Source organism: Grampus griseus (genome assembly GCF_964374135.1).
Source record: "Grampus griseus genome assembly, chromosome: 16".
Lineage (NCBI taxonomy): Eukaryota > Metazoa > Chordata > Mammalia > Artiodactyla > Delphinidae > Grampus > Grampus griseus.
The window spans coordinates 74665268-74936942 of NC_139010.1; the positions used below are offsets into that span (position 1 = coordinate 74665268).

The 271675-nt window shown below is 50.8% G+C and overlaps 1 protein-coding gene across 1 annotated transcript; it reads left to right on the plus strand.

The window, feature by feature from the left end:
- The first annotated feature begins 4816 nt into the window (after nucleotides 1-4816).
- GRK5 (G protein-coupled receptor kinase 5) lies at nucleotides 4817-225939 on the plus strand. The gene is made up of 16 exons (XM_082673361.1): nucleotides 4817-5079; nucleotides 109481-109576; nucleotides 163267-163379; nucleotides 174973-175050; nucleotides 199154-199254; nucleotides 200812-200904; nucleotides 206949-207012; nucleotides 207910-208050; nucleotides 209609-209799; nucleotides 212493-212530; nucleotides 214234-214323; nucleotides 215922-216130; nucleotides 220756-220893; nucleotides 221710-221847; nucleotides 222441-222572; nucleotides 225277-225939. The coding sequence occupies exons 1-16, from the start codon at nucleotides 5028-5030 to the stop codon at nucleotides 225373-225375; spliced, it is 1773 nt and encodes a 590-aa protein (XP_082529487.1). The 5' UTR covers nucleotides 4817-5027; the 3' UTR covers nucleotides 225376-225939.
- The last annotated feature ends 45736 nt before the right edge of the window (nucleotides 225940-271675 follow it).

Below are 271675 nucleotides of genomic sequence, written 5' to 3' on the forward strand. Positions count from 1 at the left end.
CAATTTGAACATTTTTCTGCCATCTAAATCTATCTGATTGCTCGGCACTGAACCAAACAAAAATACCCAGCTCTCCACCTGTCATTTTGGGGGTAAATAGCTTGTGTTCTATTCAAGTCTGAAAAGTGAGTTGAAATTTGTCTGCTTAGTTTTCCTTAAAATTGTGTGATTGGCTTAACCACTGGGCTGATTGCAGGAGACAGCTGGATTTGAGGATGGAGGTACAGTCAGATGGATGGAATCATTCCAGGGACTGAGTGTCATGGCTTTCTAAGATGTTGACCTCTGATACCAGGAGGCCAGTCTCCCCTACTTTTCCCTTTTAATCTCTGATCTGGCAGTGATGTAGGAATTTTGATAGTTAACTAGTACAGAATAACTAGCACCCCAGAGGCCCAGGTGGGGCTGTGTCATGGAGTATGTGCTCTGAGTCAGCAAACATTGCCAAAACCTGTGCATAAGGTACTTACTAGGTTCTACAGAGAATGAAATCAAAAGATGAAAAAGACACATTTCAGGCCTTTGAGTAGGGAAGGCAGACACTTACCTAAAAAACTAGCCTTGCCATCCACTTATCAACTGACCTAATTCTCCCAGGCTCAGTTTCCTTTCCATGCAGTGGAGGCAACAACTTTGTAACAACTCAGGGCCCAAGTAAGTCTACTGTGGGGACCCTCCTAACAGAACATAGCACCAGGAAAGAGGCCTTTCCTTCTCACTAAAGAAGATCATGTTAAACTGCTATAGTGTCAGGAGCACAGAGGTCACGTGTGGCTGGAATCTTTTTTCTGAGCTTGCAGTTGAGAGCCCCACTGATGACCCTGTAAAGTCTTGTTACCGAGCTGGGCGTTTAGATGTCTATAGATCATAATTATCTGGGTGAAGCCTCCCAGCAGACTTATTACGATCAGCCAGTTTATCTTGAAGCCAAAGGCTGCTACGGTCCCATGAGTTGCTTGGAGTTTAGTTTTTTCCAAAGTGTGATATTTCTACTACTACTCACATTTCAAAAATGTGTTGGGTTAGGATAATAAAAAAAAATTTTTTTTAAAGCAACTTGACTTTAAAGAAAAATATTAAGTAAAGAGAAGAAGAGTAGGTGGTCTACAGCATTGCAAAGTTTTTAATGTCAAATTTGGTCACCACTGGGTCCATGGATGAAGGGACTTCTCAGAGGGGAGGGAACATAACAGGAAACCCCGTGCCTCCAATCCCACGGTCAGCTCTCATTTCTCCTCTCCTAGAATCTTCCTAGGTGCCTGAAATCACTTCCTCTCTGTTTCCAAAGTCCTTTGTGCCTGTGTCCACAGTGGCTCTTATTCCAGTTTATCTCAGTGCTTTTCCTCCCAGTTTGCTTGCTCTCCTAGTGTGAGCTCTCCTGGGAAATCAGCTTTGTATTCCCCGCAGTGCTTGGTACATAAAGGTGAACTTGGAAGATGGAGAGAAGAAGTGGGAGAATGAAAGCACTGTCTCTCCAGCTGTTTCCTGATGATTAGAAAGCTGTGAGGCAAGGAAAGGAATGGAAACTCCAGCTGCAGCACTATTGAAAAAGCCAGTTTGATTATTCAAGCAAAGCAATCCATATTTGGGGACAAAGATAGGTTTGTGACTCTCAGAATAGTTGCTTTCTATTTACAAGAACTCTGACAGAGCAGCTTTATCCACGCAATACAGGTGCTGACAGAAGAACAAGAAGATACCCTGTTTCTTTGGCATTTCCAGCTCAGCTGACCTTGAGTGGATTGGGAAGTCAGCATTAGTCTATGGCATATTCCCATCCCTCTCGAACTCACCCACCCTCCATTTGGATTTCTCTTCTTCCTCTCAGCCAGCAAGATTCCCAGTTTACCTATTGATATTTAAACTCTTCCTGAATCAAACCCGTTTTTCAAGAGGACTGTGAGTCATTAGTGCAGTTCATGGAAAGGAATGAAGCAATAATGGTGGTGTTATGGACTGGAATGGACCCCCCCCACCACCACCACTTACGTCTTAATCATTTAGCCAGCTGCCTGCTTTGCCTCTTACAGTACAATTTAAATTCACTCTGGCAGCCAAACAGAACAATTGCAACCCAGCTCTGCCAGCCAGCCCGCTAGCCAGAAATTAAGTGCATAGACTCTGAGTCCGACTGCTAGGTTCAAATCTTAGGTCTTCTGCTTATCAGTTGTGTGACCTTAGGCAAGTTATAAAACCTCTCCTAAGCTGGTGACTTTATTTATAAAATGGAGCTGTGTTCTCTACCTCATCTGGATGTTGTGTTTACTGAAATTAATCATAAAGCACTTAGCACAGCACCTGACCCACAGCTGGTATCCAGTAAAGCTAGCCATTATCGTTTCATTCTTGCATTGGAATGTCCTAATTTCTTCATAGAGGCACAGGTACTTGAAGTACAGCTATTTATTTTGTAGGCAGGACATATTGCCTTGTAGCAGAGAGAGCAGTAGATAGACTTTCACTTGCTAAATGACCATGCTGAACCCACTTATTCTCTATGGGTCTGTTTTGCAACTGTAAAGTGAGGAGGGGGGAAGGAAAGGCAGGAATTTTCCAGGATTGCAAACTCAATAGTCTGTAGAGGCCAGAAAGGTAAAATCAGTGGTGACTTGGGCTGAGTATAAGACAATAAAGAATGGTGGGGATTACGGTTAATTGTACAGTTTAGTTACTCAAACTGTGGTCCACGGACCAGCAGGATTGACAGAACCTTGGAGTTGGTTAGAAATAGCTGACTTGCAGGATCCTCCTCAGCCCAAGCAAAACAGAACCTGTATTTTAACAAGATCCCTTAGGTGATCTGTGTGCACATGAAAGCTTTAGAAGGCTGTTGTGGAGCACAAGCCATCTAAAGGCGTTCAATTTTAGTTTAGTTTTTTTTTTTTTGTGAGTCAAATAAGTAAACTTTGGGCTGCATCAGGCCTTAGGCTGCCAGCAAGTGCCAAGGGCCCACCATAGCTGCTGAGCTCTGAGATGCTGCCAGCTCTAGGATTCTCCATCTCTCCAGACTCTTTCATTGTAAGTTAGGGCTCTGGGCAGTTGGATATGCAGCCCAAACCAAGCCCGGGATGCTTAGAATAGTAATTCCTGGAGTGGAAGATGCCTAAGAAATCATCTGCTCAGCTCTCTGCCTTCTGACAGGTAAATTGTTACTGTTCCTCTCCACTTTGCAGACAAGATAAGTGAGGCACAGGGAGACCCACTGATCCAAATCCAGACACTAGAAATGGTGGTGATGGATACATTCCATCAGAAAACGACAATCCTGTGCTGTTAGAATAGGCGACCATCCTGGTTTCCAAGGCCTGGAAAGTCTATTCATTTCTTTATATTCTCCAATGCATAATAATTGTTCTCCGTTTCTCTCGGCACCTCCCTGCCACTTCCTGTCAGCCCTAGGGATGGAAGGTTTCCTCCTTTCGGACAGAGAAGGCCCAGAGCCGGCTTCTGAACGGATATCCGGCAAGCAAGATGCGCATGAGGCAAAGGCCTCATTGTTCCTTGGGGTCAGCCCGCCCCTCCCCCAGATCGAAGGACACTTGTCGCAGACCCTGGGTGGCCCAGGGCCCATTTCCCAGGAGTGGAGCCTTCAGAGGAAGCAAGGGAGCAACGCTGAGTGCAGATCTGGGGTCTGATGTTCTGAGGGTACAGTGGAAAGGCACTAAGAGCTCCAAGATAAATAATCCCGGAATTTGAAAACGAATTTCCAACACTGACTGGGTGCTGTTACTTATTAACGTTCCTGACTCCGGCGATTCCGTCTGCATTTTTATTAATCTGAATGAGTCTGGTGGTAATGAGGATCGTTGATTTGCGGGCCCCGCGTGCTGGAAGGCAGGTTATGTGCAAAGCCAGCCGCTTCCCACGCCCGGATCCCCAAAGTCTCAGCCGGGCGTCCCGGGCGCAGAGGGGGTCGGGGGGTGGGGCCGTCATCCGCGTGGACCCGCCGCCGCGCCTCCACCCCGCGGCCGCCGGGGGGCGCTCGGACTGCGCGGCCACCGACGCGGCCGCCAGCGCCGGGTCACCACCGACTCGCAGACCCCTTCGCGCCCTCGGAGGAAACAAAGTACACCTTTGTCAGCCACCGAGCGCGTGTGCGTGTGCTACGGCGCACAGTGGCCGGCCGCCGCGTGCGGGGCCCGCGGGCGCGCCTCGCCGCCTCTGGGCGGCAGCCCGGGCGTGGGCCCGGCGTGCCCCAGAGGAAGCGGGCTGCGGCGCGCTGTCGGGCCCGCCTGACCTCCTACCCCGAGCAGGCCACGAGGGGAGGCCAGAACCCGCCCCGACTCCTGCCCGGCCGCGGCGCTTCGCCCGCCGCCGCCGTGGCCTGTGCACTTCTATTTCTGGGTTTTCGGCAGGGCGGGAAGCGGGCGAGCGGGAGCCCCAGGCGTGGACGTGCGAGTCCGGGCCCCAAGGCTGGGGGCTTCGGCTCGGCCGAGTCGCCTTTGATTCGCCCGCCGCCCCTAGCAGCCCTGGGGCACCCCCGCCTTCACTCCGAGGGCACATCCCGTGGCGGCTCTTGGACTCTGGTAGCTAAGCGCCAGCCCGGCCCCAGGGCAGGGCGCTGGGAGTACTACAAGTCCCAGCAGGCCCCGCGCCGCGAGCGCCGAAGCGGGAGGCGCGGCCCGGCCTGACGCCTGCGCAGTGCGGCCGCCCGAGCCTGCTAGTACCACACCCCCGGGAGGGACCGAGGGGAGGCAGAAGCATCCGAGGCATTAAAGCATCCGAGGGAGCCCGAGGGGAGGAGAATGGAGTGACAGAGAAACACGGAGGGTGGGGGGTGGGGGGGAGACTGTTGAGGGAGGGGGGAGGGGGGACACAGAGGGAGGAAGAAGCGGCGGCGGCGGCTCCTCTTTGCAGAGGTGGAAACTCCGAGGGATAAGAGCAGGAATAATGCGGTAGGCTAGGCGGGCTGCTCGCTCCCGGCTCCGGCAGCAGCGGCAGCAGCCCGAGCAGCGGCAGCAGCAGCGGCAGCACCTCAGGCGCTGACAGCCCCGCCGGCCGGCTCCCTCGCTGACCGCCGACTGTCAATGGAGCTGGAAAACATCGTGGCCAACACGGTCTTGCTGAAAGCCAGGGAAGGTAAGAGGCAGGGCTGGTGCGAGCCTGGCGCATTCGCCGCGGGCCGGGGTGCCGGTGTCGGGCGGCGTGTGGGCTGGGGCTGTGCGTGTGCAGGATGCCCGCAGTGAGTTGGTCGGGAGCAGGACACCTCGGAGAGCTGCTCTGCAAACGTTTCAGGGTTCCTGCCCTTGTGCTCAGGGAATCTGGACTTGGGCAGAGAAGGAGAAACGTCGAGGTTGCAGGGATTAGGATGCTAAAATATCCCCTAGTTTCCAGCCAGCTCTAACCTTATAGATCGTGCCATCTCGGCAGCTGTTGAAAGGTCAGTTGGAAAGGCTTTCAGGAAGAGATGGGAAAACATGCAAATAAAATAGCTTTTCCGAGTCGGCCCGGGATGGTTCTGTGAGTGAATTCGGGGGGGGGGGGTAGGGGGGGAATTATTAGAAGCCAGTCTTTGCTTGCGCAGGCTGAGTTGATATAGGCTATTGCTGGAAACCATCCGCTGGGAATGTTTCTTAGGGAAATCCCGTCGTGTGGAAGGAAGCCTTTTAAAGGCAAAGTAAGATGTTGAGGAATTAGCCTGTTCATAGAGTAACGAGAGGATGGCTGTACAACTCACCTAGAAAATAATTCAGGATTTCAGGGGTGGGTCCCCCCCCGCCTTTTGGGGAGGAGGAGAGGTAAGTGAATTTTTTGGTTTTGGGCTCAATTAAGGAAAGAAAGGTAAGTGTGCCAAGTGTTTAGATGCGTTTTGGATGGAAATCATTAGATTTTTCTGCATTAGGCTATCAGGAAATATCGTCTAAATGGAGTGGGTAAGAACCTAAGTCGAGACTATAAACACACTTTCTGACTCTTCCTTGAGATGGAAAAAAAAAAAAAAGAAAGAAAAGAAAAAGAGAGAAAGTGGCCCAGAAACTTACATGCTTCCTAAAATGATTGCGTGCGTGTAAACATACATATTTGGGAACACCTGGAATTTATGTAATATCTCTTTTGCCAGGATTTGAGCTCTGGGTGCAGCCTTTTTATGAAAGGGGAAGTGGTTTTCCCTTTCGTGGGAGGAGGCTTTATTTGACACCCAAGGTAGTAGGCAGTCTACGTAAGGTCTTGACTTCAGAAGGATACTCGGGGAGCAGCCCACGAAAACGCCTTATTTACTTCTTAATATTTTCATTCACCCACTTTAATGAATGAAGGAAGACTTTCTGGCCAACAATAAAACGATTCATGTTTATCCAGACGGTTCCATCACCTTGTGGCACTGTACACGCTGTGTGAGTAGGTGATGCACAGCTCAGCAACTCACGTCGTAATTTCGGTGTCACTTGTCTCTAAAGCAGCAGCCTGGAAGATTTGCTTTGAAAACTCCAGCAGAGTTGAAAATGTGCAGGTCTGTCCCTCCCATTGCTCAGCTTTGGTGTGAACAGACTTTTAAGAGAGGCTGTTACTTGGTTACTTCAGGTTCTAAAGCATGAATGTTTTCTGTTTTCCTAACGGGACATTTTAGCAAATTGGATCAAGGTGGGGGCTGGTGGGCTGTCTCCTGAACGGGGCAGTGAGTCCTGTAGGGGGAAAAGCGGACAAAACAGCCCCCCTCCCCCGCTCCCAGCCTTAGCAGCCGCCACCTAGTGGTGGAATATGGTTGTACATCTCAGGGCTCGCGGGCTGGGAAAGTTTTCACCCTCTCTCCATTCTGAAATTTTTTCCTGGGAAATCATTGGATATGATGGTACTGGAGGCTTCGCAAGTTTCACTGGTGTCTCCTGTTGCCTGGGGAATTGGGCTGCCTAGATTTGCTGCTCTACACATTCGTTTGCCTGGAGCTTGCTTTTTTCTTCTCTCAGCATTTGGTTGCTTCTTTTAAAATGTTTTGCTTGGAGTGGGCAAAGTATTATCAATTTTCTCCCCCAGTTTGGTCTCCCCATTTTTTTTTTTTTTTCACCAAAATGAATTTACCACTTGATAATTTTGTCTGTCAGGTTAACAAATTTTTTTTTTTTTTTTTTTTAACAAATTGTTTTTTTCAGAGGCTTAGGAAAGAGGGCTACGGTCTGGAGGCTTATATGGAATGACCGAATTACAGTGATTAAAAGTTCCCCAGAATGTGCCTTTCACTTCCTTTTCCTTTTAAAGTCTTTTCAATTTCTCTTTGAGAGTTTCGTAGTCATCTCATGGTGAGAAAATAGGCTCCTGATTGACGCCTTTGAAATGGAGGGGGCCTTGCCTCTAAGGATACAGAGAAACTGACACGTGAATGAGAAAAATTAATCGCTTACATGGAAACTTCATTTTGAAATTTGCGTTTCTCCCCCCCTTTCTCTCATATGTCTAAAAAGAATCCATGATTTTAAGTGCTTCCACTTTCTTCTTGCTGGGTCTTTATTGAAGATTTGAGTACATATATTCTAATTAATGTAGAAGCTTTTAGAAATAAAAGCAATTAATTTTTCTCTTCTCGATTCTCATGTAGTTGAAGTCATTCTTTTCAATTAAGTAATTTTCCTAATAATCGTATTACCCAAATATTCAGAAATGAAAGTTCTAGTCAGTTTAGTGAAAGATGTAACATAAAATTTATAGTATCTTTAAAAATCTGAGTTGTTTAGATGTTTAAAATCACTTCTTGAAGATTCTTGTGAATGGTTATAGATGAGAAATATGATTGGTAAATACGAAATTTAATTTAGTTCACTTAACAAAATACACTGTAAACAATTTAAAATGTGGCTTTCAAGTAAAAGTCACATTTGTCCCAAACAATAGAGAAACAGGCCTTGAAGAAAGACAGACATACTTTGCAAATGCTATGAAGGAATTTGTAGTTGTCCATGTTGGTGGGTAATTTTGGGGCCTATCTTTTGTTATTGTTACGCATTCTTAAAGGCAGATGTCTTCTAAATTCATTGTAAGTTCAGATTCTTACCATAATAATACATGTATAAAGTGGAAAAATGAATATAGCAATAAGATAGAAAATCTATAAGTGAATTAGAGTAAAAATGATTTATCGTTAGTAATTAGAAAACATAGGAAGGCAGATTGCACCTTTGTGACAGTTGTTTTGAAATAAGATAGAGATCTGGGTTCAAAATTTTAAACCGCCCAAATGTATTTTGTTCTGGTCTCATGAGAAAACATCAACTTGATCACCCTTAGGAACTTCAGCTTACTCTCCTAAAAAGTGGGTGGTTAGGGAAAAAAAGAAAGAAGTTGAGACTGAATTCATGCCAATTTATGGAAATGAGCTAAGTGATTAAGCATTTAATGAAAAGAGACCCAGACTAACTTTATCTGTCTATCTATTTACATTTCAGAATCTCAGAAAATTGGCAAGCGTGCTAGTGCTGAAATAATAGTAGTGAGAAGGAGTGTTTGCAGAGGGCCTTTTGTGTGTTTCCTTTTGGTTTTATTGTTGCAGTAAAGGTTTTTGTGTTTTTGTCATATTCTAGATCTGTTGCCTCACTCCTGAGTGAACGGTGTGGAGCAGAAATTTTGTAAAGGCCCACCTTTCCTTTCTTCACAGGCCAGCAGTAGCCATAGTTGATCAATAAAGACGACAGAGAGGGAGTATTGATCACATTTTCCTGAGCGTGATACTAGCAGGCACTGAGTACAGGAACTGAGAAGTCAAAAACATAATGACTTTGCCCTTGGATGTCAAAAACCAGAATATGCAAGAGCCTTTGACTCAGATATCTCTGTAAATTTGTTGGCCCGGCTCTTCCTGATGATTAAGATTGGGGACCTGGGGAAAGGTGACAGCAGAGGCTGGGGAGGGCTGGAGAGGAGAGGGGACCCGCATGCAGCCAGCGAGGGGCAGTCTCTGCCCCGACAGACTCAGCATTCCACAGCGGGGCTGAAAGCCCTTGTTGCCCCTCTTCCCTCTTCCCCTTGCACCCTAGTTCACGATGACAGAACCAAAACATCAGTGTATTCCGTTCTTAGAACATCGGGATGTCTCTGAAGCCCGCAGCCCTCCTACTGCTATCGGCAGGCGTACTTAATCCACCCCGTGGCTTCTCGCTTCAATCTTCCCGCACAGAAGAGCGGCAGCTTTGCATCCTGGGTGCAGGCTGCTCAGCGTGTGTAAAAGCTGCTGGGCCTATTAAGTACCAAGCTGTCATTAAATGAAACTGCCTTTTACTTTTTCTGAGTTTCTTTTCAGTACTGACAACTTGGAGGTGGAGAAACCAAAAGCAATTGTTTTCAGAGGCCTTGCTTTCCTACAGAAAGATTTCCAGTGATGATTTTACTTAATCTAGCTGCCTGTTTTTAAAACCATCAGATAAATGCCCACAAGACTCTCGTCTTTCGGTAGCTTAGCCGCTTCTTGTCAGATTCTACACTCCAAAACGCTTGATTCTTCCAGTCCCCAAACTAATCCTTGTTTAAATTATATCTTCAGCAGCCATAATTCTTTTTTTTTTTTTTTTTTTTTTTTTTGTGTTACGCGGGCCTCTCACTGCTGTGGCCTCTCCTGTTGCGGAGCACAGGCTCTGGACACGCAGGCTCAGCGGCCATGGCTCATGGGCCCAGCCGCTCCGCGGCATGTGGGATCCTCCTGGACCGGGGCACGAACCTGTGTCCCCTGCATCAGCAGGTGGACTCTCAACCACTGCGCCACCAGGGAATCCCAGCCATAATTCTTGTAGTGGCTTGCCAAATGATACCCTTTGGGTGTGGGCCGAAGACTTCGGTAATATCCAAGTGAATTTCAGGAAAGAGCTCAGTATAGGACCAAATTCACCTTTACCAAGGGCCATTCAACCCAGACCTGGGAATTTACAGTGTTCTAGTGAAATGGTTCCAGGACTGCAGGTAATACTTAACGTTAATATTTGTTGCCAGTATATTTGTAGCTCAAGGTAAAGTATTATAGTATCTAGTCATTTTTGAAATAAAAAAGGCTTATGGTTACAAAAAGATTTCACTGCAGTAGATCATGCAATTCAGAGATGAAATTTGAGAAAAAAATAGTGATTTAAAAACAGGTGACACATAGAAAAGGAAATCAGGAATTTCTTCAGTCTTACAACCCCTAGCCCCTACACCTCACTTCAAAATAGAATAGTGAAGATAAAGGGTTTTAAGATGTGATTTTAAATGATTAAAATAGATTATGTGGGCTTAAATAATAGGAGTGATTTCTACTTTGAAACACATCCTATTACATTTCAGTGAAAATTTTTATTTAAAAATATCCTAAACATTGAAAAGATTTTAATCCATAAGTAAAACTTAAAATTTTATCTTTTGGGGGTAAAGACAATATTGTTCCATCTGGTACCATTCAGACACTGGAGGAAGCACCCCATTTGGTATAAATTGTGCTGCCTTTTAAAGAGAAAGCATTTATGTCCTGACTAGACCTTGCCCCCTCCGCCAGTTTCTCATTTTGGGTTAACCATTCTTAAATTGTCTTCTGAAGTTCTTACAAGGGTAAAAATCATTCATTCATTCAGCATTTGATTGTTGAAGGACCCTGTTGGAGGTGACTTTTTGGATGTTCAGCCTTGACGAGATGCAGCTGGAGGTGGGTGAAGAGATGGAATTGGGCATCATTATTATCTTCCTAGGCTTTTAAACTGATGAATCAGATCTGAATAGAACCTGATTTTTCCCCCGAAGAGCTGAAGCTGTCTGTTGTGTGACCCGCTTAGCTGGGAACTCTCTGTTGACTCTACTGTGCCTAGAACTTGAACACTAGCCTGAGGGACCAAAACACAATTTAAGGATAATTCAGAAGTCATACCTGAGGGATAGGCCCGAATCTGGAAGACAACTGCTAATTTTCCAAGATACTGCTTTTATGACAGTCAGTTCCTACAAATGGAAACCACTCAAAACAATAGCAAGAGGACCCTTTGGTTGAGGAATGAGAAGATCCAAGAGGAAAGTGGTGTGCGGAGGTGCCTTCCAGGTGGGAACTTGGTGGTCTTCCTAGGGCAGCAGCCTGGGCAGGGCTGATGGGCTGCAGTTCAGGGGTAAAGATGGTGGAGGCCGCCTTCCTTTCTGGCTTTTTCTTGGAATTGGTTTGAGCATGTCCTCTGGTGGAGCCTGGAATGACCTGAAAGTGTTAAAGGCGTCTGTCTAGTCCTCTAAAGATGTGCTGTCCAACATGGTAGCTACTAGCTGCATGTGGCTGTTTACATTTAAATTAATTAAAGGGAAACACTCCATTCCTGAAGCCAACCACGTCTCAAGTGCTCACCAGTCACGTGTGGCTACTGCTACCCTGTTGGATGGTACAGATGTAGAGCATTCCCAGCACTGCAGAAAGTTAACTTGGACAGAGCTTCTCTAGAGTTCTACACCTTGAATTAAATGAGTGTGATAACCCCATAACTTCTGACATGAAAACTGGGAGAAGGTAAGGGAGGGGAAGGAGGGGGAGAAACAGGAGGGGCTGGGGGGCTGGGGGATCAGGGATTAGGACTGAGTCACATCAGAGAAAAATGCAGTTCAAGGACAATCATAGATGTTGGTGGTGATAGTAAGCCATCCATATTCCTCCCCCCCCTTTGTTTTATTTCATATCTTGTTGGGAAATTTGCCTAGATTGAGCAACTGACTGTCCTGATTTAAATTTTTTTTTTTTTTTTTTTGCGGTACGCGGGCCCCTCACTGTTGTGGCCTCTCCCGTTGTGGAGCACAGGCTCCGGACGCGCAGCCCCAGCAGCCATGGCCGACGGGCCCAGCCGCTCCGCGGCATGTGGGACCCTCCCGTACCGGGGCACGAACCCGCGTCCCCTGCATCGGCAGGCAGACTCAACCACTGCGCCACCAGGGAAGCCCCATGATTTAAATTAAGTGCATGTTATAGACGCGCACATGTTCCTTCTCGAAACTCCTGAGGTGAGGATATTTTAAAACCATCACTTTATTAATAAAAACAAAAAGTTGTGTGTACAGTAAATCCTCAGAAAGAAGGAAAAAAAAGCCTCTTTCTATGGATTTCAAAAAGACAGTCTAAAATGAGCGGGAAAATAGGTAAAACAAGTTTAAGGGTTTCCGTTTTCTTTTGAACATGCCAGATTGAAAGAAGGTCATGAAGAAAGATGTCAAGAACACACTATTCCTGCACCCGGTTTAAAATGATTTCTCTTTAAAAACTGTTTCCTGTGCGATTTGAAACCTTTTAACGATAACCCAGTTAGAACACACTTAGAAAGCAACATGATTATTTGAAACAATGAAACAGTGCGCTGCTGTTCTTTGGGGTCGGAAGCACAGAACTCTGTCTGAAGTTGTGCCAGGGAGTCGGCTGGTAACCTCCTCCTGGCAGAAGTCAGCAATAAATTAGGCTCATTTCCATAGGGCCTGTTTTGTCTCTAGGAATTTGTGGTCGGTGGAGTATCAGTATTTTTTTAAAAGGCAATGATGAAATAAACCTTAAAGGAGAACTTCTGGGGCCTGTGCAGAAAGTAAAAGAAACGGAGATAAACAGATAAGAACATTCATAGGTTGAGAAGTGGCAGAGGTCCACGGGACGGCCAGGGCCGGGGCTGCCCCAAGGCTTCTCGGTGGGTCTACTGATCTGTTCTCCACTTTCCAGAATAGAGGTCACCCCTGCTTTTCAGATGAGGAAAAGCGAGAGGAAAGAAAGGGAGTCACTTGTCCAAGGTTACTTGAATTGCAGACTTTTCTAGAGAAGCCCTTCAAAATCCTTTAACGTTCCAAAAGAAATCTTTCCCCTCCCCTGTAATAACATAAGCCCCAAACTCCCACAAAAACCGAAAACCAAAAAACCAAAGCCATTTCTCTGGGTGGTATGGTTTCTAAATGTAAATGCCCTGAGGTTGCACTTGTGGAGGAGAAAGAGGGTCTCTTACAGATTTCCTGGGGAAAAGGGGCAACATGGGAATCTAATTGCCCTCCAGACCCTGACTTCAGCTAAATGCCAGTTTGAGAGCAGTTGGATAAAGTAATTCCTGCTAGGCTATGAATGACTACCATAAAGTGAGTCCTCACAGTGGGTGTTCCCCTTTTAAAAGTAGAACTGTTTATCAGCTCGACTGCATCTGTGATTGACAAGGGGGAGACATATACGAACGTGCCTGCACCTGTGCATGTGTGCACACATGGCTGCGATCCGTTCTGAAGCCCCCATCACCTGTGTTCTACCTGCGTTCCCCCCTCCCTGACACATACCAGCACAACCAAAGAGCAAGGTCAGCCTCTTGGCATTCTTCTTCTTCCTGGCAGGGCTTGGGGAGAATCCTGAGTAGCCAAAGAATTGCCCCTGAGGGACAGGGGATTAAACGAGATGGGCGGTGGTAGGGACATGTCAGCGGTGGCAGCCCTGCTCCCTTTCCTTGGCAGGGCCAAGACATGGGCACTGGACAGGCCAGTTCCTGCTGATGTTGGCTTGCCACGTGCAGGTCACGCCTGCCCGAGCTCCCCTTCCTTGGGTGCTTGCTACCCCTTGGGAGATCCTTGTTCCCGTGCAGCTCTGCCTGATGCACCTTAGGTATATGCTCATGTCTCTGCAGCTTTCTTTTTTTTTTTTTTGCGGTACGCGGGCCTCTCACTGTTGTGGCCTCTCCCGTTGCGGAGCACGGGCTCTGGACGCGCAGGCTCAGCGGCCATGGCTCACGGGCCCAGCCGCTCCGCAGCATGTGGGATCTTCCCGGACCGGGGCACGAACCCATGTCCCCTGCATCGGCACGTGGACTCTCAACCACTGCGCCACCAGGGAAGCCCTCTGCTGCTTTCTTTACTAATAGAAAAGTAGGGGGCTGGGATGGGGGTTACCTACTGGAGTGGTTTCTCGGCCACATCGCAGGGCACACCCCCTCTTCCTCCCAAAGAGAATGTGTGAAGCAGCCTTTTCCCCCAGAAAAGCTCTCTCAGAGTTAACCCTTTCCATGTCGCAAGGGTAACCTTGTGGGTATTTGCATTTAGAAACCAGACCATGCATGCGTGGGTGCATTTTGCATTAACTTAGGAACTTTACTTTTCAAGGATCTTTGGGAGCTGAGAGTCTCTTCCTTGGGGGTTGCTGTCAAACTTGAGACATCCTGCTGGAGAGGAGGCAGCACGAATGAGGGGACAGGGAGTCAAGCCTTTGATCTGCTCCTGCAGAGAAGGTGAAGCTCCAAACTTAACCGCTTCAGGAAGGGAAGTGGGGGGTGAAGGATAGAATGACCCACTACAGGGTGGAGAGAACCCAGCCAGTGTAATTGCTCTGCATATCTGATAAAAGGTCTTATGAAACCTCATTTGAAAATGGAATTCCATCTTGGCACAGGTCTTAGCACCACTTGTGAAATGGAAACAAGCTGGAGGAGGGTCAACAAATGGGCCATGAAAAACGGCTTTCTGATGGCTGTTGCAGGAATGCACTCTGCTCCGTCCTAACAGTGTCTGGGCGCTGAGGAACAGCTTGTTAGGATGCTTAGATAACATCCCCCGAGAAGGAACCCCAAGCTCTAGGACGAATAGGGGTGGGATGGGGACAAAGAATTGGGCCGCAGGCTTGAATGGCAAAGATGTCTGAAAATCCCACTTTTCTCAAGCCGAGTGCTGTAGTGGGTTGATGCCACTAAGCCTACAGTCACAGATTAGGGAGGCTGTCAGTCAGACGAGTGTGTGCCTGGAACGTAGTAGGTGTTCAACAAACCTTGATTTGGGAATGACTGATGTATATCTAAGTTTTGTGGAGGAGGGGGAAGAGCCAAGAAACTAAGGTCCTCAAGAAGTGGCCTTGATGTCGCAGTAGATGGTAAATTAGGAGATGATTCAACACGGTTAAGAAAGATTAACTAAGGGTATAGGGCAAATTGGAAAATGTTTTCCAAATGTTTGTCTTAACTGTGAAAAATGTCTGGCAGACTTCCCCACCCCGACCCCCAAATTGGAAGTGGTTTGTTTTTACTTGTTTTGGAAGAAATAAATATTTGCATTCGTCCAAACATTCGGGGCAAACAGTTCTCCCCAATTCTGAGGCTCTGTGTGGGTCGGAGATGTTTCATGCTGATAACACTCATACCTTTTTTGGTTAAACTGAAGGTAGCTTAGGACACAGTCTTCACATGCTTTTCACATCACTGCTAGAACGAGGCTGAGCAAATGGAAAGAAAATAGGAAGCCAAACACGGATCCTTCCAGATCCAGCAATGGCTGATGACCTGGCATTTGAAGGATAGAATCTTTATAGAAAAATTGCCTGTTTGCTCATGGGCAAAGAGGCTGGATCCAATTAAGACAAGGAAAACGTATGTTAACTCAGAGAAGAAATTTCTAAACAGTCAATCCTGTAATCCTCTCTGAAGAGGAAGGGGTCGACCTGACGGGGCTTTATGGATGATGCCAAACCCTGTGCTATATAATAATTAGTAACCACTGGTTATTCTGCCTCACACTCATTCCCCAAACCACTAACCATCACTTGCGGTGGAATGCACCAGGCCTAGATATTTGCCCCAGATGTCTTCCCATGGATAGTATCCAATTAGAGGACTTTTGAGAATTAAAGCTTAATTCTCCTATAACATAGCAGAATACAAATTAAAGAAGAGCAAACCTGGGTTCCTCGTCGGTTCAATGGGTGACTAAGGTGAGGGTTAGTCTTCAGGTTCCCTTCAAGGACGCGTCTCAGTTTACGTTTTGGTAACTGTTGGGTGGCTAATTGTTTTACGTCCTGGTGCCTCGTGCTTTTGCTAGTTTTTTTGGGCAGCTTACAAACATTTCAGGAGTGGCTGTGAGGGGGTCGAGGATTTGAGAGGCCTATTCAGAGAAGTGGACCTATGTCTGCTTATAATTTCATTCTTCCACGGTGGGCCTCTGCATTCTAAATGTCTTCCTAAAATATAGAGCTTTGGGGATCCCTGCAAGCAGAATTCCGAGGGCGGTAGCCCTAGATTGGCTTCTGCATCTTCCCTAGGTCGTAAATCTAGTATTTAGTTAGGTCTTCTTATGTGCTAGGCACCATGCTAGGCTCTGAATGGAGGACAGGAAGCAATGGAGCCTCCCTTCTTCTTTGTTTTTTTTAATAAAGATATTTTTATTTTTATTTATTTGGCCATGCCTCTCGGCTTGTGGGACTAGCTCCCCGACTAGAGATCGAACCCATGCCCTCGTCATTGAAAGCTCAGTCTTAACCACTGGACCGCCGGGGGATTCCCGCCTTCTTCCTTTTAACAGAATTGTTTAGGAATTATAGAATCCTTGGTGACCATGGTTTCATTTGCTCTTTACAGCCCTGTGAGGTATGTTTTGTTCTTCCCCAGTTTATAGATGAAGAATCGAAGGCTCCGAGAGGTATTGGGTTGGCCAAAAGGTTCGTTCGGGCTTTTCTGTAACTTCTTACAGAAAAACCAGAAAGAACCTTTTGGCCAACCCAATAAATGCCTTGTCCTGGAGCATCCTGCTAGTTCCACAGCCCGGACCCAGCGCCAAGCCCAGTCTCTACCCTGACATTCTGCTCCATCACGGCTGCTGCCCTCAATAATCTTACCAGCTAGTGGGAACATCAATACTAACGTGCATGAGACATTTGCAAAAGAATCAAGTGTGCCGCTGTGACTCACAATTCAATAGGAGTCATTCTATCTAAATTTGAAGGTTTTCAAACATTTGCACAGACAATACTTGCTTGCTAAAGAAAATGCAAACAACAGCGCACAACATCAAGAAGAAAGTCAAAATCTCCCTCCTCCCATGTGCCCCTGCTACCCGTTCCATCCCTCAGAGATAGTTACTGTCAGCATTTAGATGGACATTTTCCCAGATCTCTATGTATGTGCACTCATGAACATACAGATACATTTGACACAAATGGGATCCTAGTATCCACGTACTTCTGCAGCTGTTTTCAGTCAACAATAAATTGTAGTGCCTTCCCATATCTCTGTTTATAGTTTCCCATGAAACGAAGGTGTGTTAGGAAAAATTGCGAAAGACTTTGTAAATGGAGTGTTGTTGCAGTGGAATGCTGGGTGTTTTCTAGCAGACCCTGAAGGGCTATCGGGCTGTAAACGGGTCTGTGTCTTTGATTGTTTTGGAGTAGCTACATTATTGCATTATTAATGTATTTAACCAAGCCCCTATAGTGGGCCATTTAGGTTTTCCAATTTTTAAGTATATAGTAAACAGTGTGGGAATCGTCTACCCATTCTATAACATCTTTATACACTTATTTAAAGACTTAGTCCCCCCGACTCCCCATGGTGGTATCTGCCTAATAGATACTATCCCTCACTCCCCACCTTGGGAAGAAGAGTGATGATTTCTGAAATGGAGTTAAGTGATCCTAGGGATGTACAAAGTACATTTTCTTATGAGAAAGAAGCATGATACACGTGAGGACATGTGATACGATATTTTTGAAACCTTTGGTGTGTAACACCTGCACCTCTGAGTGTTCAGTCGTCTTTTCTATGCTATTCAAAGCTTGGATTGGGGAAATCAAGTTCAGTCAAAGACTTTCCTTGGTGATGACTTTATAATTGCCCCTGAGTTTTGCATGTGTGAATCTGGCAGGGAACACAGGCTCAGATAATAGCCCATATTTCTCTCTCTCTCTCTGTTTTGTTTTGTTTTTTGGCTGCACTGTGTGGCTTGCGGGATCTTAGTCCCCGACCAGGGATCGAACACACATGCCCCCTGTAGTGGAAGTGCAGAGCCCTAAACACTGGACCACCAGGGAAGTCCCATATATTCCTCTCTCTTGATCATCACCACAAGCCAGACTTGGAAGCTATTATTATTGTTATTTCAATTTGAGAAAGAAAAATATCAAGCTCAGAGAGGTGATGTGATTTTCCAAGGTCACACAGCAAGGACGCACTTCTCCCCCTTCCTCCTCTGGTGCTAACTCACCGCATCTTTTCCCATCTCTAAGGACTTCCACATTTGTTTGTATGTTGCGTAACTCTAGGGAGTCATCTGAACCTGGAGTTCGGAGTTCATTGTTCAGAGAGAGTAGAGTTATAAATGTATCTTGGGGAAGGGGCACCCTTTCCTAATTCTTTCAAAGGTGCCACATGTGCTGCTGGTGGTTGCACACAGTGTCCTTTGCCTCCTGTCTCTTAGCTGGTATGGCTTTCTCCTCTGTGGAATTCTGGGGGTGTTTCCACGGGTAACTGCTTTGACTGCAGGTTTGCGTGTGATTTACCTGGGGGAGGGTTCTGTGAGTCCCACCTTGAGAATCCAGAGCTCAGGTAAAAACAGTATAAAACAAAAAAACCCCTGGCCCTGCCTCCCCACTCTATATCCCTCTGAGATAAGCTTGGCTCCAGGGCATAGTCCAAGGTCCTGGGTCTTGAATATTTTTGTAACAGTTGGAGAAGAGAGTGGCATTTTCTTCCTGGAAGCGTTTGTGGGTTTTTGGCTCGCCCGGTGGAGACTCACTGTGCCTGGAAGCGCAGGGAACGGAGAAAGGCGGCCCCTTAATTGGATGATGAGTCTGCACATGGCTGTGGGCTCACTGTCATCTCCGAGTGCAGGAAGGAGCTCCACCAACCAGAGCCTGCGCCTTCCTTCCCCAGAAGAGGGGTCTCAGGACCGAAGGAAGCCCACGTGTGCGTGGAGTGCAGGGCCAGAGCAGAAGCAGCCTCTAGAGTAGGACCGGCCCCTCTCTGAGGCAGTTCTGCTCGAATACTGATTCCCAGGCTGCATTAGTTCCCTAGGGCCACTTAGGGCTACAAAGTACCACAAAATGGGCGGCTTAGAACCACAAAAATTTATCGTCTCACAGTTCTGGAGGCCAAAATCAAGTTGTGGGCAGGCCACGCTCCCTCTGAAGGTGCTGGGGAAGGATCTTTTCCAGACCTCTCTCCGAGCTTCTGGTAGCCTCAGGCGTGCCTTGGCTTATAGATGCTTGTCTTCTCTTTATTATGTCTCTTCATGTGCTTTTCCCTCTGTACCTGTCTGTCTCGGGGTCCAAACTTCCCCCTTTTATAAGGACACCAGTCATATTAGATTGAGGCCCACCCTAGCGACCTCATTTTAACTTAATTACCTCTATAAAGACCCTGTTTCCAAATAGGTCACATTCTGAGGGTTATGGCTTCAACATCTTTTTTTTGGTGGGGCAGGGCACAGTGCAACCTGTAACACAAAGCCCTGCCCCTGATGTTCTAATTCAGAAGCTCCTGGGGAGCACCTGAGCATCTGTATTTTAAAAACTCCCCAGGATCAGCCAGGTTGGGGAACCACTGCTCTAAAAGGTTTCTCACTCTCTTCTGAGGTGATCTTGGAGATTCAACTCCAACCTGGCTCCCCAAGCAGTACCCTCTGCAGCTTCCCTAGCAGTAGGTTTCTGCCCCCTGCTCAAATCTTTCTAGTGTAGAGAAACTCATATATATATGAATGATAGGCTTTTTGCTTTACCCACTAAACTCCCCTGAGGGCGGAGACTAGGTTTTTTCTTTCCTGTATCTCCCTGGGCCTCACCAAATGCTAATGGCAAACCCAGTTTGCAGTCAAGCCCAGGTGTGCCTGGTGCCGTGCTAACCCACCAGGTCCTGGTTCCGCTCTTTAGAGGCATCCAGAATCAGTGCAGCACCCTTTGCTGAAGAGGCCCTTCTGATGTTAGAAGACAGCTGTAATGCCCACTGTAGAACTGGTGCCAGAACCCCAGCCTCTAGATTCCCAGGTCTGTGCTTTCGTTGTACATCACGTTCGAATAACAGACACATTCAACCAAGGGTCAGAATCTGCTGGCAGATGGGGTGTTGCTTACACCTGGCACAGCTCAAGGAAAAGCTGTTTAATAAATTCCTAGAGGCGGGGTCGAGACACCCACTTTTTTGCTTTTCAAGGTAATATGGTATCTTCTCTTGCTGTTAAGTGCACCAAGCCAAGATGTGCAGTTTCCGTTGAAAGCACTATTAATGCCTCTAGTGAAAAGGCTGAAGGGAAGGGAGATTGTGCCGCCGACACCCTGGCTGTGTGAGCTTAGACACATTGCTTGACCTCTCTGAGCCTTTCCTCGGCTGTGTAAATGTGTACCTTGGCCCAGGTGATTTCCAGAGCTCTTCTCACCCTTTGGAGCTTGAGAATTTGCTGGTGTATATTTCACTGATAGGAATTCATCTGTGGGTACTTCATGATAAGAGTCGATGTTAATTTCGAGAGCAAGCATTACATATTAAAATGAAAAGTACCCCAAGGAAAGAATTGGAGCTGGGAGGGGTTGTGTGTATAATAGAAACAAACAGAAAAAGCAAAAAACCCATCACTGCTAGTTTAACTGAAGCCTGCAATCTAAGAAAGGCAAATGCACGATTCTAGTATCTTCTTTAGTGGATTACAGAACGGCGAATTAAATCAAAAATCAAAAGTAAACCGTTTGATTGTTCTGCACTGTATTATCTTAATAAACCGTCTTCCTGGAAAGTTTAAAAAGACACAGTGCTCTGTCTGGCCAAAAAATACAGTAAGTAAATAGTGTTGAGATAATAAGAATTTTCCATCTAGACATGAGTGATGGAAACATTTTCATGTGGACTTGGTGACATCCCGCAAGGAATCAGAGATTGATAGGCATTACCTACTTTCCAGGGCTGTGGTTGGGGACATTGTTGTCACCCGCAGGGAAAGAGGTCAGAGACTCAGACGGGAATGGGCCCTGCCAAGCACTCTTGTGGGTTCCTGGCAAATCCTGACTCACTTCTTCATTCCCCTGCAACGTGCAGTCTAGACGTCTGCCTTATCTCGACTGGTGGCACAGATTTCATAGACTAGGGTGATGCTGAGAGGGTTGGTGGTCCTCTTCTGTGTAAGGTTTCTACAGCTGGAATTGGTACAAGGTGGAGACTGGTAATTTGGGTTCTGTCCTTGCTTTGTTGTTAATTTGTCTGACTAGTCACAAAGCTAGTAACTTAGCCTTTCTGTATCTTTATCATTACATAATGCCCTAATGATTACAGAGACCAAAGAAAGGATATAAATAAAATACAAAGTTCAGATACAGACTCAAGTTTATGCAAAAATTTAGTACATAATAAAGGAAGCATTCGAATCAATAGGTAAAGAACAGCTTACTCAGGAAACGATGTTGAGGTAACTAGCTCACTAGTCATCGGGGAAGGCATGTTAGATTCCAGCGAGACTGGTGTTTCCCTCCCCAATTCTGATTCGAAAAATCCTAAGGAATGACTCCCGTTGGCCTGCCTTCATCGCTCTGGAACAATTAACATAGATCGCAGGCATCAATTCTTAGACTCTTAGGTTGCAGGCCATTGGGGTGAAGTTGTAAGACCATGGTGGCTCTGGTTGCAGCCAGCGAGGATGGGGGTTTTAAGCGGGGAGGTCATTTCTAGGGGGGAAATAAAAAGAGGGTCATGGTCAGACAGGCAGTATGGAGGGATTTGCTATACAAGAAAATATCCTCAATCTCACTAGTAAGCAGAATCTTAAACATATGCATAATCTTACATTGGCAAAAATTTTAAACATCGATAATGCCTCTTTAAGGAAGTGTGGGTAAATAAGTTCTTTCAAACATTATACTTCCACTGCTGATAGGAGTGTAAATTAATAAGTCTTTCTTAAGGACAGCTTGGCGCTATATATATATATATATGTCTCAAAAGGCTTGAAATTGTGTAACCCTTGGTCTTGAAAATCTATTTCTAAAATATTTTTTAGGAAAAAGGAAAAATCAATGCACAAGTGCTATGCAGGAGGTTGTTGAGTAGAGGGTGTTTATAATAGAGAGAAATTGGAAACAATTTCAGTGACCTTCAGTAGAGGCTTGATAAAATGAATTTTGGCGTATTCAAAAAATGGACACATACGTAGCCATGAAGAATTATGGAGATCAATTCTTATTGACATGGAGAGATGATCATAACATAGTGGGTGGAAGTTAGGAAAACCTGGATTTTGTACAGTGAGTGTTCATTATACTTAGAAAAACAAAGACATTTCCATCTGGAGAGGGGGGAATGGCAGTTTGTGCCTTGTACGGCACAATTTCTATTCTTTGATGGGAACATAAAGAAATAAAATCCATAAAAAAACAAAACAAAACATGCCAGGCCCTCTGGGTCTCACCAGGGGTTGTCCTTCTTAGCATTTCACCATGGTAAGTCATAAGATTATTCCAGCCATCTTGCTCAAATGATTCTAGAAATTTTCCCTTGGCCCCATCAGTTGACTGACTAGCTTGATTGAATCTGTGAATAAATGCCTTAGTGCACCTAGAACACCTTTTTGGGTGGGGAAGCATCTTTGTCTTGCAAATATGAATTTGATTTTTAGGAAAAGCTTACATTCTTACTGTTGGGTTTGGTGCATGAGGGCAAGCGGCCCCTCTGGGTGGCAGTTTTGGAGCTGAGGAGGAGGCAAGAGCGGAGGACGGGACTCTTCCCAGTACCCTGGGCAGGGTTGGGGTTTATCTAAATCCCCCCCAGGGTACTTGCTTTGTTAGGCTGGGTTCTTCTGGGTGTGCAGGCCCTTTGTGTTTGCCTCAACAGTAAGGCAACTTGCTTGTTTTATCGTCACGTGACAGTTGGTGGGAGGTGAGCACCTGAATTCTTGTGTGACAAGTTGGGGAACTGATGAAGAGACACTGTGACTGTCTGGAATCCTGTAAGCAGGGATGTGCCCGGGGCACTGGCATCCTGTCAGCTCAATCTAGTGAACCAATGACCAGCTAATGAGCGGGCATACTTTGGTATGCACACAACTGGAGTCAGTTTCACTGCTATGATTCAAGCACCTCCCAGGTGTGAAAGGCCAGGTGAGGCGCTTTAGGAATGTCAAGATGAAAGAGACTGCTTTGGTCTTCAGGATGTTCCAGCGTAGTTGGGGAAGGACAGATACATGGCCAACTACATCACAAGGTAGACCATAACTACAAAGGTGGTCTCGATGGGGGCGTTCAGTAAACACTTCACAGAGAGTTGGTGTTTGGCTGGACCACGGAGGCTGGTGGCTGATAGTGTGAAGCCACCATTCACAGAGCCCCTGCCGGGTGCCAGGCTTTGTGAAGGGGGCTTTACAGAGATGTAGTTTTCAATACAGTGCGTTAGGTGTCATTGTCATTTGCATATGACAAATCTGACAGAAAGGCTACTGTCTGAAGTCTTGCAGCCCGTAAGCATTGTAGCTTGGATCTGACCCTAAAAGCAGTGTTGTGGGAAGAATTCCACCTCATGAGGTTACAGGGTGGAGACGGAGGTTCCTGGCAGTGGGGAGGGTAGAGCTAAATGGTGGTGACCGGGGGGAAATAGCACCGGGTGGTTGTTTGCCTGGTGCCTGGACTAGCTGCAAGGTAGCAGGGCAGGAAGCCTGGAAGAGTGGACAGTCACGTGGGGAACGAGGAGGTCTCTGAATGCCAGGCTGAGAGTTCCATTTGGAGTTACTGAGTTTTTGAACAGTTACGGAGTTTTTGAACATTAGCATAGGCCAATAGGCTAATGCTGGCTGAGCTGGAAGGCCCTGCATCTGGCAGCAGAGGCTGTGAGGCCAAACGCCCAGTAGTTCTGAGAAGTATGTAGGGGCTGACCAGGCTCCTCCCCAAAAGAGGGAATGGGGTGGATACGCACGGCCTTGGGGGCTGAATCTACAGAACTCGGCACCTGGTGGGATATGGAGGTGTGTGGAAGGACAAAACTATTAAGTTTGAACGCAGGCGACATTGCAGAGCAGCTGGGAAGATGTTGCTGGTTCTGGGAAAAGATGCAGGTATGGTTCGGGCCTCACTGAGTGGAGGAATGGCCGGGACGGAGCCTTGAAGTTTGTAGGAGCCTCCAGGCCAGAGGTGAGGTTTGGCGAGGTGCCGGCAAGCAGCAGCTTTGAAGAGACATGGGAGCAGGTGGCTCTGTTGTTTTTCTCTGCCCAGCACCCATTCCCCCTTCTGGTAACTGCGCCTCCATTTTTCTCGGGGACCGCGCCTCCCTCATATTCAATCCATGAGGTTGGGTGGTAGTGACTTCTCATTGGCTCTGTTGGTGAGCATGTGACCCAACCCTGGCCAATCAGAGCACTGCTTCTCTCTCTACCTCAGGGACCAGAGATAAGGCTGTGATTCATGGTCCAGGAAGGGCTGCCCTTCTGTCGCTGGGGTTGCCGAGCTGGTGGAAGGGAATCCTGAAGCTGCTGGTGGCTGTTGCCACAGGCTGCTTGAGAATAAAGCCAACCTGAGAGGGAGAGAGAGAGATGGATTCCTCATCACATTTATTTGATGTTGGTCTCCAGCCATCCTGGGAGCCAGATGTATACCCTAGGCTTCCTGTTTGGGTGACCCGTGAGTTGACACTAACAGTCAAAGGGTCCTGACTCACTCTGGGTTAGAAGCCATGTCTTTAGGGGATACCTAACCCTAGAAGGCGTGGCCAGAGGGATGGGGCATGTATCAGGAGGACCCTCTGCGTCACGGAAGGCTGGGTGAACATTTGTCCCGGGCTTTGCCTGAGCATAGGGGCAGGTGCGTTTGATGTTTGCCACAAACAATACAGTCTCCCACCTGACTGCCCTAATGGGACTCCAGTTGTAGAAAAAAAAAAATCAAGAAATAAGTAAACAAACATGCTGGTCACCATGGAAATGTGAACCCAAGGTGTTAGGAACAATAGCTGTGTGTGAGTCCGGAAGTGGATTTGTCTACACAGACATTGGTTTGATCCCAAATCGGTTTCCTTGTGGGAGCCTGGACATGTCCATAAACTCATTATATAGCCAGCTCTTCCCTGGAGAGGGTAACATCTCTGATAAGCCTTTGTTTTATCATTATTAAAATAGCTATAAACTTAATACAGTGCTTATGCCTGCCAGGGCCCTCCCTGGCAACTGCCTTTTGAGGTAGATGCTCCTTTTTTTTTTTTTTTTTGCGGTACGCGGGCCTCTCACTGTTGTGGCCTCTCCCGTTGCGGAGCACAGGCTCCGGACGCGCAGGCTCAGCGGCCATGGCTCACGGACCCAGCCGCTCCGCGGCATGTGGGATCTTCCCGGACCGGGGCACGAACCCGTGTCCCCTGCATCGGCAGGCAGACTCTCAACCACTGCGCCACCAGGGAAGCCCGAGGTAGATACTCTTGTTAATCCCAGTTCCACAGGAGAGGCTCACAGAGATTCCTCAACTTGTCCAAGGTCACAGCTATTAATGGAAAAGTTGGGATTTGAACCCAGGTCCCAGGGTCTGTTCCCTTTCAATCACCATGTTCCACTATCCCACCTTGGTGTTGAAAAAAATATTAATAAAAGTAGTTAATACTTACTTTGCATGTCTTATTTCCTTGAGTCCCTGTCACAAATCTATGAGGTAGGTACCGCTGGTTAATCCCATTTTATAAACGAGGAAACTGAGGCACAGACCATTTAGGAATCCTAGCCAAGTCCCACAGTCAGTAGGAGGCAGAAATATATTTTGAGGTTGATTTTTTCAGATGGACTTGAAATGCTAGTATGCCTTAAATTTAATTTGGAAGCCCAGGATGGGTGAGAACTATTTCCTAAATCTGGCTTTCATCGATTGTGATGTTCTTCATTTATTTAAAGAAATAAATCAGGAGAATGAACATTGTGGACAGAGAATAATCGTGACCTGATTTGTCTCTTATCATTGGAAAACCATGTCCTGGGATTCACTAATGTGTAACTAGTTGGAAAATGTTAAAGCAAAAGGGTAAGATTTAAAAACAAAATCACACCATTAAGTCTATGTAAATTAGTTCCTCGGTGAAGAAAAAACCCAATGTACTACTGTTTGTGGGCCAGCTAGACGTGTTACAAATGCTGTGGAGTGGGAGTATGTGACAATTTTTTTTTTCATTGAGGGCCCATTAGAAGACACACTCAGGCTACTTAAACTCCTCCAAACTCGTGAATTGGTTCAATAACAAAATGTATGAATCATTTTAATATGCAGGTACAAGGACATATACTTGAGTAATTTCTGACACTTTTTTTTTCTTTTTGAAAATGTGTTATATTTAGGATTTACTGTTAGAATTAAAAGTGGATTTGGGGAGGCCAGGGCCTGTGCCTATTTATCGCTCTTTGTTGTGTACCGGTATACAGAAGGTGCTCAATAAATGCTTTTGGGATGAATTATGAACCCAGGAGCACCAGGAAGCTCCTGAGGCTGGCTGCTGGCCAAAGGCTGATGAACAGTTTCGGTCCTAACAGGGATGCTATTAGGATTGTGCTATTGTTACCTCCATTTCACAGATGAGCAAATTGAGGCTTAAAGAGGATAAATAACTTCCCAGCATCCTGTGTCTTCTCAGTTGTTTAAACCAAGCAAGCGAAGATGATTCTTACATGCACTTTTCTGCTCTGTTGGGTCTAGGGCCCACTCCCCTGCTTTGAGTTTGGGAAGGAAGGTATAGGCCTTTGTTTTGTAGGACTATTTATTTGAGTTACTGGTTTCTGCTCCATCACAGGGGCCTGCAAACTAGTTAAGAGCTTTATTCTCAGTGTATCTTGTATATTTTTATTGAGAAAAGGCCGCCGGTATTGTGTTCCTTTGTGCAGATGGTCACAGTGCCCAATAGTGCTGGGGCCCAGGTTGTAGCAGGGGCTATTTATCATTTAGTCCAGGGGTTGCAAACTGTTCAGCCCACACACTATTTTAAAAATCAGAATATTTCACAAAACATTCCTGACTTAAGACTTCTCTTAGAAAACTGGAAGTTCTGGCAATATGAAATAAGAGTTTTTATGTAGCAACATCTGTTGAGGGCCGCTACTACTGGCAGAATTTAAAAGTTCTGTGTCGAGAAGCAAGAAGAACTACAATCCTGCAGCCTGTGGAACAAAAACCACATTCACAGAAAGATAGACAGGATGAAAAGGCACAGGGCTATGTACCAGATGAAGGAACAAGATAAAACCCCAGAAAAACAGCTAAATGAAGTGGAGATAGGCAACCTTCCAGAAAACGAATTCAGAATAATGATAGTGAAGATGATCCACGACATTGGAAAAAGAATGGAGGCAAAGATGGAGAACATGGAAGAAACGTTTAACAAAGACCTAGAAGAATTAGAGAACAAAAAAACAGAGATGAACAATACAATAACTGAAATGAAAACTACACTAGAAGGAATCAATAGCAGAATAACTGAGGCAGAAGAATGGATAAGTGACCTGGAAGACAGAATGGTGGAATTCACTGCTGCGGAACAGAATAAAGAAAAAAGAATGAAAAGAAATGAAGGCAGCCTAAGAGACCTCTGGGACAACATTAAACGCAACAACATTCGCATTATAGGGGTCCCAGAAGGAGAAGAGAGAGAGAAAGGACCTGAGAAAATATTTGAAGAGATTATAGTCGAAAACTTCCCCAACATGGGAAAGGAAAATAGCCACCCAAGTCCAGGAAGCGCAGAGAGTCCCATACAGGATAAACCCAAGGAAAAACATGCCAAGACACAAAGTAATCAAACTGGCAAAAATTAACGACAAAGAAAAATTATTGAAAGCAGCAAGGGAAAAACGACAAATAATATACAAGGGAACTCGCATAAGGTTAACAGCTGATTTCTCAGCAGAAACTCTACAAGCCAGAAGGGAGTGGCATGATATACTTAAAGTGATGAAAGGGAAGAACCTACAACGAAGATTACTCTACCCGGCAAGGATCTCATTCAGATTCGATGGAGAAATCAAAAGCTTTACAGACAAGCAAAAGCTAAAAGAATTCAGCACCACCAAACCAGCTCTACAACAAATGCTAAAGGAACTTCTCTAAGTGAGAAACACTAGGGAAGAAAAGGACCTTCAAAAAGAAACCCAAAACAATTAATAAAATGGTCATAGGAACATACATATCGATAATCACCTTAAACGTAAATGGATTAAATGCTCCAACCAAAAGACACGGGCTTGCGGAATGGATACAAAAACAAGACCCATCTATATGCTGTCTACAAGAGACCCACTTCCGACCTAAGGACACGTACAGACTGAAAGTGAGGGGATGGATAAAGATATTCCATGCCAGTGGAAATCAAAAGAAAACTGGAGTAGCAATACTCATGTCAGATAAAATAGACTTTAAAATAAAGAATGTTGCAAGAGACAAGGAAGGACATTACATAACGATCAAGGGATCAATCAAAGAAGAAGATATAACAATTATAAATATATATGCACCCAACGTAGGAGCACCTCAATACATAAGGTAACTGCTAACAGCTACAAAAGAGGAAATCGACAGTAACACAGTCATAGTGGGGGACTTTAACACCTCACTTACACCCATGGACAGATCATCCAAAATGAAAATGAATAAGGAAACAGAAGCTTTAAATGACACAATAGACCAGATAGATTTAATTGATACTTATAGGACATTCCATCCAGAAACAGCAGATTACACTTTCTTCTCAAGTGCGCACAGAACATTCTCCAGGATAGATCACATCTTGGGTCACAAATCAAGCCACAGTAAATTTAAGAAAAATGAAATCATATCAAGCATCTTTTCTGACCACAATGCTATGAGATTAGAAATGAATTACAGGGAAAGAAACGTAAAAAACACAAACACATGGAGGCTAAACAATACGTTACTAAATAACCAAGAGATCACTGAAGAAATCAAAGAGGAAATCAAAAAATACCTAGAGACAAATGACAATGAAAACATGACAATCCAAAACCTATGGGAGGCAGAAAAAGCAGTTCTAAGAGGGAAGTTTATAGCTATACAAGCCTACCTCGAGAAACAAGAAAAATCTCAAGTAAACAATCTAACCATACACCTGAAGGAACTAGAGAAAGAAGAATAAACAAAACCCAGAGTTAGCAGAAGGAAAGAAATCATCAAGATCAGAGCAGAAATAAATGAAATAGAAACAAAGAAAACAATAGCAAGGATCAATAAAACTAAAAGCTGGTTCTTTGAGAAGATAAAACAAAATTGATAAACCATTAGCCAGACTCATCAAGAAAAAGAGGGAGAGAACCCAAATCAATAAAATTAGAAATGAAAAAGGAGAAGTTACAACAGACAACGCAGAAATACAAAGCGTCCTAAGGAGACTACTACAAGCAACTCTATGCCAATAAAATGGACAACCTGGAAGAAATGGACAAATTCTTAGAAAGGTATAACCTTCCAAGACTGAACCAGGAAGAAATAGAAAATATGAACAGACCAATCACAGTAATGAAATTGAAACTGAGATTAAAAATCTTCCAACAAACAGAAGTCCAGGACCAGATGCCTTCACAGGTGAGTTCTATCAAACATTTAGAGAAGAGCTAACACCCATCCTTCTCACACTCTTCCAAAAAATTGCAGGGGAAGGAACACTCCAGAACTCATTCTATGAGGCCACCATCACACTGATACCAAAACCAGACAAAGATACTACAAAAAAGGAAAATTACAGACCAATATCACTGATGAATATAGATGTAAATATCCTCAACAAAATACTAGCAAACAGAATCCAACAACACATTAAAAGAATCATACACCATGATCAAGTGGGATTTATCCCAGGGATGCAAGGATTCTTCAATATACCATAAATCAATGTGATAAACCATATTAACAAATTGAAGAATAACAACCATATGATCATCTCAATAGATGCAGAAAAAGCTTTTGACAAAATTCAACACCCATTTATGATAAAAACTCTCCAGAAAGTGAGCATAGAGGGAACCTACCTCAACATAATAAAGGCCATATACGACATCATTCTCAGTGGTGAAAAACTGAAAGCATTTCCTCGAAGATCAGGAACAAGACAAGGATGTCCACTCTCACCACTATTATTAAGCATAGTTTTGGAAGTCCTAGCCACAGCAATCAGAGAAGAAAAAGAAATAAAAGGAATACAAATTGGAAAAGAAGAAGTAAAACTGTCACTGTTTGCGATGACATGATACTATACGTAGAGAATCCTAAAGATGCCAGCAGAAAACTACTAGAGCTACTCAAGAATTTGGTAAAGTTGTAGGATACAAAATTAATGCACAGAAATCTCTTGCATCCCTATACACTAATGATGAAAAATCTGAAAGAGAAATTAAGGAATTCCTCCCATTTACCATTGCAACAAAAAGAATAAAATACCTAGGAATAAACCTACCTAAGGAGACAAAAGACCTGTATGCAGAAAACTGTAAGACACTGATGAAAGAACTTAAAGATGATACCAACAGATGGAGAGATATACCATGTTCTTGGATTGGAAGAATCAATATTGTGAAAATGACTCTACTACCCAAAGCAATCTACAGATTCAATGCAATCCCTATCAAATTACCAATAGCATTTTTTGCGGAACTAGAACAAAAAAATCTTAAAATTTGCATGGAGCCACAAAAGACCCCGAATAGCCAAAGCAGTCTTGAGGGAAAAGAATGGAGCTGGAGGAATCAGACTTCCTGAGTTCAGACTATACTACAAAGCTACAGTAATCAAGACAATATGGTACTGGCACAAAAACAGAAACATAGATCAATGGAACAAGATAGAAAGCCCGGAGATAAACCCACGCACCTATGGTCAACTAATCTATGACAAAGAAAGTAAGGATATACAATGGAGAAAAGAGAGTCTCTTCAATAAGTGGTGCTGGGAAAACTGGACAGCTACATGTAAAAGAATGAAATTAGAACAATCCCTAACACCATACACAAAAATAAACTCAAAATGGATTAGAGACCTAAGTGTAAGACCACACACTATAAAACTCTTAGAGGAAAACATAGGAAGAACACTCTTTGACATAAATCACAGCAAGATCTTTTTTGATCCACCTCCTAGAGTAATGGAGATAAAAACAAAAATAAACAAATGGGACCTAATGAAACTTGAAAGCTTTTGCACAGCAAAGGAAACCATAAACAAGACGAAAAGACAACCCTTAAAATGGGAGAAAATATTTGCAAATGAATCAATGGACAAAGGATTAATCTCCGAAATATATAAACAGCTCATGCAGCTCAATATTAAAAAAACAAACAACCCAATCTAAAAATGGGCAGAAGACCTAAATAGACATTTCTCCAAAGAAGACCTACAGATGGCGAAGAAGCACATGAAAAGCTGCCCAACATCACTAATTATTAGAGAAATACAAATCAAAACTGCAATGTGGTATCACCTCACACCAGTTAGAATGGGCATCATCAGAAAATCTACAAACAACAAATGCTGGAGAGGGTGTGGAGAAAAGGGAACCCTCTTGCACTGTTGGTGGGAATGTAAATTGATACAGCCACTATGGAGAACAGTATGGAGGTTGCTTAAAAAACTAAAAATTGAATTACCATATGATTCAGCAATCCCACTACTGGGCATATACCCAGTGAAAACCATAATTCAGAAAGACACATGCACCCCAATGTTCATTGCAGCATTGTTTACAATAGCCAGGTCATGAAAACAACCTACATGCCCACCGACAGACAAATGGATAAAGAAGATGTGGTACATATATACAATGGAATATTACTCAGCCATAAAAAGGAACGAAATTGGGTCATTTGTAGAGACGTGCATGCATCTGGAGACTGTGATACAGAGTGAAGTAAATCAGAAAGAGAAAAACAAATATTGTATGTTAGCGCATATATGTGGAACCTAGAAAAATGGTACAGATGAACCGTTTGCAGGGCAGAAATTGAGACACAGAAGTAGAGAACAAATGTATCGACACCAAGGGTGGAAAGCTGTGGGTGGGTGGGGGTGGTGGTGTGATGAATTGGGCGATTGGGATTGACATGTATACACTGATGTGTATAAAATTGATGACTAAGGGGCTTCCCTGGTGGCGCAGTGGTTGAGAGTCCGCCTGCCGATGCAGGGGAAGCGGGTTCGTGCCCCGGTCCGGGAAGATCCCACATGCCGCGGAGCGGCTGGGCCCGTGAGCCATGGCCGCTGAGCCTGCGCGTCTGGAGCCTGTGCCCCGCAACGGGAGAGGCCACAAAAGTGAGAGGCCCACGTACCGTAAAAAAAAAAAAATTGATGACTAATAAGGACCTGCTGTATAAAAAAATAAATAAAATAAAATTCGAAAATAAAAAAATGAAAACTGGAAGTTTTGGCAATATGAAATAAGAGTTTTTACGTAGCAGCATCTGTCTACAGTTGTATATTGGTTGTCTATTTTGGGGCAAGGTTTCAGGCTCTACATTTCACCATAGACCCCACTATTCCCTCTTGCCTCATACCAAGTCCCCTTTACTCATTTATGTCACCTGACCAACCCCCAGTTTGGGACTCCTGTCCTTTTCCATAATATATTTGCCTTGAAAACTTTAAGTTATATAATAAAAACAAGTTCTTTTTTTTTTTTAAAGAAAACAGTTTTTGCAGGCACAGGGTTCACTTAAAACATAATTTCAGCAGGCACAGATATTGTTCATTTAATGCTGAGAACTGGCAAGAACGCTGTATGAATACTTAGCAGTCGGAATGTGTTGGAGTGAAGGCCATGGCAGGCATTATCTGGAGTCTCCAGTATACTGAATGGAAGGGCTTCCTTCAAGGAAACAAAAAGTAACACACAAAGCTAAGTGACAGCAGCAGTGTTCAAGGGGAAGACCCTTAAACTTCTGGGATACTGAAGGAGGTGGGGAGCCGGGGAAGGCAGGTGGAAGGGGAGAGACCCTCCCATCAACTTCTCCCACTCCCCATGGGAACATTCCACGACAAAGGAAATGGAAGCAAGTGAGCTGGGAAATACCCAAGCTGAAGCTCCAAGGATGCTGTTTACAAGTTCTTACAGGAAAGACTATTATGGGCGAGCTCTTAATGGGTTGTCTGTCTGTCAAGGGAAGAGAGGCTGGGGTGGGGGAGGGCTGGAGTTAAGATGGAAATGGCTCAAGCACTGAATCTTGCATTTCCTGTCTTTCCATTTGCAATCTGCCTGGGGATTAAAAGGCCAGGAGGGGAGCCTGCTGAGCTGGGGAGGAAGGGGTGTGTGTGTGTGTGTGTGTGTGTGTGTGTGTGTGTGTGTGTGTGTGTGTGTGTGTGTGTGTGTGTGTGTGTGTGTGTGTGTGTGTGTGTGTGTGTGTGTGTGTGTGTGTGTGTGTGTGTGTGTGTGTGTGTGTGTGTGTGTGTGTGTGTGTGTGTGTGTGTGTGTGTGTGTGTGTGTGTGTGTGTGTGTGTGTGTGTGTGCCTTTTTCATGTCCTGAGTATTTTCTGGGTGCAGAGAGGACTTTCTGGCCTGCAGAGGAGAGGATGCCCCTTATAGTGGATGGAAGCTGCCCAGATGACAGGCTGGAAGATCAGATGTTATTGCTTTCCTGGGTGGAGGGTGAACTGGAAGGAGAGGTGCCTAGCCCTGAAGATCACAGTGAAAATTTGGACTAGCTCACCCTGGGGAGGTGGCACGATTTCCTCTGAAGTTTTAAAATAAAGGGCAGAGATTCGATTCCACCTGGAATGATGGGTGTGGCCGTGCCTGGCGGCTGGGATGGACACAATGATCTTCCCAGCCCTCTTTGTTCTGGGACTAGACACCCCACTCCTCACCGCCTGAGAAAATTCGGGGACTACAAAGGTTTAGTCGCAGCACATTAGAGTTACTGCTAGAAAATAAAGATCCTTAAAGCTGGATCCTTTGGCTTCTGGGGCAGCAAACAGAGAAACACCTCCCTTCTGTTAGACACTCAAGCTCCAGTGTCATAGAGCAGAGTGAAGAGAATCTTCTTCTTTATTTAAAAGTGGACTGCATGGCGGTTGACTATTCCAGGGCCCGACATTAAATAACCGAATGCAGTTTGCTGTCTGGAAGTGGTTCGCCACGTTCTCCTGGGCCCCATCGAGAAGTGGTGACCCCTGCAAAGAAGGGTGTTAATGTGGCCAGTGTTAGGATTCATAGTGTCCCCTTTCATTCTTAAAAGGGTCCCTGCTTGGACAATAAGTTACATCGTCACTTTACCGTGAAAGAGCAGAAGACACTCAGTAGAAAACTTTGTTTGGGGAGGCAATGTTGAAACCAAGCCATTTGAAAAACATGATTTTCCACTTAAAAATATATATAGGGCTTCCCTGGTGGCGCAGTGGTTAAGAATCTGCCTGCCAGTGCAGGGGACACGGGTTCGAGCCCTGGTCCGGGAAGATCCCACATGCCGTGGAGGAACTCAGCCCATGCGCCACAACTACTGAGCCTGCACTCTAGAGCCTGCGAGCCACAACTACTGAGCCCGTGTGCCTAGAGCCCATGCTCCGCAACAAGAGAAGCCACCCAATGAGAAGCCCACGAAACGCAACGAAGAGTAGCCCTGCTCGCCGCAACTAGAGAGAGCCCGTGCGCAGCAACGAAGACCCAACGCAGCCCCCCCCCCAAAAATATATATATTTATTTCTTTTTTGTAAAATCTAAATGATGTCTGCAACCTTCAGAGCCTGACTTCTTGCTCGAAAGAGAGGAAGGAAGTTTTGTTATTGAGAAAGCTCATTGACTAAAACCAAACAGAAAAACAAACAAACAAATAAAAAACAAAAAACCCCAAGGAGAATGAAGTAAAGGAACCTGGAGCTTCCTCATCAGAGGCCTGAACCATGCAGGGGCTGCGGGGGCTGAAAGGGGGCTTGTAGCAGCCTTCTGTCCATGTGGGCAGACGCCTCAGAAGCAGGGCCTTCTGTCCATGTGGGCAGACCCCTCGGAAGCAGGGTTTTGAAAGGAAAGAGGATGCAGAGAGGTTCATGACTTTATGCTGGCCAGCTGGAACATCCAGGATGCAGATGCCCAGGCCACAGGGCCCTGAGGTCAGAGGGAGCAGGCTGGTGCCAGACTCTCAGCCCTTTGCTGGGGCCACTGGTCCATCTGTGACCACGGTTGATTGCAAGAGTGTGGGTTAGGGGTTGAAAAACATCTGGGCTCTAGACACTTCTGTTAAAAGATAAACTGAGGGATATTAAAAATTTTAAGGGTTCATTGGAGCAAAAATCAGTTCCCATCGGGCAGTGCCAAACCAGAAGCAGTTAGGAGTATTCCACTGACTGGGGGCTGGGGGGACTTATATAGAGAAACTGCGAAAGCAAAGAAAGGAAATGATTCAGTTGACTGAAGTGTAAAGCCCAGTTGGCTCTTTGTGATTGGTTGTCCTTAGCCTTTTAATTTCGTAACCTTGAAGCACTTACAGGCTTAGATTTTGGTTGGTTTATGTAGGCTGCCTCAGCCTAACCACCTCCTTCTTAATTAATGCAACACCAAAAAAGACAAAAAGGACTTCCCTGGCGGTCCAGTGGTTAGGGCTCTGCACTTCGACTGCAGGGGGCACAGGTTCGATCCCTGGTCAGGGAAATAAGATCCCACATGACGCGCAGCGCGGCCAAAAAAATAAAAAAAATCAATGCAGCACTTCCTAGGCGGGGTGACCTATACCGAATCATTCTCTTGGTTTCCTCACCTATAAACTAGGGATGGTACCACCACCTATTTCCAGGGCTTCTGTGAGAACAAATGGAGGAGGGCAAGGCTGGGCTGGGCCATGCCAACCTGAGGGGTTGGCCTGTGGTCCGTTCGTGGTCACAAGGAGGGCTCTTTCCTGTGGGCAAAAGGGAGTAGTAACCCTCGAGCAACTTCGCTTTAGGGCCATGTGACAGTGGCCTACAGTGCACTCTCTTCCCAGCCCTGTCAGCGGCTGACGGGTCCAATGAGGCTTTGCCAAAATGTAGCTTTCCTAACACGGGTCTTTCTTCAAATTCCGTCCTACGCTGCTGACCACACACTTCTCTGGGAGCGTCTTTTGCCAGAATGAAGCTGGCGTAACTGTAGAAAGAGGCAGTGTTATATATACATGATTGTGAAAAATGCTGTAGTGACTGGCACTTAGGAAATATTCATTCATTCATTTAATTTATCCACCAACAAACAGGCACTGAGCCCTGCTCTGGTCCCAGGCACTGGGGCGACTGGGGTAGCCTGGCAGACATGGTCTCTGCCTTGATCTGGAACTTGCCTCCTTGAGGGAAAAGCTTGCAAATAACACAAGTAACTTACACTCTGTTAAAGAAAAAAATAAAGACTAAGAGACCAAAGATTGAGCGCTAAGTGGGAAAGTTTTACTGCTTAGTGGGGAATCCGACAGCGTGGAGTCTTGGATGTGGGGGACGAGGTCTAGGCAGGGGAAGGGTTGCTGTCGGGCTTTCATAGCTAAACGCCCACAGGCTGTAACTCATTGACACCAGGAAGATAGCCTCGTGAGCCTTGGTGCCCAGGCAATACCTGGGCTTGTTGGTTAGGTGGGCACCTGGCTGATTGGAGGTGGTCTCCTGCATGACAGGGGCTGCCCATGGCATCATGGTACTCTGCCGGTTGTGTCTTGTGCCGTGTGCAAGATTTGTGGAGTCTGGACTGTGGCACCCAGTGGGGTCTGTGTTGTAGCAGTAGGCTGGGTAGCCAGGTCAGGTTTGTCCCATCTGATAGGTTATATACCCATTAAAGGTGAAAATTCTTAAGATAATGCAGAAACATGGAAAATAATCTGTGAACTCTTACTGCAAGGAGTAGAACATGAAAAGATCACAACTGCAGTACTCAGAAATCCTTGGGTAGCAAGTGACAGAAATGCAAATCTAACTAGCTTAAACAAAAATGAGAATTTGTGGCCTCATGTGTCTGGGAATCTAGGGTATTGTTGGATTTCTGGGTCCAGGATTCAAACAATGTCCCTGGGGTTCTTTCTGTCCCTCGCAGCTCTGCTGGTCTCTCCTCCACTTAATTCTTGGCTGCTCAGGGGGTCCCATAGCAGCCCTCTTAGCAACCGCAGTGCAAAGAGAGCATCTTTTTGGAAAAGCAGCCGGAAAGTCCTGGAAGATACACTTTTTGGTAGCACGGTATCTCTTGCCTGCCTGATGCCTGGAGTGGAGGGAAGGAATGATGGCAGGGGGTCAGGTTGAATGGCTGTCGGAGGAGGGGAGGAAGGAGGGCCACAAAGTGAAAACCACGACTGTCCACCCCAACTGTGTAAGAATAGGCACCTCCTGGTAGTGCCAGAGACTCCTCAGTAACTTGTAGTCCTGGGTGGTAGGAGCTTGGGTTTTAAAGTCGTTTCCAGTCACAAAAATCACAGTGTTTAAAGAGAACAGTCTGACTCAGAATTGTCCTTCCTGTTACATTATGATTGGGGCCAAAATAGACATTTGCGTTTAAGCCTTGATCCTGTATACCAGGGTTTAGCAAACCTTTTCTGAAAAGGGCAGGTAGTAAATATTTTAGGCTTGTGGCCTGGGTGACCTCTGTGGTACTACTGAACTTGACCATGGTAGCTTGAAAGCAGCCATAGCCTATGCCTAAACAAATGGACGTGGGCCACATTTGGCCCACAGGCATTATCTTGCTGACTCCTCATATAGATGTCTGAAAATCTTGTATTCAAATAGGCTATAAAACATTGCTCTGAAGTAAACTGTATGTTTGCAAACCACATATCTGATAAGGGATTAATATCCCCCCCAAATAAGGGACTCCTAGAACTCAATAGCAAAAAACCAAATAACCCAATTAAAAAAAAGGCAAAGGACTTGAATAGACATTTCTCCAAAGAAGACATACAAATGGCTGACAAGTATATGAAAAGATACTCAACATCTCTAATCATCAGGGGAGTGCAAATCAGAGCCATAGTGAGATAATACTTCACACCCGTTAGGATGGCCGTTATCAAAAAACAAAAAATAAAAAGTGTTGGCGAGGATGTGGAGAAACTGGAACCCCTGTGCCCTGTTGATGGGAATGTAAAACAGTGCAGCTGCTGTGGGAAACAGTATGGAGGGTCCTCAAAATATTAAAAATAGAACTACCATATGATAGCAATTCCACTCCTGGGTATTTATCAAAAAGAATTGAAATCAGGATCTCAAAGAGATGTTTGCACACCCATGTTCATTGCAGCATTATTCACTATAGCAAAGAGATGGAAGCAACCTAAATGTCCTTTGACAGATGAATGGATTAAGAAAATGTGGTGCGCGCGCGCGCGTGCGCTCGCGCGCACACACACACACACACACACACACACACACACACACACACACACACACACACACACACACACACCGGTATATTATTCAGCCTTAAAAAAGAAGGAAATCCTGCCACATGCGACAGACAACGTGGATGAATCTTGAGAACGTTATGCTAAGTGAAATGAGCTCTTCACAGAAGGACAAACACTGTATGATTCCACTTATATGAGGAAACTGAAATAGTCAAACTGATAGAAGCAGAAAGTAGAGTGGTTACCATGAGCTGGAGGGGAGGAGGGCAATGCGGAGTTGCTGTTTAATAGGTATAGAGTTTCAGTTATGCAAGAATAATTCTAGAGATCTGCTGTACACATTGTGCCTATAGTTAACAATAAACAATACTGTATCGTGCACTTAAAAGTGTAAGAGGGTAGGGGCTTCCCTAGTGGTCCAGGGGCTAAGACTCTGCGCTCCCAATGCAGAGGGCCCGGGTTCGATCCCTGGTCAGGGAACTAGATTCCACATGCGGCAACTAAGAGTTCACATGCCGCAACTAAATATCCCGCACGTGGCAACGAAGATCCTGTGTGCCGCAGCTAAGACCTGGCGCAGCCAAAAAAAAAAAAAAAATAGTGCCACAATGAAGGTTGGGGTGAATGTGTCTTTAAAACAAGAGTAAGAGGGTAAACATCATAAAAAAAAAAAAACTATATCGGGACTTCCCTGGTGGCGCAGTGGTTGAGAGTCCGCCTGCCGATGCAGGGGACACGGGTTCGTGCCCCGGTCCGGGAAGATCCCACATAACGTGGAGCGGCTGGGCCCGTGAGCCATGGCCGCTGAGCCTGCGCGTCCGGAGCCTGTGCTCCACAACGGGAGAGGCCACAACAGTGAGAGGCTTGCGTACCGCAAAAACAACAACAACAACAACAACAAAAACTATATACTTAAAGTAGATTGTATAACAGTTTATTTTCTGTTCCTAATGTGGTGGGAGAACATTTGGAAAACATAAAATTGATCCCACCACAAAAGCAAGGAATTAGAATTGCCCTGTTCAAAGGGGCAAGTGATGATCCATCTCGGATCAGTCAGCTGAAGAAATCAGTCATGGCCACATCGGAAGAGACGATGTCTGAAGGCTGCAAGATGGCTGGCTGGGTTCAAATGCTGGCTAGGATAGCTCTTCTTGCCAGTTTTAGCAATTCATACGGTTGTGTCACGGATTTGAGACTAGCATGGCATGCCTAGTTGAGGTTTAAAGCTCCCTCCTGGACCCTCCAAGCCAGGTGTTGCTCAGGATTAAAAACATTCATTGTTTGGTCAACTGAAGGCCCTCACAGCTCTGATGAGAATGTCACCTGCGTAGGACTGGGCTCCTCCCAGGTTTGCATTTTAGCACCATCAGAGTCTGCTTCAGCAGCTGCTGTTTTAATGGGCACAGAGGGAGTGGCTGAGGGCCTCATGGGGGTCTGTTCCAGATGAGAAAAGTCTGGGGTCCTGGGGTCAGAGTGGGATCTTGGACCTTCTTACGTTCTGCAGATGTGATTGCATGGCACGCAGAGGCAACCTGGAGTGCAGAGTCCATGTGACCGTCTTGGGGTATCCACTCCACGCCTCCTACCGGGGCCAGGGAAAGGCAGAAACTCTGAGAACATTCCACTTGAATAAGATGCGTTTAATAAGAACAACGGGAAATGGTAAACCTGGCTTGGGGAAAGGGAATGTGCTCTTTCATGTAAAACAAACCAAAAATGTGACTGTGGGAAGCATCCAAAAAATAAGATGACCTAGAGGCTGGATTTAAAAATTGGCACTGGGGGAAATCTCGTTTCCCCAGTCGATGACTCCCCCTTTAGCTGTGCTCATGCCAGCGGAGCAAACCAAAATAACTTCATAAATTAAAGTTTATGCAGGGAAGAAAGCTAGGCCTGGACTGTCACACACCAGATGAAAACCTTGACAGCTTTGTTTACAACCGACATCCTTGGTTTGAAGGTTAATGGTGTCTAGAGAAGGTTAGGTTGTACACATGTGCAATTAAAAAAAATCACTGTTGATAGAGAGAGACATAGCTGTGTTTACTTACTATAGTTTATGCCACCTTTGTTGGCTTGTTTGTTTTCCCTTCTGGAAAGAATGTCTTTGTCCTTCAGTAATTAATTATAACCAGCCTTTGTTTAGATCCAAGTACATGGAAACTGCTCAGAGAGCTCAAAGTATGTCAGTAGTAGTGCCTTGTAACTAGGACCTCAATTTTTTTTCCCTTTCATTATGCAAGAAATAGAAGGATGCATTTGGGATGTAAAAGGTTCAAATTACAGAGCAGCATACATTCACAGGAGAGCTCAAAACTCCCCTCACCGCCACCAACCCGCCGCCCTCACTGTCCATGAGGTTTCCTGTTCTTTCTAGAACTGTTTCTTTATGTTCACTGTTTATATGTCCACCAATAAGTGTGTATTTATGTATACATAATATACACGATTACTTTTATTTTTAATACACGTATGGGGTCATGATGTATATATATTGACGGACAACTTGCTTTTTTCACTTCACGTGTCCAGATCTGCTGCTGGTCAGTCCATGTGTGCATGACTTTTAATGCTGCAACACATCTCATAATATGCATGCGTAACTTAGTGAACCATTTATATATCCTTCCTTTTGCCGTTAAATGAAGTAATGAAGGCATGATATCACGACTGCCTTCTGGAGCTAGACTGCCTGGCTTTGAAATGGGACTTCACTTGAGGGGTCGGGGGTCAGGGGTGTACGACCCAGGGCGGGGTTGGCAAACTGCAGCCCTCTGGCCAAATCTACCCTCCTCATGTTTTTGTATGGCCCATGAGGCAAGAATGATTTTCTTATTTTCAAATGGTTGAAAAAGAAAATCAAAAGATAAATGTTTCCTGATACATGAAAATTATATGAGATTCAAACTTCAGTGTCCATAAATAAAGTTCTGTTGGAATACAGCCGTGCGCATGTGTTTACTGTTGGAATACAGCCATGCTCACGTGTTTACTGTTGTCTGGGGCTGCTTTCATGATGCGGCAGCAGAGTTGAATAGTTGTGACAGCAACCATCTGGTCCACCTAAAATATTTACCATCTGGCCTCTTACTGAAAACATTTGTTGACCCCTGACCTAGGGCAAATTACTAAGCTCTCCGTGTCTCCACTTTCTATACCGTAAAATAAAGATAATAAAACCTACTTTGTTCAAATATAGTTAAAAAAAAACACAAAAAAACAAGACCTACTTTGTAGGGTGAAGTTACTTATCTATATCAAATAAATATCACATGTAGATTATACCAGATTATAATGTGTCAAATGTATGTGTATAAATTACATGTGAAACATTTAGAACTCTTTAAATGCTTCATAAAGGTTGGCAACTATTATACCATCGTTATTATCATTATCATAACTCTGTGCACGTGTGCAGGGACATTGCAGACACCAGAAGTGGACTTGATGGTGGAGGGATGTTGGTGAGTGCTACCGAATTGCTTTCCAGAACAGCTTTACCAATTTTTGCTCCCAGGAGTCCCTGCCGTCCCACATTTCTGACCAGCTGGATAGGGACTCACGGAGTAGATTAAAAAAAACCGAGTCTGCGAAGAGTTGGGTCCTTTTGGGCTCCAAACACACTCTTGAGAGGCAGAATTTCCCCTCTGAGTGCTGTGCCCAGATCTCTGGGTCGACCGTGCCTGGAAAGGTGTCCCCTCCAATCAGCATGAACTCACAGTTGTTGAGTGAGGGCCTCCTCTGTGCTGAGCCCTGGGCCTGTACATTCTCATTTTAAGTTTTCACAGCCACCTCTATTTTCCAGATGAAAACTGAGGGGCTCAGAGAAATTAACTTGCACAAGGTTCACAAAACTTTTGATGCCACTCCCTTACTTCCAGGAAGGGATAAGGAGGTGTCAGACTCTCCATCCGCTCCCCTCACTTTCCCAAATCCGCATCTTGATAACTGGATATGAGCTACGTGGAAAATTGGCAGTGAGCTTCAAAGGGAGTGGCTTAGTCACGGCCGAGTTTATCTCCTCCCGTTCTAAGTAAAGAGAATTTGTCATAGCGTACGTTACTATATTTTTCATGCCCCAGTGTCACACTTTGTGCTGCTCAGTCATGCTGGGAATGGTGCAGTTCTAATAGATAACCCCCCGTTGGGTAAAATGGCTATTTTTAGGCGTCTCCCGGCGCTCCTGTGAGGGGCCTTTGCAGTAGCATTTCTCATGTTCCATCAGCGGTCTGCAAAAACATGAAGCAAATTTACCCAGATATTGTTGACCTTGTACATGAGGGGAAGAATGTTTCTGGTTTTGTGTGTGTTTTCCCTGACGAACATTTGCATTCTTTCCTTCTTCACTTCTTATTTTTTCTCATACTGACATTAAGAAACAACAGAAGGCCACTTACCCCACAATTTAAAACTTGGGATCTTAACCTGTACAGACAGTTGTTCTCTATGAGGAATGTGAAACATTTGACAGAATTTCCTGAAGGAATGAAGAGCCACAATCCCTTGATTAAAACCACGTTACGACAGAAATCAGGCCATATCCAAAAGCCCCTGGCAGAGGGCTGCTTATTTAATCAGATGAAAAAGGTAGCGCAAGTTGGATGTTTATGGCATCACCAGGGCCTTTCTGTGATGCTTAAACTTTTTAAAGAACGTACTGAGAACTTCCTCTTAAAGCTGTCTCTGCTCTGAGTTATTTTCGCAAAGGCTGGCCTTCCTTCCTGCATCCCAGTGACTGATAGTCATGGTAATAGATGAAAAGCCCAAACTTCCATTCTGACAGGCTGTGAACTTTTATCTGAAGTTGTAATTGTCAGGCTCCCCGTGTTATTTTCTTGCTGTCTTATACAGCGATGATGAAAGGGGCCTGGGGAAGAGTAAAAGAAAAAGCCTTCCAGAAGGTATGTGCCTAAAACAGTGTTTGTCAGCCTTATCAGTATTGACATTTGGGGCTAGATAATCCTTTATTGTGGGGTTGTCTTGTGCACTGGAGGGTGTTTTGTTTGTTTTTTTTAAAAAATTATTTATTTATTTATTTATTTTTGGCTGTGTTGGATTTTCATTTCTGTGCGAGGGCTTTCTCTAGTTGTGGCAGGCGGGGGCCGCTCTTCATCGCGGTGCGCGGGCCTCTCACTGTCGCGGAGCACAAGCTCCAGACGTGCAGGCTCAGTAGTTGTGGCTCACGGGCCCAATTGCTCCGCGGCATGTGGGATCCTCCCAGACCAGGGCTTGAACCCGTGTCCCCTGCATCAGCAGGCAGATTCTCAGCCACTGCGCCACCAGGGAAGTCCTGGAGGGTGTTTAACAGCATCCCTAGATGCTAGTAACACTCCTGTAGTTACGACAGCCAAAAATGACTCCACACACTGCCAGGTGTCCCAGTGTTGAGAGCCACTGGCCTTGATCTTGGTGGTCTTGAACTTGCATCCTGCTCCTTTGCCCTGTGCATCTCTCACTTGCAGCTCTCCCATGAGCAGGAACCTGTTTTCTTCATCCTACCCTTACTGCCTTGAGATAGTGTTACATCTGGACAGGTGTGCCAAGCTCGCCCAGGCCCGGGAACCTGGAATAAGGCATTTCGCTTGAAGTGCTGCAGCCAGCATTCTCCCTGGCAGGTCCCTGTCGCTGCTTGTGCTGCAAGGTGTGCTGATGGGCAGGTGTGTCAGTAGTAAGACCGTCTTGGAGACAGGTGTGTGGAAGGGAAACTATCTGGTCGGTGTGGGGTGGAGCCTGGCAGCCCCAGCTTCTGGTCCTGATGGCGGGGGCAACTGATGGATCACCACGCTCTGCTCCCTGGCAGCCCAGGCCTGTGATAGACAGAGAGCTGCCCTGCTGTTTCCCCTTTTGGAATCTGAGAGATGGTGAAACTCCTGGGAGAGGCTTGGCTGGATCCCAGTGAGCGGGAACACAGCCCTTTCCCAGGGCCGAGGGGCGGGAGGTTCTATGAGTGCCTCTCTCTGGGACATATGGTTCCACCGGCCCCCAGAGCACCCAGATACCTGGGTGCAGTGGCTACACTGGGGCACTGGGGGAAGAGCACTGGTCCAGGAGTCACGTGGCCTGAGTTTGGTTTCCATTCTACTCCGAGTAGCAGTGTGACCTTAGGCAAATAGAGTCCTCCCTCTGTCCTCATGTTTCCCATAAAGCCACCTTCCTGTGTTCCTGTAGAACATTCTTCACTTCTGTTTTCTCCTGACTTACAGGCAAAGGTGGGATTGTTGACAGGTGGAATTGTGGCCTCATTGAATTTGCTTTTAGTTGTGAGTTCCTGACTAGTGGGGTTCAGTGAGGGGCTTGGGGGGGCTCGTTCATTGTTTTTTGCCTCATGTTTATGGGGTCTTGGAGGAGAGCTCAATAAATAGCGTTTCTCTTTCCTGAAGAAATTGAGAGATGAGACCCTGGTTGCGGCTTTGAACTTTGGAACTTGTCCAGATTTATTTATCAAGTAAGTCATCTTCTTCCCCTGGAGCCAGTAAATCAAGTGTCCCAAAGGCCAGGAGTTTTTAGGGAAAGTGCTGGACATTGGAGGGCAAGGGTCATGGTCAGTGTGGACTGTGAAGGCCCTGTCCTGTGCCCGGTAGGGGATGCTGGCCTGGCTTTCCTTGACCATCTCATTGCTCCAGGCTGGTTTCAGACCCTGGCTTGTCCTGACCTGCTGGTGAGGGAGTACTGCTGTCATGTCCTTCTGAGCCTGGAGACAGCTCAGTGGTGACAGCCCAGGGACGACGCAGTGGTGTCCACACCACCCAGTGCCCCTCTGAGCTCAGTGGTAGAGCTCAGTAGTGGAGTAGATTACATTGGCCCTTGGTGGGATTCCCAAATTCCAAGGAAGAGCGTGGGGGATTGGGCCAACCATGAACTATCTCAGGTTCTGGGGTGCATCAGAAAACCTGCCACACCAGGTCGCTGATGTCTGCTCCTCTCGGCGTCATGGTCTCCACAGCCCCCTGGACCCTGCCTTTGGAGGCCTGTGGAGGAGCGGGACAAGCCTGCACTCTGTGTTCCCCCTTTAACTGGAAGCTTGGAGTCCTCGAGGCAGCTGCTCTGTTTTATGTGTCCCATTGACTGAGTCCAAGCTCTGCGTGAGCCTGGTCCCCGAAGTGTGATGTGTGGCCTCTCCAAGGCTGGACCAGCATCCCGGCTCTGTCCCTGGCGCACACCCAGCTTGCTTGGAGGTCATATAGCGCACCATAAAAATGGTGTGAGTGGCCAGCTCTTTCTTCACTGTGGCTCTGGGCAGCCCAACCCAGCTTTAGGGTGGATGCGAGGCCTGAGAGTGAACTTCTTTGTGGATAATGACACAATTCCAGAAAAATGCAGCATCTCCCGGATCCAGCTTCTGGAGCTTGGCCTGGGGAGGGGGGCCTGGAGGAGTTTTCGTGTTTGGGCTCTTGGCGGTTCTTTGCCCCAGGGGGGATGTGTGTGTGTGCATGTGTGCATGCTTTTTCACAGGACACATTATTTTCAGATGCTTGTGTGGACAGTTTTTGGGAGTCCCCTGGGGAAAAGGAAAAAGTACAGAATGCTGTGACACCTGATGGAAAATATTATGCCTTAGTCAATGGAGCTGATGTGTCTCCTCTGACTCTTGCCTTTAGACTAAACCAAACCTCAGCCAGAAAGGATGAGGCACACATGGAGCCTTCTGGGCTGGTGACTGTCCCTCTGCAGTGGCACTAAAGCGCCTTGGAAAAATGCTTTCAGAACCATACAGTGCTTGAGTTTGGGGGAGGTGCCGAACGGTCATCTTGGCCAAATAACTCTTTTTAAAGGAAGAGGAAACTGAAGGCCAGGGAAGACCTACGACCCACCCAGGGTTGCACAACTAGAGCTTGAATCCTGTCTCTTGAAACCCAAAAGAAGGTTTTGTCTATCCTGTGCTACTCGAGTCTTCAGACATATATTGTGACAAGTTTTAGACAGGATTTTAATTTCCACTCTGGTCTCATTTGTTCAGTCACTCTGAGCATCACGCGTGCTCCAGGGACTGTGGACATAGAGGTGAGCAAGGCGGACCTGGTCCTTGTGCTCGGGGGGTTCCCAGTCTAACGGGGAAAACGGCTGTGAACAAGACACCACGTGTGAGATGCGAGCAGAAGCAGAGTCCCAGCTCCAGGAATCACCCGTCACCCCCCAGACCCCACCTTCCATCCTCCAGGCCCTCTCTGCTCTTTGCAGAAAGGCTCTCAGTATCAGAGAATTTAGGGAACTTACTTATGGTCGGCATGGCCGGGTCGAGGCCTGTGGGTCTGGGGAGGTGACACCGGGCCGCAGCACACCCCTCTCCTCCCCACTCCCACCCCGACCCGTCCCCTAGCCTTCTGAGCCACTTTCCTTGGACTCTGGCCTAGTGGCTGTGTCTCTGGTTATGAGTGTTTGGCCTTTGAGCATATTCCTTTTCTTTCCTTTTTTAAAAAGATTGAGATATAATTCACATATCACAAAATTCACCATTTAAAGTGTACATTTCAATGAATCTCAGTGTATTCACAATGTTGTGCAACCGTCAACACTATCTCATTCCAAAACAGTTTCATCCCAAAAGAAGCCCTACACCTGTGAGTAGTCACTCGCCATTTGCCCGTTACAGCTCCTGGCAATCTGTGTCCTCTCTTGCTGGACATTTCACATAAATCGATCATACAATATGTGGCCTTTTGTGTTGGGCTTCTTTCACTTAGTCTGACATTTTCAGGGTTCATCCATGTGGTAGCAGGTGTCAGGACCGCATTCCTTTTGGTGGCCGAGTAATATTCCGTTGGGTGGATGTATCACATTTTGTTTATGTATCTGTTGATGCCCCTTTCATTTTAACTCTAATCACAGCCTCCGATGTCTACTTGTGTTCTCTGGTGAGTGTTTGGAAGTTGTTTCTAATTTGTCTAATGGAAACTTTGGTCAACATTCTCCCCTTGGTAGGCTGGCTGTACTGGCCTAAGGAGAAGCTAAAGCAGTGATTCTGAATTGGGAAGGGGAATGTCCTCTCCCCCAGCTCCCCAAATCTGACATGACTCCCCCGGGGGCACTGTGACAGGTGGGAGTACGTCATATCTCGAGAGTGTTGGGGCAGAGTGGCTGAGTCCGTGGATGAGGGGATGCTGTAGATGGGCTGGGCTGCCTGACCGACTGGCCTGCATGTCTTTATTTACATCTCACCTGAGCTGCCATGACGGGCTATGGTGCAGCCAGTCCAAGAGCATGTTTGGGGCCCTTGCTTAGAGTATTGTCTTTATTATCTTTTATTTTCCCCATTTATTTCATTAAGATGTAAACTTCACCTTTTAAAATCGCACGGTCTGTACATTTTAACAAATACATGACATGTAGTCATATAAGTACCACCGCAATGAAGAACATTTTCGGCACCCTCTGAAATTCCCCCAGATTCCTTTGTAGTCATCTCCTCCCCCAGCCCCAGCTTCTGGTAACCTCAGATTTATTTTCTGTCCCTGTGTCTTGTTGTTACAAGAATATCACAAATGAAATCACACAGAATGTAGCCTTTTGAGTCTGGCTTCTTTCACTTCGCATAATGTATTTGGATTCACTGTGTTGCCATGTGTATAAGTTCCCTTTTATTTCTGAGTAGTATTCCATTGTTTGTTTATCTGTTCCCCAGTTGAAGGACATTTGGGTTGTTGCCAATTTTTGGTGACTATGAATAAAGCCACTATAAACATTCATGAACAGCTTTCTGTGTGAACATAAGTTTTCATTTCCCTTGGGTAAATATCTAGGAGTGGGATTGCTGGGTCATATGGTAAGTGTATGTTTAACTTTATAAGAAACTTCCAAGCTGTTTCCCAAAGAGCTGTAGCATTTTGCATTCTCACCAGGGATGTATGAACGTTCATTGTCTTTTATTACATTCTAGTCTCCAAATTGATCAGAGCCAATATACGCTTGGCATTTTTCGTTGCAAGGTACAAAGACCTACTCTGTTTACCTTACCTGTTTTAGTTCAGATTCTCCCAGAAGTAGCCTCTGAGGCAGTGATTCGAGTATAAGTGGCTTATTTGGGGGATGGTCCCAGGAAACACCAGCAGGGCAGTGGAGAGGTGAGAGGAAAACAAAGGAAGCCAAAAAAGGGTGTTCCATCGAGCAGTTTGCCATTTGGGGCAGCTCATGCTCTGTCCCACTAGGAGCTCTGAGAACCAGTACAGAACACACGCCTGAGGTTTCTCCCACACGAGGAGCGAGACAGCTGGGTTCTGCAGACCATCTCCCGTGTCACGGGCTGAAGGCTGCTGCTGGGGTCTTGTTCATGGCGCTTGCAGCTGCCCCGGGTACAGGGACAGCTGGCTTTGGCAGACAGAGTCACAGGTGAAGGGTATTTGGAAGTCAGGCTAACCTGTGACAGTCAAGGTGTGCGCTCCTCGGATAGTAGACATTTCCTTCCAGCCGCTCCCCATCTCCCTCTCTCAGCACGGCTCTCGCCACTGGTGGCTCTCGCCACGGGTGGCTTCCCTCTCTGCTTTGTAATCCTGCTGTTGTGTCTCTTCTTATGTTCCCACTACAACTCACTGGCTCTGTTGAGTTCAGACTCCCCAAAGAGAGAAACTGGCTGGTGAGTTAGTCACTGCCTTTTTACTGGGCAAAGTCCTCAATTTAGATCATCCTATAGACCTTCTGGCCATCCTTCGACGGCCCTTGGGTTAGGTGGCCTGGTCTGGGCCACTCAGCTGTGACCAGGGAGGTGAGTCAGAGAGTTTGGAGAAGCGCTGTCCAATAGAACCTTCTGTGATGATGGAAATGTTCTGTATCTGTGCTACCCAGTATGGTAGCCACTAGCCACAGAGCGCTATTGAGCACTGGAAATGTGGCTGGTGCTACGGAGGAACTGAATTTTTAATTTAGCTTAATTTTAATTAATTAATATTCAACTTCAGATAGTGGCTAGTGTACTGGACAGCACAGTTCTAGACCATGGGCCACGAAGTGGCCTTGACCTTTTTCTCTAGCATATAATGTGATATGTGATATAACCTTTTCTAGAGGTCAGTTTTTTAAAAAGCTAAATGATATCTGATCCAGAATCTGTGGGATTCTGATTCTGAATCTTTTAAACTCTTGTTTCCCCCATCTGCTGCAAGAATGGGAAGTACCATCATTTTAGGCAATGAAGTTAAAATTGACCCAGTGATTTTGGGGGGGGTATGATTCTGTTATGAACCTCCTTTGATATATTTACATTTTATCCTCAGAAGTTCTCTTTAATTCTGTGACTCACTCTGACCTCTGTACTACCCCTATTTTGTGTTATCAGATGTCTGCGTGGGAGTTACTGATTTCCCCCCTCACACATGGAGACACTTGGCAGGTGGTTGACCCACCAGGGAGTAGGGCTGAAGTTGTCTCTTGGAACTTGGAAGTACAAGTTGTGTTCCTGATGGCAGCTTAAGTGTGCATTTCTAAGTCAGAACCAAATTAGGACAAGTGTTCCGTGAAACACCATTACAGGAAATGTTAAGAGCTATATCCAAGAAAAAAGGTTCTATGGTCAAATATTTTGGGAAATATTGCTTACTATAGCTTTTTCTTAGATATTCTTTTTTTAAAAATTCTTTTCCATTATGATTTGTCATAGGATAATGAATATAGTTCTCTGTGCTACACAGCAGGGCCTTGTTGTTCATCCATTATATATATTATAGCTTACGTCTGCTAACCTCATCCGCCCACTCCATCCCTCCGCCAACCCCCTCCCCCTTGGCAACCACAAGTCTGTTCTCTATGTCCATGAGTCTGTTTCTGTTTTGTAGATAGGTTCATTTGTGTCATATTTTAGATTCCACATATAAGTGATATCATATGGTATTTGTCTTTCTCTTTCTGGCTTATTTTACTCAGTATGACAATCTCTAGTTGCATCCATGTTGCTGTAAATGGCATTATTTCGTTCTTTTTTATGGCTGAGTAGTATTCCGTTGTATATATGTATCACATCTTCTTTATCCATTCATCTGTCGATGGACACTTAGGTTGTTTCCATGTCTTGGCTATTGTGAATAGAGCTGCTATGAACATAGGGGTGCATGTATCTTTTTGGATTAGAGTTTTGTCTAGCTATATGCCCAGGAGTGGGACTGCTGGATCATATGGTAATTCTATTTTTAGTTTCCTGAGGAGCCTCCATACTGTTTTCCATAGTGGCTGCACCAATTCACATTCCCACCCACAGCGTAGGAGGGTTCCTTGGATATTCTTTTTTTTTTTTTGTGGTACGCGGGCCTCTCACTGTTGTGGCCTCTCCCGTTGCGGAGCACAGGCTCCGGACGCGCAGGCTCAGCGGCCATGGCTCACGGGCCCAGCCGCTCCGCGGCACGTGGGATCCTCCCGGACTGGGGCATGAACCCGTGTCCCCTGCATCGGCAGGCGGACTCTCAACCACTGCGCCACCAGGGAGGCCCTCTTGGATGTTCTTAATGCACATTCTTATATCAAAGACTCTGAGAAGTCCTGCAGAGGAATAAAATATTCTTTTTCACTGTATAAATCAGGTTTTCCAAAATTATTTGGACATGGAATCCACCTTTTTTTTTTTAATGGGCCATCTCTTTTTTGGCATTTCCTAGGATACTGGTCTGTAGACCCTTTGGTTTAGGAAACAGGTATAGGCAGTTCTTACACTTTTCTAGCTTAAAAGTCTGAGCGCTTGGCTAAGGAGGAAATTCTCTTTTCCATTATGCTCTTAGCTTTTCTTCTACAATCTTTACTTCTTGTCTCCTTCTCTTCCCCTCTGTCCCCCAAGTATTGAAAACCTGGTTGATTACTAATTGTGGGACTTTTTCTGTAACACACATTCTGAGAGAGATGGCTGGACACATCAGAGAATCACAGTGTTGCTTTTCTCAAATGCCATGTGCCCCAAGAGGCTCGATGTTTGTTATCAAAATGTGCTGCTCACATGCTGCCTTGGGTGCTGTCATTGGCATTTTCAACTTGTTCCTATGTCATTTTGCAGCCTTGTTCTTCTGAATTTCACCAAAATGACTGTGATTAGGTATGTCTCTTTACATTTCAAGTGACAGAAGCTCAACTCCAACTAGCTTAAGTGAAACAAACAAGAAACAAATCAATCCTAGGGAGCTTAGTTTAGTTTGGTTTAATTCTGGGTGGGGCTCAAATGATGTCATCTGGTGATGGTCCCTCTCTGTTTCCTGTCTCCCCGCCTTCCAAAGCTCTTGGCTCTGCTTCTCTTGGTGTGTTGGCCTCTTTCTTTCCTGACACAGCTCATCTCTTTCACCATCATGGGAAAGATGGCCAGCTGCTCTTTTTTTTTTTTTTTTTTTTTTTTTGCGGTACTTGGGCCTCTCACTGTTGTGGCCTCTGCTGTTGCGGAGGACAGGCTCCGGACGTGCAGGCTCAGCAGCCATGGCTCACGGGCCCAGCCGCTCCGTGGCATGTGGGATCTTCCCGGACCGGGGCACGAACCTGCATCCCCTGCATCGGCAGGCGGACTCTCAACCACTGCGCCACCAGGGAAGCCCCGGCCAGCTGCTCTTTGTCGTTAAGATTTGCCGTCCCCCCAAAGAATGACTTCCTGTGCCAGCACCAATATATCAGATGTCATTAAAACATTCTGATCAGCCTTGCTTGGGTTTTGTGTCCACGCTTGTGAACAGGGGTTGGGGTCCTATGAGTCATGCAGGTGGCAGGGCACTGATTGGCAGCATAGCATAGTAAGTGGGGGCAGGACAATTTTTCAGCAGAGAGAGGGGCCCTGGGTGGACTGAAACGATAGTTATCCACTCACAGCGCCTACTCCCTTTTCCTGGTGGCCAGGGCTACCCTGAGTCGTCATGGTGTGATGTGTCTCTTTGATCTTCAGTTTTCACAGTTGGGTTTTGGAATTCAAAACCTGATCAGACAGAAAGAGCGATTTTAGGTTTGAGGCTACAACTTAAACGGAGGCCTCTTGAGCAAGAGGCCAGACAGAGCTCGACCACCTGCGTAGCTGTGAGGCCAGGCGTGTGCTGGTAAACATTTAACAACCAGCTCTTTGGAAAGAAGAATGTCGTGATTTGTAGCATTTGTGTTTCCATGGTGTGAATATTCCCTCCATAGCTGATTTCAGGCTGTCAACCTGACATCACTCAACAGGGAGATGGGAAAAGATGTTTGTAATTGGCATGTGCCCATGTAAGCCAGCTCCACAACATGGTGTGAGGTCTACCAGGAAGACCGGAAGCCTGGGAGAGGTTATCAGATTCGTAGCTTGGGCTGTTGAGGGGAAAGATAGAACAGGACCAAAAAGGGATGAAAGCAGAGCAATATGCCTTTGGCAGGCGGTTGAGTGGAGGCTGGGGTCCTTTTTGGAGTCAAATGACCTGGGTTTGAATTTCCACCCGCCACTTAAGAGCTGTCTGACCTTGAATAGTTCCCTTCACCACTATGTACCCAGTTTCCCCATCTGCAAAATGGGAAGAATATTGAGGCTTCATTGAGATGATGCATGGGATGTGTTGCACACAGGGCCTAGCCCATACCAAGCACTTAAATATTAATTGTTGGGACTTACCTGGTAGCACAGTGGTTAAGAATCCGCCTGCCAGTGCAGGGGACACGGGTTCGAGCCCTGGTGTGGGAAGATCCCACATGCTGCGGAGCAGCTAAGCCTGTGCTCCACAACTACTGAGCCTGCGCTCTAGAACCCACAAGCCACAACTACCGAGCCCACGTGCCACAACTACTGAGGCCCGTGTGCCTAGAGCCCATGTGCCACAACAAGAGAAGCCACCGCAATGAGAAGCCCACGTACCGCCACAAAGAGTAGCCCCCGCTCGCTGCAACTAAAGAAAGCCTGCGCACAGCAACGAAAACCCAACACAGCCAAAAAATAAATAAAAAGATAAATTTATTTAAAAAAAAATTAATTGTTGCTATTACTGACCACAAACAATAATTTGTATAGGATCTTAGGGTCCAAAGAGGAAGGTGCAGACCTGTCCTAGGGCGCTCAGTGTCTAGCTGGGAGGCAGACTCCAAGATGCCTTCCATCCTTTTGTGCTACTCTGTGCTGGGCTAGTGGGGACTCACTGCAACCTCTTGGGACAAGTGGCAGCCTTTACCCATTTTACCCCCTCTGCTGGGAACCAGGAAGCCTTTCCTCTGTGAATCAAGCACATGTGTCTGGTCCCCTCCTGCCCATAATTTTTGGGGCCCTGTTCATATGTCGGGCTCTGTCCTCCCTGCTTTCTATTCCTCAGTTTCCTTAATCTTCTTAACTCCTCTGTGAGCCAGGCATCACCAGCCTTGTTTTACAGATGAGGAAACTGGGGCTCAGGGTAGAGCAGGCCTTTGCCGAGGCTCCTGGGCAGGTGAGTGGAAGAGCAAGGATTTTAATTCAAAGTGGGCGTTGTGGACTGAGTGTTTGTGTCCTCCAGAATTCATATGTTGAAGCCCTAACTTCCGGTGCAGTGATATTTAGGAGGTGAGCCTTTGGGAGGGGATTAAATTTAAATGAGGTCCTGAAGGACTTCCCCAGCGGTCCAGTGGTTAAGACTCTGCACTTCTGCTGCAGGGGGTGTAGGTTCGATCCCTGGTCGGGGAGCTAAGATTCCGCATGCCTTGTGAGGGGCCAGAAAAATAAAATAAAAAATCCTGTTATTTGAAAAAATGAAACAAACAACAAATAACTAAATAAGGTCCTGGGAGTGGGGCCCCATGATGAAATTGTGTCCTTAGCTGAGCCGGGGACCACCTGGAGACAGAGGGCCTCCCTGGCTTCTCCTAGGAGGATGTCCTGAGGTGGAAGAGCTGTGCGCACCGTCTTAGGGAGGTTTATTTGAGGCTGCTGTGCGCCTGAGCAATCTGGATTCTTAACCTACTTTTAGAAACAATGCTGGTTGTTTTTACCCAGGAGAGCCCTTCCCAAGTGCTCAGCCACCATCCAATGAGCTTTCCCTTTTATAACTTGTGTGTTTTTAAAGGTGAGGAAGTTTAAATGGTAAAGCCGTAGGGTCAGCCAAAGGACCACGCTCTCTAATCCTTGCGGCTGGGGTAGGAAACAGGGAAAGTGGATTCTACCTGGAGCCAAAGAGGCCTATAGCTGCTTTTTCCTATTGGGCGGCTGGTTGAGGAACCAGAGGGCCTGTGCTGCTGCTTTCCCATGGGACCTGGATTTGGCCAGTTTGGCGGGGTTGGAGTAGGGAAGGGAGATGTGTTTTATTATCTGGTGCTGGTTTGGATGGCCTCTTCTGCCAGCTTACCAGTCGGGGCCGGGGGTGGGTGGGTGGGAGGTTATGATTGTCCTGTAAGCTGGGCCTTGGGCTGCAAGGGGTTCCTAGGCTGGCAGGTGCCCGAGGCTGAGCTGACTGTGTCCTGAGTTAGGGATTGAGGATGGTGGTAAGTTGAGAGGCAAAATCTTAGACCAGGTCACCTGTGGGTGGCCTTTGTGCCCTCTCTTTGTAGCTGTGGTGTGAAAGAGCTAGGCTGTTCAGGGATCTTCCAGCTGCTGGTGGAGGTGGGGCATGGTGCCAGGTGGCAAAGAAGGAAGTGAGTTGGCTGAAGACTCAGCCCAGGGCCTGGGTGCCTTAGTGAGGAGGTGGGAGGGTTTAGCACTAGGGAACCATAGAAGGAGCTGATGCAGGAGCAACTCGTGGTTTAGAAAGCTGACTGGTAGCCCCAGGTAATATCATGGACCGCAAGGGGTTGGACCCACACGCTGCAAACCGTGAGGCAGCCTTTTTCTTCCTTTTTGTGCCATACTGCTCTGATTTCAGCATGTCTCAAACTTTTCACCCCCTCTCTAGTACAGATCTAGGTACAGTGATAGTGGTCCAGGCCCTCTTGTTGGCGATTACTTCAGCAGGGGCTGTACTTGGGATGTGACTCTGACCTACAGGGACTGCACGTGCTCTTTTCAACTTGCCTCTCTGTTTTGCTCACTGCGTGGAACTCACCCATAGGTTTTTATGCACCGATGTGGAATAAGTGAGTTCTATTTAGGCTGGTTTGGTCTTAGGGAGAGAAGCCCCATAAAAGCCATTTCCAATAAAGGGGGGTTTATTGTACATATACAACAGGCATCTCGAGACAGGCCCCATGAGGACTCGAAATGGACCATAAAATAAGGAATGAGGCTGTTCTTTCCATATTTCAGGAGCTGCTTGCTGACTTAGCACCGGACCCAACAGGGCAGCCTCATCCCCCAGGCTGTGTGATCTCATTGCTCTCATGTCCCCACAGCTGAATGCCCCAAGTTCTTGGGGTCCCTGGACAGAGAGCCCATCTGTCCTCTCCAGGCTACAGGAACCAGCCAGCCAAGGCATGGGAGTCTCTTGGGTCAGGCGTCCATTCCTGTCCAAGTAGGCACATCATTGGCACTTGTAACTGACAAAGCAAGATGGGCAGGAGTGGAGGCAAGGGTAAGGCGGGATGGCTTAGGCGCCCCCCTTCCCATCCAGGAGAAGCTGCTCATGGCCATTCAGCTGTTTGGTAGAACCACTTTGAACTGATCCTGCTGCTCTTAGAAGGTGCTTGTGGCAGTACAGGAAAAAAAAGCCCTTGACCACTCTTGGATTCTACAGCAAGTAGCTCCAGTGCCTGCTGTGAACCTGAGTTTTGCCTTCCATGAAATGAAGGGGTCCGGTTAGAGGCTTCTGGGAGTGTTTCCAAAGCTATGGGTTTGGTGGAGCTTTGCCTCGGCTCAGCCACACAAATGGTGATGTGGGACCGGGAGGCTGCTCGGGCATCAGAAAAGGCATCTTCGGGCTTCCCTGGTGGCGCAGTGGTTGAGAGTCCGCCTGCCGATGCAGGGGACACGGGTTCGTGCCCTGGTCCGGGAAGATCCCATGTGCCGTGGAGCGGCTGGGCCCGTGCACCATGGCTGCTGAGCCTGCATGTCCGGAGCCTGTGCTCCGCAACGGGAGAGGCCACAACAGTGAGAGGCCCGCGTACCGCAAAAAAAAAAAAAAAAAAAGAAAATGCAGCCTCCCCACTCCTCTGCCCAGCCAGGTCCAAACCCCTAGATGCTGCCTCACAGGAAACAGGGTCCCCTGAAGATGGGAATAAAAGCCAGTGGAATTTCCGCAGATGTGAGGAAGGGGACAGGGTGCCCTTGTTTGTGCTGATCCCCAAATGAGTGTACTGTCTAAAGCCCACCAGGTTTGGTACCTGCAGGGTGTGTCACCAGGTGGCAAAGGATAAGGTAGAGACACTGGCACCAATCCCACTCCTGTTCTGTGCGCTGGCCTCATCCACACCCGCCTGTGTGCTCCCAGATGGAGAAATTCTTTGTATTTGTCATTTATCTCTTACCTGCTTCTGAAGCAGCAGATGGGAAAACGGAATTAGCAAAGGCAGCTTTCAAACAACCTTTGTGTTAATTAAGTAGAAATAATTAGATTATTTAAAAACAAAATCCAACACAGCATATTTCTGATTTCTGGATGTACTGTTTTTCCGTGCAAAGAAGCGATTTTATAATACTATAGAGGAAGTGCCAACGTAGCTTCCTTCCGTCTCCGGGCAGATCCCATGTGTGGGCGTCAGCAGTTGGTCCTGATGTCTGAGGATCTGCCTCATCAATGAGCTAGACCCCCTTGGTGACTTTCGTTGCATAGAGGGGGCATGATTTCGAGGTTGGACTAAGTCAAGTGGCCTAGGCTTGAATCCTAGCTCTTCTACCAACTAGGATGTGACCTAATTTATTTAATTTCCCTGAACCTCTCTATTTTCATCTGTAAAACAGGGATAATAATAGGGTCGTTGACATTTAAATCCTTGACAAATGGCGCATGATAAATGCTAAGTGTTGTCCTTGTCATCTTGGTCATCATCCTCATCATCATCTCAGGACATGGAGTAGAGTAGGGGATGGATGGGGTGTACTGTCTCTTTAGTCCCTGGAGAATGCGGTCCTGGCCCTGTCTCCAGGCCTGGATGAAGGTGGGGTTCATCAGTTGTCTCCAGAGGCCTGGGCCCCAGCTGGCCTCACTCCTGGGTGATCTGGGGGAGTGGATGAGAGAGGGGGAGTCCTCACCTGGCAGCTGAGTCCCTGTGGGCCTGGAGGCCCCCTCCAGAGGGGGAGGATGTTCTGGCCCCTCCTCAGGGTAGAGCTGGGGCCTTGGTCACAGGCGGATCATAACTGTACCTCATTCCACACTCTTCCGGGCAAGTTTCTGCGTGTTCTTTAATGGAAATGGTAGAAATGAGCCGGCATCATTTCTAAACAAAGAGGGACTTTTCACAGGAAGCTTGCAGACCTGACACCTTCTTGCTTGCTGTGGCGCGTGGCCTCTTCACTGACAATTGGTGTGTGACTTGCTTGAGAACAATAGACAATAGTCGTGGCCTGCTTCCTGTGAGAAGCGAAGAATGGGCACAGGTGGGGGTCCGGAGGAAGGGATTTCCTGAGAGCATCCTGTAGCCCCCTAACGTGTTGGCCCTGTAATGAGAGCCGTCAGGGCTGACATTATTGAGGGTGCCCATAGGCGGGCCCTGTTCTGAGACCTCACACACTTGAATGAATGATCCAGAGGAGGTGATCAGGACTGATGGAGGTGCCGAATGCTGTTGTCCAGGCCTCTTCCCTGGAGCCATCTTGGAAGGGGCTCGCCAGCTCCACGCCAGGGATGTTGAGCTTCGGGAGAGAGGGGTCTTGGCTTGCCTTGCCCCTCCCGCCCTGCCAGTGGCCCCTCGCACCGATTTCCTTGTCTGGTCTACTTCTGCCGTTTGGCCTCCTGTTAGTTCCTTCAGTGGACCTTCCTGTGCGCCAGTCCCGCTGCCTGGAGCCTCTTCCCTCCTCTCCCAGCCCTTCACCCATTCGATTCTTCTCTGACCTTCAGGGTTTGGCATAAACCTCACCTTCTCAGGGAGGCCTTCGTTTGCCGTCCTGAGTAGCCGGGCTCCTTTGCGGACCACGCCATCCACGTTGTTCTCAACCACAGCCCCCTGTTCGTTTCTTCCTTTCCCATTGCTCACCAAAACGTGTAACTGTACATTGGCTGGTTTTCTTGTGTGCTGTCCCGTCTCCAGCTGGACCGTGGGCTGCTTGGTGCAGGTCTGGCTCATGCTGCCCACAGTGGACTCAAGTGAGTCCGCAGCACGAACAGACCTTCTCAGAGACCTTCAGACGCTGGGTGAAGGCACGGCTTAGTGTGTGTGCGCTGGGGGATCTCGAGGAGATTTTCAGAGGTTTCTTCTGAGAGGCGTGAAGGAGAGAGTTAAGTACAGGTTTTGTAAGTAAGACAATAGTCATTTTCTCTCCAGCAGCACCAACTGCAGAGTACCTGGCATACTCGTTCAAAGGGAAAAAAAATCACTTAGTTCCTAAGAAGGCTCTGGAAATTTCATCTGCGTTTGGGCGAATTGGCACGCAAGGCCTCTGGAGCAATACAAATGTGGAATTTGAACTCTACCCTGCCTCAGAGAGCAAGGCTGGAGCGATAGGACAAAATGCATTTAAATGTCATGCGCGTTATTATTAGTTGTAATCTTATCTTTGTTAATAATAATAACAGGACCCGCCTAGAAGTTGCTGAATAATAGCAGACAGGCGCTTTCCTAAGCTCACTGTCAGACAGAACTGTGGACTCTGGGGGGGCGGTGGCTCCGCTGACACAACGGGAGGGATGGCGATTTCAGCCGGAAGCTCCACCCTGGTCACACGTGTTCTGCCACATCCTCCACGCCCTCTGGGGCTCTGGTCATTCGGAGAGGCGCCGTGGAGGCCCGTGGCCTCTCAGACACTGGCCTTGCCTCTTCAGAGGCTTTTCTACTCCCCCCTCCCACCACCCCGAGCTGCTGGCACAAGTTAGGGGGTCTGCAGGTTTGGGACGTGCGAGGCAGTTTCTCTCTGCAGCGATTCTGCTGTGGCCTTTCCCTTCTATTGTTTGCTGCCCCAGTGACTTGCTGAAACCATGTGTTTCCTACAGATTTTGTTTGCCTGCGTTGACTTCTTTGTTTTGCTCTAGTAAACAGCCATTTAGCATATACAGATCTCTGCACTTGACAAAGAGAAATCTGGAGCCCTGGACCGGGTGGCTGCACTGAGTCACTGACTCTTCTGAGTCTGAAGACCTTGGCTGGTCCAGAACTTGTAAATGACTCATACTGTAAGCGCTGGCCCGTGTGCGGAGGTTCATTTGCTGGCTGCGGTCGTGGAGGGCAGTATCGGGCCTCTGACTAGTCAGGCGGAAACCTATGTTTGAGAACTAGGTTAGTCAGGGTTGAGTCCCAGCTCCAGCACTTTCAGCAGCTGTGTGACTTTGGGGAAGTTGCTTACCTGATCTGTGTGTTTCCTCATCTGTGAAAATAGTACCTACCTTGGTGGGAGGATTAAAGGAGTTAATATTTGGAAACCATCTGGTGCAGGGCCTGGGGCTAATATATGCTAGCTGCACTTGTTATTTGTCTGTTGGGCCCCGTTACTGGACTCTCCCCAGAAATCCTGTTGGGAAAGGCTTTCCAGAGGACCCACTTCACTTAGAAGTGGAATCGAGGCGTTTATCACTGTAGGTTGATGTGATCTCCTGGATGTGGTGGTGATGGTCTGTTCGTCAGAAATGGTTCAGAATGTTCTGAACTTCTACCTTGTACAGGACGCACAGATGCTGAATGGGAACAGCCCTGGGTTTGCACCCCTGTGACTGCCCTTACTGCCGTGTGACCTTGGATGTGCTGCGTATCTTCTCTGGGCATTTCTCACCTGTGAAATTGAGCCTGTGAGATCCCTCTTTCACAGGGTGGCCGTGAGCTTGAACTGCGCTTATGTTTGTAAGGTGCTTAGGTGACACAGAGCCAGCACATGGTGGGTCGGGGGTTTGCCCTGACTGATGAGCTGCATCTGAAAAGGCCAGAGTTCGGTATCCTTAGAAAGGGCATTGGAAATACAAGAGAATCTTGAAGAAAGTGGAGTGGTGGGGAGTGGGGAGCAGAGGAGGTGATCACAGCCTTTAAACTTCTCAAGGCTTTACCCCATCAGATTGTCTAGGTCATCTGTGGCCCAGCTCATAGAACTGGAGTGACAGGAGGTGAGACCATTGCGGAGGGACCTGAGCCGCCCCAGAGAGAGTGGATTCCTGTTCTCAGAGGGCTTCAGGCAGAAGCTGGATGGTGCCTGGGAGGGACAGGGATGTGGTGGTCCATCTTGATAGCCTTCAAAGTCCTTCCCACCCTGGATATTCTAGGATTCTCGCACAGAACCAGAGATAATGTTCCGCTTCAATACCACACACATGTCATTCCCCCGCCTCAGAATATGAGGGCAACTAATGGATTAATGGGGCACCTTTAACCAGTTTTAAAGGCCCAGTCAGAGAGGAGATTACACCAGGTCATGGGTAGACTGTGGATTTCCAGAAGGGGGCCTTGGCAGCTCCACTCCAAGCTCAAAGGAAGTGATTTTGAGATGCATCCACTGGCACCTGTTCTGAGGCCAGTAGTGTTGGAGGCCGTGCTGGACACCATTGGCATGAAGGGGACTTTGATGTGGTCTCTTCCAGATGGAGCTCCATTGTGGGATTCCGCTGTCTGCCTTGGTACAGCAGGTTGTAAAGATCAGGAGTGGGTGACTTCAAGAGTGTACAGACTCCACGTGACCATTTAAAAAAAGATTTTAAGTTTATTTATCCATGAGCAATCCATGGTGGTCATTACCGGATGTTGGGGGCAGGGTGCCAGCCTCAGCACCCTGGCCCCAGGCTTTCTCAGGCCCGTCCAGGGCGCCCTAGGCATTGGTACCTCAGACCACAGGTGCAGGTGGACCACTGCTCTGACCCACAGGGCAGGACTTATTTCCCCAGGCTTTGTTCACATTGGCCACCGACGTTTTGACTGTGGTTTTGGGGCTTGTTTGATGGTGGGAAAGTGTCTGAGCCATATACTTAATCTTTTTTAAAGATTTTATTGTTTTGAGAACAGTTTTACCTTCACAACAAAATTAAAAGGAAACTACAGAGAACTCCCATATACCCACTGCCCCCAAATATGCACAGCCTCCTCCTTTATCAGCATCCCCCACCAAAGTGGTACCTTTGTTACAGTTGATGAACCTACGGGACACCTCATAATTATACAAAGTCCATAGTTTACATTAGGGTTCACTCTTTGCATTCTGTGGCTTTAGACAAATGTATCCACCATGATAATATCATATAGAATAGTTTCATTGCCCTAAAAATCCTCCATGGTCTGCCTATTCATCTCTCCCTACCCCAAAACCCTTGGCAACCACTGACCTTTTTACTGTCTCAGTAGTTTTGCTTTTTCTAGAATGTCATATGGTTGGAATCATACAGTATGTAGGCTTCTCAGGTTGGCCTCTTTCACTTGGTCATATACATTTAAGTTTCCTCCAAGTCTTTGCATGGCTTGATAGCTCATTTCTTTTTAGCACTAATATTCCATTGTGTGAATGTACACCACAGTTTATATATCCGTTCACCTTCTGAAGGACGTCTTGGTTGCATCCAAGTTTTGGCAGTTATGAATAGAGCTGCTATAAATATCTGTGTGCAGATTTCTGTGTGGACAAAAGTTTTCACCTCCTTTGGGTCAATACCAAGGAGTGCAACTCGCTGGATCATACTGTAAGAGTACGTTTAGTTTTGTAAGAAACTGCCAAACTGTCTTGCAAAGTGGCTGTGCCATTTTGCATCCCAGTCAGAAATGAATGAGAGCTTCTGTTGCTCCACATCCTTGTCAGCACTTGGTGTTATCAGAGTTTTGGATTTTGGCCATCCTAACAGGTGTGTCCTGGTATCTCATTGTTGTTTTAATTTGCATTTCCCTGATGACAAAGAATGTGGAGCATCTTTTCATATACTTATTTGCCATCTGTATACCTTCTTTGACAAGGTAACTGTTAGGGTTTTTGGCCTTTTTTTTTTTTTTTTTTTTTTTTTGCGGTACTCGGGCCTCTCACTGTTGTGGCCTCTCCCGTCGTGGAGCACAGGCTCCAGACGCGCAGGCTCAGCGGCCATGGTTCACGGGCCCAGCTGCTCCGCAGCATGTGGGATCTTCCCGGACCGGGGCACGAACCCATGTCCCCTGCATCGGCAGGCGGACTCTCAACCACTGTGCCACCAGGGAAGCCCCCTTTTGGCCTATTTTCTAATCAGGTAGTTTGTTTTCTTACTGTTGAGTTTTAAGAGTTCTTTGCGTAATTTTATTTTATTTTTAATTTTTATTTTGGCCTCGCAACATGTGGGATCCCAGTTCCCCGACTAGGTATTGAACCCGCGCCCCCAGCAGTGAAAGCGCAGAGTCTTAACCACTGGACCTCCAGGGAATTCCCAAGAGTTCTTTGTACATTTTAGATAACAGTCCTTCATCAGATGTGTCTTTTGCATATATTTTCTCCCAGTCCATGGCTTGTCTTCTCATTCTCTTGACGTTATCTTTCGTAGAGCAGAAGTTTTTAATTTTCATGAAGTCCAGCTTATCTATTCTTTCTTTCTTGGATCAAGTCTTTGCTATTGTATCTAAAGTGTCATTGACAAACCTGAAGTCATCTAGATTTTCTCCTATGTTACCTTCTAATGCCTAGGACTTTTCAGTGGTGTTATCAGAGTCACTGTCATCTCTTGTTGAGATTTTTGGGTAGCCTTCCCTTGATCCTATGTGTTCTCTTTTTCTTTAGCTAGTTAGAGCTGGGTTTATGTCATGAATGAAAGAGCCCTGAGGTGCTTGGTTTATAGCAAAGCTTGGCTGGCCTTTGGCATGTGATGGGGGACGGGTTCCAACTCAGCCATCCCGTTGAGGAGCTGAGAAGCGGGACTGACTGGCCGACACGAGATTATAACACTGACCCAGGGAGGCCAGAGGTTTCCCCTGGGGCACAGGAGCACACACTACACTTATCTCTGAGATGTCTGACCCTGACAAGGCTGGAAGAGATGAAGCAGCGAGTGGTGAAAGTTCTGGTTGGGGCCGCACACGATGTGGAAGGGAGAGCAGGAGAGCAGGAGATGTTCGGAGAGATCCCAGGGGTAACATTCATTGTGCGGCTTCCTCATGCACTTACCCACCATGCTGACTTCAGAAGGTGATCATTGATTCCGAGTGTCACGCTGGTGTTGTAAGTGGTGTCTGGGTGGTCCTGGAAGACTCAGCACAGGTCTCTTTATGTGGCTGTTTTTGGTGGTTCTCTTTCCTTTGGTGTCTCCTAAAGCAAGGCTGGATATGTTCCTCTCCAGCCCGCTGTCTGCGTCTGGAGACGGGGGGTTGCATCTTTGCCTGTTGGAGGAAAGTTATAGTTCAGGTTTCTCCATCCCCTTCGCTGATTGTCCCTCGCATCCTTTAACGGAGCTGGTGCCCTCTGGGTGGGCTCTGCGGCCCGGGCTGCAGCCCCAAGAACGCTGTCAGCGGGGAATCAACACGCCAGGGTTCCTGCCTCGGGTGCAGCTCCTCACTAGGTGGTCATAGGCAAATCTCCTGGCCTCTGGGGGCTGCAGGTTCCTGCTGTTACATGGGAGTTGCTGTGGAAATGCAAAGACCCTTTTAATGTAAAATTTCTCAGAGAGCAATATTGGAAAGTGGTTCAGAACCTGGGATTGGAATTATGGTTTGGCCACATGCTAGCTTCCTAAGGTTGTCAGTTTCCTCACCTGTAAAATGGGCTAATGACGGTCCCTGTCTCGCTGCTTTTGGGGAAGATGAAGTGAGATAGACACCGGAGTACAGTCACTGGTACATTGGTAAGACTCAGTAGGTGGCAGCCAGTACTTCATATCACCGTCATCATGGGTGTGACCCTCACACAGGATGGGGAGCAAGTTTCCTGACTCTTGCTGGGGTTACAGCCCAGATAAGCACCCAGAGTGAAGTGAGGAGGGCATACGGTTGATCAGCATCTTTGGTTTCTTTTCTCCAAGCAGTGACCTGGACCGGTTGCGTGACTGTGACCTGCACTTGACCTGTTAGAAACAGATGAGGGCAACCTGAGAGAGCTTCCTTTACACTGGGCAGGATTGGATCTGTGACCATGGATCGTGTTACCACTTCCTGGAGACAGGCAGTCCTTTCAGTTTTATGTAAACTTTCCTGTGATGGAGACTTGATACAGAGGAAGAAAAACATAGGGTGAACCCTTTATTTCCTGTGATAAATGATGACCTTTGGAACTGAGGTCAAGTCTGAATTCTCCAAGGCAGAATTATTTCTTGCTGCTGTGGTTTTGTAGTCACGACATGCTGTGCTTTTGACTGTTGCTCCTTCTGCCTGATGATCTGATCGAGATGCCAATAAATTAGATGGGTGCCTTTGGAAGGCATTCAGATATTACTCATTGGAGTAAAAAGGCAACATTTGTTCAGGGAAAGGGCCGAGCATTATAAAAATGGGTATTAGGTACTTAGTGTCAACGTCAGACAAGAAAAGAAGGGCTGCAGGAGCTGGGAACCGTCTTGCTGGGCAATACTGAAGATGCAGACAGAGATGCAATTGTCCACGGCTGTCCCAGCACCGCAGTGGGTTTTGAGGATTCCCTGCTTGAGGTTTGAAGGAAGTCTGTGTCTTTCCTCCTCTATTTGCCAGATTAACATTTCCACACATTTAGCCACAGAGGTGGGATATACTGGGCTTTTGCTGGAGAGACGTGCAGCTGAGATTCCGCTGTAAAGGATGAGGTTTTGAGTGAAATCAGAGGGCGTTTTTGGTTTTCTTGAAGTCACCTTTGACATTTTAGCAACACAGCTAGCAGATCAGGGGTAGAAGACTCCAATAGGATATGAGATCCAACAGGATGTGGGAGGAGTCCTAGACCTCAAAGAGAGGAGGGACTTTGGGGAGGATGAAGTGCTCCTTTTACTTATGAGAAAAGGCCCAGAGAGGGTGAGTGGAAGGCCGAACAGCACACAGCTAGTTAGGGCCAAGTTGAGACCTGAACCCACGTCTTAACTTCTCATCTGGGGCTCCTCTGTGGTTGGCCCATGCTTGTTGCAGTTCACAAGTCCTGTACAGTGGTCGACTGTGATGGTGCTGTTTGTCACTTCTGTACCAATGTACTTTGGCAGATGAAATTTATATTTTACGATGTGTTCTTTTTTAAAAAGTGATGTGATCATACTGTGGAAAAATTTCTGCAAGGAACAAAGTCCACCAACCATTAATGTTTTGGCATATTTCTTTCCTGTCTTCATTTGTGCCTGAGCATGTGAGTGAGGAGAGAAAGAAAAAGAAAGCCCCACAAAGTAAATATACAAGCAGAAGTCATTGTAATAATGTCAGACTTATCATTTAGCCTGACTTTGAAGTTTATTAGAAATTGAGTTGGAGTCCCCTGATGGCCATATTTCCATCGCTTGTCCTTGTGACTTGGGAAAATTTATGGTTCCTTGGCCAAATCTCTGGATAACATGACCAAGTTTTAGCCTCACCTGGGTGAGTAAAGTTTTAACCTAAATGTTCTCAAGTGAAGAATTAGGTGGTGATAGTTCAGAAGGTAGCTTGTTTGGAATCCTCTCGCTAGACACTGAGCATGGGTTACTGACACCTGGATCAGTTCAGCCAGACCCCAGAGAGCTCACAGACCGCCACACTGGGGCGTGGAGACCACACAACCAGCTGACTGTGTGCACTTTTCCCTTCCCAGTGGTTCTCCAAACTAGTTCTGGGGGCCATGAAGGGATTTCTAGATGTCAAAATAGAAATAATAATGTCCACACACTTTCCCTGGAGGGATAATTGATGCTGTTGAGACATGGTCCCTGTATATATCCTGTAAATGGACAGCAGTGGCAAGTGGAAGATGGCAGCCTGGGGTCCCTGGGGCTGGTCCTCATTGCTCTGCTCCGGGGTGTCAGGGAAGGCCTGCACCACACTCCCTTTTCTCTTCTCTGTAACACCCCCTCCACGACACGGCTGGCCTTCACTCTCCAGACTGGCACCTAGGAACCTATATTCTTTTTAGAGCCACTTCATTGAGGTATAATTGACAGGCAGTAAACTTTGTGTATTTATAATACGCACACCATTGGAAAAGTTTGGGCTTATCCCCACACCTGTGAACCCACGGCCACAAACAAGTTAGTGAGCCTGTCTGGCACGCCTGCCCGTTTCCAGATGCCCCTTTATCATCCCTCCCTGCCTCCCCCCCAACCCCAAGCAACCACTCATCCTGCTTTCTGTCACTATGGACGAGTTGACATTTTTTAGAGGTTTCTGTAAATGGAATCACGTATAATTAGCACTCTTTCTTGTCTGGCTTCTTTCACGCAGTGTTAAGTATTTTGACATTCATCCACACTGTTGTACGTATCAATACTTCCTTCCTTGTTTATCTACTCACCTGTTTGGGCATTTGGATTGTTTCCAGTTTTTTTTGCTATTACAAATAAAGCGGCTGGAAACATTGTGTGTACGTCTTTCTATGGACATATATTTTTCCTTTTCTCTTGGGTCAACACCTAGAAGGAAACACCTAGCATGGCATGGCTGGATATGGTGGGTATAGGTTTAACTTTTCTGGAAATTGACAAACTGTCAGTTCCTGGTACCACCGTACTAGGAATCTATATTTTTAAATAAGCCTCCCCAGCGATTCTCCCATAGCCTTTTCCTTCCTGCGGTCACCTATTGGCCTGTGGTTGGTCCTGAGTGACAGGCCTCGTGAGCCCATCACCTCCACTTGTTCTCTCATGGCCGGCTTGGACTTGGCATCTCTGTGCAAGATGCCCCTGGGGAGCAGAGGGGAAGCTCAGACTCTTTCCGTGCATACATGCCTCCCACCCACCCAAGCCACAGCAGATGCACTGACTTTCTCTAGGGTCGACAAGCCACGTGGCAAGGAACCGCCTTCAGTGCCACAGTGTCCCACCCAGAGGCCTTAAAGAGGTGGACGCTCCCATGACCCCCTCGTGCATGCTTGGATGCCTCAGGGTTCACTTGTCGGCTGACCCCTGGATTGACATGAGCCCACTGAAGAGACAGCCTGGAATCTGGCACGACTGAGCAGTGAATCAGAGCTCCTGCCTGCTTCCTCCCAGCGCTTCTGCCCATCCCCCGGCATTTACAGGCCCCCTTAGGTACCAAACCATGAGCTAGGTGCCCATCACAGAAAGATGAACAGGGTAGTTCTGTCCTTGCTAGACTCCGCATCCAGGAGGGGCAGATTTTCTGATGACAGCAGGCCCAGGAGGGGCAGGCTCGCTGCTCCTGGGTGGACAAGGGGCCGGGGCGTGGTTAAGCCAGACTTCACTCCAATGGTGACAGCAAGGGCCTCGTGTCCCTTCACGGCACAGACGACTCTTGAGGGCTCTTGGGGAGTGGATGGCGACGACCCGCGGCCCCCTGGCATTCTGTGGCTAAGGCCGCCCTGAGCCCTGCGGGGCGAGGAGGAGACGAGGTGTTCCAGGCTGCGGGCCAGGGCCCAGGCTCATGCACGTCATAGCTGCTCGGTGCGCAGCACGTGCTCTCGCTGGGCTCACTCACACCATTTTCTGGGGGGCAGTGAAGTGGAAGGGAAGCATGTGAAAAATAGAGCAACCTCGGGAGACTGTGAAGTCCTGGTTCTGCTCCTGGAGAGGCTGTGGTCAGTTTGCACACTCCTTGGGCTGGTGGTGATGGAGGGGCACGAATCCCACCACCTGGCCACGCAGGCTGTTTTGATCCTGTGGCCTCCTTTTCACTTGGATTCCTGCTGTCCTGACCCCACAAGTCCCATGTTTGAGTGGCACTGGGGCCAGGATGGGAAAAGCCCTAAATGCAAGAGCAGTGTTGGGACTTTACCTGTAGGCAGTGGCACGCCCCTGCGCTGTGCCCAGGGAGTTGGAAGCCTTAGCGTCTTTGACTAGAGGCTTTTCCCTGTCTGTGCAGAGCAACTGTACTTAAGGTGAAGAAGAGTGACTTAAAAATATTGGTGCGGGAACAAGTTATGTTTGGTAATGAGATATCCCAAGCATGCTTTGTCTGAGTGACGATAACAGTTCACGCTAGGACGCACACAAAATCAATACTCCAAGCCTGTGGGCCAGCACCCTCGTTGCCCCCAGCTTACATATTTTTTCTTGTTGGCTTTGCTACCTGCAGGGATGTGAATGTCAGGTTTCTGTGGCCTGCCAGGCCGGTGCCCTCCCATCCATCCCTCTGTCATCATTCAAAAGTGGTTCTAACAGCTCTGGTCCGCTGTCATCCGCTCTCCAGTTCCCTCTGCCTTTGTAGGTTGATACCCGTCTTATTCCTTGTCATTTTAGGGGTCTCAGGAAGGAGAGGGAGTAAACGTGTTCTGTCCAGCTCCGCCATGCTTGCCCGGGAGTGAACCAGGTCTCTCCAGGTGTTGGGCAAACACAAAGCATAGAATCTACCATTTTAACCATTTAAAGGTGTGCAACTGAGTGGTCTTAGTTACATTCACAGTTTTGTGCAACCATTACCACGAACCATTTCCAGAACTCTTTCATCATCCCAAGCAGAAACTCTAAACCCATTAAACAGTAACTTCCCATTCCTTCTTCCCCTCAGCTCCTGGTCGCCTTTTCTGCTTTCTCCCTCTATGGATTTGCCTACTCTAGGTGCCTCGTGTTAGTGGAACCGTACGGTATTTGTCCTTCTGTATCTGGCTTATTTTACTTAGCATAATCTTTTTAAGGTTTGTCCACATTGTGGCATGTATATAATATCCCATTGTATGGATATAGCATATTTTGTTTAGCCATTCGTCTGTCGATGGACACTTGCGTGGTTTTCACCTTTTGGCTGTCGTGAATAGTGCTGCTGTGGACACTGGTGTACAAGTATCTGTCTGAGCCCCTGTTTTCAATTCTCTGGGCTATACACCTAGAAGTGGAATTGCTGGATGGTAACGAAATTCTGTGTTTAATGTTTTGAGGAGCTGCTAAAGCTGCTTTCCTCGCAGAATGCTTTGGAGGCAATGATTTCCCCACTGCCTGCAGGATAAAGCCCGCCTCTTGCCTTCAGGACTTTGATCATTCTGCCTCACTACAAGGATCTGCTCTGACCAGACTGATTTGCCATCATGTCCTGTGTCCACACCTGGGCTGGATCGTTCCTTTCACCTAGCATACCCCTTCACCTCCCTCTCAGATTTACTGCAAATCCTGCCTTCAACACCTCCTTTGGAAAAAAATTCACCCCTCCCTGCTGCTCCCAAGGCAGCTCTTGTGGGTCTGACTCGGTGATCCAGATCCCGGTTTGCAAACTAATTCTGGGTTGGTAGTCTGTGCCCTGAGATTACTGTTTCGCCCCTTTCCTCTGGCTCCTTAGCTCCCGCTAGGTGTCAAGCGCACCGAAGGCAACACAGACTGTTCCTTGTGGCTCAGCCTGTGCTTGTATGTCCGGCCTGTGACTACCAGCCTGCGGGCGAGCTGGTGCTCTGCACCCAAGCTCCACGTGGCATATCCTCTTCACAGGGAGGGATCTGGCTGGCCCCTGACATGAGCGTGCTGGGCCTTCCATGCCGGCAGGCTGCCTCAGGTTTCCGGGGTGCGGCCTGGCTGCCTTTTTTCTTGGGCCCCTGCCCATTTGGAAGCATGTCCTCGGGTACCGCCGTCCCTGAACCAGGCCATCAGGTCATCCGATCCCCCAGGGGGGCCAGGAAGCCTGGCTGAACACTATGACGGTGCGTTAGTCACAGAGAAGCAAGCAGCCAGTTACTGGACTTGGTGGGCGGATTTGGTGGAGCCTCTGGTGTCTCAGGGGCCGTCTCATTGCCCAGACACAGCCTGAGTGGCCCGTCACCCAGGACAGAAACCCGGTGTTGACTCTCAAGCCCGGCCTACTTCTCATGAATCCTGGCGATTCTCCCTCTGAACTCTCCGTCCACGTCTCTGGCTTAGAGGATCGTCTCTGGCTTAGAGGATCGCTGTGGCTTCCTACGCGGTTCCCCCACTTCCGGTTTGTCCCCCACTCCAGTCTGCCCGTTTATGCAGCGCAGCCTTCCTAGAGTTCAAATCGAGCTGCACCCGCCACCCTGGTGAGTGACCAACAGCCCCTCCCTGCATGGATTTCGGGCCCCCGCACTACTTTAGTTCCCTGGGTGTGCACAGGCCCTCCTCTCACTGTCTTGTCTCACGTGTGCAGTTCCCTGGCCCTGGAGCATTCTCCCAGCTCTTCGCCAGGGCAGGTCCCACTCGTGCTTCAGGCTTTGGCCCTGACGTTGTTCCCTGGGAGACACTCCTCTGACCCCAGCTCGATTGTCCCCGCGGTTTGCGCTCCCTCTCCCCTCCTCCACCTGTGCTCACCAGCCTTAGCATGGTCTGGTCTCCTTACCTGGCCCCCTCACCAACTCAGCCAGTCTCATGCCACTGTGTGCCCAGCTCCTTCGACCAGGGCCTGGGCACGGAGGCTGCTGGAGAAATGTGGGTCATGGGGTAGGACAGACCCCCGGGAGGCTGGACTGAGGCCCTCTGGGGGTCCAGGTTTCTCACCTGGAGCAGATAAGTTTGGCCCTGGGGTCTGGGACAGCTTCCTGCTGTCACGTCCAGTGGTCGGGCCCAGATCTAACTGGAGTAGAGACAAGTGCTCTGGGAGTTGTCAGTAGGGTCCAGCATTGGTGGAGGCCCTGGAGGCTTTGAGGAGGCTTTCTAGAAGCATTTGGGCTGCTATCTCGTGAGCAAACAAGATTGAGTGTCTAATCTTCAAGGCAAGTTCTTTTAAGAAGGCAGGTCTATGGGGCCAGGGGGAGCCTGCAGTTACTCCAGGTGGCAGGGTCTGGTGGGCATGAGCAGCCTGCTGACCAGGGTCCAATCCCTCCTCTAAGCCTGGACAGTCACAGGTGCCCATGGAGACTGGTCCTTCTGCAAAGGTGGATGCATCTCAGGGCCTCTCAAAGGTGGCAAGGGGCTTGGCCTGCTTCTGATGTTTTGTTTCGTTCTGAGGCTACGAGTTCATTAAACTAAATTTTTTATTGAAGAATTGTCTTTTTATTATTTCTTTCTTATTTATTTATTTTTGGCTGTGCTGGGTGCTCGTTGCTGCGCGCAGGCTTTCTCTAGTTGCGGTGAGCGGGGGCTACTCTTCGTTGCGGTGCGCGGGCTTCTTATTGCGGTGGCCTCTCGTTGCAGAGCACAGGCTCTAGGCGTGCAGGCTTCAGTAGCTGTGGCTCGCTGACTCAGTAGTTGTGGCTCGCGGGCTCTAGAGCGCAGGCTCAGTAGTTGTGGTTCACGGGCTTAGTTGCTCCATGGCATGTGGGATCTTCCTGAACCAGGGCTCAAACCCCAGTCCCCTGCATTGGCAGGCGGATTCTTAACCACTGTGCCACCAGGGAAGTCCCCCAGAATTTTTAAATTCCACAGGAAGGTTACAAACATTATGGTATTTAAAACGATTTACCTTTACTAAGATGGTGCTTTTAAAACAAAAACTGCCAGCAGCTCTGGGTACCAGGTAATGAGAGGACGTGGAAGAAATACTGATTCATAGTGCGCTGCAGGCGGGGGGGAGCTGGGATCAAACAGAAGTGTCCCTTCTCCCTCAGGCTGAGCGTAGTCTCATTTGAAGATCATACAAAATATTTGATCTTGAAGCTTCTATGAAAGTGAGGCCAAGCCCCACCTCCCTCCTCCTCCCCACCTTCCCACTCCCACCCCCAGGCCCTGCAAGTCCTTCTCCAAGGCTGGGAAATGAGGACATGGGGTGGGGCCTGGGGGAGGGAGCAACTCACACACATTCCTGGGGCTGTGAGTTGCGGGTTTCTGGAATGCCCCATCTCTGGGCTCCCTGGCCAAGTGCCAGTGGGGCCTCGGGCACAGATGCTCTTACCCAGGGAGGCTTGTTCCTGGGGTGGAGTGAGCTCTATGCCCGCCCTCTGGGGACAGGCCTTCTCTGTGGCCGCCTGTGCTGGTGGTTTCCGTGAGATCTCAGAGTCATCAAGTGTCTGTCTGAGCTGCACATCCTACCCCTCACTCTGCAGATGACATACATAACTCAAGGTCACACAGTTAGTAGCAAAGCTGAGAGGTAAACCTGATTCCTTAAGGCCTGACTTGGGGCTGGGGGGTGGGAGGGGGAATGCCTCCAGCAGGAGAATGTTTCAAGTTTCCTCTTTTTTTTTTTTTCTTGCGGTACGCGGGCCTCTCACTGTTGTGGCCTCTCCCGTTGCGGAGCACAGGCTCTGGACGCGCAGACTCACTGGCCATGGCTCATGGGCCCAGCCGCTCCGCGGCATGTGGGATCTTCCCAGACCGGGGCACGAACCTGCGTCCCCCGCATCAGCAGGCGGACTCTCAACCACTGCGCCACCAGGGAAGCCCTCAAGGTTCCTCTTTTTGTCCCCGGGGCTTAGTATGGAGCCTGGCATGTCAGGAGGTCAGCAAATCTTTGTTGAATGAATAATAGCAGCCACGATTTATTGAACGCCAGGAATTACGGTAACTGCAAATCTATATGGTTTCATCGAATCCTCCTCCAGCCCTGGGCAGTAGGTACTTTTATCCCCTGTGTGCAGGTGGGAAAGCTGGAATGCAGATGGGAAAAGAAACCTACCCAACGTCAAATAACTAGTGAATGGAGCTGACGTTTGGACTCAGGTTGTGGGTCAGGGTCACTGTCGAGACCATTGCTGTCCAATAGGAAATTCATGTGAGCCTTCTGTGAAACTGAAAATTTCTAGTCATCCCATTAAAAAAAAGTAAAAGAAAAACAAAAGCAAAAGAGAAACACCTGAAATGACATTTATAATATATTTCATTTAATCCACTCTAAGCAAAATATTATCATTTTAACATGTCATCTACGTAAACATTATTACTAAGATATTTTGCAGGTTCTTTTCATGCTGACTGTTCAGAATCCAGCGTGTATTTTAACATCTCACTTTGGATTGGCCACATCTCGAGTGCTCAGTAGCTAGTCGTGTCCAGTGGTTTCTGTGTTGGGCATCGGGGCTCACTCTGCTTGTCAATGAATGAATATTGGGGTTTGTTGCCATTTGCAGCTGAGGAAGCATGAGGAAGTGGTCAAAGGGAATAACAGATAGAGAGGGCGTGGCAGGCCTGAGCATGTGTTTTGGGTTCCAGAAAGCACTCGCTGGGTCTCTCCTCAGGTGTGTATGCTGGGTGAAAGCTGTCACCTCGAAAAGGGAGTATCCCACTAGGGGCTGCCCCTGAGAATGGAGCATCTCACCCACATTCTGGGACGGGGCGTGGGCAGGGTTGTGCAGAGCGCAGACACCCTGCGCTTCCAGCCCTGAGCTGCGGGGAAGCCCTGCTAGTCTGCGTGGGGATCTGGCTCTGAGCTGTGTTGCTTTTGGCCAAAGGCGGTTGCAAAACTCCCGGAGCTCAGAACAGGTACGGTGTGTTCTTCAGGAAAGGTTACGAGGTTTCAGACATAACAGAGGTTCTGAGTATACAAATAGAGGATGTCTTCAAGTGTCAAGAGTGAAGTCATCAGACTCATACATCACGGGGTCGGCGCTGGCTGACGCATTTAGGGCACCTTGGGCTTGGAGGCGGCCTGTAGCAGGGGAGACTAGAAATTACAGACCCGGGGGGTGGGGAAGGGTGTGTAAACGGAAGGGGAGACAGTAATGCACTAGTGTTTTCTTAAATGGGTCTTGAATGAAAGGGGTTAAGACTGTCACTTAAAACATTTCCTGGATGGTCCTAAGGTGTAGCGAGAGGAGGGTTGGTGGGGAGAAGAGGGCTCCGTGGGCCAGCCTCCCCCGTCTCGATTCCTGGCTCAGGGCAGAGATCAGAGCAATCTGTGGCCAGTCTCCCCGCCAGACAAGGTGGCCATGGCACAGTTCTTAAAATCCTGCCCTATGATTCAGGAATAGGACTAGGTGGCCTGGGAAAAGGAGTGATGGCAGGCAAAACATTTTAACATTAAAAAAATAACAGTGGGACTGCTCTGGCGGTCCAGTGGTTAAGGCTCCGCGCTTCCAATTCAGGGGGCACAGGTTCGATCCCTGGTCAGGGAACTAAGATCCCGCATGTCAAGTGGTACGACCAAAAAAAAAGAAAAAAAAAAAAGAATAATAATAATAAAAAGTAACAACAACTGGTCGATAAGTCCACATCCCCTGAGGCAGGAGTGGAGGATCCGGGAGCCACTAAGGCTGCGCCAGAGCCGGGGATGAAGTCCAGGCAACAAGTTCTCTCACCTCACCTACAGCTTCTTGGTGGAAAGCCCTCAGGCAAGGCTGTCTCAGCATCCCCGTCTGCAAAATGGGTCTAACAATCCCTACTTTCCCTGCAAGTTCAAGTTAGATGCTGTACATGCAGAAGCAGTTTGTAGAGCCAAGCATCGCAGAAATCCAGAGGTTATTATTTTTATTAACCCTACTGTGGATCTTTTATTTTTATCTATCTTATAGCCTTTAGGTATTGTGTTGTTGTTTCATCTGAATTTTTAAAACTTTTCATTTTGAAAAATTTCAGGTGTGCTCAGACATAGAGAGGATGGCATACTGAGGCCCCTGTGCCCTTCAGCCCGCTTCAACAATTCTTAATATTTCATCAGGGCGATTTTGAGCTCACCGAATAATTTCTTTCATTAATCGAGTTCCCGAAGTGCTTTAAGTCCTTTGAAGTAAAATCTGACCCCTCGCTTGGGAGAAAGAGTGTGTTTGTGTATTAGGCGTTTTGGCCTAACATGCTTGCCGCAGCAAGTGATGGGCTTTTCAGCAACGTCTCATCAGTGGACTGTGTGGAATCCCACCTGGGGCCTCTGGGGCCCCCTCACCCTTCCTTAAGCCACGAGGGCAAGATCAATTCTTGCAGGAGTTTGCGGGCCTCTGAGGACTCTCCTTTCCAACTTGCTATAATTTGAAGGGAAAAGGTTGTTCTGGAGTCTAAATGATTATTTACAAGAGGAGCTGGGGAGTGGTTAACGGGAGTTTTGAGGGGGCCGGGAAGTCTGTTGTCTCTGCTCATTTCAGCCCGCCACGCACACGGTCATCCATTCCCGTGTGGCAGTTTCGGTGGGAAAGGTGGGGAGGGGGGGAGTCGGGGGTGAAGGCTGATTGGGCTTCCTTTGATCTGTTTCTGCTCAAAGCTGCTATGTGTAATTCAAGTTTCTTAACTTGGCGAAACCACCTCTGGGTGGTTGTGAGGGTCAAATGTCAGCTCCAGATGTCACGTCTGTCTAGCTCACTAATCTGTCCCTTGTACCTAAAACAGTATGTGGCACATAGTACGTGCTCAGTAAATTTATGTTGACGATCAGGAGGGAGGGAAGGAAGGAAGGGAGGAGGGCAGGAAAAGTTACATCCATCCATCTATTATTAATAATTCATCGCAAATCTTTCATTTCAGGACAAAGAAATGTCATTAGAAGGCCCCCAGGAAAAAAAATGCCTGTTTCCTCTGGACTTCGAATGCCTTCTCTACTTTTTCTTCTTGTAGAAATTGTATTCTAATCTCAGACTTAGCTCAGATGACATTTCATCTTTTAAAATGTTTTGGACTTTCTCTGGCAAAATCCATGGCCACCTCTGCTGTCACCCACACTGCTGTTCACACCTCCATTAAAGCCCAGATAGGAGGATGGGTCTGCTTCGTCAGGTGCCAGTGGCACGTTGGTCACTGGGAGGTTGGCACTGTCATGTCCACATCACCAGAGAGAACTCAGATTCAGAGAGGCAAAGGGACTCTCCAGGTAGACACAGCTCGTGAACGGTGAGCCTTACGTCCAAAGTGAGCCTTGTCTGAGTCCAAAGCTCTGCTCGGAGCCCTGCTGCTTCCGGGTGCATCTGAATCCTTGGCTTTCGGTTCTGCCTTTCTGGGCTGGGTGGTCCTCACAGGTAGGAATGGAGCCTGTGCCTGTGTCCCTTGCTCTCATGGTTAGCTCAGAGCTGGGGACGTAGGAGGTGTGCAGCGCCTTTGGGGCCACATCTCTCTGGCTGGCCACCCTCGGTGCGGGGTCTGTTCTCCCCATCCTGACTGCCTGCAGATCCCCCCCAGAAGTTTGTGAGCCTTGAGGGCAGGGGCGTGGCTCACTCCATCCTGGTTGATGTGGGCTTGCCAGGTGGGGAATGAGGAGGAGAGAGTGGAGGGGCTCTGAGCACCCGAGTGTAAGCTCCATGCAGACAAGGGCCTTGGCTGTCTTGCTAGTGGTAGTCGCAGTGTGTGTTGCTCGGTCTAAGCACACAGTAGGTGCTTAATAAGTACGTATGGAAAGCATGAGTCACCTCCGAGCCCTGCTTCCTGGCCTTCCCCAGGGCTGGCTTTGTTGTGGTTTCTTGAGCTGCTGCTAAGAGTGGGTGGGCCAGGCCGAGGGGGCACCCGGTGTGACCCTGTCCCCTGGGTAGACAGCAGCTCTACCACCCCTCACTGGTGTCACTTCTCCTGCCCGCCTACAGTGCATCCCCACAGCCTGGCCCGGTCAGATGAGGACCCTCCGGCGGTGCCCTTGTTTCCCTGCCTTCTCACCCGCTCACGCAGCGTCTCATCTCCTGGACACTCATATCCCGACTGGCTAGCAGGCCGGTCATCTGGAGAGGGGGACACAGTGTCCAAGCTACTAATCCCTGGCCTCCGGCGTGCCCTTGAACTTTCCTTTAAACAGCTCTCCGACCCCCAGCAGCACTTCAGGTCACATTCCCAGAGAGCCTGCAGATGAGGGCTGAGTCTGTTTATTTTCCAAGATATCAAAAAACATGCCTTTTTTTCCCCCTCTGACCTCAAACAAAACGTTTTCCCCTGAAACACTTGTATTTTTAACTGCATGAGAAAATATGGTAAGAGAGCATATTTTCTTTTCAGAACTGTCATTTTAAAAGAGTTTAATTTAAAAAAAGGGGTTGAGGAATGGGGAGAGTAAGGTGTTTTTTTGTTTTTGTGGAGGCTACTTGGAGCTATTTTCTGCCCAGAACCATGTGTATGTGGCCCCTACTCAAAGATTCGCAGAGGTGTTTGAAAACTGAACCTGCAGCTGTTTTGGTCATTGTTGTGATCAAGGATTTCTGAGCACCTTTTCCTCTCCTTCTGAAGACCTAGGACTGGACCCACTGAGGGCTGTAAACAAGCATCTCCCTCCACAGCAGGAAGTCCTTTAATATGTCTTTGCGTTGAGGAGCTGGTATTCTGGGCAGAGTGTGGGGTAGGATGGGAGGCGGGGCCTGCTGTGCTTGTGGCTTTCTCCCCCTGTGGGGGTCAAGGGTGGCAGCAGCCTGTGGACATATTTGTAGCCTCTGAATTTTCATCTGGTGATCTGAGGATCTGAGGCCCAGAGAGGGTTGGTGACTTGGCCATGGTCACACAGCCTCCCGGATAGTGATGAGTGGAGGCCTGGAAGAGAGTGTCTTCCCTGTGTCTTGGCCTTTGTACCAGATGCCCCCCGTGCCCGAGTCTCCCCACGACCCAGCAGCGGTTTGTTGATGGACTTCTGGAGGCAGTTTCATTAAGCTCCAGCTGAACTGTCTTTGGCCTGATTGGGATAGGGTTCTCTTGTTTCCAGTTTGTACAACCGTGCTCTTTGTTCCACTCAGATCAGGGTCAGGCATGTCAAATACCGACATTTCAGGGATCCTTCTGGAGTTTAAAACTTTTAGTTCAGCAAGTACTTACCAATTGGGAGGCTGCTCTGTGCTCAAGAAAAGTAGAAAAGCTGGCTGCTGCCTAAAAGGAGCACTTGCTTTTTTAGCAGGGGAGGTTGAAGCCTAAGAACCCCCAAGTGCTGAGCGGCTTCTGGAAGATGCCTCTGTCCCCCGCTTCTTTCCACCTGTGGCCCTTCTCATCACCTCCGTCCTTTGCTGTCACCTCTACCGCTACTATCCTGGTTCAGAGACTCATTCCTTCTCTTGCCTGGACTTTTGCAGTAGCCCCTGAAATACCTCCTGGTCTTGCCAACATCATGACGACTCTCAAACTTGCGTCTGATCATGGCTTTCCTCCCACAGACTGGCTCTAACTTCTCTCCCCAGACTCCCGTCCTGTCCTAGACCCCATGATCCAGCCATTGTCAGGGACCCCTGACCCTCTGGAGCCTCTCTGCCTGGAATGCCCTCTCACCCGCCTCTGCTTGGAGGGCGCCTACTTGTCCTTCCAGGGCATGATGAAACGTCCCTCCTCTGGAGGACCTTCTAGATTCCTTGGCCTTGGTTTTCCCCTTCTGTGCTTCTACAGCCTTCTGTTCACTTGGGTCCTGTAGTCCCTGGTGTTGGGCATAATCATCTGCTTCCTGGCCTGTCTTGTCTTCTGGACTGCGGGTTCCCCTAAGGAGGGGGCTGTCATCCCTGTGTTCCCAGCGGCAAGCCCGGTGCAGTACAAGTCAGAGATGGGAGCCTGTTTATTCAGTAAATGCACCCAGGATAGAGTGGGGAGGATCAGGGGAAAGCAAGAGGGACAGGAGAGGCGGGCCTGGGGCGAGTAGCAGGAGAAACTTCGCCGAGGAGTGAGCCTTGCGTTGGCCCTTGAGGGGTGATAGACATTAGGTTGGGGGTGGATCTAGGGTGGAGGGAGGTCTTTAGGCATTGGAAACAACGTGGTGGAGGCCCCCGGAGCCGGCTGTGGGCAGGTGGGCATTGAGGGCTGGGGGTGATCCTATGGTGGGGGGTGTCTTCTTCTATGACCTTCAAGTTTCTTGTGGCTTAATCTCTTCCACTTTCTGGAAGCTGGCATCAGCGGCAAAGGAGGGTTCCTTGGGTTTCCAAAGTAACACAGATCAGCAGGAAACTCGGTGAAATCTGTGCTGCCCTTTTAGCTACACGCTGAGGTGTAGGGGGTTCAGCCTGGTATCCTTGGAGAAGCAGGCATCTGAGCCCAGGCTCCTCTTGGGGTCATTCGTTGGGGTTGTGGCTGGATGGGTGGACCCAGCAGCATCTGCTGTGGCGGGCGTGACCACGGGGGCGCTGGTGGGTGTAGAGCTGCCTGCCAGAGCCAGGAAGGAGCTGCCTCCTCGGACCCCCCCCCCCCCGCCCCCGTCAGCCTTCACAGTCGCCCGGTGCCTTCGCGTGGCGCTCATCCGCTCATTGTTTCTGGGTTGCTGCCTCAGACTAGTGGCTATTTTGGGGGTCTTCCAGAGAATGCTAAAAAAAGTACGTAAGCCCCAAACTTAGTTCTTACCCTCAGGGAATAAGTACATTTGAAGTTGTACACAAACTTAAGGATGCCTTTTGCCAGCCGAGACAGGGTGGGGCTCTCCAATCATATTGACTTTACAAAGTGCCTTTAATAACTTAATCCTGGTGACACTGACCGCTAGCTCTGGGTCAGGCCCTGAACCAAGTGCCTGGGGACGTCAGCCCATGTCATACTTCCGACAGCCTATGAGCAAGAATTGTCTCATTTTATAGATAAAGAAACGAAGCCCTAGAGAAATTAGGTATCAATTGTATAATAGTTCAAGGTCAAGAGACCGCATGTGGGACTTGCTTACACTCTCCTTTGACTCTTACAGCCATCTTGTGAACCAAGGCGGGGGAAGTATTTTTATCTCCCGTTTAACAGATGAGAAAATAGAGGCCCGCAGAGACATACAGAGGCACATCCAGCCTGAACCCAGGCTCCTGACTTGGGGTCCAGTGCGCTTTCTTCTGGCCATGCTGCTGTATTCTTTATTTAGCTGACAGATGCTGCTCTCCCATGGGGTGGTTGTAAGGCTCCAGTGCGGGGTTGCCTTCAGTGAAGCAGCAGCAGGGCACCCAGCAAATGCTCCGTGTGCTAAGTGGCTTTGTTCCTGTCCACCCTCACCGTGCCAGAGCACCTCCCGCGAGGCTGTCACTCCAGTGGCTCTTGACGATGGGTGACCGTAGATCCGTTCCGTCTGTGTCGACCTTCCCGGTGCCAGGCACAAGGCAGGCTTCCTTCTGCCGTGCTGGCTCCGCCCTGCCCCTGGTGATACAGTGGGTGGGAGGAGTGGGTGGTGCCTAGACGCTCTGGCAGCGGTCCCTCACTCAACCGTCTCTGCAGGGTGGTACCCAAGTCAGGGAGTGGGAACAATACTCTATTGTTATGTTAAACCTGAAATAGACACCTTCGGTTGGAGGGGGTGAGATGCGTCTATTATGGTTTAGTAATGACAAGAGCACGCTGTCTTTTCAGATGCTTGACAATCACCTGCTAATCCCCTGGGGTCTGGAAGCAGCTGTATCTTCACCCTCCCCTTCACTTTGTAGGGCGGGGGAGCAGCGGAATCGGGGTGGGGAGGGGATGGGACTCGGGCTTCATGGTTGGAGAAGATGCATTTGTACTTACTCCTGACCCTTCCCGCGGGGCGAAAAGGGCGTCTGACTCTGGGAGAGATGCCTGTATGGTGGTGGGAGAACATTGCACAGACCCAAGTTCAAATCCCAGCTAACATTTATTGAGCACTTACTGCATGCATGTGCTCCACTTAGCACTGTACCTGTGACGTCTTGTTCGGTCCTCACAGTGCAGGTCTCTGAGGTCAGTACTGTTTGCTCGTTTGTTCCCTTACTCATTCATCAAGATTATTGAGCTCCTCCTGTGTACCAGGTACGACTCCAGGTGCCAAACAAGGCAGACAGAGTCCTGCTTCCGGGAGCTTACACCCTAGTGAGAGGCATCGGATGTAGCAGAAAGCAGCAGAGAGCTGGGGTTTCTTACGTGCTTCTGAACGCCCTGTTCCTTGCCCCCGCCCTGACCGCATCACTCTCCACCTCCAGCCCAGACCTCTCTCTGACACCACTGCCTCTGTCTGGACGTCCCAGGCACTGCAAACTGCGCATTTCCAATGGGCCTTGGGGTTTTTGATCTCTCCAAACATGCTCCTCTTGCCTCAACAAACGGGAGCCTGTCCAGACCCCCCTCCCTAAGTCCCCCTCCCATCCTCCCCTGTTATCAAGAACAGTCAGATCAGGCTTCCCTGGTGGCGCAGTGGTTGAGAGTCCGCCTGCCGATGCAGGGGACACGGGTTCATGCCCCGGTCCGGGAGGATCCCACATGCCGCAAGGCGGCTGGGCCCGTGAGCCATGGCCGCTGAGCCTGCGCGTCCGGAGCCTGTGCTCCGCAACGGGAGAGGCCACAACAGTGAGAGGCCCGCGTACCGCAAAAAAAACCAGAACAGTGAGATCAGCTTCTGTGTTGTGCTTCCAGGACCCCACACCCACTGCCCCTGCCGAGGTTCAGGCCCACACTGCTTCCAGCTTTGACCTGTTCAGCCTTGCTTTCCGGTTACCGTGCTTTTGCACATGCTGTTCCTCCTGCCAGGAACACCGTTTACCCTCAGGCACACTCCCCGCTCCTGGCAAAGTCCAGTCTTTGCTCAAACACGCCCTTTGTGGAGCCTTCCCTGATTCTCCTGGCAGACTCGTGTGCGCCTGTCCCCATGCCTCCTGTGGTTAGGACATTCCTCGGCTCCAGTCTGACCTTCTAAAGGCTGGCCTGACCTCCTCCTACCACCCTGGGGCCTCCTGGGGTTCAGGGAGCAGGCCGCATCTCCTTTTTCATCTTCAGTGCCCAGAATGGTAGGTGTTTATTGACCGATGTGCTATGTAGGTGAATATTAGATCTCTGACAGAGATGTCCATCTTGGGAGTATCCTTCATACCATGATAGACAGAATCCTGTTCTCCTTTAAGAAGCCTTAAGCTCATCTAATTCTGTAGTTTCCAAACTTGTTTAGATGTCTTAGAAACCTGTTCAAATGAAATTGCTCCACTCTAACGGTTCCTGAGGAGGTCCCCAGGGCACCCTACAGGGTCCTAGTGAAACAGTTTGAAAGCCAGTGGTCTAGCCAAGCTCTCATGTATCAGTGAGGATTGGAGAAGAGAAGGGGTGGGTTGAAGGCGCTTCCAGTTTCATGGTGGCTAGTGACAGAGCCCTTTCCGGTGTGCCGCCGAGTCCCCCGTTCAAGCAGACGTTCTAAGGGGGAGCAGCCCTTTATCCTCATGATGCAACGTGAGGTCCATTGGTACTGAGCTTTGCAGAAGCTCAGTTGCTAAGATTTTTCTTTAAGCATCAAGTGTTCTCCCTAAAGAAAAATGCTGCTGAACAGTGGAAAACCATGCTTTACCCGCTGAGCCTGGGTGCCACTGCACCACAAGTTTCTAGGAGTTGGCAACTGTGTGTTAAAATTGAGAGGTGCACAGGAAGGGAGCCTGCAAGGAAGGAGCCTATAAATATTCCCTTTTGTAGGGTGCAGAATTGACGTTTGGTTTATTCGCAGAGTAGTGTGTTAGCTTCCAAAGCATGAGCCACAGGGTTCTGTATATTGTGAGGATGGGAAGGGGGGGGTGGGGGCCATCCCGTCTGGAGAAAGATGCCAGTGTGCCGCTGGCCAAGGGAAGAAGTTGTCCCCACTGTCACCTACATAGTGGCCCAATTTAGAAGCTCATTGGCCTGGAAGGAGGACAAGGTTCCCTCAGTTTTCCCCCAGTCACAGGGTGAACTGAGACCTTGGGAAATTGTCTCAACTGCCTTTCATTTCTGGGGGATAGATAGCATGTGTGTTCTGCAGCACTCTCCCTTATATTGATACTGTGACCTAGAAGATTACAAAAGACTTCCAGACATTTTTGGCGGGGGCGAGTAAGCTTTTTATTGAGGTGTACTGTTCATGTAGAAAAGGCAGAAACAATCAACGTCCTGCTGGATGGGATTTTGCAAAGTGCACGCATTGCAGAGCCAACGCCCCAGAAGCCCTCTGGGACCCCCCTGCAATGTCCACCTGCCCCAAGGTGGTGCTAACACCAGGGGGTGGTTTTGCCCACCTTCGAAGCCTGGATGCGCAGAGTCACATGCCACCCGCTTCTTTGCGCCTGTGGCCTCTTTGACTCACCACCGCGTTCAAGGTTCAGCCACGTGGTTGCAGGCACTTGTAGCCGGCTCCTTCGCACGGTCTTCCACTATCTCCCACACACATTTGACGGTCACGACAGCCCCGCAAGGTATGCGGGTTGGGGACCGTTCCTCCCGCCTGATGGGGAAGGAAGCCCAGAGTCAGGGAGGGGAAGCGGCCTGCGAGGTCACACAGGTCGGCAGAGGTGGGCCGGGGGTCCCCCGAGAGCTCTGCCCTGGATCCCCACACCCCAGACCCCACAGCACTGCACTGAGCCTCGCCTCCCAGTTAGGGTAACGTGTTCTGGAACTTTCCCCTCCAGTTTCACGTCAATCCTCTGTGCTGCAACGAAGTTCCTTCCCACATCTTCTTTTGTTCTGTAGAAATGGACACTCACTCTCTTCTTTGCTCCTCTGGGAAATGACTTGCATTCCCTGGAAGTCACCCTTGGACGGCCGGCTGAGGGATGTGGCCTCCTTGAACTCACCCTCTTCCCAACCCTGTAATTATCTGGGTTACTCGCCTATAAGCCGTTCCTTAGCTGTGATTCTCAAACCGGGAACCCAGCTAGCAACCCCCAGTGGGGTTTGGCCCTCCCAGGAAGGTTCCTCAGGCAGTCATGCTGGGAGCCTTTTCCTCTGGCCTCGTGTGGAGGTAGAAACATACAGGCAGAGGTGCAGACTTTGTCCTGAAAAAATGCCCACGGTGCTCTGCTAGGTAGGCCTGTCCTTTCCCCACCGCACTGTAAACCCCACTCCTGCACAGCCCTGCCTGAGGGAAGCCTAGTGATGGAACATTCTGTGCTCCAGCTCTTTCTTTCCCCTTGTTTTTAAATGGACGCCTGTCATCAGGGAGACACCCCCCCACCCCCACGGAAGCAGCAAACCCTGTTCATAACTCTGGGTATTTATTTCTGCACCCTAGAGGTCAAACGCCCTTCTGCCTCGTGAGAAGGCTGGGATTGACGCTGAGGAGCTGGGAGTGGATCGTGGGTTGACAGCTCAGATGGGGGCGGCTCTGGGACATGTCCCATCTGCATGACAGCTGCTGAGGAAGTGACTGGATCCTTCTGGGAGTGATTTGTTCCTTTGCCCTAGAAATTACCACTGGCTCTCTCTATGGTCCTTCGAAAGCTTCTGGCTCTCCTTTTGAGTTACTTTGACCGTGTTTCCTTACCAGTTGAATCCCCAGTTTTCTGAATTCCCACTGCTGGTTTTGCTTTTTATTTTTAGCTAAGCCCTAAACTGCAAACATGTAGTATGTATAGCATTATTCCCCCTGCTCGTGCCAGTAGCAGACATTGCTAATCAATTGTTGCACTCCTGTCCACTGAGCCTGAACCGTCTTGAGTTCTGGAACTCCAGGCAGCCACTTCCATCTGTTTGGAGCTCACAGGCGTAAAATCTTTTTGCCATTACAGCTCCAGGTGGTACAATCAGAATCCTGCTTTCTGCCGAGGAAGCTTGATTTCCTATGAAAGGGGCCAGAAATGAAAGAAATCGCCTTTTTGAAGCATTCGTTAGTTGCCTAGACCTTTTCCCTTTGCAGGTGGGGTGGCAGGGAGTAGGTGTGGTGGCATGTCTTGCCCAGTGGATATTTTGAATTCAGGAGTCCACATTCCTTTAGGGTGTCATTTGCTGCTTCCAGAATCACACTTTCAAGGAGACTTGAAGGTTGTAAATAAATAACTGGACTCTCTTCCAGCCTCCTGAGGTCTCACAGTGGTTGGTTGTTGCTAGAGTCCTCAGAGTACATCCAACAGGAGAAAAATGTAACTTGTGCAAGTCCCCACTTAGGAATAGACTCACTTCCTGCTTCCTGGGTGAGACACCACCTGGCAGGAGGGAGGCCCCGGCTGGGGGCAGGGCAGCCCGAGGGCCACTCTCCTCGCAGTCTAGCTTGGTCAGGGTGCCCCTGCTCCTTGCCCCGCGTGTTTATTTCCCAGGCAGGACTTCGGGGCTCCCCAGACTGCTTACTGCTTCTGTTCACAGAGCCGGTGGTGCCCTGTCTCTGGCAGGCAGCTTAGGGCAGAGAGTGGGGTTAGGAGGCCCCTGGGAGCAGGGGCAAGTCCTCCCTCGGGCCCACATTTCTTACCTGCCCCTCAGTGCGCTGTTATTACAGCGGGACTGGCTGGGGTGTATCGGCCTCAGGCCAGCCTACCTGGTGGTTTAAAACCAGACTTAATCAAAATGTAAATACTTCTTAGGGCCAGAAAGCAGGTCCCTCCAGGTGTTTGAGCAGAGGCTGGAGAGCCTGGAGCCTGAGGAGGGGGCGGGGCCTGTCGGGCTCCTTCCACACTGAGGCAGGGGGTTCCCTGGGGCCCCTGCTAGGGGTCTCTGGAGGATCCGCTATCCCCCGGGGTGACAGTGCCCCACCTGCCCCACCACTGCTTGTAGACACTGTCAATGGGGCAAAGGTTCAGGAGGCAAGAGCGTCTGCGTCCTCCTTCCCTGGTCCCCCCCCCCCCGCCCCTGCCTCTACAACCCCTCGGAGTCGGTGGCATTCCCCAGAGGGGGGTCTCTGGCTCTCCCGAGGTTGCTCAGTGAGTAGGAGGTCAGTCACATGCATTGATGGAGGGCTGTGTATCCGGCATTGTTCTGAACTCCACGGGTCAGCAGTGACCAAGGCACATGCCATCCCTGCCCTCAGGCTTGGGTGGTGGCCCGACAGTAAACCAGGAAGCAAACAAGATCATGTCCGATGGAAATAATCTATAAATACGTAAACAGTGGTAATTTCCGATGGTGATGAGAACTGTGGAGTCAGTGAGATGAAGCGGGATTAGATGAGTATGAGACAGACTCTGCGGGTGGAAGTGTTACTGTAGAGGGGGGCCCACAGAGCCGCCACGGGGCTCACGTGACTCAGAGGTGTCAGAAAGGGGCCCGCATGGGATGGTCAGGCAGGGGGCACAGCTGGAGCAAAGGCCCAGAGGTGGGAACCAACTGGAAAGTCTCCGTGGGAACTAGAGGAGGTCAGGCTGTCTGGAGGGGAGTGCAGGCCTGGGCCGTGGTGGGGGCCAGCTGTGCGAGGCCCTTGGACATCATTCCAAGCTCGTTGTTAAGTCATTGGAGGACTTTATGTGAGAGAATTCCAGGATTGGATTTGGGTTGGTATAGCTCTGGCTGCTGGGCCGAGATGGTTTGAAGCGGGGGACAACAGAGGTGGGAGAGCAGGGAGGAGGCTGGTCCAGTCGAGTGACAAGAGCTGATGCTGGCCTGGTCCAAGGTGGCAGCTGTGGAAACAGGGAGGGGACAGGCATGTGTTTTGCTGTAGAAACCACAGATCTGGGGATGGACCCAGTGTGGAATATAAAGTGGGGGAGCGAAAGTGAAGAATCCTGGGTGTCTCCTGGGTTTGGGACCCGGCAGGGCTCCTTCGATGCACTCACCACCTAGGGTTGCATGGTCTGCGGTCCCCTCCCCTGGCAGAGCCGGAGTCCTTGCTTACCTGAAGGTGCCACTCAGTGCCTGGCTCCTGCGGGCGTCCAGTACCATGCCTGGAAGGGCAGACTCCACCCTGCCCTTCTGGAGCCAGGAGGCTGGACGGTGTGATGTTACCCAGAGTCTGGGGAAGTTGGAAAACCCGGGGTTAATGCCCGAGAGGCAGCCCTGGGCAGCCCTGGCTGATGTGTTTGGTCCCCGGTGACGGCAACTTCAGGACAACGTTGAGAGCTACTATTGCTTGCGTGCTTGCCCTGCCGTGTGCCAAGAGCTGTACACGCATTTCTCTCAGGTATTCCTCACAACCCTGAGCAGCAGAGTAGACGATCTTATCCCCATTTTGTAGATGCAGAGATTGGGGCTCAGAGTGTTTGGTCCAAGGTCACCCAGGTAGTGAGCGACCCAGCTCACCGACAGGCCCCTGACTCCAGGTATTAAGTCCTTTACCAGCACCCAGCTCTGTCGCCAGTGAGCCACACCGTCCCCTCACCAGTTGTGTACCGAGGGCCCGCTCTGTGCCCGTCCCTGTCTAGGCCCGGGGGACGGAGAACCCCTGCTCCTCCGCGCATGCGGGAGAGGACCGCAGGGAGTTTGCGGAAAGAGCAGCCCCTCCCACCCCGTCTCCCTTTCTCCTTCCTTCCCTTCCTTCCCAAGAAGGTTTGCTGCCGGGGCTCAGGCCAGGTGGGAGCTGCAGGCAGAGCAGCCTTGGGCCCGGGCAGGGGCCGTCAGCCTCGTCTTTTGCGACAGCTGCCTGGGCCCCGCCCGCCTCCTCCCCGGCACCTGAGGGGCACACCTGACCCACTTGCACTTGATCTGCCGCTGCCTGGCCCTGTCAGTGGGTGGGGAGCGAAGCTCCTCCATCAGGTTTGGACGAATCCGAAGGACTCCCTCGGGGTCTGAGGATGGAAGTCATGCCAGGACATTATTGTGCCAAGTTTTCTTTAGCAGGGAGGGGGAGGGGCTGTTACTCTGATGTCCAGAAGAAGAGGGTGTGATGTGCCCACATTTCCCAAACCTCACGTCAGATGCCCTGGCCTGGCAGGTGACCATCCATGTGTGTCCTCACAGGCACAGGGCCTGGGACTCTGGGGACTGAGCCAGTGGGGTGTGGCTTGCCCTGGCTGGCTTCCCTTCTCCATGTCCGCCTGCTCCCCAGTGTAAACCCGTGGGGGTAGGGCTTGATTCCTCCTCATTCAAACTGTGTCCTTACCCCTAGCCCCCCGCCTGGCCCACTGTAAGTACCCAGTAAGTGTTGGTTGGTAGGTTGAGTGAATGAGTGAATAAATGAATGAATGAATGGGTTGCCCCTGGTCTTCAGTGCTTCTCTGTTGCTCTAGACCTGCGCTGTCCAAGCTGGTAGCCACTCGCCACACGTGGCCATGGAGCCCCTGAAATGTGGCCAGTCTGAACTGAGTTGTGCTGTAAGTGTATATAATATTTCAAAGACTAAGTATGACCAAAAAAAGTGAAGTGTCTCATTACTAATTTTTTATACTGATTATGTGTTGAATTGATATTTGATATATTGAGTTAAATATGAAATGTTATTAAAGTCAATTTCACTCATTTCTTTTTCCTCTTTTGATGTGGCTGCCAGATAGTCTAAGTTTGCCCGTGTGGCCCATGTTCTATTCCTCTTGGACGGCGCTGGCCTCGGCTGAGGTATTTGTCCTTGAAAGGCCAAGAGACCTGGGCTGGAATCCCAAGTCTCCCATTCCTGCCGGTGTTGCCGGTGCAGGGCTCTGAGTCTCAGTTTCCTCACCTCTGAAATGGGGATGCTGAGTGAAACCTCACGGTCAGAATTAGCCAGAGGAGACAGCAGTGCCTTGTGTATGGGGCCCTGGGGGTTTCTGCTCCCTCCACCTCTCAAGGAGGCGGCTCTGATTCGGGGGTTTGGGGCCAGGCCACGACTGGGCCCTGCTCCTGGGACTCAGAATACAGGCCGTGATGCTGAGTTGGAGGAGAGTGAAATAAAAGAAAAAGAAAGTCACCGTGTCCCGAGGAAGCAGAAATGTCAGAAGGATGGAGAAAGGAAGGCAGGCAGGCTTCCTCTCAGGACCCCTGAGCCCCAGGGCAGGGAACTCAGGGAGCAGGGGGCAGGCTGTGATTGTCACCCCGACCCCGGGGCCCTGGGGTGCTCTCCACCAGGCAGTCTGCGCCACTCTGTGGTGCTGGGGTGTTCCGGTGCCTTTCAGTAGCCTCTGTGTTCAGAACAAGGCCAGTGTGTGTGTGTGTGTGTGTGTGTGTGTGTGTGTGTGTGTGTGTGTGTGTGTGTGTGTGTGTGTGTGTGTGTGTGTGTGTGTGTGTGTGTGTGTGTGTGTGTGTGTGTGTGTGTGTGTGTGTGTGTGTGTGTGTGTGTGTGTGTGTGTGGCGGTTACTCCTTTCACCCCCATCCCCAGGGTTCGGTGTCTGTCCCTTGAACGGGGTGGGGCAGGTTCAGGACCAGGAGGGAGTTTCCGAGTCCCCCACCCTCACTCCCTTGGCCACCTGGGAAGCTACCAGGATTCATGCGGTGCTGTATGCTTCCCATGCATTTCCTCAGCTGTTCCTCCCAATCCAGCGAGCAGTAGCCCATTTCACAGAGAAGAAAATGGAGGCTGGGAAGGGAAGCAACTTGTCAAAGCCCACACACCTGAAAAGAGGTGGGCGGCCAGGAGCTGAACGTGGGTCTGCGCTGGGTGCTTGGAGGGTGGACTTCGGACAGAGTGCCCAGAAATCTGCAGCAGAAGGGGCCCGGATGGACCGGCAGGGAGGCTTGTGCTGCCTGTCTTTTTAGAATATCACCATTCACAGTGTCATGGTCTGTCCGTCTGTCTCCAGTCTGCTTCACTGGCTGGTCCCTAAGCCTGCTTGGTTAAGGCCCCGGCACCTCCTGAAGCAAGAGGAGAATGCTTCACCATTCCTCAGTTTCCTCATCTGGCACAGCTGGACCTTCCTCGCTGAGTGGAGGGGGAGGATCGAGCGAGGTCAGCCTATAGAGGACGCTGCTCAGCAACAGCAGCTCACGGGTGTTATTATTACTGTTGCCTCGACTGCCACCCAATTCTCTTATTTCCAGCACTTCCTCTTGAAGCTTTGGAAACAGAGATCCTAAGTGATTGATAGCAAGTGAAGGTGCATTGCCCAGCCCTGCTCCTTGGCCTGACCCAAGGTCAGGTGTGGCCAGCAGGTGGGGGCTGGTCTGTTTCAGCTGCACAGGGATGCCAGGAATGAGGTGCGGCCCCTGGCCCAGCTATCAGGGTTCCCAGAGCAGCTGCCTCCCACAACTGGACATGGCCATGGAAGTGTGTTCCCCAGACCTGCCGAGGTGGAGCTGGACCGGGTGCCTGGCTGCTAGGAGCCCTGGGAAAGCCCAGGTGAAGGTCTCCTGAACCTCACGTTGAGCTTGGCACTGAGGGCCTGGCCTAGAGCCTCTGACCCTCCAGCTCCCAGGGCTCCCTGCTTCAGGGCTCAGGGCTCTCAGAAGCCTGAGGAACCCAAGGTCCCCAGGGGATTCTTGGCCCCTTCCCATCCCTTTGAGGGCAGAGCAAGGGGCAGGCAGAAGATGTGCCAGGGTCACCTCTCAGAGTCCCGGGTAGAAAGGAGCACAGCACAGCCTGCTTCTGAGGCGCTGCCTCTGCTCACTCATTCATTCGTTCCCTCACTAATTTGCAGACACTAACTGAGGTCTGCCGTGGGCCTGGAAGCATGTCCTAGTCCCTGAGTGCTGGTAAGCAAAAGCGACGTGGCCTCGGATGGGACCTAATTAAGACATAAATTATAAGTCTTTGAAGGAAGGACTCTGGGGAGCAGTGGGAGAGAAACACGGAGACATAACTCTTGGATCGATGGGGAGGGGGTTCAGGGAATGATGTGACGCTGAGACCTGAACACTTGTCTGGGGAAGTGGGGGTGACATGTGTCAGAGCGCTCAGAGCAGCATTATTTGTGATGGTAAAAATCTGGAAATAACCCGTGTCTCTCAACAAAGAGTGGATGAATGAATTATTTTCACAAAACCTGTGGATATATGTTTAAATTTTTTTAATTCTCTTTAAGCTTGAAATATTTCATTAAAAAAAAATACTGGAAGTGTGTATCTGGCAGGGGAATGACGTGTGCAAAGGCCCTGAGGCAGGAACTCTTCCCCAGTGAGGAAGCAAGTGAAGGCCTGGCTTTTGCCCTGGAGGCCACCCCACCTCCTCTCTGTTTGAAAGTCTGCTTTCAGCTGCCCCTGAGACCAAGAGAAAGGTCCTTGGAAAGGCGTTCTAGGAGTCCTGGGTGTCAGCTGGAAGACAGTATGATGGTGGGGGAAATTGGACCATCGGGGGCAGTGCCTGTGTAAGCTAGATTAGTGGGAGGGGAAACCTTTGGGGTGAGTCAGCCTTCTTCGGTTGGATGCAGCAGAGCCTAGCTGAGCTTCTGCCAAGGGCCCTTGGTGATTCTTCTCTCCTTTTGTGGAGGAACTTGCCTGCTAACTAGGGCATCTGTGTGAGGTGAGTCACTGTTTTCCCCATTTTGTTGATCGCAGACACCTCCAAACACGTCCGTTTAGTCTGAACCGCACACACTGATGAACTTGGACATCTGGACGAGCAAGCTGGGCACGTGCTTCAGTTTTACGTCCATGGACGGCTCTCTAGAACTCTCTGAAATCCATGGAAGCAGGGATTGCAGATTGAGGATCAGTAATCTGGTCCAGGACCTCTCTTTTCTGATGCGGAAACAGAGGCCCAAAGAGAGGAGGTGTCCAATCTGAGGTCACGCCGAGCGGGAAGGAAGCAAGGGGCCCGGCTGACGTTTGCAGTCCAGAGCTTTCTCTTGGCCCGGAACATGGGGCTCGATGTCCCTAGCTGAGATGAGTCCTGCTGACCTCTCCTGGGGAGATGCGTTGTGTCTGACCCTGGCCCCTGAGCCTGGTGGGTAGGGTGGGAACCACGGGTGTGAGATTCTGGCCAGGGCACTGCACCTGCAGGTGCTTCCTGCTGGCGTTCTGCTAGGGAGCACTTCCCTCCCCCTTCCGTGTGACTCTCCGGCTGCAGCATCCGCCAGCATCTACTGGGTGCAGGGCAGTGTGCTGGGTGCAGGGGGGCCATGGCCTCCGTCCTGCTGGATGCTTCTTCTGGCTAGTCTGTGCCAGGTGGTTGTTAGAGGGTATTGGGGCTTTGCCTGAGAAAATGCAGTGCGCCCTGCATGACTCACTTCTCTCTGGGCCTCTGTATCCCCAGCTATTCATTGAGGGGCAGGGCTGTGTGATCACCAAGGCCCCTCCCAGATCTGGTGTCCATTAGTTCTGAGTCTGGTGGAGAGAAGGGAGTAATTACAGCCCGTTCTCATTGAGCTTTCTTCACTGTGCTAAGTGCTTTACATGCATCAACTCAGGACTCCTGTGTCTGTGAGGTCAGAAAAGAGTCAGCTGAAGCTCAGAGAGGTTGAGTACTTGCCCAGAGTCTGTCACACAGCTGATAAAGGACACAGCTGGGATGTGAACCCAGGCAGTCCGACCCTGGAACGTGTCATCTTAATCACCACTGTGGCAAACTGAATAAGGGCCCCCAAAGATGTCAACATCCAAATCCCTGCAACTTGTGAATAAGTTACCCACCTGGTAAAGGGATTTTTTGGCTTAATTACACTAATTAAAGGATCTTGAGATGGGGATGTTTGCCTGGATTATCCTGGTGGGCCCGATGTCATCACAGGGGTCCTTGTAAGAGGGAGGCAGAGGGAGATCTGACTACAGAAAAGGAGGTCAGAGCGATGCAGCTTGAGAAAGACTCAACCAGTGGTTGCTGGCTTTGAAGCTGGAGGAAGGGACCATGAGCCAGGGAATGCGGGCAGCCTCTGGGAGCTGGAAAAGGCATGGGAACAGATTCTTCCCTAGAACCTCCAGAAGGAATCAGCCCTGCCAACACCTTGGTTTTAGCCCAGTGAATCTGATTGCGGACTTCTGACTTCCAGAACTGTAAGATAATAAATTCATGTTATTTAAAGCCACTAAATGTGTGGTAATTTGTTATAGCATCAACAGGAAATTAAAACAACCATGTCCTACTCACTTGCAGCTGGCTCTCCTTTCTGTATTCAAGTTTGTTTCTGAATTCCTAAGGGTAGAAATCTGATCTGCCAAATAGAGCTCTGCTTGGCCATTTTACAACTAAAGAAGCATTTTAGACAAAGACTTTGTAAGGCCAACCGCCTTGCTCCCATTGTCTCTGCTGTGTAATGGGAATTAGGAGGGAAAGGGTCATGGGACCCCAGCACAGACTCTGCCTCTGTGAGTCCGCAGCTGGACGCTCCACCTCTCCAGGCACCGTCTTTGATCCTCTGTGAGTGATCGCCTGCAGTGGGGTCTGCACCAGATGCCCAGCACATCTTTGTGGGCTGAACACGCAAGGTCAGGGCCAAGGTCTGCGGCAGCGAGTGGTGGGCTTCTCCCCAGGTCCCTGCAGAGAACACAGGTGCTCTGGTTCATCCTCAGGTACCTGTGCTCATGGTAGAAGTAGCCTGTGCGCTTTACTGGGTCAGGAATTTAGACAGTCCTTAAAGAAAGCAGTTCTTCCTGTAGAGATGCTATTTTGAGCTTTAAGGACAACGTGCCGGCTCTGTAGAACCCAAGGTGAGGCCCTCTGGTCCAGTCCAGTAGCACAAAAAATGGGGTTCTTTTTACCTTTCCCAGAGTGTGGCTTAACTGCTCTTGGGTCCTTTGCAAGGACCCATGGGCCCTGAGAGCTCATGGGCCCAACTCCTCATCTGAAGAAACTGAGGCCCAGAGAGGGGAAGGGACTCCCCAGGGTCACACAGGAAGTTAGTTAATAGTTTCCTTGTTGGGAATTACAAGCTCTGAAATGACAGGGATTTTTCCTGGGGTCACATTAAGACAGGGGAGTCATTCACTCATTCATTTAAGAACATTTTATTGTGTACCTGCTCGATGCCAGGCACTAGGTATAGTCATGATGCCAGCTTTTGAGGAGTAACCTTCTAATGGGTGGGGTGGGTGGGTGACGATAAGCAGGCCTAAAAGATAAATGAATAAAATAATTCAAGGTCATTACAGTTTATAAGGGGAATAAACAAGACGTGATGGGGAGTATCTGCTAGACAAGGGAATCAGCGAAGGCCTGTCGGAGGGGGTGATCTCTCAGATGGAAACCAAAGAAAAGAGTCATGAGGAGCGTGTTTCAGGCAGAAGAAACAGCCGGGCACACGGACTCGGAGTTGCGGGGGAGGGGAGGAACTGGTGTATTTGGGAAACCAAAGGCAGCCCAGTGCGACTGGCACGGAGTGAACCAGGAGATGAGGTAGGATGGGGAGGCAGGTGGGCTTCAGCCTGCAGGCCTTTTGGTCACGGCGAAGGGTTCAGGTTTCACCCCAAGGACCATGGGGAGCCATTGGAGAGACTGGAAGTGGTTTGCTTTTGTAGAATGACACAGGCTGCAAGATGGACGGTGCATTGGACGGGAACCAGATGGAGGCAGGGAGGCGTCAGGAGGCTGCTGCAGCTGTCCTGTGAAATGTGATGGTGGCCTGGATCAGGGCGGTGGCCCACTTTGGAGGGGCAGGGAGATGGCAGAGTGAAAATGTCATTTGGAAAGAGAACCTGGAGGACTTGCTGGATGGTTGCAGGTGAAAGACTGTTAGTTAGCTGTCGCTGTGTAAGAGGTTACTTAGCAGCTTAGAACAACAATCAACATTTGTTAACTCATGGTTTTTGTGAGTCAGGAATTGGGGAGTGGCTTAGCTGGGTGGTGCTGGCTTACGGTCTCAGGTTGCAGTCATGATGTTAGCCGGAGCTGCCATCACCTGAAGGCTTGACTGGGGCCGGAAGGCCCGCTTCCAGGGTGGCTCCTGCACATGGCTTGGCAAATCAATGCCGGCTGCTTCCCGGAGGTCTCAGCTCTTCCCCACGTGGGCCTCTCCATAGGTGTCCTCAGAGCAAGTGATCCAAGAGAGGGCAGGGCAGAGGCCACAGTACTTTCACGACCTAGCCGTGGAGTCATACTGTCATTTCCACCACATCCCTTTGGTTACACAGGTTCAGTGTGGGAGGGGACTGCACAGGCTGTGAATCCCAGGAGGCAAGAATCACTGGGCCATCATGGAGGCTGTTTACCACAGGGGCCATGAAGAGGGTGAGATCAGGGATGACACTAGGCTTTTGGCCTAAGTGGCTGGGTGAATGGTGGTACCATTTACCGAGGGGTAGAAGCGCATGCTTGGGGGAAGGTAGGTGGGGATCAAGAACTCTCTTCTAGACCCCAGTTTGGGAGACTTCACCTCTGCACTGCAAACTTCTGTCTATAGGTGCTGCTGTGCTGTGCTGGTCTGGGGCTTCCATAGCCTCAGACTTGGGGGGAACTTTCTCAGGGCCTAGTTGTCATCTGTCCCTTGAACTAATCCCATGTCAGCCTCGAGGACCAGGAATTAAGAACCAGGCATTCTTAGGTTCAAATTCCAGCTTAGCCACTTAGTGGCTGTGTGACCCTGGGCCAGATTCTTGGCCTCTCTGGGCTTGTTTCCGCATCTGCAAAACAAATCCACTTCGCTGTGGTAGCATGAGACTCAGAAATTATGTTGCTGTAGCGCTCAGGCTGGGGCCTGGCTCGCCCTGGCCTCTTTACACCTCAGATTCCCAGCCTTTCTGTGTGCACAGTCATAGCTACATCATAACATACCCAGGTCGCTAGGTGGATTTGATTGGGAAGGATTTCTAAAGAGTCTGTTCAGCTTCTTTTAAGTAGATGATGCAGAAATTCTGGGGACAGCAGAAGTAATTATTACTCACAGGAAAATGCAAGTATTTTTATGAGTATCTTCTGAAAAATTGAGGCATTTCTTCATGAGCAAACAGTCCTGTTTATTTCTCTAACAAAATAGCCACAATTGTGCTGCAGGGGCCAACTTTCAATGCCAGTGGCTTTTCTCAGGGGTCAGCTCACCTCCCTCCCACTCCCCAATCCCCCCCCACACTTTCTTTTCTTTAACCTATAGGAAACATAGTGAAGACAAAAGTGACCAAATTTGGGCTTTGCTGAGAGAACGGGATTACTTTTGCAGTGAGAAGTTAATTTTTGTGGCCAGACTTTCTCAACTGTGAAAACCAGTGTGGGCAAAAGCATAGTAAGCCTGAAAGTACATTTGGGAAATGATTTTCCTTGGAAAGGACATTTTAAAGAAGGTCATTAGTGTTTGCAAGAGGACAGGGGCATCTGTTTTCTCCTGAAGGAAATGTTCACTCAACTCGTGAAGAGACAGAGAGGAGGAGGGGGGAACGGGGAAAGCCACGGGGAGGGGATGCTTGGGGAGCCGAGATGGGAAGCAGGACGGCTTAAAATCGTGTTCGCGCCCGCCCGGTGCACTGTGCTAAGCACACTCTCTATCTGACCCTGACAAAGGGCATTTGGTTATTACACCTGTTAGGAAACTGTGGCTCAGAGAGATTGGGAAGGTGTCCTGTGGTCACTCAGCTGGTGGACAGAGGACTCAGAAGTCCAACGCTGCTCGTCTGATAGAGCCCCCTCTCTTTCCATGCTGCCCTAGGAGAAAGGGCTCTTGGTCCGGGGTCAGGATAACTGACATGGTAAGATGGGAGAAGACACACCTGAGGGGAAGGGCTGGGGAGGCGGTGTGTGCCCTGTCCCTCCCATAGATGGTGTTGTGTTCCCATTTTCAGGGGAAAAAAATGCAGGCTCGGGAAAGACTATGGTGTGTGATGTGGTTTTATTGTTTTAAAGTCCATTTGGGGGACTTTCCTGGCGGTCCAGCAGTTAAGACTCCGAGCTTCCACCGCAGGGGGCATGGGTTTGATCCCTGGTCGGGGAACTAAGATCCTGCATGCCGTGTGGTGTGGTGCGGCCAAAACATAAAAAATAAAATAATAAAGTTCATTTGGAAACCATCTCTTCCCTTGTGGTCCTGCCTCTCCATCTGTTTATCAGTCTATTTGTCAACGAGTTACTGAGCATTTACTATGTGCCAAGCACTGTTCTGGGTGTTTGGGAGACAGCAGGGAACAAAACCAAGATCCCTGCCCTTGTGAAGCCTGCATTCTAATGGAAGGAGGGGTGGACACAGGCAATAAGCCACGTGGAATGTTACAAAGTGATATGTGCAGTCGAAATTAAACCTGCAAAGTAAAAGAAGGGTAGAGGGATCCGGAGAGGCAGGCAGTGGGTGGGTACAGCCTGTAGTGTTAGAACAGGTGAGCAGCAGGTGTTGCCTTGGAGGCGTGGAAATGCTCTGGAACTAGGCAGCGGTGGAGGTAGCACAGCGTCGTGAATGTCCTAAATGCCACTGAATTGTTCCCTTTAAAGTATCAATTTTATTTATTAGGGAAAAAATATTTATTAGGGAAAAAAAGGTGGGCAGGGTCAGCTTCATGGAGAGAGTGATATTTGTGCAAAAGACTAAAGGAGGGGAACGTGTTAACACTTGGGATGTTTTCTCCCAGGGAGAAAGAGGAAGGCTCCGGGCAGAGGGAGTAGCAGGAACAGATGAACTCAGGTGAACTGTGACCCCCGGGCCAACAGCCTGCTGTCTGTTTTTGTAATAAAGTTTTATCGGAATAAAGCCATGTTCATTTGTTTACGTATTATGTTGTCTGTGACTCAGGGACTTCACCTGGGTCTTTACAGAAAAAGTTCCTGACTCCTGAGGTAGAGCATACATAGGTCCTCAGGTGGGAAGGTCCATGGGGTATGTGAGGAGCAAGAGGAGGAGAGGATGGCTGGAGTGAGGGAAGGAAGGAGTAGAAGCAGGTGAGGTCAGAGAAGTCACGGGCACCAAATCAGGTAACCCTCCTGCATGGCTTTCCTGTGGCACCTCTGGTAAATGTCAGGACAGAGGCTGACATCATGCTGATGGGGAAGTGTGTGTGTGTGTGTGTGTGTGTGTGTGTGTGTGTGTGTGTGTGGTGTGTGTGTTGGGTGGGGGCAGTGATAGGGCGGAGAGATGGCTGAACTTGGGAGTCCTAACACCTGGGCTTTAGACCTGCTGTCTGTCCCTCGCCAGCTCTGTGTCCTCAGTTATCTCATTTACAGAAGTCGTGATGGTGGTGGTGGTGACGGGTGATGATGATGGTGGTAGTGGTGTTGGTAGGGATGGTGATGGTGGTGGTGGTGGTGAGGGTGATCGTGGTAGTGGGGATGATGTTGACGGCGGCGATGGTGGTGGGGATGGGGGTGGTGGTGGGGATGGAGGTGGTGGTGGGGATGATGGGGGGGTGGCAGTGATGTTGATGGTGAGGTTGGGGGGGTGGGGATGGTGGTGATGGGGTGGCAGTGGTGATGATGGTGGTGGTGTTGATAATGGCTACATCCAGTGAGCCCCTACTGTGTGCTGGGCACTTGCACACTTGACTGTAACTCTTATCGCAGCGGTGCAGATTGGGTAGCAGCATCTTCCTTCGCAAGAGAAAACACTGAGTGACTGGGGAAGACCCTGTGTGTGGCAAGGCTCAGATAACATGCTGTGATAGCCACTTATCATACTCCAGTGAAGAGGCCGGAGGCCGTGGGCGTGAGAACCCCTGGTAAACAGCGCAGCCAGCACAAGGGCAGCAGCCTCCGGTCAAGGTGGCCCAGTCTCAGTGCTGCCCCTGGCAGCAAGGGTTTCCTGGGAGGGGCCGTCCCCGGGCCCCCCTGCCCTCCCACTCCCACCGCAAAGCCACACCGGAGGCCTCCCCTCTCTCAGGCTCCGTGTGATGGGGAGGGGCCGCGTCCCCCCAGCCCCATGGCAACCAGTTACCAGGCCTGGTGTTGGTTTGGGTTTTCCTAATTGAGGTTGTGGGATCCTTCTGGTTGTGGCTGAGGCTTTTCTGCCCTGGAAACCCGGCTGCGGCGTGGCCATGGGGTGGGGCCTGGAGGTGCTGGGACCTGCCTGCAGGCCGCACATGCCCCGTGCTGCTCCCCCCCCCCCGCCCACCTCTCGCCGCTTCAGTACCGCGCTTCCTTTGAAGAACATCCTGGAGGTTTTAGGTTCTGGTAGCTGACAGCTGTGGCACCACGAAACGTTCCGTGGTCAGGATCCCTGTGTGTCTTTGCCTCCCCATGTCTGGTCCCATAGAGGGTGCAGCCGGCCTTGAGGCCTGGGGTGTGGGAATGCACTGCTTCTGTTTGCCCACCGTGGTTTTGCCCACCCTCCTGGTGGGGTCCCTGTGAACAACGGAAGCCCCAACTAAGCCGCAGAGTTCAGCTCCCAGGCGGGTAGACAGGCCCCGGAAAGGCCTCCGGTCTTGTCCCGTCCTCCTTGCTTCGCTGAGTGTGGGCAGGTGCTCCCCGGCCTGGCTGCGCCTGCACCAGTGTCAGCCTTCTGATTGGAGCCCAGGGCTTCATCCTGGATTCTGATGAATTCAGGTGGTGGTGGTGTGAAGGTAGCAAGCCCCTCTGGGTGGGAAGAGGCTCTGTGCCCCGAGCCCTGCCCTCCTCCCTCTCTTGCCCACTCCTGGGGTCCTTTGCCAGCTAGGATGGCGCTGGACACACTTGAAGACACCAGGGCTGCCGGATGCTTCCTGCCCCGAGGAGCCGTGGACTCGGCTGCCCTGCTTAAATGGCACAGCTCCCATCACAGGAGATTCTGGGCCAGAGGTGCCTTTGGTAGCCCCTCGTATTGTGTTTTCTTCCAGACGTTTCCATCAGCGGGTAGTTCTGGGGGCGTCTCCACTTGTCGCCACCAGATCCTGACCTCCCAGCTCCAGCGCTTTGGGACGGTGGGGTAACGGAGGAGTGGAGGACAGGGGAGGATGGAGGGGGGAGTCAACTAGATGCAGGGGGCGTCCAGGAAACGTCACAGAAGAGGGTGTCCTGAGGCAGAGACCCTGTGGGTACTGGATAGTTCTAGAAAGTGAGACCTACAAAAATAGAACGAGGCCCCTGGCCCTGGGTTTGCAAGCTCCATCCCCCTTGCCCCACGCACCCGATCAGCTCCCTTCTCATCTGTACTAATGCGATCTTAAAGAAACACTCTTTTGAAAAAAAAGAGTTCTGCTGCCATGACCTGGCATCACCCTCCCCCGCCCCCTCCTCCCCCTCCCATCCCAGGTGAGGAAACTGAGGCCAGAGGGGTGGGCCCGTCTCCCTTTCACAGTGGTTGCCAAGTGCATTGGGTTGGAGAAAGTCCCCTGCAGGCTGAGGTCACCTCAAGTACATTTGGCTGGAGTCATGTCCCTTTTGAAAAGGCTTGAGTCACTCAGTGACGCAGTCCCGAATGGCCCTATAATTGGGATCTTGCCTTGTTTGGGGCTGTATGAAAAGAGACTCTGAACCAGTGAGATACACCCTCCTCTTCAGCTTCAGCTGCGGGTGCCACTCTGGCAATGGCAAAGGGGACAGAGCCCAGGTGGATGGGACAGAAATATTGGTGGCAGGGAGGGCGAGCATAGAAACAAGCAGACACAGGGTCCACCTACCCCACCAGGAAAACTGGCCTCCTCCGCATTGCCTGTGGCCTTTGAGAACACCCACGGCCTCCCTGTGGCGATATTTTCTGGAAAACCAACCCTGCTGGCAGTGCTGTGGAAACTGAGTCCTGAAAACTCACCTGGTTAGAAAGGAATTGAACAGACTCTTTAGCTCCACAGATGTCACAGGCAAAATTGTCATAGTGCCTTCCACTTGACCGGCTGGAGTGGCTGAGTCATCAGCTTCTGTGGCTGGGAACACAGAGAGAGATCCTTCCCATGTACAGTCAGTCACCAGGATGCTTGAGACCCTCCCAGACCTTGATCCAAATGTGCTGAGAGCAGCTCCTCCAGTTTTCATGGTTCTCACCCCCCAGCCCCCAGATGCGTGGTCTAAAGACCTGCTTTACAACACAATTTGAATTTCTAACAGATTTGGTCCCTGGCATTAACATGACCTTTCCCAGCCTCCTGGAAGCTTGGTGACCCACAAACCATTCCGAGGAAGGGGCTCTGAGGTGACAGGAGGAAGAGGCCCTGCTGGGAATCCTGGGGCCCCTGTAGCCCGGGCCCCCCTCCATCCTGTGTCCTTGTGCCTTTAACCAGCAGTGCCCTAAACCGTTTTGGAAGAGAGGGCAGCTGTTTCTGTGGTTTCGCCTGTGCTGCCTCTAGTTACATCTGGCACCACCTGGGGGCCTCTGCACTGAACGGGCAAAGCTCGCTCAGCCCCTCCATCTCGCCCCATCCACAAGGGCCAGAGCTGATTGGGTAATTTCAGAGCCTAGGCTGGCCCACGACATGTGGCGTGCCTGGAGAGAAAAGGTGAGCTGGCCAATCAGATTTGCTCCTTGGGACTCTAGGCTCAGGATTCTGGCAGATGGGCAGGGAGGGGGCTTTGGGGCCTGCCGGCTGCAACACCATTCTGAGACTGACTACCCTGAGTGAGCAAAGACTCTGCAGAGGAAGCGCAATCCCCACAAGACCACCCTCACTTCAGACCACAGCCACCAGTTTGAGAGTCCCCAGGCCACACATACTTCTGACTAACTGGCTAAAAATTTGGGGATTCCCCCAAGCCCTCTCAGGTTTGATGATTCACTAGGACGACTCACAGAGCTCAGGAGAGCGCTATATTTACAGTTTTATCAGAGCGAAAGGATACAAATCTGAACCAGCGAAAGTGGGAGATGCATAGGGCAAGGTCTGCTAGGGACACGTCACCATCCCGGCACCAGTGTATGATCACCAACCAGGAAGTGCACCCAAGCCCGGTGCCCAGAGTTTTTATTGGACTTTTCATTACTTAGGCGTGATTGATTGAATCATTAGCCACGCGTTTGAACCCAGTCTCCAGCCCCCTTCCCCTCCCCGAAGTTTGGGTACCACCATTTGGCTCAAAGCCCCAACTCTCTAAGCCCACGGTTGGTCATTCTGGCATGGCCAGCCCCAGCTTGAGTCGTCTCCTTAGCGTGAGCTCGGGTGTGGTTCCGGGGGCCCACCACGAATAAAACCCACACCCCCATCACTCAGAAAATTCCCAGGACTGGGAGATCACCTACCAGGAACCAGGGACAAAGTCAGTTTCTTCGTTATACAACAACAGCCAATTGGGTTCCATGCAAAGAGGTGAGTAAGCCTGGCATGGTCTGCAGAGAGGCACATGGCGGAGTGAGAGGCAGAGACACCCCAGCCCCGGGTTCTCTGTGTCTCCACAGCCTTCCTGTTCCCACAAACCCAGCTGCTCTTGGCTGCCTCTCCTTGGATTCCTAGAGGCTCCAGTGATCCTGGTAATAATCCCTGTCTTTGTGGGTCAGCTTAAATGATTCTGTCTTCCTGCTCACCTTGGTTAGAACCGCACTCACCAACACAGTTTTCCAGTGTGAGTTGACAAGTTTGTCCTGGAGGATGTGGTCCATGGGAAGACCGGCTTCCACTTCCTCAGGGCCCACAAAACGAATCAAGTGCTCTCCGGATCCCAGTGTGCCTATCTCCAGGGATGATGCTCTTCTCTCTGGGTTCCAGAGAACAATAAAGGTCCAAAGGGAAGAGGTCAGAATGGGAAGAGGTACCCAGGAAGTATAGGGTGTGTGCACTGATGATTCGGGTGGGGTTTGAGGTGGGTCCCGCCTGCTCCCTAGGGAGCCAGACCTGGGCCTGGTGCCGGGTGTGGTGGGCCCCTGAGGCCATCTCACCAACCTGTTCCCCCATGGCCACTGGTGAGCTTCTCTCCAGTGTCTCCCTCTGGATTTCTGGAAACAGTTGGGTCCACATCCAGTTTGCCTTCCTACACCGGCGAGTGGCCGGGTAAGTGGTTTTATGGGGACAGGGACCGGGATTCTTGTCAGAGTCAGACCCCAGGATCACCAAATTGGTCCAAACTGCTGTGAATTTTTTCAGATCTAGAAAAGAAGTAGGCAGGGCAGAAATAAGTCAGAGAGAGAAATTTCCAGAAAGAGTGGTCCTATCGTTGTCCCGTTTCCCACATGATGCTCAAGGGCTTTCTCAAACTTGACTGTGCATCAGAATCAACCTGGAAGGCTCATTAAAACGGACCACTGAGCCCCCTCCCAGAGTTTCTGACTCAGTAGATCTAAGGTGGGGCCCAAGATTTTGCATTTCTGACAAATTCCCCAGTGATGCTGGTGCAACTGGTCCAAGGACCACATTGGGAACCACTGATTCAAGGGTGTGAAGGAAGGTCTTTCCAACAAATGCAGAGAGCCTTTCTCAGCTTCCCCCAAGGAACCTTTCTCTGACCAGGGAGGAAGAGAACATTAGAGTAGGAGTCAGGATGCCTGGGTGTGTGACACAAACCGCTTGAGTGATTTGAGCCAAGGTTCTTGCCTTTCTGAGACTCTATTTCCTCACCTGTCAAATGGGTCCAGTAAGAGGACCTACCTTGTGTGGTTGATGTGAGGATTAGATGAGAGGGCGTCTTAACAAACAGCTCCCTGACTCTGGTAGTACAGGAAATGCCACATTTCTCTAACTTCCAAATCAGATATACTGTAAGATTGATGAGAAGTTCAAGGTCAATTGTTTTGCAAAGGTCTGTCCCACTCCCTTCCATGGATGGCACGAGAAGCCCCAGGGCTCAAAGGAATCCAGCAAATAAGACCTCACACCATCGGGGTCACTGCTGTTGCCGATTTTGTCAGTGTCCTTTGGAGGAGAGGTCTCTGCGCTTTTCCACTCCCCTGTGTCAGGCTGGTCCCGGGTCCCTCACAGCTCAGAGCCCCTTGTCCCTGGGATCCAGCAGGGGCAAAGGCCTCCCCACCGTACTGTCTCCCTGTTGTTCTCATTTCAGTCCTCAGCCTGCAAAGCATGAACACCTCCCTGGAAAACAGTAAAAGCAACAAGAATAACAGCCAGTTTCTTCCCCCACAGTGACAGTTTTCTCATGGCAGTTTTCTGGCCTGATCTTTTCATTCTTCCCTGGGCGCATCCACAGGAGGAAAAGAAATGCCAGCTCGTTTCTCAGCAGCTCACCCTGTTATGAGCACTTGGCCCGTGCTTAAGACACAGTAGCTCTTTATTACTTTGCTTTTTCCCCCAAGTCCTGCGCTCCATCCCTGCTAGGACTTGCCCTCCTGCTGGCCACTCTCCCTCCTCCTGCCCTGCCACCCCCTTATCACACTTCCCTCGGCCCATCTGGGGTGTACCTGCACGAGGCCATTGCTGGCAGCCAAGGGAGACCCTGGGGGCTGGAGAAAGCAGAAGTGATTTGGTAAGCAACTTCCTCTCTGGAGGCTGCATCTTCCTGTCGCCCACCTTTCTCCAGGTTTTGCTTGGACTCTTGCCCACCCAGGAGAGAGACCTGCTGCCCTGGTCCTTTGGTGCCTTCCCCAGAGCCATGAGTGGGTAGAGTTCAGCCCATGTCCACAAGCCTGACATCTTGGTCTCTTCTCACCTCTGATAGGAGCCCTCCTGTCTGGCTCCCAGCCTGTGTTGCTGGCATCCCCTCCCTGGCTGGGGCGCCCTTCCTCCATGCAGCCCCCACCTGCCTAGCCACACCCCCAGTGGTCTCACTCAGCTCTGCCCTTTTAAGCGTGGAATGAGCTGAACGTCCACGAAGGTAGGCACTCTGTCCTCTTGGCTGTCTCATTTTTAGCCTGTGGAAGGTAAACTGTGAGCAACCGTAGGCTGGTTGGTAAAGAGAATAAAGCCCAAGGATGCTCAAGACGGGAAGTGGCTGCCAGTCAGTGTGGGTTGGAGAAGATACATGCTCCTGTTTGCGGTGTGGTTCATCCATTGGCCCCATTAATTCCTCTCCCTGAGCCTCAGGTTTCTCATCTGTGAAATGGGGCTAGTAACTGCCTTATTGAGGACCAAGCGTGTAGCATCTAGTTCAGTGCTAAGCAAATATTCACTTAACCAGTCAGTCAGCATAACTTAACAAAAGCTTGCAATTGTCCAGGCCAGTTGTGTTAGCTGCCCCACCCTCTGGAAGGATATGGAGCAGGTCTGGGCTGAGCTGGGAGAGGGCTGTGGGCAGACAAGGGATCTGCCTCTCAAGGGCAGCCCTGGAAGGGGCATAAGGTTGGGGGCTTGAAGAAAGAGCAGGACTTCAACAGGCAGAGGGGTCAATTCTGGAGGTCAGAAGTCTGACGTGGGTCTCACTGGGTTAAAACTAGGGTGTTGGCAGGGCTCTTTCCTTTCTGGGGGCTCTAGGCGAGAATCTGTGTTCTTGCTTGTCTAGCTTCTAGCGGTCGCCTGCACGCCTTGGCTCGTGGCCCCTTCCTTCTTCAAAGCCAGCAACAGCTGGTCTAGTCTTTCGCACATCACATCACTCTGAGCTGACTCTCCCACCTTTGCTTCCAAAATTAAGGACTCTGGTTACATCGGGTCCCCCCAAATCATCCAGGATAATGTCCCTGTCATTATCCTTAATTCAGTCTGCAACCTTAATTTCCTTTGCCACATAACCTAACATATTCACAGGTGCCAGGGATTAAGGGATACTTTGGAGGAGCATTGATTTGCCTGCCATAGTCCCTGCCCTGTTCTGGGGGATGAGGAAGTGAGGAGAAGGACGAAGGAAGCCCCAGGTGGCTGTGTGGTACCCACCGGCCCTTCATTACTCCAGCCTCTGGGTCACATCCTCCAGCCTTGACTCACCTTTGCCACCTCCCTACTACCACCACTGTGGCCCCATTACTAGCGAGTCTCTCCCAAACCTCGCACTCCTTCTGAGTGTTGGTCATAATGGTCATTAAATAAAGCAGCATTTCTCCGTTTCAGCACTATTGACACTTTGAGCACATTGTTCTCTGTTGTGGGGTGCTGTCCTGCTCATTAGGCAAGGTTTAACTGTATCTCTGGCCTCTACCTGCTAGATGCTGGTAGCACCCTCATCCAGTTGTGACAACTCCAAATATCTCTAGACACTGCCGAATGTCCCCTGGAGGACAAATTGCCCAGGGGTTGAGAACCACTGAAATCAAGCCTTTGATGTTTGTCTTCCTCACTAGATCGGGCACCCAAAGAAGGAAGCCCCGAGAGGGTGACACCCCGTCTGTCTTGCCCGTCCCCACGTCCCCAGCACCTGCATAGTGCTCGGCATTTACTAGATGCTCTACACATACTGGTTTAATGAATTAATGAATTTTGTTCATTTTCTTTATTTTTAAAGTTTTGGTGTTAATTTTCTTAATGGATAAATTAACCTATAAAAAAGTGTGTGTGTGTGTGTGTGTGTGTGTGTCTTAAATAGACTCCTGTTGCCATAGACTGGCTACCTAAGAATCACCTGGGGAGCCTTTTACGTAGCCCGACTCCTGGGTTCCGATCACAGAGAGTTGGGGCTCAGGCTGATGGGGTGCAGCCTGGGAGTCTGTATTGTCAAGAGGGCTTCACCAGTTCCTCAGAAAAGGGAAACATAGAATTACCATATGATCCAGCAATTCTGCTCCTAGGCAAATACCCAAAAGAATTGAAAGCAGGGACTCAGATATGCAGAGCAGCAGTATTCACGATAGCCAAAAGGTGGAAACAACCCAAGTATCCATCAACAGACAAATAACTAAACAAAATGTGCTGTATGCACACAACGGAGTATTATTCAGCCTTAAAATGGAGTGAAATCTGACACTTGCTACAGCATGGATGTACCTTGAAGGCATCATGCTAAGTGAAACCAGCCAGTCACAAAAGAGCACATCTTGTATGATGTCACTCGTGAGGTCCCTAGAGTAGTCCAATCAGAGAGACAGAAAGTAGAAAGGTGGTTGCCAGGGGTAGAAGGGAGTGGAAGCTGGTGTTTGATGGGTACAGAGTTTCCATTTGGGATGATGGAGTTCTGGAGATGGACGGTGGTGACGGTTGCACAACAATGTGAATGTGCTTAATGCCACTGAATTGCATACCTACAGATGGTTAAAATGGTACATTTTCTGTTATGTATATTTTACCACACACACAAAAGTGCTTAATCCCAGCCAGATCTGGGAACAAATAGTGTGGGAATCAATGGGGGCACAGGGGGTGCAGACTGGATGAGTTCTTTTTTTTCTTTTCTTTTTTTTAACATCTTTATTGGGGTATAATTGCTTTACAATGGTGTGTTAGTTTCTGCTTTATAACAAAGTGAATCAGTTATACATATACATATGTTCCCATATCTCTTCCCTCTTGTGTCTCCCTCCCTCCCACCCTCCCTATCCCACCCCTCTAGGCGGTCACAAAGCACTGAGCTGATATCCCTGTGCTATGTGGCTGCTTCCCACTAGCTATCTACCTTACGTTTGGTAGTGTATATATGTCCATGACTCTCTCTCGCTTTGTCACAGCTCACCCTTCCCCCTCCCCATATCCTCACGTCCGTTCTCCAGTAGGTCTGTGTCTTTATTCCTGTCTTACCCCTAGGTTCTTCATGACATTTTTTTTTCTTAAATTCCATATATATGTGTTAGCATATGGTATTTGTCTTTCTCTTTCTGACTTACTTCACCCTGTATGACAGACTCTAGGTCTATCCACCTCATTACAAATAGCTCAATTTCATTTCTTTTTATGGCTGAGTAATATTCCATTGTATATATGTGCCACATCTTCTTTATCCATTCATCCGATGATGGGCACTTAGGTTGTTTCCATCTCCGGGCTATTGTAAATAGAGCTGCAATGAACATTTTGGTACATGACTCTTTTTGAATTATGGTTTTCTCAGGGTATATGCCCAGTAGTGGGATTGTTGGGTCATATGGTAGTTCTATTTGTAGTTTTTTAAGGAACCTCCATACTGTTCTCCATAGTGGCTGTACCAATTCACATTCCCACCAGCAGTGCAGGAGAGTTCCCTTTTCTCCACACCCTCTCCAGCATTTATTGTTTCTAGATTTTTTGATGATGGCCATTCTGACTGGTGTGAGATGATATCTCATTGTAGTTTTGATTTGCATTTCTCTAATGATTAATGATGTTGAGCATTCTTTCAAGTGTTTGTTGGCAGTCTGTATATCTTCTTTGGAGAAATGTCTATTTAGGTCTTCTGCCCATTTTTGGATTGGGTTGTTTGTTTTTTTGTTATTGAGCTGCATGAGCTGCTTGTAAATTTTGGAAATTAATCCTTTGTCAGTTGCTTCATTTGCAAATATTTTCTCCCATTCTGAGGGTTGTCTTTTGGTCTTGTTTATGGTTGGATGAGTTCTAATGGCCCTTTTAAGCCTCAGAGCCGGAGCTGATGGGGATGGGAGCATCGGACTTGGCTGATTTCTCGAGACGGCGGCTCTTCCCCGGGGGATGCACGTAACTAACCTTTACAGGGGCCGGGCCAGCTGCCGACTGGAGGCCACTGTCCTGTCCACAAGGGCAGCCGCCGCCCAGCTCCAGCTCATCCTGGAAGAGAAATGCAGGAAGAGAAGTCCCAAATCTGGATTCATATGTAACATCTCCATGTTTAAATCTTGACACCGGGTTCAATGAACAGGCAAACAAACCAACAAGCCACACGTGGGTCCAACAGAGCAGCTCTTCAGGCCTCGGGCCTGGGGTGGCGTCTCTTCCCGGTGGCTTGGGCCTCAGCTGGAGAGATTTGAGTTCTGTTTCCTCCTACCGGACGCCGTATCACTTCTGAGGTCCGATGCCAGCTTCCTCTTTGATACCTGGGAGCTTCCTTTGCTTTCGGTGCTCCCGAAAGGGAGCTTTATAGACAGAAGGGTGAGCGTGAATGCCTATAGGGTCTGGATTCTGCTCAGGCTGGGGTCTTGGCCCTGCCATTTGTGAGCTGTGAGGCTATAGGTGACTTGCTTCTTTCTTCCCTGTGCCTCAGTTTCCTTGTCTGTCAAGTGGCAATGGTAATAGTTATGCCTGGGAGAGTTAGAGCGGGGACCAGGGCAGGGCAGCAGAAGGGCTGTGAGGTGTGTGTGGACGTGTGATGGTGTGTTGGTGCCGCTGGAGCAAAGAGCACAGTGGAGTCGGACAGGCCATCCACTGGTGAGTTACGCAACGTCGGACGTCTGTTTCTACATCTGTGATATGCCCAGTGATTTCCTCCTCCACAAGTCATTCTGAGGATTAAGTAAGATAATGTTCAAACAGTGTCTGGCTACAACGTGAGCCCCATACACATTTGTTTTGTTCCTTGGAAGCTGGGGCCTTTGACCTTTGTGGAGGCTTGAGCAGAGGGGGCTGGGGCTGGTTGGCTGGGCTGAAGACAGAACGAGCAGAGAGCTGGGAAATGGACCGTGTCCTGGGCCTCTGCCGTCAGCTCCCTCCCCTCCTTCCTGGCCCCCCGGGTGGGGGTCCTGGTCCCATCCTCAGAAGCCCACCCACTTGCTGTTCAGGAAGGTGGCCTCAGCTTTGCAGGGCAGTTGGATGAGTTGGGAATCTCCCTTTATTGAGATCAGCTCTGTGGCAGCGCCGGCACACGCTGGACCAGGGGCGGGCCCAGATCCGAGCTCCTCCGGGTGTCCCTGGGTTGGCTGGCTGAAGAAAGGGGCCTTGCCCTGCCCAGACCCTCTCTGGGGGTCAGAGGCTGGGGGGAGCATCCCGGGGTGCTGAGGGCCTGGCCAAGATCTGGCGTCTCTTTAACTGGCCCCAAACTTCGTGGGTATTTGAGGTGGTGATCACGTGAAGGGGGATAAGAAGCCCTTAAAATTCTGAGACGCTGAGGGACCTAAAGGACTATGTGATCTTTGGTGAGTCACTGACCAGTGGAATTTAAGGGCCACTCTGGGGGCAGTGGGCAGACGATGGCATCTCAGGTTCTTGGCGCGGTCCTGGCCACGTGACACAGAGGTGCCTCCAGGTCCAAGTTCCAAATGGTGGTGGGCTCAGGGACACGTAGGCTGGAGTCGGCCCCCCCTTGCCGTTTGCACACCTGAGCGTTCTGACATCTGTCCACGGATAAGGTGTGGCAGGGCTGATGGGAACACCTGTGTGTGCGCCTTAGGTAGCTCCGTGTGTTCATTGCATGTACGTGTTCATTGTGTGTGTTTGTTACATGTGTGTTCATTGTGTTTGTACGTCTATCATGTGTGCATATCCATTGCATGTGTGTGTCCCTAGCGTGTGCGTGTTCATTACGTGTGCACACTGGGCAGGATGCAAGGCCTGACGGGGGTCCTTCAGGAGTCCTCCCAGCCTTGAGAAATGCATCCCCTGAGACCCTGGGGTTCGTGAGGCGGGAGAAGAAGGGGCTACCCAGGACAAGTGGGAGTTGAAGTCCTTGTCCCCGACACCTGGCCTCCAGCTGGGGATGGGGACTCTCCCCGGGAAACAAGGGGTAAAATGAGGTGGTGAGGGGGCTGCAGTCCACCCGCTTGTGAATCCATTTCACCAGGATTTCCCAGGCCGACAGCCCTGGCCCCTGCCATCGGAAGGTTGTGGTCGAGTCTGGGGCGAACACCAGGCACCCGGCAGGGCTGCACAGCCGTGGGAGACGCCGAGGAAGAACAGGGTGCCCGGTGTGGGTGCAGGCGTGGAGGATGGGAGGGACCGCTGCTGCTGGTGGTGGCGGGGGCCCAGGCCCGGGCGAGCCTGCGGGAAGAACACATAGGCTTGATGCCGACTGGGGAGGGGGCGTGTCCCTGTCTCCCAGCCAGGAAGCCGTGCACAGGCTCACTGGGCTGGGACACAGGCTCTGGAGCCTTGGACAACACCAGCATCAGCTCCCCATCTTTCTCCCCCATCTCTGCAGGGGGCGGAGGAAAGCGCAAGGGGAAAAGCAAGAAGTGGAAGGAAATCCTGAAGTTCCCTCACATTAGCCAGTGTGAAGACCTCCGAAGGACCATAGGTAAGCTCTCCTGCCTCGAGGGGGCACGGGGAGGGACGGAGAGGGGAGCAAGCGGCCCATTAACCGGAACCGTCTGAACGGTGAGTCAGGTACAAATCGATTAATGCAGTAAAGTGATGCCAGGTAGGCGCTCCAAGCTGATGCCTTTGCTAATTGATATAAAGATGCAACCAACATTCGTCGAGTATTTGGTGTGTGCTGGGCAGGATTATCTCCCCATTACCCTTTGAGGCTGTTATTTTACTCCACTTTTCAGCTGGGGAAACCAAGGCACAGAGAGATTCTGTAATTGGACCAAAGTTGCACAGCTTGTGGGAGGGTGGTGGAGGTGGGCCACACCTGGCCCTGAGCGCCCCCCCCCCGCAGCTTTCCGCCTTTCCTTCCTGGGGCCCGTGGGTCCTGCCCTCAGGAAGCAGCCCCAGGCTTTGGGAGCTGAGGCGGTGAGCCTCTGGGCTCCCCTTCCCTGCTGCCAGGGATGTGGGTTCTCACCGAGGAGCTGCCCTGCTCAGTGCACAGCCCTGTCCTCTTTATTTAGCGCCCACACGGCCAGGCAGCTCCAAGAGCAGAGGGCGCTTGTCTCCCTAGGGGCTGGCACAGCCAAATGCACAAGGAGGGTCTGTCCCCGGCCCCGCTCCGAACACGGCTGTGGTGAGGAGGCTGGGGGGCTGGATGAGGACTCTCTGTGCTGGTGGGAGCCCTGGCCCTTCTCCCCTCTGTGCCCAGGGCGGGGCACTCCCGCTTGCTGCATGAAGGCGTCTTATCTGCTCCTGACTGCTAGAGGTCACAGATGCGCCATGCTGTGTTTATTACACTCAGATCCTTTGAGCGCGCGTATAGATGATGCTGTTACCCAGAACTCCGCAGGCCCAGCTGCTCTTGAGACTTCTGCCCGGGGCACTGGGTGAACTGCCCTGCGCCTGCTGTGGGACGTGAGGCCACTCGTGGCCGTTTAGCTTTTCTGAATGGCTTCTCTGCGTGGCCTGGCCTCTGCCAGCTCCCCAGGCCAGGTGGGACTCACATGCCGTCCCAGGCCTGCTCAGTCCTCTCGCCGGGCGCCCCCCTCCAGATCCTTCCGTTGTGCTGTGACAGCAGGTGACCTGTTCCCTCTGTGCGCCCCACATGCCCAGCACGGAGGAGGAGCTCCCTTAATGGGTGTTTATGAAGTGGAAGGGAGCCACGTGCATCCCACAAAGGCAGATGTGACCAGGGAAGAAGTAGGGTGCTGAGTGGTGGGGAAATGACCTCAGACCCACCTTCCGTCCTTAAAACCTCAGGTCGGAGTCCCCACGGTGTTCTTGGGGCTGAGAGTGCAGGTGGCCTAAGAGATCAGGGCCTCTGGGTCCAGGCCGACTTGGGTTCAAACCCCACCCGCTCTCCAGCCACCTGACAAGCTACTTAATCTTGCTGAGCCTCAGTTTCCTCAGCTGAAAATAGTGCTCGTGAACCCAGTCCGGTGAGACCAGGTGTGTGAAGGGCTTCGCTGGAGCCCGGGACCACTCCCCTTAGCACTTGACTTTCTTCCTGGAATGCACAGCAGCTCCCACTCTTCTGGGCCGCTCTTGTGTTGGGGGTGCCCGAGTTTGCCCTTGATCTGGAGGTACGTGGGGCAGCGGGAGGAGAGAAGATGGGCTCTTCTTCTGGGGCTGGGAGGATGTCGGGGAGGGTTTTGCCACTGACGACTCACAAGTAGCCTTCAGAGAGGGGAGAGGAAGGAGAGTCCCTGGAATCTGCCGCCACCCTCCCGGGGCCATCTGGTTCTTTAGGCCTGGAGAGAGTAGGGCCTAGGGGTGGGGAGGGGTGGGGAGCTCAGATGCCATGGTCTCCGCACACCCCTGGGGAACCAGACCCTCTTCTCCATCCTCTTGGTCCAGGGCGAGCACGTTCACCAGCTACCACATGCCTCTCCTGGATGCTGAGCCCAGCTTTTTCTCAACAGGCCCAGGAATGGCTCCCACTCAACCTCGGAGCCATAGGGCTGATCCCAGAGACCCTTCTGAGGTGTTGATTTGGAAGAGAGAACTTGAAATAGGAGGAAAGGACCCTCCAAAGTGGGGAGCTGTGTAGAGAGGCAGGGTAACTGCGTGAGGGCCAGTATCACCTGGGAGGGGCCCGGCAGGTGGAGCCCATTTGCTTCTCTGCCTTGGGTTAACTGCCTGCAGGTGGTGGTGTCTGGAATGGTCCTCAGGACCCAGCCAGCTCTGAAGGCCACCTCCTCAGAGAATTAAAATTAGCTCCTGGCCAGGATCTTTCAAAGCATCCTGCCCTTTTGTCAGGGCACCTCCCACCTCCCCACCTCCCACCCCCAGTTATTATTGGATGTCTGTTTGCCCCTCAAGTGCGAAAGTCTCCTCGAGAAGGATCTTTTAAATTCACCACCATGTGCCTGGTGCCTGCTTACAGGAGGAGCACAATAGTTGGATGAACGAGTGAAGGAAAGAATGAATGAAGTGGTATGAAGGAGTGAACACTGAGCTTCTGCAGTGTTTTAAATAAATGGAAGAGTGTTGAGAGTCATATGAGGAACATTCTTGTACCTGCCACCTGGATTAAAGAAATGTTAATATTTTTCTATATTTGATTCATGTGTCTCTTGAAAATGGAAAACACAAACGTCAACTATAGGACTTCCAGTTCCAGACAACGTGGAGCAGATGCGGTTTCCTATCCCCCCCCCGACCATGGGCAGTCCAGCTCTGGACATCACATATAAAAAAATATAAGAAGATTCCTAAAGGGACCTCTCTGGTGGCACAGTGGTTAAGAATCGGCCTGCCAATGCAGGGGACACGGGTTCGAGCCCTGGTCCAGGAAGATCACACATGCTGCGAAGCAACTAAGCCCATGAGCCACAACTACTGAGCCCTCGTGCAACAACTACTGAAGCCCGCGCGCCTAGAGCCCGTGCTCTGCAACAAAGAGAAGCCACCTCAGTGAGAAGCCCACGCACCGCAACGAAGAGTAGCCCCTGCTCGCCGCAACTAGAGAAAAGCCCGTGCACAGCAACGAAGACCCAACGCAGCCAAAAATAAATAAATAAATAAATAAATAAAATAAAAACAAAACAAGCATTTAAAGAAGATTCCTAAAAATGGAGGAAGAGGCAGACTGGCTGGGATCTCAGGATGTGAGGAGTGATGTGCCAGTGGGCTCCTGGCTTTTCTTTTTTGCCTCCGTTAAATCCCAGGGACAAGGTGCTGGAGAAACTCACTACCCGGAGATGCCAATGGGTGCAAAAGAAAAGACACCCCCCCCAAAAAAAAAAATTCTGTTCTCTCTAGCCAGCAGCCTGGGAAAAGGACAGCTGAGCTGAGCTGGCCCCTCCAGAACGGTCACACTTCGGCCACAGTTCACTCCAGCAATGTGGACGCCTCACCCTCTACCTTTCTTTTCACCTATCCTAGTGCCAGACTCAGAGACCCAGGGCTCCCTCCCTCTCCACGTCTCTCCTTTCTGACACACAGATCCTGATACTTGGAGGTGAGCGAGTTCTGCTGAGGTTCAGTCCCCGAAACCAACTCTCAGTGCCCCCGACTCTAGCCCTGCTCCCCATGGGGCCTCCAGGCATTGCCCCAGAAGGACCCCAAATGCCTCTCTCCTTCCAGTCGGCCCGGCCGCACCCTCGTCACTTCCGGTACGGGGGACCCCCTGGAGCCTAGGATTCGCCTCTGAGCTTTTCTATGTCCGTGGATTCCACCCCATGGGCCCATCCCCATCTGTCCATCAAGGTCCATAAACGGGCCTCTTGTCAGGGTCCCCTCCCCTGGGAGGGTGAGAGAAACGTGCACGCTGGCGTGTGAAAATGAATTCTTCTGTTCTCCTAGAGGGATTGAAAAGACTCTGTGTATGAGTGCAGTGTGAAGAGAGGCCGGGAAAACAGGAAGGCCGCCATAAACCGAGGGGCTGCAGCTCGTGGGGACCAGCCCCAGGGCTCGGGCCTTCCTGTGTGTTTACAGTCCGTCGCCCTGGTGTTTGCCCAGCCTCTGCTGGGGTCCTGCTGGAAGGCTTTCTTAAATAAAAATCTCATTTCTTTTCTAGACCAATATACAAACCAAACAGTGGCAAATGCCACATTTATTTTTCTTGTGGACACATGAGCTCACTTTCTGAAGCTCTTTGGGAGGATGTCCCAGAGCAGGCTTTGGGCCAGGGTGATGAGGCCCTTATGGGCCCAGAGGGCCCCGTGGGAAGGCTCTTGATCAGAGGGGAGGACGGAGACCACAAGGACCCCGTTGACTGGCCAGAACAGTGGTCTGTTAAAGCCACACCCCCTCTCGCCCCCAGCACTGCCCTGACAACCACAGGCCATCTCCCCCAGCAGCCAGGGGGATTCTGAGAAATGAAAACGGCACCCCTTGGGTCCCCTGCTGAAACCGCTGCAGCAGCTGCTCCCACCTGTAATAAAAGACAAACTTCTCACCGCGGCTTATGAGCTCTTTGGTCGTTGCGTGAAGCCTAGGGATTCCTTCTCAGAATAATGCTTTAACATACAGAAAATAAAAGACGCAGGGTTGCAAAGGAAACCAGTTCTTTTCAAATAGTTATTAGATACTTTAAAATGTTATGATCTTGAAGTATATGTGCTTTCTTGTGAATACTTTAATAAGGCCCAGCAACTGGTCTAATAGCTACTGTAATTTTGAATTAGTGAGAGCGTAAGTGATATTTCCAGATATCTGCAATGATGGTGATATGAATGGGTCTGAGATTTCTGTTGTTGACAAGTCCCAGCACCGCTAACATTACTGTGGGTTGTTGTCAACATTTGTGACTCAATGAAGTGCTCATTTCCAGTTAGAGGCTGGTGAAGAGAGAGATGACATTTTTCTCCATCCAAGTTCACAGACCCCCTGAATCCTATCCATGGACCTCTTGGCAATGCCCTTCCTACCCTGTCCTATGTGAGCCGGCCCTCACCTTTGTCTCAGTCACTCCCTCCTCCTCCATTCACTTTGCCGTGCTGGTTGCCCTTTTGTCCCTTGACTACCCCAAGCTTGTCTGTAGCCTGGAGCCTTTGCCCCTGCTGTCCTCTGTCTGGAATGCTCTTCCCCACACTTCTTCTAGGGGGCCTTTAGGTCTCAGTTCAGATATCACCTGCATAGAAAAGCCTTCCCAACCAGCCTTTAGATAGGAACTATACTTGCCCTTTAATTGCTGTCTTTCACACTGTGCTGTTTATTAATGTTCTTGGCCTGCGCCCCCAGCTGCCGTCATCCTATGTTTAGTTGTTGACCTGTGTATTTTCTCTCTCCCTTACTGGACTGGATGTCCCATGACAATACTGACTGTGTCTTGTGTGGGTCACCACTAGAACAGTGTCTGGCACACAATAGGGGTTCACTACACGTTGGGAGAGTGAATGAAGGAATGAATGAAGTGAAATATTGGAAACGAGGGCTCTGTTTAAAAATTCTGTGACATATGCTTGCCATACCCACATTTAATTTAGCTAGTGGTTTAAAGTCATAACAGTTCAGACTTAGGAGGCACCTTAGAAAGCATCTGCTTTGTCTCCCTTCCCCCACTCCCTACTAGATGATGAGCAACTCAGAGGGGCAGGTGCCCTGGTGGCTCCTGGTCCAGGCCCGTTTCCCCTGAGGCTGCAACTGGAGTAATTCTCACAGTGATGTTAGGCTTTGACGGAATTGTCGACTCAAGGAACTGGAGAGCATCTCGTCTAGCCACCCCTTTCAGACCTGAGTCGGAATTTCAGAGCCTGTTAGGCTCCAAGAGGAGAAGTGACCTGCCCAGGACAGTCCAGGCCCCTGATCCTGAGCTGCAGCTCTCCACTCCCCAGCATCCTATTGACTTTATAAACATTTTGGCATCAGCCCCCAGCCAGTACCCACGGCAGAGAAACTCAGTAGGTACTCGGAGGGATAGACATTTCTGTCTCTTCTTTCTTTCTTTTATCTTCTAAGTATGGGTAGCATGTTCATTTGCTTATTCAACAAGTGTTTATTGAGCACTTAAGATATGCTGTGCACTGGGGAAACAGGCCTGATTCCTGCCCCCACCCCCTGAGCTCATTCATGGCTGAACCCAAGAGACTGGCAGAAATAGAGAGGTGATAACAAATTCTGAGAAAGGTCCATGATGGAGGGACAGGTTGCCAAGCTAGATAATAGTGTGGAGGGTCTTCCACCCGTCAGGAACTTCCCTGGAGGAAGTGACGTCACTCTGAGCCTCCCAGGGCATCTCTTTGTGTGAGCTCCCTGGGGGCATGGACCACGTGCTCTCCATCTTGGGGTCTCCATCGTTGGCATGGTGAGTAGGTGGATGGATGGATGGGTGGATGATGGATGGATGAAGTGACTGAATGAATGGATGCTGCCCTCCTCCTCAGCCTGGAAACCATAACTGGGATTGGCAGTAACGAGTATTAAGACAGAGAGTCCTTGCCACATGCATCTACTTCTAGTGTGAGCCCCAGATATGAGTAACTGATTTTAGACAGTCCTGGAGGGGAGCAGACAGATCGTGGGAGAAGAAGCATTCTTTGATATCTGCTTGATGAAACACCAAATAATGGCATTCGTTAGTAAGCTAATTGTAAGATAATTAGAGGGTCCAAATCAAACAAGTTCTCAGAATGTCCAAAACTTGGAAGGCTGGAACGTCATTGTGAAGATAAAAGATTGTTGAGGTCTGCAAATATTTCTCAGTGACGCAGAAAATTCTGTTGGGCAAAAAGTGTGGCATTTTTATTTATTTAGCTCAGGCTCATTGCATGCTTTTTTCTTTCATTAAAAAAAAAAAGAGTATGAGTGAAAGAGTTGGTTATTCCACTGTTTGGCAATATTTCTGTAGGAACTGTCCAAAAGCTATATAATAAATCAAGGCCCCTCCCCACCCCCTGGTGAGGCTAACATTTACCAGGAAACTGTTCGCAGCAAGTAGCTGCCGCGGTGCCCTGTACACTCACCGATGGACGGGACGGGAGAGATTTCATTTGCCTTGTGGGACAGCGTCTTGCCAAAGTCTTAACTCTTTCCAGGAGCAGAAGCTCTAGGCTATGGGGGATTCCTGGAAGAAAATGGAGACTTTTAACCTTTAAGAAGAAAAACCAAAATACTGTAATAATGTGAAGATGCCTTGAACTAGCCTAGTTTTGACTGTTCACCCAGCATTGCTCATGGTCTTTGAACAAGAAGTCAGCCTACAAATATGTGTTGAGCTCCTGCTGGGTGCTGGGCATTGTTACAGGCCCAGGAGCTGTACCATTGGCCGCAGAAGCAGGGTCGTCTTGTGGAAAGTCACTGGCATTAAGGTCAAACGGTGGCTCTGCTGCTCCCAGACGTGTGACATGGGGCAGGTTGCTTAATTTCTCTGGGTTGTCGTTTCTTTGTCTATCAAATGGGAGACACTATTACCAACCTGGTAGAACCGTTGGGAGGGCCAGCAGAGTGCCTAGAAGAAGCCATCCTTGTCACCATCATCATCATGGTGCTAGTGGTGTGTGGCAAAGGCTGAAGGCCCTTGGGGAGGGCTTTAGAGTTTCCCAAAGAAGCCGAATTGGCTGCAAACGATGAATGTGGCTAACTGCTTCTGCGCTGACATCTCGTGGGTCCAGTGCCCCAGGGACTCCAGCCTTGGGATCATTTGAAACCTACCCTTCCTTGAGCCCCTGCCTCTGGCCTCCCCTTCCCGGAGGCCACCCTGATATCCCTGCAGCCCTCAGCCCTCCTTCTTCCCCTCAGCCCCACAGCACACCTGTGGAAGCTGATGGCATCACACTGTGCCCAGATCCCTGATCTTGTAGGTTTCTTTGCAGGGACATATGGAAGGTTGCACCCCAGAGCACTAATAAAGGTTACCCCTGGGGAAGGCATAGAGGTCAGAGGGGATATTAACTTTATCTGTAAGGTGATTTTTTTTTTTTTTTTAAAGGAGAATGAATTGGCGAGTTATTTGTGTAAGTGAAAGTTGAATGAATAAATACGGAATTTGCTGCCTGGTTCCACAGTGGGGCAGTGGGATTGGTGACACCATTGCCCTCTTTCCTACTTGATTTTGGGTCCCCTGATGAGTCTGTGGTCTCCGAGAAGATGGTCAGAGTCTCTCCGTCTTTGCAGATCCAGCAGGACTGTGGCTGTGTGGCTCCTGCCCGGTTCTGCTGGGATGCTGGCAGGCAGGAGCCACCCTGTTGCCTTCAGCAGGTAGGGTCTCAGGGCCTTCAATCCTGCAAGGCTTTGGGGGAAGCCCAAGCCTGGATCAGCTCAGCCTGACCCTGGACCCCATCCCTGGAGTCTCCAGCCTCCTCCTGGGCTGCTCATCTCTGCGCTCTGACTGGCGGGGTCCCCCTCATCCAGCCCACGGTGGTCTCCTGCCTGCACATCGTCGATGTCCACTGAGTGGAATGGGCAGCCGGGGTCCTTTCCCAGAGATGTGACAGGGGCTAGTCCATGCTGTGCTGCAAAACAGCCTGCTTTTCTGCTCGTTCCTGTTCAAGGGCTACAGGTTCCCTGGCATTGCCAGGCACGCATCAGGGTCTGGAAAGGAGTATGGGCTCCTGGGACAGGTCTCACCCCACCCAAGGGTCTGCATGACCTGGTCCCCTTCAGGCCTTCCAGGCTGGCACGTAAGCGCTTGGTTTCATCGCCAGGTGAGCCAAGTCTTTCTACAGACGTCATTCTCGTCCTTGGGGTGATAAGGGCACGTCATGTATGTCGTTCTGCCACTTGCCGTGCTCTGATAAGGCACAGCATCTGCTTGTCCTTGGAGGGCAAGATAAATTTAGATGTGGCGGATTTAGAACATCAGGTGACCTGTCTGCAGCTGTAGCTCTTACGAGGGAGAGGGTGGCCTGGCTAGTTTGCTGGGTGTTAGTCTCACCTCTATACCAAGATGAACAGCCACTGGAAGGCAAGGGCTGGATCCTCGGTGCCCAGCCTGGGCTTGGGTGCAAGCAAGATGCTCAGTGATCCTAGCTGGTGGCTTTTGTGTTTGGAGATTCTTAGAATGGAGCACTGATAGGGATTTTACAGATGATCTGAGATTGTGGTTTTCAAAGGCTGTCCTGCAGGGAGCATGAGAGATCCAGAGCAGACTTCTATCTGAACAGGGTTTCTTTTTACCTTTTATATTTGGTAAGATTTTATTCCAGAGTGAAGGTTTTACCTGTGTAAGATTTTATTCCAGAGTGAAAACCAAGTTTGAAACCCACTGCTTTAGGCCAGGTCTCCCATTTTCCAGGTAAGTAAACTGAGTCCCAGAGAGACAAGTGACATGCCGAGGTCTCCCTGTGACCTGACTCCAAGGCAGGCTTTCCCTCACTGTGTTAGTCGACTCATGCTGCCGGAGCAAAATGCCACAGACATTTATGGGGGCTTAAACAACAGAAATTTATTGTCTCGCAGTTCTAGAAGCTGGAGGTCTAAGGTTAAGGTGTCGACAGTATTGTTTCCTTCTGAGCCCATGAGGGAGAACCTGCTCCAGGCTTTCCTCCTTGCTTCTCGTGGTTGTTGGCAATTTTCAACATTCCTTGGCGTGTAGAAGCATCACCCTAATCTCATCTTCGCCTTAACATGGCGTTCTTGTTCGTGTCTGTGTCTGTGTCTGTCCAGATTTCCCCGTTTTATAAGGGCACCAGTTATATTGGTGTCATATTGGACTAGGGTTTACCGTAATGACCTGATTTTAACTCAGTTACCTCTGTAAAGACCCTATTTTCAAATAAGATCACATTCTGAAGTACTAGGGGGTCTTCTTTGGGGGTCACAATCCAACCCCTACTATCACCTTCTCACATGGTCTCTGGAGTTCAAGTTCAAGGGGCTAGAGGATCCCACATCTGACCAAGTCTGAGGGTGGATCCTTCCCTCCTTCCTGACCCCAGCTTGGGGTTAACCCCTGCAGGCCCAGGATGACTTCTTCCCACAGGCCACAGGAATGTCTACAAGACAATTAACTGCTTTCCAAACCATGCTGCATGGTGCTTTTTTGTTCCCTCTTTTTATTATTGTTGTTGTTATTGTTCAAGTCATTGTAATTGGTAAATTACTTTGCTAAAAAACATAAGAAAGGCCACCCATAATTTTACCACTCAGCTATAGCTAGTTAATACTTTCATGTAATTCCTTCTAGCTTTTTTTCCCTGTGTACATACCATGGTTTTGTTTCTTAATCTTTTTCTTAATATAATTTCAAAAATATTTTCCCAGGTCACTAAAAACCTCCATAAACGTGATTCATGTTTTTCCATTAGGTGCGTATTTATTGAGTGTCAGGCATTGGGGATACATCAGTGAACAAAACACAAAATTCCTGTTCTCTTGGGCCATCCAGAGGGTTGAGTGTCTACACCAGTGGGCAGTGGGGAACTAGCCTATTGCCCTCCTCCCAGCATTGGTCCAGGCCCCCGATCTTTCCCTACCTGTGGCTTATTTATTTCCTGAGGGCGATTCTTCCTTTAAGTTATCTTGAAAATAAGCCCTCTCAGGACTTCCCTGGTGGTCCAGTGGTTAAGACTCCGCTCTCCCAATGCAGGGGGCACGGGTTTGATCCCTGGTCAGGGAACTAAATCCTGCATGCCACAACTAAAAGAGCCTGCAGGGTGCAACTGAAGATCCCGCATGCCACAACTAAGACCCGCTGCAGCCAAATAAATAAATAATTTTTAAAAAAAGAAAGGAAGAAAAGAAAAGAAGCCGTCTCCCATTAGCCTCCAATGAACCTGATTTTTCAAGGCTTCCTATCTATCCCATGTATATATTGCACTTTTGGGGGTTTTTCCCTCTAGTTTTTGCCGTTACAGTTAGCGTTCAGATGAGCATCTTTGTACTTCATTGTGACATTGCTCAGAGGTGAGAAAGCCCACGCTGTCTTTTTTTTTTTTAATTTATTAATTTATTTTTGGCTGCATGGGGTCTTCATTGCTGCACATGGGCTTTCTCTAGTTGTGACGAGTGGGGGCTGCTTTTCGTTGTGGTGCGCGGGCTTCCCATTGTGGTGGCTTCTCTTGTTGTGAAGCACGGGCTCTAGGCGCACAGGCTTCAGTAGTTGTGTCACGCGGGCTCTGTAGTTGTGGCTCGCGCACTCTAGAGCGCAGGCTCAGTAGTTGTGGCTCTCAGGCTCTAGAGCGCAGGCTCAGTAGTTGTGGCACACGGGCTTAGTTGCTCTGCAGCATGTGGGATCTTCCCGGACCAGGGCTCGAACCCATGTCCCCTGCATTGGCAGGCGGATTCTTAACCACTGCGCCACCAGGGAAATCCTCACGCTGTCTTTTTTTTTTTTTTTTTTTAAATCCCACATTTGTTTATTTATTTATTTTTGTCTGTGTTAGGTCTTCGTTTCTGTGCGAGGGCTTTCTCTAGTTGCGGCAAGCGGGGGCCACTCTTCATCGCGGTACGCGGGCCTCTCACTATCGCGGCCTCTCTTGTTGTGGAGCACAGGCTCCAGACACGCAGGCTCAGTAGTTGTGGCTCACGGGCCCAGTTGCTCCACGGCATGTGGGATCTTCCCAGACCAGGGCTCGAACCCGTGTCCCCTGCATTAGCAGGTAGATTCTCAACCACTGCGCCATCAGGGAAGCCCCCTCACGCTGTCTTTTTAAAGGCAGACGCGTGTAGCTAAACCCGAGTAGCCTGCGCCATGACCTCTGCCTCCCTTGCTTCCTCTGGAATGTTCTGTTTCCCGCTCATGCTTGCGTCCGCAGATGCCATTAACCTGAAATGTGCCTCTGATGGACAAAGCCAGCGAGGTTTGGTGAGCACCTTGGCCCCGCTTGCCAGCCCCAATTCACTGCAGTCGCGGGCATGAGAAGGGCTTTTCTGTCTGTTTTAGGGCCTGTTGCTGAAAACGGGAAAAACAAGCTGGTTTATGCAGCAATGGGGACCTCAGACCAGCACAAGAGGCTAGCCGACCCGCAGCAGGCTGAGCATGACAGTTCTGCCCCATAAAGAGACACTAGGACAACACTCCTGATGGTCTCTGCTCAAACTATTTACAGAATTTATTTCCCGGGCTCTGTCTGTTCAGCAGCACCTTGGCAGTATTGCCCCAGCCTCTGCCTCAGCGTATTAAACACCCCTTGTTCCGAGTACCCCAGAGCTAGCACCCAAGGGAGAGTGAGAAGAAAAAAATGTGGGCGGAGGGATATTTGTGGCCAGTATAAACTTTCAAATTAAAAAAAAAAAAAAAAGGACAACACCAAAAAAATGTATCCCCTAAAGGGCTCCTGTGGGCATGAGCTCCTACTGACTTCTCTCTGCGGCCCCTCCCAGCTAGTGTTAGGAAGGAAAATGCAAAATCAAGAAACATGCAAATCGAGCGCAGCTTTTCATCTGTTCATTTTTTCTGTTTCACGGTTGTGATGTCCTTGCATTGTCTTTAAAAATTATTTTTTTAATTATTATTATTATTTTTTGGCCTTGCAGCTTGCGAGAACTTAGTTCCCCAACCAGGAGATTGAACCTGGGCCACGGCAGTGAAAGCACAGAGTCCTAACCACTGGACTGCCAGGGAATTTCCTAAAAATTATTTTTAAAATTATCTTTTAGTTCTTTTTGTCTTTACAAAAATAATATAAACCCATTGATGACATTTCCAAAATAGAATCTAAAAAGAAGAAAATAAAAATTGCCAAAGAGATAACCACTGTTGACATTCCGGTCTGTGGCCCTTTCATAGTTTGTTCTGCTTAGAGAGAGAGAATTGTGCCAGCTGTCTTTTGTTGCCCTGCCCAAAAGTCAGGTATCATCTTAAATTGAGAAATATGGTTGTAGAATCCCCAATGGACTGGGAGGCAGAAGACCCAGCTTCCTGTGCTCCTCTCTTGGTTCTATGGCCTTGGGAAAGTTGCTTAACCTCAATTTGCCCATCTTTAAAATGGGGATCCAGTAATCTTTCCTACCGTACTGGATGATCAAGTGGCCAGTGGAGTTACTGGTAGAAAGTCTTTATAGTGAGCTCTGCAGATTGATTCTGGCCGTTTTCAATGTGGTCGTGTGACCCTTTCTTCTAAAGCCACCCCTGTGTCTGATCTTGATGACAATCACCACCCTCCCTGTGCCTGCCCAGAGACCCGGGATCCTCCCTTTCCCTCTGACTTGCCACCCCTGTCCCTGTCCTGTGTACATAGCCAGTCCCTTCCAAGTCCAGGTAACTGCCTCCACAGTCTCTCTTGGGGCAGCCCCTCTCTCCCCATCTCCACCGTTCCCTTCGTCCCGGGCACTACCTTCTCCTGCCTGAACTCCTGTGTTGCTGCCAACTCCTTCCAGGCTCACGTGTTTCCTACCAAGCTCTACGCAACAGCCAGGAGGCTCTTTCTAAAACATCCATCTGATCACGCTACCACCTGCTGCTTCAATAGCTTTCCACTGTGGTCAGGATGGAGCCCAAAGGTCTCCAAAGGTCTTATCAAAGCTGTCCAGGCCCTGCCTTACCTGCCCTTTCTTACTGCTCCAGCTTCACCCCTCCTACTGTGCCCCGACTCAGCCTTTCCTTCTTTTTTAAAAACATATTTATTTAGTTAGTTAGTTTGGCTGTGCCTGGTCTTAGTTGTGGCGTGCATGCGGGATCTAGTTTCCTGACCAGGGATTGAACCCAGGCCCCCTGCACTGGGAGCACGGAGTCTTACCCACTGGACCACCAGGGAGGTCCCCAGCCTTTCCTTCTTGTTTCCTCCCTTCTCCAGGCCTTTGCCCGGCACACGTCCCTCACTCTGCCTGGTAATTGACTCAACCTTGGTCTTCTACCTTGCAGGTCACTTCCCCCAGGAAGCTCTCCCTGGTGACCTGACCTAGTCTGGGTTTGGTCCTCACCCTGTGGCGGTCTGATGACTAGCCTCTTCCTCGGCTTGACCACAGGGTAGAGCCTGGATCTGCCTGGCACTGTTTCTCCAGCATCCAACACGAGTGTCTACCCTGCACCGTGCCCTTTTACAATCTTCATTTTCTTTCCTTGCTGGGATATTTTTGCCTTAATCTTCCCAAATCCTGGAACGATTGATTGCCGATGGGTGGAATTTTTCTCTCTGAGTTCTTTTAAAAGGCTCTGGAAATGTGGATCGAGAACGGCTTTCACCTTGTCCGTTCTGAAGTAGCTGCTTTCATCACAAATGGTTCAGGACAGAGGTGTCCAACTGTCCCCTCCAAGGGCAGTGACCCCACTTTTCTCTCCCTTTCTGACTCAAGGGGCAGCGTGGGAGAGTGGGAGGAAGGGGTGTGTGCTGCCAGGCCCGCTGTCCCGCCAGCCCCCTCTGGTTGGTGGGCAGAGATGGACACAGAGGTGATGCTGCTCCCCGCCTTTAGCTGAGACCCGCTTGAGGCGGAGCAAGGTGCCGGGAACGGCTTTGCCAAGAGACGCCATCATCAGGCTTGGGTGGCAGCAGCTCTGCAAGTACCCGGCAGCTGTAGGCACTGTGCATATGCCTCAGGCAGGTCAACTGGGGCAAAGCTTTGGAGGGGCTAACCCAGCTCTGTCGGTTTGGTACAGAGACAGCAATGAAGTGTGAGGGACCTGGTTTTGAGCCAGGCTCTGTTCCTTACTGGCAAGTGATGTGACTTCCCTAATCCTCAGTCTCTCTATCTGCAAAACGGGAATAGGAGTGTTGCGAGGATTACCTGGGGACGGGTGTGGGGAGAGCTCTGCACAGGGCTGGGCTCACAGTGGGTGCTCACGGGTGGCCGCTTCAACCCCTTCCTCTTCTTTATCTCACTGTTGTCAACAGTTGGTGCAGTTCAGAGCTTCGCCTCTTGGCTCCCTGAGTGGTGGTTGCCAGGTCCTGCTGGTTTTAAGTTTATCTGTTCATTCATTCATTCTTTCATTCATCTGTTAAGTCTTTATTCTGTGGCAGGGATCTGGGGAGCTGCTTTCCGGAGTGGCTCTTGGTAGCATGGACTGGGCCGTGTATTTCCTTTACATAACCTGGATATAACCCTTTTCCCTTAGCCCTCAAATCTCTATTTACTAACTCTCAGCAGGCTCAGAGGTTCCAGATGGTTGCCCTCCACACCTCCTTTCTTAAAGGCCATCTCATCTCACCCATCCCTCTGGCTCCAGGCAGGAGGGGTCTCAACCAGTTCAGACACACGGAGTGAGAGCCAGTTCATCCACAAACCCCTGTCCAGCTTTCACTCTGAAGGCCCAGCAGAGGGTCCCCAGGGGGCATGTGAGGCCAGCTCCATCCCTTAAAGAGCTGTCCCTGGTCGGGGAGACAGAGCAGAAAGCACACACATGGTGCTGGGTAACAGCCACGTGAAGTGGGCAACTGTCAAATATCTGTCCTTAGTACCAAGTGCCCAGAGGTCGGGGGAGAAGGGGGACAGAGACGTCTGTGTGGGACAGGAAGGAGCCAGCTGAGTCGTGGCAGAAAGGGAAGACTTTTGGGGTCAGCAGGTTCAGCGTCATCCAACCAGCAAGCATTTCCTGGGCACTTACTCTGGCCAGACATCAGGCTGCTTGCCTAACAGACACACACTCATCGAAGCATTACAGAACCCTATGGGCCAGGGGCTGTTTTCCCCGCCCCTATTTTTTTTTGCCATGCCGTGTGGCATGTGGGATCTTAGTTCCCCAGCCAGGTATCAAACCCGTGCCCCCTGCAGTGGAAACGCGGAGTCTTAACCACTGGACCACCAGGGAAGTCCTCCTATTTTATGGACGAGGATGCAGAGATTCAGAGAGATTAATAAACTGCTCAAAGCTACAGAGCTCTGGAAGAAGCAGAGCCCACATTCAAACCTGGGCCTGAGTCAAGGCCATGCTGGCTGTGATTTCCACCATGTTGGCCATGATTTCCCCATGGGGGTGGGACAGCATGGGGCACATTTGGAAGGTGATGGTGCACTGCTTTGGTGAGCTTTGTGCAGAGAAGTCAGGAGTGAGAAGAGGCTAAGAGAGGCTGGGTCGAGCCAGAGACACCATCCATGCCTCCAGCCTGGAAGGTTAGGTCTTTGTCTTGCAGGTAGTAGGGAGCCATTGAATGTCCATCTCTGACAGCCCCTGCAGCCATTCGCAGTGAGAGCAGAGAGCAAAGGGAAGCAGGCAGGGCTTCCCGGGTGATATGAGATTCCTTCACTCCTCCAGATGTTTATCCTTTACCTACTGTGTGCCAGGGAGAAATGAGACAGTTTCTCAAGTACCCAGCCCAGGACCTGGAATGTCCCAGAAAGGGCCACCACTTCTGATGGCAGTACGCCGTGGCTCAGGTGATGCCACAGGGGACAGGGGTGGCTGGAGCTTCCTCACCCGCAGCGTCAGTCTGGGAGCAGGTTTCTCTTTGTGATGCTGGGTCATGGGATGCCTTTCACATCACCTGTGAGGTCTCCGAGCCGGCAGCTCTTCCCGCTGCCCACCTGTCTCTCCCCTTCTTTCCGGGGGTGATTTCTCGTTCCCCTGCTGTCTGTCCTCTCTCCCTCCTCCCCCGCTGGACCTTTTAGAAGGTGGCAGATGGGCAGGAATGTCACACTGGCCGTCTTTGGCCGGGATGAGCCTGGGGTCCGGCTGGGAGATCACCTCGGGCATGGTCCAGGTGCGGCTTGCAGACCTGGGCCGACTGGGCATCAGAACGTGGGTTTGGGTGCAGAGGGAGCTCTCCGCCCTTGACAGTCCTCTGGCCTCCTCCCCTGGCTAGTCAGCCAAGAGATTCGTTCTCTTGGGGCTTTTGCCACCCTCTGTCTGTGTTTGGCTTTAACGTGAAAGGAGTAGTTCTCAGCTGTGCTTGCCTGCTGCTGTGTTAACTTCCCACTCATCCCCAGCCTGCACCCCTCCTGGATTCCTGTTTCTTGCAATGACTTTACTAGGTAGAGACCTCAGAATTTCTGTCCCCAGTTGGTTGGATCTACACCCCTCTTCTCCATCTCTTTGCTTTGACACTCAGTCCTGAGGGCTGAGGTACCGCTGGCACCTGGCTCATCTGAGGGGAGACCAGGTTTGTGCCGTCTGTTGCCCTCCAGCTTTCTGGAAGAGTCTGCAGAGGTTCCCTCTTGTTGAGGGGATTGTCCTCGGCCTGGCCTTTGTGACCCAGCGCTGTACTATGTGCGTGCGTGTGCGTGTGTGTCCATCACCAGACCATGTGCCCTGAAGGCAAGCTGTTGGCTGTCTTGTATCGCTTTTGCCTGAACAGATATCAGGTGGAGTGACTCTGACCTGGAGACAACACCGGCAAGGGAAGGCAGTGGAGAGAGTTCTGGGCCAGGAGATAGAAGTTCCAGATTCTGCATGGTTCCCACTAACCAGCTCTGTGCCTTAAGCCAATCACCCACCTCTCCAAGCCTCGGTTTTTGTTTTGTTTTCAATGAACAGGCCCTATTTTTAGAGCAGTTTTAGTCTGGTGGAAATATTGAGCAGAAAGTACAGAGAGTTCCCATAGAGCCCCTGCCTAAGCCTCCGTTTTCTCACCTGTCAAATGGGGATGGACACTCACCTTGTTCTTACTGTGCTGGGGGGTTGTATAGAAACCACCCCTCCCCTTGCCCCCATTTTATGGATGACATGGCTGAGGCTCAGAGACAATGGGCCTGTTCAGGACCACTGGCTGGGGAGTGTGAGAGCCTAACTGCAGGGGTCCAAGCAGGCAGTGAGTGGGCAGGGGAGGGACGAGCTGAGTGGGACCTTCGGCTTGTAAGGCCTTCTCAGGGGGGTGGAGAGTCTCCCCAGGAGCAGCTCTGATCTCCGCCGCCTTGGTTTGCAGCAGGGAGGAAAGCGCAGTGCCTCCCAGTGGCCACCGAGCTCACACATCCCTCCTGGGGCCCCTTCATCCATTTGTTCAGTGAGTCCTTGAGTGCTGACCGGGTGCGGTGCCAGTGCCGGGTGCTGGAGAGCCGAGTTGTAGTCGTTTTCGAGCTAACAAGATTCCTCCTGGAATATCAGAGCTGGAAGACCTCAGTCCCATTCTAGCCGCACCCCTCACTCTGCAGGTGGGGAAACCGAGGCCCCACAGAGGGACAGACGGGCAGGCTGGAGGCTGAGGACGGCAGGAAACGAGGAGGGGCCTGGGTCTGCTGGCTCGATGGCAGGCACCGTGGGCCCAGGAGGTGCCTTAGTCGAGGAGCCTGGCAAGCCCAGCCGCGGCATCTTGTGCGGGGAGGGGTGGGGTCTGAGCCGGGGAGGGGCAGTTCTGGGTCTGTGGCAACAAGGGACCCGTCCTTGGCTCCTGGTCTCATCCCATCCTGCCGTAGAGCTGAGTAATCACTTGCTGGGCAGGTCGTGGGGCTGCCACGCTCAAGGGCAGCCTCCGAATTGGGAAAGGGCTTACTCCCAGGATCCCGGCCCTTCCCTAGGAGACAGGGGCCGCTTGGCAAGCAAAGAGGGCAGCCTCACCGGTACCCATGGGTGCAGCCGGGTGGTGCCAGGTGGCGCTGTCTGTCCCGTTGTGTTCCAGCATCCACCCTTCTCTTCTCCATGAGGGAGGGCAGAGTGATACCCCACGGGTGAGCTCTTCTCTCACCCACCCGACCCCTGGACAGGGGCTGTACCTCAGTTCCCTGTGCCCCCCGGTCGTGTATCACAGCGCCGGCACCCAGTAGGTGCTTGTTGTGTGTTTGATTAACGAGGAGTCCTGAGGCCTGGTTTTCGTTTATGCTCTGCCACTACCCACCCACCTGCATCCCTCTTTGTTCAAACTGCTGGGAAGCCCACAGCCCAGTTTTGTGCCAGAGGCATAGCTCTCCTTTGTCAGATGCCTGGGGGAGCGTGTTTTCTTCCCCCTCCCTCTTTGCTGATTATTTCCTCTTCTTTGTCTTTCATTGAATGATTGAACTTGTGCTTTTACTGGAAAATGGTGTGGATCCTTTTGAGACGTGAGCAAGCAACAAATATACCAGTCATTAGAAGTAAAAAGGAGAAAAGGCCCCCCTGCTCCACCTGGGAAGTAGGTGCGTCTGAGCTCTGTTCCGCCTCTCTGGAGAGAGGGCCGATTAGCACCTGCCCTGCTGACTTTGAGGAAGGTATGGGCAGAATGTATTTTGACAGGCCAGGGTGCTGGGCAGTGCCAGGCCAGTGCCTGCCCCGGGGCTCTAGAAGATGAGGCCACTTGGGCAAGAAGATGCCAGGGGCCTCCGTGGAATTGGCTGTGGAACAACCGGCCTGGAGGGGCCAGGGCTTGCCTGGCTGGGCGCAGCTGGCCAGCTCCCTATTTCGAAGAAACTGGCTGAGACCTTGGCTAGACCGGCCATTGGAAAGTGCCCTGGAGGGGAATTAGACATCCCAAGTTATAGCACTGGTGGCAGGCCAACTTCATGTGTTGCTTTGCTTTGCTCCTCTGTCCCTGGTAAAGAGGTACAGTGACAGGGCATCCACGGTGAGCCAAGACGGTGACATTGTCCAAGAAAGGAAAGAGCTCGACTGAGAGATATAGATAGGAGTGCGGGGCTGGGGGGTGGCCGGATGACGGGGCTGCTCTGCTCAGCCCCTCCACCACCACCGGAGGGCTGCTCTTGAGGGCCTGGCCACCAGCATGAGACAGATTTTTTGAGATGTTGGCGAGAGATGAGGGTTGAGGAATCTCCCATCATCCTGCACCCTCTTCCCTCGCCACACCCTGGCCATCACATCACAAGAGAGAGTTTGGGAGAATGAGCTCTAGGTGGCCCATTTGCTGTGTTCAGAAAAGAACTTGTGGCTTGAGACCAGAGGGAGGAGAGGAGGGAGGATGGAGGGGGCTTGTGGTCTGTGCTGGAAGGAGGTGGGGGCCGGTGAGGAGCTGATGGGGCTGGACTAGCAGTGGGCCAAGCCTGGTCCTCGCTGGGCTTCACGGTTACAAAGCTGCAGACAAAAGGCAGGACAGCAGCTCAAGGTGGCGGCATGGCTCTGGGAGGTGGGCCAAGGTGATGCTGCATCAGACTATATTTCCGATGGTTCTGGAAGGAAAGCAGTATCTTTAAAAGCCAAACAGGTTCAGTGCTTTGCTCTTCCATTTACTCACTGGGTAGTCCTGGGCAAGCCTCTCACCTTCAGGAAGCAGTTCTTCATTCGGACCATGGGGTAAATACAGGATACCCCCCGGGATCTCCACGCGCATCAGCTGAGACACGAGTGGGAGGGCGCTGTACTCAGCGCTGGCACCTGCCGGTGTGGAACAATTCTCACTGGGGCCGAGATGGCCCTTGGGGGTCGGTGTGTGGTCTGTCTCTCTGCAGTCCTGGAGACGGCCTTTCTGGGGTCATTGGCCAGCAGCCAAGTTATTTTCCCAGTGAGGCCTGAATGGTGAAAGCCAGCTCTCCTGTCTGGCACTGATTCAGCTGCCGTCACCTCCTAGTCCTTTGAGTTCCAGGGATTCTTATGATCTTCAAAACCGCCACATGCTGCTGACTGTTGCTCTGAACGTGCCTGTCTTCACTCTCCATGGAGGCTGTTGGGCTGCCATGCAGCTTGCAAAGCTCTTTTCACACTCGCTGAGCTCATGTAATCCCCCAGCAATCCTGCGGGTAAGCGGTATTTCCATTCTCCTTTACAGACCAGGCTCCTAGAAGTTGCCTCCATTGCCCAGCAAGGCCTGGCCTGTGGCTGCTCTCTGCCGCTTCTCGGGGCTTAATCATGGTTGTGCCACACAGCTTGCCCCAGGATGGGGTGAGGATGCCGTGCAGATGGGCCTGGAGGGTCACGCCCATTCCTGCTAGATAAGCTTTCCACCAGCGGCAGCTGCCTCTTTGACGGGGACCCTCCAACTCAAGAGCCTTTTGCATCTAGGTCTTTGGCTCCGTGGTCCAAGCAGCCTGCTGCCTACACCTGTCTCATTTTCTCAGTACTCCATTTGGCCACAGAAAGGTGAGGTGGTGGGAGAAGTATTATCTTTCAGTCTGAGTTGGTTTGAATTTGCCAACTAAAACATTTACGTACGCCAAAAATCATTTCACTTGGTTACTTCTTAACAGGCCTAGTGCACTATTTTCCATCAAAACATTTCCATCGTTCAGAAAGTGTCTCTGACACAGAAGCTGGGTCCTGCTGCATCCTTGTCACAGCTCACATTTTATTTGGGATCCAGTGTTTTTGGAATGTCACCACCTCTTGCTTTGCGTAAGGACTGAACTCCCTGATGGAATATTTTGCAAGAATGTTTTTCATTGTCAAGGTGGCATAAAACTCCTTCAGAAGGTTTTCTTTGTCCAGCTCAGAGAAGAATCCCCTTTCTGTAGAGCTCCTGCCACGTTTCACTGGCCAGGATGGGTCTTGCCAGGGTACCACGAAATGGATCAAGTCCCCTTACAGCCAAAGCCATTGAAGGTTCATGGAAATGTTTGTGGAAACAATTGCAGACTCCTCTGCTGGCAGCCCACTCCTTTTGTGTAATTTTTGATAGAACATGCACCCAGCACAGCAGAAGAATTTGGCCAGCCCTCGGAATGTGCTGGAATGGAATTTAGCTGTGCTCTCCGTCCAGGTCTCTGATATGGCTGCGAGAGAAGGTTCACCTGCTCATCAAGCAAATATTCAATGAGCGCCTTCTATGTCCCAGATTCTGGGCTAATCAGAGATAAGTGCCACCCGGGCCCCATCCTCAAGGAGCCTAGTTGATGGGGACTAAAAGATGCAGGTACATTTCATTCCTAAATACTTCAGGACCATATTAGGAAGGGCAGCAGGCACGTCTCTTAGTGTTGTGAGGTGATTTCAGGTGAGACATGGATGAACTGGGGTTATGCATTTATTTTGATGTATGCCGTTTAAAAGAAAAAAAAAGTAACTACTACAGTAATTTCCCATATGTTATTGATTAGGGAAAAAAGTTGAAAAAAGGTAGGAGGGAGAGTCAATTAAAACCCAAGTTAAAGAAAAATACCAAGTAAATACTCTAATGGTAGTAACTATTACAGGTGGTAGATTATGGTAAAAGTTATCGTTAAAAAATCTTGACAGGGCTTCCCTGGTGGCGCAGTAGTTGAGAGTCCGCCTGCCGATGCAGGGGACACGGGTTCGTGCCCCGGTCCGGGAAGATCCCACATGCCGCGGAGCGGCTGGGCCCGTGAGCCATGGCCGCTGAGCCTGCGTGTCCGGAGCCTGTGCTCCGCAACGGGAGAGGCCACAACAGTGAGAGGCCTGCGTACTGCAAAAAAAAAAATCTTGACAGTGGCTCACAAATAGCTATGTCTGGAAAAGTTCAGTGCAGGTTTGTTGCATGCTGATGGGTTGCCAGGGGCTTTACCTGTACCATCATCCAAGCTTCAGGAAGTTCTGGGAGATGGTAGTGTTACCATCCCAACTGACAGCTGATGAAACTGAGGGTCAAAGAGGGGAAGTGATTTGCCCAAGGCCACATGACTAGTAAGTGGAAGAGCTTGAATTGAACCCTGGTCTGACTCCTGATCATGAACTCTTCGTCACTATGCTAAATGACAAAGTACAGCAGTTGGTCAAATGAAGAAGTGATTATTTCCTCCCTAGGGTATAATCCAAGAAATTTCCTAGAGAAGGATGCCTTGACTGAGGGGCAGGATTTAGCAAGGGAAGTTTGGGTGGCAAGGCAGAGTATCCCATCCATCAGATATCTATGATCATTGGCTGGATGGTTTGAACATGTTTTTTCCTCATATAAATGAAGTCTCGAGGTTAGGCTACGGGTTGGCTCTTCTGTGCCATTAGGGACCCAGGCTCCTTCCATCTCTCATCTCCACCAGGTATCTCATGGTCCAAAACGGCTAATGCAGCTCCAGCCATCACATTCTTGTTCCAGGCATTAGAAAAAAGAAAGGGAAGAAAAGGGTAAATATACATTCCTTTCAATGAGTCATCCACCTTTAAGGAGTTTTCCAGAAGCTGAACCTAACCCAGCTTCTCCTCATCTCGTTGGCCAGCCCTTGTTATATGGGAGGCTGCCTACTGTGTGATAGGCATATGTGCATAGAAAACAAAAGTCCTGTCCTCAAGGTGCTTCCAGTAGAGTGAGCTGCTTTTGGTTGAAGATGTGGAGAGGACAGCAGTTGTGTGGAGAGAAAAAAGCCTCCTCTGAACTGGGACCTGCTTCTGGAGTGGTCCCAATAAGCCTGGTCTTTTTTGCACTGTTCTGCGTGTTGGTTTGTTGTTTAATTGGAGTGTAGAGTTGCAGCAATTAGGCTGCCCCAGGCAGCCCCTGCTCACCATCCCATCAGCCCCTCTGAGAAGACAAGAGCCACTCTTGAGTGCAAAACAAACCAGATTCCCAACCTTCCGTCCTCCAGTGCAATTAGAGCAGTAGCTGCAGAGTCAGCTTTTCACTGCAGCCTGGAACTGAACCCTGGGCTGTCATTTAGAGCCCTGCATGGGGTGCAGAGCCCCGAGGTGAGTGTGGGGTTCTGTGCAGCTCGCGGGAAACTGCTTACCACCTGGTCTCCAGCCTCCCTCTTGCCCTGCCTCCCGGCCGTGGGGACATAAGCGTGCTTTGCACTTCTCAACTCTCAGGGGGTGTATGTCGGCTAGTTGCCAGGAATGTCAAGTTTGGAGGGTTCTTTAATATCAGTGATTCTTTTCTGAGTTGCAGAAGTTGTCCTGGGGACCCATTCATAGAAGATAATCCTTGTTTGGGTGAAGCCCCCTCTGCAGGGATTTGGGTTCTTTTGGGTCTGAAATGCTCCCCTTTTACTTTGGGGGAAACTTTCACTTTTTATCAGATCGTGGAAAGAATGTTAGAGCTAAAATGGGCACAAGAGGTGAGATTAGCCCCCATGCCTCCATTTTCATGATCAGGAGACTGCTGCAGCCAGTATGAGGCAGAAGTGGGGAGAGCAGGCTTCTGCACGCCAGTGCTGTGTCTTTGCTCTGTAATTACCTCCAAGCAAATAGTATTATAAAGAGACTGGAGAGATGCTTTCCTATGGCGTTAGATATCAAACCGTTATTAATATGCTAATTACAATGGTTATATATTTACCATTTAAGCAAGTCCTGGAGAGCTTCTCCTTGGCAACACTGTTAGACATTCTGTTCTTGAAATAGAAAGTCCATATTACTGCTTAATGAAAGCTCTAAATCCAGGCTTTCCCTATGTTCAGCCAGCCCTTTTTCTTGGATTTAGTAGGTCCAGCCCTGGCTTCCCGAAATGAAGGCTTGGTGGGGCTGGGTGAGAAGGAATTGACGCAGCTCGGAAAGCAGGCACCTCCTCAGAGATGTCATGTCGGTGGATGCTGGAGCCCGCAGGTCCTAGGCCAGTTACCCGCTAATGTCGTTATACATCTAAGCATTGTTAGCAGTGACATCACTCACTCCCAAACCAATTCTACTGACTTTATTTTTAGACTGGATGGTGCAGGTGCTGTTTGGAAAGGTCTTTTTCTCCCTACATCACTTTTGTCTGGGAAGTACCTGGTTTATGAGAAAAACAAAACGGCAGTTTCTTAAGGAACCTCCATACTGTTCTCCACAGTGGCTGTACCAATTCACATTCCCACCAGCAGTGCAAGAGGGTTCCCTTTTCTCCACACCCTCTCCAGCATTTATTGTTTCTAGATTTTTTGATGATGGCCATTCTGACTGGTGTGAGATGATATCTCATTGTAGTTTTGATTTGCATTTCTCTAATGATTAGTGATGTTGAGCATCCTTTCATGTGTTTGTTGGCAACCTGTATATCTTCTTTGGAGAAATGTCTATTTAGGTCTTCTGCCCATTTTTGGATTGGGTTGTTTGTTTTTTTGTTATTGAGCTGCATGAGCTGCTTGTAAATTTTGGAGATTGATCCTTTGTCAGGTGCTTCATTTGCAAATATTTTCTCCCATTCTGAGGGTTGTCTTTTGGTCTTATTTATGGTTTCCTTTGCTGTGCAAAAGCTTTGAAGTTTCATTAGGTCCCATTTGTTTATTTGTTATTTCCATTTCTCTAGGAGGTGGGTCAAAAAGGATCTTGCTGTGATTTATGTCATAGAGTGTTCTGCCTATGTTTTCCTCTAAGAGTTTGATAGTTTCTGGCCTTACATTTAGGTCTTTAATCCTAGGGGAACACTCTTGCACTGTTGGTGGGAATGTAAATTGATACAGCCACTATGGAGAACAGTATGGAGGTTCCTTAAAAAACTAAAAATAGAACTACCATATGACCCAGCAATCCCACTACTGGGCATATACCCTGAGAAAACCATAATTCAAAAAGAGTCAGGTACCAAAATGTTCATTGCAGCTCTATTTACAATAGCCAGGAGATGGAAACAACCTAAGTGTCCATCATCAGATGAATGGATAAAGAAGATGTGGCACATATATACAATGGAATATTACTCAGCCATAAAAAGAAATGAAATTGAGCTATTTGTAATGAGGTGGATAGACCTAGAGTCTGTCATACAGAGTGAAGTAAGTCAGAAAGAGAAAGACAAATACCATATGCTAACACATATATATGGAATATAAGAAAAAAAAATGTCATGAAGTACCTAGGGGTAAGACAGGAATAAAGACACAGACCTACTAGAGAATGGACTTGAGGATATGGGGAGGGGGAAGGGTGAGCTGTGACAAAGCGGGAGAGAGGCATGGACATGTATACACTACCAAACGTAAAATAGATAGCTAGTGGGAAGCAGCCGCATAGCACAGGGAGATCAGCTCGGTGCTTTGTGACCGCCTGGAGGGGTGGGATAGGGAGGGTGGGGGGAGGGAGACGCAAGAGGGAGGAGATATGGGGATATATGTGTGCACATAGCTGATTCACTTTGTTATACAGCAGAAACTAACACACCATTGTAAAGCAATTATACTCCGATAAAGATGTAAAAACAAAAAGCCACTCAGCCAAGGGCAATATAAATATTTATCTGGGAAACAGGGGGGATGAGCGCCTTGTTTGCTTTGAGGGTGGATCCCAGGGAATCCGCACCCCTTAGCTTTCTGAGGGACTGGGTAAGGCAGGAGCCCTCTCGGAACTGGGTGCTTTCATTCACTGGCAAACAGGAGAGTGAGCCTTTGTTCCGATCGGGGATCAAAGATACCCGATGAAGGGCACAGGACTTTTCTGAAGAGTAGGCTGTAGGTTCTAGAAGAGTAATAATACGTTAGCTAATGTGTTATAAACCTAACACATATTTAAGCACCCACTATGCACCAGATCTAAACTAGGCACTGGAAATACATTGGGGAATGTTCCAGTTACCATGGCTGAGTGATGTAGTGACACAGAACAACCATTTACTGTGCTCACGGATTCTGTGGGTCTGGAATTCAGAGGGTAAAGCGGGGGTGGCTTATTTCTGCCCCACGTTGTTCAAGGCCTCAGTGTAGGACTTGCCGTTTGGATGACTAATCCACTTACATGTCTGGTAGTTGATCTGGCTGTTAATGGGTCCTCTGTTTCTCTCCATGTGGCTTCACCATGTGGCCTGGGCTTCCTCACAATGTGATGGCTGGTTCCAAGGATGAGCATCTCAGAGATGGAGAGCTGAGCAGAAGCTACGCCCTTTTCGTGACCTAGTGCCAAAGCATCGCCCTCACCGTGTTCTGTTGGTTGAGGCAGTAACAAGTCCATACATGGATTCAAGGGGAAGGAACAAAGACCCCACCTGTTAGTGGGAGGGATGTCAGTCACATTGCCTGAAGAGCATATGGGGTGAATGTATATTTCAAGAAGTATAAGAGTTTCGAAAATATGAGCAAGGAAGAAGAGGCAATTTAAAAAAAGCAAAATAAAAAGAAAGAGAACTTTTAAAAATGAAAATTTAATAAATGAAAGTTAAAACTCAAGGGACACATTAAATAGCAGATTAGACTTAGTGGATAAAAGAAAAATTAGAGAAGTGGAAGATATATTCAAATAAGTAAACTAGAATGCAGCCCAGAGACTTACGAAATGGAAATAATAAGACAGTAAGAGGGCTTCCCCGGTGGCGCGGTGGTTGAGAGTCCGCCTGCCGATGCAGGGGACATAGGTTCATGCCCCGGTCCGGGAAGATCCCGCATGCTGCAGAGTGGTGAGGCCTGTGAGCCATGGCTGCTGGGCCTGCGCGTCCAGAGCCTGTGCTCCGCAACGGGAGAGACCACAACAGTGAGAAGCCCGCGTACAGCAAAAAAAAAAAGACAGTAAGAGACATACAGGATAGAGTGAGAAGGTCTAATACACCCAGTTGGGTTTTCAGAAGGCAATAATACAGAAAATGGGAAAAGACAATATTTTAAGAGACAATGACTGAGAATTTTGTAGTCTTTGACAGATATGAAACCTCAAATCTAGGAGATTCAGTGAATCCCAAACATGAGAAATAAAGCATGATAAATGAAAATAAGCCTTCTCCTTTGACACATCAGTGTAAACCTGTGTCCACCTAAGACAAAGAGATAATTTTAAAAGCAACCAGAGAGAAGAGCAAGATTTCCTGTCTAGGAACAGTGATGAGTCTGTCAGATGACTTCTCAGCAGCAGTTTATGGGAGCCAGAAAACGGTCAAATAACTTCAATGTGCTGAGGGAAAGTAATTGTTAGCCTATAATTCTATACCCAGTGAAAGAATAAGAGCAAAATTAGAGATAGAGGACAAGGCTTGGATAATTCCCCACAGATTTATTTCATAATAGGATATTCTGAAGAATGTATTTCAGGCAAAAGAATATACCAGGTGGAAGGTCTAAGGTGCAAGATGGAATGATGTGCAAAAATTTTGGTAAATATTTGGCTATATTTAAACAAATGCTGGTTGTATAAAATAATGTCTCAATTGAGAGATTAAAACAAAACAAAACAAAATAGAACTAAAATACTGGGCAACCAGAACATGTAAGGTGGAAGGGGATGATCAGAATCAAAGCATTCAAACTTATCATATCTTTTTCAGAAGGAAATTTTAAATGTTCATTTACTTCAGATTTGTTAAGACCAAACAGTATAACTTCAAAACTAGTAGGACAGCAGTTTCTAAATGTGAACTGGGACCTTGGGCGTCCCTGAGAGCCTTTCAGCAAGGTCAGAACTATTTCCATAATGATACATAATCCTGATAATGTTATTTGTCCTTTTTACTCTTATTCTTTTGTGAGTATAGAGTTTTCTAGAGCCTATCATCACTCTGTTAATGAAATGTATGCCTGTATATTCTTTTTTTTTAATTAATTAATTTAATTTTTGGCTGCGTTGGGTCTTCGTTTCTGTGCGAGGGCTTTCTCTAGTTGCGGCGAGCGGGGGCCACTCTTCATCGCGATGCGCGGGCCTCTCACTGTTGCGGCCTCTCTTGTTGCAGAGCATAGGCTCCAGACATGCAGACTCAGTAGCTGTGGCTCACGGGCTTAGTTGCTCCGCGGCATGTGGGATCTTCCCAGACTAGGGCTCGAACCCGTGTCCCCTGCATTAGCAGGCAGATTCTCAACTACTGTGCCACCAGGGAAGCCCGCCTGTATATTCTTGTGTTTTAAATTTATCTCAATTTTATTTTCTAATATGGAAACTATGAATAGATATAACCCACATAAACAAAAGCTGTTTGGGGTCCTCAACATTTTTAGCGGTGTAACACTGTTCTGAGTCTATAAAACTTGAGAACCACTGTGGTAGAGGGGAAAAAAAGGAAGATAGAAACAGTGAAACATAGAAGACGATTCTTGTATAGCACTGACATATATATATACTACCAAATGTAAAGTGGATGGCCAGTGGGAAGCTGCTGCGTAGCACAGGGAGATCAGCTCAGTGCTTTGTGATGACCTAGAGGGGTGGGATAGGGAAGGTGGGAGGGAGGCTTAAGAGGGAGGGGATATGGGGATATACGTATACATATAGCTGATTCACTTTGTTGTACAGCAGAAACTAACACAACAGTGTAAAGCAATTATACTCCAATATGGATATATATATATATATTTTTAAAAAGACAATTCTTGTGAAATAGCATTTCCTGAGCCCTGAGAAACAATTGGTCCTATATAGTTATCCTTCATTCTAAGATAACTCAAGATAGAAATTTTTTTTTTTTTTTAACTTTTTTGTGGTACGCGGGCCTCTCACTGCTGTGGCCTCTCCCATTGTGGAGCACAGGCTCCGGACGCGCAGGCTCAGTAGTTGTGGCTCAGGGGCCCAGCCGCTCCGCGGCATGTGGGATCTTCCCAGACCGGGGCACGAACCCGCGTCCCCTGCATCAGCAGGGGGACTCTCAACCACTGTGCCACCAGGGAAGCCCCAAGATAGAAATTTTAAAATCGAGAGAACTGATAAAGTAAGGTACTAATATATTCTGCAGGACTTGAAAACATTGATCTGGAAGAATTTCAAGACTGGATCATGCGCATCCTGTGTTACAGTGACACCTACTGAACAATTGGGGCGTTACAACCCAGCTCTATGGGACCAAGAACCAGCAAGAGTAAATGCTGTATTCAGACTGAAAAGGACCTAGAAAAGAGCAAATTCTGTCAGGCAGGGTATGACATTATAATCGGCTTAGACAAAACAGAAATTCTCAGGATGCAGAAGGCAGCTTAGAAAGGACATAATGACAGTTGCTTTGCCTACACACCCTCTTCCACAGTTAGAAGGAAAATCAGGGAGCCTAGGGTAGAGGCTAACATCAATCACCTTGGAGCTTTTAAGAAATAAATAGTTCCAAGGCTTTATAGAATCAGAGTGTCTGGGCTCAGAATTTTATATTTTGAAAAAGTTCTCCAGGGAACATGGTCATTTTAGACAATATCTGGTCAGAAATGGCCCTGGTAGGGTGGTTTCTGCCTTATAGGAACCATATAGGGCTGGAAAGCTGAGCTTTGAGTCTCATCTTTGCCAGTGCCGGCCCCCAGCTCTTCCACCAGTCGGTGCCCTGTTCCTTCCACTGTTGTCGACACCCAGGTTTGAGGCTCTGAGCCCTAGACTTTAGACCATGTTCACGGCTCATGCCTTCTTGATTTCTGGGGTCCCGTCTGATTTCCGAGGTTGGGCTAGCTAGAGCCCTGTGTGCCTACCTTCCTGATGCCCTGCAGATCAGCCCCTTAACCACGTCTGGATTTCTACTCCCCGCATTGCCTGAATCCAACCTCAGACAGCCTTTGGGCTCTTCCAGCTCCATCTTTCTTCTTTGATCCCAGGATTATTTCCATTTGTGTCTCAGGACCATCAAGAGAAAAGAGCCAAGAATAGAGAAAACTATCAAAAATAAAAAGCAAGCAACAAGGCATAACCACAACCCTCTATATGCTCCAGCATCCGGCAGACCCAGCCCAGCCACCGTTGGTCCCTTTTCTCACAAGTTTTCAACACAGTCTATGGGAGGATTTGTCTTCTCGTGTGGGGACGCTTCTCACAATTGACAAAAGGAGAAAGGCTTTGCTTGACCGAAACTTGCTCTGCCAGCTCTCCCTTTTGCAACGTACCAGTGCTGGGCTGTCTCATGGTACCTCTAAGGCACCGTCAGAGAAGACCCAGCCCGGGACAGGGAGCTTCCACCCCTGCCGAAGAACAGCTTGCAAGGGAGGCCAGGCCAGGGGAGGAAACGTTCTTAACAACGAGTGAGGTATGAAAGGGGCCAAACAGAGCCTGGAGCCCAGGCGGAGCGGTGTGATGTGAGATGCCTTGCCGTGTCTAAGGCAATGAAAGTGATCTATGAGTGATCTTTTTTTTTTTTTCCTTTTAAGTGACAGAGCAGGGCTGGGTAAGGAATAGCGATTTGGCCATTTTGACCATAAATGCAGGTGATGTGTATTTGTGCTCCAAAGGGAAAGCAACAAATGGGATATAGAGTGGGCTGTGGCCTTCTCCTTTCTCTGGGCAAATTCCCGGGAGCCCAGCTCGAGATCATCTCAGCACAACAGAGGTGCCTTCAAAGGGACCTGTGTGGAGTCCGCATATCTGTCCCCTGGGAGACAGGCTGAGGTGGGACCTGGGAGCGTCCCACTGTGCCGGTTCGTGCTTGTGGTCAGAGGGATGTTTGGAAAGGCCATGGCTGCAAATGGGGAATGGCGGGGGGAATGTTCCATTCTGCTGCACACCTTGACCACCGCCTCCTGGATTCCTGCCCCTTGGGGGACAGCATCAGAGTCTGGATTGACGTTGGCTTGGCAGCTCTCCAGAGACCTGCGTCCCCACGTGCCATGGAAATTCTGACTAAAGTTCAGGTTCATTCAACGCTAGCAATCCCCGTGCAAACTCAGCCCCCCCGCTGGCCCCCACCATTTACTGCTCTGCACTCGTTTCTTTCCACGTTCTCTCTCCACCCCTCTCCCCACTGCAGCCGTCACAGCCCTGTGATGGCCCTTGCTCCTCCTTTGTATATCAGGCCTTCTCCATGGTTAGTAACCGCGCCATCAGCAGAGTGATGGGCTGGTGGGGGGCACACTGCTTAACTCGGCTACCTCGGTCCCGCGGGGACTGGATTTTGGATCAGGTGCTGAGGCAGCTTCCTGAGCGGCTGGGCAGCGTCTGCTGAGCAGATTCTGGTCCTCTTGGGGTGACTGCGTCAGTCAACACCCCAAGGGCTGAGGCCTCAGTGTGGAAAGTATGCAAGCCTTGGACGATGCCACGGACGGTCTGGAATGGCTTGGCCTCTCCTTCCCAAGGCTCCAGCTGATTTCCCCATCGTGTGGGGGAGAGGGAGCAAAGGGCCAGTGCGTCCCAGTTCCTGGAGCATCAGTGAGTGTCGCCAGGCCAGGGGTGTGGCAAGGGCTGGGAGCATTCTGGGGTGGCCGCCCAGGGGGCGTGGCTGGCCCTGGCCGGGATGCTGCGCCCACCTTAGCATCTGGCCGTCACTCCCACACGCAGCAGGAACCTCGTCCCCATTGCTCAGCTGGGAAAACTGACTAATGGTGCCGGACCCGGGCCCATAGCAGATGCTCTGTGGACAGTAGCTGCTCTGATCATGTGGTTTGTCTGGGGTCACCCAGGTGGCGAGTGGCGGGGCCAGGACTGAACCCATGTCCATCTCCCACCCCAGCCCTGCCCTCCTGCCCTGTAGCCTGGCCGTCTTCTCCTGGCCTCTCAGTGAGCTAGGCAGGGCAGAGAGAGTTAGTACCCCATTTTACACACCAGGAAACTGAGGCCAGGTGATTCCTCAGAGATCACTGAGCCTGGCATTGGTAGAACTGAGCTTCAAACCTCGCTCTTTTGCTCGTACACCTTGTATTAGTCTGCTCGGACCATGACAAAATGCCACTGAGTGCCACGACAAGATAAGGCTGAGTGGCTTAAACAACAGAAATGTATTTTCTCACAGTTCTGGTGGCTAGACGTCCGAGGTCAGGGTCGTGACAGGGTTGATTTCTGGTGAGGGCTTCCTTCCTGTCTTGTAGACGGCTGCCTTCTCGCTGTGTCCTCACATGGCCTTTCCTCTGTGCAGAGAGACAGAGCGCGCGCCATCTCTGGTGTCTCTTCATCTCCTTCTGCGGACACCAGTCCTCAGATTAGGGCCTCACCCTTATAACTGCATTTAACTTTAATTACCGCACTCAAGGCCCTGTCTCTAATACAGCCACATTGAAGGTTAGGGCTTCAACATATGAATTTGAGGGTGGGCACAGTTCAGTCTGTAACCTACCCTGAGCCCCTTCCACTCTTTTGGGGCCCCCAGGTCACACCAGGAAATGGCTGCTACTGCACATCAAAGGAGTCATTTGGAGCGACTGATTGTGCAGGAGCCCCGGGAGAGGACAGGGGCAATCTGAGAAGGCTTCCTGAAGGAGGGCTGTGTTTTTGTGTGTGTATACCCTGGGCTTGAGTAGCTGGCCCATTTGGGAATCTGCGTCATTTCAGGGCAACCCCACAGGGAGTCCACCCCTACCCCCCACCCCGTGATTCAGACGAGCTTGGCTATTTTCCAGGAGCAACTTTCTCTCCATGGATGTGGCAAGAGGGGAACCATCTGGTCCTTGCTTGGTCCAGCAAGGCAGCTGTAGCTTGATGCAGCCCATCAGGTAGCATTTCCAGGTCTTTAATGTGGAAGGGGATGGAGTTCCAGGTGGGCAAAGAAGGGCAGAAGTCGAGCTGAGGACCTGGGAAGCACTCCTTCAGCAGAGAGAGACATCTGCAGATTGGCTGCTGCATGTGGCAGCCAGCCCCAGCTGCTGTGGTCCCAGCTGCTGGGGAGCGTGATCTTTCTATAAAGAGAGCCTTGTTAGGATGTCATCACCTGCAGGAGCCCCTGCTGTAAATCCTCTTGCCTTCCTCACCCAGTGTCTGTCCTCCCTTCTCTTCTTAGACTCAGGCCAGATGTGGCTGGTGAAGGAAATCCTCGCTGCCAGGTTTAGAAATTTTAACTTTCTGCAGTGTCTGTGTTTCTGGAATGAGGGCGGGGTTCCCAGGACAGAGGCTTGGGTTCATGCACCAGGTCCCGTGTGGAGTCCGGAGCAGATATGGGTTCTGTGTGGGGTTGTAGTAGGTACTCAGTCAAGAGGCTGGAAAGAGTGCTGAGGAGGTCGAGGAGGCCGAGGGAGGCCGAGGGACTCTGCTCTTTCAGTGGAACTTCCTGTTTCTCACGTTTCCTCTATGAAGACCACAGTGCCAGCCCTGCCCCAAAGCAGAGTGTGAGCCTGTCCATTCTGGGTGTCTTTGGCTTCTCTTATGTCTGTGCCTCAGCTTAGCACACCTTGGCCCTAGCCGGGCTCTGAAGGTGTTGAGTTGCTTCTTGGAGCTTAAGCCACAGCCCGTGTGAGAGGGAAGAGCCCCCTCTTGCTGCTCCATGTGAAAGTGCTTGAAGCTTTCGCAACCCCGTTAATTAAGAAGATGGAGTATCTACTCTCCCCTTGGGCTTCCCTGGTGGCGCAGTGGTTGAGAGTCCGCCTGCCGAGGCAGGGGACACGGGTTCGTGCCCTGGTCCGGGAGGATCCCACATGCCGCGGAGCGGCTGGGCCCGTGAGCCATGGCCGCTGAGCCTGTGCGTCCGGAGCCTGTGTTCCGCAATGGGAGAGGCCACAACAGTGAGAGGCCTGCGTACCACAAAAAAAAAAAAAAAAAGAAGATGGAGTATCTACCCTCCCCTGTCTCCCACCCTTTCTCTCCTTCCTCTGCACCTGGCCCAGGGACCTTTGCTTGGGTGACACTCCCCTCCCTTCCTCCCTGAGGGAGGCCCATCGCTTCTCTGGTGGGAAGTGGTGGCTTCCTCTTGAGGGAGGAGCAATTTGCTGTCCTCCCTTCCTCCGATTCCCAAGGGTGAGTCTCTCTGGGACAGCAGAGGGGCCTCCTGGGAAGCCTCCTTCCCCCCAGTGCTCGCTGGGAGCATAGGGCCTTAGGAACCAAAAAGACCTGGACTCAGGCCCCAGTTCCTCCACTGCCGCTGTATGACCTCAGCGAGTTCCTTAGACCAGTGATGTGTGGTTTTCTGTTCAGTGCTGGGGGAGAAGTCTCAATCCCCCAGGGTGGCATTAAGAGCGAGAATGGAGTCTTCAAGCCTGGGGCTCTGTGGGTGCTGAGCGCATGTGCAAGAGCTCCCGTGTGAGTGGTCCCTGCCCGCGTGGGGGATGTGAGCTGATGCCCCTCTCCCATTTATCAATCTGGCCCTGGCTGCTCTCTGACTGCCTAGGTGGGAAGGCCTCATCGTCATGATTAAAACCATTCCCTTGGGGACTTCCCTGGTGGTGCAGTGGGTAAGACTCCATGCTCCCAATGCAGGGGGCCCGGGTTTGATCCCTGGTCAGGGAACTAGATCCCACATGCACGCCACAATTAAGAGTTCACATGCCACAATTAGGAGCCAGCGAGGCACAACTAAGGAGCCCGCCTGCTGCAACTAAGACCTGGCGCAACCAAATTAAAAAAAAAAAAATCCCTATTTAGCAAGCCCTAGCCCTCGTCCATTCATTCATTCATCCATTCTCCTGCTTCTGAGAACCTGCCCTGTACCAGGCCTTGCTCTGAGTACTGGGGACCACAACCAGAAATAAGATAGCAGGGCTGGCTCCTTATTTCCAGACTGAAGCTGGGGAGGGACACTAACCAAGCAACCACCCAAGCAGATTTTTTTTTTTTTTTTTTGGCTGCACCTTGGGGCATATGGGATCTTAGTTCCCTGGCCAGGGATCGAACCTACGCCCCCTGCATTGGGAGTGCGGAGTCTTAACCACTGGACAGCCAGGGAAGTCCGCCAAGCAGATTTTAAAGGTTACCTGTATTGAGTGCCAGAGAGGAGGGCTGACAGGGGCCCAGCTCTGGGTGAGGCTTAAGGGGACTCAGAGTTGCAAGGCAGCCCTTGCCTTTAGGAAGTGTGGGCACCAGCTGTAGGCTGTTCCCACTCTGGGCTCTGTGACCATCAGAGGCAATCAGACTGCAAGGTCAAAGTCAATATTTTAAAAAAAAGGAATGTCAGTTCTTAGGAAGCTCTTAGTAGCCCTGTATACAATCTTGTGTTTAGCCAGTTACTTGTAGCCGGGGGCCAGAGGCCACCTGGATGTCTGCCCCTTGAGTGCACGAACATCCCCCACCTTCCTGGCCCTTGTAAGAGAGGTGGTGCCATCCCAGGTGCTGGTATGGCCATCTGGGGGCTGCTCCTTGCCCATGCGCTTCAGGAACCCCAGAGACACTTGAGCCTGATGTGACCGGGACGAGGCAGTTCGCACAGCGCCTGTATCTTGGGAAAACGAATGTGGTTCCCAGTGTGCTGCCTTGAGTTCCTGGAACCAGAGTGTTTGTTTTGTGTAATATACAGCAAAAACAGTTCTAGTGACTTCAGAACCTTGTGGCTTCCAAACTATAACTTATTAAAATACTGGATTTTTTATCCAGTGGATAAAATGTGGATTACCCGGGATATCACAGGGACAGAAAGCTAAATTGCGTTTGACAGGGAGAGAAAATACTCTCCATTTCAGGTCACCGTTTTTTAAAAAAAATTTTATTTATTTTTTTATACAGCAGGTTCTTATTAGTCATCCATTTTATACACATCAGTGTATACATGTCAATCCCAATCTCCCAATTCATCACACCACCCCCACCACCCCGCCGCTTTCCCCCCTTGGTGTCCACACATTTTTTCTCTACTTCTGTGTCTCGATTTCTGCTCTGCGAACCGGTTCATCTGTACCATTTTCCAGGTTCCACATATATGCGTTAATATACGGTATTTGTTTTTCTCTTTCTGACTTACTTCACTCTGTATGACAGTCTCTAGATGCATCCACATCTCTACAAATGACCCAATTTCGTTCCTTTTTATGGCTGAGTAATAGTCCATTGTATACATGTGCCACATCTTCTTTATCCATTCATCTGTCAATGGACATTTAGGTTGCTTCCATGTCCTGGCTATTGTAAATAGAGCTTCAATGAACATTGGGGTGCATGTGTCTTTTTGAATTATGGTTTTCTCTGGGTATATGCCCGGTAGTGGGATTGCTGGGTCATATGGTAATTCTATTTTTAGTTTTTTAGGGAACCTCCATACTGTTCTCCATAGTGGCTGTATCAATTTACATTCCCACCAACAGTGCAAGAGGTTCCCTTTTCTCCACACCCTCTCCAGCCTTTGTTGTTTGTAGATTTTCTGATGATACCCATTGTAAAAGTCACCATTTTTAAGGGGATTTTTTTTCCATCTATTTATTTATTTTTGGCTGCATTGGGTCTTCGTTGCTGTGCACGGGCTTTCTTTAGTTGTGGCGAGTGGGGGCTACTCTTCGTTGCAGTGCACGGGCTTCTCATTGCGGTGGCTTCTCTTGTTGAGGAGCACGGGCTCTAGGCGTGTGGGTTTCAGTAGTTGTGGCACGCAGGCTCAGTAGTTGTGGTGCATGGGCTTAGTTGCTCCATGGCATGTGGGATCTTCCCGGACTAGGGCTTTGAACCCATGTCCCCTGCATTGGCAGGCAGATTCTCAACCACTGCGCCACCAGGGAGGCCTCCAGGTCACAATTTTTAGAACTGAACACATGCTTTTTGAGATTTGGGTACCTTAATTCCACCAGGGAAGCAGTTCTCTATTTGCTTAAGTCCAAGGGCTGCTCGAGGACCATGGGACCCTGGGAGCCTTATCACAGCACCGTGGATCATGCCAAGGGAGGTCGGGTGGGTACATCGCATTTGAAGGGACACCTCGGCCTCCCTCTCAGTGGCAAAGGAGCATCTGAAACTGCCTGATTTAGTAGATGAGGTTCAGGTGGGTGAACATCAGTTCCACAATTAATCCCTCATTGGCTGTGTGTGCTCAGCTCTCCCCTGGTTGGGCAGTGAAGGGGGTGGGTTTGGGGAATTGGCAGGAATCTCCAGTGACTGCTCCTTATAATAACGATGGATAGACAGTATTGATACTTACTGAGGGCCTTCCCTCTGACAGGCACTGCGCTAATAAACCCCTTGGTTGATCTGTCCCTATGAGGTAGGTCGTATTGTTATTATCTCTATTTTAGGTCCAGGAAAGCGAGTCTCAGAAAAGCTCATACAGCTAGTATGTGGTTGGATCAAGCAGAGTATAGGTTCGGCTGCTGTAACAAAGACCCACCCGAACGCTGGTTTAAACAAGGTAGAAGCTTCTTTCTCTCTCATGGAACAGTGCTCGGGTAGGGGTTTGGGGCTGCTGTGGAAGTTCTATCTTTGTGGCTGTTTAGTTCCCAGTCTCTTCTGTCCTTAGGATGTTGCCTGCATCTACATGGTCCAAGATGGCACCCCACATGTCTGCATTCTAGTCTAGAATGCGGGAAGGGGGACATGCCCTTTCTCCTAAGGACGTAACCCAGATAACTGGGACCTTTCTGCTCATGTTCTATTGGCCAAAACTTGGTCATATAGCCACACCTAGCTGCAAATGTTGTTGGGAAATGTAGTCTTTCTTTTGGGTGGCCGTGTGCCTGGCTAAAAGTGGGAGATCTATTACAACAGAAAACACGATGAATGGACATTAGGTGACTGGGATGAGTCTAGGTGGTGCACAGAGTTCATGTCCCTTACCTGTCCACCACCTCTCATCTCCGAGGAGTTCAAGGTCAGCTCCAAGGAAAGGAGCCCAGAGCTGGACCGTCAGCTCCTCGGGTGCTTACGGTGGTGGGTGTTTCTGCCAATCCCTTGATCCTCTGGGGGAGCACAGCGCAGGGCAACAAGTAGGTGCTCAGTAAATCAATCTTAAAGGGAGAGCAGTAGAGAGGGACCTGACCTACCAGATCCAGCCCCAGCTAAATATGATGGGCGCATCTGGATGTGAATTATAAGGGGGCTGGAAACTGCAGTGACCAACTGCCAGGAGGCAGCTGGGCCTAGAAGGATTCCCTTGCAGGGTGGAGCTCCCAGCTGCTTTGGTTGGGACCACAGAGAGGTTCAGGGTATCCTGTTGGCTGCCCTGGCTTAACCCCAACTTTGAAGACATCTATGAGCTGTGGTTCCAGACTGGAAATTCGACTCCGTGCCTGCTTTGGGAGGAACTGGCCGCTTTGAGTGGCTTCTCTAGCGGTGGTCTCTTGGGCTGTGCCCTGTACATTCCTGATTCTTTTCTGGCCACATGGAGGTCTGGGTTTGTCAACTGCTGGCCCCTGGTTTGCGAGGAAGAGCCTCTGCCTCTCTCCCTCTGTGCTCCAGCTGCCTGCTCGAACTGGCCCTGACTCAGCTAGAACAACCTCTCAGAACCCAGGCCCCGTTCCGAAGTCCTTGGAGGGCTTTCTGAGACGACACACTGAATGTGGGGAGCTGAGAGCTCTCCGGTCCCTGTTATTAGTTACACCTTCTGAACAGAGCTTCTCTCCATGCAGGTGCTCAGAAGGGAAAAATCAGTGAGCATCCGATGTTCCAGCGTGGAATTTTTCAATCATTTGAACATTGTTCTTGGCAAGGAATGATTGAAAACAAACAGCCATTATAGGTCACGTTTTGAGACCATTTAGCAACAGAGGGTATTCTTTGATCATCCCAATGGTTTTTTGGTCTTTTTCGCAGTTGTCTTTCTTGTGCTGAGTAACTGAAGAGGATACCGGTTAGCCTCAGTTAAGTGTCTGTCAGAACGTCTGTTCGGAGCCTGGCAGTCAGAGGGAAGAGAAAAAGTGTTCCCAGAGAGCGATGTTCAGGCTGAGACGGAGCTTACGAGGTCTAGACAGTTATAAGATATGTGGAACTCTTAGAAAAGAAAGAAGGGAAGAAAGGAAAACATGTGTCTTGGGTTCTGCGTGCTTCTATTCTGTAGCTGTATAGCTGAGAAGGCTTTACTTTACAATAAGTGGTATTTGGCAAGAAGTGTAACTGCCTGCTGACAAATTGATTGCGCTCTTTTACTGAGATGAAAATGCAGGAGGCATTTTGCTTCTTTTCCCTCTTGATGATTAAAAGCGTCTACTTGGCTCCAGGCAGAGATGGCCCCTGAGGATTTATATGAGACACCTGTGTGGCATCCAGCACCAGCCTTCAGGCTGACAGAAGCAGCTACCCTGCGCGGTGTTCAAAATGCCAGGTCCTGGGAGGGAGTTTTGACAGGCTTGACCGGGAGTCTCTGTGCCAGACCTGGGTGGGACCCTAGGGTGAGGGTCTTTGAATTTTAATCAAGAACTTCCCCTCCCTGTTCACGCTGAGCCAGGGCCTTAGAGCAGCTGAGCGGCTAAGCAAGCCCCGCGGTGAGGAACAAAACCAGACCTGCCCCTACCCGGGCCTCAGTTTCTCCGTCTGAGCAATGAGGGCATCACACTGGCTTTCCTTCGGATTTTCTTCAGGGTCTGTGTCCCTGCTCCCTCCGGCACGCCCTTGCTCTGTCCTATGATTGCGTTATAAAGAATGAGGATGCCAGTGTTGGGAAGAGGCTCCCTTTCCCACGTGGCAGATCCATTCATTAACTTGACGCAGCCCAGGGACAAATTAGAATGTAGCCAACAGCTAGCAAATTGATGAGATAGGTCGTTAATCCATTCATTCATTCATACTTGTGCACTCAAATATTACTGTGCCAGCTCTATGCCAGGCTCTGAATGGGGAGCTGGGCGTGCAGGGAACCAGGCAGCCTGGGCCCCGCCTGCTCCAGGTGGGGTCTAGTCCCGTTTGGATTCCCCTCCTGTTGGCTTAAGGACTTGCCTCTATGTCGGTCCTAGCACAGGAATGAGATGTGAAGTGCAGTTCTAACAGCCTGTTTAAAGCCAAGCATTTACTTTTGGACACCCAGGACTTTAAGATTTCTTCCTTCAAAGAACAAGGGATTTGTTTTGACAAAGGAAGTGTAAACAGGAGTCTAGTGAATAATATTTCTCATGGCTGCTCCTGCTTTAATCGATTGTATATTTATTGGTGATCTCTTAAGTGTCCAGACCGTCCTAGGCTCTGCCGGGGATGCAGAGAATTTACAGCTCAGCTGGGGATGGATGGATGTGTGTGTGTGTGTGTGTGTGTGTGAGAGTGTGAGTGAGTGTGAAGGCCAACTCTGAGGACAGTGGCCGAAGGAATGAGACAGCACGAACGTTACTTGATCACAGGTGTGGTGCTGGCCGCAGAGCTGAAGGAGCTCCAGGGAGGGCGCGTTCCGGAGGAGAAGGGGAGAGAAGGGTATTCTACACCATTCTCCTTTGTCGGTCCAGCTGGTAGCCAGCCCCTGAGCTGCCACGGTTTTCCCAGGCCTTAGTCTCTGGAGGCTGAGCCCTGGACTCTGTATGCAGAGCAGTCCTGGGCCCGTGAGAATGGAATGACAGGTCATGGGTGCGTCCAGGTTACCAGGGTGACTCTCTCCCCTGTGGACTCCCGGAGTCTGCCAAATGATGCCACTGGTGTGACGCCATCCACCTCTCAGGGTTCCAGTTCCTCACCTGCTGCCGCTGCGGATTCCCTAGAAGCTAAGAAATGCAGAAGAGCTGTTCTCTTTTCAGGAAGAGATAAGTTCAGATCTCATCTCCACCTCTTGCTAGCTCTGGGACCTTATGCTAATTCCTTCTCAGTGCCTCATTTTTTGACATCTGAAAAATAGGCTGTTAATAGCGTCTGTTTCGTAGATGCAAGAGAAAAGCATGTGAAGTGTGTCGCACGGTGCCTGGTATACAGCAGGTGCCCCATTCATGTTAACTGCTATCGTTCAGTTATTATTATGACACGTCAGGTGGCGAAGTCGGAAGGTCACCGTCTGATCCAAAAGTCATGTCTTTCTGAAAACTAGCTTAGCTGAACTCTATGAAAATTCATGTCTAAAATCCCGACCCACCCTGGGCTGTAACTCTGCTAAGTGAGTCTGGATTGAGGCTCCACCTCTCTCTGTTGGTTTCTGCTGAAGCATCTCCCCTGTTTCTCATCTGCAGCGTAGGTACCGGGTGAACTGTGTGCCTGGGAATATGTTCGTCTCTTCCCGACTCTAGCCCCTCTTGGGTCTGGGGCTAAGCTAAGCAAAGGTGGCTTGAAGGAAGGAGTTGACATGCTGTCATATTTAATTACCAGAGACCTGGATCAGGTACCAGTGGGCCAAGCCCTCCATACGCTGTTCCTTGAGGAAGCAGAATGCAGGTGTATCACGTGGCCAGTCTTGTAGGAGCCGTGATGAGGCAGCTGGCGGAACTGGACGTGTATCTGAGAGAGGCCTCCAGGAACACAGAAACACTGCCACCAAATATTTGCCCTCCCTATCTCAGGAATAAGGACTAAGGGACGGGTATTCCAGAAAGGTTTGGTCTCAAAATAAGAATGACTTTTAACATGGTGCTGATAAAGAGTACCGGACACCTTGTAGGTGAAGCGCTTACTGTCCCTGGAATGGCACAAGTTAAGGCTGGCTAAGCCACTAATGGGGATCATACCCAGAGGATGGGGGTTGGGGGGGTTTTTGGAACCTGAGACATCAGGACTTTGGGGAGACCATCAGTTGCTTCCATCTTCCCAGGCATTCACTTCTTAAGCCGCTTTTGGCCAGCACAACCGTGAGCCTCGCTAGGCCCTGGCCACTGGCCCAGGAAGAAGCAGGACTGCCTCTGCATGGAGGTTGCTGTTTGCCTTGGCCCCTGCTTGCCCAGCCACTTCCTGGCCCTGCCCTCCTGTGGCTTTTGCTTCATTAGCTCAGAGCTCCAGGTGAAGCCAGGCCCCGGGGCCCTGGATGGCACAGTGGGCACAGCCTCCGAGGCTGCAGAGCCTGCACGCCTCCCTGCTCTCCTCCCGGGCAGGCTAGGGCAGCCCACAGTAAGGGTGCGTCAGGCGCTGTCATCCAGGCTTAAACTGGAAAAACGCTCGAGAAAGACTGACGCATAGAGAGCGGGGGTCACGGCGCCGGGGTCCCGCAGCAAACCGGCAGGGCTGCAGTGGAAGCCGGGGACCCAGCCCACGGAGCAGCGCGCTTCCCCGGCCCTGGGGAGATGCTGGTGTTAAGCTCCCGCTTGCTCTGCTCCCGCTCTGGCCACAGTGCAGGTGCAGGAGGGGCCGCAGCCGGGTGGCCTTAAAGACCCCAACAGTCGTGAACTCTGCTTGGGGCTCTGATGCTGGAGAAAGGCCATGCCCTCTGGTCTCTCCATCCCCACCAGGCTCCTGCCTGTGGACGCACCCAACTGGGAGGCGGGGACATTTACGCTCCCCTAGTTCATCAGCTTCATTTTGTAAAAGGGGAAACCGAGGTCCAGAGAGCAGAATGATGGGTCTGAAGTCATACATGGGTCAGAGGAGAAGCTGGAGGCAGAGTCCAGTCCCCTGGCCCCAGCCCCATGGCCCTGGCTGAGCTTTGAAGACAGTGAGTCAGGCAGGGCCTGTGTTCAGGCCCTTCTCGCTTCTGGAGGCGAGGCCCACCACAGCTGCAGCAGACGGCCTGGCCCAGCCTCGCCTCGGCCTGGGTACCCAGAGCCCTGCAAGCCTCACGGGTTCTTTTGTTAACCTTAGATGGAAGCCCTGCTAGGGACAACTCTTCATCATCTAGTTTTTTCGGGGAGACCTTCATTTCTGGCAGATTAATCACTCAGTGTCGGGGGGAGGTGTCGGGGGGGTGTGGGCCTGGGATTTCTACTCCCCAGCTTGGAGGCTTATGGTCTCCACTTCACACTGATTTGTTCATTTGTTTTGTTTTATCTTCATTTGTTTTACGTATACACCTGCGCTCTTGCTTGGCCAGGCACTGTTCCAGATGCTGGGGATAAAATGATGAACTAGACCTTGGAATCTCCCAGGGAGCTTTAAACACTACTGACGCCATCTCCAGAAATTTGATACAGTTGGCCTGGGTGTGGCCTGCGTGTTTCAATTTCTAAAATTGCCTGTATCCACATGGAAATTTCTTTTCAAGGAGGAAAAAAGCTTGTAGAAAGGATGTGGCTCTAAGCGGATGGTTGTGAGCAGAGCCCGAGTGAAGGGAGGCCCCGGGTCATTCACCAGCCACCAGGCTTTCCCAGGTGCCGCACCACAGTGCCGGGTTCCAGCTCCCGGAAGGCTCTGCTGCAGGTCCAGCAGGGTGAAACGGGGCTCTGAGCACCCGCCTGTGACCCATTCCCTGCACCCCAAGGGGGACATGTCTGGCGGCCACAGCTCCTTTGCTTGCCAGGGACTTCTTAATCTCAGTGATTCTACAGCCAGACTTTTAGAATAGTTGTTTTCCCCTCATCTGTAAAGATTTAAAATCTTAAGAAATAGAAACTACCACAGGTCACACACATCAGTCGTCTCCTTTTTGCCTGGCATTTTCAAAATCCTCCACTGGTGATGAACCAGGTGCCTTTTCTACTGATGCCTTGTGGCTGTCATGCTCCTTCTGTGCTCGCGTGGAGGGAATGCTTATAGTCACAGAGTGGGGACTTTCAGCCCGGGAGAGGGCTGAGAGCCCAGTGGTCTCTACCGGCCAGTAGAGATGGCCGGTAAAAGAGCCAGGCCTGGAACCCAGGTCCCAGTTCTGTCCCCAGCTCTTCCACCGTGCCGGGCATCCCAGCCACTGCCCCACAGTGTCCGTGCCTCCCTGGCCATTCCCTGGGTCCACCTCCGTCACCCCACCCCTCCATTTACCCACCCGATTCTTCATGCCATTCTCACTGCAAGGGAATATCTAAATTCTTCGCTTTTCTTGGCTGCAAGGATAAGAGAGAGGTCACTGCCTAACTCTGGGGCCCCATCACTGCCCAGAGGGGCCCGTGGTGACAGCGGAGGCTTGACATCCTTTCCAGCTCAGCCCCCAGGCCGTTCCTAGGCTCCAGGTATCTCCTGGGCTTTGACCGCACCCAGTGGATTCAGGGCAGAGACCTGAACCCTCACAAAGAGGTGGGGCTCATTCGGGCGGCTGCATGGGCCCCCCGACAAGTAGACTTCCACCCACCCCTCTTCCTTTCACAGATCCACAGACCGGACCCTCCTTTCCTCCCCCTTTCCCACCCCTGTCCCCACTTCCCCCACCTGGCAGCCCAGGCCCAAACCCCCTACAGCTCAGTGGTTTTTACATGTGACTTGTCCAGGTGTCACTAACCTTTGTAAGACTCAGGCTTAATAGTTTTGATCCTACAGAGACACATGACAAGTACAAGACATTCAGTAAAACCCGAGACCAGCAGGAGGGCAACAAAAAGCACAGGAAGATGGGGCTCGGTTTGGGTGTGTTCGTGTAATGTGCCACATGTCATTTTCATTCACATAAAAACATCTTTCTTGAAGCAATAGGAACCCACTCGGCTGTTGCGAACCAAATACCAAATGTTTCCTTTTTCCTCTCCTGCTCCTTCCAAGAGGCGGGCTATGAAGAATTGCCCTTATCCGTGATGCTATCTTGCCTTTCAGAGAGCCTTTTCCTCAGAGCAAACGCCAGGATGTTTCTTCCAGCTTTGGCAGGAATTTTTGAGAGAAAGCTGTTTTCAAATCCCTTTTCTGTCTCTGTCTTAGACCTGGAGTACAGCAAAGGGGGGGGGGGGGCTCCAGGCCTCAGTCTAATCCAGTCTCCTCCAATCTGTTTTCCTCAGTTGCCTCAGGACCTATAAGCACCCCTGCCCCCAATGAGAAAAAACAACAAAACCTGGTATTTTGGTGAAACGGTGTTAAATAAGATAAAATGAAAGAAAAGAAAAGAAAGCTCCTGTTGGTAGAGAGATGGAATCAGGAATCAGGAATCACTTTTGGATTAGCTCTCCCACCCGCCCTCCGTGTACAATAAACAAGGGCTCCCGTGTTAGCATTTCCATTTCCTCAGGAAGCTGCCTTTCTTGCTCCTACTTCTGAAATGGAATGTGCATTTTCATTGGCCCAAGTTCAAGGAGTGCCTAGGGGCAACAATGAAAAACCGGTCCCAAGCAGATCTCGGTGGTAGGTGGTCGACACCCCCTCCCCCAGAGCCGGGACTTCTTGCTTCCTATCCTCTGGGGATTGACGCCAGATGGGGAGGGAGGGGGAGGGAGGGAGGGGTGGCGACCTCCCTCGCTTGGGTTTGTAGCCATGAGGGGAGCCATGCTGTCCCCGCTGCCTGAGTTCTGGCTTTCAGTTGGGAAAGTCTGGTGACCCTCCAAGCATCCGCATACCAAAGGCTCTTAATTAAGAAAGTATGTTCCCATTTCATGTCACTCGAAAAGAATGAAAACAGTGACAGCATTTATTTATCTTCACTATCAATATCATTCCTGTTTCTAATTCCACTGGGGGTTATGAGTCTTGAAGGAATTGACTGTGGGTTGTGAGATTTTAACCCCAGCCATGTGCTGTGGGGATACATGTGTCTTCTCTCTGAGAGAGAGGCTCAGAGCGAGGGGGAGAAGGGCCGCAGAGCCCTGCCCTCTGCCCTTCTGGAGCTCAGAGTCAATGGCTCTCGCCGGGAGGAGTGGCCTTTGCTTTGCCTTCTTTGGTGCTGATACAGAGTTGTCCCCCTCTCACCGGCTACATCCCATTTCTTTTCTGAATCTTCAGAGAGTCTTATAGAGGAGTCTTATAGAGGAGAGGGGATGTCCGAATGGCTACCATTTGTTTAGGACCCACTATGTGCTGACACTGGCCTGGGCACTCACGTGTGTTGCTGATACTCTGATTGCCTGTGTGATGCGTGAGGACCTGGGCCTCAGGTTAAGGGATGTGCCCAAGACTAGATAACATGTTAGTCCATTTGGGCTGCTGCAAGAGAATACCACAGCCTGGGTGGATTTATAAAGAACAGAAACTGGGGCTTCCCTGGTGGCGCAGTGGTTAAGAATCCACCTACCAATGCAAGGGACACGGGTTCGAGCCCTGGTCTGGGAAGATTCCACGTGCCGCCGAGCAGCTAAGCCTGTGCGCCACAACTACTGAGCCTGCGTTCTAGAGCCTGTGAGCAACAAATACTGAGCCCGTGTGCCACAACTTCTGAAGCCCACACGCCTAGGGCCTGTGCTCTGCAGCAAGAGAAGCCACCGCAATGAGAAGCCCACGCACCACAACAAAGAGTAGTCCCCACTCACCACAACTAGAAAAAGCCCACGTGCAGCAATGAAGACCGAACACAGCCAAAAATAAATTTATTTTTAAAAGAATAACAGAAATTTATTTCTCACAGTTCTGGAGGCTGGAAGTCCAGGTGCCACTTCATAAATGACCATCTTCTCTCTGTGTTCTCACATAGCAGAAAGGGCAAGGGAGTTCTCTGGGGCCTCTTTTAAAAGGGCACTAATCCCATACACAAGGGCTCCACCCTCATGACCTAATCACCTCTCAGGCCTTACCTCCTAATACCATCACAATGCGCATTAGGTTTCTAATGAATCTGGGGGGGAGACACATTTAGTGTATAGCAGGTGTCCTTCACAATGGTCCTGAGGTGTGGGTACTGTCAATGGCTTATTACAAGAACAGGATAGGAGACAAGAGGAAGCTCTTGGCAAACACCCAAACATCACAAGGTGGTGGTAAGAACAGGGCTCCTTGTCTTGTTGTGCCCTCTGTTGGTTGACAACTTGTTAAGTGTCATGCCCGACCTTTAAGGTAGGCTTGGCTGTGCCTAAAAACTTCAGGACATGTGTGTTGCAAAAATGCATATGTTGGCATGCTTTGCATGTGTATTCTCAGGCAGTTACCTTCATTACCAAGTAAATTTACTTGCCAACCCCTCAGATAACACTGTGCTGATTTGTGTCCCTTTGTGCCTCACCTCCTGTCCCCAAGCAAGCTATCAGTTTCTGTCCATTTTCTTTAAGCCGTTCTCTCTCTCTCTCTTTTTTTTTTAAATTGAAGTATAACAGATTTACAATATTATGTTAGTTTCAGGTATACAGCAAAGTGATTCAGTTACATATATTTTTTCAGATTATATTCCATTATAGGTTATTAGAAGCTATTGAATATAATTCCCTGTGCTCTACAGTACAGCCTTGTTGCTGATCTATTTTATGTGTAGTAGTTTGTATCTGTTAATCCCATACTCCTAATTTGTCCCTCCCTCTCTCCCTCTCCCCTTTGGTAACCATAAATTTGTTTCATGTTGTTAACGAGTCCAAGCTCGCTGTGCTCACCGCATGACAGGCCAATGAATCAGAGACAAGGTGTTGAGACAAGGAATACGACTTTCTTCGGAAAGCCGACAGACCAAGAAGATGGCAGACTAGGGTCTCCGATAAACCATCTTCTCGGGCTTTGCACGCCACTTTCTTTTATAGCACAGAGATGGGGAGGAGATGGGGTAGGAAAGTAAAAAGGCCATAAGTTTTGCAAATATCCCCTGGAATGACCAGCCTGGGGGCGGGGGTGGGGTAGGGTGGGGGGAGGGGATGCGTTAATTTCTTCTTTCTTGCAGCCATCCGCAGGTGGGCGGAGTCAGATTGTCTTCCTGAGAGCTGAACAGAGGCACTTTGGTTTAACATCTCAGACAGAGGGGCAGGGTTCCCTGAGGCAGGCCATTATGTATTATTATAATAACAAAAGCAGTGGAAAGCAAAGGTTAAAGTCAAACAGATCAAACATGGAGTCCGATTTAGCTCTTCCCTGTTACACTGTGTCTGTGAATCTGTTTCTGTTTTGTATATAGATTCATTTGTATTATTTTTTAGAGTCCACATATGAGTGATATCATACAGTATTTGTCTTTCTGTCTGATTCACTTCACTACGTATAATATTCTCTAGGTCCATCCACGTTGCTGCAAGTGGCAATATTTCATTGTGTTTTATAAGCCATTCTTTTTTTTTAATTACTGTGGTAAGAACATTTAACATGCGATCTACCCTCTTAATAATTTTTAAGTGCACAATACAGTGTTGTTAACTACAGACACAGTGTTGTACAGCAGATGTCTAGAACTTAATCATCTTGCATAACTGAAACTCTATATCCATTGGACAGTAGCTCCCAATTTCCCCCACCCCCAATCCCTGGCAACCACTGTTTTACTGTTTCTATGAGTTTGACTATTTTATTCAAAAATTTTTTTCTTTTTTTTTTTTGGCCACAACACGCGGCTTGCGGGATATTCCCCAACCAGGGATTAAACCCATGCCACTGCAGTGAAAACCCGGAATCCTGACCACTAGGCTACCAGGGAAGTCCAAGTTTGACTCTTTTACATACCTCATAAAGGTGGCGTCATGCAGAATTTGCCCTTCTGTGACAGGCTTATTTCAATTAGCATAGTGTCATCAAGACTAACGCATGTTGTCACGTGACATGATTTCCTTCCTTTTTAAGACTGAATAACATTCCACTGTATGTATATACCACATTTTAAAAATCCATTCATTGGTCAATGGACATTTACGTTTGTTGCCACATCTTGGCTGTTACGAATAGTGTCGCAGTGAACATGGGAGTACTAATACCTCTTTGAAATACTGATTTTAATTCTTTTGGATAAATACCCAGCAGTGGAATTGCTGGATCGTATTAATTTTTTGAGGAACCTCCGTATACTTGAAGCCGTTCTTGAAGCTTTCCTGCAGTGGTTGCAGATCTAGCCCTGAATTCTTGCCCTAACACACTTGTCCTAGGCTCGTCCCTGCCCTGTGGCTTCTCCCTGCCCCTCTCTCCAGCCTCTGGCCCTATTTCTCTGGCTTTGACCTTCTCCTCCTTCCCCAGCACTCAGTCTCTCCCCTGCTGACAATTTGCATTGCCTTTGGCGAGCCCATCACTCCCATTCGCATGCGCCAGCGAGCCCTCCCCTGGGCACCTCCCCTGGGCACCTCCCCTGAAACCCATCCAAACCAGGAGAGCAGTGTGTGTGCCCCTGCAGCCGGGGCATTTCTGGCAGCCCTGCGTGTGCAGCTTTGTTTGTGGCTGCCCTGCCCAGCCCTGTCTGTGAATGTGCCTCCCTCCTGCCTGGGCTGGTAAGCAAACTGCTGGGACAAAGACAAAGCCTGCGGAGCCTGTCTCCTTTAAGGGGTGCCCCTCCCACCCCCCTGCGACAGGGCCTGGAATGAAGTGCCCAGAAGGGGCTCAGCCAGTGTCTGTGAACTTGCTAAGGGGACGTTGGTTCTGTCTGAGGCATGGCAGGAGTTCGGTGTGCTGCGGGAAGGAGTGGCAGTCCTGTCTTCCTGGGCCAGCCGTGGGCGTGCTTGGGAGGCGTCAAGCCCTCGAAGAAGCAAACGACATGTGGTTTCCTTAAAGCCAGTTCAGTTCGGCTTCTCACCAAAGCAGGATCACAACCACAGGGGCTGCGCCCTCCCTGCCCAAAGGCCAGGGCTTGAACCACAGGTGGGAATGGCTCCCAAACCAGTGACCTCCTCCGTAAATGTCTCAGGCTCGTGACTTCCACCCCATTTTTGTCCACCTTCCCATGCACTGCACTTGAATCATTTGTACTCTAAAATTATTGATGCCCCAGTGGGACAGTGAATGCATTCCAGTCTCCTTGGCCTTGGAGTCCAGCCCTTTCCTGTCTGAGCCCAGCTGCCTCTCCAGCACATCTGCCCCCCATCCTCCTGGGTGCTGGTGGGCCCTAGCCCTCCCTGGGGCAGCCTGCCCCTTGATCCAGGGCACTATAAGTTCAGAGCTTATAATGGGCTTTCTGGACCCCCTTTTCCATCACCTTCCTCTGGACATGCTTCAGTTTTGTGTCCACCAGACCAATGTTACTGCAGCCAAGGTCAAATGTCACATCACAAAGACCACACCCCTATTCTTGGTCTCAGCTGACCGCCAGCTGTTAACTCCAAGCCTGTTTCTGGATCATTAACCTGCCAATGGGTATGAGGTGTGTCTCCTCCCACCCACTTATCCACAACCCCCCCCAGGTGTTCAATTCAATAAGAGAGTCTGAAAATTGAAGGAACCTTCTAGTATCAAAAAGCAAGAGACCTTGGAACAGAGTTTGTTGAATGAATGAAGGATCCAAAAGAATAAGGCTAGAATGATTTGATGATTGGTGAATACTTTGGGGGCAGGGAGCCTGATGCCCCTCATATCTTACATAACGACAGACTCTTTCTGGCTTGGAAGGCAAGATCAATGAAGGATGTGGCCAGAAGCAGGATTTTCACATTCAGAAGAGCTGGTGTGTATGTTTGTGTGTAGACCGTGCATGTGTGCCTGTGTACACAGCATCCCAGGGGCCTCCCAGCCTGAGAGAGAGATTCAGAGACAGGGAGAGCCCTGCCCCTCTGTGTTGGGTACTCCTCCCCACTAACCCAAACAGGACACCCTTGGGAGACGGGCTGTGGGCAGGGCACTTCCAAGCTGTATTTCTACAGCATGGCTGGCTTCCTTAGAAACCGACTAGAAAGGATCTGCTCTGAAGATGTATTACAGAGCAACTTGTGCTTTCAATTTCAGTGTCCTCTGACTTTCCCGAAGTGACCTGCCCCTCAGACTTGCCCTTGACGCATTAAGAACTTTGAATCTGCGCCTTTTCCTGTCACCTTGGTCAAATCCCAAATTCACATTCTTTCTTCTGTGGCCTCGTTCTCCATTTCTAAAGGAATTGCAGACTTTGCACTTTGATTTTAGTGGTGGTGGTGCTTCCTCAGAGGATAAGCCCATTTATCTTTATTTAAAGCTGAGAAGCCATCCAAATAGATGATTACTGATCCTCTTCTTTCTTCCTGGGCTTCCAACGCATGGCTTTCTTGCCTGGGATCCTCTGTACAGCTGGGAGAGGCACAGAACTGAGGTGCTGACAGCTTGTGTTGGAATCACATGGTGTTTACTGTGCTGTGAGTTTATAACGGCTTTGTTTCCATACTGACAGCACACGCCATATGGAGAGAAAAAATCCTGTCAGATGAACCCTTGAGGAATCACAATATGGTACATGAAATCTCATAATTGCTTTTGGAAATGGGGGAGGGCCCCTTGCTCAAATCACATAAGCAATGTGGCGCTCTCTGCCATAATTGAATAAAACGGGAGTTTCACACAAGGTAATTTCCTTTGTTCTGTGTTTGTGCTGGGGAAGCTCAGCTGACTGGGGAAGGACAGGGAAGTTTGTTTTCCTCTCCTTGGGGGATCAGGCTGAGTGGGAGGTGGTGAGAACGCAGGCTGTGTCTGTAGGGCATCGTGCTAACAGGTGCGGGCTCCAGACCTGTCACCCTCCTGGCTCCCTCCAACCCAGACTCCCTCCTGTGGCTGATGACAACTTGACATTTTATTACTGTCACTTGGGATCTTGTCTGCTCACCTCCCCACACACCCCCTTTCCAACAGAATCCAAGATCGCTGAGGGCTGGGACCATGTCCCATTCCCCCCACTCCCGACCCCCACCAATCCTGGCACACAATGAGGTGAGTTAAATGCTTGTTGGAGTGGCTATTCCCGAACAATCTGTGCATGGAAAGGTAAGCTGAGTTAAGGCAATAGTTCAAGGCTAGTTTCAGCCCCCAAACCAGTTGAGGAGCGGGCCAAGGGGAGACTTGCAAGGTGCCTCATCCACTTGACCGAAGTATCCTCTCAAGAGAGAATGAGAAATTTGTGAGTGCCTTCTGATACAAGGTGTACTTACCACTGGTGGATTCCTACAAAAACCATTCTTGCCCTCAAGCAGTTTACCCATGAAAGGAGAAATGGGCTATAAAACTCTCCAGCCCCAGTCAGTTGTTCTTTCAGTTGCAAGAGACAAAAACCCAACACCAACTGGCTTAAGCAAAGACAGATGGCTAAAGGTGCAGGCACTGGGCGGGCCTCAGTAGGCTGCCTTTCTGGGACTCCTGTGATATTCACAGCTCCAGGCTTCTCTTCCTCACTCAGCTGTCCTTCCCTTGCACTGGCTTCATTCTCCATGGGCTCTTGCTGGTGGGAAAGACAGTTGTGGCAACTCTTGGCTGACCAGTCCTAAGGCCTTGTCATCCCAGAGAGGAACAAGTGTCTTTTCTGGAAGTTCTACCAAAAACCCTGGAAGGACTCTAAGGCCCCCTGGGTCACCTGCCCTGAACCAATCATTGTGGCCATGAAACAGAGGGCTCTGATTGGCCAGGACTGAGTCACGTGCCCACCCCTGGGGCTTGGGAGGAGTTGCTCCCTTAGGACCCTATGATGGTATTTTACAGACTTACAGAGAGGAGGTTCCCCAAAGGAAGGGAGATGGAACAGACCAAAATCCCCACTTCCATGATGATAACAGATGGCGTTTATTAAGCAATTCCTTTGTGCCAGGCTCTCACTGCTCCTAAGAGATAGTACGATGACTGTTCCTGGTTTACAGATGAGGAAACTGAGGGATAATGTGTCAGGTCAGTTGCCCTGGGGCACACAGGCAGTGAGTAGTGAGGCTGGGATCTGAATCTGAGTTTAGCTCCAGAGCCCTTCCTTGCTCACAGCCACCACCCTCCCTACAAGTAATGGCTGTACCTCTGTGGATAAACTCTTTGGGTATGAAAATGAGTGGGCGTGATGGTTCTGTTCCTGTCTCCTTGTTTTCCGTATCTCCAGGGGGCGGTTCCTGGCTCCTCTACAGTTGGCAAGGATACAGTCATTCCATCCTCCCAGGTAGCTCTTCTAACTGAGGTCTGCCTCACCCTCTTCCTGGTTTCCCCACGAAGTCACCTGAGTTTTCCTGGTGCAGCCACAAAATCAAAGGGCTAATTTTCAGTGCTCTGGAGGGTCTGAGGCAACAAGTCTCAGCCAGACCTTTGAGCATCTTTCTGCCCAGAGAAAGCCTCTTGCAGAGTCATTGCAGGAAGAAGCAGAAGGGACCCTCCCATCTTACCTCCAACATGCATCTTCATTATCAAGAGGAAGAGTAAGGCCCAGAGAGGGCAAGTGTGTTGCTTGAAGTCACACAGCAGGTCATTAGCTAGAACCCTGGTCTCTAGGCCTCTGTGCTTTGAGTCTTGCACTGTTATTTCCTCTTCAGAACTCTCTTGGCTACTGAGTGGCTGAGGTCTGGTCACATCCTGTCTCTGTGCCTCTAGCTCCTCAGCTGGAAAATACAGGGTTTTCATAGTTTGAAGCATTCTAAGACTGGGCTTTGCTCCAATTGGGCAAATATGAAATTTTGTTTACTGTATTCATTAGAATATTTGAATTACAAGTCATTTTAAAGTTTTTTCAAATTGCCCTAAATAATGCTCATAAATAAGCCTTTCAGATGTGGTTTGGACTGCAGGCATAGTGTGATCCAGAGGTTCATAACTTCACCAGAGCACCTACTCATAATTTTCCCAGCTCTGACTTCCTCTGTCTGTCAACCTTATCCTCCCAGCAGCTTGTTGTGTGGTGTCAAGAACACTGCAGCAGACCCTGGCCTCACACCCATGCACCCCAGTACCAGAGGAGGAGGGAGCACCTTGGCTTAGCGTGCCCAGGCGACGTCTGTGGTTCGTGCTGATTTTACTGGCTTGGGTTACATGCCCACCACCCTTATCCAGTCAGTCCCTGTAACCACGGAATGTGACATGCGGATCAGGCAGTCAGGGGCAGAGCCTTAGTCCCCAGAGCTGCTAGCATCTCCGTACAGAAATCAGGACACTGGAAAGGGAGTGGGCTGGGGAGTAGAGGCAAGGTCATAACTGGCTCCTCTTTCTACACTGACCTTGACTCTTCTGAGTCTGCAGAGCCTGGAGGTGGATAAAGGGTCCTGGGAGTTTGCCAATCACCTTGCTCCATCTGTCTGAGGCAAGAACCCAGGTGTGGGTTGGTGGCTCTGTCTGGCCCTTTCTGGGGTCTCACCATATTCTTCTTTTCTTACCTCTAGAGAGAGATTACTGCAGTTTATGTGACAAGCAGCCAATTGGGAGGCTGCTTTTCCGGCAGTTCTGCGAAACCAGACCTGGGCTGGAGTCTTACATTCAGTTCCTGGACTCAGTGGTAAGTCCCTTCGCTGGGGGGAAGAGCCCTTTGGTCCTTTGTGATCAGCGATCGTTTTTGTCCAAAGGAAAAGATAGACCACGTGGCTTACGTGGATACAGAACAAACTTGTTGCTTAAGAGACTGCCGGTGCAGACTCGTCTCCAGGTCACCACCTGCTGCATGACCTGCGGGGCCAGCTCCCACTCTGGGCCTCGGTTGCCGCTGCTTTAACACGAGGTTCTGTCAGTTCTCTGATTCTGGGAGCCTGGGTTATTGTGAAGTAGTACCTAGGAAGTTGGGTGGTTTTCCCAACACCCCAAGGTGTTGGATTCCCAGGCCCCTTCTTCCAGCTGAGAACCCGTTTTCTAAAATTCCAAAGCTTGTGTTTCTTTGTGTGCTTGTTTACTGTCTGCTTCCCCACTAGAATGCAAGCTCCCTGAGGCCAGGGCCCTGGGCTTCCAGTTCACCTCTGCCTGGCATTGTGCCCAGCCCATACCGGCATTCAGTAAACGTTTGTGGGAGGAACACGTGTTGGCCATTTCAAGGCAATCTGACAGCTGCTGGCTGCGCTGCGCTGGCTGCTGGCATACACAGCTGTGACTGACACCACGGGGACTTCCTTCAGATGTACTGGTCGTTCATTTGTTTAACAAATGCTATATTACTCACCCATAAAAAAGAATGAAATCATGCCATTTGCAGCAACATGGATGGACCTAGAGATGATCATACTAAGTGAAGTAGGTCAGAGAAAGATAAATATCATATGATATCACTTATACGTGGAATGTAAAAAAATAATACAAATGAACTTATTTACAAAACAAAAATAGACTTGCAGACGTAGAAAACAAACTTAAGGTTACTGAAGGGGAAAGGGAGGGGAAGGGATAAATTGGGAATTTGGGATTAACAGATACACAGTACTATATATAAAACAGATAAACAACAAGGACCTACTGTATAGCACAGGGAACTATATTTAATACCTTGTAATAACCTATAATGGAAAAGAATCTGAAAAAGAATATATATGTGTGCATATATATAACTGAATCATTTTGCTATATGCCTGAAACGTAAATCGCCTATACGTCAATTTAAAAAAAAACCGAAAAACAAATGCTGATTGACCTGTGTGGGCTTTTAGGACAGGACGTAGGAACGCACAGGAGTTCCTCAACACTTGCTTAGGAGGACAGGACACCTCAGCCTGGCCTACTGCCCTTTGGGTGTCTGTCCAAGGAAGGTAGAGAAGGAGTGGGGAGGTGAAAGATGAATCACGGTCAGTCGTGAAAGGATGGGGTCATTTGGGCCCCCCCTTTCCAAGGCAGGGGGCCAAGGTGCTGTTGTTTCCTAGAGGCCCTAATGCCATCATTGGCTGCAGCCATCCTGACCTCCAGCTTGGTGTGGGGGACAGCCCTATGGGGCCCAACCTTCTGTGTCTGCTTCAGGGTCTCAAGGTGGATCTCTAGACCCACTGGCCAAACTGTCCCCTGAACTTCTCCACCGGAAGTCACATGGGCCCCTTGAAGTCATCCTTAACAAACTCAGTACCCTCCCCCAGCTCCCCACGGCTACCAGCCCTGACATGTTCCCTATTCCAGTGACCAGCACGCCTCCATCACCCACCCCTGAAATCTTTGCATTGTTCTTGACCCCTGCCTCTCGTCATTCCTCACCCAACCGGATCAAGGACCATGTACCTGGCTCCTGACTCCTCCTAGCCCAGTTCCCTTCCCTCTACAACCTCTCTCCTGGTCTCCACGCAGGCTCTCGCATGACGCATACAAGTGATTACCATAGATCTCAACCTCAGCTGAGCAGTAGAAACACCTGGGGAGCCTTAAAAAGGATACCAATGCCTGAGCTGAAGCCCAGACTCATTAATTTCAATCTCTGGGGATGGGGCCTGGTATTTTCATAACGTTTTATTATGGAAAATTTCAAACTATAAAAAGTAAAAGTCTACAGAATAGCATAATGAACCCCCATGCACCCTGCTCCAACAGTTATGGGTTCAAGGCCAACCTTGTTTCACCCACATCCTCCCCTCCGGCACATTTTGCAGCTGACCTCACTTATGTCATTGTATCTGTGAACATGTCAGCATGTATATCTAAATGATGACGGCTCTTCAACCAAAAAACCACAATACCATTATCACAGCTAAAAAAAATAATTTATTACTCTCATCACATAATCAGTGTTAATAATCAAATATCATCAGCGTTCAAATTTCTGATATTCTCATGCTTTCTGTAAATGCATGTCTTAACAGTTTATAACCCTCTCCAAGAGTGTCCCACAGTCTGAGTGTTGTGTTCTCACCCCCATGTGTCGTTTAATAAGTTCCTCTGTATTTCTTGTAAATTGCTCATTGAATCTAGAAACTTGGTCAGATTTAGTTTCAATCTGGTGGTGGTAGGGGACTGACTTCATAAGTGGTTTCAGGCTCTTCTGCTAGGGGACTTTTTAAAAAAATATTTATTTTATTTTTGGCTGTGTCAGGTCTTAGCTGCGGCACACAGGATCCTTCATTGTGGCGTGTGGGCTCCTCGTTGCGGTGCGCTGGCTTCTCTCTAGTTGCGGCACGCGGGCTTAGTTGCCCCGCCGCATGTAGGATCCTAGTTCCCAGACCAGGGATCCAACCCGTGTCCCCTGCATTGGAAGATAGATTCCTAACCACTGTGCCGCCAGGGAAGTCCCTGCTGATTCCTAACCACTGCACCACCAGGAAAGTCCCTGCTAGGGGACGTATAATATTTGGTGTCTGTCTTTTTGAGATGGCAGCAGCCATAGATATTCAATACCCAAATCTATTGATTAATTAGGGGTTGTGACATGGCGACATTCTGTCATTCCTTCTTCATTTGCTAACTGGGAAACACTTCCTTTCAATTACTGTTTGGTTACCCAATGGTAAAGTTCATATAGGAATTGCTTGATTCTTTCCCCATGTTTATGTTTTCAAAGTACCAAATTGGTTCACTAGCATCCTCCAATGATAAACATGGGGCATTTTGATGCATTGGTGCTCCGTGGTTTCATTGTTGGTCTGTGGAGCCCTTCAGGTTGGCTTTTGGGCCCTTGAGAGGACCCCAGTGGTCATTGGCAGCCTCCTTGCTGTCTGGTGTGATGCAGTGTTCCGGTCTCATCTTGTTTGTTTCCTGCCCTCCACCTAGAGTTTGTCATTTCTCCAAGAAGCCCTGGTTCCTTTTACTGGGCAATGGTACTTAGAGACTACAGTTTGGTACTAGGGGTGTTCATTACCTCCCACTGGATTGGCCACTGTTTGTAGCAGACATTGGCAGTTTTCACATCTCTCAGGACTGTACTGTGTGTATGTCCAGAGTTGGGAAACACTGACATCCAGAGAGAAGTCCAAGTTCTGAGGCTGCCCTCCTAGACCTTCCACCAGCAGGCCCCTGCCCACCCAGGCTTTGACTGGCCAGGCTGGTTAAAGCCTGTCAGCCCCGACTCCCTCCCTCTCACTACTCGAAATGCCTCCCGGGCCCCCTCTGCCTGGTGAGTGCCAGCTCATCCCCCTGCACTCTGCTCTCAGAAGCGTTCCCCATCCGCCCTCTCTCCCCACGTGCCCTCTGCTCCAGGCCTCGACACACACCTGAGCCTCACACACCTGAGCCTCATTACTGCGCGGTGCTGGCAGAATGGCGCATCGGGGAGGGGGTGCAGACCCCTGAGACAGACCTTGAGGCAATGCTGGTGCCACCTCAGCTGCCAGGGAGACCGTGGGCAGGTGCTTGACCCCTCTGTGCCCCATATCTCATCTGTAAGCGGGGCCGTAGTTGTACCTGATGGTGGTGGACGTGTTGAGGAGAGATTGAATGAGTTCACGCCACTCAGGGCAGTGTCCGGCATGTCACAGACGCCTGATGAATGTAGCCAGTAGGGCTCTATTTGTGTGCCTTTCTCCTCCACTAACTGGAAGTCTCTGGGTGGCACAGACATAGCTCATCATCTCTGAATCCTCACAACACTGAATCTGACAGGTGATCAATGCTCAGGACTCACTGGGAGCTGGTGTCCATGGCTGGAGTGGAGGGAGCCAGGGCAGAGGGGTCTAGGAGAGGTGACAACCATCCAAGACCTTGTGCCATTAGAGAACTCTGACTTTGAGTGAAGCAGGGGAGCCACTGGAGGGTTTGGAGCAGAGCAATGCCATGGTCTGATTTAGGTTTTTAAAGGATCCCTCTGGCTCCTGTGTTGGGAAAAGGCTATGGGGGGGGGCAAGGGTCAGAGTGGGGAGCTCTGATGGGTGAGAGCGGGTAGTTGCTCAAGCCAGGGTGGAAGCAGCCGGCCGTGGTGACAAGTGGTAGGATTGGGGGCATGTTTTGAACCAGAGCTCACAGTATTTTCTGATGCCCTGGGGGTGAGAGAGAAGAGTTGGTGATGACTTCAGAGTGTTGACCTGAACCAGTGGAAGGATGGAATGCGGGTAGGGCTGTGGGAGGTTGGTTTGTGGGGAGGTCAGGATCTTCACCTGGGGCACACTCAGCTTCTGACGTCTACCAGATGGCCCAGTGGAGATGTCCATGTGGAGGTGGGTGTCAGAATCCAGAGTTTGTGAGAGTGGTCTGGGCTGGAAATAGCAGATTGGGAGTTGTCAGCATGTAGCTGGTACTTGGAGCCACGGGCTGGATGAGCTCACCAAGGAGGTGAACGTGGATGGAGGAGCTGAGGATCAAAGTCTGAGCCCTGGACAAAGGCTCCTCCCCATTTGGAAAAGATGAGGCATCGGCAGCTTTGGGACCTGTCTGGGGAGTCGATGAGGCAGGGCAGGGCAAGGCTAAACCCAGGAGCCAGTGGAATTTTCCAGCCACGTGTCTTATTAGACGTTTATAGTCAGTTTGAAAAGAAGAAGGAAAAAAAATCCAGTGGATGCCTATTTTCATTCTGGTCCTGCAGACGTTCTCTTTTGCTGGGCCTGTACCAAGATCTCTCTTTTGGAAAGGAAATGTGAGTCTGGCTCCCTGTGTCGACGCGTCAGATGCTCCTTACATATGCCTTAACGCCGCCGCCCCTCAGGAGAGGCTCACCCCATCCCCTCGCGTTTCTGTCTGCATCTCTGGGAATTAGCAAGGCCTTTCATTGCCCATCCTGACGTGTCAAATGAACAGGCTTTGGAACACCTCTTTTACGCATGAAGACTTTACTGAGTTTTCCAAGGCTGGCGCAAGGCTCGTCTGAAATACCTTTTTTCTTGCATCCTGACTGGAACTCCGAGGAGGGAGGAGGTGGCGGCATCCTTGGTGTTGCACGCCGCTCCAGTGCCCCTGGCTCAGTCACAGCCATACACACCGCTCCCACCTCTGTGCTGAATTTCTACCAAGTGGAGTTTTTTAAAACTAACCCGTCTTCCTCGGCTCTGACGTAGCCCCCAGGAAAGGCTGCTCCCCTGCACAGTCCTGAAGACGGAGTTTCTCGAGTCAAGCAGAAGACATCGGCTGTTTTAAAATGGGGCCTGGGTGATTTGGGGGCAGCAGAGCTGTTTGTGCATCATTCAGCAGACTGCAGGGGCAATTCGGCCCTTAGTCTTGGTTGTCGAGCAGCTTCTGGGAGCCTGAGAAGGACTCCCCCATTGCCCTCCCTTGCAGGGAAATGGAGTCAGTGACCCAAGTCAAGGCCTTGAGTAGATTTGGCTTCTGGAGGGCCAAGAAGATTTGCCTAGCGGGTCAGGGGATTGGAAGGGCTTCCAGGCTCATGTCAACCTCCACAGGCCAATAGGGTCTGGCCATGGACCTCTTAAAGACTGACGTACTTCTCTAAATTGTTTTCTGGGAGCCTTGATGGCATCTCAGCTCATTTGGAACCCTCCCGTCCCCAAGCGTGGGTGCAACTTAAAGTTTTCAGGTCTCTTCTCTTTGGGATTAGGGGAGGTTTGGCAGATACTCAACCAGATTTACTCAACACACATTTATGAGATGTCTCCAATGTGTCACACTCTGTTCTAGCAGTTGGAAACTACAGAGTGAGCAGGAGAAGTAAGTTCCTGCCCTCATGGAGCTTGCTTTCTGATTAAATGCAAGATTGAAAAAGAAAGAAAGAGCATTTTTTAATGAACTAAGAGATACTAGCTATAAGTTCAGACACCTGTCAAGTATTTGTTATCTATTGCTGGGTAAGAAATTACCTAAAACTTAACAGCTTGAAGCAACAATAAACATTTATCATCTCATAGTTTCTATGGGTCAAGGATTTGGAAGTGGTTAACTGAGGTGCTACTGGCTTATGGTCTCTCTAAAGGTTACATCAAGATATTGGCTGGGGCTGCAGTCATCTGAAAGCTTGATCTGTTTCCACGCTTGCACACATGGCTGGCAGGTTGGTGCTGGATGTTGGCTGGAGGCCTCAGCTGTCTTCCATGGGAGACTCTCCATGGACTGCTTGAGTGTCCTCACAACATGGCTGGCTTTCCCCAGAGCACGTGATCCAAGAGAGCATGGTAGAAGCTGCAGTGTCTTTTGTAACCTGGTCTCAGAGGTTCCATACTGCCATATCCCTGATACTGTAGTGGTTACGGGGGTTAGCCCTCTGTTCAGTATGGAGAGAACCTTCTCAAGAACATGAATAGCAGGATGTGAGGATTATTAAAGTGTGCATTTTGGAGACTGGCAACTACAAATATGACTGACTACAAATGGACTACAAATGGAGTCTCACATCAGGAAATGCTAAAAGTCACTCTAGCCCAGAACTATGGCATGTGAAATTAGTGGGCTATCACCTGGTTTCAGATATGTCTGGTTATCCTGGAATTTTGTTGTAAAATGAATTGAAATGCCTCACCAGCGGAACTAAATATTCTGCTTCTCTTATTTTTGAATCATACCCAGTATTTATTTTTGTCTTTCTATCACTGCTGTGATCTCCCAAAAGAGGGAGGGTGGAGGGTGGTAATCATTCTTCAGGTGGACATAAAGACCCTCAGAGCAGTTGGTAAAGCCTGGGAGCAGGGTCATCTTGAAAAAGTACCACTTGTAAAAAAAGTAGGTTCATATACTGGACATCTGTGGGATTGTCCAGTCTCCTGGGTGTCCCACCTGTACTCCCAGACAACATGGCTGTCGTAGAAGCTGCCATGTTCTTAATGCTGCTGCCTGAAAACCACAGCTGATTGGAGCAGGGATGAGTCTGTGAGCCAGTGCAGATCAATGAGTCCTTTCTCTGGGGTTTATAGATTTGAGGGGAAGTCCTTCTCTGGTAGAGGAGGCTTAGAATAAAAAAAACCTGGCTGCTAGGTTTTGTACCACTGGCGCAAGCCAGGCAGCACTGAGGGAGAATGAGGCCAACACACACAGACACACACACACACGCACACGCGCACCCCTGGTGAGAGTGGGCTCCAGAAGTGCTCATGTCCCTGGTTCCTGGTGCTCTGGGCCAGGCTGCATTTCCATTTTCCCCACAATTTGGTTGTTCAACCCATCCTTGGATTCCAGGAGCCCAGAGAATACGGTTTTGCCTGAATTAGGCTAGGTTGGGATTCTTTTCACTTAGAATTGAAAGAGTAACAGGGAGAGCCAAAGACCTTTGCACGGTGGCCTTATGAGCATGGGAGGGAGTAAGGACAGAGAAATAACTCCAGGGGCTGCAGGAGGAGGACCAGCTGGGCGGTGCGGGGGTGGCACAGAGCCACTCCGGGCGGAGGCTCTCTGAATGATGGGCACACAGCAGGTGAGAGCACAGCCCCTCTGTGCTCTCTGACAGCGGCTGGTAAATCTGTCACCTCCCGCCGACCCCTGCCCCGAGAGAGGGTCAGCACCCTTTCCTCCTAACTTCTTTTCTGAGTTTGCCTCCGCCAAGATATGTCTCTCAAGCTGGTGGCCGTGGTGCCGCCCCCTTGGGGTCACTCCTACCATTCTGTCTGTACCCCGCGTGGCCAGGGGTCCTCTCCTTCCTCCCTTCTTTCTCTGGGCCCATCCCATTGAAACCTGGGCCATGGAATCCCTTCCTGACCCAGGCCCGAGGGCTCCTCACATGGCGGCCAGAGACCAGAGAACACTCTGTCTGCCCAGGTGGGCACAGGCTGTGGAACTGACCAGGCCCATCTGATGCTGGGGCCCCGGGGGGACACCCCCATCTGCAGTCTCACCCCCATTCTTCATTCTCGCTGGGGGCGCTGGGAGGGGGTAGGCGATGCCAGCCATCTGAAGGATTGTTCAGGCATCAGTGAGGGGCCTGGCCGGAGATGGATGGCTCGCTCATGTGTGAATGAACTAGAGTTTAATGAGGACGGTTGACAGAGTGCTGGGCAGAGCAGGGAAAGCAGTACTGGCTGATGTACACACCTGCAGCTCTGCAGGGACAGGGGAGGGGCCGATACAGGAAGGAGTGGGAGAAGGCAGCTGCAGGAGCTGGGTCTTCAGAAGGGGGTCCAGGAACCCGGGTGCCCAGGCGGCGAGGGAGCCCGCAGGGTGGGGAGTGACTCCAGAGGGGCAAACGGAGACCCCCACCCCCATGGTCAGGCACCAGCAAGACGCTGAGGCCAAGGTGGGAGGAGCCGGGTGTTTCTCCAGAAAGAGCCATGGGGAGCAGCCCTGCCAGCCGGGCGTGTCACTTGTCCCTGCCGCGAGGACTCTGGAAAAGCTGACCACATCGGTAATTACAGAAGCCGGAGGTGGCGAGACCTCAGCCTCTCTGATTTCATCTTCCTGCCAGGGCAGGAGAAGGGCTCCCGGGACGAGGAGGTGACATCTCGAGTTGGTCAGAGGCCGAGAGGAATTCAGCTCAGACTCGCTCTGTAAAGCAGTGCCGGCTTCTGTGGAAACGTGGCAGGGCCCCTCGCACCGGTTTGCAGTCTTCATGTTTTTAAAAACTCATCTGAGGGAAATGTGTTTTAATAGAGGACGTATTTTTATTAGCATTTTCTGAGATGGGTGATGCAATTAGAGCCAGCCAAGAGAGAGAATGAAATATTAGGTTTATAAACTAGGATGTACACAGATGTTTATACTCTTTGGCAAGTACAGATACGTAAATAATTCTTTTCGCCTTAAACACAATGCAGTGTTCTGCTCTTTGTGTTACAGCATCTCCTCCCCAAAGGCCATTCCTGTGTTTGGCATAAATCACCGTGCAAAGAGAAGGCTCATTAAATGCCTGCCTCCGTTGGCACCATGGATGTATCTGGGGAAGAGAAATACCCTCCGCGTGGACTGGCACAGGAGCTCTTTGGCGCTCTGGCTGTTAGGGTTGAGCTCTGGGCAGGAGAAGGTTTCAGATGGGCAACACGGCAGGGAGGACAGTGTGTGTCCCCTCTGTTGGGAGGAGGGGACAAGCCCACCACCCTCCCTGGTTGGAGGGAATTCTCACGGATGGAGGTCACGGGGGCATCCTGGCATGTGGTTCACCTCTCTGTTCGTTGAAGTCATTGTCGGGCTGCCGCTTCCAGAGCCCACTCTAATAGTAAAATTCTAGGCTGCTGGCCCAGCCCAGCCTCTTATTTGCTGTCTGTGTTTTCTGGTTGAAGCTGATTTCAGCAGCTTTGGCCGACTACCTGGGCAAGGGTGTTCCCGTAGCAGCGGGTTCCCGGGTGGTCCCCCGCCTCTGGTTGTGTGATCGGCCTGAGCTCTGCCCAGCCGAGCTGCCATGGTGCTTTTTCTCTGTAGGTGGCCTCTCAGGACGGGTCCCCCGTGAGCCCCTCTCGGAGGTCACCGTGGAGACTTGGCCTGTCACTCCAGGTGACTTAATCGGTGTGGAAAGCCCAGCTGGAAGCCTTCTGTTGGTTTTCTGCCTCCCAACACAAATGCTCTTCAAGTGGTGGCGACCTGACATGGACTCTCAAAGAAAGGCCTTTTGATGCCGGGCCGGGGATGCCTGTCCCCGCGTGCTCCCGGCTGCCGCCCTGTGGAACTGTGGCGCCCAGCTGCCCAGCCGGGCCTCTGCTGGGAGGGAGCTGACCTGAAAGGGATGTTATTTTTTTAACGTGGGTTTTAGTACCCAGAGCAATAATATTTTCAGCTGGTTACTGAGGCTGATTAGTGAGCCTTAGGCCTCCATTTGGTTAAATAGAGCCTTCTTCACAGATGTGTTTTGGGACAGTGCAAATCCAGGGTTCTGCATGGGATTGAGTTACCCCCAAAAGGTAGTCGGGCATTTGCCTGTGGCCTGGGCCCTGCAAAGCAGTCTGGGTAAATTCCCATAGCGCCAGACCACCAGGAGGGGTTTCCAGGGTGGCTGGACACTGGGAGCTTCTCTTCTCCCCGCTGGAAAATAGGGGGGCAGTTGTACTCTAGAACCCTCAGCCCCTTTAGAGTTGCAGCTCCAGCCCGGGAGGGTCTTCCGGGCTGGGCTGGGGAGAAATTGGACCCTAGACACTGGATTGAGAGGTTGCTTTGAACCAGGCCAGGGGGTGGGGGGCGGAGGTTGGGGTCTGACTTCACAGCGAGTGGCTGGGAAAGGAGTTTCAGTCCCTCTGTGCTGATGTCATTTCCTGTCTCTTTTGAAATAGCTGTACTTTTGGACGGAGGCTGACAAGTCCTTGGGTGGTGGATTTTGAAATGGTTATAAACAATTTGCAATTAGTTCCCTTGTTTAAATGAGAAGGGCAAGCTCACCCAAGCTCTTCCTTAACTCGAGGAGGCCTTTTACCCACTTAGCAAGTGGGTCAGATGCCAGGGAAGGAGCCTCTCTCGGGTCAAGGAAGATAACACGGTCTGTCTTATGAGGCCTCACTTCTTTCTTTAGAGCCCGGGTCCCACTGGCCTGGCCAGCCATCAGGGTCCTAAGTTCCTTGGTGTTGTTGAGAAAGAGGTCTGGGCTTGGAGGTCCAAGTCCCAGCCCTGCCGCCTCGCTGCAGCCCCCGCCCCTGCCCCCCGCCCCCGCCCACCTCCCAGTGACCCTGGGCGACTCTGCTGAACCTTCTGCTCTTTGTTTGCAGATGGAGGGGTGTGACAGCAGCCCCTGCCCTCCTGTGTCACTACCTGGGCTCCTTTTAGGTTCATATAAGAGCATTTGAAATCTCTCTGCATGTTCCCTTTGTAAACTGAAAAGCTACGGAGTGCATATTATTGTCTTCTCTTGCAAGATGTAGTCATTACAATGAGTATTGATTATGTGCCCGTCTCTGTCACGTTCTCTCTGCACAATCACCCTACACGTAGGTGCTTTTTCCACCTGCACTGTATAGAGGTCGAGGAAACAGTCCGAGGTCACACGGCTCGTAAGGTGTGTGACCTCAGGCAGCCTCTCTCGAGGATCTTCCAGGTTGGTGGCCCCAGTTACTTTCCAGCAGCTTCCTTTGATTTTCCTAAGCCGGTGGTTCTCAACCCCAGCTGCCTGGGTGCCCGGCCTCCATCGCCAGAGGGTCTGACTCCATGGGCATGGGGCGGGGCCCGAGCACCATCGTTGGCTCCCCCGTGATTCTTATGTGCCGCCCCAGTTCTAAGCATGTGTCCACGGTGGAGCAGCGTAGGCTGGACTGGACGTCAGGGCTCCTCCCCTCTCTGGGCCTCAGTCCCTGCCCTGTAGAAGGAGGGGGTTGATCACGTGACCTCCAGGGTGTCTTCTCCAGGGTCCTCTAAGGTTCTACAACTATGAGAAGGTCGTGAACAAGTCTATTATTGTTCTTTTCCTTCTTCTGTTTTAGGCAGAATATGAAGTTACTCCGGATGAAAAACTGGGAGAAAAAGGGAAGGAAATTATGACCAAGTACCTCACCCCAAAGGTAAGAGGCTGCCCAAACCCCAAAGCAGGAGGAATATGGGCCCCCAGGTTTGTGCCAGGCCATGTGAGGAGTGCCCAGCCGCTGGTGCCGTTGGTCTCCAGATCCAGAATTCTCATCCTCCTCCAGAGGCACCCAAGCCTGGCCAGGCCAAGGCAGTGGTCCAGGCCACACCAGGCCTGGGGTGGGGAGGCCCGCTGCTTGGGGGCCCAGTCCCCTCCAGGGGCCCTCATACTTCCCACTGTTCACACCCAGGCGTTTGTGGCAGGACAGGTGGAGGCTCGGCTGAGGCAGGGATCAGAGTGCCCAGAAGAAAGGGCACAGCAGGGGTGGCTCTGAGAGGTCAGCGTGACGGGAAGGGGCCAGGGCTGATGGGAAGGAAAGGGGCTGGCTGAAGCCGCGCCGGCAGAGGCAAAGTCAGCTGAACACACAGCAGGGTGCAGCGTACTCTGAAGTGTTCTGGAGGATGCTCAAGGGCCTCAGGACCGGGGTCCCCCCCGTGGCCTGTGTGCACTCACAGTGGCACGGGCGCTGGATGCAGTTAAACATGGATGCTACGGCTCCTCAGCTTGAGTTCCACTCAGGAGTCAGAGGCGGGACTGTGGACACAAGGAGTCCAGCTCACACACACCAGCTCCTCCAGCAGCAGGTGGGCTGCTGAAGGCATCCAGGGTGACACGAGGGGATTGAACCCACAGTAGCTCCTTCCGAGTTTACAGCCAGGCCTTCTCCTCTCCCCGTACATATGGATGGTTTCTGCACAGTTTTTTTTGTTGTTGTTTTGTTTTTTAAAGCTTCATTTTAATTAGCTTCATTTAAAAGAAAAAATTTATTTATTTATTTTTGGCCGTGTTTGTTCTTCGTTTCTGTGCGAGGGCTTTCTCTAGTTGTGGTGAGCGGGGGCCACTCTTCATCGCGGTGCGCGGGCCTCTCACTGTCGCGGCCTCTCTTGTTGCGGAGCACGGGCTCCAGACGCGCAGGCTCAGTAGTTGTGGCTCACGGGCGTAGTTGCTCCGCGGCATGTGGGATCTTCCCAGACCAGGGCTCGAACCTGTGTACCCTGCATTGGCAGGCGGATTCTCAACCACTGCGCCGCCAGGGAAGCCCCTCTGCACAGTCTTATATATTTTATTCACACGGCACGGAAGTCCCTTGAGTCACCTTGTCGTTCTCAGCAGGGGTCACAGGTCCTTGGCAGCTCTGCTCCCACCTCACACCCTCGCTGCCCCCTGGGATGTTAGGGAGGTCCCAGGGGCCTGAGTGCGTGACGAGGACCACCCAGGCCACACTGAGCCTTGCTCTGTAGCAGGTGTGCTCGCCTCCATCGCCTGCCGGCGGCCAGCCCAGCCTCACCCCACAGGCGTCTCCGTGTCCCTTTCCCCTGCTCCTGCTGAGACACCACCCCCAGTTGCTTCCCTTTTCTGCTTCTGCTGCCGTCGTAATCATACACATCTCTTAATGGAATGGCGGGCAACCCCAGGGCCTTTGCACTTTTCAGAAGCGAGTGGATTCATGTTCATAAACTCCTCCAGACGCTGGACAGGGCTGGCTCGCTCTGCACAAGGCGTGGCCCTGGGCACACCTGGCTGCCCTCTCCATCTGCAGGGCCACCAGGCTGCGTGGCCTCGCTTTGTTCCAGGTACGGGCCTGAAAGTCTTTAGGTTGAAAATGGTCAAGGAGGAGACGTGTCTGAGCAGGGTCCCCCTTTGCCCGCAGTCGCAGTCGCTGACCTGTTGAGAGGCTGCAGGGATGTTTTCGGTCTCCTGGCCACCACTTGACACAGGGAGTCCACTCCGGGCATAAGAGGCCTGAGGGGCGTAAACACACCCGGGGGAAGAGAACAGCTCAGTGCTGAGCACCTAAAGCAAGCCAGACACCAACTAGACGCTATCTGTGACGGTTCCGGCCTTCACGAGATGAGAGGTGGATAGACAGCCCTGTTTACAGGCGGCTGCCGGGGCCCAGAGCAGAGAGTGACCTGCTACGGCCGCGCAGCTGATAGACTCTTGCTGCCCTCGGCCAAGGTGGTTTCCACAGTGGCTCAGCTTTGTCCGTCCGGTTCTCCATCTGCGCCCCCCTTTCGGGCTGCCCACCTGCTGGGGTTCCCTCTCAAACAGTGGCAGCTAACATATACTGAGGACCCAGTGTGTGCAGGCACAGTCTCACCTAGTCTGGCTGTCAACCGTGTGATGTGATTCTATTGGCTCCGTCTTGCGCGGACACGGAGCCTCAGGAGGTGCTGTCGCTGCCCCAGGCGACAGCTGGGAGTTGAGCCCAGGTCGCGGTGATCCCAGAGCCTCTGGCTTTGGCCCTGTGCTGCACTGTGTCCACCGCCCGCCCCCGCGCATCTGCTGGCCTGGCCAGGATCTGTGGTGAGGATGAGGTTGTGCCTTTGCCTGGCCTTGCTGCCTCGCTTGGCCTATCCAAGGGCTGCTGCAGGGGCCATTTCCCTCTCCCCCCGCCGGCCGACCTTGACCAGAAGCCTCTGCTCACAGACCCCAGTCGGGGCCCCTCCCTACCCCTGCTCAGCGCTGCCTCTATCTCCTGGAGGGGTGGGGCCCAGCCTCCCCGGCAGCTCAGACCGTTTTACAGGTGCCTCAGAGCTTGCCAGCATTTTTTCCTTAAGTTCCTCAATTTAAAAAATTTAAACCACAGCATATGTTATGGCCCAGGGGCCTGGGGAAGGTGGTCGAAGCGGTCCCGTGGGTTGACTGTTTTCCAATAATAAGTGTTGCGCTGCCTTCCTAGTCCTTCCTGCAGTCACTCTCCCAGGAGCCTGTGTTACTTCTCAGCGCTGCGGATACCCCGGGTGCTGGGGAGCGAGCGCTGGGAGAGGAGCCACGTGGCTGAGGCCCCAGCACTGGCTCTGAGGCCTTCGAACGACGCCCAGGACCCCTGTCCCCAAACCCAGGTAGTCCTCACCTTGTACCCACTCCTCAAGGTGCAGCTCATGTGTCTCGGCTCCAGGCGGCATTTTCCAAAGGGTAGAAGGTGGAACACTGGCCATTCGAGAGGCTCTGGGAAAAAAAACACAGGACAATTACCTGTGGGCAGCACTGCTCGCCGGGTCTCTCCCGTGTAAAGATTCGCCCAGCCTGTGAGCATGTTAAAGGCTCTGAGAAGTCCCTCAGTAAAGAAACCTGCTTAACTGCTAATAAAGCATTTCCCAAACTTTTTCTTTTTTTCAATTTCACATCCTGCTCAATACATCTTGGGCTGCAGAACACATGCAGGGGTCTTCACGACCTGGCCTCCAGTTTCCTCTCCCAAAGGCCCCACGCTGGGCTCCAGCCACGCCACCTCCCAGCCTCATCTTGATGTCCCCATCTCGTCACCCTTGTCCATCTGTTCCCTGCAAGGCCCCGCACCCGGAAGGAGCTGCCACCCCCCCACCGTCTTTCTGCCCCCCACACCCCACCCCGTCTTTCTGCCGCTGTGTCTCTGCTTCTCCGCACAGAGCCTCTTCTGCCTCTGGTCAGAAGCCATCGCTCCCACCTGGGTGGTCTCCCAGCTCGCCCCTCTGTCGTGCCTCTGCAGGTCCGTGGGGTCAGTGCTTCCACGCCCTGGAGAAGGTGGCTCCTGAGGACCCCACCTTCCAAAGGGGGTGACAGCACGTCAACAGATCGGTGGAATGCAGTGTGATGGGAGCAGTGGCTGACGGTGCACAGGGAAGTGTGAGGGTGGGAAGGTCTGCGGAGGCTGTCCTAGACCGGCCTGGGCGAGCCAGGGAGCCGTCTGGGAGTGGATGCAGCTGAATCGAATTTCAATGTGATGTTGAGGGGAAGCCAGGTGCAAGTGAAAGGAAAGGAGAAGGGCCTTTCATGCGCAAAGGTCTAGAGCAGGGGCTCTCACCTGGGGATGTTTTGCCCTCCCCCGCGCCCCGCCCCGGGGACATTTGGCTGTATCTGGAGATCATTTTGGTGGACACAACTGGGGGTATGTGCTACTGGCATCTAACGCACATGGGCAGGGGTACAGCTGAGCATCCTGCGATGCAAGGATGGCCCCCACCACGAAGAGTTATCTGGCCCCAAATGTCAGGAGCGCTGAGGGTGAGAGGCCTTGGTGCAGAGGTGGGAAAGGGTGTGTGTGCGGGGGAGAGGTCAGTGTTACAGGGGCCCTCTGGGTGGCAGGACCTGGAAAACCATGGTGGGGAGTCTGACACCATCCTAAGGGCAGTGGGGAGCCCCTAGGGCTCTGAATGCCGTTTGCAGTTTAGGATGGTCTCTCTCCCAACGCAGAGGAGAAAGGGGAGGGGGAGGGCTGGAGGCAGGAGGCCATCCCGGGAGCTGCTGCCGCAGCTGGGGCAGGAGGGGGGGGGAACCGGAGGGGGAAGACACAAGGGCCTTGGGAAATGTTGGGGGAAGGAGCTCTCGGGGGGGGGGGTGGCAGGTGTGGGGCATGAGGAAAGGGAACAAGAGGAATCCCAAGTGACTCTCTGGTTTCCATCTCAAGTCACTGAGCGGGTGCAGGTGCCCCCAGGAAAGGCACGGTACCCAGGATGAGAGCCATTGCTATAGGTGGCCAGGCTAGTAGCTCACTGGGCAGATATGATGGCATCTGTTCTCTGTGTCCCCTGCCCCGTGCACAGTGTTGGACACATGGCTCTCATTCATTGTGCGTTGGTTTGAATGAGACAATGAGGGACCCTGGGAAGCTTCCCTCTATGGGCCCCTTCCCTCTCCCACCTGAAGTCTCTTTCTGGCGAGCTGACACGTGGCTGGCCTGTGTCCCCCAGTGTCTGACAGAGTGTGTTTGCTGAGAGTCTGGCTGAAAATCCTGCTCAAAGTCAAAGCTCATGCCCGGAGCCGGATTCTCGCTCCCTGTGCGATGATGCTCTCCAAACCCTGGCTTGAAGGCATCCATCTCAGAGGCCAAGTCCTCTCTTTGGACACTGCCCAGAATCCTGCATCAGTTGCCCGTACACGGCCAGCCTTGCTCTGGGGGCAGTTAGAGGACAGCAGCCCGGGGTGGGCTTTGGGGTGGGCTGAAAGCTGTTGAGATGTGACACAAAGGCAGCGGAGTGCTGTGAGGACGTGAGTTTTAGGACCTGGTAGACTCGGGTTGGAAGCCAGGCTTGGCCTCTTTTAGCTGAGTGGCCTTGGGAAAGTTACTTAACCTCCCGGAACCTCAGGCTGCTCCTCTGTCCAGTGGGCGAGGGTCATAAATACCAGCAGGACAGAGCCCAGGAGCTGGTACGAATAAGACTCTCCCTAAGCAGGGGCTCTCATCTGACTTTCCCTCTTCCTAGTCTGTGTTTTCAAATTCAGGCCGTTGAATGAGGAAATCATTCAGACATGAACTCCAGCTGTGGAGTTGTGAGAGGCCAAGGAGGGGTCCACAGGGTCCTCGGCCTCAGAGGGCTGGCCAGAGAGACTGGCCAACAGTAATGCATTGGTCAGGATGATTAATGCTAGCTGCCACAACAAACAAACCCCAAATCTCAGGGGCTTCACACACCAGAAATTTCTTTCTTTCTCATGCATGCTCTGCCTGGGTCTCTTCTGGATGAAGATCAGGGGTCCTGGCTGCTTTGGTGTCTCCGCCACCAAAGGGGAAGAGAGGAGTGAAAGACGGACATGAGCTTTAACTGCCTTGGTCCCGATGTGACACATCACTTTCTCTCTGTCCACTGACCAGCAAGGAAGCCTGGGGGATTCAGGGGAGCATATGGAAAATTGCTTCCTGCCTACGTTTCCTCAACCCCAAGCTGAAAACATTGTCTGTTTTCAGGGGCTGGTGAGACAGCTCAGAGAAGCTGCCCAGAAGCTGGTCGAATCAGACATGTGTGCTGGGCTCTGTAGAGATCTGGGCAGCTCACTTTCCAGGTACCTACAGATCAGAGGTGATACAGGTGGCAGGTATTCAGGTGCAGGATTGCTCTGAGCTGGAGATGGACCAGGAAATATTCCTAATTATAATAAATAATAATAATGGATGATCCTGAAAACAGTATTATATATCATTCATCACTACAGACATCATTTTTAAAATACTAGCTCATGGGGACTTCCCTGGTGGTCCAGTGGTTGAGAATCCATCTTGCAATGCAGGGCACGCCAGTTCGATCCCTGGTCGGGGAACTAAGATCCCACATGCCGCGGGGCAACTAAGCCCACGCGCCGCAGCTAGAGAGAAGTGCAAACACTGCAACGAAGAGCCCGCGCACCGCAACTAAGACCCAATGCAGTCAACAAATAAAAAAAAAAATGAAGTTTAAAAAAATAAAATAAAATATTAGCTTATGGAGCTATAATTCACATATCATAAAATTTACTCTTTTAAAGTCCACAGTTCAATGGTTTTTAAAATAGTCACAGAAAAAAAAAAAAGGAAAAAAAAATAGTCACAGAATTGTGCAACTATCACCACTCTCTGATTCCAGGACATTTTATCTCCCTGAGTAGAAACCCCGTACTCATCACCATCACTCCCTATTTCCTTTTCTTCCCACCCCAGGCAACCGCTAATCTACTTTCTGTCTCTATGGGTTTGCCAGTTCTGGGCATTTCATATAAGTAGAATCATACAGTATGTGGACTTTTGTGACTCACTTCTTTCACTTAGCATGTTTTCAAGGTTCCTCCATGTGGTAGCAGGTATCAGTATTTCATTCCTTTTTATGGCTGGATAATATTCCATTTTAATGGATAAACCACATTTTATTTATCTTCTCATCAATTGATAGACACTTGGATGTTTCTGCTTTTGGGCTATTATGAATAATGCTGCCATGAACATCCATGCACAAGTTTTTGCATGGGCATATTTTTAAATTTCTCTTGGGTATATACTTAGGAGTGGAATTGCTGGGTCACATGGTAACTTGATATTTAATCAGTTGAGGAATGGCCAGGCTGTTTTCAAAGTGGCAGCACCATTTGACATTCCTACCAGCAGTGTATGAAGGTTCCAATCTCTCCACATCCTCTCCAACGCTTGGCATATTCCCTCTTCTTTTTTCATCCTAGTGGGTGTGAAGTGGTATCTCATTGTGGTTTTGATTTGCATTTCCCTAATGACTTATGATGTTGAGCACCTTTTCATATGCTTATTGGCCATTTGTATATCGTCTTTGGAGAAAAGTCTATTCAAATCCTTTGCCCGTTTTTAAATTGGGTCGTTTATCTTATTAATGTTGAATCCTAAGGGTTCTTTTTTTTTTTTTTTTTTTGGCTGTGTTGGGTCTTCGTTGCTGCACGGGGGCTTACTCTTCCTTGCGGTGTGGGCTTCTCATTGCAGGGGCTTCTCTTGTTACAGAGCACGGGCTCTAGGTGCAGGGGCTTCCGTAGTTGTGGCTCGCGGGCTCTAGAGCGCAGGCTCAGTCGTTGTGGCTCACAGGCTTAGTTGCTCTGAGTCATGTGGGATCTTCCCGGACCAGGGATCGAACCCACGTCCCCTGCATTGGCAGGCAGATTCTTATCCACTGCACCACCAGGGAAGCCCCTAAGCGTTCTTTTTATGTTCTAGGTACAAGTCCTTTATCAGATATGTGATTTGCAGATACTTTCTCTCAGTCTGTGGGTTGTCTCTTTACTTTCTTGATGGTGTCCTTTGAAACACAAAGATTTTTCATTTTGATGACATTCGGACTCATTTTTGTTAGGCCCATAAATAGGCCTGTTAGACAGGTTAGGCCCATAAATCTCTCTTCCTCTGCAAAACCAAAGCCCCATCGCCTGTGGTAAAGGGCAGGGCCAGGTCTGGTCCTCCACCAATATTCCACGCCTCCTCCTGGTTGACATGACCACATTCTTTAGGCTGTTGTCCGGGTCTAGCACTGCAACGACCTGCTCTTGGATCTTCCTAGCAACTCCCCAAGGTGGGTATTAGTGCGTCTGTTTTACAGATCAGGCACCTGAGGTTTGGGAAGGGAAGAGGCTGGCTTAGAATAGCGGAGGCGGGGCTTTAAAGGAGCTTCTTAGTGTCCTGCTTCGGCAGTGTGCTTTGTAGGACATCTTGCTCTGTTCATTTTCATTGTGCCCATCAGCAGCTCTGCCAGGTCTCCACTCCAATCACTAAGGCCTGGCAGGTGGCACCCAGTTTCAATGTGGTTTTGCTAGGAAGTGTCAGTGGATGCCAGGCGGAAGCTCAGACCTGGCAGAGGGTCCTGTTGAAAGGGCCTGCGTGGGCTTCTTCCGACAATGAGGTGGGCGGGTGGGTTGGGACAGGCTTCTGACGAGAACCCGCCTGGCATCCTCTGTGGGATCCTGGGAATGCCCCAGAGCAGGCAGCTCTTGGAGGGCATTTCTTGCCGGAGGTCCACTGGCAGGATGGCGTTCTCTGGGCCCTCCAGAGATGCGGGCCTCTTTGTTTCTGAAAACAATGGTAGGCTAGGGCAGGGAAGTTTGTTCTTGTTAAGGGGGAAACTACCCATCAACCTGAGTTTCTGCACAAAAGAAATCTATTCCTAGTGCTTGTTTGGCTCTCCGGGAAACATCTACTTTTCAAAAAGTAAGGAGCTTGAATGAAAGGAAATAATAATTATTCCAAGTTCCTCTTTCTCTGGCCCCCGGTCACAGCCTCACTTCACTGGCACCTCCCCCTACCCCACCCAGGCAGTGGCATAGGATCTGAGCTAAACCAAACAGCTGGTTTCTCGAAAGGGGACAGCTCCTCGGCCTCTGGGGCAGTCAGAGGCTTCAATCTTTGTCTTCAGGGGCACATGGAGCCCAGTTCTACCACTTTCCAGTGGGGCATGCTTGGAGCCTCAGTTTCCCCATCTGAGTATGGGGATGATAACAGTGGTGCTCAAATGGGCTCATTTTTCTTTAAATCAACTCATCTTTTAACTTGAAATAAATGAGTTTCAAAAGGAAACTTTGTTATCAGGAATTACCTGGAAAGACAGTATTGATTTGCTGTACATAAAGATAACTGGAAAAGTTATCCTAGCTGGGTACTCTTTTGCTTACCTAATGCTCGGAACCTCCTTTCTCTTTGTTTCTGAAGGGCAAGTAGCGAGTATTAGAGACAGGTTAGCAAGATGGTAGGTAGCATCACACTGAGACTTTCTTCTTGATGATGGGAGACTTGAAAGAAAATTGAAAAGGGAATACTTTTTTCACTGAGTGATTCAGTATTATTTAATTGTGTCCCTGTACCTCGAGGCTAAGACCACTTCATCATCTTTAGAAAATGCTGGGCTGTTTACTTCCCAGCTATGATGCATTTTAGAAATGCTGGCTTGTTGTTGGAAGAGACAGCATGACCTAAAGCAAAGGGCACTAGGACTGAGGCTCGCTCCTGGATCTCCCTTCCTGGGATCTGGGGCCCTGAGGAGCTAGCTTAGCATCCATCTAACCATCTAACCAACACTTGGTCTCCAGGGACCCAAGGCCATGGAATATGGGTGGCCCGGGTAATGCCTCCCTTCCACGTGCCTGGCCTGCCCTCCAGGGGTCTGAGCTCCCTGCTTCTGGCCCCAGAGCCAGCTGTTCATCTCTGCTAAGATCACCTGGCTCTTGTCTGCCTCCCTGCAGCCCAAACGGCATCTCCATCCTGTTGTCAGTGAATCTGGTGAGCTCAGAATCCACCTTTGCTTGAACCCCTCCTGGGCAGGGTCTGGCTGGAAGGACCTGTGGGGCATGGACCCCAGGTTTTCCCACTTCCTGCCACAGCACTGCAAGACGTCTCAAGGCTGGAAGAGGGTTGAAAAGAAAACTTAAGAAAGGAACTTCCTGGGAACAGCTCTTACTGTGTGCCAAACACTGTTCTCAGGGCTTTAAATAACTCACTTAATCCTCATATCTACCCCATAGATTATTATCTCCATTTTCAAGATAAGGAGGTGAAGACACAGAGAGGTTAAGTAACTTGCTCAAGGTCACACAGCTGGGATGGAGGAAGCTGAGACTTCGGGGTCTGTGCTCTTGACCCTTCCCCATCCTGCTCTCCTAAGATAACCTAACCTGGCTCCCTGCCTTGAGCTCCACTCACATCTCTTCTTGATTGAAGGACTGTTAATGACCAGTCCTTTGGAGACTGGCAAACCAGTGCCGTTTGGAGAGCAGCAGGGCTCCTGGGTCACTTCAAGTTTTGCCCCCAGCACCCAGCACTACATGGCTCCCCATGGAGTGCCCCTGCTGCTTGAGCCAGCAATCCTGGTACGTTGGGAGATGACTCCATAGCCCATCCTCAGGGACTGTTCCTCTAGTTCATCCCAAGGGGAAAGAGGACACCACCTAGAGTAGGCTACAGCACCCAGGGGATCTCAGGGGCCACCCGGTCCAAGGCTTTGCATGCAGTTTTAGCTGTAGATTTCCAGATGCAAAGACACGCAGGTCTGCTGTGGTCGACTAGCTTAGGGCAGGGCCCCCTTTGCTCCCTTCCCCGTCCTGGGCCCTGGCTTTGAGAAGAACACTTGTGGCTCCTTGGAACCCAGTTTTAAAACTACTGGGCTAAGCCAAACTCCTCATTTCCTAGATGAGGGAACTGAGGCTCAAAGAGGAGCTGGACCCCTGAAGGGTCATACAGCTGGAGGAGGAGAATGGAACGTTCCTCACTGGGCTTTCCACACCCCTGTGCTGCAAGTATGGCGCAAAGGCACGAAAAGGAATGCTTCCTGACTTCATTTACCACCTCCCACCCTGGTTGGCCTGCAGCTGGGCCTGAATTCCCCCGAGGCTCTTATTCTTTGCGTCAGTATTTGTCTAGATGCTGAGACATTGGTAGTGTGCCAACAAAGCAGAGAAGGCTGCTGGTGCCGAAAGTTCTACCATTTAAGTATCCACACTTTTTAAATGGAGATGCCCTTGAGGGGCATCACTGAATCTAACCCTCTCACACTCCTTTACTAAGGGTGGGTGTTAAAGGGGGAGGTGGGGCAAAGTGACATGATTTTAGCACCTACTGTATGCTGTGTGCTTTACATCTTTATCGCATCCTGTCTTCATGACATTCATTTGTAGTAGACACATTTGTCCCTGTTCTACCTTGGGTAAAGGCCTTCAGCTGTTAAGAGTGAAAGCTGGGAGAATTGAAAACAGGGACTGACACAGATACTTGTATGCAAACATCCATAGCAGCATTATTCACAATAGCCGAAAAGTAGAAACAACTCAAGTGTCCATTGACGGATGAAAGGATAAGCAGAATGTGGTGTAACGACACAGTGGAATATTATTCAGCCATAAATAGGAATATGTCTTGATCCATGCTACGGCACGAATGAATCTTGAAAACATTATGCTAAGTGAAAGAAGCCAGACATAAAAGGCCACGTATTGTGTGATTCCACTTTTCTGAAATGTCTAGAATAGGCAAATTCAGTGAGACAGAAAGTAAATTAGAGCTTACCAGGGACTTGTTGGAGGGAGGGATGGGGAGTTATTGCTTAATGGGTATAGAGTTTCTGTTTGGGATGATGGAAAAAATGTGGGAAAAGATGGTGGTGATAGTGGACATTATGAATGTAATTAATGCTGTGGAATCGTCCGCTTACAAGTGGTTAAAATGGCCATTTTTCTGTTATGTCTATTTTACCACAATAAAAGAAAAAGAACAACAACAGAAGAAAGGTGATGATGAGATATAACCTCGGTCTGTCCGATTCTAGAACCTGGGATCTTTCTTTTCCACTGTGTCTTCTTCTCAGAGGTTAACCAAAGACAAAACCCCCCCGAATCACCTTCCCAGCTGCTGTACGAAGTAGCAAGTCCGGGAGGGCAGGTGGATTGGAGGATGTGCACACTGGCTGGTCCCTCCTGTGCCGGGTCCACCTTCTGGCTCCAGACCTTTGCGCCGTGTCATTAGCTTTTCCCATGTCACAATCTCCCTGCACAACATTTTTAAAGACTGTGTAATTGTCCTTCAAATAGATACATTTATTTCTCTCCCCCAACCTTTCCTGGAAAACACATCCTCTTTGACTGATGTCTTTGGGCCCCTCTTGACATCCTTGAGGCTGCTCTGCCAGCCGGGGCTCCCCAGAGCAGGCCGGAGCATGCCCATCGGGGTCCCTCTTCCTTTCTTGTGACCTTCCAGGTCGGAAAGTTGGATGTTCCTTCGATGCCAGTGGAGCCGGCGCTACCTCTGACCCCCATTCCTGTGTGTGTGTGTGTAGTGTTTCCTGACCAGGATTCCTCTTTTTAGAGTGTCTGGAGATAGAGAAACCAGCCACAGGCTTCCTGAGGACAGCCTCCCCTCAGCCTTGCCCTGGGTAGGCAGCCCTGGGTAGGTCTCTGTGGTGCCTGTGCTCGGCTGAATCCGTGTGGCCTGACAGGCCCTCCCTGACCGTGGGCCTTGGGCAGAGAAATGACATCATGGGGGTTTCAGTCGAATTCCCTGGATCTTAGGAAATTCCTGCCCCTCCTTCATTCCCAAGCCGCGTGGAATGAAATCTTGACTGGAGAAAAATCTTCCCGTGCCAAGGTATTTCCAACACGGCTTCAAATTGAAGCCGGTCTGGAGGCTGTGGACCGGGAGGGTGTTCTGGAAGGTGGGGAGTCAGCTTGCTGTGCTCTCACCTCTCATGCACGAGGAACGAGGGACACTCCCGGCCGTGAGCGTTCTGCACCTCAGCCCCTTAGGACCCAAGTTCTACCCGTGAATTACCTGCACGTGGCCGCCCTGACCCAGAGCAGAGTTGGCCGAATTCAAACCGCTTGCCAGGAAAAACCCTGCCTCTCTGGGTCCTGAGAGCCAGGACCGCCTGTGTAAACAGCGAGTCTTCTCCCATCGCACACTCTGGGCCCACAGGTCTTGACCGGAGATCATCAAGTTGACAGAGCCCGGCTGGCCTCTCACTCCACGTCCAGGCAGATTTTGTTTTGTTAATTATCCTTTTTTGCTTTTGACGTAAAGAGTCATGGTCTGGGTCAGGGCCACTTGTATGTTTTCCTTTCTTTCTCATTCAAGTTGCCCAGCTCTCAGGGCCTCTGGCTAAATTCTGCTAGTGTTTAAAAATGTTCTCTCTCACTTCCTGACCCCTAAAAATCCTTCGTCCTGATTTCTGCGAAGCCACTTGAACAGAGGAAGGAAGGGACAAGACCCTTTCAGTCCCTATCTGCTTTTCCCTTCTTGGAGGGTCGTGGCTATGTCTCAAGGGCTGTGCTTCTCCACTTTGCTGACCCAGGGAATGTGACACCTTGTGACCCGGGGTGGCCCAGTCAGCAGGGGCACCCTTGGAAAGGGCTGGAACCCCCTGTAGAGCAGGCTTGCTCAGAAGACTGCCTGGCCCTGTGGCCCCTCACGCAGTTGATGGTCTCTGTGAACCTGCTCTCTGCCATCTTAAATTTGTCCAGACAAGTGTCGATTTGCCATAGGATAAAGTTGATTCTTTCAGAGCCCTGGTCTTCTCAGAATACTTGCCAGGGTACAGATACCTGGAGGGTCCTCCTCATGGCCTAGCCAAACGCCCTTCGTCCTCTGAGCCTTGATCAGACCTCACCTCAGCCATGAGGCCACCTGTCTGAGCTCGCCCTTCTAGGGGCTGAAAGGCCGCTCCACACTCGGCCACCCTCAGTCCCCACCAGCCTTGAACTCCTGCCATTGGCCAAGAGAGTCTGTTTATGAGGTCACTGGGGTGGAGCTCATGACCTGGGCATAGAGTGGACACTCAGGGACCCTGTTGTAGCTGACAGACTGGATCAGCTCGGGCCCCAGCGGGAGAAGCAGCTCCTTGCTCTCCGACTGGTCACAGCAGTGGTACCACCTCTGGGTCAGCTCACAAAGGCAGCTCTGTGCTCTGCGGTGTCTTCCAGGCCTGGCAGAGTAACCCGCTATCCCCAGGGTCACCCCCGAATTGGTGTAAGAGATCGTTGCCCAAAGACTTAAGGAGATCACCAGGGTGGCCGTGTGTGTCTGCGTCATAATGGAACCGTGGGCCTTACGTAGGACACCAGGCTGCTTCCCAGCACAGTGTCAGGGCAATGGCCTTCCTCACCTTCTCCTACCATGAGAAGCCCCAGAGAGCCCCGGGAGTCCCTTGGACTCTGGGTCTCTGGCTGTTCATCACAAAAAGATAAAGGTGCAGAGTGGCAGTCGGGCAGGAGGTGGACCCCTGGATGTCCCCCTAGAGAAGGCCCCTTCAAGACTGAGTGCTGTCTGTCAGAGACAAGGGAAGATCCAGGTTTTGTAGGGGTTGAAGCTTAAGTAGCATGGGAAGTATGCTGTTTAAGAAGAACGAACAGAACATTAGGTACAAAAGTATTTCCTGAGAATGAGAAAAGAAACCACAACCAATGCCTGGAGCCTTGGAGATTCGGTCTTTTTCAACTGAGATCTCAATTTACTGGAAGTGCTTGTGCGGAAATGCTTCCTCTCTCACCTAGAAAACTCTGTAGCTCCTAGGACTGCAAGTAAAGGGCCCCAAAGCTTCAGCTTCCTCTGCTTCAGGGTGAGTTGCTTCTGATTGGGTACCTGCCGGTGAGCACCGCATTTCCTTAGAGCTTGAGTCAGGTGCCATGAGACTTGTCGTTTTCCCAGCTTCTACCCCAAGGACCTCCAGCAACCAGCTGCCTGTCCAGCATGCGTCTCTGCCCAAGGGGTCTGCATGTGGCACTGTGCTCAGGCCGTGCAGTCCAGCAGCCTTGCTGACCACGTGGACGCTCAGGGAGGCGTTGGCGTTCGGGCCGAGAGCTGCAGGACCCAGACATGGGCCCAGCGTAGCAAGAGCCGGAGCCCCTTTGCTCGCGAGCGCTTGACTTGGCTGACTGACTTTTCCCCAGTGACCAAGATAACAAAACCCTGCTTTTTCCTCTGTTTCTGTTCTCGCCTGGGGCCTGTGGACTGTGCCTGCTGCCTGGTTGATGTGGAAGACGAGCTGCTCCAGATGGACCCAGGCTGCGTGGCCGTGGCTTTGCCACACGGCACTGAAGGTTTTGATTAAAAGGTGGAAGAATGGCTCTTTTTCTTCCTGTCAGCCAGACCTTAAGTCAACCCTGGAGTGAGGAAATGCTGTCCAACGCTGCCGTCCAGTAAATGCTCTCCTTTGTCTGCCAGTTGTGATTGTACAAGCAGGTTTCATTTCAAGCCAGGATTTGGGGTTGGAATGAGCACCCTCCTTTGCCCACCTCCTGCCTGTCCTGCTTTCTTCACCCAGTTCCTGTTCCTAGAGTCTGGCGGGCTGGGCTGAGTTAGTTTACGGAACTCGGAACCGGCCAACTTGAGCCGGGGGAGAGAAAAGCGAGTGGAGGGGACGCCTCTGGAGGGTCCTCCTCGTCACCTGGCCCAGCTCCTGAGTTTACAGATGGTGCATTTGTCTGGATTCTTGGCATCAAGTGGCAGATACTTAACTCCCAGTTGCTCAAACAAAGGAGGAATGTATTGGAGGAGTGGGGGATACGATTAAATGAAACCGTGAGAGAGACACGGCTGTACGTGGGCTCAGGAACCCCTGGCGCCAGGACGCTTTACTCAAGGCAGCTCCAGGTCCTCCCCCAGCCACCCCCAAGCCTCCAGCCCACAGTTTCTGCCCCAGACAAGCACTCCAACTAGTTGTAACTAAGAAAATCCCAAAGAACTGATTGGCCCTGATGTCCCAAAGGCAGGGGGTAGACCAGATGACCTCATGAAGGTTCTTCTGCTATGAAGAGGCATGTGCACACACATTGGTTCAACAAACATATTGAGCACCTACTACATGCAGGGCACATTGTAAGTTCATATCAGCCAAGCAGAGTGGAGAGATTACAGATTTTGGAGCCGGGCAGGCCTGGATTTGAATCTCAGGTCCTCTGTTTACTAATTATTGTGTCTAGGGGCATGTACGGAGTACTAGCTGCTCACCAAGCGCTGTACTTAGTTCTGATGAGACAGGAATGAACAACATTCCTGCCCCTCAAAGAGCTCTCTAAGGCTCAGCGTCGACATTTGTGACCTTGGAACAAGCCCCACCTATGGCATCGTTCCGGGGAGCAACAGAAGTATGAATTTGTAGGAAAACTCACATGGAGGGGCCAGTGACTATCAGCCAGCCCCTCTCCCAGGGTCCCACGATGCCTCTGGCCCTGGATCCTGCTGGAGGCTGATTCCCACCCCTGCCCCCAGCCAGGCCTTGGCAGCCCCGTGTGCAGAGTTCCTGCAGCTGACACAGATCCCCTCACCAAGGGTCAAAGGGTGGCCAGGGTACAGCTGTGGGAGTGCCCCTCCCGGTTCCTGTCCTGGAGGAGAAACGGGGTGGCCCACCAAGAAACAGCTGCCTCCACCCTGGTATGGGTGGGACAGGCAAACCCCCAGTAAGCCCCTTGTTTGGAAGGAAGGAGACCCCCCGGAAGCCCTGTTTCCAGAGTGTCTTGCCTCTCTCCTGCTCAGCTTTTCCTGAAGGTCTAGTCTGTCCACACTGAGAAATTGCAAATAGTTTACATGGGGAATGTCAGCTGCCCACGTATGAAAATATACACATCATTAAGTCCTAAGTGCTTGCGTCTGGAGATAGAGCGGACAGTCTCCTGGGCTGACCTTTTGTTCACTGATGGAACTGCTGCTAATGAGTGCGGAGCTCCTCGGAGGGATGTTTTCATATGTTGAAGCGAAGCATAAGCTGGCCACTAGCCTCTGTGTGTGTGTGTGTGTGTGTGTGTGTGTGTGAGATACGTGTGGCAGCGCTATACAAATAGCACTTGCCGAAACATGCAGAGTCCACTTCACCTCGTTATCCAGCCTCCAAAGGCCAAAAGTCACCTCCTCTTCACTATTCGAGAAAGACTGTGGCGTCCTTGGAGGACCTGATGGTGCTTAGGGATAAGGCTCTCTGACCAGATTGCCTGGGTTTGAATCCTGTCTATGCTCCCACTGTGTGATCTTGGGCAAGTTACTTAACTTCTCGGGGCCTATTTCTGCATCTATAAGATGGAGATAATAAAACCTACTTTGAGAGGATTAAAAAAGATAACCCCACGTAAAGCTCCTAGGACTTAACATATATTAGGTGCTCAAGAAGTAGCAATGGTGACCACAGTTGTCACTGGGAGGTGGGATTGGGTGAAAGGCCCTGCCTGCTCAAAGATTCATCTTGGATGAGGTTGTATTGGAAACAGGTCCTGAAGAGGGGGTACGGTTCGGACAGCGTGCTGTGAGGGGGCCAAAAGGGCTCCTTCCAGTAGCAAAGGCTCAGCAGCTGGAAAGCCGGAGCTCGCCCAGGAAATCACAAGTATGGGGTGAGAGCCCTGGCGAGCAGAGGGCATGATGGGGAAGCAGGTCGAGAAGGCACTGGATTTTGGTCCTCTGGCCGTGGAGATCACTTCCGCTGTGTGCTCTCGGAAAACTCCCTTGGAGGCCGTTGTGTCAACATAAGAGCAAGTGGTTGCAGAGATTCGTGAGGGGCGTACTGGCTAGTCCAGGCGAGAGAAGAGAATTCTTGAAACCAGGGCAGTGGGATGGAGAGGGGTTGGGTGGGTGACATAGCAGGGCTAAGATTGCCGTGTGTGCCTGTCCCCGTCTGTGAAGTGGGGGAAAAGCTGGTTTCGAGTGGGGCCAGGGAGGCCAAGGCTGTGTCCTTTCCGTAGAGCTGGCTTAGGACAGCTGGTTAGAGCCCATGCAGCTTGGATCCACTCCCCGAACTCTGCCCGCTACAGAGCCCCTCCGGTGTCGGTCCGGCTTGACCCTGGCCAGCACTGTGACTCGTAGGGGTCCGTTCTCTTGGTTGCCCATCGGTGCCAGGAGTGGGTTGGATCAGTGAGGCCCCGGGGGTGTTCCCAGAAGAGCCCTCTGTGTTTTCCTCCTGCTTCCTCTCGGTCCTGAACCTCTGAGCAAATGTAGGGCGTGTGTTTCCAGGAGGCTCCAAGGGCGACAGCAGAGGTGCTTGCTTCAGGAGTCTTGGCTACTGAGGAGGTGTGGAGGGTTGTCACGTGGCCCAACCGTGCCTCGATCCGTGGGCGCTGCCAGGGGCGCTGGCCACATACAGTGGATCCCATTTCCACTCTGACATCTTGAAACAAGGGACTTGGGAGCCAGGAGATGCTTCGGGAATAAGGTCCTCAGACACGTGGAGTTTCTCTCCGATGCAGGAAATGAGGTCCCTTCATCTTCCTGGTCCCCTCGGAGCAGTGGTGCCAGGGAGAGCAGAGCAGCCGCCCTCACCCTCATGATGCCATTGGGCTGGTGACTCAGCAGCCGGTGAGAACCAGCCTGGCAAGACCTGATCCTGTCAGCCGCCCCACTTACTTAACCGTATCTGGATGAGTCCTCCGCACTCGGGGCAGCACCCTTTGCCCGCATGGCCCCCCTCCCCTGGTGTACATCCCACCTCTCCCTCAAGGTCCAGTTCCAGTCTTCCCTCCCCAGGGAAGGCTCCCTCCCAACCTGCTCTCTCATTTCCCCCCGAACCCGAAATTCTTATTGCAAAGGCCGCCCTCCTCAGGTCTGAGATGCAGCACTTGGTAATCAGTCGCTCCCGACTCTAGAGGCCAGGGAGGCTGGTCCTCTGGGGGGTGTCTGCAGCAAGGGGCTCCATAGTGCCACCTGGTGGACCAACAGCTGGCCCGGCCCAGGCTGGATGACCTGTGGAGGCCGAGCTGGGCTTGGGCTGTTGGCCTGCCTCTGGGGCTGCGTCCCTCTCGCTGGAGTTCTCTGGGGCAGGCAGAGTGCTGAGTGAAGCACCCACGGGAGGCTTCGTGCCTGGACCAGGCCCATTCCTTCCCCACCACCATCCCTTGCTCCCCAGCCTTGGTCCCTGAAGCACCCCGGTAATCTCTGTTAGCCGGTATGTCACCCCAGACCCAGCACATGCTCCCTCTTAATCCATTGCCATGCAGATGCAGCTTCAGGACAAGTCCTAGCTCTTCTGACTAAGCAGACGCCCTCCCACCCACAGTCCTCCAGCCAACTCTCTCCTCTAGAAACCCCAGTGCACTGAATCATTACTGGCCATCAATACCGTCCATGCCTGACTATTGCAGAGGTTTCCGTGTTGATGGAGCAGAGGATGAGAAGTCTGGCCTAGGCCACTTGTTGAAGTTTAGGGTCATAGGCAGTGAGGCAGCATGAGGGCACTGAGAACTTAACAGGGGAGTGGGGACAAAAGGGAGGAGAGGACTTAGGGAGGAGTGAAGGTGCAAAGCCCATTGGGCCCCTGCACCCAGTTCACTGGCCTGCCCCATTCACATTCAGAGCAACACAAAGGGCTCTTCTCAGTGTGCTCTGGTGCCCAGAAAAACACCCACGCAGCCTTCACCGCTCGCTGCCTAAAGTGTGCCTTCTGGCTAACACGTAGCAGGATGCCTAGAACCTGTGGCACACGCATCAGCAACAGCAGAGAGTGAGTCTGGGCCATAGGGGGGCTGGAGGTACAAAGGGGCAAGTGTGCTGAGTCTGTCCTACCATCTGGGCCTGCTGGCCACCTGGCCCCATCCAAGTGCAGCCCCAAGTTCTTCTGGTACCAGATTCAAGGTCAATTTCATGCTCCACAGGGAGGGTTGGAGCCCGTTCTTTTCCCTCTGGTGACAGGGGCTTTTATCCAGAGGCACAGACCCACAGAGAGTGGATAAAGCACTCCCGAGCTTTAATGCCACGTCTGTTCCCACTGCCAGCCTCAAGGGAGAAGAAATGGGGAGGAGTCTTAGCCAAAGAGGAGGGGGAGGTTTATTCCCTTGCTCCATGTGTGATTTCAGGGGCAGGACAGGTGGCCCTGAGCCTACAGTTCCTCAGGGAACCAAGTCCCATCTCATCAGCCTGGAGGGGAGAGAGCTCTGTGGTTAGCGGCCCAGGGCGTACATAGCCGTGTCCCAGAGGCACGTCTTGCTGTTTTAAGCTCTCCTGGAGTTGGCCGTAGAACCCTCCTTACGGGCAGTTGGGGCTCATCCCGACTGCCAGCAGAGTGGACCTCTTGGCGGGGCCAGGCACACTGGTCACATGGAGGTTGACCAGCCATTGGCTTCAGCTGCCCTGGGCCATCAGGAGGCCAAGTGTTCCCAGTGGGGCCTCGTCCAAAGCAACACCAGCACACATTTCAAAGGAAACTCGGTGCCTAAATTCACACTCGTGTGTTAAGTCTGGGCCTGCAGGCGGGAGCGGCGACCAAAGAAACTGTCACTTCAAACCACGGCTGGCCTGAGGGGTTCCCAGGCCCCAGGGGGAATTTTACCGGCCACCTCCACCAACACCCCTTCTCCGGGCTGCTTTCAGTCCTGCAAATATCTGAGGGCCTTGAGGTCCTTTCTGTTTGGTTAGAAATTAGGGGAACGTCTTTGACATGGAGGAGAATGACCCCAATCCTTCCTCCCCATGCTGACCCTCAGCTTCATCCCAGAGGGACAGTCCCCGCTAGAAAGAGCCACAGCGCTGCCCACCGTAGCTCTCCTGGCGTTTCGGAGGCTTCAGTGCAGCGAGGGTGACATTCCTGGCCAGAGCCCACCTGGCCTGTAGGATACACCCCTCTCCCTTCCCCAGCTGGCCTCACAGGCCTCCTGGGACCAGAAGGGATTAGTTTCCTGGAAAGAGATCTGAAACTGTGGAATTCTTCTGCCTTCAAGCCACAGAGGATGGACTGTGGTTACCGGGACCCCAGAGCCTTCTCAGTGTCTGAGGGCCCTTTTTCTTACGTGACGCATCAGACCTTACCTGTGGACTGGGGAGAGCCTTCTCTGTGGGTCTGCCTTTGAAATCGACTTCTCTGAACTGGAGGAGAAGGACCAATACCCTCAGATTCCACTGATGCAAATAGCAAATGTCCGTTTGAGCAGCGGCTCTGCCCACCCTCCTGGCAGGTTTGAGTGTCAGGTCCCAACTTAAACCGGCCAACAGCTTCTTATTCCCTTCTTATTGGCAAAGGTGTCACTTCTCGGAGTCACTTGAGAGAAGGTTTGGTTGGAATCACTTAGTTTCTTCATGTCGAGCCAAAGACTGAGTTTAAACCCGTGGTCATTAAACCAAACGCGTTACTGACTCCCCTCAGGACTTTGAGTGTGGGCAGCTTCCCCAGAGCCCTCCTGCCAGCCAGCCCCAAGGATTGAGAGTGCTGCAACTTCATGCACAGCTGGGCTGCCCCCAGACCCTGGAAGCCCCTCCCATCTGCTTAGGAGTGTGGCTGACAGGGAGCCCCGCTGGCTGATGGGAGGGCCCAGAAGGGGTGGGTGGTCTGAGGCCATGTTCTGCTTTGCCTCTGACCCCATCCTCTGGGAAGGTTTCCCAGATGACCCCTGCCCCCCAGCAATGATCCCCCCCCTCTCTGAGCCCAGTGGCTCACGGCCCTGAGCTGCAAAATCTCCTATATAAGTTCTATCTGCCTCTGCTGGAGGCAGGTGCCAGGTCAGCCCACGGCTAGGGTCACACCTCAGGGGACTCCTGGGAGATGGGGGTGGGTGACGGCAGCACAGGTGGCCCAGACACCCCACCACCTCCAACCGTACTTACTCTAGACCCACCCAACCTGGTGTAAATCCCCTCTCTGCCGCTTGTTGGCTGGGTGACCTTGGGCAAATGTCTTAACCTTGCTGAACCTCAGTTTCCTCATCTGTGAAATGAACATCATAATAGTATCCACCTCACAGAGCCAGAAGGAATATTGAATGAAAGGATGTGTTGGCCTCAATAGATGGAAACCGTTGCTACCCATTATATTACTTATATTGGTTTTAAATATGGGGCCTATAGAAACATTTCATTTGGTGGAGGAGAAAAGAAATTTGCTGATAAAAAAGTTTGAGAGCCATTGAGTTCCATCCATCCAGCTCATTTTATACATCACCTGTAGCCAAGAGAGGCAAAGGAACTCTTCTGTGTGGATATGACCTTATTTATGTCTTACTGGAGAAAAAGTGCTTTGAGGTCACCTGGGTTCACATTTTAACACCCCTCCCCTTGCATGTGCCCAACACCAGGCCGGGCCACTGCACGTGAGGGTGGGTCCTCCCTGGCTGAACTCCATGACAAAGTGTGCGTCTGAGTGCATACAGGTGGCAACTCGGGTGCCTTTCTGAGGTCCCAGAAATGGTTCTGTTTCTCCCCATGGCACGCCCACCCAGCGTCTCTGCGCTTTGCTGACTCACGGCAGGGTTAAGGCCACACCCTGGCATACTGTGTTTCATCTTGCTTACTAACAGATATATGCGGGGCACCAATTCTGTGCCAGGCACGGGGCCCTTCAAACCAAAACTGCCCCAGCCGTCAGGTCTCTTCCTGAAGCCAGTTCACCCGTGGCCTCGGTGGCTTGTGCTAATATTTGATTGCTTTGAAGTAGCCTGGAATCGTTGATCCCCAAGAGACAGCTGCCAGGATTCGAAGCAAGTTCCCCAAGTCTCAGAAGCAAAAATGACCAACCCCCAATTGTCAAATCTTGAAGGGCCTGTAGGGCATCTCTGGAGCTGTTCCCTCCTGTTACAGAGGAGGAGGTGGAGGCATGAAATGGCCAAGGGCAGAGGGCAGAGCAGAGCTCGGGACTTCTTCCCCAGCAGTGCGCATCCGTTCTGCAAAACGCACAGCAGCTGCTCCAGAAGCCAGCGCTCTGCTTGTCGCTCTCCTGATGTCTCGTTCATTGAGTTTTGTTGTTGTTGTTGTTGTTGTTTTGCGGTACGCGGGCCTCTCACTGTTGTGGCCTCTCCCGTTGCGGAGCACAGGCTCCAGACGCGCAGGCTCCGCGGCCATGGCTCACGGGCCCAACCGCTCCGCGGCACGTGGGATCCTCCCGGACCGGGGCACGAACCCGCGTCCCCTGCATCGGCAGGCGGACTCTCAACCCCTGCCCCACCAGGGAAGCCCTCGTTCATTGAGTTTTTAGTGTGGGGAGAGGGGGATGGTCCAGGGCAAAGTGGGATGGAAGGTGGGGCGAAGGTGCCGCCCCCCAGGATTGGCGACAGCAGCCCTGGGGAGATGCGCTCTGAGTCTGCGGGGTCGTGTGATGGGCTTTGCCTGTGCTTGAGTGTGCAGGCGGCATATACTGGCACAGCGGCCGCCCCCAACACACACACCTGAGGCCTCCCCCGCTCAGGGGCTAGGTGAAAGCCTGCAGAGAGGACCAGAGAGGAGAGGACCAGGCTAGGGGAGAAAGGAAGAAGGAAAGAACTCAGGAATGGGGGCATTCAGAACACTGGGGAGATTTCATTCACCAGAGCCATGCCAGGCTGCTGTGGGCACCCCCTCCAGCCCCAGAATCAAACCCCCCAGAGACACCACCCGGTGGGCTTAATCAGCCCCCAAGTTACAGTTCAATAGCTGGGAAGAGAAAGCAAGCCTTTCAGATTTCAGCATCTTTAGGGGGAGAAAGATGTGTCTACATCCTGTGCTTTGGAGCCCACTCCTGGCAGTTTTCTCTGTCATCCCTGTAGTTGATTAAAGACCCACCTGGTGAGTAAAGAGCCGGCAGACGGTGAATGAAGCGGGGAAGGGGAGGGGTGGCCGGGCTGCCTCTGGCTGTCTCTGCACCTTCTCAAGGGGGCTGCCGCTCCTGGGTAGGACCAGAACCTCTTGGAACTGTCCCTTCGAACTTGAAACATTCAGGCCAGGCAGCTTAACTGGAAGGAGAACGAAATGACAGTGCTGACATCTATTGCACACTTTCTGCTGCCTGCCAGGATCCGGGCCAAATGCTTGACCCAAAGGCTTCATTGATTCATTCCTGGAGGAACAATTATTACTGACCATCCTCCTGATAACAGCCAGGCTGTACCAAGACCAGGGTCCCAGAGCTACAGCGGCAGATGTGGGAGCGGCACGCAGACCTACCAACGCCGAGGCCGTGCCGGTGTCACATCCCTCCCCTCGCCGCTGAGCCGTCCGTCCACCTGCCCCTTTGCCTAGTCCAGACCCTTTCACACATGGCCTCGAGGCCGGGCAGGGGGCCGTCTCATGTCTGCCCTCTGGAGACGCAGCCCCCACCCCAGTGGCTAAGGGACTGGGGCAGCTCCGAGGGGCTCCCTACACTGTGAGGCTGACACCTCCCACTCGGTTCTGACCGCAGTCCAGGACGCAGGGATGTCGTGATCCATGTTCTGCAGAGCGGGGCTCAGAGGAGCCACGTAGCCTTACGAGGTCACATGCGGTGTCCGGGGCAGAGCCCGAAATCTGACCCTGAGTCCCGGCTGGTTCACCACCTTCCAGCCCAGCCACCTTGCCAGACCGCCTACCACGGTGCAGGGGCCCAGGACCAGGTGTGGGTAGGAGGGGGCCCCGAGGCCACCTGGCGCCCTGCCCCCTCCCTCACTGATACCTCCTCTCCTCTTCCTCCCTGCAGTCCCCAGTTTTCATCGCCCAAGTTGGCCGGGACCTGGTCTCCCAGACGGAGGAGAAGCTCCTTCAGAAACCCTGCAAAGAACTCTTTTCTGCCTGTGTGCAGTAAGTGCTCCGGCCGCCGGCCTCCCTCCCTGCTTCCCGGCCCGGGGCATCAGGCCCCTCCACCTCCCCTCGGGCTGCCACACAGTCACCAGGCAAGGGGCTGCCTCTAGCCTCCACCAGAGCGCTGGGCACCCGGGGCAGGTCTTCAGTGCCTGAGGGCCCAGCCAAGCCACCCAGCGCTTGTACACTTCTCATGAAGGGAAAAGATACCAGGGTGCCAAGTCCAAAGAGAACATCTGCTTCAGATGGTGTCGAAAGCAAGTAGGTCTCCAGGCTGTGGAGACAGAGGAATGTGCACGGATCTGACCCAGTCTGGGTGGTTTGGAAATCCTTCCCAGGTCCCCCCCACACCCACTCCTGCCCCCATCACTGCCACCCACCAGCGCTGCTGCAGGAGCTGAGCTGCAGGCTGCCACCCGTTCCTGCGCCCACACACGCACCCTCCCTGTAGGCTGACGTGCAGCCGCACGAACATACGTACGTGCCAAGATCACAGCTGGCGTGACGGCACCGTGTTCAGACTGCACCCCAGACATTAGTTGAGCGCCTGCTGTGTGCCTGGCACGATGCTGCGTAGGGGAGGCCTTGCGAGCAAGAACCCAGTCCTGCCTCCACGGCGTATTGCCAGCGCCCCATGCGCTCACCATGGGAAGAGCTGGGACATTCAGGGGCGCCAACGTGGGGCCCAGCCCTGTGGCAGGTGCTGGAGAGGGCCCACCGTGAGCAGAAACAAGCCTGGTTGCTGCCCTCCTGGAGATGTCCGAGGGTCAGCTCTGACGGCGGGTGAGGTCCCTGGGCTGCCCCCTGACCTTGAGGGAGTGGCCGTCCTGGCCCCCGACGCCAGCCCCTGTTCAGGTTTGGCAGGGCACAGCCTCCAGCGAGCCCCAGCTCTGCGTGTCGCCTCCCTTCTCCGGGTCCCAAGTGTCTAGGCTCGATTGGTCAGCGTGGCCGCTTTTTAAAGGGAAGAAGCCCAGTTCAGAGCCCTCCAGGGCCTGGCCTAGAGCCTGGCCCACAGCAGGTGACCAGTAAATTCTGCTGCGGGGTTGAAAACCTCCCAGGGTCTTCTCTGGTCCCGACCAAATCTAGGGCCTGCGCCCCTCTGCCCCTTCCCAAGACACCCAATCCCTCCATTGCACATAGTTAAATATTCCTCTGTTCTCATCTCAGCTCCTGTCCCTTCTTCAGAGAGATCTCCCGGACACCCCCCGGGACCTCACTTACCCCACTTCACGATAACATGCCCCAGGGGTCGTTTGTTTGTTTGTTATTTGCCGTGTGTGTCCCCCATCATGCTCCCTGCTGTATCCCGGAACTAGAGCAAACCCCCAAGGCAACTGCTTACTAAAGGTTTGCAGGGTCGGTCAATCTCAAACAACCTTTGTAGAATGGTGGAGCCTCTCTCCACTCCTGCTGCATCTGTCGGAGGCCCCTGTGTATTTGCATTTCCAAAGTCTGGAAGTGGATGAGGCCAGGCTATAAGCTGCTGGTTATGGCTCTGCCCACCTGCTCCAAGGTCAGGGTTGTAAAATGTTCATCTGTTTGTTCCCTCTGAGCTAGGTCTGTCCACGACTACCTGAGGGGAGAACCCTTCCACGAGTACCTGGACGGCATGTATTTTGATCGGTTTCTCCAGTGGAAGTGGTTGGAAAGGTGAGTGCTCCCTGGGCACAGCCCCCCAACACACACACACACACACACACACACACACACACACACACACGAGTGTGTGCCATTGTGTGTGTGCGTGTGTGTGTGTGTGTGTGTGCGCGCGGGGGGTATTGGTTTTTCACCTAAGTCCTGTAGAAGTCTGTTACGTCCCATGGGCCCATGGTTCAGATAAAATTCAGCGTTCTCTGCCTGTTAATTAAGTTCTTGTGTATTCTAGAAATGCTGTATGCTTATTAACATCACACACACACACGCTCGTGCAGACACACGCATACACTCAGCCTCCTGTTCTTACTTTTTGGGGTCACCGTCTTCGGGAATTCTTTCTCTGACAGCAAATAAAGAGCTGCCATATTCTTTTTTTTTTCTTTTTTAACATCTTTATTGGGGTATAATTGCTCTACAACGGTGTGTTAGCTTCTGCTTTATAACAAAGTGAATCAGTTACACATATACATATGTTCCCATATCTCTTCCCTCTTGCGTCTCCCTCCCTCCCACCCTCCCTATCCCACCCCTCTAGGCGGTCACAAAGCACGGAGCTGATCTCCCTGTGCCATGCGGCTGCTTCCCACTAGCTATCTACCTTACGTTTGGTAGTGTATATATGTCCATGCCTCTCTCCCGCTTTGTCACAGCTCACCCTTCCCCCTCCCCATATCCTCAAGTCCGTTCTCCAGTAGGTCTGTGTCTTTATTCCTGTCTTACCCCTAGGTTCTTCATGACATTTTTTTTTCTTAAATTCCATATATATGTGTTAGCATACGGTATTTGTCTTTCTCTTTCTGACTTACTTCACTCTGTATGACAGACTCTAGGCCTATCCACCTCATTACAAATAGCTCAATTTCATTTCTTTTTATGGCTGAGTAATATTCCATTGTATATATGTGCCACATCTTCTGTATCCATTCATCTGATGATGGGAGCTGCCATGTTCTTAGAAAGATTTGCACATCCCTCATGTAACCCAGCCCCCTATTGATGGACGTGGAGGTTTCCCTCAATTTTGTGTGCAGCCTTCCCGAAGTAGTGAATAACTTTGTACATACATCTTTATTTTTGCAAATACATCCATAGAAATTCCTAGCAGATGGGAATTCCCTGGCGGTCCAGTGGTTAGAACTCGGTGCTTTCACTGCTGGGGTCTGGGTTCAAGCCCTGGTCGGGGAACTAAGATCCCTCAAGCCACTCAGCGTGGCCACAAAAGAAAAAAAAAAAAAAAAAAGAAAGAAAGAAATTCCTAGCAGAGGAATTCCAGGGGCAAGGTTTTCCGCTGTGAGGGACTGCTAGATTGCCCTCCCAAACTGCTGCCCGATTCCCAGTCCTGCCGGTGCCTGGGCGCTCGCTTGTCCTCAGATTCAGCATCACTCCTCTTCGTGCGTGAGAGCCGGGTTTCCTTCTTGTTTATCTCTTCACCTCTAATCACGGGTGAGACCGAGCATCTTTTCATGTGTTCCATTTGCCGCCTTATTCTCTGCAAAGTGCTCTCACACACACGGTGATGACTTGGCCGGGCAGAGGTGACCTCCGTGTGACTGACAAGGAAGGAGAGGCAGGGAGGATGTGGCTTGCTGGGTCACCCGGCAGGGATTAGTGCAGCCAAGGAGGGGACCCTGGCCCAGGACCCCCAGAGCGGTGCTCTGCCCACCACAGCGTCCCAGGATTTGCAGGAGAGGGCAATGCTTACATTAAATCCATGCTGGGTTAGCTGGTAGGTGAGGGTGGGAGTTTCCCCTCCCACTGCCCAAGGTTCCTGTGCCCCAGGGGCCTGGCACTCACTGCCATCTGCGTATCTGGGCTGTGGTCAGAAAGCAAGGAGCCCTTCTGCTCCTGCATGTATATCGGCATCTGTGCTGGCCAAGTCCCCTGCAGACGCTTAGGACACATACCTGTGGGACATGAACCCCCGAAAAGCCGAATTCACAGCACTCCCTGCGCACTTCAGGAAGCCCTGAGGAAACACCCTGCCCTGTAGCCTCTGGGGGACGTCTCTCTCCACCCTGACCCATGGGGGTGACAGAGAGAGCAGTGGACGGTCTTCTCTGTTGGTGCACTGCCTGCCACTGGCCGCCTTGCCCGTGCACGTCATGCCTCCAGGAGATGGAAAAGCCAAGCGTGGGCCACCAGGGGCCCACAGCCTGGGTCTGAGTCCCAGCTCTGCCTCCTCCCTAGGGGCTGGGGGAGGGATGCTCTCCACATCTTGGTTTCCTCACCTGTAATGTGGGGATAATAACACTGCCTGCCTTATAGGCATGGGGTGAGGGTGAGGTGAGATAGCACCGCACACATCAACAAAGCCAGCCTTTGGGCCTTGGGAAGTAAACTGCTGAATGTAATTGTTGGGATGAGTCGTCACTGAGCACATTGGCATCACCATTGCCGTCTCCTCCCCCTTCTGATATTGGAGGGAGCAGCTGACCCTTGCGGAGGACAGTCTGGTGGGGAGGTATTCATCTTGCCCCACCTGCCACTCTGGAGCCCTGGGCTGTGTAACACAACCCCACCTTCCTGGGGTGGCAGAGTCAGGACACCGAAAGTGGGCTCTGCAGCAGGCTTCCTGGACTCCACTTCCAACCCAGCTACTTACCAGCCGTGACCTTGGGAATCTCATTTCACCTCTCAAAGCCTAAGCGTTCTCATCTGCAGAATGAGGACAGTAATAGTCTCACCTCCTGAGGCTGGTGTGAGGATTACATGAGTCTATGTATAAGCTGCTTCAAGCAATGGGGATTGTTACCATAGAGACCCCCAGAAGGGGCTGTGTCCTTTATCCCAAGAGTTCTAATAATGACATCTGACACTCAGCAGCTTACAAAAAGCCTTCAGATGCATATACCCTTTTACTGACGATGCAAAGCTCAGAGAGGTTGATGGGTTGGCCCTGGGTCACACAGCAATGGCCTGGCAAGGGTGGAGCCTGAAGCCCAGGTCCCTCACTCAAGTCCTTCACTCTTAGCCCACCCAGCACTCCTGTTCCAATGGAAGCCTTTAGCTGTGGCCACTGGCTTTCACTTTACTTGTCAGTACCAAACACATGAGATGGAGAAATGGACTTTTAAAATCTGCGTGCTGACTTCAAAGAAGTTATGCCCTTTCGAGGGCGTTAAGCTGTTGAAGCCAGCAGGGCAGGACCCTGGCCTAGAAACGCCCTAAGTGACTGACAGCACCCCGCCTTCCCCCCCCCTCCCTTTTTTTTCTTGCTAAAAAGATCATGGCCTGTTGGTGCTGTACTGTTGAAATATTAAAGGGATTTTTTTTCCCTCCCAAGGTTAACCAAGAAATTCCTCGGAAATTGTATTACACTCATTTCCCCCAGCAGAGGAGCTCTGCGGTAATGTCGACCGACTGTTTGTTCTCTGCGTATCGTAAACTGTTAGGCCTGGACTCCTTCATGTGGTTTCGAGGGCAGCTGGAAGAAATGCTTCCCAGGGCCACATGGCAGATGCAGGCGCATGGCAGGTTTGCTCTAGGCCGGCTACTCATGTGTAAGGTGCAGAGCAAGGGGGAGTTCTGCCCAGGGGCAGCCTGGGCCCCGCTTCCTAAAGAAACACCGGAGAAGAGAGAGTGAGTCGAAGCACATGAATTCGAGACAGGCGTGCCAGGGAGTGCTCCGGAGGTTTCAGGGCTGTCCTAAGAGAACAGAGTGGTGCCGAAGCTGTGATTTCTGGTGAATCCCAAATCCTCTTCAGGACCCAGCAGCGAGAAGAGTTTCCACGGAAGATTCATTCAACAGCTGCTGGGCGACCAGAGGCTCACTGCTCTTTCTCGAGCAAAACCAGTTCTTTGGCCCAATTCAGTCTCACACCAATCCCCGCCCTGGTTAAGACTCTTGGGGTGGGGTTGGGGCATGCTCAAAAATAGTCCTAGAGGGGCTTCCCCGGTGGAGCAGTGGGTGAGAGTCCTTCTGCCGATGCAGGGGACACGGGTTCGCGCCCCGGTCCGGGAAGATCCCACATGCCACAGAGCGGCTAGGCCCGTGAGCCATGGCCGCTGACCCTGCGTGTCTGGAACCTGTGCTCCGCAACAGGAGAGGCCACAACAGTGAAAGGCCCGCGTACCGCAAAAAAAAAAAAAAAAAAAAGTCCTAGAGAGCCAAGAACCAATTTTAACGTCGTAAAAGCTGCTTGTTCTTATCCATGAATCAACTGATGAACATTTAGGTTGTTTCCATGTCTTGGCTATTGTGAATAATTCTGCAATGAATGTAGGAGTAAAATATTTAACGTTTATAAATGGGCCATTACTCAGCCTAAAAAAGAAGGAAGTCCTGCCATTTAATGACAACGTGGATGGACCTGGAGGTCGTTGTGCTAAAGTGAAATAAGCCAGACACAAAAAACGAGTACTGCATGACCTCACTTACATGTGGGATCTAAGATATTCAGACCCATAGAAGTAGAGAGCAGAGTGGTGGCTGTCAGGGGTGGGGAGGGCTTGGAGAAATGGGAGATGTTGGTCCAGGGCACAAGGTTTCAGTTATGCAAGATGAATAAGTTCTGGGGATCTCCTTTACAACATGGGGACAGTAGTTAACGGTACTGTATTATTTACTTAAAATTTGCTAAGTGGGTAGATCTTAAGTGTTCTTGGAAGGAAGGAAGGAAGGAAGAAAGTACGGAAAAAAGGGAGGGAGGGGGGAATGTTAATTTTGTGAGGTGACAGAATGTTAATTAGCTTGATTGGGTAATGATTTCACAATGTATACATATATCAAAACATCAAGTTGTACACTCTTTGTCAATTATACCTCACTAAAGCCGAAAAGAAGAGGGGGAAAACCTGATTTTCCTTAGCCAAACAGGCCAGCGATGAAAAAGCACACACTGTCTGCAAGGTGGAGTCCTTTGCTGCAACTAAATGGCCATTTACTTATTTACCCCACAAGTCCCATCCTTGGCTCCCGATCAGAGGTTTGTCTCATTAGACATTATAAATGGCTTTGGTGGGACTTCCCTGGTGGCGCAGTGGTTGAGAATCTGCCTGCCAATGCAGCGGACACGGGTTCGAGCCCTGGTCGGGAAAGATCCCACATGCCGCGGGACAACTAAGCCCATACGCCATAACTACTGAGCCTGCAATCTAGAGCCCGCGAGCCACAACTACTGAGCCCGCGTGCCACAACTACTAAGCCTGCGTGCCACAACTACTGAAGCCCACGCGCCTAGAGCCCATGCTCTGCAACGAGAGAAGCCCGCGCACCGCAACGAAGAGTAGCCCCCTGCTCGCCGCAACTAGAGAAAGCCCGTGCGCAGCAGTGAAGACCCAACGCAGCCAAAAATAAATAAATATTTTTTAAAGAATGGCTTTGGCTAATTAAAATGGGGAGTCGGGAGACACAAAAAGATTAGTCATAAATACGGCTTTTGGCAGACAGGATCTTCTCGTGTTCTGGGGCTCAGGGGGGTTACATATAGCACAGCGCCCTCGGTGGCGGGAAGCCTGGGAACTGCCGTGAGAGAGTAACCAGACTGGACCTGGGGACCAGCAGTCTCTGCCCACAGGAGGCCGGGTCTTCCCGGGGCAAGTCTGCAGGAAGGAATAGCTCGGGCGCCCCAGGACGGGAGGTGCAGCCGTCCTGCCCTCCTGCCGTCCTGCCTGCAGGTGTGGGAGGGAGGGCTGCGGTTTCCTTTGTGGCCTCCGTGGGACACCAAGCCTCTGTGGCTCCTGGCCCCCTCCCCTCTCCCTGCACTGAGGACACAGCTTCCTCCTGAGTTTAGCCGCATGATTTGCATTTGGGAGAGAGAGGGGAACCACAGGGAAAGTGTGGTGAAACAGCCTCCGCTCAGCTCTTCCCTCCCAGTGCCGTCCTGAGGGCGGCAGCCTGGGATTTGAACACCCGGCCCCAGCCCCAGAGCAAGTCCTCGAGGGTCCCGTCTGCAGTGATGGTTCCAGGGGGTCCCCGGGGCCTGGTCTGGCCGTTTGTGCCTGGCGCTGGCTCTTTTCAATGCTGCCCTTGTCTGTTTCTTCTGGATTCTGCATCTTAATACTACAAGTCCCATGTTGGATTTTTGCTTTTTTTCCAGGCAACCGGTAACCAAAAACACTTTCAGGCAGTACCGAGTACTAGGAAAAGGGGGCTTTGGGGAGGTAAGTGAATATCCACGTATTCGTGAAAAGTTTCTGGACTCTTGTCACCATTTCTGTCCCTTCGGGCTTGGCCTGAAGTGTTCTAAGCATGGCTTCCGAGCGAATGGCTTGGTCACGCGCCCCCGATGGAGAAGAAGGGTGAGGCCGGGGCCTTGAGAAGGTCTGCTGTGTCTGAGGTGAGGAAGGAGGGTGTCTGTGGCAGGGCAGCTGAGCTGGAGCCAGCCTCAGGCAGGAGTCACGTCTGGAGAGGAGAAACGGGCCCTCTTGATTGTGTTTGGAGGGAGAAGGGAGGACGTGAGGGGCTTAAGCATCCTGGCCACACCATGCTGTTAGTATGCGCTGTTGCACTTAATCCGACCTTCCCAAGCCTTGTTGTTCCCACTTTAGAGATGAGGAAAGCTGAAGTCACAATGGTTAGGTGACCCAGGCAAGGCCACGCAGCTGAATAGGGGCAGAACTAAGACCAGACCCAAATGCCCTGGTTTCCATTCCTCTGAATTATACAGTCAGGGTTCGCAGGGGTCTCCCATCACTCCCCCCCCGAAACAAGCCTCTCCTACCAGCAGCTGGTGCTTGCAAGTCCCCAGTTATCAATGGCTACATCTGGCTGGAAGCTTGGGACAGAGCAGATCTAGTTGCCCCTGAGAGAGGAACAGTTCTTTAGGCCTCAGCCAGCCATCTAAGCATTGGTGTAAGTGGCTGATTCTGCACCTCCAAGGGCTAGGATTTGCCTAAGGTGCCGCCAAAGCCAGATCTCAAGGGCAGGGCCCTGGGAGCAGTGGGTCCACGGCCAGGCATCCTCCAAGCCCCAGAGACACAGCATCCTGGCCTTGAGGGAGCTTCACACTGGCCCTGTTTCACGTGCCGTGTGCCCTTGGCTTCCTTCTTGCCCCTCAGGTCTGTGCCTGCCAGGTTCGGGCCACGGGTAAAATGTATGCCTGCAAGCGCCTGGAGAAGAAGAGGATCAAAAAGCGGAAAGGGGAGTCCATGGCGCTGAATGAGAAGCAGATCCTGGAGAAGGTCAACAGTCGGTTTGTGGTGAGTGTCAGGGCCCCAGGGACAGGCCCCCTCCTGGTGACTGGGACTTCTGTCCCTTAAGTGTGACAGGTCCCCATCCCCCAGGGCATGGGATGCAGTGGGGGGGGGGGCTGCAGAAAGGAGCCCGACACTCCCTCCATCACGAGGCACCTGGGGGTCAGTTGGGGCTGACAGTGGTCACCAAGCTAGCCTGGCTCCCCTCTGGGCGTGAGACCAGGCTTCTCTGAGCTCCTCCGTGGACGAAAGAGGCCCACGCGGGGCCCGGCCAAGGAGCTTTGTTTCCACAGACCCCTGTAGGCTGGTTTCATCACAGGAGACCGAAGTGTCAGGATCCTAGAGAGGCCCGTCTGGTTTATATTCGTGTGTTACTGCATCCAGGCTAGGCTCTGCTGCGGTAACAAATCAACCCCAACTTGAAGTAGCTGAAAATGGCAAAGGCTGTCCTTTTTCTCACCCCAAATCCCATCAGATCAGACCACCTTCCTTCATCTTCCAGCCACACCCTTCCCGGGAGTGTGGAGAGTGAGTGCTGGGGGCTCTGCACTGCCTCGGCTGCAGTGACACCCCTCACTTCCACCCACAGTCCTCAGCCAGAACCGGTCATGGCCAGGGACCAGCCAACCGCAGGGGAGGCTGGGAAATGTGGAGGAGGACTTGGGTATTTGGCCAGCTCTCAGTGTCACTGCCACTTGTTATTATAAAAAATAATATATGCTCCGGTAAAAAGTCAAACAGCACAGATGGGCGCAAAGTAAACATAAAAGCCTCCCTCTCTAAGTAACCATTCCAGACGTGTTTGATTCATGTACAGATTTTATTACTTTTAGCCAACGCGATCTTACTACAAATCTTAGGCTGCAGTGTTTTCCCCCTTAAATTGTAGAGCTTTTCCTACAACAGACCAACAGCTGCACCTCTTTTTTAAAGCTGTGCACCGTTCCCCAGATGCACAGGGAAGAGCTAGGCCACGACCTGTGCAGCCCGTCCCCACGATAGAAGTTGTTCCTGGTTTTGAAGCCACCGCAACGAATAAGGCTACCGTGTCCATCCTTCAGCATCCCTTTGGCCTATTTCTGTGAGGGTGTCCGTGGGATGGACTCCTAGTGGAGGAATTGCTGTGTCAGAGGGTGTGTGCACGGCCCCCAGTTTCACTCCCACCAGCTCTGCGTGAGGGCGGGCCACGCCATCCACGTGGTGCTACTGTCATCCCCCAGAGTGGGCTGGGCTTTACGAGGTGATACCCAAAGGGGGCAGAAGTTTTAACCACCTGATGCACACACATGCTTTTGTGACGTAAAAATGCAGACACCGTCCTGTTGGGACCCCTGAAAGGTGCTGGCCTGCCCCTTCCGGCTTTGCCCCCTCACCTAGAACCACTGAATCTGATGGAGGGGCAGCAGCAGGGGCACCAGGAGGCTGTCAGGGCGCAGGGGGTGGCGTGAAGCTGCTGCAGCTCCTGCACCCTAGCCCTCCCGCCCAGCTTCAAGGCCTGGGAGGAGGAGTGGACGTGGTCAGAGGGTCCCCGGAACCCCACCGCAGGGCTGTCTTGTGCTCCCAGGTCAACCTGGCCTACGCCTACGAGACCAAGGATGCGCTGTGCTTGGTACTGACCATCATGAACGGGGGGGACCTGAAGTTCCACATCTACAACATGGGGAACCCGGGCTTCGAGGAGGAGCGTGCCCTGTTCTATGCGGCAGAGATCCTGTGCGGCCTGGAAGACCTCCACCGTGAGAACATCGTCTACAGGTGAGTGGGCTCCCCTCCCAGCGCCCCGCAACCCCGGTCCCCCCATCTGAGTCTGAGCAGGTGAGGCTGACCCTTCCATGCCCTGGACTGGATGCTCGACCCCACCCTGGGAGTCGAGGCCTGGGCATTGCCCTTGAGTCAGACAGGCTCCTGCCCAGGAACCGAGTAAGGGAGGGAGGCCAAGTGTTCCCTCAAGAGTTGATGAGGTTGGGCCACTGTTCCCTTCTCAACCAGTGCCTGCGAAGCTCAGTGGGGCCTGGTGGCCTGATCCGGAACAAACCCCAGGAAGACTTTAGTAGGATCACCACCACAGCAGGCATCAGAATGGACCCCGTTCCCTCCCACACCATCCAGCTTTTTAGGACCAGGTGTCCAGGTTCTGTGCGCGGTGGCCCTCAGACTCTCCTCACAGGCCTCCTCACAGAATTTTGAAAATCTGTGTGCCCTCATACATTTTAAGTAGACATCTGAAATTGTCCATCATATGTTAAAAGAGTGGCTAATGTTGATATTTTGAATGGAGCTAAAGTGACATCACATTTCTAAAGGTATCCAGTGGAATCTGATTGCTGTAGCAAATTGATTTCCACCATCGTGCAGCTAAAAAAGTGCATGAAAACTCCTTAATGGTGAGGAGTTTTCTATCATTTTCTTCTCTACTCCCCTCCACCCCGACAGAATAGTTATTATAATGTAATATTTTTTTGCATAAAAGTTATCGATTAGCATTCCACTCTGAAATATGTGGATGTATGTAAGATTTTTTTAAAATTTCCTTTGACCATAAGGCTCTAAGTGTTAAGATAATATATTCTGTTGAGTTGACCTTATAATTATTATTACTAGATTCCACCTCTAATTGGGATCTATGGTGACTGGCTCCAGAGCCATAGTCACATTTAGGAGTGGGGAGGAACCTGCTCTCCTTCTGTCAACTGAAGCCACCAGCACGTGGGGGACCCCCGCCCCCCAGCCGCTGGGGACACACACCCCAGTTTGAAGACCTTTGCCATGGGGCTCTTGTCGGAGATTATCTTGGGAGCCCGAGAAGGTTTTGAAAGCAAGAGGAATGGTCTTGATGACGTGCCCTTCCCCCCACACCATCTCCCAGTTTATGCTTTTGTTTTGTTTTCATTCAAGTGGGAAGAGAGTCAGAAAATGTTCCCTGAGGGTTGAAAAAAGAATCCTCCACTTGATTGCTTTTCTCTTAAAAAAAGAAAAAAGGCATCCCTCCAAATTCTAGCCCTTCCTCTATGGAGGAAGGGAACCATGGTGCCTCCCCGGCCCCGACCACTTGCCAGAGCCTCTCTGGGGGTGTGGGTTTGTGCCCACTAGCCAGCTGTCTTTCCAACCCGGTGGTTGGTGGGGGCTGATTAATTGCAGTGATGACTCCTGCCCCTATTTGGAATGGTTAACACACCAAAAGCATGCAAGTTAACAACAGCAACAAAAGTATGTCGTAATAAATAACTACATGCAAACACCAGTTATCACTTTGTGACGCTGCACCACTGGATTTGGGCACAGGAACTGCTCCCCACGAGGAGAGCTGCCCTCCGTTTGATGAACAAAGCCAGCTGGTTGAGAACCGAATCCTCGATCTAGATGCCATGTATCGTCTGCCCGATGGCTGAACTGAGTTGCACACACTATCCTGTTATTCTTTAACTCGTGGAGAAAACCTTTTATTAATAAAACCAGGGCTTCCCTGGTGGCGCAGTGGTTAAGAATCCACCTGCCAATGCAGGGGACACGGGTTCGAGCCCTGGTCCGGGAAGATCCCACATGCCGCGTAGCAACTAAGCCCGTGCACCACAGCTACTGAGCCTGCGCTCTAGAGCCCGTGCTCCGCAACAAGAGAAGCCACTGCAGTGGCCCGCGCACTGCAACGAAGAGTAGCCCCCACTCGCCGCAACTAGAGAAAGCCTGCGCGCAGCACAATGAAGACCCAACGTGGCCAAAAGTTAATTAATTAATTAATTAAATAAAATAAAAACAGACACTTCTGCTGCCTCCCCCCCCCCCCCCAGTGGGAGTGGAGAGGTTCCCTTTCACATGAGCACAATCATTTCATCAAAGAGAAGAGAGATATTAGGGACAGGAGGAGGTGGCTGTGTCTACAGCCGTGCCTTCTGGCGGTGCTCTCTCCCAGGCTGTGGCTCAGCTGGAGTTGGGAGATGTGCCACGCTCCTGGGGGCCCCCTCCCAAAGGGGGTGTTTGTCCTGGAGGTTACCGTTCTCTCCCTTACAATCCTCTGCCCCAATCCTGCGGCTGGTTCTTTGTCCTCAATAACTTCTTTCATTCCCAGACCCTGCTCTGCCTTCAAGGCATCCTGAGACCTCAGGGTCTTCTCAGGCCTGGAGGAGTCTGTCACCACTCTAGCCAGAAGTGTTCTTAGCCCTGGGGCCATCAGTGTGTGGACAGGTGCCAGGACTAGCCTTTGCCTAACTTCCTTTTCAGTCACTCTCCAGGGTCAGGAAGGCACCTATGGCAAAAAGCAGCATTTGTTTTAAATTACTGGAGGGAGAGAAGTTAGCACAAGGTTGTCTTGACCCAGAGAGACCAGACCTCCTGAGCCCAGAGTCGGGAAGGAAACACTCAGGCCGGGTTGGCCCGAGGGCCCACCCAGATGCTGGTGTGCCCTTGCCTCCCAGAACAGCCGCACTCACTTGCTGGTGATCTTTCCCTTTCAGAGATTTGAAACCTGAAAATATCCTGTTAGACGATTACGGTAAGTCAGGCAGCGGCCCGGGGATCCTTCTGCTCTGCAGCTGAGGTGAGCGTCGCAACCCAAAGGGAGCAGGGGTTCCCCCAGTGGAGACTCAGAGACACTGACCCGGGGTCCACGGGAGGGCAGAGGGCGTGGACAGAGCTCCCACCCGGCAAAGAAGCAGCCGAGAGGGAGGAGAGGGAGAGAGCGAGCAGTGAGTGAGGAGTCGAGAATTCCAGAGGCTCTGGGCCAGTACTTAACTCTCACCCAGCTTCCCTGCGCCTCATCTTCCTTGTTTGTGAAACAGAAACAGTGGGTCCTGCCCTGCCTGCTTCAGACGGTGGAGGGTGGTGGTGAGGTTCTGACAGGATAGCTTGAGGAGAAGTTGCTTTATCAACTGTAGCCAGCTATGAATGTGTTGGGCGTTATTACTTGTCTGTCACCTTGTGATTTCCTTGTGTGTTTGCGCGCATGCACGGATAACAGGAGCCACCACAGCAGCCCCTCATGACCCTTCAGCCTCTCGTGCCTGGGAAGGGGTTGTCACATCTTCTGTCTAACTAGATCTTCTCATCTCTACAGAGGGGGCAGGGCCGACACCCCTGTGCCCATTTTACAGATGATAAGATTGAGGCTCAGAGGAGCCAGCCTGCCAGGGTCACTCACCCAGCAATATCAGTGGGGAGTTGAGACCAGAAACCAGTTCTCCCTGCCAGCACGCCCCAGACGTCAGGCAGCCCCAGGCTGATGGGAGAGAGAGAGGGAGGGAGGGAGGGAGGTTGTTCGTGGCCAAGCGAAGAGGTTTGATTGTGATACTGTCATGTGATACTGTCGTGGGCTCAGGGCCCACCGCCCCTCTTTGGATGCGCCCAGTGCCCGCAGGGGGTCTTGCTGGTTCCAGAACTGTGCCCACCACTGATTTGTGGCCCAGTGGCTGGAATCTGTGTGCTCTCTCCCCTGCCCCCTACCGTTCCTGCCTTTGTCAGGGGCCACTGAGCCAGGGGAATCCACTCAGCTGCAGCCTAGCGGGGTCTCTGGCATTGGGCGTTGCTGAGGTCCAGGCTGGGAAGGAGGGTAGTGTTCCTCCCTGCAGGGTCAGATGAGGCCACGACCCTGCCAGCTGGGCCACTAGGAGAGACAGCACTGAGGCGAGCTCTCAGCACCACGTTGTCTCTGCCTTTGGGGGTCGGTCCTGGTCCAGGAGCTCCAGTGCCTCCCCACAGTCTCTGCTAAGCCTGGGTGTCAGTGTCTCCAAAGGGAGAAAACAACCCCCAAAGACCAAAAAGGCAGCACAGGGAGTTGCTTCCCAAATTGCTTTATGATTTTTCCCCTTAAGCAAATTGTTGCAAAATGTCAGGAGACTCTTACATTTTCCCATGAAGCAATCCCAGAATCAGGCCAAGGCATTTTAAACTTTGTGACATCAGCCTTCCAAGAAGCCCATTAGGGCATTTTATGAGGCAGGTCTGTAATCGTCTAACCAAATCCAGGCATCCTTTTCATCGTTAAGTTTTTCTCCGAAAAAGTAATATTTTACCCCTGTCCTCTGACACCTGGACTCTCCCAAGGGTCTGCAGTCACCCTGCCATGGTAGGTTTGGTACCACTCTTTCTAGGACAGATGAAATGCCAGGGGCCCATGGCAAGTCTGGGGCCCTGCCCAGGGTAGACCAGATGTCCACATGACCATCCCAGGGACTTATTGACTCTGTTGTCCTCCCTCAGGCCACATTAGGATCTCGGACCTGGGCCTAGCTGTGAAGATCCCGGAGGGAGACCTGATCCGCGGCCGGGTGGGCACTGTCGGCTACATGGGTAAGTGTAGGCACGGCCTCTCACCAAGCCCCACCCTCAGAGCCACTGGCCTCTTAGTGCAACTAGAAGTAGTCATGCTGGGAGGTGGGAGGTCTTAGCCAGGGTTCGGGGAGCATTGGGGCACCAGGGCGCAACTTGACTTCACTAAGCTCTGCAGCTCCCACCCCTAGCCCCAGCTACATCTCTTGGGAGGGCAAGCCCCTCCCAAGGTCAGTGGCAGAGCTGACAAGCAGCGCTGCCTGGGGGTGGGTGGAGTAGGGGTCTGCTGAGTTGGCAGACAGCCTTTCAGGGTGACCTCGAGAGGGGGGAGATCATTAGGAAGGGTCCAGAAAGGAGAGGAGCACCCCACCTACTGTGTCACAAGTACCATTCTAAGGAGAGACCAGCCTCGGGCTCCCTGCGCTGCATCCCCTGAGGCTTCTCTGAGACCATCATCCCGGGAGCTACGGGGAAGAGCCCCAGAGCTACACCGACCCCTGGAATGCTCCTGCCAATAAGGGATATTCCCTGGGCTTCCTTCTGCACACCTCCCACTCATAAGCCCACTCACACCAGGAGGTAGAGGACTCCTGAAAGCTCTGGGGGTGTGGGAACCTTGTTTTCCTCTACCGGGCTGTTGCCAGTGACACATGCTTAGGGTTCTAGACTTGGTCTCTGGTGCTCGAGGGTCCTTTTCAGGTTGCACGACATTGGAGGACCTCTGGGGTGTATATCTGTGTGTATGTTGGGGGTATGTTTACCCATGTGAATGCTGAGGGATGGATGGACAGATGATAGGTAGATAGATAGATAGATAGATGACAGATGGATGATGGATGGATGGATGGATTAATAAATGGGTGGATAGATGGATGGATGGGTGGATAGATAAATGGGTGGATGCATGATAGATGGGTGATGGGTAGATAGGTCCATCTGTGCACCTTTGTGTGTGTCTGCCTGTGCATCTGCGTCTTCTCCTCTTGCACAGAGTGTCTGCACAGCACATAGTGTTGTGTGCATACCAGCACATGTGTGGATGCATTTGCCTCCCTGGATGAATGTGGCCTGCCTGATGACCTGAAACTATCTTTTTTGCATTTCTATGGTGAATCTATAATTCATTTTATCAAAATGTTAGAGAAGCTATTTGAATTCCAGCTAAATTTAAAATCGTTTTACTTTGGGTGGACACACCATTCATTGTAACAAATATGTGTGCAGCACCTACTGTGTGTCAGGCGTCGTACCTGTCACCGGACACAGCAGGGAATAAGGTGGCTCACAGTCTAGTGGGGGAGACATCAAGGGAACAGGTTGTTTCCATCCACTGTGGTCAGGCTTCTGAAGCCACAGTCAGGGTCCTGGGAGCACAGCAAAGAGCAACCAGGGCAGGCTCCCAGGAAGAGGTGGTATTTACAGCAGTTGGTAGACCAGGGTTGGCAGAGGGAAGAGGTCTGAGCCATCAAGCTCCAGGCCTTCTGTGAGCAGCAGCAGCACTCCTGGCTGCAGGACGTCCCGAGGCCCCGTTGACATCGCAGTCCTGGCCCCGTCTGCCCGGGCTCTGACCTGCCACCAGCTGTCTCTCACCTCTCCTCGCTTCCCTGCTCTGCCCCCAGCTCCAGAGGTCCTGAACAACCAGAGGTACGGCCTGAGCCCCGACTACTGGGGTCTGGGCTGCCTCATCTATGAGATGATCGAGGGCCAGTCGCCCTTCCGCGGCCGCAAGGAGAAGGTGAAGAGGGAGGAGGTGGACCGCCGGGTCCTGGAGACCGAGGAGGTATATTCGCACAAGTTCTCCGAGGAGGCCAAGTGCATCTGCAAAATGGTGAGCTCCCGGTGAGCCAGACGCTGCCCCGGGTCTGGTGTCCAGTGCTGGCTCCCCTCCCGGCCCTTAGCCGAGAACAGCAAATGGGCTGAAGGGGACAGGATCGGGGCACGCTAGGGTGTGGGCGATGAAGCCACCAGGCTGGAGGAGCAGGCTGTGGACTGGGGCGGGCGGTGAAGGCTTCCAGGAGGGAGCCTGGGGTGGAGCAGGGCGGCTCTGTGATAAGGGAGGGGGCTGCGTGACAATGGGAGACACCCTCACGTCCAGCTCTGTGGGGGAAGCTAGCATGGGGAGAAAGGGGCTGATCCTGGCTCGCCCCCAAGACACAGAGGGATCCAGGCAGCCCCTACCCTTGACCTTGGGCCTCCTGCTGTCTCTCCAGCTCTGGACCCCTGGGTGCTGGCTTGAGGCCAGGGGCTGCAGGTGGGGGGTGGTGATAGTTTCTTATACTCGAGTTTTCCACCCACTGTATGGAATGTTGGTCACACTTGCTGGGGCCCTGTGTGACAGCATCCATGGATAGTGAACTTGACCTGGCCACAGGCAGGGCGCACTCGGGGAATGACCTTTACATAGGCTGGGTGGACGGGGCCAGACTCGGGGGCTGGAAGCCAGATAGAGGAAGGAGTGACAGGAGCCATCAAAAGTGGAGCTGGGGGACTTCCCTGGCGGTGCAGTGGTTAAGACTTTGCCTGCCGGTGCAGGGTGTGTGGGTTCGATCCCTGGTCGGGGAGCTAGGATCCCACATGCCTCGCGGCCAGAAAACCAAAACATGAAACAGAAACAATGTTGTAACAAATTCAATGAAGACTTCAGAAATGGTCCACATCAAAAAAAAATCTTAAAGAAAAAAAAAGTGGGGGCTTCCCTGGTGGCGCAGTGGTTGAGAGTCCGCCTGCCGATGCAGGGGACACGGGTTCATGCCCCGGTCCGGGAAGGTCCCACATGCCGCGGAGCGGCTGGGCCCGTGAGCCATGGCCGCTGAGCCTGCGCGTCCGGAGCCTGTGCTCCGCAACGGGAGAGGCCACAACAGTGAGAGGCCCGTGTACCGCAAAAAAAAAAAAAAAAAGTGGAGCTGGAGAGAGTTCGCCCCTGGACCGCGGCCCTTCCTCTCGGCCCAGGTGGGCCCGCTTCCTTTCCTGCCTGGCTCGTAGGCTCCCAAGGCCCACCTGTGCCCCCCAGGGCCCTCCTCCCTCTGGTGCTAGCCCAGCTGTGCTAGCACCTCCACTGCAGGCAGCTGCCCTCTTATACCAGCCACTCGGAGACAGGAGGGGCCTGAGCGCTTGGCTCTGGGCACCGGGGATCCACAGATCCCCTTCCTCTCCCTGCAGCGCGCTGCGCCTGGAGCAGCGGACAGGCCGGCGGACCCTCAGATCTGAATCATGGGCGTAAACCAGGCTCGAGTGCAGAGAAGGGCAGGCCCGGAGAGCTGATGAAAAGTAGCAGAGTTTCCGCTTCTAGAAAACCTGAGGCTGCACTGCTAGGGGCCCAGAAACCATCTGGCATAGTTCCCACCCCCAGAAGGCCACCCTCCTGGAGCCGTCCGCCTGCTGGGTGACCGCTTCCTCTTACCAGCCTCGGTCTGACGTCACAGAGGCATGGGAAGAAGGATTTGGGCTAGAGCTGCCATCTGACCACTTCCAAAGGAAGAGGAACCATAGATCTGCCATTGGCATGTGTGAGAGACAGGGAGGTGTGGTGTGTACACAAGCAAACACACGCCCGGACCACAGGCCTGGGCCAGCCTGTAGCTGGGGGACCTCCGAGAAAACAGGTAGTCACGGCAGCCAGAGCTGGGGTCGGGGGGCAAGAGGAGCAGGGCAGCAAAAGGCAGGTACGTGGAAATGTGGGGTCCTAGGGATGATTGACAGCCGGGGGCTGGGGGGTGCCAAGGATACTTGGTTGTGTCACAGTCAGGTATCTGTCCAGAGGGAGCCAACTGGACAAGGGAAGAAGGAGGTCACAGCATCACCAAATGTCCTAGGTCAGGGAATTCAGAGAAGCAGGTCTTGAGAAACGTCCAGCAGCAGCATGGGATGTGCTGAGAGGACAGAGAGGCACAGAGCGCCCCCTCCCTGCCCACAGTCATCGGCTTTGGTGCCCGGCTTTGGGGCCCCAGGACCGGGGGCACTGCTGTTCCTCTGCTGTCCCCTGGTGGCCACTGAAGGAAAGGTGGCATCTGAGCCTGGGGCTCCAGGCAGACCTGGGTCCGTAGGTGTACGTGTCAAACCAAGGTCTCCTGTCTCTCTCAGCTAGAAGAACCTTTGGAGCTCTCTGGCCTTCCTCTGCCTCCTTACCCTGGGGTCTTGGAATTCTGGTCTTGGGCTTCTTCTGAGCCCTTAACCACAGCCCATCTGGTCTGGCAGCCAGGCTGCCACCACCAAGGGACACCAGCTCAGGACACAGCAGGGCCTGACCGTAAGGAGACCATGGAGGCCCGGGGCAGCTCCAGCCCCACCTGTCGAGGAAAGTCTCTCTACAAACAGCAAGGAAGCTGGTCCCTGGCCCCCAGGTTCTGTCCCTCATTCCATCTTGGCAGCCACAAGACCCTCTTCACTGCCCCTGGTGTCCAGAAATGCATGTATCTCATTGCCTTGTCCCCTGGGTCCAGTCGTACCTAGGCCCAGACCTCAGCCCCCACCTTTCTGAGGCCCCTGCTGAGTCCCAGCACTGGTTCTTCCCCACTGGCCCTGTAGCCCTCTCAGTCTCTCCGGTCCTTCCAGCCCATTGCTAGTCTTCCTCCTCCAGGAAGCCCTCTCTGCCTGCCCCATCCACCTCAGCTCACACTATCTCTCCCCCTCACTTCTGGTTTATACTGATATTACATGTGTAAACTCTCTACCTGATGCCCAGGTTGCAGACAGGCAGCATGTAGGTGGGTGTTTATTTCAGCCTGCACAGTGTCTTAGAGAGAGGTGAATAGTGGGTTACTTGCCAAGATTTTTAAATGGGGCAAATTCACGTAAAAACCTGGATTTTCTGGCTTCTCAAAAAAAGCAGAAGCCCTGGACACTGGCCAGCATCCCTGCCTGGCAGGAGCTGACGGGCATCCTGGCACGGCCCACCCAGCCCAGCCCACCCCTCACCTTATTGCTCTCACTTGTGCCATCTGTCTGGCCAGCCCCTGCAGGCTTTGGGGTCTGCAGCCTCTTGGGATTACTCAGAGCAGAGCAAAGCCCCAGGAGAAGAGCAGCTGAGGCTCCGAGCCACCAGCCCACTGGGCAAAACACTCTTGGGTGGTCGGTGGACCAAAGGGTGACATTGTGAGTGGCTATCTCATCGCTTAGTCCCTTCAAGGCTGTGACCTGGTGCTTGCCCCACTGCCACCTTTCATTCCTTAGTTTTGGGGGGGGTGGGCAGTCCCAGCAAGCCTCCCCTCCAGACTCTGGGCCCCAGGAGGCCCCCCTGCCCTCTGGCTCTCAGGGCAGCCATAAATGTGGATTAAATGAGCACATGCAGAGGTCGCCAGGGTATTGGTAAAGGAAAGGGCTGGACTCCCTCCAAGGTGCAGACCACCCACTTTGATTTTAGTCTCAAAGCAGACAGTAGATTCCAGCTGCGTCTATGGTGCAGTGCTCAGTGGGGTGGGGACACTGGGACTGTGGGGAGGGACTGATGCCCTGCGGTCACGTGGCGGCCCTGCCCCATCTTCAGCCGGGGCCTGCCCCTCCCCTTCCCCCCTTCCTCTCTTTCATTCACACCTTCCTCCCGTCCAGCTGTCTCTGCTCCTGCAGCCCCTTCCTCTCCTATTAACCATCCTGCCTTTTGGTTGTGATGAGGACAGTCCTCTACCCCAACCATCCTTGTCTCCCCACTACACCTGTATTAAAATCCTACCTCTGGACCTGCCCTTCAGGACCGTCCATTACTCTCCCCAACCAGTCCCCTTCCCCCGACCCACCTCCCTCATCCTTCTCTCAGACTCAAAGACAGGTGTTCCCCAAACACGCCCTGAGTGTCCCTGCCGCCCTGCTAATGATGCCACAGGTCCCTCCGATATCTGCTCCCACCTTTGAAAGCCTGTCGCAGACGCCCCTTCCCCAGGACACCTCCCGATGCCTCAGCTGGCAGCCAGTTCTTGTTCCTCTGTCACCATGGTGTCATATCTGCATTGCCTTGATGGGTCCTCTGAACATGAATTTCCTGAGGCCAGACCCTTAGCATCCTCTCTCGGGACCTACTGGGTACAAGTCTACAATGTACTTATGAACGGAGTAAATGAATGAAAGAACCCACTGACCAGCCCTTGCCCTTTGTAGCTTACCTGGAGCAGAAGAGTTAACACCAATTCAACAAACATTAGTGCATGCTGGGTTGGAGAAGCAGACAGGATTCCTGCTCTCCTGGGGGTTCCGGGCATCTGAGCATGCTGGGAACATGGGACCACAAAGCACACTGTGGTTCAGGAGGCCACCCTGAATCGAGGCCTGAGCAGGCAGTGTCCGCTGGGTACCTGGGGTAGCGCAGGCACTGCGGAGGAGAGAGGAGGGACGTTCGGGAGGGCTCAGGGACACTCGTGTGAAAGGGAGGTGACCACAAGCTCTCCGAAGCCCCTCTGCCCCTTGGGCCTCTGGGCAGGAGGAAAAGTCCCCCGGGCAAGTCCTCATGGGGCTCTCCTGTCACAGCTGCTCACCAAAGATGCAAAGCAGAGGCTGGGCTGCCAGGAGGAAGGGGCAGCAGAGGTCAAGAGACACCCCTTCTTCAGGAACATGAATTTCAAGCGCTTAGAAGCCGGGATGTTGGACCCTCCCTTCATTCCAGATGTAAGTAGCCTCCCCAGCCTAGACTGAGCCTGTGCATTGATTTATGACCTTCGACTTCACTAAACACCTGTGCTGGGCCCCGGGTCAGAGGCTGAGACCTGTGGGCAAGGGGTGGCCCCCGTCTTCCAGTAGCAGGGTGTTGCCCGGTCTGGGGGTCTCTCTGTACCCACCCGGGCATCATCACTTCTATGAAGTCCTCATCTCCAGAATCCCAGGCTCCCAGAGCCCCTGGGAGGCCTCCCCCACTGACCTAGAATCCCCAGAGGGCAGGGCGCGGGTTTGTCTCTGTGAGTCCCCGCACGGCTGCCCCAGAGCATGTTTGGTGGATGAGATGAGAGAGATCACTATGGTTACGGCGCCAGGGCCAGAGCAGCACTGACGACAGCCCCGTGGCCTGGTGCCTCGACTGCCCCATTTTGCAGGTGAGGAAACTGAGGCCTCCAGGGGATATGTAACTTTAACAGAGCACCTAAGCACTACAGCTGGGACCCCAGCCCAGGTCTGTGTGGCTGCCGAGCCTGTGTGCTGACCTACCACCCCTGACGGGCCTCCGATGCGAGAAGGGCCAGGGAGGTCCTCCTGGGACATCGCCCCGTTGCATACTGTGCGGGGCAGTGATGGCAGGAAGGGGCCCTGAGCTCTCCTCACCCCAGCTGGGGGCCCCTTGGCCCCTCTGAGCGAAGGGCAGCCCGGGTTCCCGGAGCGGGGGTGGCCCTGGGAGACCCCCGCTGCTCTCCATCAAAACCCTCCGGGCCTGGCTGGGGCCCACCAGAGCCACAGGCAGGGCTCCTGGTGACCAGCGCCCTGCCCTCCCAGCCCCGGGCCGTGTACTGCAAGGACGTGCTGGACATCGAGCAGTTCTCCACCGTGAAGGGCGTCAACCTGGACCACACAGACGACGACTTCTACTCCAAGTTCTCCACGGGCTCCGTACCCATCCCTTGGCAAAGCGAGGTGAGCACGGCGGGGCCCTCAGCTTCACCCTGAGGGGAGGGTGCAACGAGGGCAGAAGAGGGACAGCTGGGTGGGCGTCCCTGTGGGCAGACTGGGGCGTGGTGTGGTGCTGGGTCAGGAGCTGGCTGGGCGGGAAGAGGAGGCCTGTCTCAATGGCTCTCTGGAGAAGCGTGGCTGGGAAACAGGAGAAATGGGGCAGCAGTGGGAGGCACGGGGGGGCTGGAGGTGGGGCAAGTTCGAGCTGGTTCGAGTGAGATGGCAGTGATGGGGCAGTGGGCCTGCAGCGCTGGAAGGGGGAGGGTCCGGAGCGCTGGGGGTGAGTCCCGTGGCTGGGAGATGAGCGCTTCCCTGCCGCTGCCCTCCATGGCCGGCTACTGTCTTCTCGGAGAGGGCGGCTTGCAGGGCCGTCAGGGAGAGGCGGTGGGCGGGCCTTGCTGCCTGGCTCTCTGCCCTGTGAGATGGAGGGCGGGCGGAGAGCCTGGCAGGACCGGGCTCGGGGCAGTGTCGCCCAGGGCTGGGCTGCTGGGATTCCTGTCCACCCAAGATGACCAGCGCAGCCCCTGACACCACCCGTGTTTTGACGGCTTCTCCAGATGATCGAAACAGAGTGCTTTAAGGAACTGAATGTGTTTGGACCTAACGGTACCCTCTCGCCGGACCTGAACAGAAGCCACCCTCCAGAACCGCCGAAGAAAGGGCTGCTCCAGAGGCTCTTCAAGCGTCAGGTGAGACCCTCACTCCCACCTCAACCCTGCTGTCCTGGCCTCAGCTCTGGGAACCCCCCAGGTCTTAGCCTTCCAGACAACTGAGACCAACTTGCAGGCTGGGGAGACTGGGGGCAGCAGCAGCCTGGAAGGGAGAGGCAGCCTGTCTGAAGTGCCTTGAGACCCACTGGCTGATGGGGTCCCCAGAGCAGAAGGGGCAGGGCCAGCCCAAAGTTAACCGGTCGTCAGGGTTCCTCAGCCTCGGTGCTGCTGATGCTTTGGGTTAATTCATTGTCGCGGGGACTTATGCGTTGAGGGAACTTAGCAGCATCCCTAGCCTCCGCCCAGTAGATGGCAGTAGCACCCACTGCCGTGTGTCAATCAAAAATGTCTCCAGGACTTCCCTGGTGGCGCAGTGGTTGAGAGTCCGCCTGCCGATGCAGGGGACATGGGTTCGTGCCCCGGTCCGGGAAGATCCCACATGCCACGGATCGGCTGGGCCCGTGAGCCATGGCCACCGAGCCTGCGCGTCCAGAGCCTGTGCTCCGCAACGGGAGAGGCCACAACAGTGAGAGGCCGCGTACCACCACCCCCCAAAAAAATGTCTCCAGATGCTGCCTAATGGCCCTGGGGACAAAACGCCCCTAGTCGAGAGCCATTGTAAAGACGACGCAAGTTATGTAGGTAAAGATTTGACAAAGAACAGGGGGATCTGGTGCTGGAGAGGTGATCCCCAAAGAACCTCATGGCTCCCGTAGTTTGATGCTGTGCCCTGCAGCTGGCAGCCAGAGGAGACTTTGGCCCTCAGGAAAAGGTATTCTTCCCTCAGAGCCTGTCCCTGGATCAAGGGTTGCTGTGGGCCACATGGGAGAAATGTCCCAGGAAGGACCCGGCAGGCTTTCTAGAGTGAGAGACCCCTAACCTCATCCCTGCCACCAAGAAGATGGCCACAATAGTGCCGCCTCCTGGCCTGGCCCTTCAAGAAGGCAGGGCCCCATCCTGAGGCCTGGGAGGCCCCTGGTTCCTTACTTTCCTCCTCCCCCCAAGGGAGTAGCAGCAGCTCTGTACCCAGGCCCCGGGCATCCCAGCTCCCTCCTGCTTAGATAACAGGGAAGAGGTGGCTGTTCGTGGCACTCCACTGTGGGCCAGGCACTGTGCTGGGTGCTTTTTGAAGGCGTCTCTTATTTAATCTTCACAAAACCCCAGGCCTTCATTCAACTATTCATTCCACCAATATGTATTGAGCACCTACTCCATGCTAGACTGTTACCTGAGGACTTAAGATGCATCAGCAAGCAACACTGCATCCCTCCTTTGGGGCATCTTAGTGAAGTGTGAGCCCAGGATGTGCTCCCATTAGCCCATTTCACAGATGAGGAAACTGAGGCTGAGAGGAGTTAAGGAACTTGCTCAAGGTCACACAGCCAGTGAGTGAGCCCTTGCGGAGGATCTGGGCTAACAGGGCGGGCAGCACGGATCAGGCACACTGAGAGAAAATGCAGACTGAGGCCTGAGTTTGCGGTTTTATCTAAAAACTTCATGTGAGTTTCACCTCCTATTCCATAATATACTCATATCCATCTACTATAAAAATATAATTTTCGGGCTTTCCTGGTGGCGCAGTGGTTGAGAGTCCGCCTGCCGATGCAGGGGACGCGGGTTCATGCCCCAGTCCGGGAAGATCCCACATACCGCAGAGCGGCTGGGTCCGTGAGCCATGGCCGCTGAGCCAGCGTGTCTGGAGCCTGTGCTCCGCAACGGGAGAGGCCACAACAGTGAGAGGCCCGCGTACCGCAAAAAAAAAAAAAAATATATATATATATATATATATATATATATACAAAATTTTCAAATGCTTCCATTAAGTAAAATTGAAGTTCCAGAAAGAAAAGACCTCCACTCCCGAAGTGGCCAAGCCCCCCAGGACGGCCCGGGATCCTGGGACAAGCGTTTGCTGTGGAAGCTCACGGCCCAGGTTCAAATCCAGCCCTGACCCTTCTCGGTTGGGTGGCAGCGTATTGAACCCAACCCCCGCCCCAGCCTCTGTTTGCCCACATGAAAAATCAGGATGGAGATGCCGGCTGCCCAGGGTGAGTGAGGTGGAGGACAGTGACCTCAGCACAGTGCCTGGCACCACGACTGCCACCAAGGGAGCAGACACGCCAGCTCTCTTCTGTGACGTGAGGGGCCCGCGCCTATGGGGGTGCCAAGAGGGTGCCAGAGATACTGAGGGCGAGCAGCTCGTGGTTCCCAAGCCGGGCACCTGCTAGAGCCCTTTGCACACACAGCCTTGTTTCCGTCTCCCAACAGCCCTGCGCAGAAGTGGCTCCTAACCCACATCACGGGCCAGGCAACCAAGGGAGTCAGACACTTTCTCAAGGTCACTCAGCTAAGCAGTGGCGGATTTAGGATTCGAACCCGGCAGCCTAACTCTGGGCCTGCAGGCCTAACCATGTAGATAGATATTATAGGAGGGACCACCTCCTCTCTGCCTTGGGCGTCTGTTAATCAGGTAAAGCCCTCTGCCCCAAGGGGTGGCCTCCGGACCTGGGTCTGCAGGGGGAGAACAGAAGGCCGCAGAAAGCAAGGCGGGGAGCCGGTCAGCTGAGCTCCCCTCCAGTTCAGATTCAGAGGCCCCTGTGATGCAAGGTCCCCAGGGCTCGACTCTGCGATGACTGACCTTCTCTCTCCCTCTTTCTCTCCTCCCTGCTCACCCCCCTCCCAGCATCAGAACAATTCCAAGAGTTCAGCCAGTTCCAAGACCAGTTTTAACCATCACATAAATTCAAACCATGTCAGTTCAAACTCCACCGGAAGCAGCTAGCTGCAGCTCTGGCCTGAAGCCCACGGTGGGACCAGCCTAGACCCTCCTCCTTAGAAGCGGACTTGTGACCGGTGGAGCTTCCGCCCTGGCGGGCAGGCGGGGGAGCCCTCCAGGAGCCGGGGAAGGAGGCCGTCCAGCCCCGAGATGGGGAGCCTCCAGGTTCCTCAAAGAGATTTCCACTCAGGTCTGTGTTCGGAGGCGGCCCTCAAGCCAAGGTGGACTGGCTGTGTCTCTGTCGAACATTGCAATAGAAATCCAATTGGATACAACTTGCACGTGTTTTAACAGCGTCATAACTAGAACTGAATTTTGTCTTTATTATTTTTAAAGAAAAGTTTTGTAAATTTCTCTATTGTTTCAGTTTACATTTTGTATATTTGTATTTAAATGAAAGTCAGACTTTGAGGGTGTATATTTTCTGTGCAGCCACTGTTAAGCCATGTGTTTTAAGACATTTTAGAGGGGTGGCGGGCGGGGAAGGGTGTAAAAAAAAAAAATGTGACTCAAGACTTCCAGAGCCTCAAATGAGAAAATGTTTTTATTAAATGTAGAAAATGATTCCCATTTCACCTTTAAAGGATTGAGTGTATCCATCTCTATAACCTTTCCCTCCCTCGCATTGGTATCACCGTTCTGTTGGCTTGTAACTCTCTGAATTAAATGCTCAAAGACCGACTGGGACTTCACCCCCAGCCAGGATGTCTTCCGTTGGGGTCCATGGAGTTGCCTGGGCCCAACTCCGTCAAGATGTGCACTTTTCCTTTGGGGGCACACGATGCCACTGTTGCTTTGGCCTTGGCCTCCTCTTCCTTCTGGAAGGCGGCCGGTACGTGGAGCTGAGGGTCTTCAGCTCAAAGGTGTCTAGGCCTCTTTCTTTCTGAGTAGGTTCTGACTGCTAAAGCCAGTATGTTTTCAAGAGGCTTGCATTTGGGGATTGTTTTATTCTAGTTTTAAGAGACGCATAGCAACGATGAGGAGTAGTCATGGAACCCCAAGAGTCCCAAATGCTTACAGCCCATAGAAACATCAGGGAGCGGAGGTCTTGGGCTTGTAGAGGAGAAGGTGGCTCTCCAGGATCTCTGGGCATGTCCCTTGAGTGTTTACGGGGTCATAGGGCCTTGAGAGCTTCCTGGGGCCCCGCAGATTCATTGGCTCAGGTGGCATGGATGCCTGAGGTTGGCTCTCCAAGCAAATGGGAGAGGCCGGGCCACCCACAGAAGCTCAAGAAAAACTCACTGTCCCTTCCGGGAGAGGTGAAGCAGAGGCGAGCTCTCATCGGGCATCTCAAAGCTCCAGGCACAAGTAGCCCCAGGAGAACTTGGTGGCTTTGCCAGACCAGGGTCTCTAAAGGCAGCCCCCAGGCCCTTTGAGCAGGGCTCTCCAGCCCCAGGGAGCGGCCAGCCTCCCCCCTGCCGCCTTCACAAGGTGACAGGGAGCAAAGCTGCCTTTGCCTCCCCTCCGGGACGGGGTGAACAGTTGAATTCCCGGCTTCCCTGCTTGCCAGGTCACCCTCAGTCAGACCTGGTCTCAGCCACTGGGCAGCTGCCAGGGTTTCTCCCGGCGCGGGCCCTGCACTTCCTGCAGCAGCATCTCCTGTTAAAATACAGATTCTGGGCTCCACCCCAAACCTACGGAATGGGATTCCCTGGGAGTAGGGCCCAGAAATCTGTATCTCTATAAAGCGCGCCAGGTCATTCTGATGCACCCTGGAGTGTGAGAACCACTGCCTTAGGCCATCGGTGGGGCTTTTGATGTGATCCTCCCAAACTTATTTCTCTAGGTGACCAGGCAACTTTGGAGCCTGAGCTTTTAGGGAGGAGAGAGAAGCCAGCGTGTCAGCCTGTGTCCCAATTTCCATGCTCCTTCCCCAAACTTTGCCATTGGGTCCTGAGGCTAGACAGGGGCCTGACCGTTGCAACTGACCATTTTGAGGTCATTTTACAAGGAAAGAGAAGAAAAGAAACAGTTGGGCCTCCCTTAGATCCCTTTAACGTGCAGTATTATTTTCTTCAAGACCAGCTCTCGTCTCCGAGGCTGCTTCCGTTACCTCTCTGGAGCTGAGTACAAGATTAATACAAACAGCCGTGTTCAGTGTTTGCTGAGGAAGTGGAAAGCTCTTTGACCAGTATTTTAAGATCCTCACGCTCTTACTGACCCTCCTCAATGAAAAGGACAGTCATCTTCCTGGGACAGTCAGTAGTCCACGCCACCACCCTCCTGTCCAGAAATTTCATTCATTTTGCCCGATTCACAGCAACTCAAACCTTTCCAAACGGACTGGTGGGGAGCAACCAGTCTCTTTACACCTCAAAGCCAACGCACTGTCCGTTTGCGGTAGAGAATCATCAAGAAGCAAGAAAGAAAACATACATCTGCTCAGTGTGTTTCTACATCGTGAGAGCACAGAAGCACAGGACTTTGCGTGGCTCTCAGGATAACGGGAGTCTTCCTTCACCCTCGCCACCTGTCCCCTGAGCGCCCCAAAGTGTACAGGGTCAGAGTCACTGGCCTTTGCAATCCTCCTTTTCCTTTCGGTCCATTGCTTTGTACAGAGAAGGGGCGTCTTCATTTGGAACAGTGCCTGAAAGCCAGCCCCCTCCCCTATGGGTCCCCAGTTGCCACAGGTCCTGTCCCTGGACCCCCCGCCCCGCCGCCAACCTCTACTCCAGCTTGTTTTCTATGGCTGCGTTTTTAAAAAGATTTTTTAACTTAAAAAAAAAAACAAACCTTCCCACCATCTACCTGTCCAGGAGGAGGCCTATTTGGGCAGCCAGTGGATTTAAATCTTTTTACTGCATTTGAACTCTTCACGGAAGAGACTTTCTTCCTCCAAGCATGACGTTTTTCTCACCGGACCTTCTCTGACTTCGTGCCTTTGAGGTGAGACGCAGGGTCTTGCAGAAGCACCTCTGCTTCCCCTGTTCCGGAGCCAAGCCGCTGTCCCCAGTGAAACGGGGGTGGTCTCTGCCGTGATCACCATGACCTGTGAGTGTTTCTCAAGCCCCCTGGGCGGCTCCCGTGATTATCACCCACAAGATCACAAAGACCCAACCCCACCTTCACGGAGGATGGCACCACCTCCCACATCAACTCATCCTCTGATCTTTCTAGGCCGGGAACATCGTTCTTTAAACCACGAGGCTTCTCGCGAGGGCGGCTGACTTGCACAGTAGCTAAGGGCTGCCCTGTCTTGAGCCGCCCCAGGAGGGCTTGTTGCCCGAAATGCACTGCTCTTAACAAAGGGGAGCGCTCAGTCTTGGAGGCCATGCAGCACGGAAGCAAGCGGTGTGGCCTGGGGTATGCACGCTTCTCAGGCAGCCCACGGGGGCAAATGGCAGTGAGTTCTGGGGACACGTATGTGGACGTGGCCTTGGCACTGAAAGCACAAGTGAGATGCGGCTGCCTGCCCTTGAATCTAGCAATCCTTGGTGATGCTGAGGGCCTGGCCTCCGAGAGGCCAGGGGTCAAGGAGCCCAGCCCTCCGTGGAAGCTTCCCCCTATCCTTCTACACCCCTGTCCTTTCCCCCAGACTTTTCCCACTAACTTTCTCATGCAAACTGCTGACCCAGACCTCAATACAGAGGGAGCACTGCAGCCTCCTTGAGCCTGGTAGCCCAGGCCTTGCCGAAGGGAACAGCGGCCTTGCGGACCACCAAGTCCCCCGAGATGAAGAGGAAACGCCAGTCGGGGTGACACCCAGCTCTCCTCTGGGGCTGCTGTGTGCTTGCGTATCCATGGGCAACCCCTCTGGTTGTCTCCTGTTCTCTAGCTCCACACTCTGAGGTAGGACCTCCTAACTTTTTAGCCTTTCTATGGAAAGAGTGTGAAATCTTTGTGCATTTCCAAGCGCAGAGCTGTGAGTCACGAACGGCAGAGAGCTCGCTTTCGGATCACAACAGACCACATGGTGACACCTCGTCCCCCTAGGCACCTTCTGTACCTACTTTTAGGACCAACCAGCCCAGCTTTTGAAGCTCCAACGTGTAGGGGTCAGACCCTGCTCAGGTGCAGGTACCTCGTCTGGTCTAACTTTAAAGGCTTGTGCTGTGGACAGTGGCTAAAACCTTTGAAACACTAGCTCTCCTTAGGAGGGAAAGACACTCCCCAAAAGAAGAATCTAGATGTCTTTCCCTGGTCCATCACTAAGTCATTTTTGTAATAGATCAAAAGCAAATGTTCTCAATTAGAAGAGCTTAGTGGCTGTTAAAATAATTAGTGTTAAAATAACAATCCTTCTAGTATCCAAAGGTTGCTATTTTTTTTTTCAGGGAAATTTTAACATTGATGAGTAAAAATAGTTCCATTCTGGAGTCATTCCCGAGGATAACGGCTTCTGTTCTCCTGCTGCTCTTGAATCTTTGTATGTTCCCTCGATATGTCACAGTGCTGCTGTATCTAGATCGAACCACTGTTGTTGTTTTTTTAAGAGAAATAAATTCCTTAATGAAAATACGGCTGCACTTCTTCCCTTCTGCTGAGCTGTTCTATTTCCTCTGCCAATGCCAGCTGCCCCCAAGATGCCAGGACGTGCTGCTTCAGTCTTTGAGTTAACCTTTCCTCAGGTGGACGGTTCAGCCCCACCCAATGCTGGCCCCCATGTTGACCACCCGACCTGCCCTGGCCCAGCTCCAGGGGGCAGGGTCTAAGGAGACCACCTGAGCCCTTTCCAGGTTGATGGGCTTCTGATCGCAGAGCCAGCAGACGGCTCCAGAAGTGTTCCTGCCACAAGGTACCATGCAGGAGTGGGGCGAGGGGCCTGAGTGGGTGCTGGCACCCAGATCAGAGGGGGCACCTCCACCTGGCAGGTTTTACCTGACAGAGGCCACAACTCGGATGTGGGCTCCACAGAGAGGGCCTCTTCTGGCTGTCCAGCCTTCACGGAGCCACATGTTAGAAGTGCTCACCAGCACGGCAGGATGGCCTCAGGACCTGGAGTCCCAGTCTAGGACCCGAGACCCGACCAGTCCGCCTTCACCTGCCTGGCTTAGTGGGACAATGAATAGGGCTCTGGGCTCAAACAACCCCTTCCTGACAATCTGTGTGAGTTTGAGCGGCCACTTAACCCTGAGCCTCAGTGGCTTCGTGTGTACAGTGGGGTAACACCTGCTGGGGTGCGGGTTCTCCTGGAAGATTCAGGGGGACACGTGTGATGCCCAGCACAGAGGCCTTTGCCATGGAGGACACTGTCGCCCTGGCTGTCTTTGGACCCCTTTTGAGCCTTGACAGGGCAGGGGTCCTAGACCCACACACATCGGCCCCTGGGCCCAGCCCGGGAGCTGGCGGCAGTCCTAGCCCCTGGCAAGGGAGGCCCTGAGCTGGGAGTCGAGGCTGGAGCCGCCCACCTCACAGGGAAGGTAGGAACTGGAATCGTGTCGCCCCGTGGCTCCCGGAGCAGGTGTCTTTCCTAACGACGTTGGAGGACTGAGGAGGAGTCTGCTCACTGAGGGGCTCGAGGGAGGGGGGCTGGTGAGCAATGGGGATGGCGTGGGGACCTGCTTGTCTGAGGGCCTGAGGGGGACTTCTCCTGGAGAAAAAGGAGGGGTGGGAGGAGTGCTCTGAGCCTCTGGACAGGGGTCCCATCACAGGGGCTGTTATCTCGGTGGCCCCAGCGCTTTCTCTGGGACCTTCTCCCACCGTCCCAGGACCCTCCGCCACCTGAGCCGGCCCCCCAGGCAGACAGAGCCTCCGTCCTCCTGGGACAGAGGGGCCAAGGGAGAAACTCCAGCCCCGCACACCGGCCACCCGCCCCTGATACCTCTGGGCCCCTTCCCAGGCAGAAGGGGCGGGCCAGGGGCAGGCGGCCCCTCCCTGACCTCCTCTCACTATGGACAGCCGTAGACGTGGTAAGTGGGGGCTGAAATGGCCTCCAACTGACTTATTTTCAGCGAGGCTCAGCGTGGGCACCCCCAGGACACCAAAGAGCCTCAGGACGCTATCCGTCTGGCAGGGGGCCTATCGGGGGGGCGGGGTCTACCTGCCACCCCTGGAGACTGTGAAGAGGAAGGAGACAAGGGACCCTCGGGGATGGGCACTCTAGCCGTAGCAGGTCAGGGCTCCTGGTACCACTTTGGCTGTCCCTCAAGCCAAGCACTGCCAGGCCAGGTTGGCTGTCGGCGGGGGGGACAGGGCGGGCAGAACTATAGGAAGGAGGCCGTTCACTTGGCTCGAGGGCTCCCCCCTCTCAGCTATAAATCAGATAAAGGCCCTGCCTGTCCAGCTTGTATTCCAGGGGCATCAGTTCCCCACACACACAGATAAACCAGGGGTTGTGGAGACTCAGGCCAGTGCCTCTCACACTTAGGGAGCATAGCCTCACCTGGAGCTTTGTAAACTACAGATTCTGATTCACTAGGCCTGGGTCAGGGTCTGCATTCCTAACAAGCTCCCTGGAACGGCTGCTGGCCCACGGGCTATCTTTGAGGAGAGAACCTCAAACTGGGAAGTCAGGCCAAGGTCTCTGGCCAAGCCAGGGCCTGCGTTCCCACTGCTGTCCCCTTCAGGCCCTGCATTCAGAGGTACAGATATCTTAGGAGTACTCGAGTGTGTCTGCCCTGCCCTCAGAGGGGCTCAAGCTAGTGGTTCTCAATGTCTGGTCCCCGGACCCGCAGCAGGAGCCTCCCTGGGAGCTCGTGCAAATCCTCACCCTGACCCCAGGCCCACTGAATCAGAAACTCTGGGTGGGACCTGGTAACAGGCCCTCCAGGTGATTCGGGGGCACACTCAAGTTTGCGGGACCCTGATTTACAAAGTGCTTTCATCTCCTTAAAATCTTATTGAAGCCCACGGTCTCCCTGTGGACAGCTTGTTAAGCTGAGACGGTGAAGGGTTCACGTGGGTGAGGTTCATACCTATAAGTGGGAGAAGGTGAGTGTGGTTGGCTGCCCTCGTTCCTCAAAAATGAGAGCGAGGATGTAACATGTGGTCGTACTGCCTTATCTCTTTAAAAATGAAAGGATAAGCCAAACACTAAAAGAGAGAAAAAATTACCTAGAGGGAGAAGTAGCCAACAGGGACGTGGGGTGGGGGAACAGATATAAAAGGCAGATTTCTTTGAATGTGCCTGTCTCGTAGATTTGACTTTGAAAGCTACGGGTCAAACATAAAATAAATCTGAACTCAGGGGAGATTTTTATTCAAAAGGATTCTTGCCAAGGAGGAAAGAAGGGGTTATTGCCAACAGGGGGATGGAGAATATCGCAGAAGAGAGGCCGCTTTGACCCTGAGATCTGCAAGGACTCAGGGGTTTTCGTTCTGGAGGAGAGTAAACACGCCGCCTCCCATCCCACTTCCCCACCCTCGTTCTTTCCAGAAGAGAACACTATAGAGGCCAGCATATTGTCCAAGGGGCTGTGTGCTGGCTCAGGCTGAGGGCGGGACAGAGTTCAGGGTCTGGAGGAAGGAGACAAACGTAACCAAAGCTGGGTTGACAAGCATTTTGTTCCGACGGGCCAGTGAGGACCGACAGTTCAACTATTCATTTAGGAGGCAAAGGGTGGGAATTTGGAGGGTCTGTATCTGGCCTTGTCCTAGGCAAACGAGGGGGACATCCATGGGTCTTATCCAAGTCATATGGAAAGGGAGGTTCTTTGCAGTGAGCTGTTTTTTTTTTTTTTCCGGAACTCAAAAGGGTGAGGGGTTATTTCTTTAAAGTCACTGTTTTGCAAGAGCCCAGGGGCTCAGATAAAATTCAACACTGTCACCTGTAAACGCTTTAGATGATTATAAAACAAAACTAATATCTTTAAAAGCATTCCCTAAAAATCAAAAGACAAAACAAACCTATCTGGGTACGCAGCTGGTGGCGTAATCACACAGAGAACGGTCCTGTGACTTTGAAACCGAACAGGACCCCGTGGGGCCCTCCCAGCTACAAAAGCCCCTCCATGTCCCCTGTTTGCAGAAAAAAGGCTTTAGTCTCCTAGGCCTTCCCCAAGCTCCAGAGAGCAGCTCAGGCAGTTAATAGGACGGAGTCACAGGACTTTGGGTTCCCCTGAAGGGATGTAGATAACAATCTAGAACATATTTGAGTTTTTCTGCAGAAACTAAGACACCCACCCAAGGGGAGGATGGTGACTACACGCTGACCACAAGCACGCAGACCCCAGACTGGCTGGAACCAGAAGGTTGAGATTCTGGGGACATCACCCTGTTACCACCAACCAATCAGAAGAACGTCACACGCCCTGCAGCCACCACCCCAAATTTTACCTTTAAAAAGTCTTCCCTGGGCTTCCCTGGTGGCGCAGTGGCTGAGAGTCCGCCTGCCGATGCAGGGGACGCGGGTGTTCGTGCCCCGGTCCGGGAAGATCCCACATGCCGCGGAGCGGCTGGGCCCGTGAGCCATGGCCGCTGAGCCTGCGCATCCGGAGCCTGTGCTCCGCAATGGGAGGGGCCACAACAGTGAGAGGCCCACGTACAGCTGAAAAAAATAATTAATTAAAAGTCTTCCCTAAAAGCCGCCGGGAATTTGGGTTTTTTGAGCACCAGCCGCCTGTTCCCTTTGCTCGGCCCCGAAGTAAACCTTTCTGTCCAGATTCTGACATTTTGGTTGTTTGGCCTCACTGTGCGTCGGGCACACAAACCTGGGTTTGACCACAGCAGGGAGTCCTGTGGGACCCAGACCGTGGCCTCCAAATACCATTTCCCACTAAAAGGACCCAGGGCTCCTGGGGAAATGGCCGACTCCAAGGCTGGGGGAGAAAAGGCCCAGGAGAAACCTGGAGTAGCTTGTTGTCCCAGAAAACAAGGAATTTATCAAAGACTGCTAGGGTTGTGTCCAAAGTACTCAGGAGCAACTTGAAGGAGTTCCCAGTGGCCAAATAGGGGATAACTGGAATATTAGTAAGAACGACAGATTAAAACAATCAAACATGTTGAAATCCAGGAGTTTATAATGATATTCAATAATTTTTTTTTTAAAGAAAAACATCATCAGTCTTTTTTTTTTTTTAGCTGCACGGCTTGTGGAATGTTAGTTCCCCAACCAGGGATTGAACCCACGGCCTCCGCAGTGAAAGTGTGGAGTCCTAACCACTGGACCGCCAGGGAATTCCCCATCAGTCACATTTGGAGGATTCTAGAGAACTAATACATTTTTTGGAAAACTAATAAATAATGGAAAAGAATCAAGTCCCATTTATCGTCCAATAGAGTTTATGCCAGGAATGCATTGATATAGACTTTATGTCCCGCATTCTCTCTCTCAGCCACCTAGAAAGGGTTGAATACTCTTATGATGCCCATTTACAAATTAGGAAACCGAGGCCTTGAGAGAATAATTTAACCAAGCTCTCCCAGCTACATAAATAGAGGTGCTGGGACCTGAACCAGGCCATTGGGCTCCAGAACTTGTATGCTTGGCCACTGGGTCATACAACTGCTATAATGAAGACACTCTTTGCTTTGCCCAGCCAAAGGCAAAGACTTCAGAGAGACAAAAGCTCAGACAGGAAATGCCAGGGCCTGAGGCTCATTGAATCTTCAATGTCTTGTCCATGTTACTTTACAGAAAAACCTCACACCACTTCAAGCATGAGAATGTTCTCACTCATCTGATAATGCGCCTGGCATCCAGGAGACATTTTTTTAAAAATTATTTTCCTCGCTTTCCCATCTTCCCCCCATAAAACAACAACAATGAAAACTACCAACTACATAAGGCCGAGCCAGAAAACCCTGTCTGGGGGTTGGGCTGATGGCTGAGTATTAGAACAGAGCCGTTCCCAGCATCAGTGCCCAAGCTTTCTGCTAACTTGAAAGAACATTTGTCGTTGGCTTGGGCAGAAACCTCATCTGAATAAACCCTCTTGTGCAGATTTTGATGGTGATATTTTGAAGATGTGTCTACACTGGGAGTGTGAATTCCAGAGTAGGGTCCTGCATAAGCTAGCTAAGCACTGCACTTCCACGCATGTGTTATTTCACTGTTTATACCAAAGCATTTCAATGTAAATTACACACAAGATAACATTTGAGTGAGGCAAAAACCCCGGACCCCAGTATTATGGAGCTCATCAAAGCCTGAGAAAAGCTGAACTTGACTTTGGCACAAACTCCGAAGTAAGGATTTTCAAAGCAAATAGGTTTTTCAGGCAAGGGGAAAAATTACACTTAGCAAGCCTGTGAAAACTGCCTTATATTTAAAGTGGGTTTCTTGTGGACCACATAGAATTGGGCCCTCCTTTTTTATCCAATCGGACAATCTCTGTCTTTTAACTGGCATGTTTGGACTACTCATGTTTAAAGTATTGTGTTGGCCAAAAAGTTCATTTGGGTTTTTAACCAACCCAATAATTTCTATGAATATGGGTGGATTAAAACCTTCTATCTTGTTAGCTATTTTCTATTTGGTCCGTTTGTTCCTATTTCTTCCTCCTTTTCTGCCTATGTGAGTTTAATTGAGCATTTTTTATGATTCCATATAACTCTTGACTTATTATTTATACATCTTTTAAAAACATCTTAGGAGTTACCATAGGGCTTACAATATACGTTTTAAAATAATCTGAGTCTACCTTCAAATAATATTATACTGCTCTATAAGTCATGTAAGGATCTTAAAACTTTTATTCCCATTACTCAGCCACAAAAAGAAACAAAATTGATCTATTAGTAGTGAGGTGGATGGACCTAGAGTCTGTCATACAGAATGAAGTCAGAAAGAAAAATCAAATACAGTATGCTAATGCATATATACGGAAGCTAAAAAAAGAAAATGGTACTGCTGAACCTAGTGGCAGGGCAGGAATAAAGACTTAGACATAGAGAATGGACTTGAGGACATGGTGGGGGGCTGGGCAGAGGGGGAAGCTGGGGCGAAGTGAGAGTAGCATCGACATATATACACTAACAAATGTAAAAGAGATAGCTAGTGGGATTGTTGGCAATCTGTATATCTTCTTTGGAGAAATATCTATTTAGGTCTTCTGCCCATTTTTGGATTGTGTTGTTTGTTTTTTTGTTATTGAGCTGCATGAGCTGCTTGTAAATTTTGGAGATTAATCCTTTGTCAGTTGCTTCATTTGCAAATATTTTCTCCCATTCTGAGGGTTGTCTTTTGGTCTTGTTTATGGTTTCCTAATGCTCAACATCATTAATCATCAGAGAAATGCAAATCAAAACTACAATGAGATATCATCTCACACCAGTCAGAATGGCCATCATCAAAAAATCTAGAAACAATAAATGCTGGAGAGGGTATGGAGAAAAGGGAACCCTCTTGCACATTCCTCTTCGTGCAAGAGGAATGTAATGATACATAATGGAATGTAAATTGATATAGCCACTATGGAGAACAGTATGGAGGTTCCTTAAAAAACTAAAAATAGAATTACCATATGACCCAGCAATCCCACTACTGGGCATATACCCTGAAAAAAACATAATTCAAAAAGAGTCATGTGGGCTTCCCTGGTGGTGCAGTGGTGAGAGTCCGCCTGCCGATACAGGGGACACGGGTTCGTGCCCCGGTCCGGGAAGATCCCACATGCCGCAGAGCGGCTAGGCCCGTGAGCCATAGGCCCGTGTATCGCAAAAAAAAAAAAAAAGAGTCATGTACCAAAATGTTCATTGCAGCTCTATTTACAATAGCCAGGACATGGAAGCAACCTAAGTGTCCATCAACAAATGAATAGATAAAGAAGATGTGGCACATATACACAATGGAATATTACTCAGCCATAAAAAGAAATGAAACTGAGTTATATGTAGTGAGGTGGGTGGACCTAGAGTCTGTCATACAGAGTGAAGTAAGTCAGAAAGAGAAAAACAAATACCGTATGCTAACACATATATATGGAATCTAAGAAAAAAAAAAGTCATGAAGAACCTAGGGGTGAGACGGGAATAAAGACACAGACCTACTAGAGAATGGACTTGAGGATATGGGGAGGGGGAAGGGTAAGCTGGAACAAAGTGAGAGAGTGGCATGGACATATATACACTACCAAACATAAAATAGATAGCTAGTGGGAAGCAGCCGCATAGCACAGGGAGATCATGCCAGTGGTTTGTGACCACCTAGAGGGGTGGGATAGGGAGGGTGGGAGGGAGGGAGACGCAAGAGGGAAGAGATATGGGAACATATGTGTATGTATAACTGTTTCACTTTGTTATAAAGCAGAAACTAACACACCATCGTAAAGCAATTATACTCCAATAAAGATGTTAAAAAAAAAAAAGATAGCTAGTGGGAAGCTACTGCATAGCACAGGGAGAGCAGCTCGGTGCTTTGCCAAGACCTAGAGAGGTGGGAGGGAGGCTCAAGAGGGAGGGGATATAGGGATATATGTGTGCATATGGCTGATTCATTTTGTTGTACAACAGAAACTAACAGCATTGTGAAGCAATTATACTCCAATGAAGATGTATTAAAATAAAACCTTAAAAAACTTTTATTCCCAATTCCTTTCTCCCATCTTGTGTTATTGTTGCCATATATTTTATTTTTACACATGCTGTAAGCATACAATGCATTGTTGCTATTTTTGCTTTAAAATTTCAGTTATCTTTCAGCGAAATATTATAAGAAAAAAATACTTGTTTACCTTCACTTATTCCTTTCCCAATGTTCTTCATCTCTCTGTGCAGATCCAAGTTTCTAACCTATATCATATTTTTTCTGCCTGAAGAACTGCTTTTGTCATTTCCTAAGTAAGCCTGCTGGCAATGAATTCCTTCATTTTTTGTTTGTCTATAAAAGGGCTTTATTTTTCTCTTCATTTTTTAAAAGACATTTTGCTGGGTTGAATTCAGGGTTGACAATTTTTTTCCTTCAGTACTTGAAAGGTGTAACCCCACTGTCTTCTTTCTGGAATGGTTTCTGATGTACTTTTTACCTTTGTTCCTATGCAGGTAACTTGTCATTTTTATTTGTCTGCCTTTAAGGTTTTCTTCTTTGTTTTTTAGCAGTTTGAATATGATATGCCTAGATGTAGTTTGGCTTTGCAATTTGTCCTGCTTCATGCTTTCTGAGCTTCCCAAATCTGTGATTTGCCTGTCATTAATTTTGGAAAATTCTCAGCCTTTACTCCTGTAAACATTTCTTCTGCCCCATCCTCTCTTCTTCTAGGATTCCAATTAGGCATATATTAGACTGTTTTGAATGCTCTGGTTTTTTTCTCTGTGTTTGTGTGGGTAATTTCTATTGACCAATCTTCAACTGCACTGATACTTTTCTCAGCTGCGTTGGACCTAGTGGCGAGGCATCCTTCACCTGTTACCAAGTTTGATTTCTAGTATTTCCATTTGATTCTTTATCATTTCTATCTCTCTGCTGAGATAACCTACCTGATCTCCCATTCTCCATTAAAGTTGTTCATATATTAATCAGTTATTTTAAATTCCCTGATAGTTCCAACATCTGTGTCCTATCATCATATTGGATCATTGGTCTCTTCAGATTGCAATTCCTTCTGCCTTTTTGTGTGCCTCAGTTTGAAAGCTGGATACATTGTATAGGATGGCAGATTCTGAGGGAACTGTTTTAATGCTTAGAGATGAGTGTGCTATCCCTTCAGTGTACCTTAGCGTGTGGGCTGTGTTCATCCAGTCGGTAGTTGGGCTGGGCTGCGGAGTTTATTACCTTCAGTTGCCAAGGCTTCACATTCCTCTGGTGAAACATTGCGTTTAGCGAGTGGGCCAATCCACCAGAGGGATTCTCTCAGGGTCTGCTCCTGGCTTGGATTTTGGATCTCTCTTTGTACTGCCCTCCAGGGAACACCTGTCTCAGCCTTCTGAGCTGTATCCACTGGTTCTTTCTACTCCGTGCTTGAGTCATATGGTGGTAGAATGAATAGGGGTGGGGAGTGAGGTTGCATTCTCTGATCTTCTCATCAACCTTCAGTCTTGGCAGGCCCGGGGGAGCCTGGATCTTGAAGTAGGGCTCTCAGGTGGTCCACCCCGCCTCCAACTTGAAAGCCAGGCAGGGCTCTCTATCCTGCATCTTCCCCGGGCAATGGGGGGTGGGTCAAGCTTTTTTTCCCTAGTCCCTCCCCCAGCTGCAAAGGGTCTTTGAGTGTCTTACAGCTACAGTTTTTATGACCCTTTCCCTTGCAATTGAAGGTTTTCGTTTCTTAGGGAGACTGGAGAGCTGGGTTTCAAAGGAGTTTCCACAGTGGGAGCCATTCCCCTTCCCCTTGTGGCCCCTTGCAGAAGCTTTCTCAGGCTTCCCCCCATCTTCCCAGTGACTGTCTGGTGGGATCCTGTAGGAAAAGCCTGCAGGAAGGCATGAATCCCTCTGTGTTTGCAGCCCCAGTGGCTTCATACTCTCAGCCCATTGCAGGAAGTTAAAATTTTCTAGCTACATTTTCCTACCAGCATATATATGGCCAGAGGCACCTGCCCCCCAGATAAGCAAATGCTTAGGTCCTGTCTCTCCCCAGATTTCAGGTTAGTTGCTTGCCCTGCAAGCTCAGTTCTCTGACGGGTTTAAGAAAAGTTGTCGTTTGTAGTTTGCCAAGCTCCTCTCCTGTTGCTGGTGGGAACTATACTCTGTCTGGCTCTCTACAGCTCTGCACTGAGGCCAGAGGCTGGAAAACACTTTGAAGGCCCTAATGTGTGTCAAATCCTGACCGTGAGTCACGCTCCCCTGCAGGAAGGCAGGCTGGGTTCCTTTTCCCAGCCTCTGCAGTCAGGAGCGGTTCAAACAGTGACACCTGACCCCACTGAGACCTTGACCAAGGAAGAACAGAGGGCAGCTGGGGCACAGAGGTGGCTCTGAAGTGCCTCTGGGTGCTGGAAGATTCCTGGGCCAGGGAGGGGGTGCTGGGTGTGCCAGACCGAGGTGGAGCGGGGCCCCTTCCACCAGTGAGCCACAGGGCGGGAGACGGGAGAAGTGTCTTCCTGCCCCACGCCCGCCTCCTTCTAATTCATTCTCAGAAAGGCAGCCAGAGACAGCGTTAAACTTACTGTTCTAACAGGCTTTTCCCCTTATAACTGTGACCTGAGGAATAAGCAGTTCTTCCCCCACATCAAGGGTTTGCCCCAAAGTGGAGACTCATACATCCTTACGTAGTCTCCATATAGAAACGGGGTGGGAGGGAGGCGGGGACGCCGTGGTCAAATTAACCCAGCTGCAAGTAGAGAAAAAGCTCTCATTTCCAAATTCCTGCCAGAGCCTGTGTATCCAGCAGGGGCCCCCCAGTGTGAGGGCTGCTGTGGGCCTCCGTCCTGCTCTCTCCACCCGTGGCCCTCTGCCCGTGGGCTGGCAGCTGGAGCAAGAAGCAGAGGCTGCTGGGCACCATTGTGTCCGCACCCGGTCAAGCGCAGAGGAGTCTGGGCAGCTGACGTTGTATCACAAAGGTCCCCTTCCTGGTGATGGATTCAGGTTGCCTGGCTCTGAGGATCAGTCTCTGGGAGACGGGGCGGGGGGTGAGGGGTGAGGGGCGGTGATAGTGTCACAACAGATCACTAGGTGTATGATCAGGCCACTTAAGATGGCTGTTCCGTTGCTCTCTGTACATCCCCTGCTCAACCAGGCCCTGCTTCACTCACATGACTATCCAACTTCTCTTAATTATATGGCCTGGTAACTGAGCCCACCTGACGTCAATTCCCCCATAAATAAATGGTAGCCTCCTTCTCTCCGGAGTAGTAAAGATTGCTGTCGTGTTTGCTGCCTACAGTGGGGTCTCACTTCAGGACCCTTTGTGTAAGATTCCCCATCCAAGAAGCCACTGATGTCTCTGTCCCTGTCTCTGGGCTCTTCGGTCTTGAGGCTGGGCAACTGCTAGGCTTGCGGGCCAGCGGGGTGCAGCCCGACGCTAGTTAACGCACCTGAAGGCCGGAGGAAGCGTCTGGAGGAGGCATATTTGCCGAAGGGCTCGCATGGGTGACTCGGTGGGCACCATCCAGGGAGATGGAAAACCCACCGGGGCAGTCACACTAAAGTCCCCCCAGGCGGGAGAATGTTCTAAGAAACTCAGATCCTTCTGAAGGTGCCAGGTCTTGGATTGCCCTAGTGGGTGAAGGTGACTAGGTTGAAAAATAAGACCAGTCTTCCGTTGTGGCTGAATGTTTGAAAAGTGTGGGGAAGGGAGGTGGACTGGCTCTAGGGCCGCTGCCAGGGAAGGGTCAACTTGAGACAATACTTGGCTCTGGGCTATGTCCTGGGGAGCCCTCTGGGGACATCTTTGTGGCTCTTTGGGTGATGGGGACTTTTTTTTTGCTGCACCACGAGGCTTGTGGGATTTTAGTTCCCCGACCAGAGGTTGAACCCAGGCCCTTGGCAGTGAGAGGTGGAGTCCTAACCACTGGACCACGAGGGAATTCCCTGATGGGGACATATTTTAGGTCAGTTAAAAGCTGTGTCCTCCCACCCTGTGATGTAATTCCCTCTGTGTCCCACCTTCAGAAAAGTCTGTTCCAGATGCAGGGCCTCGTGCTGGGGTGGAGAGGAGACTAAGGGACCTGGGGCCTTCCTCACAACGCCCCTCTGCTGAGGCTGACTGGTGGAAGTGGCAGCATTCAGGCAGTTCTGGAGATGAGGCAGGAGCTGGTGGCAGAGGGGCAGGGGCCCAGGACAAGGACCCATGAGCCTGGGAGGGGCCCTTGGCATGAGGCAGCTGCCCAGTGGATGACCCCACCCCAGCCCTTTCTTTTTTTTTTTTAATTTATTATTTTTATTTTTGGCTGTGTTGGGTCTTCGTTTCTGTGCAAGGGCTTTCTCTAGTTGTGGCAAGCAGGGGCCACTCTTCATCGCAGTGCGCGGGCCTCTCACTGTCGCGGCCTCTCTTGTTGCAGAGCACAAGCTCCAGATGCGCAGGCTCAGTAGTTGTGGCTCACGGGCCCAGCCTCTCCGCGGCATGTGGGATCTTCCCAGACCAGGGCTCGAACCCGTGTCCCCTGCATTAGCAGGCAGATTCTCAACCACTACGCCACCAGGGAAGCCCCCCAGCCCTTTCTTTAACATACTGAAAGAAGTGATCCCTAAAGAGGGGCGGGAAAGGATGCAGACAGAACACTCATTCCAGAGAGAAAACTGATTACGTGGTTCCCTGTGTCAGACCCTCTGTGGCTTCCCCATGCCCTGCCGCCTCTCCCCTCTCACTTTCAGGCCTTTGCACATGCTGCACCCCTCCCTGCACCACCCTCCACCCCTCTTTCTTTTTTTTTTAATTTATTTTTAAAATTTTTATTATTTTTTTTGGCCGCACCATGTAGCATGCAGGATCTTAGTTCCCTGACCAGGGATCGAACCCACGCCCCCTGTGGTGGAAGCACAGAGTCCTAACCACTAGACAGCCAGGGAAGTCCTCTTTTCTTGGCGGGGGGGGGGGGAAATCCTCTTTTTAAAATTATTATTATTAATAGACTTTCTCTTTTACTAGACTTTATTGTTTTAGAGCAGTTTTAAGTTTACAGAAAAATTGGGCAGAAGGTACAAAGAATTACCGTATGCAAATTCTGCCCCCCCTCCCCCAGCTCCAGGACACAGTTTCCTCTGTTATCAACATCCTGCATCACTGTGGTACGTTTGTTACAATGGCTGAACCATTATTGATACTTTATCATTAAAGTCCACAATTTACCCAGGGGCTCTCTCTCTCTGTGTTGTGCAGTTCTATGGGTTTTGACAAATACATACTGTCATGCTTCCACCAGCAGAGTATTGAACAGGAGAGTTTCACTGCCCTGGAAGTCCCCTGTTCTCCACCTATTCATCCCCCTTTCCTCCCCCAGAACAAGTGACATCCCTTTTAAAATTAATACCCACTTTACTCTTTGACCTAGTTTACTTTCTTTCTGATTCCCTCATTGAGTTTACAAATCTTTGACATAGGTTGGGTCTATATTTGCATGAAGTGATTTATTTAACTTTTTGAAGACGATGCTTTGACAATGGAAGAACACAGGGAAAATGACAACAGATAGTTTGTACTTTCCCTTTTATAAAGGCTGAATGCTGTTACTGTTCTCTCAAGTGACTGGTACAACTACCCAGCAAGGCAGGAGCTCTTACCCCATTATAGAGATGAGCAAACCATGGTTTTAGTTGCTTAATCACTCACCCAAGGTCACACAGCTGGGAAGTGGTAGGGCTGGACTTGAACCCTGCACCGTCTGGCCACAGAGCCTGTTCTCTTTCAAGCATAACCAGAGTTGAGCATCTGTAATGTCACCTTCTATCCGTGAGCTGTTTTTCTTCCACAGCCTCGCCAGGCCTGACACTTACCTTGACACGGCTGGCCAGAGCAGGCTCTGCAGGCCTACCCACCCTCACTGCCTTCCTGGGCTCTTTGCCAGGATAACCATTGCTTCTGGTGGCTTCATTCGTGCTGGGGACTGAAGAGCCTATGTGGCCACAAGAAAGACAGGAATCTTGTGGGACTCCAAAATCAGAATATAAGAGGGACTTCCTGACGTCTGGACCAGGCTCCACGGTGGCCCCAGACCCCTGCCGTCACGCCAGCGGGGGCCTCCCCTGGTGGGTGGCACACTTCCTCCTCTCTAGGCAGTCAGCTTCTCTTCCTGTTCTCACCTGTCCACCTCAACCTGGACCTCAAACTGCTGCTCCTCAAACCCCCAGAGCCTCGGCTGACTCCTGGCTGGTGTCTCCTGTCCCCATACAGCCTCCCTAGACCATGGGTTCTAGATCACCCTCCACTTCTGCTGCCCACTGCCCAGCTCTCCACGTGTCCTGCTTCAAATCCCGGAGAGAGCGCTCGATGGGGAATGAGAGGAGACAGCACGGAGTGGCTCTGTTTGGAAGAAATTTGTCCCCAAAGCCATTTCATAATTCTAGTAACCTGCCCCTTGACTGCCTGTTCTCGGTCAGTCCCTGCAGCCCCACAGTGAGAAGAGGGGGCAGAGAAAGTGGGCTGGCATCACATGATGTCAAATATGTTTGCCCAGGGGCATCCCCTCCCCCCAGGGCTGTGGGCAGGTTCCGACCTTGGCACCTGGATACCCCTTCTGCCCCCTCCCCACATTCCTGCCTGCTGTCTGGAAGCTGGGGGGATAGACACATCACAGGTAAGACAAAGGACTGGAGTCCAGTTGAGTCTCCTAATACGAAGCTTATCTTCATTATTTTACAATGTTTTATCAATGCACTACAGGCCAATACAATACAGGCCACAGAGTACAAAACGTTAGCGGTTTTCAACTCACCTTACCCTACCTGCCTGTCCCACCCTACAGCCCTGCAAGCCTGTTTTAGATTTCTGACCTCTAGAATAGATTTGTGTTGTTTTAAGCCACTAAGTTTGTGGTAAGTTGTTACAGCAGAAATAGGAAACTAATGCAATCAGTGATATTCATATATTAATAGTGTCTTACACTCATTGTGCTTTACTATTTTTTTTAAATTTATTTAATTTATTTATTTTTGGCTGCATTGGGTCTTCGTTGCTGCACGCGGGCTTTCTCTAGTTGCGGCGAGTGGGGGCTACTCTTCGTCCTGGTGCGTGGGCTTCTCACTGCGGTGGCTTCTCTTGTTGCGGAGCACGGGCTCTAGGCACGCGGGCTTTAGTAGTTGTGGCTCACGGGCTCAGTAGTTGTTGCTCGCGGGCGCTAGAGCACAGGCTCTGTAGTTGTGGCTCTCAGGCGCTAGAGCACAAGTTCAGTAAGCGCACGGGCTTCGTTGCTCCGCGGCATGTGGGAATCTTCCCGGACCAGGGCTCGAACCCATGTCCCCTGCCTTGGCAGGCGGATTCTTAACCACTGCGCCACCAGGGAAGCCCCTGTGCTTTACTATGTACCCAGCATTTTACATCCTTGTCTCCCTAACTAGATTATAAATTCCTTAAGGATACGAACTGTCTTTTCTTCTTCTCTTGCACCCCAGTACTGGGTGGATGGGGTGGATGGGGGTTCCACACCCTCGGATACCAAGGGCCGACTGTGGTGTCTAGTATCTAGTGGCTCTAGGAACTCGGTAGAGGAGGAGGAAAGAAGGAAGGAAGGGAAAAAGTGAGGCTTATTTCCATACGTTCTGTCCCAGGCACTATCCTAGGCATTTTACGTGCTTCACCTCGTTAAATCTTCACACTCCTTAAAGAAAGGCGGTGCGGGGGGGATGGAAAGAAAAAGAGAATCTCTCTATTTCATAAGTTCAGCGTTTCATAAGTCCTCATGTTTCCCGTGTTTATTTCCCTTTGGGCTTCACGGGTAGTCAGGAAAGTTCCATTTGAAAACCTCTATCCTTTAAGCCAAGGGAAACACAGAAATGCGACCGCTTTGCCCACGCTTGGCCAGAGAGAAGAAAGAGCCAGGTCCAGAAGTGGGTCGAGAGTGAGGCTTTGAACCAAGAGAGTTGGGTGCAAGACCAGCTCTGCAACCCACTGCCTCCATGAACTTGGGCAGCTTACTCACGTTCCCCAAATCTAAATCTCTTCTGCTAAAAAACTCATGCAATGTTCACTACACAAATGTGTAGTGAGTTCTTACTATGTGCCAGGCACTACCCCTCGTCCTAGAGAGATGAACAAATGAACACAAAAGGCACAAGTCCTGCTCTCACGGGGCGTACTTTCTAGAGGGGTAGAGAAAATAACTAGGACACATAAATATGTAGTATGCTTGTCAACAATGCTAACGGGAAACAAATGTCCTTCATAGGTGAGTGGTTAAATAAAGGGCAGTACATCCAATATCATGGAATATTCTAAGCAATAAAAAAGGGAAGAAACTATTGATACACACAAGGACTCTCATGGATCTCAAGGGCATTCTGCTGAGTGAAAAGAGCCCATCTCAAAAGGTCACATGCTGCATGATTGCATTTGTATGTCATCCTCAGAATGCCAACATTGTAGAGATGGGGAACAGATTAGAGGTTGCCCAGGGTTAGGGGCGGTGGGTGTTTGGGTTTGACTACAGAGAGCAGCATGAGAGAAATCTTTGTGGTAATGGAGTATTCTGTACCTTGGTTGCAGTGGTGGTTACACAAATCCACACATGTATTTAAAATGGCCTAAAACTACACACACATTGGACCAGTGTCAGTTTCCCGGCTTTGATGTTGTACCATAGTGACGTAAGATGCCACCATTGGGGGAAACTGGGTAAAGGGTGCATGGGACCTCTCTGTACTGTCTCTCCAACTTGCTGTGAACCTATCATTATTTCAAAATTAAAAGTGTTTTTTAAAATATGTAAGAAAATATAAACTACAGTAGGGAGGAAGGGTAGGCACTATGTGGGCAGCGGGTGTTGAAATTTTGGATAGAGCATGACAACCTCAGAGGGTAGAAGGGTGGTTTAAATGCAGTGTGACACGAACCTAGAAATACTGCAGATACTCAGTAAATGCCAGCTTATTATTGTTTTCATTAGAGAGCTTAGGGTTCTGTTTAAATAACTCCTTTTTTATTTGATAATATTGCTGTGGTTATTTTTTTCTAGGTCCATAACTTTTGAAGATGCACACTGAAATATTTACAGATGACATGGCATGAGGTCTGGGATTTCAAGATAAAACACAAGGCAGAGAAGCGGAGGGATGTGGATGGTCAGGATTGGCGAGGGTTTCGGCTGTGATGGTGGCAGGGGTCCCTTGAATTCCGTCTCTAGGACACAGCAACCTCTCATCCCAGAGGGACCCCAAGCACAGCAGGAGCCAGTTCTCCTGCGGGTCCCTGAGGTCAAGACCACGCCCACATCATCGGCTTTTGGTGTTGCAGAGAAGAGGATGTGCCCTGCCAACCCGGTAGACCCACCTCTTTGGCTGGGGGTCTGTAGGAGTCCAGCTGAAAGGGCTTCTCTTTCTGCTTTTGGAGTTGAGACCATCTCCTGGTTTGCTGTTTAGAGCTGGTTTTAGGGTTCGTCCCTGTGTTGTTTCTTTTTTTTTTTTAATTTATTTTATTTTTGGCTGTGTTGGGTCTTCATTGTTGCACGCGGGCTTTCTCTAGTTGCGGCGAGCGGGGGCTACTCTTCGTTGCGGTGCGCGGGCTTCTCATTGCGGTGGCTTCTCTTGTTGCGGAGCACGGGCTCTAGGTGTGCAGGCTTCAGTAGCTGTGGCGCACGGGCTCAGTAGTTGTGGCGCATGGGCTTAGTTACTCCGTGGCATGTGGGATCTTCCAGGACCAGGGCTCGAACCCGTGTCCCCTGCATTGGCAGGCGGATTCTTAACCACTGCGCCACCAGGGAAGCCCCCTGTGTTGTTTCTTAGTGATCTGTTCACTTAGAAAATCGGGCTCTGAGGGCAGGCAGTGCAGCAGGATGATGCGTGTTTTTCCCAAACTTGTTTTAGCAGCAGAAACTTTTCTCCCCCCAAACAAATCCTTATGTGGCAACCAAATGTATGAAACAGACCACCTTTCTACATTTCTACCGTGTGATCTTGAGGAAAGGGCTTCTCCTCCCCTTCGGTTTCTTGGCACAGTCCTTTACAGTTGATCAGCTCAGCTCCCAAAAGTAGACAGGCTAGATGAGGTCCTGTCTTGGAGCCAAGGAACCTGGGAGGAGAGGGTTCCGTTATTTGCTCCAAGTCCTGTGGTTGAGAAGCCGCGGGGCCACTTTCTCCCTGAGTCCTCCACTGTGCCCTCGGAAAGCTGGAAGGGTGGTCTCGTCCCTGCAGCCCTAAACATGGGGTCCAGTGACGCGTGTAAGTGAAACGCCTGTGCACGCTGCAGGCAGTCAGAGCCAGCCAGTCTCCGGCTGGAGAGAGCCACCTAGTTCCAGCCATCAGCCCACCCCTGGCCACCCAGGGGACATTCACGACAACTAAGTTTCTTCCAAAGAGGGGAGTTTGCCACTGCCTTCGGGCCTCTAAGGAACAGTGACCTGTGCGAGGGGTCTTTATCAATAAAGGTAATAACAGTTAACAGTATTTATTGGGTCAGGGCTCAACATGCATTTCTCACTCAATCCTCCCAACCACTCGACTGTTTGGGTGTCACTATGATTATTATCCCTATTTTACAGATGGGGATGCTGAGGTCTAGGGAGGTGAAATAACCTACCGGAAGTCAGACAGCCAGTCAGTGATGGAAGCAGGCCCCAAAACTCAGCTCTATCTGATGCCATAGGCCTTGATTTTTCTTTTCAGTTTTTTGCTTGTTTGTTTTTGGTAATAACTATCACACAACAATCCCCCTTCCCAGTGGAAGAGAGTTTTCCTTCTGGTGTAGGTCTCTGGAGCTATTCCCTGCATATATATTCCTTTTTAATCTTACTCAAAATGGAGGCTATACACATTACTCTCCACCTGGCTTTTTCACTCAACAGAGCATCTTGAAGATGGTTCTGAATCAGCATGTAAAGATTGGCCTTGTCGCTTTTATTTTTCTTTTTTTTAAATTAATTTATTTTTTTTGGCTGTGTTGGGTCTTCGTTTCTATGCAAGGACTTTCTCTAATTGTGGCAAGCGGGGGCCACTCTTCATCGTGGTGCGCGGGCCTCTCACTATCGCGGCCTCTCTTGTTGCGGAGCACAGACTCCAGACGCGCAGGCTCAGTAGTTGTGGCTCACGGGCCTAGTTGCTCCGCGGCATGTGGGATCTTCCCAGACCAGGGCTCGAACCCGTGTCCCCTGCATTAGCAGGCAGATTCTCAACGACTGCGCCACCAGGGAAGCCTGGCCTTGTCACTTTTTATCTGCTCAGTATTCTGTACGTATGGCCATATCGATTTTTTCTTCTATAAATGATCACTCAGGTGGGTTCCAGAGATTTCTCACCCTTAGCACTGCCAGTGCCGATGCCCACACTCAGCCCCTGACTGCCTCATTGTCAAGCAACATGGCCATGACTCCTCTCTGGGCTAAGATTCCTTGCAGTCCTAACCACAGCCTCTGATCCTTCAGTTGGGGAAGGGCTGGAGCAGGTGTTCTCAATACCTCCTGCCATGGGTCAAAGGCCCTGCAGGAGGGTAGGAGGGCCGGTGAAGGGTCACCTGGTCCATTTGCATCCTCCAGGCCCAGGCGAGTACAGACCTCCCAGAGGAGACCCACCCACCTGGCACACTCCTCCCTTAAAAGAAGAACCACATGGGAATACACTGGGGTCCAGTGTTCAGGATTCTGCGCTTTCACTGCCAAGGGCCCGGGTTCAATCCCTGGTCGGGGAACTAAGATCCCACAAGCTGTGTGGTGTGGCCAAAAAAAAAGAAGAAGAAACACGTGGCACGTTCAGGTGGCCCTCACACCCCATCACTGTTTCCTGCTCTTCCCACTTGGGTACCAGCTTCTAACCCCGTTATCTATCTTGTCCCCTCAGGCCAACTTTCCTTCCTCACGTTTTCTCTGCGGAGGGTGGAGCAGATGGTGACCTTGTTCTCCAGGGTCAGTGCTGCCTCTCCTGGGAGGTGGCCTCAGATGACCCAGGGACTCTGCATTGAGGAGGGGGACCTGGTAGGCAGCAAGCCTGGGGCCTGTGACAGGAGCCGCTTGGACACGAAACCAAGGCAGGACGATGGGGCCATGAGCAGATTGGAAAGTCACTTCAAACCCAAAGTGCCCTCAGTGCCCCAACCAAGTCAAATGAAGCACTGACTGAACACGACAAAGCTGCAGTGGTTTTCTTTCTATTCCTACAAAGCTTAAGAGAGCAGGAAGGGGGAGAGGAAAGACTGCATCCTTCTCAGTGCGGTGCTAATGCACATGCACCTTCGAAGCAGAGAGATCTGTGTTTGAATCTTAGCCCTGCAACACACCAGCGACACGACCCAGAGCTACCCACTTCAGGCCTCAGTCTCAATAGCTGTAAAATGGGGATAAGGATACTAACCTTATCAGTTGCTGTGACAAGCCATGTAGAGCAATTTTTACTCTGCCTAGCACCTAGTAAAAACTCAATACATGTTAGCAATGTTGCTGTTCGTCTTGGGGCAGGTTCTCTAGAAGCAGAGGCTGAGACCAAGGTTCCTGTGCAAATGCAGGTATGGGCATACCTTGGAGATACTGCAGGTTCCGTTCCAGACCACCACAATAAAGCGAGTCACGTGAATTTTTTGGCTTCCCAGGGCATATAAAATTTATGTGCACACTACACTATAATTTGTTAAATGTGTAGGAGCATTATATCTTTAAAAAAGTAAACCAATGTGCATACCTTAATTTAAAAATAATGCTGTTGGAAAAATGGTGCCGATAGACTTGCTCAGCCTAGGGTTGCTACAAACTTTAATCTGTGAAAAGAAAATGCAGTATCTGCAAAGTGCAATAAAGCAAAGAGAAATAAAACGAGGTATGCCTGTACTGAGGGAGTAGAGGAAGGAGGACAGGCAGCTGGGCAAAGATACCGTTTCGGGGGAAGTCCTGCCTCAACCTGACCCCACGAGGAAATCTGGAGTTACATTATGCACAGAGGTGTCCTGGGGCTGGACTGTGACAGCCTTGCAGCCGTCAGCCATTGGCCATGGATATGAGGGGAAGGAGAGCTGCAAACCTGCCAGGTGTCTCTGGATGAGACTGCCGGGGCAATCCGCCAAAGAAGAATGTAACTGTGAGTCCTTAGCAGCCAAGCTCTGCAGCACTTGGAGTGTGGGCACACCCACCTGGTGAAGGACACCTGTGCAGGGCACCAGCAGCATCTGCTAGGTTGTTGTTATCATCAATAGAAGTAACTGCCCTGAGCACTGTGTTGAGGAAGATTGTGAGGCTGAATGGTGGCTCAGTGGAAAAGGATGACTTGATAGGGACTACCCTGGTGGTCCAGTGGTTGGTTAAGACTCCACACTCCTGATGCAGGGGGCCCAGGTTCCATCCCTGGTCAGGGAACTAGATCCTGCATGCCGCAACTAAAAGATCCCGTGTGCTGCAACTAAGATCCGGCGCAGCCAAATAAATAAATATTTTTTTAAGTGACTCGATCAATTAGTAATGTCTGCAATGGGTGTGGGAGGGGAAATGATGGCAGTGAATTTGCTCATAAACTTGAGGACCTTTCCGGCTCTACCTCTCCAGAATAAATGCTGACCAACTACTCATTCATTCACCGTATAGTGACAGAGGAACTACTGAATGTGAAGTACTGCACCTTTGCAGGGCCTTCGAGGAGCTTACTGTCCAGGAAAGAAGAGAAGGCGCGTGCACACAGAAAAGGTACCGGCTCACACACGAATGAGCACAAGCTAACAGTGGCTGAACCCACGCCCTCACTGCCAGCCATTCGATAGGGCCTGACAGGAAGGGCTGTGTTTTCCAGCAATGCAGAGCCATTCTCAAAACCTAACCTAAACAATTCAGTCCCTGGGTTTTGCTCATTTCCTCTTAACATGTGTCCAACTCTTTGAGCCTCTTCCATTGTTCTCCAGGTGCCATACAACACGTTTATTAAGGCCTCGGGTTTTGGACCAAGAGAGAGCTGGGATCGAATCCTGGCTCTGCCACTTACTAGCTGTGTGACCTTGGGCAAGTTACTTAATCTCTCTGAGTCTGTTTCCTCACCTGCTACACTGATCTAACAGCAGCAGCTGCCCCATACGGCCAATGCGACATTTGCTGAGGTGGCATCTGTGTGCCAAGGAAGACACATGTCCCAAGTGAAAGAAGTGTTTCTGCAGAAGTGGGGGCCTCCCAGCTCACTGTAGCACAGTAAGAGAGGCTGGTGGGATGGCCCCCGAGAGGATGGGGGAGGGGCGGCTGCCTCGGCTACCTTCTCGTCCAGCTCTCTCTGCCTCTTTCCCTCTGCTGGGTCTCAAGTGCCTACCCCTGCCTCAGTGACCTAAGAGCCCGACCCCCCGCAGGCTATGACCTTGGCCCAGTCGGAGCCTCTGTATCCTCAGTGCTGCCTGGGCTGCAGCAGGAGCCCGGGAGCCGCATCCCTGCTGAGGTTGCCGACACGGCCCCCGAGCCCCGAGAGACCCTCAGTGCCACGCCAGACTTGGAGGGGGCTCAGAGAGCCTGGCAGGGCCCGGAGGGGTGCACCCCATTCTCCCAGTGAGAGGAACTGGGGTGGCAGCTGGAGGGAGACCTCACCGCAGCCAGGTTTGCCTCCCTCTGGGAAGCGCCAGGAAACAGGGGCAGTTGTGGGGAGGAGGGTGTGCAGCTGGGCTGGAGGCGACCCAGGCGTCCCCGAGCCCCTAAGCATCCTTCACACCCCCCCAGAGGCCGCTGGGGAGGAGAAGGGGCCTCCAGCCCCCTGTGGACATTCCCAGTCAGGAGCTCCAGGGACCGCAGCGGCCTCGTCAGACAGGAGCTGGGAGGGTCTGAAGCACGCCTGCACCTCGCCCTCGCCCTCTTTCTCTCTTGCAGCCTCTCTTGCTCGCTTCGTCTCTGTGGGTGTCAGTCTCTGTCTCTGTCTCTGTGTCTCCGCCCCGAGTCCATTTCCTCTGTCTGGCTCTGCCTCTCGTTCATCTCAGCCTGTCTCTGGCACCCTGACCTCCCTCCCTCCTGCCCCACTTCCCTTTAGCCTCCTCTCACCTCCCAGGTTTTTCTCTCTCTCAAAAGAACCCCAGCCCCGTGAGGTTTCGGGAAGGTGGGGTTTGGTGACTCAGAGGCCAGGGTCCCAGAAGCCCGGCAGTGTGGAGGCCACGGCCCCAGGAGCTGCGGCTGTGACCACCCACCCCTTCATTTGGTCTATTGAACTTCCTCGTTTCTAACGCGTCCCACATGGAGTGGCAAACAAGCAGTCCATCCTCTCCCCCAGGGTCCCTTCCTTCCAGGGAACTTTGTCATCCAAGAGCATCTTGTCTCCAGAACAGGGAGGGGATGGAGCAGCGTGGTCCCAGCCATCAGGGTCTGGGGCAGCTAACTGGGCTTTCTGGGTTTTTCCCACAGCTCATCCGGCCCAGCTCGGTTTGGAATCGGCCGTGTTTGGCACATACTGGGCTGGAATGGCGTCACGTGTCCTGAGATGCCAGAGCCGTGAGGATGGGGCGTTAGGTGTTAGGAGACCCTCCTCATCTGTAGAAACATGTCTGAGACCCTGGCCGTCGCTGAAACTGGGAGCAAAGGGTGGTCCCCAGCGGGAGGTCTCGCCCAGCCTTGGCCCTGGATTCAGTTGGCAGGGTTGGGTCCTATTTGTTCTCTCTGCACCACCTGGTGGCGTCCAGTGCCACCTGGCACAATGGACGCTACCCCTGGCACCTCTCAGCCGCTGGCCAAGACCTTCCAAGTTCACCCCTTTGTAATTTCCAGGTGTCCAGCTGTCTGGGCCCCATTTTAACTGGAAGTAGGCTGGCACAGAGCTAAGCGGGCACTCCCGGCCAACTTCCTCACCGCCTAGCTTTTGATTCTAAAGCCATCTTTATGCCAATCCCACAAAAGGAAGCCCAGACCAGCAACAACAAGAAGGGAAAGAACAACAGTAAAAATGTGATGGACTCAGTGGATGTTCACAGCAGGTCTTGCGGGTCCAGAGAGGTCCTTTTGTGCAGTCTGGGCTCAGCCCGTGACCAGGACGGAGCATCTGGGCCGAGTTACTGGCCCAGCTACAAAGGCGTCCCCTTCACAGTGGCTCAGGACTCGCCAAATATTCCAGAAACAACAAGAGGGTTTGAGGTTGAAAAGTGCAGTTCAGGGATTTTGTTCATGTTCTTGTAAATGATACACAAGTATTCACCCGAGTGAATGGGAAAAGCTTAGGCAATTTAAACACAATGCAGCAAACAAGGGCAAGGCAATGATGACAGTCTTGGACTCAGTCCCTCGCGGGGCCCCAGCCATGGGCAGTTTTCGGAAAAGGCCTGGTCCTCTCTGTGGCTGGTCTTGAAGTTGGGTGCTGGGACATTTCTAGAGGACTGGGAGGGGGTTAGTGACATCACACCTCTTTGTACCATAGTTTGTGCAAATTCTGAAAGGAGTGAAGGAATGAAAGGAAGAAGGAACACATTTTTTAAATAATCTTTTTATCCTCTAAAGAAGTATGGATTTGAGCTTTGTCTCTGTCCTCCTAAAGCTGCTTACTAGGTATTTCTCTGTTCATTTTCCCCCTATCCTTCATGCACCCACCGCCCAGGTCTGAGGTCACCATTGGCGATTTTTTTCTGTTAGCCCATTGCCCAGTTGAGGATGTGTTTATGGTTTTTTTGAATGACCTCCCCCACCCCGGTCCTATGAATTAAAGAGAGATAGACAGACAAATGAGATAAATATAGAGAGATAAATTGATATTTATATGTCTCTCTCTCTCTCTATCTGTATCCATTGATTGACCTATAGACAAAGGAAACGACCAGAGACCAGGAATTGAAGGCTCTGTCACTTAACTGCCCAGAGACCCCTGCTGGTCTTCAGCGATATTAGGGACCACCCCTGCCTAGGAGTGCTCAGGGGTGTGCTAGAAAATAGTTAACAGCAGGCTCCTGGGGGAAGGGGAGGGGGGAAGCCCTGAGTGTAGCCTTTGCTGATTTCTGGGGTGTAAACATTCCCACCATGGCTGATGTCACACTACCAGCGTGATGTCACTGAGTGTGGAGTTGGGAAGAGATGCACCTAACTGGCTCTCACATAACTGGCTGTGTTTGCTGCATCCAGCACACCACACGGGAGATCATTATGGGGTGAATACAGATGGCCTCTGTCCACTGCAGCCGCAGGGGTTTGAGGCCCTTTGCTCTCAGCCGGCTCTGACCCTTTCCCCTCAATTCCTGGTCCACCTTCGGCCCCTCCTCTTCCTCCAGCAAGTACAGACTAGAGGGTCAACCGTCCCTATCAATCTGCCAACCAGACCACAGCCAGAACAACGGGCCATTTTTTTTTTTAGGACAGAACTATAAACCAAACCACATAAATGTATTATTTTCCCCAGATATGTAAAAAGAAAGTGTATCCTTGTTACTGAAAGCAGACAGCGAGGGAAAGGACTGGGTGGCAGCCGCTGAGGGAACAGACCCACTGAGGTGGCCCAGCCCCGGAAGGTCATGGCCTGTAACTTGTGGAGTTTGTGGTTGATGGGGTGGGGATGCCTCAGGAAAGGAGGATGTGTCAGAGTGGGCGACGGCGGGCCAGCCCAGAGCCCTGGGAGGTCCCACAGGGAAAGGGAGGCCGTCGCATGGCTGCCGGGCCGGGCTGGGGAAAGGAGCCCCAGGCACAGTCTGAGAGTCTCTTAGTACAAGGAGGTCACCTCGGAAGCTCATTTAACATAGAGGTTCAACTCCACGCACCCAAGAGAGAGAAGTGACCTTTTTAACAGTCGAGGCAATTCCACGAACCGTCCCACGCAGGAGCATACTCCCTGAGTGAGCCTAAGGGGGACACGTGGGTCTGATCGGCTAGTGTTACTGCCCTACTTGGGGAGATCATCTTGCCCCTGTGTGTAAGTCTGCTGTTTAAAGACGTGCATTTTTCACCCAGCCTGACCCCTCTGTAGAGGCGACCTCTGGGCTAGATAGAACCTGTCCTCAGACCCAGGAGTCTTTCCCACCGGGGAGGGAAACGAGACTGATCTGTCTTCAACATAGTGCCTTTCTGCAGGGGTTTCCAAGGGAAATTTGGACAAAGCACGATTTTCATCTGATGGGAAGGAGCAGAGAGAAGGGGGCAATGAGGCTCACGAACATGAGGGAGGGAGAGGATAGGAGACTGTGGAGTAAAGTCAGTCCCAGCAGAGCAAAAGTCACCACTGTCTGACCTCGCCTTGACCCTTAGGGGGCTGAACAGCCCGCATCTCACCTTTACTGAGACTTTCACCCCTCTCTACTTTATGGTGAAATGAGGAGCAGAAGGCTCCCCCTTAGAAAAATGGGGGACCCCTGAACCAGATGTGCACTCTTTCCCCAGCATATAAGATGCTTTGGGGTGGTGCTCAGACACAAACAATAGTGTCAACATTCTAGGAAAGTGATTTCCTTCCCATTCATTTGTGAATCTTTCTGGCTGTCTTACAGGGAAAGCTGCCACACCAAGTCCCATGGAGCAGGGGGCTTAAACAACAGAGATTCATTTTCTCACAGTTCTGGAGACTAGAAGGCCAAGAGCAAGATGTCTGCAGGGTTGGTTCCCTCCTGTCTCCTTGGCTTGCAGACAGTCGTCCCGGCTTCTCCCTGTGTCATCACATGGCCTCCCCTCTGTGCACTCCTACATCCTAATCTCCTCTTTTTAAAAAGACACCAGTCTTTTGGACTAGGGTCCCCCCTAATGGCCTCATTTTAACTTAATCACCTCTTCGGATTTCAACACATGCATTTCAGGGGGACACATTTCAGCCCATAACACCTCAGTTTAGTGCTGACATCACTCTCTCCCGACCTTCTCTCCTTTTTAGAAAAGAGAGAGAAGACCTCAGGCTTAGAGACTCGAAGGCAAAAGAACCTGAGTCAGAGCTAATCATGTCATGTTTCCATCAACTGTACATTGTCTTCTAGGACATTTGACACTGATTGGCCACTTATAGCAGTGATTTAATTTTTTAAAATAAGTACACTTGACAAATGAGTGAACTCTTCAGTATTATGAGGTGCATTATGAAGGTGGTACACAGAGTACTAAGGTTTGGGGAAATGTGATCTAGCCTAAGAGGCGTTGCAAATGGGATTGGATTGATGCCCAATGGCTGGCTGTGTTAGAGCAAGAACTGGAACCCAGGGCCCTACCCCCAAGCCAGATCCTTCGCAGCAGACCCAGTGCTATGCCAATGGGCGTTTGGTGTCATGCTCAGGGGGAGTGGAGCTCTGTGGTTTGGTGTCTTAGTCTGTTTAGGCTGCTATAACAAAATACCATAGACTGGGTGGTTTGTAAACAACAAACACTGGGCTTCCCTGGTGGTGCAGTGGTTAAGAATTCTCCTGCCAATGCAGGGGACACGGGTTTGAGCCCTGATCCAGGAAGATCCCACATGCCGTGGAGCAACCAAGCCTGTGAGCCACAACTGCTGAGCCTGCATGCCGCAACTACTGAAGCCCACATGCCTAGAGCCCGTGCTCCACAACAAAGAGAAGCCACCACAATGAGAAGCCTGTGCACTGCAACAAAGAGCAGCCCCCACTCGACATAACTAGAGAAAGCCTGCGCACAGCAACAAAGACCCAACACAGCCAAAAATAAATAAAATAAATAAATTTAAAAAAACAACAACAAACATTTATTTCTCACCATTCTAGAAGCTGGAAATCCAAGATCAGTCTGCCAGCAGCCTTCTTCTGGGTTACAGATTACTAACTTCTCATTGTTACCACATGGCAGAAGGGGCTCAGGTTCTCTCTGGGTCCCTTGCATAAGGGCACTAATTATTGATGAGGGCCCCACCTTCATGACCTAATCACCTCTGGAAGACCCCACCTCCTAATACCATCCCCCTTGGGGATTAGGATTTCAACATATGGATTTGAGAACTGGGAGAACACAAACATTCAGACCATAGCATTTAGAGAGAATGGTCTTACAGGTGAGCCCACCACGTCCAGGCTGCAACACACTGGACACATTCCTTAAACACTCTGTGCCACTGTGTCTTTATCCACAGGGCTGTGGTAGAATTTAAAATGCTAATATACGTATGTGCTTAGCCTAGTACCTGATCTGCAGCGAGGCCTTGATTAATATTAGCTATTGATCATGACCATAAAAAGAATCATGGAACATCCTCTGAAACAACTGAACCCCTGGTGTGTGTGTTTATTTTTTAAAGAAAAAAATCTAGAAACAAACATCCTGTGAGCACTTCCCATACATGTACTCAAGCACATGTAAGCACCCACTCTGGGTAATGAATGGAACCAGTGAACGGTGAATGAGTAATCAGTTCCCATCTGATGCTCCTGGGGCACATGTTAAAATGCAGATCCCTGGACCCAGAACAGGGACTCTAGGAGGAGGGCTTGGGAACCTGTTTTAACAAGTGCCCTGCGTCATTCTGATGTGCTCTATGTGTCAGAACCACTGACCTAGAGCCAAACCTGTCTGCCTGTATGGCCTGTGGGCTGGTCATCCTTTTGACAAGGCCCAGTGTGGGCCCTCCTAGCTACAAGATGAAAACAACCTTTCTCAAAAATGTACATTGTTGGAAGTATTTTCCCATAATTGGCTGTAATATGGAGATGTTGAGGGGGGGGCGTTGTTTTTGCTTTGTTTGTTTCTTTTCTTTTTTTTTTTTTTGCGGTATACAGGCCTCTCACTGTTGTGGCCTCTCCTCTTGCAGAGCACAGGCTCCGGACGCACAGGCTCAGCAGCCATGGCTCACGGGCCCAGCCGCTCCATGGCACGTGGGATCTTCCCAGACCAGGGCACGAACCCGTGTCCCCTGCATCGGCAGGCGGACTCTCAACCACTGAGCCACCAGGGAAGCCCTGTTTCTTTTTTTAAGTGAAGTCTTTTATTTTGAGAGAACTGTAGATTCACACACAGTGGTAAATAATAGAGAGAGAGAAAGAGAGACCCCATGTACCCTTCATCCAGCTTCCCCCAGCAGTGACGTCTTACAAAACTCCAGTACAGCACCACAACCAGGACGGTGACATGGATGCTGTCAACTTACAGGACACATCCATCGGCACAAGGATTCTTCATGCTTCCACTCCTGCCCCACTGGATCCTTGACCCCTGACAGCCACGAAATAGAAAGGGAGGCCACTGCAGAAGGCACACACAGCAAAGCCACCAGCTCAACGGTAGGAAGGAGAACCCGTGGGCTGAGGGCATGGCAGCCTGAGCCACAGGGGCTCATTTTTTTAGGAAAACACTTCAGAGACAAATCTGTTTAAGGGAAAGCCTTAAACAAGGTGTGCGTGAAATTGAAATCTATAAAGACCCAAGGGTGAGGTGGAAAGGATGCAGGAATGGGCATCAGGGTCCCATGCTCTCTGCCGGCCTCTAGTGGGGGGGACGGCAGGGGGAGACAGAGGCAGGGGGAGACAGGGGTGTGGGGGGGAGTGGAAGGGGAGGCTGGGTGGAAACCCAGGGGGAGGTCAGATGATTTCTGCTTCTCAACATCTCAAACGAAGGAATCAAGAGATCAGCCAGCCCCTTCCCTCTCTAGACCTCTGTGATAAAGTTTTGCACAGTGAGTAGCATCTTGGAACCTGTTTTTTCTACAGTTAAAGAAAAAAACCAGTCCAGTGAACTGGTTTCACCTCTGAAGAAAGTCTGTGGTTTCTACAGCTTGAACTTGAGCAAAACTGGAACATCAGAAAATTCTTTCCTTCTGTGGCATCTCTTAAAATCTTCCAGTGAGATGCCTGATCTGTTCCCTCACCCCGTTTCCATAAAGAAAGCTGGGTGAATGAGGTTGTCTCAAAAAATATATTTTATTGTCCCTCCTTCTGCTCCCTCTGCCCCCTTCCACCGCCCTTGCCTCCTCTGGGACCCACAGAAGGAGGGTTCCTGCTGGAAGGGGTGACCTTCAAGCCAGTCTCTTCTTGAGATGAGCTGCCCAGCAGTTTGTTTGCTTTTCTTTTTCATCTAAACTCCAAATACCACAGAACCAGCACCTGCAATTTTCCCTAACACATCCTTTGAACTTGCTGCAAGTTAAAACATAGAAGGTTTCATTTCTCAGCTGCAATGTATGTCGCCTTCCCCCACCCGATTTGCTTCCAAGAAACACCCCATGTTCCTCCTTTCCTACCCCGCCTCCCAACAACAACAACAAAATGGAAATACAAACTTCAACAGCGCCCTTGCTTGACTCTATGTAAACAGCATAGCGAGAATAAAGCCCAGGCTCCCTCACCCTTCTTCCTCTCACTTCTGAGCCGGGAACACCATAAATAGGGACCTCGCTGAGGGGCAGATAAGGCACATCCAGGCGGGAGAGGTGTAATTAGCGGCATCGTTCCTTTGTCTGTGCAGAAGACAGCAGAATGCCGCCACCCACACGATGCTTTGGCAAATGTACTGTCACTCATTTTCACAAACAATTCAATGGGATTTTTAAAAGTGCCTACAACAGGCAAAGAAAGGCAGGGGAAAAAAACCAGAATGACAATTCAGCCAGTGTTCCAAAGTTACTTGAGAGTTGCTTTGGGGACAGCGAAGCCAAACTGACTTGATGACTCCTCAAGCCAAAGTTCAGATGGTCAGAGAGCCTAGGCTTCACGGGACAGGCAGGGGGCAAAGCACCAGATTCACAGTCAGAAAAATTAAGCTTGAATACCCCCGTGTTCTTCATGCGGCTGTCACATGCCTCTGAGTCTTACTTTTCCCATCTGCTTAATGGGCATATTGATACCAGTGTTTTACCTCTAGACTTCTGGTGATCACTTGGAAGAGTGAGTGCTTTGGGATCTATAGGATAGGTACTGTTGTTTAAGGAAACCAGAATGGCAAATCACCCTGCAACACTGAGTATTAACTCTTCCACAGAGGCAACCCCTCTGGCCTCCCTTCATTAAGAACAAGGGTTAATAAAGTAACCCAGAACCTACACGCTCCACTCTCAGAGCAGCTGCACAGTTGATGAGGCACAGTCCAATGTGTTTTCCTTTTATTTCCTCCAAACCCTGAAGGAGATCCAAATACCAAGTTCTGAGAACTTGTTAAAATCCCTGTTTCTCTCCCACCCTCTCCCCGCACCCCCGGCAGTCGCCCTGGCACTCCTCCGTGCTCCTCTCTCCCCTCTTCCCCACCTTTCTGTAGGATGGAGCTCAATCTAGCCTCTCCGGGCTAGAAAGAATCCTTTTTACGTGTGAGGTGGTGATCCAGCTGGCAGTGATGGGATTCTTGAGGGCAGCTGGTTACAGAGGAAGGCTCTGGGGTTAATATTTATTTTTTATACCAAGGCGATTGTTTCTTTTGATGGTGTCCTCAAAGCTCTCCGGGGCCCAGACTTAAGAGTTTGTGCAAATGTTGAAAACAAATTATGCCTTTGGGGATTTTTTTTTTCTCCTAAATCTCCCTTTTAAGCTCATTTCCTGCTTTCCCTCAGGGTGAAAATGAAGATTTGAGTTCCTGCCTTTCTTGAGAAGCATCTTCCAGAACATAAACCCACACAGTCTCTCGGAGCTGAAAGAGGCTTCCGGGTTCAGCTAGCCCAGTCGCAGGTGATGTCTGAAGGCCCTGTCCCACGCCCCACAGGAGGGTGCCCAGCCTCTGCTCGGATGCGTCCAGGGAGGGGGGATTCTCCTCCTACTTGAGGCTCAGCAGATGATGTCTCACTTCTTCCCAAGTAAGCCCTCCCTGAGGGGTACTCTGGCCTCTGTGTCCAGCCTCCACACCTTCCCACCCCACATACCCAGCTCCCAGGGGAGGTTGTAGGAAGGAAATGACCCAGAAATACCCACATCTCCTGTACAGGAGATGCCCCAAATGTCTGAGGAGATGCAAGTTTTGAAGGAGAATGACTTAACCTTGATCAACCAGAATTCCAGTGGCTTCTTCTCAGATTCACAGCTGAAGTTGTTTCCGAGAAGGGAATTGGAAAAGCACTGAAGTCAGGAGCATGGGCCGCAGCTGGGACTGCTGAGAGAGGCCAGCTCCCAACATTTCAATTGAGAAGCTTAAATAATTCACCGAGGAAATATTGATATTCTCATGGGAAAAGGGCGCTCAACTCCCCTTGCCTACTGAGATTGAGGGAAATGGCCTCTTTGGTGTGGAATGGGAGGGGAGAGTCAATATCCCTGGAAAACTGCAATGACGGGGTTTAAATCCACCCTGATGTTAAGTCATGCCTTGGAGATACATTATTTATGTCCCTTTCCTCTCAGTGGCTGGAGAAACACAAGGGCAGGGCTGGCCTTGTTCATCTCTGGGTCCCACACTGCCTGGAGCTCAGGGACTGTCACATGAGATGTATTCAACCAGCACCTATTCAAGAGAACAGGTTTTCTAGAGAGGGGCGTTCACAAGGCCACTGAATCACTCTATTGGCTGGATTAAGACCCAGGCCTCGTTCGTTGAAACTTTATATCGTCTTTTTCCATTTTCTTCTCTGAGAGTGAACTCTGAGTCAGAGATGACCTCAGGGGACTTGTCCTAACACAGTGTCTTTGGGTTACCTACACCACCAGGGATGCTCTTTTTTTTTTTTTGGTACACGGGCCTCTCACTGTTGTGGGCTCTCTGGTTGCGGAGCACAGGCTCCGGACGCGCAGGCTCAGCGGCCATGGCTCACGGGCCCAGCGGGATCTTCCCGGACCGGGGCACGAACCCGTGTCCCCTGCATCAGCAGGCGGACTCTCAACCACTGCGCCACTAGGGAAGCCCATGGGATGCTCCCTTTTTAAACAGGTACCTGAAACCCCCCAGGTCAGTTTCCCTGGGGCAGGGCTCAGGAGTGTTCATTGCAGTAAGGTTCCCAGATGTTTCTGATGCGTAGTGAGGTTAGGAAGCACTGCTCTAGGTAAGGAGGTGGTGTTCTCTGTTCATTTAGTTGAGACAAACCTGTGCTTGTTCACTTTGTCTCTGGCCGCTTGCAATCCTTGCAGCTGAAGTTAGCAGATGCTGGATTCATACTGTGGTTCCCAAACTGCCCACCGAGGCACCCAGAGGCCACCACAAACTGACAGGAGTGCCAGAGGATATCTTACACTTTCAAGGGAAACACAGGGATAGCTGACACTGAATTAACTCAAGGTGGTTCATGGTTTCAACACTAGATCATGCTACATTCCTTCTGATGGAGCCATATCTTTCTAAAGCTGGGTTTTCGGTGGTTGCTGTGATAAAAAGGAAGTACCGCATGACAAGCGCTATGGGACAGGATCTAAGGGTGGTGGCGTCAATCTGATTCCAAGGTTTGAGAAGCTGGCTGGAGCCCACAGGCGCACACATTCCATTAGTAAGTAATTTTGGTTATTTTTGAATGAAATAGAAATACTCTCTTTAAACGTTGATGTATGTGTGTGATTTTTTAAATCAATTATGAAGTTGTTAGGACACAAATACTTATTAAATTGTTTGGACCTGTTTAATAAATGGAACAGTTAGCTTGGGGTTTGTTTGCTTAACCTAAGAACACTGAAAAGATTTATGAGACTCCAAGGGCATCGTGAACTGAGAAATTCAGGGGCCTCTGGACTAAGGAGAAAGGTCAGCATACATAATGTTAATTTATTCTCAGAAGTAAAGGAAATACAAGCTAAATGACACCATGAAGAAACAATAAAACAAGTCAGGAATGTGGAGCATTTTATACTATACTTAGCCTGGTTTCTTCGACAAAGGCAACGCCATTAAACAAAAAATATAAAAGATTGGGAGACTGGTCTAAATTACAGAGAGACATTACAATGCTAGCTCCTTGATTGGATCCTGGTTTGAAAGAAGGACACTTCAAAATGTCCTGTCATTTGAGAAGTTTTAATACGGAGTTGTTATTAGATGATATTGAGAATAATTGTTCAGTTTACTAAGTGTAATAAATGTTATTACTTTAGGTGAACCATTACATCTAATTTTCTTTAAAATAGTTTGGCAAAAAAATATGAACATATAGAGGAAACATGGCTAATAATTATTAATAATAATTAGTGGTAATTATTAACAATGATTAAATATAGACAATGGTTTTATTGTAATCGTATTTTTACTTTTCTGAATGTTTTGAAACTCTTCCTATAAGCAGTTTTTTTGTTTTTGTTTATTTATTTATTTTTGGCTGCGTTGGGTCTTCATTGCTGTGCGCGGGCTTTCTCTAGTTGTGGTGAGCAGGGGCTACTCTTTGTTGCGATGCACGGGTTTCTCATTGCGGTGGCTTCTCTTGTTTTGGAGCGCGGGCTCTAGGCACGCGGGCTTCAGTAGTTGTGGTTCGTGGACTCAGTAGTTGTGGCGCACGGGCTCTAGAGCACAGGTTCAGCAGCCGTGGCATACAGACGGCTTAGTTGCTCCACAGCATGTGGGATCTTCCCGGATCAGGGCTCAAACCTATGTCCCCTGCATTGGCAGGTGGATTCTAAACCACTGCGCCACCAGGGAAGCCCTATAAGTAGTTTTCATAATGTAACAGGTTAGTGGTAAACTGAGCAATGCAACTGGTCAGCACTGAAGAAGCAGGGATGTAAAGACATGGACGAATCCACTGAAATCCCTCCCGACTTTGCCACAAAATTGTACAAAGGCAGAATGGCACCTTGGCTAGTAACTATTTTGCAAAGTAACTAATTTTCTTAATGAAAAAAATCAGAGGAAAGTCTCAAAGAGTTCTGTGCATGAAGGAGGGGCCACTTTATTCTCACTCCACACAGCTGGACAAGGAGTTGGGGACAGGGTACCGAGATCTCCATCCGTGAGAACCGAGACAGGAAATACAGAAGGTAGGATGAAAAAGCACAGCTTCTTGAGAAGGTGCCCCTTAAAAGCTGTCCCCCAGACGCTGGCATTGTTCTGTAGCTGGACCTGGTAGTGATTCCATGTGTGTAAACAAATGTGGACAGTCACTGAGCTGCCCACTCGAGATTTGTATATTTACTGAACATTAATTATTCCTCAATTTTAAAAAAAAGCCATCCCCTTACCCGTAAAATAATAATGCAGCCCAGAGAGCTGGGAAGGAAAGAGTGAAATTTTAACCTCTTATCTTGGAGGCTTCAGAAATAACCACATTTCAGAACAAACACCAGAGATAAAAGATGAGGGTTTGGAGATATACTTTTAAAATCCACCGATTAGAAAGACAGAAATTTAATATCTCAACAATTTTAAACCTTTAAGCCTCTGTGCACAAAGCTAGTCATTTCTTGATCTCTTCGTTAATGCAGCTTTTGTACCAGGCAGTTTACTGTACAAAGTCCTGCAGTTCTTTAATAAACTCACATCAAAACATTGTTTCCAAGTGCTTAAAAGAAAATTAACAATGACTTTAGAAATGAATGAAATGAACAAAACAGTCCTCTCCTGATGGCCTGTCTGGGTCTTTGGGGCCAGCAGAGGCCAAGGTGGGAGGCTGGGGGGAGCGAGGCCGGGGAAAAGAGGCAAAAGAAAACCTCAGTGTAAATGCAGGAAGTGCCTCATCCTCCTGCCTAAACAGCTGTGGGACCGTGGCGGCTAGGAAGAGTGCCCACCTTCCTGCCACTCACACCTAGAAGCCAGGGCGGTGGCCCTGGTCAGCGGGCATGGACCTGGCAGTTCCAGGGCTGCCCCATCCCCAGACCCGGGCTCTCGGAAGGTGATTAGCACAAAACCCCTTTTACAAGTGGACCTGGGGAGGGGGCACCGCAGGGCGCCTCTGGGGGGGTGGGGACCCCTCGGGTGGGGACCCCTCCCCGGGGGTGGGTGTGGTGCCCAGGGCCTGGTAGGGTCCTCCCCCGCTGCCGGCCCCTCCCCGCAGAGAGCCCAGCTGCGCCCTCTCTCCATGGCTCAGCAGCTCCCCCGTGAGCCCGAGCCGGGAACTTCAGGAAAGCTGTCCCTGTGCCGGGTTCCCTCCTCTCGCAGAAGCAGAGTCGGGGACATCCTGGAAAGCGCGAGGGCAGCTCCTCCCCCAGGGGAAACCATCATTCTCGCAGGCCGAGGGAAAGTCGCCCAGGATACGAGCAGCTCCCCAGAGGACATCTACTGGATTCCCTTCCCTTTCCTTCAGACGCAGAGGGGCTCCAGAAGAGACCACCAACTTCCTGTTTTCACTGCTTTTCCCTGGTCAGAACCCCTTCCGTCAGAGACCCTCTCTCAGACTTCCTGCCCTTTAACTTGGCCACTTGGCTGAACTAGGAGCCTGGCTCCAGGTTGGCAACGGAGCCCCCTCCCGGCCTTGACACCCAATCCCAAGCCCATCCTGGTCTCCCCTTCCCGCCCCCCACCAGCTGCCCTCCACGTCCTCTGGTGCTGACCCTCTCCTGCTCTGAGACCCACTCACTTTCTACATCAATCATTTGAGCAGTATTCAGATCCAGCTCCCTGGCCCTGGGGCTCTTCCTGTGTTCACTCAAATGACATAGAGGAAGAGCCCTAGCCAAGGACTCAGGAATTAGCCCAGACTAGGAATCTGCTACATCTTTCCTTTGTGAGCTTGAACAGACTACATGACTCTGGATCATTAATATTTATGGACCCCCCTATGGGCCAGGAACTGTGCTATGTACATTATATGTATCATCTCATTAAATCTCATTGAGTCAATGTTATCCCCATCTAACAGGTGAGGAGATTTAGGCTTGGAAAGATAATGTGACTTGCCCAAGAGCACACAGCTAATAAACATTGGAGCTGGGTTAGAATTTAGGCAGTCAAACTCCATGACATGATCTTAATCAAAATTCTCATGCTAGTCAATAGTAAAAAAGTAATAATAAAAATAATTGAGAGAGATTCTTCCACTGCTAAGATTCTGGGGAAAGCTGCAAATTCAGTAGAAGTGGACCCACATTTTCATGTCTCCAGATGGGCCATGACCTTAACCACCTAAGAAAATTCAGAGAAATACTGCCTCCAGGAGGGGAAGGGACAGCCCTCCTGGGAGACCAGGGTCTCACCTCTGTAATCGCCAGGATCTGTAAATACAGATATTTACAAAGCAGCCAGTGGCACTATATTTCTTCCCCCATTCATCTTACGAGGGTACAAGAGGGGACATGTGGAGCAAAAGCCACATACTTGCAAAGGCATCCTTCCTCTGGAGACCAAGAAGCAGCAAATTCTTTTCCTGGGAACATCTCCATCAAGCAGACATCTGTTACTCTTAGGCGATCTGTATGCCATAACAGTTTAAAAAACAGAGTTTAAATGCTTAAATGAGAAGGAAACAGTTTGCCCGCGTTGCAAAATAGAATATAAACTGTGCTGGAATTAGCACAAGGGAAACATTTATCTTCCCTAGATAATCTTGAAACTGGACTTTTTTTTTTTTTTGGATGGTGTATAATTATGTTTACTGGCATGGAAAGATGGTCATGATATATCACTAACTGGGGAAAAAAACTGGTTGCAAATACCAAACCAGACTTTTTAAAGGAGCATTTGACTCTACCTCCCTTGCTGGGGCAAAGTATTCTCTGCATATCCTGCGAGGGAAAAAGAAGGATGGGTCAAGACCAGCTGGGTGGTGGCCTTGTCCCTGAGAGAGCAGAAAGAGAGTCCCATTTTTTAGCTGGAATGGCCAGAGATTTGTCTGAGCTGAAATCTGGCCCAGCCTGGTATAGAGAAAGATGGTGGGCTGGGAGGGGGTGTGTGGAGGGGTCTAAAAGACCTGGGTTCCAATCCTGGCAGCACCAACCATAAGCCATGGTGACCTGGTGCAGGTTCAATGCCTCCAAAGGTCAGCCCCCTTTGATATAGTGGAGGCCACACCCACTGCCCAAGTTTGACACCATCTGCAGTGCGCCTTGCACAATGCCTGGCACGTGGGAGGTGCTCAGGAAGTGGTGGGCCTCCTAATTCTGCAATCACAAGGGTTGACCATTACCAAAGGGCAACCCTGGAGTGCCAGGCTGTGAATGAGACCAACCAAACTTTGAGATCCTGACCCACTTGACATTCCTTTGCTCACGCAAGGAACGTTTATGGAGGGCCCACCACGTGGCTGCTCGGGGCCAGGCAGTAGACTCACCTCTGGGAACTCGGTGAAACACATCCCGTCCCTGTCCTTGGGGAGAGAGCTCATAAGCTGGTAACAGAGAAGTAGCCACGTGCCAGGGCTCTGAAGGCGCTGGGAAGCGGGCAGGGGGATGCTTAGTGGGGTCCTCGGGAAAGACCTCTCCCAGGAGCTGACATTTGGCCTGAGAGCCAAGGAGCCGAGGTCAGGAGGAGGCAGCCTGTGCAGAGGCTGCAGGAAGCAGCGTCCGTGCCCTGCTCACATCTGAAATGAGCTGTAGAGGGACAGAAGGTGAGCTGGGGCGGGGCTCAGCTCTCCTGGCTTTGCAGTCCTGAGGCCATGGTCATGATCTGAGCTTTCATTCTGAGCACAAAGAAAGGCCCAGAAAGGGCTTATCCAGGTGAGCAACCTGGTCAGGGTTTTGCTTTTAAAAGGTGGATGCTGGATGAAGATGGGGAGGGGTGTGCAGTGAGGACTGACCTATGCAGAGGCTCCATCCGGCAAGACACGAGAGAGGCAGATTGGCCAGGGCCCAGGGCTGTGGAGGTGGGAAGGATGGATGCACTCAACATAGATTTGGGAGCAGAATTTAGAGGACTTGCTGATGGATCAGCCTAGAAGTCAGGAAAGGGGAGACCCTCAGGCCACTTCCAGGTCTCTCGACCCAGTGGCTTTCTGGGAGTTGGGAAAAGGTCCCCCCTTTCTCCAGGTGGATGCAACACTGTGAATGCCCGTGCAAGCACCCAGCCAGTGTACCCTGCAAGACCCTCACTCAGAGGCCCCAAGGGGGGGACCCCCAGGTTTCCGCTTCAGCAACTTTGGACTTGCAAAGTTTGCAGTGCCTGTGGGAATCCAAGGAGAACAATTTGGGGACCATTTCGACAGAGATTCTACCCCTGCACCCATCTGTGTGTGAGGTTTCTCCCCTCCCTGCCCAGGCGTCAGTCCTTTCACAGTGCTCACTGTAGTGTATGAGAAGAAACACAGTTTTAAAACCCTGGAAGCTAATGGTACAACAAGACCATTTAGCACTTAAATAAATGTAAGTTCTAGAACATCCGCGGCCAAAATGAAAGTAAATAATGACAGAATGCGAGTCATGACTGCGCTTGCCTAGCATTTGCCAAGCGTATAAACAGTGTGCTCACAAATTCAGGGCGGGGACCTGGGAGTTGGGTACCAATTCATCAGCTCCCGACTCTAACACAAGAAAGGACATATTAGCAAAATCGTAATGGGAAACGCAGTTAACTAATTCTTCATTCTCTGGAGTTAACTTGAGACTGGAATTTAAAAAGCTCATCCCCCATGAGAACAGAGAGTACTTATTCTCATGTTTTTCAAATGAAATCACTTCACCGCCAGTGTCAACATGAAGCTTAATTAACCCCCTGACATTTAGGGAAAAGACAAAACAACTGAGCATGTAAACTTAAGAGATGAACACAACCGGCCAGCCCTGTCCCCTCAGTCTCTCTCCCAGGGGCTGGTCACTTTCTTTCTTACAGAGGAGTTTTTGGTTAAAAACCCCATCTCATCTCCCGACCAGCTGCTGGCAGGGTTGATGCTCCATTCTTTCTTTTTTTTTGAACTGTGTATAGTATGACTTTTGTCTATTTTATGGCTGCACGTCACAGCCTGTGGGATCTTAGTTCCCTGACCAGGGATCGAACCCATGCCCGCTACAGTGGAAGTGCAGAGTCCTAGCCACGAGACTGCCAGGGAATTCTCCATGCTTCACTCTTTAATTCCCCTACATTCCTATAGCTAGTATGTGGCCTGGGATGTAGTAGGTGCTCATTAAGCATCTGTTGTATGAGTAAAGGAGCATCTTTACCAAAACGCCAGTATTCACCCCAGCGCTGGGCCTCCCTGGGGCCCTGTCCAGGCAGAGGATGAACCAAAAAGGGAGCTGGGGTCGGGAGATGGAAGGTTTGGTTCCAGCCTCAGACTCCACCACTCACAAGCACGTGTGAGTCATGTCCTTTGTTTTGGTTTTCCCATCTCTAAAATGGGAGAAATAGATGTTCTCCCACTTTTTAAGGTTTTGTGTATGAAGCAATGGGAAAGAAGCCTTTGGAAAGGTGTTCTTCAAGTGTGAGGTGACCCCCGCCCTGCCTTGGAGGGGAGTTCTGTGATTGAGAAAGCAAGATGGTGCAGGAGTGTGAACCGCAACTGACTCTGAGAAAGCTGGGCGGGTCAGCAGAGTGGATCTGGAGGTATCATTAATGACTGAAAAGTCACAGAGGAAAATGTCACCAAGGCCGTGCTCTCTGCATACAGGAGATGGAGATCAGGGCACAAACTGTAAAGCCAGCAGAAAATGTAAACTGTGAATAGCCTGTTAGAAGGCAATAGGGAATGATGGGGCTTGTAGCCAACTGGAGATTACATTTGCGCTCTGCCCAAGGCAATTGCACTGAAAGCTTTCAGACACATGCCCCATCAAACACAACATCTATGCCCTGAGGGTTGAGATTTTGAGACCCTGCAGACTGTTGTCATAAGCGTGTTTTACTCTGAAGCTTTGACCTCTGGGTCCTGGCTGGCACTGGCGGGACTGCCCCTCCCAGCGCTAGCTGATTCTTAGAGACAGAAAACAACTGACAGATGCAGAGCTCACATCCCCAGGTCCCTTCTTTATGGGGCTCTCACACTCTGGGCCACCTGCCCTAATGACTCAGGCCCAGGTACCAGTTAGGGACAGTCCCTAAGCCCCAGAGCCCACGGAAATGATACAAACTAGCCAAACCTACCCTTTGCCCTGCCTTTTCCAAGGAAACCACAATAAAGGCTTTTGCCTACGTTTCCCTCACTCTCTCCACCTTCTGACCGACCCTGGTGATTCCCCACGCGGCCCTGCACGGTGTGACCTGCTCCTTTCTCTTAGAAACTATCCTTTCAATGATAGTCGTCTCCTGATCTGCTGGGCTCACCACACCTGAATAATAATAAAACCTACATTTTAGAACACCTGTGAACTAGAGCATGAATCGTCATGGCTGCTATACTCCCCCCATTGAATCTTGGCACCTAACACAATCCCTAGCACATTGCAGACACAATTTAAATATTAATCAATAAATGGACGGATGGACAGACATAGGGTGAAAGTGAAAAGCTGGGTAGAAGCATGGGTCTGGCTACACAGATTCCCTACACTTCTGTCTCACTTCTGCAATGGCTTTAGGAAGCTGAATTCTGTACCTGCCTCAGTTCCGCGATTGGCAGGGATGCAGGCAGCCCGGCCAGAGCGAGCTGGGGGAAGTGCTGTGAGAAGTGAGCCGTGGCTGAACACGGGCAGCTCACCCTCCCACCCGCATTCAGCTCTTCAGGCAGCTCCTAAGCCAGAGGCTTTCTTCTGGCAGACAGTCTCCCAGCTAACTCTGGCTGTTTCCTTTATGTGCTTATGAAGAGCTCACCACCTCAAAGGGCCTCTGAACCCAGGGGTAAAAGGGTAAAAGCCAGAAAGAGGGTTCCCAGCCCACCTGCAGTCTCTGGGACCCGCCCAGCACAGGCTCTCAAAAGAGAGCACCAAGCAGCTCGCTCAGTTCCCTGGCACCTTGAAATTATCCTGCAGCTGCGACAGTGCAGTGGGTGTGTGGGTCCGCATCCCTGCACTTTTCTGGCTAGTAAACTGCAAGTGGAGCTAGAGAACCCATGTTGTTTTTATTCCTTACTCTTTCAAGTACATCAGTCTGCACTGCTTGAAGATGGACTGAATTTCCCAGATGACAGGGCCCTTGGGTGTCATTCTCAGCATTACTATCTCATCCCAGGCAGAGAGAAGGCATGTCGGGGATGACCTGGGGGAGGCAGAAAACCCCCTGTCGGGGGGATCAAGCATTTGCTGTTTCTGACGAATCCTCAGTTGGGTGGTTTGGTTGGCAGCAGTGAATGGCTTCCTAAGACCATCCCTTCCCCAGGTCCAAGGTGGAAGGACAGGGGGCATTCGACCACAGTGAATGGACAAGGAGAATCCGGGGAACTGCCCAAGTGGTCGCCCTAGGAGAGGGTGGTCAGTAGGGTGACTATGCAAACTGGTTTCACCGGGAACAGAACCAGCTGATGCCTATTATC

Bases quoted from the DNA above. Each gene is read 5' to 3' on its own strand.
- GRK5 (XM_082673361.1), top strand. From the start codon at position 5,028: ATGGAGCTGGAAAACATCGTGGCCAACACGGTCTTGCTGAAAGCCAGG. The intron at 208,051-209,608 runs GTGAGTGTCAGG...TTGTGCTCCCAG, and splicing joins AGGTCAACAGTCGGTTTGTG to GTCAACCTGGCCTACGCCTA. The intron at 216,131-220,755 runs GTGAGCTCCCGG...CTCCTGTCACAG, and splicing joins CCAAGTGCATCTGCAAAATG to CTGCTCACCAAAGATGCAAA.